The following is a 215,334-nucleotide window of genomic DNA, read 5'->3' on the forward strand; positions in this document are numbered from 1 at the left end:
GGAACTAGAGAACCGACTTCTGCAAAAATTAAAACTACATTTCAGATGGGCAGTGGTGGAACATGCCTTTGATCCCAGCACTCAGAAGGCAGAGGCAGGAGGATCTCTGTGAGTTTAAGGCCAGCATGGTCTTCAATGAGTTCTAGGATAGCCAGGACAGTTACTCCTACAAAACCCTGTTTCAAAAGACAAATAAGAAGGAGGAGGAAGATAAAGAAGATTTAAAAATACATTTTAAACAGCATCATAACAGTTATATAGAACAACATTACAGTCAACAGCAATAGAATACACATTTTTGTCATTAATACAGTATTTGTCTTCTCTTTCACACCCTGAAACATCTACTTTCCCCAGACTTCCTGGGGAGGTACAGGTAAAGGAAAACTATTAATTCCTCAGTTGGGAGGAGAATGACCACTGACCCAAATCATCATAGCCAAATTATATAAAGCAAGCAATTAATGAAAGCAGGTTTTAAAATTCCTGTATATAGGTCTGCCTGTCCCTAAAGTGAGGTTCAAGAGGTCAGCATTAGATGTGAGAAAAATAAGGTGCTTATAGTTCAGGAGTAGGGAGTTTCCAAATGGGGGAAATATGAGGGGTTACAGGAGCATAACATTCATAAGTATGACAAGTTAGTCAGAACAACCTCTTGGACCAAAGACATGGTTGCAAGGTGGTCATAAGGTAATCATAATAACAGGCACCCAGAAAAACAGGTACTCAGAAAAATGCTTTGGAAACAAAGGTAGGGTTACAATATGGTTATAAAGGACTTTCGAAGCAAAGGCATGATTAACCATTCCTGGAACAGGCAGTAGAGAACCATTTCTAGTTGTGGTTACAAGTGGGGGCATAGCCCAATCCTGGAGAAACAGAGGTTTAATCATTAACAGGAGTGAACCTAGTTTGTCTCTACTATAAGATGGCTTTTAAGTTTAAGATGGAGGCAGGCTGGTTCATCTGCACATGCAGGACAGAGGAGACATGCAAGGTTGTACTCAGAGAAGTAGAAGAGGAGATGGCTGCTTTTGTTTTGCAAGGCAAAGAGAATGAGAAAGGGTACCAAAAGGCAAAAAGAAGGTACCATAGCTTCTGAGGGCAAAGCCCAGAATCAAAGTAAATTGAGTGACTAGGAGTTAGACAGATTTCTGATAGGCAGACAAGTAGGAAGAGATTCCATGAGAAGGTAATAAAGATGATGAATTTCTGAGACAGAAGCTTGCTTCTTCATCTTCATATGTTGCTCAAAAGTTGTGGGCCAATAAGCCATCTTGTCTTTCTTCAAAATGACCAACTCTAAATTAGAGGAGGAAAACTCTTCAGAGACTTCAACAGCTACAGCATCAACAAGCCATCAAGGAGAAGCCAGACTTCTGTTTCCCCATCTGGATTTGCTCTGTGTATTTACTGTATGCTTGTTTCCTCGCCTCTCACAAAAGCTTTGCTTCACTAAGCATCTTTGATCTTCTGCGTTTGAGATTTCCCGGCTGTTACCTGTCGAAGTTGATATTCCCCCCCTCCTTTTCAATTCTTTAAGTGTCAGTGAAAACAAACCCAATTAAGACCCATACAGTAACAGAGCAGCTGTTGTGTTAGAGAAACACAGCCAAAGATGAAGCTCTCAAAATACAGACCCAATTCCAGTTCCAGAGTCATCCATTCCAACTGCTGATGTTCCAGCCCCCGTTGGATTTGGCTGCCTTATGCTGTCCATCGAAATGGCTCTGGTTTGGAAGCTTTGGCTACAGACAATGAGGTCAAGGGATGTGGGACTGCCAAGCTGTCATTTGTCTCATTTGTCGCCATCTCTGGTGAGTTCAGTGGATTCAGTAGCTTAGAGGTACTCCTCACCATAGCCTGTGGAGAAGAACTTGAAGCAGGCATTTGTTTTCAGAGGTGAAAGACCTAGGCAAGACAGCTGCTCTGAGTCAGAGAACTAGAATAGAATGCACGTTTTAACAGCACTACACAAAAGTAAATGTGTTTTCCACTTATCTATACACACGAGTGTATGTTTTCTCTCCTTTCACCAAAATGAGTTCCACAATGAACGTAGGTCAAATCTTAGGCTTGTGGTAGCTGGCTGTACTCAATGAGTCTGTCTGTCTGTCTTTCTTTCTTTTTTTCTTCCTTCCTTCCTTTCTTTTTTTCCTCTGTTTTCCCAAGATTAAATGATTATTAAAAAAGCGTGCCACACTGTATAGAAATCAACATTCTCTCCCATAATTCTGTGCATTGGGACTATAGAAATGTCACTGACCCTGCCCCACATCTTCAAATTAACATTCTCAGGTCACAACAGCAAGTCTTCCCCGAAGGAACCTTCCAGAAAAACAAGCTGTTTCCTCGGCTCATATTACCCGATTTTTGTAGCATGCACCAGCAATCTATCCAAGAAGTGTATATTGGGGAGTAAGGAGGAGATCCATCAGTAAGCCCACAGTTGTTGACAGCCATAAGATTAGATACAAGCACAGAGGGATATGTAAACATACTGGCAAAGAAACCTGTGACAGCTTGAGAATAGCTTTTCATTTCATTCATGGTAGAGGCCCCACTGTCCAGTGCATAGGTATTGATGAGATAAGCCAGTGAGTTACACAGCCACAAAGAAATGATGTCACCTAGGAGGCGAGGAATGAGACCCACAAAAAAATCCTACGATGCCTTCTACCCGGTTGATGGTTACTATGGAGTCACACAGTCTGCAGTACTTAGACTCTCTGCCAATAAACTGTACCATGGACCTCAGAGTGATCACGTGGAAGGGATGTGTGATGAGGGTAGCAGCAGACGGAGCAACCATCTCTCGAGTTGTCTCTTTGATAACTTGGTCAAAGAAGGATGAACCTTCTTTTTGTACATTTATAGATCCTAACTCCTCTGGTTTCTCGGACTCCTGGTAATGCTGTAAAACTTTACCATGGACCACAGTTCCAAGGACTCCTGAACACAGTCTTGGAGTTAAGCCTGTGAACAACCCACGCCTGCCATCGACGCTTGCAATGTGCTGAGCATAGCAAAAGAGGCCAGGAAGCTGACATACTTGTCGCCGAAAAATATTTCGTCCTATTGTTGGAGGAAGAGGCTCATACCCCACCTGGATGAGTACTTTCACGTACATGAGCGGCTGGGACAGGATGGTGAGACCAGAGCCCAGGAGCACCTAACTGGCTGCGTCCGCCATGATGGCACCCGTGGACAGACTCTTTCTTTCTTTTTCTTTCTTTCTTTCTTTCTTTCTTTCTTTCTTTCTTTCTCCTTTTTTCTTTCTTTCTTTCTTTCTTTCTTTCTTTCTTTCTTTCTTTCTTTCTTCCTTCCTTCCTTCCTTCCTTCCTTCCTTCCTTTCTTTCTTTCTTTCTTTCTTTCTTCCTTCCTTTCTTTTTGACACAGTCTCTCTGGCCCTGGCTGTCCTGAAGCCCACACTATAGACCAGGTTAGCCTTAAACTCACCAGTCTCTGCCTCCCAAGTTCTGAAATTAAAGGTGTGTGCTACCACTGACCTCCTTCTTCTCCTTTTCCTTTCTCTTCCTTTTCTTCCCCCTCCTCCTTTCCAGAGGCTTACTATTGTCAACACAAAACCACTGCTCTCACTTCAGAGGCAACAAGAGAATTCATTTTTAAAAAGATTGTTTTAAATGTATGTGAGTACACTGTAGCTGTCTTCAGACACACCAGAAGAGGGCATCAGATCCCATTACAGATGGTTGTGAGCCACCATGTGGTTGTTGGGAATTGAACTCAGGACCTCTGGAAGAGCAGTGTTTTTAACCACTGGGCCATCTCTCCAGCTCCAACAATTCATTCTCGAGTCAAATATGAGTGACCATGTCCAGGATTCAGGTTGTCCAGAAAGATATTTTCTTTTGCGGAAGTAGTCAAATGACATTTTAGAAGCTACAGAACAAAGAAAGTCATATGTCAAAGCATTTACTAAATCTTTTGATAGGGACTACATATAACGGGGTGAGGAAACTTCTGCTTAGGATTCAGATACTATCTGATGACATTATTAGCTTTTGGATTCATGGATGAACACTGCTAAGTATGTATTTGAAAGGTTTTGATAATCCAAAAGGTTTTTAGTTCAGACTCAAGGGAAGGCTAGGAATCATTTTCAAAGGGTTTAAAAGTAGCTCAAGGCCATTTGTCTCTCACCTGTAACATTTTTACTCACCCCAACCACAAGTTCGGTCATTTGGTCTTGTAGAACCTTCCATAGAGATGAAGCTGTTCTTTTTTTCAAGGAACTACAGCTTCCACTGTGTGGCCATGACTGGTATTGCACTCTGACCACTAAATCCTAGAACTAATCATGCACCACCACACTTAGCACAGAATATACACTTTTCTGAAGTTCCCAACAACATTCTCCAAGACACATCATGTAGTATTCCACACCAGGGAGTTTAGTAGGTTTTTAAGGACTGAGGGCTGATTGTGTTTCTGTCTATCTTGCCTAGCATACTGGGGTCCTGGAGTTTCATCCTCAGACCACAAAAGGGGAAAAAATGAAAGAATGCAAAGCAAAATTAGAAATTAGTAAGAGAAAGAAACATATGACATCCATAAATTTGTGTAAGCTTATACACTCTATTTTGTGGAAATGTGTCAAAGGAAAAGAACAAACAAAGGGGAATTGGAAAACATTCTAAAATGAATCTTTAAAAATAGCTTATCAAAAATTGATGTGATGCAACTGAAGTACTCAGGGGACACATTTTTAGCTTGAAACAAAAAAAAAATTGAGCTGCAAATATTTAGAAAGAGCCCATAGGGGAGATACAGCCTACCACTGTCCTCAGCAGCCTGAGAAGTTCTGTCCTTTTTCAGGTAAAGCCAGGCCCTTGATTGCACTGCAGCAAAGAGTTTCAGGCTGAGCCAGCATTGTGATATGATCATCCAGTGTTATTATGTGATTGCTATGATCATTATGATATATGATAAGCAAAGTTAATGAGCTTCAACTACAAGTATTTAGAGAACACATTCATCTCTATAAGCATTTAGAGAAAGGAACACTTAGGAAAGGAAGCATTTGTTCTTCTAAAGGAACACACAGCAATAAAATGACACCTAATGACCGTAGCTCAGTACTTCTATCAGGCACTGTTAGAGAAGCTTCCTCTTGCAGTAGATGGGAACCAACACAGAGACCCACAATGTGTTGAGAGTGAGAGACTTTGGAATTCTTAATCTTAAATGCAATGTCTTCATGAACACCCTCTTCAGAATCCCACAGAAGAGAAAGTGAAAAAGACTGTAAGATGGGCTGGAGAGATGGCTCAGTGGTAAAGAGCACTGACTGCTCTTCCAGAGGTCCTGAGTTCAATTCCCAGCAACCACATGGTGGCTCACAACCATCTGTAATGGGACCTGATGCCCTTTTCTGATGTGTCTGAAGACAGCTACAGTGTACTCATATACATAAATAAATAAATATTTTTAAAAAAGATTGTAAGAGCCAGAGCCAGAAGAGACAGAGAATATGAAGGAAATAATGTCACCTAAACACAATAAGACTGATGTACATAGGAACTCGCAGAGACTGCTGCAGCATGCATGAGGCCTGCAGTAGACGAATCCAGATGGGGTTCCAGTGCTTAGAAAGGAGGTAGAAGAAATCCCCCATCCCTAATTCGGAAGGTATCTCCAGTTAACTGCTTGGAAAGAAAAAAACAGTTTTCTCACTGGGGACACAAACCACATTTATGGGCAGGCTTCACATACCGCAGTACATAGCCAACAAAAACTGAACCCAGTGGTTATTTTCATAGACTCTTTGTCCCCTGTTGTTTTGTTTTGTGCATTTTTTCTTTGGTCTTACTGTCCTTTTACTTGTATATTACAGTTTCTGATTTTGTGTTTTGTAGGTTTTGTTTTTCTGTGGGTGTGTGTCTATTTTTTTAAAGATGTATTTATCTATTATATATAAATACACTGTAGCTGTCTTCAGACACACCAGAAGAAGGCATCCCATACCATTACAGATGGTTGTGAGCCACCATGTAGTAGTTGGGATTTGAACTCAGGACCTCTGGAAGAGCAGTCAGTGCTCTTAACCACTGAGCCATCTCTCCAGCCTTTAAAGATTTATTTATTCATTATATATAAGTACACTGTAGCTGTCTTCAGACACACTGGAAGTGGTCATCAGATCCTATTACAAATGGTTGTGAGCCACAATGTGGTGGCTGAGATTTGAACTCAGGACCTCTGGAAGAACAGTCAGTGCTCTTAACCACTGAGCCATCTCTCCAGCCTCCTCTTTCTTGCTTTTTTATTAATCAATTTATTTGTTTACATTTCAAATGATATCCCCCTTCCCGGTTACCCACACACACACTCCATTCCACCCTCTCTCACCTATTCCATTTGCCTCTATGAGGGTGCTCCTTCACCCATTCACCTACTTCCTATACCCCTCTAGCATCCTCCTATGCTGGGGCATCAAGTTTCCCTCCCCTCCCATTGATGTCAGATAAGGCCATCCTCCACTACATATGTAGCTGGAGTCCTGGCTCTCTCCATGTAGACTCTTTGGTTGGTGGTTTAGTCCTGGGAGCTCTGGGTGGTCCAGTTAGTTGATATTGTTCTTCTTATGAGGTTGAAATGCCCTTCAGCCCCTTCAGTCCTTCCCCTAGCTCTTCCATTGGGGCCCCAGGCTCAGTCCCATAGTTGGCTGTGAGTATCTGCATCTGTATTGGTTAGGTGCTAATAGAACCTCTCAGGGAACAGCCATGCCAGGCTTCTGTCTGCACATGCTTCTTGGCATCAGCAATAGTGTGAGGGTTTGGTGTCTGCAGATGGGATGGATCCCTAGGTGGGGCGGTCTCTGGATGCCCTTTCCTTCAGTCTCTGTTCAAATTTTTGTCCCTGTCTTTCCTTTGGATGGGAACATTTCTGGGTTAAAACTTTTGGGATTCGTGAGTGGGCCCATCACTCAACTGGCGGCTGTGCCTATCTTCTGGAGGCGATCTCTACAGATTGTATCTTCCCTTTGTTGGGTATTTGACCAAGCACCTCAGTCAGTCAACAGGGTTCTCCAGCAGTGGAGCAAGGATTAAAAAAGAAAGTTTAGACAAAACTGCAGCATGACCCCCAGCCAGTTCTGAGGCTGAAAGGAGGGTTTAATTCTTCCAGTCTGCTTTTATACCATTTTAATTACATGCAGGTAATAATAAGATCAGCTCTAGGTTAGGGGGACAAGCAGGACAGTGAACACAAATAGTCTGGGAACAATCGAGGCCATAAACAAAATTCCATAATCACTGTTTCTAAGGCCTGTAAAGACGACAGGATTATCCGAGCCTACTTCCCTGTCCTAGGCAAAGTCATTCTCTTGCCCGAAGCCTACTTCTTTGTTTTAGCCTAAAATCAGATTCCTGCCTAAGCTTACTTCCTTGTCCTGGCCCAATGTCAAATTCCTGCCTGGAATAGCCCTACTTCCTTGTCCTGGCCCAGTGTCAAATTCTTGCCAAGTACCACCACCACCACCCCACCATACCACCCCACCATCAAAAAAAAAAAAAAAAAAAAAAAAAAAAAAAACCAAAAACCAAAAACCAAAACATATTTTCGCCAAGCAACCCCAAAATCTCTACACAGGTATATTGGCTAAAGTCATTGCCATTGGCTCCTGGGAGCCTCTGGCTTCCCTGGAGTCTGGGATTTTCTAGTGGCTCCCCTTAGTACCCCATCCCCCACTGCTACATGTTTCTATTCAATTTCCTGACCATCTGGACTTCTCTCCTGTCACTTCCCATACCTGATCCTGTCTCCCTCCCCCTCGCTTTTCTCTCCCCCTCCTCTCTCCCTCTCAGGTCCTTCCCAACCTCTACCTCTTGTGCTTATTTTGTTCCTTGTTCTATGTAGGTGTCTTAGTCAGGGTTTCTATTCCTGCACAAAACATGACAAAGAAGCAAGTTGGGAGGAAAGGGGTTTATTCAGCTTACACTTCCTCATTGCTGTTCATCACCAGAGGAAGTCAGGACTAGAACTCAAGCAGGTCAGGAAGCAGGAGCTGATGCAGAGGCCATGAAGGGATGTTACTTACTGGCTTGCTTCCCCTGGCTTGCTCAGCCTGCTTTCTTAAAGAACCCAGGTCTACCAGCCCAGGGATGGCACCACCCACAATGGACTGGGCCCTGCCCCCTTGATCACTAGTTGAGAAAATGCCTTACAGCTGGATCTCATGGAGGCATTTCCTCAAGAGAGGCTCCTTTCTCTGTGATAGCTCCAGCTTGTGTCAAGTTGACACAAAACCAGCCAGTACAGTAGGACTGAAGCATCTATACTTTGGTCTTCCTTCTTCTTAAGCTGCATATGGTTTGTGGGTTATATCATGGGTATTCTGAGCTTTGGGGGTAAAATCCACTTACAAGTGAGTACATACTATGTGTGTTATGTCTCTGGGTTGCCTCACTCAGGATGATTGTTTCTAGTTTCATCCATTTGCCTGCAAACTTCATGAAGTCATTGTTTTTAATTGCTGAGTAGTACTCCATTGTGTAAATGTACCATAATTTCTGTATCCATTCCTCTGTTGAAGGACATCTGGGTTCTTTCCAGCTTCTGGATGTTATAAATAAGGCTGCTATGAACATAGTGGAGCATGTGTCCTTGTTATATGTTGGGGCATCTTTTGAGTATAAGCCCAGGAGTGGTATAGTTGGGTCTCAGGTAGAACTACTTCCAATTTTTAGAGGAACCGCCAAATTGATTTCCAAAGTGGTTTTACCAGCTTGCAGTCCTACCAGCAATGACTTTTAGGGGAATCACCATCTCTGACTTCAAGCTGTACGACAGAGCAATAGTCATAAAAATCACATGGTATTGGTACAAAGAGAGGCAGGTAGATCAATGGAATAGAACTGAAGACCCAGATCACTTATGGTAACTTGATCTTTGACAAAAAAAGCCAAAACCATCAAGAGGGAAAAGGCAGCATTTTCAATAAATGGTACTGGTTCAACTGGCAGTCAGCATGTAGAAGAATGCAAATTGATCCATTCTTATCTCCTTGTACAAAGCTCAAGTCCAAGTGGATCAAAGACCTCCACATAAAACCAGATATGTTCAATCATATAGAAGAGAAAGTGGGAAAGAACCTTGAACACATTGGCACAGGGGAAAATTTCCTGAACAGAACACCAATAGCTCATGCTCTAAGATTAACAAATGGGACCTCATAAAATTGAAACACTTCTGTAAGACAAAGGATGCTGTCAATAGGACAAAATGGCAACCCAGAGATTGGAAAAAGATCTTTACTAACCCTACATCACATAGAGGGCTAAGATACAAAGATAAAGGCTAAAATACATAAAGAATTCAAGAAGTTAAACTCTAGAGAACCAAATAACCCTATTAAAAATGGGGTACAGAGCTAAACAAAGAATTCTCAACTGCAGAGTACCGAATGGCTCAGAGGCACCTAAAAACTGTTCAACATCCTTAGTCATCAGGGAAATGCAAATCAAAACGACTGTGAGATTCCACCTCACACCAAAAAGAATGGCTAAACACAAAAACGCAAGTGACAGCAGATGCTGGCGAGGATGTGGAGAAAGAGGAACCTTTATTTTTATTTTCTAATTATGTTCGTTTGCCTGTTGGCTTTCTAAATGGAGAGAAAGGAAGAAGGTAGAGTTGGGTAGGTGAAAGAAAGAGGGATTATCTGGGTGGAGCTGGGGGAGGGGAGAATACATGTAAGTTCCTGACCAGATAGTTCAGTGAGTAAAGTCACTTGCCACCAAGCCTGACTACCTGAATTTGATTCCGGGGTTCCATACAATAGAGGGAAAAAAACAATTGCCATCAATTTTCCTCTCACCTTCACACACGTGCTATGCTATGAGTGTGTGTGCACATGTACAGATACACAAACCAACAAATAAACAAAACTGTTTTTAATGTATAGGACTGAGGCATGAGATAGATGCGTGGCATCTCAGCACTCAGGGCACAGAGGCAAGAGGATTAAGGCCACCCTCAGCTACATAGATGTGTACTGAGTTTGCAGTCAACCTGATTCACATGAGACTTTGTCACAAAGAAAGGAAGGAAGAAGAAAAAGAAAAAAAGAAAAAGAAAGCTAATAATGCAAAGTTAATAAAAATAAAATATACGTTTTTAAAATAAAGAAGTTGGGGCTAGGTGTGGCAGTGTTTGCTTCAGCATCCGGGAAGCAGAGGCAGGTGGATGTCCGTGAGTTTGAGGCCAGCCTGGTCTGCATAGTGAATTCCAGGACAGGGATTCATGAACCCTGTCTCAAAAAAACAAACAAACAAAAGGATTGAAGAGATGGCTCAGCACTTGCTTCTATTGCAAAGGACCCAAGTACACACCCAAGCACCCACATGATAGTTCACAACTGTCTGTAACTCCAGTTCCAGAGGACCAGTGCAGTCTTCTGGCCTCTGCAGGCACCAGGCACGTAACTCAGTGCACATACATACACATGGACAAAACACTCATATGCATAACATAAAAATAAACAAGCCTTTAAAAAACCCCACAGATTCCAGCTCTGAGCAAACAGGTCAGACTACACAGCTGACGCAGAGTTAGTCTCCCCTGTCGCTGATAGGGTGAGCAGAGTAAAGCACCTGTCACAGCTGGTAATAGTTCATTTGTGACTTCGACAAGGGCAGATTCTGTAGAATAATGCAACATGAGACTGGACTCAATTGAAATGGAGGGTGAAGGAGCAATAAGACATAACTTGTAGTAGGAAGAGTTTGGCACCATTCTTCATTTTAATTTTCTTTTCTTGAGGCAGGGTCTCATGCTGCCCAGGCTGGTCTCAAACTTGATAAAGTGGAGGATGACTTGGAACTCCTGATCCTCCTGTCCCTACCTCCCAGGCACTGGGATCACAGCTCTGTACCCCTGTGGCCAGCTGGAGTCTTAGTTGCGGAAGGTACTGGAGCATGTGCTGGTGGCCCCAAAAAGAGAAACTGGTGGTGCAGAGGTGATGAGAGTACCGAGGGAGCTCCATCCTTCAATGATTACGAAATAGACGTGGAAGCCTGGCTCAGCAGCTTCAAAGGAAGGACATCTTTGAAGACTGACCTCTGAGCACAAGTGCGCGCCCTCGTGCGCGCACACACACACACACACACACACACACACACACACACACACACACACACACACGGTGCATGCAAGTGTATTCCAAGGTACACACACACCAAGTCACATATTTTCAACATATAATAAAACAGAATCAACATTACCCTTCCAAAAAGAAGAAATTGCGGTATGTTAAGGGAATCTAAAACCACAGTAAGACAATACCCAGCAGAGAAGACACCAACCAAGTCCTGCAGCTCCACGCTGGGCATCTTGTGCCGGTGCTGGATGGTCTACATAAGGTCTTTGGAAGGGTTGCACAATTCAGGCCTGCTGCCTGCTGCCTGCAGCCTCTCCCTTGAGCCAGCTCCACTGTGTGCCTGCAGGTTTTCTCAGCAGATCGTCCATAGTCCTGGCATCTCCAATATTCAGTGGTTTCCATGGAAACCTAGGCTTTACCTTCACAACACAATGACTGCCAAGGGCCTCCTTGAAGGAGATCTAATCACAGTTACACCAGCCTCTAGGCTGATGTTGGGCAATACTTTCCTATGTGGTTGATTTCAAGCAGGGAACCATTTTGACAGCATTTGCTATTCAAATTCAAATTTCACACGAGTTTCATAAATGAAGCTTCAGGGCATCCTTTTCCTCTCTCTCTCTCTCTCTCTCTTTCTCTCTCTCTCTCTCTCTCTCTCTCTCTCTCTCTCTCTCTCTCCCTCTCCCCCCCACCTGGTTTACAAGATAAGGCTTCTCTTTGTATTCTTGGCTATCCTGGAACTCTGGAACTTCCTGTGTAGACCATGCCTGCCTCAACCTTACAGAGATACTTCTGCCTCTGTCTCCAGAGTGCTGGGTTCAAAGTCGAGCATTGTTATCACCTGGTGAGTATCTTTCTTATTATCCTGGGGCAGAGCAGGTCTCTCTTTGCTTCTCTTGCTCTCTGCTCCCCAGCCCCCTGTGTATTTGAGTGTGTGTGTGTGTGTGTGTGTGTGTGTGTGTGTGTGTGTGTGTGAGCACATGCCAACACATGAGTGCAGGGGCTTGTGGAAGAAGGTGCATCAGATCCCTTGCAGCTGGAGTTACAAGTGGTTGTGAGTGCTGAGAGCTGAACCCCCACACTTCGCAAAGGCAATATTCACTCTTTATCACAGACACAGTTATCCATTCTCTCTCTGTCATAGATTCTCATTTCTCTCCAGTTTTTGTTTTAAATTTGCATTCTGATTTCTGAGATTGTAGTAAAATTACAACATTTATGTCTTCCCTCTCTCCTGCCATACTCCCCCATATACCCCTCCCTACTCTTCTTCAAATTCATGACCCCTTTTTTCACTAATTGTTATTGCATGCATAGATTTTTTATGTGTATGTGATATATATATATATATATATATATATATATATATATATAAAATCTTTTCAGTCCATATATATATATATACAGGGCTGACCATTTGCTGATCTCCTTAGCAGTTACTTTCTCAGGACCTATCTTGTCTGCAGCTTTAAACACTCTCTTTTCCTCACCAAGCATCATGTTTTCCTATCTTTTTGCTCCTGCTGTAGCTCTGAATGTAGGGCTGGCTAAGCAGTGACAATGTCCCAGCTCAGATCCTCCTATCCAGCTCTCCTCCACTGGACAAATTAGTCTGTTACTTTTGAACCCACCTCCACGTCTCAGGACACATGTAGCAGGAAACCAGATTCCTTGCTCAAATACAACACAAATGCCCTCCAGCCTGGGCTGTGGTGGAGTTCTTATTCCCTTTTGAAAGATCATGAACTGGGCCTGTACTATCTTCTCCTCATTCTTGTTTTCAAACTTCCCTAAGAATGTCTCATTGAGTCTGCTTATAGCACTTTTCTAGCTCCAAATCCCAAGTCTAAGTTTGTCTTTCTATTGTTGTGATGAAGACCATAACCAAAAGCAACTTAGGAAAGAGGATTTATTTGGTTTACAGTTCCACGTCACAGTCTATCTTGAAGATAGCACAGGAAGAACCTGAAGGCAGAACCTGAAGCAGAAGCCATAGGGTAGTGGTTCCCAGCCTTCCTAATGCTGCGACCCCTTAATACAGCTCCTCATGGTGTGGTGAACCCCAACCATAAAATGATTTTTGGTGCTACTTCATAACTTATTTTTCTATGGTTATGAATCATAATGTAAATATCTGATATGCAGTTGGCCTTAGGCAAGACTCCTGTGAAGGGGTCCTTTGATCCACAAAGGGGTCACAGGTCACAGGTTGAGAAGTGCTGTCATAGAGAGCACTGCTGTACTTGAGTTCTTTTTGTGGTTGCTAACGCTCATTCATTTGAGCATCCAGGACCATTAATAAAGGCGTGCCATTGCCCACAGTGGGCTGAATCCTCAGTTTTTAAATTGCCTACAGGACAATCTGATGGAGGAATTGTCTCAACTGAGGACCTCTCTTCCCAGCTTGTTTCAAGTTGGCAACGATTTAACAAGCCCAGTCAGGTTTTTCACAATAATGTTCCCTCCCCCAATTTGGTACCAGTTTTCTACATTGGTTACGTTTTCTTGCTATGACAAAATACTAGATAAAAGCAACTTCAAGAAAGAAAGATTCTTTTGGGGGGGCTCACATTCAAAGCAAAATTTTTTTTTCAAGATTTATTTATTTTATGTAGACACACCAGAAGAGGGCATCTGGTCCCATTACAGATGGTTGTGAGCCACTATGTGGTTGCTGGGAATTGAACTCCAGACCTCTAGACGAGCTCTTAACCACAGAGTGATCTTTCTAGCCCCAAAGTTCTTTTCCCTATAAAAATCCATGAGCCTAGTACGCACCTGGGGTCCCATCACACTTTACCTTGAGAATAGCCAGAGCTATTTAGGGAGACTCTATTTCAAAAAGCAGGGCACTTTTTTTCTGAGTGTATTCTATGTTCTGCTTAGAGCATACATATCATCTGTTTTGTGCACCCTTATGTTATGCATAAACCATAAAGCCATACACAACATCAGTGATAGCATACATTGTATAAATGAACATGATGAGGTAAATCTCTGCCACCTCTCAGCTAAATAATTTCTAGGGATCAGCATCTCCCTTTCTATGAGCCCCAACTTTCTCAATGGACAATCAAAGCACATTCACACAAATATTACAAGAATGCTATAAGGATTAACCAAGGAATTCCAATTAAGAGCAATAGTTATAAGTATGGTATTGAGGCTGGGATAAACTTCTGTCAATCTTGACAGAGTGATTTTGAGGGGACACTTTTCCAGATTAACATTTGAAACTATAATTAATGAAGTATCAGCAATTCAACTCCCCCTGTTTTAGATTTATAGGTGGGCCCTATTAAGCTATGACAGGATATAGAATGAAAGCCTATTGTAAACTAATATTTGAGGGAACATATTTTTTCATACTATTTGATATCAGAAAATATATGGAGTCTCGAAGACAAATTCATGTAAATAAAATGTTGGCTACTCTATGAACAATGGAGTTGTACAAAGTTTATCTTTAGAAGGTACTTGCTTCCTCCCCTCTAGAAATTGACCTAGATGAAAACCCCAAAAGAATAATACCTCTTGCCTAGGAGAAGCCAGAGCTTAAAAGTTCCTGGAATTTCTAACTGTTGGATCTTATCTATAATGGTATCCAAGAACTATGAACTTCAGATGAGGATTTTAATCAAAGATTAATACTTATAGAGATAAATGTGTTTCGTTTCTATTTATTGAAACAAGAACTTGCTGAAATTATTAAAGTTAGAAGATCTACTTTATGACAAGAGTTTGGGACAAAAACTATTATCACCTTTTTAAATCTCTCTCTCTCTCTCTCTCTCTCTCTCTCTCTCTCTCTCTCTCTCTCTCTCTCTCTCTCTCTCACCTTTAATAAACTATTTTATTTTTCATGTTAAATGTTTTGAACACATTCTTTCAGTAACTTAAACAATGATGGGAATACTCTTGTTTGTTCATTTTAAAGGCAGGGTCTTATGTAGCCCATTTGTTGTATAGCCAAGGAGAACTTTGAGTTCCTGATCTTCCTGCCTTTACCTCTTGATTATTGGGAGGCATGTGTTATCAAGTTATCGAGTTTTTTTTTTTTTTTTTTTTTTTTTGTCGTTGTTATTTTGTTTTGTTTGTTTCCCAAGACAGGGTCTCACTCTGTAGCTCAGGTTGATCTGAAACTGATTACTAGACCAGGTAGGCCTTGAACTTCCAGAAATTCCACAGTCTTCCAAGTAGTTGGATTACAAGTGTGAGCCACTAAACATGGCTATTTGCTGTTTTGAGACAGATAGACACCCAGATGTGTGCATACAGGCACACAATCATAAACACGCACGTACACACCCCACGACACACACGTACACACCCCATGCTGGGCACTGATCCTCAAGTACAAGAGGCAAGTGCTTTACCGTGGAGCTATGCCCCTCGGCCACTAGATTATAGTAAATTATCTTTTATTCAAACTGATGAATTGTTTTGTGTTTCTTGCCACCAAGGGAAAGAGAGAGCTTAGGAGAAAAGGGAGGGACAATGCCCAGCATGGCATTTATGTGTTTATATGCATGTGCATGTGTGTGTGTGTGTGTTGAAGGGAAATCACCCCTTCCTTTTTCTCTCAGAATGGAGAATGAAAGGGAAGACTGCAGAATGTGGGTTTCAGGGTGCTGTGGTTGGATGAAGGTACACTAGCTATTGTTCACTCCCATTTTATTCAAAGGATAATCTGTTGGCCAGCAGCATTAGTATCACCTGGGAGCTTTGTAGGACCAAAGGCTCTCAAGCCCTACTGACATGGGACTAGGTTATAAGACCTCAAGGTGATTTGTATGGTCATTAGAATTTGGAGATGCACTACCTTAATCTAAACTGAGCTGGCTTGGGACCTGTATCCATTTTTTTTTTTTTTTTACTAGAGGGCAGGATACCACAGCTGACAGTCTCAATAAATCATATCCAATGGGAAGACATTACCATTTGTAAAAGCCAAATAAAGTCTGGGTGTAGATCAGTGGTAGAGCATCTGCCTATCATGCACAAAGCCCTGGGGTCTATCCTCAGCACCAGGGAATAAAATGATCTTCCAACAGAGATGGGGGGTTTGCACACACAATCCCAGGACTCAAGGGAGTAGGGGCAGGAGAACCTCTGGTTCTAGGTCAGTCTGTGATAGATAGTAGGTAGAATCCTGTCTAAAAAAAGCCTAAATTTACCTCCTAACATGATTCTGTTATCAAAAGAATAAATTAATTCTGAGGACCAAGTATCACATAAATGTCTACTAGAGCCTGGGTCTTCTTTGGGGTAATGAGGTTTAGAAGGTTTTTTTTTTGAATGAAGAATTTAAAATAGCAACAGTAACAGAAATTTGTTATATATCCAATATGGACTCTCCTAGATTTTTTTTCTCCTAGAATCAACTTTTTTTCCCCAAGAAGAGAAATTTCAGGATTTGAAAGAGAATGCCCCTCCACTCTGGGAGTGTATCGTGGGGAAAGGGGAGAATGAGAATTTATGACAGACAAACGGCGCCTCAGTCTGAACTCAGGGCCACGGAGCAAGTACTGTATTTAAGTGTATAGTAGGAAAGGTGCCAGATAGGCCAGCAGTGGCAGATGGAAGCTGACTAGTGGTCAATAGCGACACGTTGTGGCAATGACATATATTGACAGCGGTGGCAGTAGAACATCCTTCGGCCCCGCCCCTTTATATCTGAGCCTGCCATCCCAGAACATAGTGAATGGAAGCTGTTCAATAAATGCTTTGATTTTTGATTTTGCATGCTTTAAAATTTTTCATTTTCATTTTATGTGTATGGATGCGTGTTTTGCCTGCATGAAGCCCGAATTGGCTTGGAACTGGTGGCAATCTTCCTGCTGAGATTATAGGCATGAGGCACCACCAATTCAAACAAATGTGTGTAAAATCAAAGTGATAGGGACTTCAATATCCTAAAAAGAAGTAAGCCTTGGTAATTGAACAAATCCAAAAGTGGCTTTTTGTTGTAGTTGTTGTTCTTTTTTACTGCAGTAGCAGTCCTTTACTACTGGGGGCTTCCTTGAGCTGCGACCAACAGTAGCCAAGGTTGTCTCCCAGCTTCTGCCCTTTTTCATAACCCTCTCCCCCATCCAATACTGTTTTCTATTTTTTTGTAATACCATTTTCCTAAGCTCTTAATGTCCTGTAATGCCAACATTGTCATTCCTAACTATTCCTTATCAGATCCAGTGGTCCTTATATCATTTCTGCAAAGAGAAGTATCTCCAAAAGTGACTTCTATTTTCCTTTAACTCCTTCCAATCTTTATCATGTGAGAATCTACTCAAGGTTTTCTCTTCATTTTAGAAACGAAGCATCATATAACTCAGGCTCGCCTAGAATTCTCCACATAACACAGGTCGGCCTCAAACCCCTGCTGCTCTTGTCTCTGACTCCCCAGTGCTGGGGTTACAGGTGTGTACCACCGTACCTGGCAAGAATTTATTTTTTTGCACGGAATACTGCTGATTCCCTCATACCCACTGGTATAACATCTCAAAATTTGGTTAATCACATATCAAAAAATAAGTGCTTTGACGGGGGAGGGATGAGAAAGGGGAGGGTGTGGAGGCATAGGGAAATGAAAAGATATGTTCAAAGGAGACTTTGTCTCAAAGAAAAACCAGAACCAAGCAAAAAAGAGAAAAATTAGCTGTTGCAGATATATACAATGAATTAAGAGTCTGAGTAGCTGCATCTATACTAAGCACACACTTTCCCCCTAAAGAATACAACTTCACCCCAGCATGGGAAGCAGGTCATGTAACTTAAAAAATGTTCACCTCTCCCTCTGCTCCTCCAAATTCAATCCCTCAGTCTCATCCCCAGCTCTGCAACAGAACATCCACCGCAGCCTCCCCCCATCTTCCTTAGCTCACATAGATCTTCCCCTTTAACCTCACTCCTCCAATTCATTGCTGTGTCCCAGCCTCCAACTTCCTGGGAACGCAGATGCCCCTCTGATTTGGAAAGCAAGTTGGCTAACTGCAGATCTTTACCTCTCTTTCCACTCCTCCAAGACAAACCCCCAGTCCCATCTCCAGCTCTGTAGAAGACCTTCATTTGCTGTGGCCTTCACTTTTTGCCCCCATTCCAAGTGGACTAAGCAGACCCTAGTGGAACACCTTGCTTTACTCCCTACTGTAGACACCCCCAGGCTCCTCCCCAGCCCATTTCCATTCCTAATTCTCAGGTTCCAATATCCAGAAACACGTTTTGCTTGGAACCACCAATGGTCATACCTATCAGGATCCCAGAAGAATTTCCTACCAAATAACACACAGTCACCACACTCTCCTAAGAACCACAGGGGGGGGAACCCATCCCACAAGGACAAAACCTGATATCAGTACCTAGACTTACAATCTTCCCAATCCCAGATGCCTAGATGCCAGTGTAACACAATCAGTAATAGTCATGTCAATGTGTTTCCACTAGAAACACAAACCACAGCAGGCCCTGAGTATTCCAACATAACTGAGACAGAAGAAAAAGATCCTAAAACAGCCTTTATAGATATTATAGAGGTCCTTTTTCTTTTTCTTTTTGGAATTAGGTTTCTCTGTGTACCTCTGACTGTCCTGGAACTCACTCTGTAGACCAGACTGACCTCCCAAGTGCTAGGATTAAAGACATGTGCCACCACACAGAGATCCTTAAAGAAGAAATAAATAAACCCCTTAAAGAAGTCTATGAAAACATAAACAGTAGATGGAAACAGATAAAAACCTTAAAAAGACCTAAAAATGGAAACCGAATTAATAAAGAAAATTCAAACTGAAAGAAATTGGAAAAGAAAATTTCAGGAAGTGGAACAGGAACCACAGAGGCAGGATTTACCAGCAAAACACAAAAGATGGAAGGGAGAATCTCAGGCATCAAGAACATAACAGAAGAAATGAATACTTTAGAAAAAATGTTATTTATAAAAGTCTTCTGGCCCAAACATCCAAGAAAACTTAGACACTATGAAAAGACCACATCTAAGAATAAGAGGAGGGCTGGAGAGATGGCTCAGTGGTAAAGAGCACCGACTGCTCTTCCAGAGGTCCTGAGTTCAATTCCCAGCAACCACATAGTGGCTCACAACCATCTGTAATGGGATCTGATGCCCTCTTCTGGTGTGTCTGGAGACAGCTACAGCGTACTTATATATACTAAATAAATAAAGTTTAAAAAAGAATAAGATAAATAAATGAAAAAGAAGCTCAGATCAAAGGCCCAGAAAATGTTTTCAACAAAATCATAGAAGAAAAGTTCTCTGATCTAAAGAAGGAAATGGATATCAAGATATAAGAAACATATAGAAGACCAAATAGACTGGGCCAGAAAAGAAAGTCCCCTTGGTACATATTATTAAAATACCAAAAAGCACAGAACAAAGTTGTGAGGGAAACAGACTAAGTAACATATAAAGGCAGACCTATTCGAATTACACTCAATTTCTCAACATAGACTATAAAAGCCAGAAGGGCCTGGACAGATGTGCTGTCGTCTGTAAGAGACTAAGATGCTAGGATAGACATAGTACTATACCCAGAAAAAAACTCTCAATCAATATAGGTGGAGAAAACAAGATATTCCATGACAAAAACCAAATTTAAGCAATATCTATCTACAAATTCATCCATAGAGCAGAAGAAGGTGCTAGAGGGAAAACTCAAACCTAAAGAGATTGTTAACTAACTACACCCAAGAGAACACATGAAATGAAAAATCCCATACCAGCAAAATCAAAACAGAGGAAGCACAGTGCACGAGTGTGGTGTGTGCGTGCATGCATGCGTACACACACACACACACACACACACAAAGAAAAAAAACCGACCAAGAATTAACAAACGCCGTTCATTTGATATCTCTCAACATCAGTGGTCTCAATTCTCCAACAAAAATACCCTAGCAATCAATCTGCTGCATACAAGAAACACAGCTCAACATTAAGGAAAGACCTCAGGGTAAAAGGCTAGAAAAAGATATTCCGAGTAAATGGAGCTGAGAATCAAACTGACATAGCCATTTTCATATCTGAGAAAATACACTTTAAACCAAAATTAATCAGAAGCAATAGGGAAGGACATTCATATTCATCAAAGGAAAAATACACCAAGATGACATTGCAAATCTTAACACTGATGTCACAAATGTAAGAGCAACCAAGTTTGTAAAAGAAACAATACCATAGCTTAAATTGTGTGTTGACACATGCACACTGATAATGAGACACTTCAGCACCCCACTTTTGATAATAGATTGGCCATATAGACAAATTAAAAAACATAACCACCAAAAAACCAGAGAACTGCTAGAGATAACTTGAGGGGCAAGTGAACTGTGCCACCAGACAGAAGAACTGCTAAGGTCAAATGAGCCCAAATTCCATGAAACTCAGAACTGAGAAGAGTGGGAGTGGTGTCGCTCACTGCCTGCCTCTACTTGCTCTGGAGCTCATAACCACGATATCCCCACTGAGAAGACCATGGTATTCAGTCACATAGCATAAAAACCTGAAGTTCTCCATACTGATGAGTGTTTAAATAGGCCAGGAAGATCCAGCCAATGGGTTCCCTTCCTGGGCATTCGTTCTCAAAAAAAGATATTTAATCCCTGGTTCACCCTGAGTAAAGTGTATGCATTCATACCCACCATCAAATAACGTAGTTTGAATAAGCAAGGAGCATCTCTTCATCAAGGGTAAGAGCCACACCTAAATCTCCAGAAGAAGGCCTTCTGTCTTCAAGCCCCTCTGAACTCTCAGCACTTACTAGGAACCAAACCAGGTTCTTCTCCCATCCTGGGTTCTGTCTTTCCCTTCCTGCCTGGTGCATGAATACTCTGAGAGGAATCATAGACCAGGGATCCGGCCTGGTTCCCATCTTCTAGCAGTATTGCAGCGATGCCTGGGTACACAGGAGACCAGGAATCACAGCAGTCATCCCAGACTCAAGACTCTGCTGATTCCCACCCCAGGAAAACTTGGACTGAGGACCACCATTACAGACTGCATTTTGCCTCTCCTGAGTGACATGTGGGCATCTCCCCAGGTACCCCAGCAGCAGGTAGGATGCACTAACCGACTTTATAAACCAAGGGAACCTAAAAGATAAGTATAAAACATTTCATCCAAACACAAGAATATACCTTGTTCTCAGCACCTCACAGAGCTTTCTCTAAAATTGAACATGAACAGATAAAAGAAAATTGAAGTAACTCACTGCATCCTACCTACCATGTATTAAAGCTGATTATCAACAACAACAGAAAGATTACAAATTTATGGAATCTTAACAACTCTCCATTGGATGAAAAAAATGGATCAAGACAAAAATTAAGAAAAAAAGACTTTTTAGAATAGATTGAAAATGAATAGGCAATATACACAATCTTATGGGGGGGGCACAAGAAGGTAGGTCTAAGAGGCAAGCTCACAGAACTAAGTGCCTACATAAAATAATTGGAGAAATCTCATACTAGCAACTTAACAGCACACCTGAAAGCTCTAGAACAAAAAGAAAAAAATACACCCATAATAAGAAATAATCAAACTTAATTGATATTTTTAAGGTACACTTGTTTGTTTTTGTGTATAATACCTAAAAGCTTTTTTAAGAAATGTATTTTCATGATTTCAAAAAAGAAAAAAACTTATTCTGGTCAAAAAAAAAAAAAGAAAGAAAGAAATAATCAAACTTAGAACTGAAAAATCAATAGAATATAAACAAACAAACACAATACAACGATTTAATAAAACAAAGAGTTGGTTCTTTGAGAGACTCAGTAAGATTGGCAAACCCTTATCTACATGAACTAAAAGAGAGAGAACATTCAAATCAACCGAATCAGAAATAAAAAGGGGGAGATAAAAAAATCCATAGAATCATAAGGACATACTTCAAAATCCTTTACTCCAACAAATTAAACAATCTAAAAGAAATAAATTATTTTCTCCAAGCATAACACTTATCAGTGTTAAATTAAATCAGGCAATCAATTTAAACAGACATATAACCCTTATTGAAACAGAAACAGTCATTAAATCTCTCCCTGACAGACTTTCAAAGAAGAGTTAATGCCAATACTCCAATTATTCCACAAAATAGAAACAGGATGAATATCGCTCAATTCATTTTCTGAGACCACAGTCACCCTGCTACCTAAACCACATAGAGATTCAACAAAGAAAGAGAATTACAGACCATTTCCCCTTGTGAACATAGATGGAAAAATACCCGACAAAATCCTTGCAAACCAATTACAAGATCACATCAAACAGATCATCCAGCATGATCAAGTCAGCTTCTTCCCAGAAATACAGGCATGGTGTGACATACGAAAATCAGCAAATATAATCCACCATATAAACAAAAAACCCACATGATTATCTTGTTAGATGCTGAAAAGGCCTTTGACAAAATCCAACATCACTTCATGATAAAATAGTGGAGATATTAGTGATACAAGATATGTACTTAAGCATAATACAAGCCTATAGCCAACATCAAATTAAATGGGAAGAAACTCAAAGCAATTTTGCCCAAATCAGCAACAAGACAAGTCAGTCCACTCTATATCTATTCAATATCCTACTTGACGATTTAGCTAGAGCAATAAGACAGCTGAAAGAGATCAAGAGATACAAATTGGAAAGGAAGAGTCAAAGACTCTTATTTGTAGATTATATGATAATATACACAAGTGATTCTAAAAATTCTACTAGGGATAAACACTTTCAGCAAAGTGGCTGGATAAAAAAAAGATAGCTCACAAAATTCAGTAGCTTTTCTATATACAAATGACAAATGATCTGAGAAAGAAATTAGGGAAACAGCACCTTTCACAGTTGCCTCAGATAATATAAAATATCCTGGGTAACTCTAACCAAACAAGTGAAAGACTTGTGTGATTAAAAACCTTAAGACATTTAAGAAAGAAATTGAAAAAGATACCGGGAAATAAAAAGAGCTACCATGTACCATGCTCATGAATCAAGCAGGCTTAATATAGTAAAATGGCCATTCTACCAAAGCAATCTACAGATTAGTGCAATTCCTATCAAAATTTCAACAGACTTCTTCACAGATCTTGAAAGGATAATCCCAAGATTCATATAGAAATGCATATGCAAATGCGCGCGCGCGCGCACACACACACACACACACACACACACACACACACACACACACACACCAGTACAAAACAAAAACAAACAAACAAAAACATGATAGGGAAAACAATCCCGAACAATAAAAGAACTGCTGGAGGTTCCACTATCCCCAATTTCAAGTTTTACTACAAAGCTATAGAAATAACAACAGAATGGTATTGTCATAAAAACAAACATATTAACAATGGGATTGAATAGAAGTTTCAGACATAAATCCATACACTCCTGGACACATGATTTTGTTAAAGAAGCCAGAAACACACATTGCAAAACAGACAGCATCTATAGTAAATGGTGCTGGTTAAACTGGATGTCTGCATGTAGGAGGCAAATAGATTCATACTTACTGCCTTGCACAAAACCCAACTCCAAATGATCAAAGACCTCAACATAGAGTAGATACACCAAACTGAACAGAAGAGAAAGTGGAGAATAGCCTTGAACTCAGTGGCACAGGAGACATTCTGTACACCATTGGCACGGGCACTAACATCAACTATCAGTAAATGGAACCTCATGAAACAAACAAAAAAAGCTCAACAAAAACAAACCAAAACCACTATCATTTCGACAAAGCAGCAGTCTATAGAATAAAAAAAGAACTTTATAAAGTACATACCCAATAAAAAGCTAATATTCAAAATAAATAAAGAACTCAAGAAGCTAGATACCACCAAAACAAATAACCCAATCAAAAAAAAAATGAAATACAGACCTAAACAGAAAATTCTCAATGGAGGAAACTCGAATCGCTTAAGAAATACTTTAAAATATATTCAACTTTCTTACCCATCAGGGAAATGCAAATCAAATTGACTCTGAGATTCCATCTTACACCAATCAGAACAGCTAACAAGTGACAAAAGCAAAAGTGACAGCAGATGCAGGTGAGGATGTAGAGAAAGAGGAACAATCCTCCATTGCTAGTGGGAGTGTAACCTTGTCCAGTCACTAGGAAGTCAGTGTGGTGGTTCCTCAGGAAGATGGGAATCAATCTATTTCAAGACCCAGCTATTGAATTCTTGGCTATATTCAAAGATTACTTAGATTACTTAATCTTACCACAAGGACATTTGCGAGACTATGATCATTGAAATTCTGTCCATAATAACCAGGAATTGGAAACAGCCTAAATGTCCTTCAACAGAAGAGTGGATAAAGAAAATATGGTACATTTACATAATGAAGTATTACTCAGCTTTAAAAAAAAAACTCATACAATTCACAGGTATGTGGATGGAACTAGAAAAGAATCATACTGAGTGAGGTAACTCAGACCCAGAAAGACAGGTATGGTGTGTATTTGCTTATATGTGGACATTAACTGTTACATAAATGATAACTATGCAATCCATAGAACCACGAAGGTTAGGTATAGAGAAAGGGATTTGGAGTACATACAGATAGACCCTGTTACAAAGGAGGAAATAGAATAGGTAGCTATGAATGGGTGGGGAAGCAGGAATGGGGAGGATCAAGTGAGGAGGGGAGGGGAGGAAAGAAGTGTACAAGGGAGGAAATACAGGGAAAGACATCTAAAATTAAGCATCATTTGAAGGGTAATATGGAAACATAATACAGTAGAAGGCCTCCTAAAATATATATACACAAGAGGGTGAGCTAAATAAAATCACCAAAAATGGGGGAGACAGAGAGCCCCAGCTAGCCATCTCTTATCACCAAATGAAGCTTTCAGTACCAGGATTGAGTTATATCTGTTTTGTTGGCCAAAAGGGCTCCATGAGAATCCCTAAACAGCCCAGGCTGCTGACAAGACACAAACTGATAGCAAGGTCCTATTACTGAAGGCAACACCTACACACCCCATGGAGAAGATGCACTGGTTCCTATGGAGAGCCATCATCTCTACTTTCTAGAATTTTTGGTACAGGACGGTACACAGCATGCAATCAAAAGAGAAACATAAACACCAAGCCAGCCATAATCCTTTTTATCTTCTGCAATAGTCGTATACCTACAAGATATGCTAGACCAGTGGTGACACAAAGTTTGTGGGAGTAACCAATCAATATTTTTCTTCACAAGATAAAACCCATATCTTACCCTGCTTGGGTGACCAAAACCAAAGACTAGATATCCCAGGGACCTAGAGTAAAAACCAAATAACACAGGACTTAAGGCCTGTCCACAGAGAGCTGCCTGGGAATGGACTGTTCCAGCCTCCAGCTGTGCCCAGAGCCAGAGCCAGTTCACTGCCATCAGAAATCACAGCCTACCTACAGAGAGCTGAGCACCCAGGAGCAAGCTCCCTCCTGAGCCCATGGGCCCACAGACTCACAGAAGAGACAAGTTCCAGTCAGAGACAAGATCACCTGGCATCACAGATAACAAGATGGTAAGAGGAAAGTCCAAGAACTTAAGCAATAGAAACCATGACAATCTGGCAACATCAGAACCCAGCTCTCCTACCACAGCAAGTAGTGGATTTCCCAACACACCAGAAAAAAAATTTGGACTTAAAATCATGCTTCATGTTGATGATGGAGGGCCTCAAGAAGCACATGAATAATTCCCTTAGAGAAATTCAGGAGAATTCTTTTTTGCTATGCTTTTTTTTGCAATGAATTTGCAAATTGCTCTTTCTAACTCTATGAAGAATTGAGTTGGAATTTTGATGGGGGTTGCACTGAATCTGTAGATTGCCTTAGGCAAGATGGCCATTTTTACTATGTTGAACTTTCTAATCTATGAACATGGGAGATCTTGCCATCTTCTGAGATTTCTTCAATTTCCTTCTTCAGAGACTTGAAGTTCTTGTCATACAGACCCTTCACTTGCTTGGTTAGGCTCACCCCAAGTTATTTCATATGTTTGTGACTATTGTGAAGGGTGTTGATTCTCTAATTTCTTTCTCAGCCTGTTTGTTCTTCGAGTAGAGGAAAGCTACTGAATTGTTTGAATTAATTTTATATCCAGCTACTTTGCTGAAGTTGTTTATCAGGTTTAGGAGTTTCTTCTGGTGAATTTTTTGGCGTCACTTAAGTATACTCTCATATCATCTGCAAATAGTGATATTTTGACTTCTTCCTTTCCAATTTGTATCCCTTTGACCTCTTTTTGTTGTCTGATGGCTCTGGCTAGTACTTCCAGTACTATATTAAATAGGTAAGGAGACAGTGGGCAGCCTTGTCTAGTCTCTGATTTTAGGAGAGCAAAAACCATTCTCAACAATAAAAAACCTTCCAAGGGAATCACCATCCCTGATCTCAAGCTGTATTACAGATCAATTGTGATAAAAACTGCATGGTATTGGTACAGAGACAGGCAGGTAGATCAATGGAATAGAATTGAAGACTCAGAAATGAACCCACACACCTATGGTCATTTGATCTTTGACAAAACATTCAATGGAAAAAGGACAGCCTCTTCAACAAATGGTGTTGGTTCAACTGGCAATCAGCATGCAGAAGAATGCAAATCAATCCTTTCTTATCCCCTTGTACAAAGCTCAAGTCCAAATGGATCAAAAACCTTCACATAAAACCAGGTACACTAAAACAAATAGAACAGAAGGAAGAGCTTAGAACACATAGGCACAGGGGAAATTTTCCTAAATAGAACACCATTGGCTTATGCTCTAAGATCAAGAATTGACAAACGGGACCTCAGGAAACTACAAAGCTTCTGTAAGCCAAAGGACACTGTCAAAAGGACAAAACAGCAACCAACAAATTGGGAAAAGATCTTTACCAATCCTACATCTGATAGAGGGCTAGTATCCAATATATACAAAGAACTTAAAACGTTAGACTCTAGAGAATCAAATAATCCTATTAAAAATGGGGTATAGAGCTAAACAGAGAATTCTCAACTGAGGAATCTCGAATGTCTGAGAAACACCTAAAGAAATGGTTAACATCCCTAGTCATCAGGGAAGTGTGAGTCAAAACAACTCTAAGATTCCATCTCACACTAGTCAGAATAGCTAAATACAAAAACTCAGGTGACAGCAGATGCTGGCGAGGATGTGGAGAAAGAGGAACACATCTCCACTGTTGGTGGGGTCATAAGCTGGTACAGCCACTCTGGAAATCAGTCTGGCAGTTCCTCAGAAAATTTAACATAGTAATACCTGAGGACCCAGCTATACCACTCCTGGGCATATACCCAAAAGAAGCTCCAACATCTAACAAGAACACATGCACAATCATGTTCAGAGCAGCCTCATTTATAATATCCATAAGCTGGGAAGAACCGAGAGGACTGGATACAGAAATCGTGGTACATATACACAATGGAATAATACTCAGCTATCAAAAACAACGACTTCATGAAATTTCTAGGCAAATGGATGGAACTTGAAGCTATGATCCTGAGTGAGGTAACCCAGTCACAAAAGAACACTCATGGTGTGTACTCACTGATAAGTGGATACTAGCCTCCAAAGCTTGGAATACCCAAGAAATCATCCACAGAACTTATGAAGCTCAAAGAAAAGGAAAGCCAGAAAATGTATGCCTCAGTCTTTCTTAAAAGGAAGAACAAGACATGCATGGGAGGAAATAAAGGGACAAATAGAGGAGCCGGGATTGGAGAAAAGATCATCCAGAGACTGCCTCACCTGGGGATACACCCCATATGTGCCTAATAAACCCAGACACTATTGCTGATGCCAAGAAGTACTTACTGGCAGGAACCTGATATGGATGCCTCCTCAGAGGCTCTGCAGTAGCCATACCGATACAGAGGAGGATGCTTGTAGCTAACCATTGGACTGAACACGAGGACCCTAATGAAAGAGCTAGAGAAAGGACTGAAGGAGCTGAAAGGATCTGCAACCCGATGGTAAGAACAAAATTATCAACCAATCAAACCCTCCAAAACTCCCATGGAGTAAAACACCAACCATTGAGAACACATGAAGAGACCCATGGCTCCAGTTGCATATGTAGCAGAGGATCTCATTGTTTGGCATCAATGGGAGAAGAGGCCTTTGTTCCAGAGAAGGCTCACTTTTCCAATGTAGGGGAATTCCAAGGCACTGAGGTGGAGAGGGTGATTGGGAGAGGGAGCACCTTCATGGAAGTAAGGGGGAAGGAGGATGGGAATGAGTGGGGGTAAATACAGAGAATGTCCAATAAAATAATATTTAAAAAAATCACTTAAAGAGCTATAGGAATTAAGGAATTGAAAATAGAAATAGAAACAATAAAGAAATCATAAAAGGAGACGACCCTAGAGATAGAAAACCCAGGAAAGAGATCACGAGTCATAGACACAAGCATCACCAACAAAATACATATTTATATATAAATTATATACAACCACACAATTATATACAATTATATGTAATTATGTATACAAGCATATAAAATATAAATTTAGGTATGTAATATACAATTATATAATATATAAAATATTTATATATTTATATACATCACAAATGCTGCTCTCTTCAATATTTCCTCCCCCTCCCCCTTGCCTCTGAGTGGGTAGCCCCCACCCCCAGTATCCCCAAACCTGGGGTGTATCAAATCTCTGAAGGATTAGATGCATCCTCTCCCAGATAAGATAGCCCTCTGCTACATATGTGCTCGGGCCTCTGATTAGCTTCTGTGTGGTCTGTGGTTGGTGACTTAGCCTCTGACTTCCATGGGTCCAAGCTGGTTGACACCATTGGTCTTCCTTTGTGCTTTTCATCCCATTCAGCTCCTTCAATCCTTCCCCTAACTCTTCCATAAGGATCTCTGACCTCAGTCCAACGTTTAGCTGTGAGTATCTGAATCTGTCTCAGGCAGCTGCTGATTGAGCCTCTCAGAAGGCAGTCATGCTAGGCTCCTGTCTGTAAGAACATCATAGCATCAGTAATAATGCCAGGAATTGGTGCCTGCCATGGGTTGGATCCCAAGTTGGGCCAGTCATTGGCTGACCATTCTTTCAGTCTCTGCTCCATCGTCTTTGTCCCTGCATTTCTTTTAGACAGAACCAATTTAGGGTTGAAACTTTTGTGGGTGGGCAGTTTTTCTTATTTCTCCACTAGGGGTCCTAACTGGCTACTGGAGGGAATTTCTTCAGGTTCTATATCTTCACTGTTGGGCATTTCAGCTAAGGTCATCTACATTGAGTCCTGGGAGCCTCCTTCACCCCAGGTCTCTGGGACTTCCTTTAGAATCCCCCCACCCCCACCCTGCAGCTTCAATTTACCATTTATTTTCCTGGCTCTCTGAGCCTCTCCCCGTCTTTCCCCATACCTGATTCTGTCCCTCGATTCCCCTTGCCCTCCCCTCTCCCACCCAGGTCCCTTCCTCCCTCTGCATCCCATGATTATTTTGTTTCCCCTTCTAAGTGGGATTCAAACATCTTCACTTAGACCTTCCTTCTTGTTTAACTTCTTTGCGTGAGGGCTATATCATGGGTATTTTGAACATTTTGGATAATATCCATTTTTCAGCTAATATCCTTTTGGGTCTGGGGTACCTCACTCAGCTTGATATTTTCTAGTTACATACATTTGCCTGCAAAATTTGTGATGTTATTGTTTTTAATAGATGAATAGTATTCCACTGTGTAATTGAGCCATATTTTCTGTTTTCATTCTTCGGTTGAGGGACATCTAGGTTGTTTCTAGTTTCTGGCTACTATGAATAAAGTTGCTATGAACATAATTGAGCATGTGTCCTTGTGGTATGGTGGAGCATCTTTTGGGTATGTGCCCAGGAGTGGTATAGCTGGGTCGTCAGAAAAAAACTATTTCCAATTTTCTAAGAAACAGCCAGATTAATTTCTAGAGTGACTATACAAGTTTGCCCTCCCACCAACAGTGGAGGAGTGTTTCCCTTTCTCCGCATCCTCGCCAGCATCTGCTGTCACCTGAGTTTTGGATCTTAGCCATTCTGATTGATGTGAGGTAGAATCTCAGGCTTGTTTTGATTTGCATTTCCCTGATGACAAAGTATGTTGAACATTTCTTTAAGTGCTTCTTGGCCATTCGAGATTCCTCTATTGAGAATTCTCTGTTTAGTTCTGTGCCCCAATTTTGATTGACTTATTTGTTTTTCTTGTAGTCTAGCTTCTTGAGTTCTTTATATATTTTGGGTATTAGCCCCCTGTCAGATGAAGAGTCAGTGAAGATCGTTTTTCAATTAGTAAGCTGCAGTTTTGTCCTATATAATTATGTCATATATATAAAATATTTATTAAAATATTTTAAAGAAATGCATCACTTCACAAGATGGAGCCATATTTGACAATGTCAATGAAACCCAGAACCTGAGACTGGATAGGCCATTGGCCCTGGGAAAAATTCTTCTCTAATCTGCTGAATGAATATAGGAATACTTCTAATGACATATTGCTATATCTATAGATTAGTTCATCACCCAGCTCCCATCAAGGAAGATTCTTCTTGCAGTAGATGGCAATTATCACAAAGGCCCACAACTGGAAAACATAGAGAGTGAAACCATTTTATAACCCAGTCCTAAATGGGATGTCTTTATGAAACACATATGCACATATGAACTCACAGGAATTCTGGTAGCATGCATAAATATGTTGACCTGACAAGTTTAAATGTGAAAAAAGTTCCTAGCATAGAGAAGTAGAAATGGGCACAAAGCCTCATCCTTACTAAGAAGCCATTTGCAATTGATCGCTGCTGCAAAAGGGAAAATCAGTTTTCCTATAAGGGAGTTGAAATGGGACACTTTAACCACACTCCAAAGCAGGCTGCACACAAGGAATAGTCAACAAAACAAAGTTTTGGTAATGGTGTTTTACTTATATATTATTCTTGTTGGGTTTGTTTGTTTTGGTGTGTGTGTGTGTGTGTGTGATTTTCTTTTCTTCAGTTTTATTTTTGTAAAGACTATTTTTGGTAGATGAGCGCTCTCTACATGTACACCAGTACGCCAGAAGAGGGCATCAGATCCCAGTAGAGATGGTTGTGAGCCACCATGTAATTATTGGATATTGAACTCAGGACATGTGGGAAAACAGACCGCGCTGTTAACTGCGGAGCCATCTCTCCAGCACGGTTTTACTTTTTTCTTTTCTTTTTTTTTTTTTAAGAGAGAGAATTTTTAAAAAGAGAGAGAAAATGCTGTGGTACAAGAGGATCCGTGAGAAGTTGGAGGGGAGAATATTACCAAAATATATTGAATGAAAACTTTTGAAATTGGAAAATAAAATAAATACTGAATACAAATTTTAAAATAAAATTAATTATTATGTATGTAAAATGGGCCACTAAGACAACATTTAAAAACTGTAAGCTGTGAATTGTATGGAAAAGTTTGTGGAAATCATCTAAAGCAAACTTTTTATTTAAGAACTAGAATACACAAACTTATACTGAAGTGTGTCTGTATGTAGAAAGCAGAGTGGAATGCTAGACCCCAGAACTGTACCTGGGTTGTTTTGTGGTTGTGCATCATACTCCTTTCTCCTCTTGTCTGTCCAGACTTTGCATATTTTCTATAATAAAAGCAAACTTATTTTTTTAAATATAAAGTAAAAACAGCTTAACAACACAGCATTTACATTGTATTAGTAATCTAGAAATGACTGATTGGGAACTTCTGAAACAAGGTTTCACATTGGTCTGGAGTTCACTATGTGGTCCAGTGTGATCTCACACTCAGCATTTCTCCAGCCCCAGTCTTCCGAAAGCTGGAATGTCAGGCATGAGCCCCTATACTTGGCTCCTTTAGATTCTTTAAAGTGCAGGAGAGGCGGGCAGCAGTGAAGCCTCTTGTCAGCATTAAGGTTTTGGGTTTGATCCCCAGTGCCACAAACCAGGCAAATTCTATGTTATGTGTATCTTGTCACAATGAAAAATGTGTTTAAAAGCAGGGCTGCTCTACAGAGCTGCTAATGGTCCCTGCCATATGGTACCTCATTTGCTCTTCTCTCCCTTTTTTTCTGTTTTCCTAGCATATCACCCCCGGAGCTTGATAAGATAGTGGTTTTTTTTCTGCCTGGAATGTTCTTCCCACCATTTGCCTAATGTTCAATGTACCTTTCATGGGGCCAACCTTCCTGACACTAAAGAGCAGTTTGGAAGCAACTGTCCATTTTCCGGCTTAGCTTGCACTTTCCCTCCCAATGTTTGTCCCAGTTAAATACTTGGGGAATCGATTACTGCTCCTATCTCCTAGAAGGTCAGCTGTACAAAGACAGAGATCCTCTGCTCTGTTTACTACTGCAGCCTTATCCTAAAGCAGTTAGATAGAAAAATATTTGCTCATTGTCTGAATGGGTGATCTGCTTTGCTGACTCAAGGGTTTCAGACTCTGGGGTTGAACGTGTAGCACAGTTAATGGAGTGTTTATCTAGTATGAGCAAAGCTTTGGGGTCCATCTCCAGCTCTGGAGTGCAAAGGGTTCTCAGAATTAAGACCTACCTATTAGCCTTATCCTGGAAACCATGCTTTGAAAGTGTGGTGGTACACACTTGTAAGCCCAGCACTCCCGGGGATGGGGTAGGTTTGTAAATTGAAGGTTAGACTAAGATACACACAGCGATTGCCTCAAATTTAAACAAATTAATAACGCACAGAGCTGATCTACCTCAGAGCTAGGTGATAAGCAAACTGTCAACTCAAATATGCCACCAAACTAAGAAGTGCTGTTGAATTAATTTAGAGTATCTGCGTAGTTGATCAGAGAAACAGCCAAGATCGATAGAACATTTTAAGTGGTATTTGGTGATAAAATAAACCATGGGACTTTTCTCCCTCCCTCCCTTTCTATCTCCTTCACCCTCCTCTTTTATTTCTATATCTCTTCTCTTTTCTTTTTGTCAGAAAGACTAACGACAGAGCCCAGGGTGCTGGTGGACTCACGTTCCTCCTTCCTCAGCCTTTTGAGTGCTCAGATTAGTCCCTGTATGACTTCTCCAAGACACGGAGAACACTTCTTAGTAATATGAATATTTCTGCCTCCCCTCCTGCATCTGTTAATGTGCTTACTTCCAAACAGCAGACATCTACTCTGGCTACATGGCCATTGAAGTATTAGCAAGTGCTTGTAGCAGCCATGTGTGAGGTCCTGCAGAGGAAGTAAGAGAAGGGTAGGAGCAGAGTGGTCAACTTCAAACTCTTTCCTCTGCTCCGGTATTCGCTTTGTTGGCTTCTTTGTTTGGGAGACAGGGTCTCACTATGTAGCCATGCCTGGCCTGGTGCTAGATATGTAGACCAGGCTGGTCTCAATTTCACAGAGATCTGTTATCTCTGCTTCCAGAGGATTGGGATTAAAGGTGTTAGCCACCATGCCTGCTGCTGTTCTTGTATTCTTTGCTCCTGACTCAAAGATACCTTCAGATCATAAAGTAGTTACTCCTAGCACGCCAGAGAGAAAAAAAGGTAGAATCTTGTCTTACACCTATGAATCCACTACTTGAGAGGCTGAGGAAAGGGCTAACAGACAAGATTCTTATTCAAGAAAGAAAGAAAGAAAGAAAGACAGACAGACAGACAGACAGAAAGAAAGAAAGAAAGAAAGAAAGAAAGAAAGGAAGAAAGAAAGAAAAAGGAAACAGAAATCCATACAGGTATAGTAATGTAAATTTTTAACCCCTGGGTTACATTTAGAGAGCAACAAAAATCCAACCAACCAATGACAAAACAAAATGAAACAAAACAAAAACAAAATTAAAAGATATGTGGTGGTGGCACAGGACTTTAATCTTAGCCTTCCAGAGTGAGAAGCAGGCAGACCTCTGTGAGTTCAAGGCCAGCGTGGTGTCAACAGAGTGAGTCCCAGGATAGCCAGGGTTACAAGGCCAAACCTTGCCTCAAAAACCAAAAAACCAACTACCTAAAGAAACAAAAAAGTAAAAGAAAGTGTACTGGCTGGTTTTGTGAACTTGACACAAGCTGGAGTTATCACAGAGAAAGGAGCCTCAGTTGAGGAAATGCCTCCATGAGATCCAGCTGTAAGGCATTTTCTCAGCTAGTGATCAAGGGGGGAGGGCCCAACCCATTGTGGGTGGTGCCATCCCTAGGCTGGTAGACCTGGGTTCTATCAAAAAGTAAATTGAGAAGCAATGGGAAGCAAGCCAATAAGCAACATCCCTCCATGGCCTCTGCATCAGCTCCTGCTTCCTGACCTGCTTAAGTTCCAGTCCTGACTTCCTCTGGTGATGAACAGCAATGTGGAAGTGTAAACTGAATAAACCCTTTCCTTCCCAACTTGCTTCGTGGTCATGATGTTTGTGCAGGAATACAAACCCCAACTAAGACAGAAAGTGAGGCTGAAGAGATGGCTGCAGTTAAGAGCATTGTTTTGGTTTTTGTTTGTTTGTTTTGTTTCTCAGAGGACCTGGGTTCAGTTTGCAGCACCAGAGCATGGCTTACAACCATCAGTGACTCCAGTTCTAGAGGACTGGATGCCTTCTCACCATCTCCACAGGCCCAGGAGTGGACATGTGGACATACTCATGTGCAGGCAAACATTCATACAAATAAAATAGCTGCCCCCTGAGAGGCTCTGCCAGAGTCTGACAAATACAGAGGTGGATGCTAGCAGCCAGCCACTGGACTAAGTTCAGGTATCCCAATGGAGGAGTTAGGGGAAGGACTGAAGAAGCTGAAGGGGTTTGCAAACCCATAGGAAGAACAACAGTTCAACCAACCAGACCCCCAGAGCTCTCAGGGACTAAACCACCAACCAAAGAGTACACATGGCTCCAGATGCATAAGTAGCAGAGGATTGCCTTATCTGTCATCAATGGGAGGGGAGCCCTTAGGTCATGTGGAGGCTTGATGATCCAGGAAGGGGAATGCTAGGGCACTGAGCTGGGAGTGGGTGTGTAGCTGGGGAAACACCCTCATAGAAGCCAGGGAAACAGGGGAGGAGATGGGGGGCTTGTGGAGGGGAAACTGGGAAGGGAGATAACATTTGAAGTATAAATAAATAAAATAACCAATAACGTACAACTGAAAATTAAAAGGAAACAAAAGAAAAAGAAAAGCAAAGGAGCTTTACCCAGACCCCTCTAGGAGAGAGCTGGTCTCCCAGGAGCTCTGACACATCTGAAAGCACAGGGAAGACCACCACTTCTGCTCACATTCCTGGCCAAGAGGAACCCACCTAGAGCCCCCGGGACACAGGAACAGAGGAGTAGTCTGGGAGATGACCTTTCCCAGTTCCTCCTGTGCCAGGAGCTGACCCTGCACCACAGCTCAGAGTACCCAGATCCTGCTGAGAGAGCTGGTCTCCCAGAAGTGCTGACACACCTGAGAGCACAGGGAAGACCACCACTTCTGCTCTGAGGGATCCGCCCAAAGTCTTCCCGACACAGGGACTGAGCAGCACTCTGGGAGAGGATCCTTACCTGAGCCCTGTACTGACCCTGTGCCACAGCTCTCTGGATACAGACCCTGCTGGGAAAGAACTGGTCCCCCAGTAGTGCTGACACACAGGCTTACAGGAGGGTCAACCCACTGTAATCAGCAAGACCAGCTAACACCATAGATGATAAGCAGATGGCAAGAGGCACCAAAGTCCAAGAACCTAAGCAAGAGAAACCGAGGCCAAGGACACTGTCATTAGCACAAACCAGCAACCAACAGAATGGGAAAAGATCTTTACCAAGTTTACATCTGTTAAAGGGCCAATATATACAAAGATCTCAAGAAGTTAAATTCCAGAGAATCAAATAACCCATGAAAAATTAGGGACAGAGCTAAAAAAAGAATTCTCAACTGAGGAATTTCAAATGGCTGAGAAGCACCTAAGGGAATGTTCAACATCCTTAGTCATCAGGGAAATGCAAATCAAAATAACCCTGAGATTCCACCTCACACCAGTCAGAATGGTAAAATCAAACAACTCAGGTGACACTAGATGCTGGTAAGAATATGGTGAAAGAAAACACTCTTCCATTGTTGGTGGGATTGCAAGCTGGTACAACCACTCTGGAAATAAGTCTGGAGGTTCTTCTGAAAATTGGACTAGTACTACCCGAGGATTTATATCCCTCCTAGGCATATACCCAAAAGATGCTCCAACATATAACAAGGACACTTGCTCCACTATTTTCATAGGAGCCTTATTTATAATAGCCAGAAACTGGAAAGAACCCAGATGTTCTTCAACAGAGGAATGGATACAGAAATTGTAGTATATTTTACACAGTGGAGTACTAGTCAGCTATTAAAAACAATGACTTCATGAAATTCTTAGGCAAAAGGATGGAACTAGAAAATATCTTCCTGAGTGAGGTAACCGAATTACAAATACACACACAGACACACAGACACACAGACACACACACACAGACACACACACACAGACACACACACCAGACACACACACACACACACACACACACACACACACACACACACACACACGGTATCTACTCACTGATAAGTGGATATCAGCCCAAAAGCTCAGAATTCCCAAGATACAATCCACAGACCACATGAAGCTCAAGAAGAAGGAAGACCAAAGCACAGATGCTTCAGTCCTTCTTAGTAGGGGGAAGAAAAGTATCCACAGGAGGAAAGATAGAGACAAAGTTTGTAGCAGAGACTGAAACAAAGGCCATCCAGAGTCTGCCCCACCTGGACATCCAGCCCATACACAGCCACCAAACCCAGACAATAGTGCTGATGCCAAGAAGTGCATGCTGACAGGAGCCTGATATAGCTGTCTCCTGAGAGGCTCTGCCAGATCATGACAAATACAAAGGCAGATCCTCACAGCCAACCATTGAACTGTGAATGGTGTCCCCAATGCCCCAGTGGAGGAGTTAGAGAAAGAATTGAAGAAGCTAAATGGGGTTGCAACCCCAATAGAACAACAATCTCAACCAGCCAGAGCTCTCAGGGACTAAACTTCTATCCAAAGAGTCTATATGGAGGGACCCATGGCTCCAGCTGCATATGTAGCAGAGGATGGTCTTGCTGGGCATTAACGGAAGAGAAGCCATTGGTCCTGCCATGGCAGATGCCTCAGTGTAGGCAAATGTCAGAGCAGGGAGTTGGGAGGAATGGGTTGGTTCGAGAACACCCTCATAGAAGCAGGGGGGTATGAGATAGGGGTTTATGGATGAGAAACTTGGAGGGGAGATAACATTTTAAATGTAAATAAAATATATCCAATAAAAATATTACAGTTCAAAAAAGAAAGAAAATGAGAAGCATAGAACAGAAAAGAGGAGGCACAAAGGCATGTTTTGAGATATAGGATTTTTTTGCTTCTTTCTTTAACTTCTCAAAAAAAAAATGTTCGACATTAGTATCCATCAAAGAAATGCAGGTTAAGACTACATTGAGACTCCATTTTCCCCTAGTCAGGATATCCACCATCAAGAAAATAATGAATGCAGGCGAGCCTGTGGAGAAACAGAAACCCCTATGGATTATTAGTAGAAATGTAAACTGGTACAGCCTCTGTGGATCTCAGTTTGGGGGTTACTCAAAAAGTTGTCAATAGAGCTATCTTATGACCCAGCTGCACAATTACTGAGTAGACCCATGAAAAATCTGAGTGAACAGACCTTGGAGATACTTGCATTCCACGCTTTCACAACAGCCAATCTAGAGAAACAGATGCCTCTCCAGAGATAAAGGAAATGAGGGCCTGTAGCTGACCCTGCAGGTAGAAGCCCTGCCATCAAGATTAATGACCTGAGATAGTGCACCTGGAGTCACAGGGAACAAAAAAAAGGACTAACTCCCACATGGTGTCCTCTGACGTATATATCTGTGCTGTGGGCACGTGTGTGATTGCACACACAAGGTCACGAGAAAAACAATAATTTAAAATGATCTGTCTGTTTACATAGATGTAAATTTTAGTTATCCATAGAGAAGAATGAAATTATTAGCAAGAAATGAGTGGTATTGGAAGTCATTACGTAAGCTAAATAAGATAGGTTCAGAAAGATAAATACCAAAAATTTCTCTCCCATGCAGAGTCTGGATTCATATACATGCATACATACATGTGAAAATAGAAAAGGAACAATGAGAGGGTGAAAGGGCTCTAAAGGACAGAGTGAGGGATAAGCAAGAACGTAAAGGAGGGAAGAAAGAAAAGCATCTTATTTTCTTACAGATGAAGAATCCAGATTTAATTGTACATTTTTCACACGTGTTCATGTATATGACATAAAGGCAGCAACAGGACTATTTGGGGACGGTGCAGAGCAGTGAGAGGCAGGAAAGAGGGATAGGGGAGGGTAATGGGAGTGGGTATGAGCAACGAGTGCTAAATACATACATATGAGTGAGGATGCCATAATGAAACCCATTATTGCATGCCAACTGTCTTAGTTAGGGTTTACTGCTGTGAACCTGCCATGTAGGTGCTGAGAATCAAATCCAGTGCCTTCAGAAGAGCATCTAGTGCTCTTAACTGCCGATCCACCCCTTGGGCCCCTCTGTATACTTCTAAAAGGATGAAAGGGTGAAGAAGACAAACAACAAGCTAAACAGACAGTGATTTTATGGGCCCATAGTGTTTAGAAGTGTCCCCAGGATTTCTAGACTACACACAGAGGCCTAACTGGCTTTAACCCTCTAAGACTCAGTTCTTAGACACATAGGGGATGAGTCAGCCCTGAGAACCAAAAGCCCCAACTGTATAGGAAAGGGGAGCTGAGGATGGCAGAGGCTGCTATAGAGTTGCCAGAGAAAATTTCCTAAAAGCAACCAAGGTATGGTTAGGGAGAGAAATAAGTCTGGAGAAGCAAAATCCAACAGGCAACATAGTCACACTCCCCAGGTTCTGCCCTGCCTTTCAAGGCTGAACACACTACACCCTTGGCACTGTTCTTCCTTCAGAGTTGTTCCTAGTTGTGATGAATCTTCAAGCGTTTGGCCCCTCCCCATTGTATTTTGGTCTTATTTCATCTGTATTTTCTTTATAGTAGCCACCAGAGAAACATCACTGAATGTCTGTGAAGATCAAGTGCAACTTTGGACTTTTATTTACTTACTCTCATCTTTAAATCAGTTTGATTTATTTCTGAAAGAACTTTTTAGTCTACCCATTCCACTGATTTATAAAGTCTTTTTAAGCTTCTCCAAGGAGCCATAGGGAAAATGAACTGTTGGTATATTGATTATTCATTAGAAGTACATTTGTATGTGGGCTAGATTGGTTTTAAAAGCCTTTTCTGTTTTCATTTTCTTATCAGAGCTTGGTTCAAGGCAAACCAAGTGCTTAAATAATGTGGTTTCTTAGAACAGCTTTATTTCCTAGAGAGGCAAACCAAGCTCTCAGACAACCATTAATTACTTGTGGAACAAGGGAATAAAGCAAGTCTGGAGCCAGTGACATGGCTCAGTGGTTAAATGTACTTCTTGTCAAGCCTGGTGGTCTGAGTTCCATTCCCAGGAACAAACTTGGTAGGAGAGAGCCAATCTCACAAGCTATCCTCTGACTTCTACTCATTTGCCATGATTTATTCATGCCCCTTCTCATCCTGCCCCCTGTCTTCCTGCTTTCCCCCTTTCCCCTCTATCCCTCCTGCCATGTGGTTCTTTGACCATAATCCCACTGTTTGAGAGGAAGAGGCATGAAGATTGCTATAAGTTTAAGGATAGCCTGGGCTACAGAGTGAGAGACTCTGTCTCAAAAAAATAATAATACATAATACGTCAGAGCAGAAAAAGACACACTTGGGAAGAGGAAGGGAGCTAGTGGGAACAGCAGCAGAGACAGAAGAAAGTAAAGAGGATAGGTAAGCTTAAGGTGCACCTACATGTTATGAAACTGTCATAATGAAAGTTATCATGTTATATAAGGACTATTCACTAACAACAAAAAGTGTAGTGTTACCTCTTAGCTATGCTGGAGGGCCAAGTTGGCCTTTTTTCAGGTCTAGAGACATGAGTCTCAGCATTCACTACATATCTGTGTGGAAGGATGCAACACTAGAGAGTTGGGGTAGAGAGGTTGTATGATGTCTTGAATGAGAATGTCCCCCATAGGCTCATAGATTTGAATACATGGTCACCAGGGAGTCGCAGTATTTGAAAGTATTTAGAAACTTTGGTTTTGTTGGAGGAAGGTGTCATTTGAGGTTTCAAAAAGTCCATTCCAAGCCCAGAGTCTCTCTCTTTCTGCTGGCATTGGATCCAGATGTAGAACCTTCAGCTACTTCTTTAGCACCATGTCTACTCTACCTGAGTACAGCCATGCTTCCTGCTGTGCTTCTTGTCACAATGATAACAGACTAAATCTCATAGCAACAAAACACTGGCTAAGGCAGGTAGATAAACTCAAAGACCAATGACCGAAAACTAAGAAATCAGACATCCAAATTACCAAAAACTACGAAGGAGGCAACACAGGAAGGCCAAGAAGGAGAAAAAGAAGGCAAAGAGAGAACCCCTAGAAAAATAAGAAAGAACAAAGAAATGTAAAGGGGTCAGAAAATTGGAAGAACCATCTCCTCTAAACTTCTGGAGGAAAATGATCTAAGTACCCGTTAACCAAACTTTTTGAGACAATATTTCCCAAACTAGCCTATGCTGACCTTCCATCCTCCTGTCTCCATGAATTCTGGAATTACAAGTATGCTGTGTTAACCCTGGAAGCTAGCCATAAAAACAAGGTCCTAATGTACTGACATGTTCCTTTTATATGAGACAGAGCTTCATTTTGCAGCTTAGGCTAACTTGGAGTCCACCATGTAGCCCAGACCAGCCTTAAACTATGACTCCCCTCTCAGCCTGAGTGCTACTATGCCTGGGTTTTGCTATTTAAACATTTGTGTATTTTGTTTTATATGTCTGAGTGTTCTGCCTGTATGTATGTCTGTGTACCATGTGTGTGCCTGGTGCCTTTGGAGGCCAGACCCTGTCGTATCCCCTAGAACTGGAGTTACAAATGATTTTGAGCTACCATGTGGGTGCTGGGAACTAAACCAGGGTCCTCTGAAAGAACATTCAGTGTTCTTAACCTTTGAGTCATATTTGGAGTCCCCATATCCTTGTGTTTTAGTGTATATATATTTTGTGTGGGTTTCTTTGTATACGTGTTTGTGTACATGTGGGTGTGCGAGGATGTGTATGGGGGTTATACATGTGTGTTCAGGTGTACACTTAACTCTTCTCTTTGGTAGTTTTTTAGGGTTGCATGTGTGTGTGGAGTCCAGAAGACAATTTTGGGTGTCATTACTCAGTCACTGTTCACTTATTTTTGAGACAATGTCCCTCAGTGTCCCCCAATAAGCCTCGAGTTTATCAAGTAGGCTGAACTGGCTGGCCAAGGAGCCTCAGAGATCTGCCTGGTTTGCCTTCCCAGCACTGAGATTAAAGCACGTGCTACCACATTCAGCTTAAAAACTGAATTCTGGAAATCTGATTCAGGTTCTCATGCTTGCAAGACAAGTGCTTTGCTGACTAGTCCTCCCAGGAGTTCCTTCACACCCAAGGCTATGAAGGAAACGACCTCCTACTCTCTGCAGGGTCTCACTCTGTGGTGAGCAGTAACCTTTAACCCACTAGGTAGCTAACACAGACCTCAAATGTGTGGCAAAAGTCCTACTTCAGCATCCCAAGGGCTAGGATGAGCCATACAGACAGAAAGACAGGCAGATGACGGATGGATGAATAATGTTTTTTTTTTTTTTTTTATAGTGTTGGAGATTAATTGAGGACTTGCCCACACTAGGCAAACGGTTCTATCCCTGAGGGGATTCCTCCACCCCTATTTACATAAAATGTTGCTTTGGATACATGACAAATCTCACAAAGGGCACGATCCATCTAAAATCCTTCAGCGAGCACGTGAAAGAACTGTGGGTTAGAGTAGAGGTCTGCTGAGGGCTCACTAAGTGCTAGGCACGCCCACTCTAGAGATTAGCATCTTCTTTTGAAAGTCACACAGAGCCACAGCTGCTCCTGTAATCTCTTGGGAGGGCAGCTCATTAGCTGTCATTCTACTTGGGAGTCAAGGATCCTGGCTTTTCTCAGGGAGGGGAGGGAGCTCATCCTTTAATTTCCAGAGTAATGTGCCTAACCCCTCTCTTTGGTAGTTTTTTAGAGTTGGGATGGTTGAAGTCCATGTATATGGTGAGCATTAGAGCTGATATTAGACAAAACTTAATAAATGCTCCAGGTTTCTTGCTTTCTAGTACAAAAGATCTCTTCACCTTTCACCTTCCAGGTTAACCTTTACTCTAGTTTGCTGGTACTCTGCAGCTGCAAGGGACACCTGCGTTTGATCAAAACTGTAGATAGTAATTTGAGCACTAAGTTACCTCTGGCTACAGGGCTAGAAGGTGCTAGAGCCAATAAAGCCTCATTCAATCCATCTTACTCTCTCTTACCTTGCTAAGAGCTTTAGTGTGGGCCTGGGAAAGGGGACATCTTGTCCTTCAGGCAATGGAACTTTCTCCAAGACACCTGTGTGGGGCTGTGTTCACTTGGGAGAGGTTTTATGGTCTTCTATTATTATTTTTGTTGAGTCATGGTCTTACTATACAGCCCTGGATGGCCTAGAAGTCACTAGGTAGATCATGCTGGTCTTGAATTCACAGAAATCTGCCTGCTTCTGGGAAGTGCTGGGTTTAAAGGTATGGACCACCAGCCCTGGCCTCCTTTTCAAGGATGCACAACAACAGGGAAAGAACAAGAAAGCAGCAATATTCTTTCTGTTCATGTTTCAACCCTTGCCATTTGTCTATTTTTGAAGTCACTCAAAGAGTCCAGCAAACTATTTTAATTACATCCCACCTTTTAAGATGTGCATGGTGGCACATGCCTATTATCCCAATATTCTGGAGGTTAAGACAGGAAAACAGTAAGCTGGAAGCTAGGTCGAAGTCATCCAAGGTTACATCATGAGATCCTGCCTCAAAAACAGTCTTGTTCCAGGTGTGGTGGCACATGTCTATAACTTCAGAACTTGAAGTTTAGGGGAAGATTTAGAGAGTTTGAGGGCAACCTGGGATTCCAGAGAACGCAAGCCCGAAAGAAAACCTTACCGTCAGTTAGGTTGGTAGCCTCGTGGCAGTGTGCTTGGATAGATCAGTTAGATCCTATGTTTCCCCATTCACTTAGAGTCAAACCAAAGCACTGGCTGCAGGTGTAGCCAGGTGTACAAGCTTACAGTTAACTTGTGTGAGGAATTGAGCTTAATCCCTAATCCCAAGGAAAGGACCTTCTACAATTTACCAGACCTTCCCTGGCTCTGATCTCCTAATACCTATTATAGCCTATTATATCTTTACTTCTACTTTTCATCTACTCTACCTTAGCCACTTGGGCCTTTTTGGTTGGTTGGTTGGTTGATTGGTTGATTTTGTTTTAGTTCTGACACTGGGCCTAAAACTGCTTTAGCTGCCTTCTCAGCTCCAGAGTTTGTTTCTTTCTGACTATTAAATACACCAAAACCCATTTTACCTCTAGCTATGTGTACTTGTTTTTCTTTCTTCCTCGACTTGCTTTCCTCCAAATATCCACATATCTTTCAAATCTCAGCTCAAATACCACATCTAGTGCATTTTCATGTTTGATTTTCTTCATTTAACTTATTACTATCTGAACTTGCTCATAGTATCTGTTTTGCCAGATGGAATGGAAACTAATGAAAGCCAAAGCAATATGCATCATTACATCATTGTATCATCAGCATCTAAAATACTGCCTGCTCCAAAGATGAATAAAAGTTAGTGAATTAATATTTCAGAATGAATGGTTCTATGACTTTACCCTGATAATTACAAGTGTAGTACCAGTTAGAAGGTCCTAAACAGTGGGATCACATCCCTTGTAAAACAAAGTTGGTTTTAGAAAACAGACATGGAATATCCACCCCCACACACAACACACAACACACTTCTATGACTCCCACATAAGAGCCCAGAGCACAAGCTCCTTTGAGTATTTTTTAAAAATTATTTTGTCTTTATGTGTATGAATGTTTTGCCCTTGTGCTTATATGTATGTCATGTGTTCGTACCTATTGGATCCCTTGAAAACGGGGTTATGAATGACCATGAGCCACCATGTGAATGCTGGAAACTGAACCAGGGCTTACTGCAAGAGCAAAAAGTACTCTTAACTGCTCAGCTATCTCCCCAGCCCTGATTTTTTAATGTGAAGGATTTGAGAAGGAAAAAAGAAGATACAGGACACGGTGACAATTGTAGAAATGAGTGCCACTCTGACTGTTTCCATGTTATGTTCTGTTCTACATGTGCTTTATGCTTACGGTAACTAGTAGATTTCAATGCATACTATCAAACCTCTAAAAGAATTAAGTACTGACAAAAATATATTCATATAGTGTTATGCCAAAATACTTTAAAAAATCTGTTCATCTCTCTCTCTTTTTAAAATAAAGTTGAAAGAGGAAAAAAAAAAAAAGAAAAAAAGAAATGAGTGCCGTCTTGCTTTGAAAGCATCTTCCACCATTGTGTCACTCAGCTAGGATTCAAGGTCCTAAACTGAGTCAAATAGCACACAATGTTTGTAAAGCCAGGTGAAGAAAAGGTCCAGCTCCTTCAGCTTTTGTAATGGGATTCAATAGTGGAAAACTGACATTAGGAATTCCCTCTCACCAAGACTGCATACAGAGCAAAGTGTGACTACTAAGCACAGAATGCAACTGTAATGTTTTTGGGTGATAAAGAGGGAGCCTTAGCAGTCTGTCTTAGTTAGGGTTTTATTGCTGTGAACAGACACCGTGACCAAGGCAACTCTTATAAGGACAACATTTAATTGGGGCTGGCTTACAGGTTCAGAGGTTCAGTCCATTATCTTCGAGGCAGGAACATGGCAGCATCCAGGCAGGCATGGTGCAGAAAGAACTGAGAAATCTACACCTTCATCTGAAGGCTGTTAGTGGAAGACTCAGTTCCAGGCAGCTAGGGTGGGGGTCTTAAGCCCATGCCCACAGTGACACACCTACTTCAACAAGGCTACACCTCCTAATAGGGCCATTCTTTGAACCAGACATATACAAAACATCACAAACCACTCTCTGACCCTCATAGACTTGTTCAAACATATGAGTCTATTGGGGCCACACCTAAACATAGCATAATGTAAAATACATTTAGGTCAACTTCCAGAGTCCCCATAGTCTATAGCAGTCTCAATAAGTTTAAAGTCCAAAGTTCGAGGTCTTTTCTGAGATTCATCCAATCACTTAACTATAATCCCCAAAGCAAGACAGAAAACCAGTTGTGTAAACTCCTGTCTGATATAATAGTAGTCTTCAAATCTCCAAATCTATTTTTATCTTTGTTGACTACAGCAAACTTCTTTCTCCTGAGCTAGATCCACTTCCTGTTAGCAGCTTTCTTCAGCAGATTTCCTATGATTATGGCAACTCAAACATCTTGGTGTCTCCAAGGCAAGTTCTTGTTTCAATGTCTGGGATCCACACATGATCTTCTGGGCTCTTCTAAAGGGTGTCTGTCACTTTTCCAGCTATGCCTTCTGTAGGACTCTAAGCTCAGGTTGATCCACTCTACTGCTACTACCGTTCTTGGTGATCATTTCATGGTACTGGTGTCTCTAATAAACTGGAGTCTTCTGCTGCAACTAGGTTTCACCATGGCCTCTCACATTGGTGAGTGTACTAGCTGGTTTTGTGTCAACGTGACACAAGCTGGAGTTATCACAGAGAAAGGAGCCTCAGTTGAGGAAGTGCCTCCATGAGATCCAGCTGTAAGGCATTTTCTCAGCTAGTGATCAAGGGGGAAGGGCCCAGCCCATTGTGGGTGGTGCCATCCCTGGGCTGGTAGACCTGGGTTCTATGAGAAAGCAGGCTGAGCAAGCCAGGAGAAGCAAGCCAGTAAGTGACATCCCTCCATGGCTTCTGCATCAGCTCCTGCTTCCTGACCTGCTTGAGTTCCAGTCCTGACTTCCTTTAGTGATGAACAGCAATGTGGAAGTATAAGCTGAATAAACCCTTTCCTCCCCAACTTGCTTCTTGATCATGATATTTTGGGCAGAAATAGAAACCCTAAAACAGTGAGCCTCAGCTGGATCATAAGATAACTTTATTGGCAAGTTTTTTGAGTAACCCCAAAACTGAGATCCACAGAGTCTGTACCAGTTTACATTTCTACTAATAATCCATAGGGGGTTCTGTTTCTCCACAGGCTCGCCTGCATTCATTATTTTCTTGATGGTAGACATTCTGATGGGATAAAGTGAAATCTCGATGTAGTCTTAACCTGCATTTCTTTGATGGATAATGCTGTTGTACTTTATTTTTTTCTTTTTTGAGAAGTTAAAAGAAAGCAAAAGAATCCTGTATCTCAAAATATGCCTCCCCCCTTTCTGTTCTATGTTTCTCCTTTTCTTTCTTTCTTTTTGAACTGTAATATTTTTATTGGATATATTTTATTTACATTTCAAATGTTATACCCTTTCCCAGGATCGCCACCATAAATCTTCTATGAGAGTGATCTCCCACCAACCAACTTCCTCCCTCCTTCCTGCCCTGACTTTCCCCTACACTGGGGCATCTGCCTTGGCAGGACCAATGGATTCTCTTCCCAGGATTCCCAACAAGACTATCCTCTGCTGCACATGCAGCTGGAGCTATGGGTCTGCCCATATGTACTCTTTAGATAGGAGTTTAGTCCCTGAGAACTCTGGTTGTTTGGTTCTGTTGTTCACCCTATGGAGTTGAAAACCCCTTCAACTCCTTTCTTTCTCACACTCCTCCGTTGGGGACACCATTCACAGTTCAATGGTTGGCTGTGAGGATCTGCCTCTGTATGATCTGGCAGAGCCTCTCAGAGGACATCTATATCAGACTCCCATCAGCATGCACTTCTTGGCTTCAGCAATATTGTCTGGGTTTGGTGGCTGGATGTCCAGGTGGGGCAGTCTCTGGATGACCTTTGCTTCAGTCTCTGCTACAAACTTTGTCTCCATCTTTTCTCCTGTGGATATATTTCTTCCCCCTTCTAAGAAGGGCTGAAGCATCTGTGCTTTGGTCTTCCTTCTTCTTGAGCTTCATGGGGTCTGTGGATTATTTTCCTGTGTTTCCTAGGGTGTAGTTTCCCTCCTTGTGTTGAAGTTTTCCATCTGTTATCCTTTGTAGGGCTGGATTTGTGGACAGATATTGTGTAAATTCGCTTTTTTCCTGGAATTTCTTGGTTTCTCCGTCTATATTAACTGAGAGTTTTGCTAGATATAGTAACCTGGGCTGGCACTTGTGTTCTCTTTGTGTCTGTATGATGTCAGTCCGGAATCTTCTAGCTCTTATAGGCTCTGTTGCCAAGTCTGGTGTGATTCTGATAGGTCTGCATTTATATGTTTCTTGTCCTTTTTCTCTTACTGCTTTAATATTCTTTGTTTTGTGCATTTGGTGTTTTGACTATTATGTGAAAAGAGGAATTTCTTATCAAGTCCAATCTATTTGATGTTCTGTAGGCCTCTTGTATGTTCATGGACAGCTTTTTTCTTTAAGTTAGGGAAGTTTTCTTCTATAATTTTGTTGAAGATGTTTACTAGCCCTTTAAGTTGGGAATCTTTGCTTTCTTCTATATGTATTACTGTCAGTGTTGATTGTGTCCTGAATTTCCTGGACGTTTTGGGTTAGGAGCTTTCTGCATTTTCTTTGACTGTCGACTCAATGATTTCTGTGCTATCTTCTGCCCCTGAGATTCTCTCTTCTATTTCTTGAATTCTGTTGGTGATGCTTGCATCTATGACTCATCTCTTCCTTAGGTGTTCTATCTCCAGGGTTGTCTCCCTTTATGATTTCCTTATTGTTTCTATTTCCATTTTTAGATCCTGGATGTTCTGGTTCAATTCTGTCACCTGTTTGGTTGATTTTTTTGTTTCTTCTTTAAGAGATTCTATTGTTTAACTGTATTGTCCTGTATTTCTTTAAGTGAATAATTTATGTCCTTCTTAAAGTCCTCTAACATTATCATGAGTTGTGATTTTAAATCAGAATTTGGCTCTTATGGTGTGTTGTGGGATCCAGGTCTTACTGTGGTGGGAAAACAGGGCTCTGATGTTGCCAAGTGGCCTTCATTTCTCTTGCTTAGGTTCTTGGACTTTGGTGCCTCTTGCCATCTGCTTATCATCTATGGTGTTAGCTGGTCTTGCTGATTACAGTGGGTTGACCCTCCTGTAAGCCTGTGTGTCAGCACTACTGGGGGACCAGTTCTTTCCCAGCAGGGTCTGTATCCAGAGAGCTGTGGCACAGGGTCAGTACAGGGCTCAGGTAAGGATCCTCTCCCAGAGTGCTGCTCAGTCCCTGTGTCGGGAAGACTTTGGGCGGATCCCTCAGAGCAGAAGTGGTGGTCTTCCCTGTGCTCTCAGGTGTGTCAGCACTTCTGGGAGACCAGCTCTCTCAGCAGGATCTGGGTACTCTGAGCTGTGGTGCAGGGTCAGCTCCTGGCACAGGAGGAACTGGGAAAGGTCATCTCCCAGACTACTCCTCGGTTCCTGTGTCCCGGGGGCTCTAGGTGGGTTCCTCTTGGCCAGGAATGTGAGCAGAAGTGGTGGTCTTCCCTGTGCTTTCAGATGTGTCAGAGCTCCTGGGAGACCAGCTCTCTCCTAGAGGGGTCTGGGTAAAGCTCCTTTGCTTTTCTTTTTCTTTTGTTTCCTTTTAATTTTCAGTTGTACGTTATTGGTTATTTTATTTATTTATACTTCAAATGTTATCTCCCTTCCCAGTTTCCCCTCCACAAGCCCCCCATCTCCTCCCCTGTTTCCCTGGCTTCTATGAGGGTGTTTCCCCAGCTACACACCCACTCCCAGCTCAGTGCCCTAGCATTCCCCTTCCTGGATCATCAAGCCTCCACATGACCTAAGGGCTCCCCTCCCATTGATGACAGATAAGGCAATCCTCTGCTACTTATGCATCTGGAGCCATGTGTACTCTTTGGTTGGTGGTTTAGTCCCTGAGAGCTCTGGGGGTCTGGTTGGTTGAACTGTTGTTCTTCCTATGGGTTTGCAAACCCCTTCAGCTTCTTCAGTCCTTCCCCTAACTCCTCCATTGGGATACCTGAACTTAGTCCAGTGGCTGGCTGCTAGCATCCACCTCTGTATTTGTCAGACTCTGGCAGAGCCTCTCAGGGGGCAGCTATTTTATTTGTATGAATGTTTGCCTGCACATGAGTATGTCCACATGTCCATTCCTGGGCTTGTGGAGATGGTGAGAAGGCATCCAGTCCTCTAGAACTGGAGTCACTGATGGTTGTAAGCCATGCTCTGGTGCTGCACACTGAACCCAGGTCCTCTGAGAAACAAAACAAACAAACAAAAACCAAAACAATGCTCTTAACTGCAGCCATCTCTTCAGCCTCACTTTCTGTCTTAGTTGGGGTTTGTATTCCTGCACAAACATCATGACCACGAAGCAAGTTGGGAAGGAAAGGGTTTATTCAGTTTACACTTCCACATTGCTGTTCATCACCAGAGGAAGTCAGGACTGGAACTTAAGCAGGTCAGGAAGCAGGAGCTGATGCAGAGGCCATGGAGGGATGTTGCTTATTGGCTTGCTTCCCATTGCTTCTCAATTTACTTTTTGATAGAACCCAGGTCTACCAGCCTAGGGATGGCACCACCCACAATGGGTTGGGCCCTCCCCCCTTGATCACTAGCTGAGAAAATGCCTTACAGCTGGATCTCATGGAGGCATTTCCTCAACTGAGGCTCCTTTCTCTTTGATAACTCCAGTTTGTGTCCAGTTGACACAAAACCAGCCCCTACAATTGACTCCTTTAAACTTGACACTCAAATACAACACTATTAAGCCTCAACCCACACTTTCTTATTCATCTCCAAAATATCCATAATTTTAAGAGTCCCATAGCCATTACAAATTCTTACATATTAAAATTGCAATCTTTTAAAAATATTCATTCTCTTTTAAAAAATTAGTCTTTTTACAATGTAAAGTCTCTGAACTGTGTGCTCCACTTCTTCCTTCAAGAGCGAAAAATATTAGGGCACAGTCACAATCAAAAGCAAAATCAAACTCTACTCATCTAATTCTGGGATCCACTTATGATCTTATGGACTTTTCCAAGGGTTTGGGTCACTTTTCTCTTTGTAGCACACGTTGTCCTGTAGGGTCCTATCTTCTACTGTCACTGCTGTTCTTGGTGGTCATCTCATGCCACCGGCATCTCTAAAACATGGCTCTGCTGGGGCATTAATTGCCACTGAGGCTGCACCTTCACCAGTGGCCTTCCATGGTCTCTCATAGTGACAAGCCTCAGCTGCTCTCCATGACCCCTTCATTCCTCCAAAGCCAGAACCACTTGGGTGACTCTTACACATTACCAAGTCCAGCCACAGCACGAGGTACAACCTTGGCTATGTCTGGAACACATCCTCTTTGTGCTCTCAGAAAATACTTCCCAGAAGATTTCACCTCAGTGGTGCTTGTCTCTTCTTAATCACCACCAATGTTTTACTTCCAGCTTACCAGCATCAATAGTCCCAGTAGTCCCTTCTGTTTTTCACTCTAGAGCCAGAGCCACAGGGCCAAAGCTGACAAGTTCTGCTGAGTTCTTCATCTTCATCTGAAGGCTGCTAGTAGAAGACTGACTTTCAGGCAGCTAGAACTAGGGTCTTAAAGCTCACACCCACAGTGATACACCTATTCCAACAAGGCCACAACTCATAATAGGGCCAATCCCTGGGTCAAGCATGTGCAAACCATCACACAGTCATTCAGATTTGTCATGGGGGACTGAAATGGGTACGTGATCCTTAAAGGTACTAGCTAGTATAATCACTTTCTCAGAAAATCCAAAGCCATAGTCAGATCAAGTGTCAAAACAGTTAAGGAATGTTTGTGGTGAGCAGAGAGTGGCATCCCATGCCTTTAATTTGAATACTTGGGAGACAGAGGCCAGTGGATCTCTGTAAGTTCAAGCTAACTTAGTCTACATAGTGAGTTCTGGCCAGCTACGGTTACTTGAGGAGACCTCGCCTCAAAAAAAAAAAAAAAAATATATATATATATATATATATAAAGAAAGAAAGGAAAAAAGAAAGAAGAAAAGAAAACGAAGCTTTCATGGGAAGCAAGAAGTATACAATGAATGCAAAGGCCACTTGCTAGCAGGTTGCAAAAAATTGCTTTTGTAGATTTTAAGGAATATTATTTTTACATTTTATGCCATGTGTGATGGGAGTATTATTTGAGTTCGCAAGTTCAAAACAAGCCCAGGCAACAATAATAAGACCCTCACCTCACTTTTTAATTTGAAAACTTATTTAAATTTCTGCATCTTAGCCCAGCGGTGGTGTTGCATGCCTTTAATCCCAGCACTTGGGAGGCAGAGGCAGGCAGATCTTAGTTCGTGGCCAGCCTGGTCTATAAAGCGAGTTTCCGGACAGCCAGGGCTACTTTTGCTTTTTAGTTACAAAGAGAATCCCTGTCTTGAAAACACAAAATAATAATAATGATGATGATGATGTATCTCAGGGTGAAGCTTACTGTTAGACCATTTGTATAGCATGCATACAACCCTAGCTTCTATCCCAATGCCACAATGAAAAAGAGAAACTCAGATGTATTGTGGGAATAATAAGTATATTACATAATGTATCAATCAAAATAGAGAACTGTCTATGTTTCATTCCTTCATAACCAAACCCCTTCTCTTAAATTTCATAAAAGGCAGCCCAAAACAGTAATTTGGATCCTTGAGTACTATCACTCATGTGGCCCGATGTCAATCTGGACAGTGTATCTATCCCTCTCTAATCTGTAGTATTACTTGCTTGGAATAGAAAGTTTCCTTGCTTCTTTTGTAAATCTGTGTGAGTCCTCATTTCCAACTCTTGAGATAAAACACCAAGCACTTGGAAATACCAAGCCAAGACCACAGTAACAGCAAGCAGATTGATCTTCTTCCTCTCTTTCTCCTTCACTCTTTCTCTCCCTCCTTCCCCTCTCCTCCCTTCAGTAATTTTCTTCTCTGATTGCAATATTGGGGATGGCACTCAGTACTAAGCAAGTATTCTACCACAGAACTGTAATTCCAGATTTTTCCTAAGTAAAATTATTATTCTCTGTGTGTATCTGTCTCTCTCTCTCTCTGTGTGAGGGGGGTGCATGTGGAGGTCAAAGGTCAACCCTTTGGCTCTCTGTTTCATCTTTGTTTGCATTCTGGGGATTGAACTCAGGTTATTAGGCTTTTGTGAGAAGATACCCACTGAGGTATCTTGTTGCCTCCCCAACCCCAAAGATTTCTTAGTGTAGATAGTGAAAGTGGTATATTTTGCAGAGGGAACTAATGAGCTGAGAAAATTTGGTGATGGATTGAATGTACAGTGTAAAGGCAAGAGAGATCCTATCATGGTTTAAATATAAAATATACCCCCCTAGGCTTATAGATTAAGAATTTGTTTGCTGATTAGTGGCTTCGGGGAATTGATTCATTGGTTGGGGAAAATAAAACAATTAATTGATGGTCTTATGGGGAATGAGGAGAAGTAGGAGGTAGAGCCTTGTTAGAGGAAGGTTCGTGTTTTCAGCTGTTACCTCGAATGTGATATCATGTAGGAGGCAGCGGTTCACTGAAAGGTGAATTTATTTGGGATACAGAGGGAGAAACAATCAGAAACATTCTAATTTAAGAGGGGCCCAGATCAGTCATGCACATTTTGTTGTTGTTGCCTTTGAGACAGGGTCTCCTGTAGTTTAGACTGACCTTGAACTTTCCAAGTAGTCCACCATTGATGACCTTGAATTCTTGATTCTCCTGCTTCTATTTTCCATGTGCCAGGATTAGACATGGGCCACCACCTGGGTCTCAGCCATGTATCATTTTCTTTCTTCTTCCTTCCTTCCTTCCTTCCTTCCTTCCTTCCTTCCTTCCTTCCTTCCTTTCTCTTTCTTTCTTTTTCTTTCTTGCTTTCTTCCTTTCTTGCTTGCTTGCTCTCTCTTTTCCTTCCCTTCTTCTCTCCCTCCCTCCCTCCCCCCTCCTTTCCTCCCTCCTTCCTTTCTTTCTTTTTTCTTTTGGAGTTAGATTCTTTACTAGATATTAGTTCAGGCAGATACCCAGGTTCTGTGATCTCCTCTCCCTACAGGTCACAGAGAGCTGGTTTCTTCAAAAGAACCGAAGGGCTGGGACTGCTGAGGCCCAGGGTCAGAAGCAGAACTGGAAAGCCTCAGATAAGTGCTGCTTCTAGGCTTCCAGGCTGGGCAGCAGGGAGGAGAGGTCCATGATGTGTCAGGTCTCTCCATCAGATACCTTGGAGGTTTGGTAGGACAGCAGCTGTATACCTGCCTCTGTCAGGATCATAGTGGGCAGCATTACAAGATTGGAGGGCTGAGCAGAGGCTGGCCCCTGCGTGGTGGTACCTCTGGTCTGAAGACAGCTCTGTTGTTCACCTGCAATATTGGTGTGGTGCCCTGGACCAAGCCCACAGCTTTGTAGGGGGCACCTGCCAGTCAGTCATGCATTTTCATCGAAAAGTTCCAAGGTCTTTTCAGAGACAAGTGTTGAACTGATACCATGTAATTGATTCAACAACACCACTGTGCTTTTCTCCCATTGAGGAAGCCACAGAGATCTGTAATTAGGGGGGGGGGTTGCAGGCAGAGTGCCTAGATTCTACACCCTGGACCAACTTGCTAATGGACTTTGGGAAAAGTTCTCCATCTCTCTGAACCTTTCTTCTTTCGTAGATTAGTGTTAACAACAGAGTATCTAATTTCCACAGGACTGCTATGAAATAAAAGAGTAGTATAAGGGAAATGTTTTGTACCTGGTGGTCCAACATAGCACCTCATAATAACATAATATTATAATAAGGTCTGGGTTTAGCATCATCGACAATTATACTGGGGATAAGTTACCATATCTATTCCCTAGACCCTAGTTTTCACATCTCTAAGGTCTTTCTCAAGTGTTTGCTGACACTCACTAGCCCGTGTTTAGCTATAAACTTTACTCAGTCTTTAAACATTTCCTGTGAACACTGAATTCCAATAGGCTGATTGAAGTCACAAAGAGTTTCCACATCTGTCTAAAGTTACTCATGTTCTTGAGCTTTAGTCCCAGCTTTTGTTTTTGCATTTTATTTTGATACAGGTCATGCAAAATTGTCCAGGTTGTCCTTGAATTCACTCCATAGCCCAGGCAGGCTTCAAACTTGTAATCCTCTTGCCTCCACGTTCTGAATAGTGTCATCAGGCTTAGCATCTGTCTGTCTGTCTATCTGCCTTCCTGCTCACCTATCCATCCACTCATCTATCTTCCTGATATCTATCTATCTATCTATCTATCTATCTATCTATCTATCTATCTATCTATCTATCTATCTATCTATGACTATTCCTGGTTGTCAACTTGACTATATCTGGAATGAACCACAATCCAGAATTGGAGGGCTCACCTGTGATCCAGATCTTGAGGCTGGGAGATACAAGTTTCTGACCTGGGTCTTGGCATGGAGATCTTGAGGCATGGTGGCTAACGACAAGTTTAGGCACAGGCAAGGAATCACACACCCTTGATTGCAGGAGTCTAAGGCAAGCAAATCTCTGAGTTCAAGGTCAACTGGAGACAAAAGAAGTCCCAGATCTAGGCACGGTGGCACACAGGTTTAATCTGGGCCACACCTCCTTCTAAAGACCTACACAAGGACTTGGAAGAAGGAAGATTTGCTCTTCTTCACCACTTGCACTTACTCGCCAGCACATCTGTTGGAATCTACCTCTATAGAAGACCATCTGAAACACCTAGCCTTATTGGACTGAGCAACTACTAGATTCTTGGACTTCCCATTCACAACTGACCATTGTTAGGGAGCTGGACGACAAACTGTATGTCATCATAATAAATTCCCTCATTATGGAAGGACATTCCATACGTACTGTGACTCTAGAGAACCCTGACTAATATACTATCGTTTCTAGTTACATTGTTTCATTCTGTAGCCCACATTGGCCTAGAATTGGCTATGTAGGCCAGAGTAGCTCTTAAAGTATCACATAACCAGGCACAATTGTAATCCTAGCACCCGGGAGTCTGAAGAAGAATGATCTCACTTGTTACAATGAATTAAAAAAAAAAACCCACTAACTTGTTCGGTCATAGATATGTTTCAGGTAGTCTTTGGCTGGTCTTGGCAACTTGAAAACCTTCAGAAGAACGTGCAGGGGCTAGTTGTGATAGTAAATGAAGAGGCAGAGAGGCAGAGAGGCAGAGGCAGGCAGATTTCTGAGTTTGAGGTCAGCCTGGTCTATAGAGGTCCACACAAGGTTTGTAATTTCAACACTGCGAATCTTTTTGTTGTGGAAATTAGGAGTGCTTTTTGAATGTGAAAAAAGCAATAAAATTTGTTTTCTTTTAATAGAAAGGAAAAATACAGGAAGAAGAAAAGTTTGATGTGTTCCTAAGAGGATCAAGATAAGGACTATGATTCAAGGAAAAAAGGGAGGGGACCCTCCATTTTAAACTGTTTTTATTTTAATCCTGGATCACTCAGGAAGCCTTGCTGGCTAAAACTGGAATTTATTAAGAAGATTATATTGCATCTGCAGTTCACGTCAAGTAATTTCCATCTTTTTGTGTCTATATACTTAATTAGTTTCTAATGTTCCCTCTGCTAATTCAGTATGAAATCTCATGAACTTGTGCACAAAATAGATACAGTGGTAGTGGTAGGAGGGGCTGGTGGCAGTGCAGGTCTGTGAGGTCCCAGCACTCTGGAGGCGGAGAAAGAAGGATTGCTGGGAGATGAGTCCAGCTGAGGCTACATTGTAAAACCTTGTCACAAGAACTATTTAACTAATTACTGCAGGGTCCAAAGGGAGGGCCAAACTCAGTTCTTATTCTTGGAACTCTCTTAGTTTGTTCTGGGATTTTATGCCATGCCAAACCTTGGGAAGATGTTGAAGACAGTCTGCCTCCCCATTATTACTGAGGAATATTGTTCATCTGGCGTTTTTTAGATTGGAAAGCTTGCCGTGGCTTCCATGGTACCCTCTGTCCACAGAAGATGTTCCTAATATCTGCAGCCGCAGGCTTTGCATTCTGGTCCAGCAGATGAATTAAGCAATGGTTTCTCTCTAGGACCTCACCTGGAGAAGCTGTAAGGGAAGCAGGACCCAGGGCCCAGCTGCCTTTTCACCTACTTCTTCAACCCAAGAGACAGCTCATTTTTAATCTTAGGGATTAACATTTTCTTCAATTCCACAATTCCTTCAAGCCCGGTTCTCCACAATGTGCTTGGGAAAGAGAGATTAAAACATTTACAAGCGAATTTGTTTTTGTCTTGGCCTCATATTTCCTAGAAGGCTATGACGATGACTGCTGGAACGAAAAAAACGCTCTGATAATGTATCATAATCTCATTTATTATTGTTATTTAAAAATATCTTGAGGTATTTTTCAAAAGAGGGCATAAAATACCAAGTAAAGAAGAAAAAAAAAAACCTAATAAGCTGTACTCTATGTAAATAAGGAACTTTTTTCAAACCAAAATCATGATTAAGAGATTGAGATGGTTCAGTGGATGAAGGTACCTGCCACCAAGCCTAACCTACTGAGTCTGAGTCTAATGACCCATATGGTAGAGGAGGGGACTGACTCTCGTAAGTTGTTCTCTGGCCTCCACTTGAATGCACTCATACACATGCACACACATTTTATTCAGTAAAAATGGCCTTTTAAAAAGAGAATATGGGAGCTGGAGAGTTGGCTCAATGGTTAAGAGCACTGACTGTCTAGAAGACCCAGGTTCGATTCCCACCACCCACATGGCAGTTCACAGCTGTCTGTAACTCCAAGATCTGACACACTCACACGGACATGCATGCAAGCAAAATGTCAATGCATACAAAACAAAAGTAACTAAATTGATTTTTTAAGAGAATAAAAAAGCCAGACACATGCTTTATACTTGTAGTCGTAGCAATCAGGGGGCCGAGACATGAGGATCTCAAGGCTAGGTCAGCTTGGGTTATGTAGTGAGTTTGAGGAACACCTGCCTGGGTTATATAGCAAGAATTTATCTCAAAAGAAAAAAAAAGCAAATTTATACTTCTCTTTATGTATACAATGCTTCAGTGAAAAATATTCCTCCGGGTTGGGCTCAGTGGATATAATGCTTGCTTTCTAAGTTTGGGGACAGGATTTCAGATCTCTAGCACCCACATGTCATGTCTTCCTGTAATTCCAGCAGAGAGAGGCAGGAGACCGCCAGAGAAAGCTGGCTAGTTAGATTAGCACATTTCGTGAGCTTTGGGTTCAACTGAGAGACCTGGCCTCAGTATATAGAGTGGAGAGGAATTAAGGAATGCAGCCAGTGTCAACTTCAGCTTCTGAATGTGGGCCCCTGTGCATTGGTGGCAGCACACACATGTACACCCACAAATATATAAACAAGCAGAACATTTTTTTTTCTGAGAAGGGATCTGGGGAGATAGCTCAATCTGACCTGAGTTTAATCTCCAGAACCCACATACAAAAGGTAGTCATGGAGGCACACACTTATAATCGCAGAATGAAAGTGGATAGATGAGCTCCTGGGGCCCACTGGTCAGCCTTCTTGGCCAGTTCAAGGCCAATTAGAAAGCCTGTTTCAAACAGAAAATAAACACTGCCTGAGGAATGTTACCCAATGTTTCCTTTAGACTCCTTATATACACTGGACATACACACACACACACACACTTTCCTAAGTCAGGCAGGGGTGTGGCACAAACCTGTAATCCTAGTACTTGAGACATGGAGGCAGGAGGCTCAGGAGTTCCATGTCACCGTTGGTTGCACAGCAATCTAAAGGCATCCTGGGATGCGTGGATCCCTGTGTCAGAAACACCCACATTTTCATAGAAGTTGAAGCACAGTTCAGTGGTAGAGTATTTGTCTTCTGTGTGTATAGCTCACAGTTTGATCCCTAGGAACTCGACAAAACAAAATTCAGTAAGAAATGAGTTGAGTAAAGGACATGTGATGCCAAGGACCACACCCTATATGCTTCAATTTAATTAAGCTCTGGAACAGACAAAAAAAACAAAACAAAACAAAAAACAAAAACAAAAAAAAAAACTGCTACTCTATGATGAAAAAATCAGAACAGTGGCCACTTGTAATAGCAATAGAGGACAACTGACTTGAAAGACATTTGAAGGAACTTTCTGTAATTTTCTATGTTTGAGGTTAATTCTTTTTCTGTTTAGAATTATTTATTTTATGTGTATGAGTGTTTTGCCCGCATGGATGTCTACATAGTACGTGCATCCCTGCTCCTTTTAGAGGTCAGAAGAGGACATTTGGTCCCCTGGAATCAGAGTCATGCTTGGTTATCAGTCATCATGTGGTTGCTGGGAACCAAATTCAGGATCTCACACGGAGAATCCAGTGTTCTTAGCCACAGAGCAATATCTGTGGACCTAGTATTAGTTTCAACACAGTGTATCTATATGTAGCTCACACTGACCTTGACATCCCTAGAAAGATAGCTACTTCAGAGGGCGAATAGAGGGAAAAAGGACATGGGGATAGGGCGGTGAAGCTGTATTTTTATTACCCCCTTGCTTCTTTTATTTCCTTTCTTTTGTCTTGTTTTTGTTTTTTAATTATTTTTAGAGATGTCTTGTTATGTAGCTCTGGTCAGCCTGACCCTCCAAGCTGACCTCAAACTCAAGACAATTCTCACTTTGACCTTTTGATTCTTCTTTTCTTTCCTTCCTCCCCCCCCCCCTTCTTTTCAGTGCTAGAGATTGAACCCAAGTCTTTGAGCATGCTAGATAACACCTGTAGCACTGAGTTATACTCTCAACTTCGAATTTTCATTAAAACACACACAAGTTAAAAAAGAAAAAATAAACAAGAATGAAAAAATGGGCTGGGGCTTTTAGCTCAGTGGTAGAATGCTTACATACTTTATATAAGCCCCTAGATTTGATCCTCAAGACTAAAATAAATAAATAAGAATAATAAATAAAACAGCAAAGCATGTAGCAATTGCAGAAATATAGCTAGCACACTTGATCTCTGTGGTGGGTTAGTAGACTTTTAAAAATAAATTTTTATTGCTTATATTAATTATGCATAATAATGGTATTAATGACAACATTTTCACACATATGTATAATGTATTTTTATGGGACTCAGTCTCTATTACCCTATGTCCCGCTCCTGTTCTTGCTGATTCCCTTCTGCTTCCCAACTAGTGTTCCTCCTACTTTCTCATCTTTCCTTTCTTCTCTGTTTGTTTTGTTGTTGTTTTTGTGTTTGGTGACTCACTGGGTTGCTTACATGAGCATGAGTAAGGAATGACTTACAGGACTATGGCTACCTTTAAAAGAGGCTACACTACTGAAAAAAAGTCTTCCCCCGCCCAGTAACCATCAACTGTCTATATAGATTCTTAGAGAAGGGTTGGACATCAAAGGCCCCACCCACCTTCAACAACTGTTAACTACATACATGGCCCATTAAATGGTAAGAATGTAACTAAATGTTCTAGAAATTATAGACTTATAGTAGCATGCTTAATCTCAGAGGTGGGCTCTTGATCTTTTAAAAAAAGCTTTTATTGCACATGTTAATTAATAGGTTTTATGATGATACATACAGATATGTATTCACTCTTCACTCCTCTCTCCCATTCCTGCTAATAAATGTTCTTTATGCTTTATATCTCATTTAATTTTCAAATTAAATAGATGCGACTCATGATCCTTTTCCTTTTCTATTTATTTTATTCACAGGTGTTACCGGAGATAATTCAGAACCTTGAACATGCTGTTAATCAAGTAATCTACCACTGACCCATGTTCCCAGCATACCATATTGTGAGGCTAAACCTTAAAATGTTAAATAATTTATCCATCACCCATGGTAGTTGATAAACCTAACAGCAGAGACCATATGTTTGTTGTTGTCATTTTCTTCTTTTGAGACAGGGTTTCTCTGTGTAGTCCTGGCTGCCCTGAAACTCAAACTGTCCAGGTTGGTCTTGAACTCGTTCACTTGCCTCTGCTTCCTGAGTGATGGGACTAAAGGCTGGGGCTAAAGGCCTCAAAGACCACATTTTTGACTGCTGTCTATATTGTCAGTTTCTTTAAAAATATTGTATTTATATTTTATGTGTACAACTCTTTTGCCTGCATGTATATGTATAGACTATTTGTGTTTCTGGTTTCTATGGAGGCCAGAAGAGGCCATAAGACTCCCCCAGGAACTGAGTTACAAAAATGGTTGTGAGTCACCACGTGGGTGCTAGAACTCCAACCCAGTGCTGTTCTCCTCTGAGCCATCTTTCCAGTTCCTGAATTGTCTGTTTTGATGAGCTGCATGAACTAGTAACTAGTGTCTAAACCTTGTGGAGTAAGTGGTTTCAGGCCGATATGAAGAGCTAAACTTTGTAAGGGACATTAAAAACATAGGGGAACAAAAGGTTAACTCTCTATAGAGTATAGGAGAGTTTATATTCATCTTAAAGATTGGAAGAGGAGGGCTGGAGTGATGGCTCAGTTGTTAAAGTCTAGGCTCATGACCAAAAAGACTCGAAAAAAAGATTTTAGCCCTGACACACATGTTGATGATTGACCTCTGTTCTCATTTAAATTGTATTTCCCTAAAGAAAAGATAATTTATTCTGGAACCATTTTGTGTAACCAAAGGCACAGGAACACAGATTTAGCTTATCCGAAATTCTGAGTTTCAGTGTGGAAGTATTTTTTATGGAGTTTTACAGTTTTAGAGTCCAAAGACAGTCATAAATCAAGGTAAGCTTAAAAGCCATTCACTGGTCCATCTGAGAAGCAGTTACAGCCATATAGTGGAAGCTTTCCTATGGCCCGAGATTCTGTCTGATAACTTTTTTTTTTTTTTTTTTTTTTTTTTTTTTTAGCATTTGAGTTTGCAGGAGCTGTTGGTCTGCTAAGTTAATAGGTTCCAAAAGGTTTTTTATCTTTTAGTCACAGGATGTTAGTTCCAACACAGAGCTGGGCAAGACATGGCAGTTCTGGGGTCTAAGCTAGCCTGAGATAAGGTAATTAGCCTCTGGACCTGCAGTTTCACATTCTAATCTCTCCACAGTTCTCTGCAGTTCTAATCAGTCAATCAATCTGTCTCTGCAGTCACAGGCTCTTTCTCGAGGTTTTACTCACACTACCATATTTAGGTATAAGGTCTGGGCAGATGGAATCAAGTTAAGATAGTCCTCAAAATATGTTATTAAGTAATTCAGGGACAGTCAGGATCCTGATGACGCAAATACTTGGCATGCTACCTCTGGAGGTTCCTGAGGCATGCTGAAAGAAGTTCGTTGTTCAGAATCATACCTCCCTTCTTGTTTGTTTGTTTGTTTGTTTGAAATCTAACGTCATGCCCAGTAGAGTGGAATTTTAAAATAGTCCTAATGACTTTGACGTCTAGAAATGAAGATTGCGACTCACTGTAGACTTTTGATCCAGAAAAATCATGTAGCCAGTTCCCTTAGTTATATAAACAGAGGACAGAAAGTCTTAGCCAAAAATCACGAGATCTCTCTTCTCTCCCCTCTTGTTTTTATATTTTTATTTAAGGTACTGTTGGGGAAAGAAGTAGATCAATTTGCATAAGTCCGCAAGGGGCTGTTTAGAATAAAGTAGCAAAGAACACCATTTCTTCTATAGACGTAATGTTTTAGAAATTTGTTGGAAGAGAGGAAAGGGCACTGGTATTACCCCCAAAGAGAGACTACACCAGAGGCAGCAAGAATTTGTGCTACTTTTATGGTAGGCTCAACCCTGGAGCCTAAAAGACGGCTCTAAAGCTTAACAACCAAAGGCTGAGCTTACTAGGCAGTGTTGTTTTGAGAATCCACAGCAGATGATAACCCTTAAGTAATCCACCCTATTTTCTTATGCAGGACCAGAGGCAGAAGGCAAAAGGAGCAGCTGTGTTACTGGACTGAGTAGCTTTTCTCACCAGATTTTTATAAACACTGTCTAGAGTTTGTAGCTAATAAACAAGACTCACCACCTTGGAATGAATAAGTACCTAGACTTTACCTTATGTAGAAAAGAAACCTCCCAAAGAAACTGACCTCCCATTACTAAAATCCGATTCAAGGCTGGGACGTTGTTCAGTTAATTGGCTGCGATTATTTGTTTGAGTGAGTCCTTGTTTAAAAGAGCAGCCAAGGCATGGGAGTGTAGCTCAGTGCTACAGTTATCTGTCCTCCACATTCTTTCCCACCCGAAGGAAGAAGAAACTAATTAACACAGCTATCTACTTTGGTCCAATTGGTGGTGGCTTGTGAATACAGCCCGTTTCCCACGGAGTGGGGATTCTTGGGAAGCCTGTGTGAGAAGTGAACATAGGGGAGGGCGATTGAAAACAATGGATTGTCTATTACATATTAATATTTACATACTAATTTCACAATATAATCAATACTTAATGAAATTTACAACATCAAGTCTTTACTATTAATAAATGAGTCTTTTACCCCCCCACCCATGGGAAAATTAAAGCCCTGAATATATATCCAAGTATCATCTATCTTTCTCAATTATCAAGCAGGGGGCTGCATTTTCAAATCTGTTGCTGCTGGAAGGATGTCTTCCATCACTGCTGTTTTGCTTTTTCCTTGGAAAGTAATTCTGAGGAAGCAGAGAAACTTAGCTTCTGCCCCTACACCCCTGAAGATAGGAACTGAGTTCAGGGCCTCAGACATGCTACTCTTTACCACAGATATGAAGTAGAAGGTTACTCCAATAGTTACATCTCCATCCTGAGATGTGTCAGATGGCAAGATCTACAAACTGGTAGATAATTCACTAACTAGAAGAGATCCAATTGGGTCCCTTTTTATAATCTCTGCTTACCTCCAGACATTCATGGGGTTTCAAAAGGCATCCACTACTGGCCCCAGATAGTAAATGGAGATTGTGTCTGCATGTACTAACGACAGGCCACTGGACAACCTTAAGTGAGAGTTGTAATCGCTGAGAAAAATACAGCAATGGATGAACAGTAAAATCTCCAGATTTTTACCCTAGTACAAGGAACTAGAGTGTATTTGAGCCGAAAGTAGTCTAAAATGAATGGTTCTATCCAGTCTAAACTAGAAACTACAAAGATGTGATTCTTGATTCTTACCCTTGGGCTCAGAGCTTGGGTTCTGTCTCCTCAGTTACATCTTACTATACAGTTTCTGAGTGATAGGAAGCATAGAAAACCAACCTAAAGAAAAATGCTGAGCAGCTGGGACAAAGAGCTCATTGATAAGAGTACTTGTCTGTGAGGCCCTGAGTTTGACCCCAGAACTACAATAGCAGAATAACAACCAAAAGCCCCAGTGACTTCTCAACCACGAGATAGCTTCTTACCACCAGCTCATGCCTCAAAGATATTTAAAAATACCTGCATGTTTTGATTGTCATAACTATGTGTGCACGTGTTCAAGAGCATGTGAGTGCTGCTAGCATCTTCTTGCAAAGATCGAAGATATTACCAAACATCCAATTGCATAGGATAGCTCTCATAGCAAAAAAAGACAACGATGTCAACAATGTGACTGAGGTGGGTTAAAGGGTTTAGAGCAGAATCAATCTCTCTCTCCCCTTCCCCCTCTGTATCTGTCTCAGTCTTTCTGTCTCTCTGTCACTGTTTCACTGTGTCTGTCTGTCTCTCTCTTATTCTATACGTCTAGAATGATATATAGAAGTGTGCATTTCTATTCTCTCTGCAGGCGAGAAAAAGTTAAATAGGGGGAAATGTTCAAAGCCATGGGCTGAAGATGGCCAACAGAGCCAGGTGTGAAGGCCTGGACCCTCAACACTTGAAGGTACTGGCAGGAGAATTAAAATTCAAAACTACATTTGGCTACATAGAGAGTTTAGGACCAGCCTGGGACTCTGTCTCAAAAATTAAAAACCAATAAAACAACCCTCAAAGCAAGTAGAGATATACCAGAAGAGAGAAGAAAGTATCCTCTAAATACTTTTTTCCCTAAAACAGTTCTATCCCCCAAGAGAGCGATTTAATTGTGTGTCCCGAAGTCTCATCACAAAAATCTTCGTTTGAAAAGCAGTTTGGATTATGAAAAAACGTGAAGTTCTCCCACTGAAGAAGGCTCAGGATATAGGCCAGTGGAACAGCACTTGCTTTGCATGCACGATACATTGTAGAGGGCTAAATGACACAATGTAACATGTAAGATCACCTCGTACACTTTTGTTTTTTGAGACAAAGTCTCACTACGTAGATCTGGAACTCAGAGATTCTCGTTACTGCTGTGATTAAAGGCACCTGCCACTGTGCCTGGCTCATACACTATTTTAATTGGATATTTAATATGCATGCTTTCAGCAATTGTAAAAAGAATACATTGTTATTAGCTATAGTCAATCATGTTTTATAATCAGTCCTGTGAACTTATTTTCCTAACTAAAATTTTGTGAATGGCTGAATTAAAAATTAAGTTATCTAAGTGAGATTATGTATCCCTTGTTTATCCCTGACCCTCACCTTCCACAATTCTCCCTCCTCCCCTCCCCCTTCCACACTCTCATATAGCCCACGTTGGTGGGCAATTCTATGGAACAGAAAATACGTTTATTTATTTTAAACTTAGATTAACTTTTTTATGTACTCACAATATATCCTGCTCACTGCCCAACTTTCTTTGTTTTTTTTTAAATTAATGATTTATTTATTTTTATTGCATGCATGTCTGTGTGAGGGTGTCAGATCCCCTGGAACTGGAGTTATAGGCAGGTGGAAGCTGCCATGTGGGTGCTGGGAACTGAACCCAGGTCTTCTAGAAGAGCAGCCAGTGCACTTAACCACTTAGCAATCTCTCCAGTTCCTTTACTCTACTCTTGATAGTTGTGGTGTTTTGTTTGTTTATTTGTTTTAATTTATTTTGGTTTTTCAAGATGTAATTTCTCTGTATCGCCCTGGCTGTTTCAAAACTTGTTCTGTAGACCAGGCTAGCCTCCTGCCCTTCTGAGTACTAGGATTAAAGAAAAGTGCCAGCACTACCTGACAGTTTTTTTTTTATTAGTTTTTTTCTTTTGTTGTTGTTTTTGTTTTTTGTTTTTGGGGGACAGGGTTTCTTTCTTTGTAACCTTGGCTGTTCAGGAACTAATTATGTAGATCCATTTGCCTCAGGCTCTGAAGTGCTAGGATAAAAGCCACAGGCTACCACACCCTATTGCTTTTGTTAAGTTTTGAGACAAAGTGGTGCTATGTAGCTCTCGATGACCTGGAATGTGCTTTGTAGACCAGGCTGGCCAGGCCACAAATCTTCAGTGATTCTCCTACCTCTGTCTGTGTTAGAGTTATAAGTATATACCAACCATCCCAAGTGCTAGGATTATAGGTATATAACAATGTGTCCAGTTTCTTTGACTTTATTTATTAAAAAAAAATTTGTGCCATAGCATGTATGTGGATGGAGGTCAGAGGACAACCTTGTGGAGCTGGTTTTCTTTTTCTACTTTTATGTGAGTGCTGATACAGTTAGGAAGTAAGCATCTTTACCCAATGAGCCAAATCTGACTCTACTTCTTAGGTTTCCCACATAAGCAAGATCATGTCTTTATGAGTTTGGTTTATGTCATGTAAAGTTATGTTCTCCAGTTCTGCCTCATTGCTTGTAAATGACAATTCCTTCTTTCCCTGTGCTGGGGATTGAACCTAGAACTTCTTTTATATTACTAGGAAAGTACTTTAGCCCTCAGCTACATCCTCAGCCCAGGGGTTGCCTTTATTTTTATTTCAATTATTTTATTTTTGCAGTGATGATGAATATCAAACTGAGGACTTTAGGCATGAAACTCTATACCACTGATCTACAACTCCTGCCTTTGATTTCATTCTCTGTATGGTTTGATAATGTTCATTGTATTTATGCCCTGCATGGACTTTACTGTCTCAGTTAGGGTTCCCATTGCTGTGGTAAAACATCATTACCAAAAGCAACTTGGGGGAGGAGGGGCAGGGAAGGGTTTGTTTCCTCTTACAACTCTCAGCTCACTTTCAGTTCCTGAATGGAAGTCAGGGGAAGAACTCAAGGAAGGGATATTCAGACAGGAACTAAGCAGGCCAGTGTTGCTTACTGGCTTGCTCTTTATGGCTTGCTCAGACTACTTTCTTTTGCAACCTAGGACTGTGAATCCAGAGGCATCTCAGCTCACAACAAGCTGGGCACTCCTACATCAATCATTTATCAAGAGACTGTCTCACAAGCATGCCTACAGGTCAATCAAATGGAAATGTTTTTTTCTCAATCGAACTGTCTTTTCCCTAGATGACTCTAGCTTATGTCAAGTTGACAGAAAAAACTAGGCAACACAAGGAATGACTCATTCAGTGATGGACACAGACTGATTCCATATTTTGGCTGTTGTAATAGTGCTAAAATAAACATGGAAATGCAAGTGTTGCTTAGAAATAGTGATTCAATTTACTTCATATATATATACACACACACACAAAGTATTTTGGCACTTTAAGGCTGGAGATAAGCAATGCCAAAAGGGATGTTCTTGGGTGCTATGTAGAAAGGGGTCTGTATCCTGCTTTCTGACACCATCTCCTGATAGAAAACAAAGCCTGGGAGAACAAGAGCTATTGTAGTCTTTAAAAAGTTGCCACATTAGTGGCAAGCACTAATGTAACACAGTGTCTGACAGCATAAAGAAATTGTGGGAATAGGGAAATAGATTACTGAGTGCTAATCTATATGGCTTGATAGCAAGAAATTAATACCTTTGCTCCTACGTGTCAATAGTATATAGTAGCCCAGTAATGTGGCTGGAGCCTGGGATGGAGGAACATCAAGAGGAATTAGGAGGTTCTTTTATTGCTCCAGTGAATGGAGAAGCTCGTAAGAGCACAAAGTAATTGGGAATGTTGGACAATAAAGATGCAACAGAGTTGGAGTATGATGGCTCTTGTCTGCAATACCAGCACTTAGGAGCTAGAACCAAGATTTCCCCCAACCACATAGTGACTTCAAAACCAACCTGGACTACATGAGACTCTATCATCATCTATCACTCCTCTCGAAAGCAACAAAATATCTAAAAGCACAGGTTCAAATTCCAACCCTGTTATTATTTGCTGAGTGATCTTGGGCAAGGTATTTAACATCTTTCTGCCATGGTTTACAAATGTGCAAAATGCAAAGGTGGAGACTCGGGTGCATCCAAGATTCATCATGATCCATAATCTACCGCCGTGGCTGAGGAAGGCACAGTTGCTGGAGGTATAGTGGATGTCAGTACTACTCAACAAGGGGTACTGAAGACCGCCCTCATCCATGATGGCCTAGCACTTGGCATATGCAAAACTGCCAAAGCCGTAGACAAGCAACAAGCCCATCTTTGTGTGCTTGCATCCAACTGTGATGAGCCCATGTATGTCATGTTGGTGGAGACACTTTGTGCCAACCTGATTAAGATTGATGACAACAAGAAATAAGAGGGAAGGGTAGGCCTCTGTAAAATTGATCGAGAGAGCAAGCCACGGAAAGTGGTTGGTTGCAGTTGTGTCGTGGTTAAGGACTGTGGCAATGAATCTCAGGCCAAGGATGGCATTGAGGAGTACTTCAAATGTAGGAGATGGATAAATAAAAATTTGGCTCAAAAAAGAAAGAACGATGCTTATGATTCAGTGGATTCATATAAAGCACACAGGAAACATTATTTAATTGCTAGCAGTTATTATTATACACCTGAGTGGGTAGACTGTGATTTATATCTGCTACATGAGAGATTTTCCCCAAGAATGGCTTGTTTATGTGGTGCTGTGGATGGAAACAGACCCCAGGCCCTGATCTATTGAAGAGAATGGGCAGTTGTTTCAGCAACCACCATTCAGGCTTTGGGGCTCTGTTCCTTGTATACACACTTTCTAGAGGAGTTTAGCTTTGTGACACTTCAGTTACAGAGAAGTAAGGTGGACTGATTTACATTTGTACTTCCCAGGAGTCAGGTGCCAAAGCAATTTGCTCCCTGACTTTTGCCCTGGACGCATGTGGAAACACTGTATCTTTGAAGAGAAGAACAGACAATAGTAAGAGTAGAGAAACTACAAAGTTTCATGTTTCTAAGTAAGTCACTAAGCCAAAGGGAGCTGTTATTTTGTGCTGGGAGGAAGGTGGGAATTAATAGCCCTTAGATGAGCTTGGTGAGACAAGTCTTCCCAACTTTATGGCTTGCTTAGAGAAAATGTCATCCAGAAATTCATGCCCTTAGATTTGCTGTCTTAAGTGGTGGGTGACTGGATAAGAAATACATTTAATGCTCTTTATCAGGGTAGTAACATTTAATAGACAGCATACGTGGCTCAATATTATTTCGAGATATATAGTATTTTATTCCATAAGTTTTTCTCTACCTCTCTACCATAGTCTATTTTTTGACATCTCAAGGGAGAATGTGGCCAGGCAGGAAAACAAAATAATATAGGGATTGCCTTGGGATGCTGGCATCTAAAACTGATTCAGGAGGTGTGCTGGCACATTTTGTAATCCCAGTCTTGGGATCAGGAATTTGATTAAGGTTATTCTTGGTTTCATAGTGAGGTCAAGGTCAGCTTGAGCCACACAAGACCTTTGTTTCAAACACTCTCACCACCCCTTACCACTCCACCCTGAGGGGCAGGCGGCAGAGGACAGACACCGAAAAGGAATCTTGTGAAAACTTTGTGGTTTTTTAGCAGTAGTGCTTCCAAACATAACTAGGTTATTGGATATTTTTATGGGATATTATAAAGTCAAATTAGAAGTGCTTAATAATGACTCAACTTTTCTGGCAGATGAATGGGAATATCACCATTGCCACTTGACAGTGGAAACCAGTGGATAGGAAGGGAATGCTTTCTAACATACAGTGGTGATAGCTATTATTTCTTATTCTCATTTCTGCCCACAAAGGCATTTGTGCTCGGTTCTAAACAGCCCATATTAATACTAAGTCTACAAGGGACTGAAGAGATGGCTCATCAGTGAAGAGCAGTTGTATTCTTGCAGAGGACCTGGGTTTGTTTCCAGTACCCACACAGCAGCTTACAACCATTTGTAACTCCAGTTTCATGTAATTCAGTATTCTCTTCTGACCTCCTTGGGCACTAGACACATACATGGTACATATACACATGTGGTACAAGTAAGACACTCATACACATAAAAAAGTTCTTCAAAATAACTTGCAAAGAAGAATCGAATAAAAACATTTTACAAAACTTTATAAAAATCTTTTTCAGTTGAGAAAGATCTGTACTTGGATGCGAGCAGATTCATCTGATTTTCAAATTCCTAAAACTGTATGCATTTATGTGACACACTGTTTAATAATTACTGAACAAGTATTTGTTAGTCGAAGAGAGCCTACCTAGAAGAGTTTTAACCAGAGAAGGTGCATAGGCAAGGCCCCAAGTGAGCCAGGTCTTGGAAGAGAGTAGTGTGGTAGTAGTAGGAACAGTCAACACGGAGAGGTTAAAAAGATGGCCACAGTTTCTACTTATTATTTCATGGGAGTAATGGACTGAAAAAGGCTTGAAATAAGTTGATAATCTTTGAAACTATTGATTGGTGTTTGTTTAGCCATCCTTCAGCAAGTCATGTCTGTTTTCTCCTCCATGAGCCTCAGTTTCCTCTTTTGTCAAGGTAGGGTTGTTACATATTTAAAAAAACCAGTTCCTCGGGATGCCTCATACAGCATATGAAGCAGTTATTAAAGCCACTGAGCTGAAGCTCATATGTAGTGAAAGCTCGAAGAAGGCAGAATTCATTTATTTGAGAAACCAGGAGTTTTCAGGGAGGTGGGTAATGGGTGATTGGTCTAGCCTCTGGGAAAAAGTGGCACTTCCCTTGCTAGCCGCAGAGTAGCAAGGGGGCGGGGCCAGGCTTCTGAAGGGGTTGCTATGATACCGAGGGGCTAGTGGAGGTTAACTGAACCCTTAAACCATCGCGCCCTCCCCCATCCGTCCTCACTGGGGCCACTGGCCATTGTTCCCCACAAAATGGCGTCGGTAATCCCCCCTCTGTGTCTGAGGCCTATGTATAATTGAAGGGGGGGTGGTGGTGGTGAAATAGAGGTGGGAACAAAAACTACAATTCCCAGGGTACACTGCACCCGCTTGCGAGGCACAGGCCACGTGCCTAGGCCTAGCGGTTACGGGCCGTCAAAAATCGCTTAGCTCCCTCTCCCATCCCTTCTTTGGTTGTTGCCCCCCCTCCCCCGCGAGCACTGAGATCCTGGGGGCGGGGGGGCGGCGGTGGTATATGCTATGGCCGTTGCCCTCTCAACGTAACCAGGAGACAGGTATTGGTAAATCTGTGCTTCGACTTCTATTTCCAAAGCCGGCAGGTATGGGTCTCGCGAGATAAACCGGGACCTAGAAAAAGTGAGTAAGGGGTGGTGGGTGAAAGATACTGGTGGGTACCACATCTCCACAGAGCTGGTTCATTTAAAGGGTTACCAAGAGGTGAAAGTGGTCTGCTGGTGGCTAACAAGTGCTGTGTGCTTGGCCCTCGTTTTAATTATTTACTTGGCTTGTTTCTGAGGGGAGAAAGGTAAAGCAGCCGTGAGGACGAGTGCTTCAGCACACACAAGCAGTGTCTTGCGTGGCTCCTTGCTCAGATTCCCACCCCCACCCCCCCTGGGCTAGGGAGAGAATTCTCTCTCTCCTCGACGCGCATCCACCGTGCTGCGCTGACTTCGGGGAAGGTGTGCGCAAGCGCCAGCCAGCCAGTCTCTGGGCACCTCGCTCTGCTAGGGGCCGTTCCGAGTTTGGGCTGCTCAGTTGGCTTTCTCCGCCCCTCCCCCCCATCTTTCCCTCCCCTCCCCTCCCTTCCCCGCCCCTCTCCAGACCATCAGAATTCTCTGGCTTCAGTACGCGTGCGCTCGGTCAGCTGCGGGGCGAGCGCGAGCTTGGGCTCGCACCCTGCTCCCCCAACCCCGCCTGCTCTTCCCCACACCGTGGTTGCTGGCTCGGTGGGCTCGCGGGGAGACGCGCGCACGCGCACAGGACTCGGAGACGAGCTCAAGACACTGAGGAGGGGAGTAAAAAGCATCGGAGGAGGCATTAGAGGAGGAGGTATATGTGTATGTGTCTAGTCTACTGTGTAGCCGGTCGGGGGGCTGGAGAAGGCTTGCGAGACAGCTAGGGAGAACTGAATAGAGTCGTTCTCTAGCGGTCAGAGTCTCTAGTGAGGTGAGGGTCCCGGCCAGCCCGGGACCCTGAGAGAGGGAGGAGGCCGGGGGGCGTGTCCAGGATCGGGCTGAGCGATGAATGGGCCCAGGATGAATGGAAAGAGGCAGCGGCGGCCAACAGTCTGTTCAGAGTAAGCGCCCCGGTGTGTGTATGTGTGTGTGTGCAGTCTGTTCAGAGTAAGCGCCCCACTGTGTGTGTGTGTGTGTGTTGAGGGGGAGCTGTTTGGCCAAGGCATGGTGCGTGCGGTCACCCAAAGGTACTGGACGAGGCCGGACTCCGGAGAGCTGGAGTCGAAGTGACGGAATACGGAGAGGAAAATTAAGGGGGGGGGGGGGAGTGGGGAAGGACAGATCGGAGGTTAAGGTGCGTTTTTCTTTTTTTGTTTCTGTTGTGGAAGGTGGCAACTTTGGCACTTGATAGAAGACCAAGAGACAGGGAAGGTGAGGATACAGGAGATGGTTGACAAAGGGACCTAGAGATCATTTAAGTGAGATTGGTGCTACTAAAAGAATCGCTTTGGGTGTGGGATGTTCAACAAGGTTTGGATGTGTTATATTGATAGAAATGGGGTGGGGGAAAGAATAGGCTTAATTTAGAGGTTCATTTGCTGTAGGAGGGTCGATAGGACTAAAATCTGGGTGAGGGATATAGCAGGCTGATTGTGTAAATTGTGTTAGGTGCAAGGGAACTGAGAGGTGTGGTGTGTGCTCTGTGACTGACTTGCTGGGAATGGTGAGATGGGATGGTAGGGTTAGGATAAAAGTCAAGAGGTGGTTTCGCTGTATTAAAAGAGGTTTTGTTTAGTTAGGAGCTGTGAAACATTTATATAGTGGGCTGTGTATGAGAAACCCCCAGAGTGTATCTTTCTATATCCTGCCAGTCGATAAACTGTTAAAAGTGGTGCGAATTTGCTCTTCTTCGTGTCTGTTTTTCTTTTTCTTTCTTTCCTGTTTTAGAGACAGGGTTTTGTCCTGTAACCAAGGCTGGCCTGAAACTCACTGTGTAGCCAAGGTTGGTCTTGAATTTCCTTCCATTTTTCTGCCTCAGCCTTCAGGTGTGATTCCTTAAGAGTTACTGCTGAGACAGTTGCATGAGTTAATCAATAGTCTCGAGTTGTGAAAATCTCTACAGTAGTGATTACATCCAATATTTGGAGGCTTTGTTACTCATTTTTCATGGGTACTGTGTTGTTTTTGAGACATGGTCTCACTATGCAGCCCTGGCTGACCTAAAATTTGCTATATAGACCAGGTTGGCCTGGAACTCGGAGAAATCTGTCTGCCTCTGCTTCTAAATTTTAATATAAAGAGAACTTTTTAAACAGGCCCTAGTGTATGAATGGAGGTGCTTTTTGACAGTATGTAACTCTTTGGATTGTTGAATTTAAAATTTATTTAAACTGGGCAGCCCGAGGGGGAAGATACTTTGTATTAAATATTAGCTTAAATGTACAAAATCTGATGTCGAGTGTTTAACAGTGATACCTGATGGTTTTGGTTACTTTGGAGTTTATTTTCTGTGAAAAGTGGCACTTGCTTTTAGTGTATTTGTTTCTGTGATTGATGAAGGTTCAACTCAGTGCCTCGAAGGTGCTGGGCAATCTCTTTACCACTGAGCTGCATCTGCAGCTGGTGTAACTTTAAAGTACAATAACTTGGACTTTTTGTTCTCTGAATATGTTACTTAGCTTCTGGTAAGGAGGTCTTGTGATGTTTTTATTCTATTCTAGGTCAAGATTAATGATTATGGATTTTTAACTTTTCATGATTATTTTTACAGGTTTTGCTGACATACATTCAAGTTTGTGGAAATGTAAATTTGAGAACGTTTCTTGCATTCTGTTTTGAAATCTAAGAGTATAATTCTTTCTCTGACTACTTAGAGTGTTAACACAAAAGTTAATGTTGCGTTTAGTTTAAGATTGATATTGAGATGAATATTTGTGTATGAATAAACATATATAGGGTAGTGCATATGCATACATACATATATATAATATCATACACACATTAATATAGAGCAAAAATAGGTACAATGGGAGCTTAGAAATGTGTAACTCTTCCAGGAAAGATGGTCTCCTAGCTTTCAGCTAGATTTTTCTGGAGTGAAGCTGAAGAGAAGTAAAAGGCTTATTTCCTGAAATCCTTTCTGCCTCTCCTTTTCTCTTTTTGCTGTCTTCTCCACTGTGCCCCCTTTAGATTGTCTACATACTTTACACATACTTTTTACACTGCCCTCATGTGACTTCATATTTCAAAGAGATTATAAAGGTCAAAGATGAGTCTGGTTTGGTGGTATAATATCTTTAATCACAGCATTTGGGAGGCAGAGGCAGGCATATATTTGTGGGTTCAAGGCCAGCCTGGTCTACATTTAGGGTTTATTTAGTAAGACTACATCTCAAAACTAACAAAGCAAACTAACAACAAAACAAAACGCTTGATCTAGTCAATGTTAATGCTTTAATCACAAGTCTACATTCACTGCCAGAATTATTTCTTAGTGTTTTAGGCATTAGATATTTGTAAAAGTGGCTTAAGATTTTCTTCATAAAGCAGAAGTTTCTGTTTTCACTAAGTTGTCCATTGCTTAGACAGTAATTAATAATACCAAAGTCTGCCAAGAAACAATAGATAGGGATACAGAAAAAAAGAAATATTCTACTAGTAATAAATTTCTAGTTGTTATGTAACTGAATTAAAAGTAATTAGTAGGGCTGGGCATGGTGGCCTTTAATCCAGAATTTAGAAGTCAGAGAAAGATGAAGCTCTGTGAGTTCAAGGCCAGCCTGGTCTACATAGTGAGTTCCAGCACAGCCAGGGATTAATAATGAGACATGTCTCAAAAGAAGTAAGTAGGGGCTGGAGAGATGGTTTAGAGATTAAGAGTACTGACTGCTCTTCCAGAGGTCCTGAGTTCAATTCCTAGCAACCACATAGTGGCTCACAGCCATTTGTAATGAGATCTGGTGCCCTCTTGTGGCCTGCAAGCATATATGCAGGCAGAATGCTATATACACAATAAATACATCTTTTAAAAAAGGAAAAAAAAAGTAGAGAACTTAAATATTTGTGTATATGTTTGTGTATGAGGATGAATTGTGTGCAAGAAAAAATTCTGTCTTTTATTTTAGAATTAAGTAAGTGTCCAGCACTATTTGTAGAGATCCTTAGGTCTTCTGACTAAAAGTCAGGTTTCTATCACAGGAGTGTGTCTTGCCTATTTTTAGTCAAGATATCACAAAATTTGTGATATTGTTAGGCAGTGACTAACTTTGATAGCTTTAGAGGACACATATAAAGGCATTTGTCTTGAAATTAGAATTGATGCTATTTTTAGTTTAATTTTTATTTTTGGGTTTCACATGTGAGTACTATATTCATAGTTGTTCTGCAAATATCATGAGATATTTGTTTTGGAAAATGTTGAAGTTGTTGAGAGAGACTTATTGTAGAAATGAACCTTTAATGCTCTTTCAGGGATATATGTTCTTTCTGAAACTGTTTTACTTCTTTCCAATAAACCGTTCCCTTCTTGTTGACCTTCCTTCTCCTTTAAAAAAAAGATTTATTTATTTTTTGTGTATATGAGTATGAGTACACTATAGCTGTTGTCAGACACACCAGAAGAGGGCATCATATCCCATTACAGATGTTGTGAGCCACCATGTGGTTGCTGGGATTCGAACTCAGGACCTCTGGAAGAGCAATGGGTGCTCTTAATCACCGAGGTATCTCTCTAGGTCCTCTCACTTTTTAAGACAAACTGATTTGGGGATTGAATCCATGGTCTCCTGCCTGCTACATAAACATTCTATGTAGGGAAACACATAAATTCCCACTCTATCTCCTTTAAAAGTCTTAGAAGAAATGAAATATATCTTTGGCATGTTTTAGCATGGGTTATTTTAAATTGTGATAAAATCCAGTAACAAATTTATGATTTATAATTTTATTTTGTGTGGTTCTTGGGATTGAACCTATTGGCTCCACAGATGCCCAGAAATCAGTCTGCCATTGACCAATATCCTCAGCCCTCTTTTCTTTTTGAAAGGGGTCTCAATAAGTTACTCAGGCTGTCCTTGAACTCACTTTGTAGCCTAGGCAGACCTTGAATTTGTGATCATCCTACCACAGTCTCCCAAAATTGCTGGGATTATAGACCTGAGCCACTAAGCCTGGCTTTAAACCACTTTTAAAGTATATGTCTTTGGCATTAAGTAACTTAACTGTATTTGGGGCAAGTATCTAATTCCAAAATGTTTTTATCACCTTGAAAGGAAACTCTGTATTTACTAAGTGCTTGCTTCCTATTCTCCCTTTAACACCCAGTGGCTCTTATTTGCCAGTCTCAATGGCTTTGCTCAGTCTCTAATCAAAATACTAAGCCTAAACCTCTTATGTAAGATATTTTTTTTGTAAATCTTTGTATGAGCCCCCCCTCGCCCCGTGCGTGTACATGTATTTTTGTGTGTGTGGATGCCATACATACATATAGAAGTCAAAAGACAACCTGAGGCAATTAGTCTTTGCCTTCTATCTTGTTTGAGACAGGGTATTTCATCTGGGAGTTTTCCTGTCTCCACTTCCCAACTTGATGTAGGAATATTGGGACTATATCACCTGGCTTTACCTATGTTTTGGGGATCCACATTCAGGCTCTCACAAATCATATCCTCAGCCTATGCCCAGCTGCTTTTACTTAGTGTGTTTTTGAGATCCATCCTCTATGCATGTCTTATTTTATTCTGTGGCTGAGTAATATACTATTGTATGAGCATATCCATTCATAAGTTCATGAATATCTGGAATGTTCCCACCTTTAAACTTTTAAAAAAAGATTTATTTATTTATTTATTTTCTGTATATTTGTACACTGTTGCCGTCTTCAGACCCACCAGAAGAGGGCACCAGCTCTCATTACAGATGGTTGTGAGCCACCATGTGGTTGCTGGGAATTGGACTCAGGACCTCTGGAAGAGCAGTCAGTGCTCTTAACAATAGTGCTGCTGTAAATATTCATGTGTAAGATTTGGTTTGAACACCCATTTTAACTTACTTTGGGTATGTAACTAGAAAAGAAATTACTAGATCACATACCAACTGTTTTCTACAGAGGTGCCAATATTATATATTATCATTGTACATTATCATACCAAATACATATGAATTTCAATTTCTGTACCTCCTCCTAAAACTTGTTGATATTTTTATAATGGCCTCATGGTGGCTGTGAAGTGGTATCATTGTAGTTTTGATTTGCATTTCCCTAATGACTAATAATGTGGAACATCTTCCCTTTTGCTTTGTCTATTTATATTTCTTCTTTGAAGAAATATTTTGAACTATTTAAGATTTTGTTCAGGCTGGAGAGATGGTTCAGCGGTTAAGCTTTTCCAGAGGTCCTGAGTTCAATTCCCAGCAACCGCATGGTGGCTCACAACCATCAATAATGAGATCTGATGCCCTCTTCTGGTGTGTCTGAGAACAGCCACAATATACTTATATATTATAAATAAATCTTAAAAAAAGATTTTGTTCATTTTTAAATTTGCTTTTCTTTTTAAATGAGTTATAGGAGGTTTTTTTGATAGTTTATAGAACTTTATTTTTTTTTTAAAGATTTATTTTTATTTATATGAGTATACTGCAGCTGTCTTCAGACACACGAGAAGAGGGCATCAGATTTTGTTACACATGGTTGTGAGCCACCATGTGGTTGCTGGGATTTGAACTCAGGACCTCTGGAAGAGCAGTCAGTGCTCTTAACCGCTGAGCCATCTCTCCAGCCCTATAGAACTTTATTTTAATTTATGGTGGTAAAACATCAGTCTTGTGTGGTATGGTATTGTGGCACATGCCTTTTATCCCAGGAAAGCAATTGAGACAGGCAATGAGAAGGCAGAGGAAGGTGGTCCCCTGCGAGTTTAAGACCAGCCTGGTCTACATAGAGAGAGTTCTAGATCTTAAAAGACCTCCACTCATTTTAAAATTTGGCTCTTTTTTATTGAGTTATAAGAGCTTTAAGAACTACTAGACCCTGATAGTTGATATTCTTTACAAATACATTCTCCCAGTCTATGAGTGTTTTTAAAATGGTACAAGTTCTCCTATATGCTAGATAGGTAGTCTACCCCTGAGTTACATTACAGCCCAGTCTTTATACTTTGGTTGATTGAAGTTTTTGAATTTTTGATCCCCTGGCTCAGCCTGCCTGCTCTCTTGATGGTGTGTTTTCTGGCACTAACGTCTTGAAGCATCATGAAGTCCAGTCATATAACTTTTCTTTTGTTGCTAATGCCATTTGCCCTTTCATTCATTTGTCCCCCTAACCCTTACCCCCTCAGGCTGTCCTCAAAGTTGTGTAACACAGGATGATCCTGAATAGTTTTTATAATTTATTTTTATTTTATGTACATTGGTATTTTGATTGCACAAATGTTTGTGTGAGATCCTCTGGAACTGGAGTTAGAGACAGTTGTGAGCTGTCACATGGTTGCTGGGAATTGAACCCAGTGCCTCTGGAAGAGCAGTCGTCACTCTTTTAACTCCTGAGTATCTATCTCTCTAGCTCCTTTGAACATTTTAAAAGGTTATAAATTTTATTTGTATGAATGTTATTCTTGCATGTATATATGTGTAGTCCATGCATGCTGGATACCTGTGGAGGCCAGAAGAGGGTCTTTGTTAGCCTAGAATTGTGAGCTGCCATATGGATGCTAGGAACCAAACCTCTGCAAGAGCAGTGAGCACTCTCAGCTCTTAAAAAGTTCTGCCCTTTAAAAAATGATAATTTTATAAATTCTTGCATGAAATTGCATGAAATTCTTTGACCTCTTTTTATCCCCTCCCCACTCTTCATATCCTCTCTCCCTATCCAAAGAGTTTTTTTTCTCTTCCTCATGGAGTTCAATCTGTGTTGCCCCATTTCTGTTGGGAGTGTGGCCTACCCTGGAGTGTGGTCAGCTTACCAGGTGTCACACCATTTTAAAAAAAGCTGACACTTTCTATCCTAGCAGCTATCAAATGCCAACAGATTCTCAACTAGTGGTAAGATTTTATGTCCACCTCCTTCCTTCTTTTACATGTGAATTGCATGAAAGTTTTTTAACTTTACATTTGTGAAGATTGTGTGCACTGTACTTACTTAGTGTCTGTGGATGCCAAAGCTCTGTCATAGAGACTTTTATATTTAAAAAAGTAATATTATTATTATTAATGTGTGTGTGTTTGTGTGTGAGAGAAAGAGAGGGAGAGAGAGAAGGAGAGAGGGAGGGGGGAGAGACAGACAGAGGCAGAGACAGAGACATAGAGTTTAAGTCATAGGACAACTTTATGAAGTTTTACATGGATTTCCAGGATTGAACTCAGGTCATTGTTAGACTTGCATAGCAAATACTTTACTCATTGAGCCATCACATCAGTCTTAGGGAGACTTTTATATGATTAAACCTCATGTGATATGCCAAAAAGATTTCTGTTCAAACTATAGGGATGCTTTTTTGCATACTTATACATGTATATATCTCTGTGTGGAAGATTCATGTATGTACAGATGTGTTCACTCTGTCTGGGAGTTAGATGTTAACAGCAGGTGGCTTCCTCTATAATGCCCCATCTTAGTTTTTGAGACAGGATCTCTTGCTGTACATGAAACTCACCAAATTGCTAGACTAGCTGACCAGTAAGCATTCAGGCTCTACCTGTATCTTTACTCTGTGTACCTGGGTACTGTTGCTGGGAATACAGATAAACACCATGCCCAGCTTTTATATGAAAGCTGGGAAATCTGAAATCAGGTCCTGATACTTGTAAAGTAAGTATTTTACTCATTCAGCCATTTCTCCAGTGTTGTTTTTGAACTAATATTATTCATCATACACAGTGGTACTTTCCTGTAATCTTAGCACTCAGAAAACTGAGGCAGGAGCACTGTAATGTCAAGACCAGCCTGGTCCACTTTATGTAAGGTGAAATATTCCTTTAAAACTAGAGAAAAATAGTTGGGCACGGGTGGAGCATACCTATAATCCTAGCATTGTGGAAGCAGAGATAGGGAGATCTAGATTGTGTTCTAGGGCAGACTGAGTCACATGGAGTGTTCTAGGCTAGTCTGGGCTTAAATAATAAGATCTTGTCTGAAACCAATCAGCCAACCAACCAGCCAACCAGCCAACCAGCCAGCCAGCCAAACACTGAAAACAAACAACAGAAAGCATCGTGGGGCTGGAGAGATGGCTCAGTGGTTAAGAGCACTGGCTGCTCTTCCAGAGGTCATGAGTTCAATTCCCAGCAACCACATGGTGGCTCACAACCATCTATAGGGGATCTGATGCCCTCTTCAGGCAGGTGGATATATATGCAACAGAACACTCATACATTAAATACATTTAAAAAAATTTTAAAAAAGAATCAAAGAAGTTGTATCAAATTATTTGGATGGGTATATTCCCGATCTTAAACAATTATAAAATACATAGAAGATATAATTGCTTTTTTAGATATATGCAATGCCAATTTTGGGTTAAATGATAGATGGATTTATGGATTAAGTCTATTTTCACTGAGTGTTTTTTTATTTTATTTTTTTAAGTTTAACATAGCCCCCGTAACCTAAAATCCTCACCACATTGGGCTTTATGAGGTACTGATGATCCAACCCAGGGCTCTATAAGCATTTTGAATTACATTCCTCATGATCTTTTTTTTTTTTTAGAAAGATTTTATTTTTAAGGTGTGTGTGTGTGTGTGTGTGTGTGTGTGTGTGTGTGTGTGTGTGTGTGTGTTAGTATGTCAATGCAGGTTCAATAAGAGGCCAGTGGCATCAGAACCTCCTATCTGGAGATATAGGCAGTTGTGATCTGCTGAATGTGGGTCTTAGGAACCAAAGTTAGACCTTTATAAGAGCAGTAGTCATGCACTCTTATCTTAGCCACTGGGCCATCTCCCCAGCCCAAACTTTTCCTAAGCCATCTTTTTAATAAGAGATTAGAGCCCAGGCCAGCCCTGAGTCTGGTACTCAAAGGGTCCTCTCCTATGAGCTGTCAGAGTACCTGGAGCACCCACAATTTTTTCTGACAGGATCTCATTATAGTCAGCCCAGGCAGGCCAGTGCTGGGATTGCAAGCATGGGCCATGTGCACCACATGTCATTTTACTTTTTTGAGCCCCCCTTTTTAATTTGTAAGAGAATAATAACAGTTTTACTTATCTCAGGATTCCTGTGATTATTGAGTGGAAAATGTAAGAGGATTTAGAAACACATGGTGAGTTTCTAAAACACTTTCAATAAGTTGTAACTGATAACATTTATTTAAATATGTAGCTTATTATTATGTGTTTCTTTGGCTGTTTCTTTCTCTTGTTTCATTCTTTCCTCTTCTTTTCTTTTCTTTCTTTCTTTTTTTGTGACAGGGTTTCAGTATGTAACCCTGGCTGGCCTAGAACTCTTACTGACCTGACCTCAAACTTAGAGCTTCATCTTCTTCTGCCTCATACCTTTAATCCCAACGATCTGGATGAGGCCAGCCAGAACTATATAATAGAGAGACCCTGTCACAAACAAACAAACAAACAAAAACAACAAAAAGTAAGCCTTTCCTTAGCTTTTTAAGAAATCCTTCTTTCCTGTTATGCCAGAGTTTCTTCTAGTGATTAATGTAGCTTTGCTTTTATATTTAGCTCTATAATCCACATTAAATTTACTTTTGTACCTGATCTTAGGTAAATCTTTAACTCTCCTCCCCATGTAGATAGCCGTTTATCCTGACACAATTTATTATACTATCTGTTCTCCACAAATGTGAAATTCTTATAATAGAGTATATTCCCAAGTGTGCTGATTTCTTAGTTTTTAAAAAATGTATGTCTATTTCTGTGTTGAAACCATATTGTTTAGGTAATTATAGCTATATTGTATGTTAATATTTGATAAAGAAAAATTTTTATTGTCTTATTTCAAAATTTTAGAGGTGAGGAAATTTTGGTGCTGCCAACTCTAGCCCAAGGTGGCCAGGAACTCATGGCAGTTTGCTTGCCTTAGCCTCCCAGGAATGGGTTAACATGCACTCTGCTTTAATATATTTTTAATTTTCTTTGTGTGCTCTGTGTGAAATCAACCTGTTTGGAATTTTGATTGGTTTCACAATGACTTTTTGATAAACTGGTGGTAGGGAAGGTGGTTGTATTAGTACTTGGGAAGGCTGAGACAGGAAGATTGCTGTGAATTCAAGGACAAACTGGGTGGAATAACAAGACCCTGTGTCACAAAATAGATAAACTGAGAATGAAGACATTGAGTTGGGTGTGGTGGCACATACCTATAATCCTAGTACTTGGAGAAGGAATTGAGAGGTTCAGTAATTCAAGGTTATCCTTGGCTCTATAATGAACCTGGGTTGCATGAGATTCTGTCTCAAAAACCCAAAACAAACAAGATATCAGTAGTGGATCTTCCCTCTGAGCAATATTGGTGTTATTTATGTTTCAGTTAAATTTCAGTTTTATTTATATAGGTGCTAAATATTTCTTCTTAAGCTTGTTCTTCATAAAACATTGTTTTCAAGATTTTATTTATGTGTCTATGTGCATTTTTATGTGGGTATATACCATATATTTACAGGTAACCTCAAAAGTTAGAAGGTGTTAGATCCCCTGTAGCTGGTGTTACCAGCAGTTGAGAGTCACCTGACATGGTTGCTGGGAACTGAACTTTGGTTCTCTGGAAGAGCAGCAAGGGCTTTTAACCATTGAGCCATCTCTCCAGCCCTTTGAGTATATTCTTAAGTGGGGGTTTTATTGCCTTGTTGCTCTTGTGAGCATGATGGGTGTTTGTTTGTGGGAAGGCAGGACTGAGATTGAGACTCACAATGTAGCCTAAGGTGGGCTTAAACTCATTTTCATCCTGTCTCACTTAGCCTTCTGAATGTTGAGATTACAGGTATGTATCACCATACCCAGCTCCAACTAGTTGTTTTTAAGTTATGTTTTCTTTTTAAAATTATTTTTATGTGAGTATTTCATCTGCATGTACATCTGTGCACCATGTGTATACTTGGTAGCATCAGAGGACAGAAGAGGTAATTAGATTCCCTGGAACTGGGTTTACAAATAGTTGTAAACCACTATGTGGGTGAGCCATCTCTCTAGCCTCTTAAATTATATTTTTTAATGATTATTACTGATGAATACATCAAAGTATTAACTTTGACCTTGGCATTTCTATTGAGTTCCTTTTTTTCTCTTATTTTTTAGTAGATCTGCTGGCTCTTCTAAGTAATCATGCAGTCTAGTTTGTAATTTTTGCTTTTATCTCATTTAGTGTTTTTTCTGCCTATACCTTCTGAGTATTGAGATTACATTTGTATGCCCCATGTCTGGTTTATGAGATGCTCCATATCAAACCTAGGGCTTTCTCTCTGCTAGGCAAGCACTCCATCAGTTGAGCTGCAGCCCTAGACCTGGCTTATTTTTGGCTTGTTAATCATTATTTATACAAAAGATGGCTTAACCTCACATGTAAGTTAAATGTTAACTGAAAACACACTGACGGCTGAAGCTGTAGCTTGGTGAGTATTTGCTAATGTACAAGGCTCTGGGTTTGAGCCTCTGTACTTCATAAAAAGAAAACAGACTAAGACTCTTTAAAATCCCATTGGAGTATTAAAAATCAAAATATTTGATAAGACATTTTATTGTCAGGAGTGTAAAGCAAAAGATACATATTGTATGTGGAAGTTTAAATTGGTACAATGATCATGAAAAACAATTTTGCAACATTGTATACATTCATTTTTATATATTAGTATACTTCAATGAAAGTTAAAAATGTATATACATATATATATATATATATGCCTGCCACAAATATATATATATGTAGATACATGTAATGAAATATTTATACTAGCAAAAAATTCAAATGCTATAGAGTAAGAGCCTTCTATGTGCTGAAAAGAAAAAAATACCCTAAGTCATGACTATAAAAAAAAAGAACAATCCCAGAATTCAAAGTTTAAAGACACCTGGTGTACACAGGCATATTTGTCTCAAAACTCCAAAACAAGAAGAAAAAGGCTTAGTGATTTGAGCATGGTGTTATTTATCTGTTGTCCCAGCTCTTGGATGGCTTGAACCTAGAATTTTGTGCTAGCTTGGGTAATGTGTGAGAATTTGACTCAAAATAAAATCAAAACACCCCAAATTTAGTGTAAGCTGGGTCAGATAGTACAGGCCTATAATCCCAGCTAGTCAGGAGGCTGAGATGGGAGGATTGCACTTTCAAGGTAGACAATGGACTGAATTCAAGGCTATCCTAGGTGACTTAATGAGAGCCAGAACTCAGTGGTAGAACACTTGTTTAACACGTGGAAGGTCCAGGCTCTAGTAATGTAAACAGAAAAAGATTACAGTATTTTATACATTTTGGGGTGTGTGAAGATAAGCATATTTTCTAAAGAGCTCAGTGGAAGAGCTCTTGCCTAGCTTGTGTCCATGATCTGAGGCCCTTGAATACATCCCCAACATTGAAAAACAATTGATATATGGTGTCAAATATTATGGCACATACCTGTAAAGCAAGTACTTCTTAAGAGGCTGAGATAGGAGGATTGCTGAGTTTAAAGTCATACATAGTAAGTACCAGGTTAGCCAGGACTTCAAAACAATACACTTTCAGAAATGAAAACACACAGAGGAAAAGAAGGTCCAGCGACAGGCATAGAAGGGGATCCAGCTCAAGGGGAGGCCTCAAGGCCTGACACTATTACTGAGGCTATGGAGGACGCACAAAAAGGGACCTATCATGGCTGCCCTCCAGAAGACCCTACAAGCAGCTGAAAGAGTCAGATGCAGGTATTTGCACCCAACAAATGAACAGAAGCTGCTGACCCCTGTGGTTGAATTAGGGAAAAGCTGGAGGAAGCTGAGGAGGAGGGCAGCCCTGTAAGAGGACCAGCAGTTTCAGTTAACCTGGGCCCCAGATATCTCTCAGACACTGGATCACCAACCAGGCAGCATACATCAGCTGATATGAGGCCCCCAACACATATACAGCAGAGGACTACATGGTTGGGGTTCAGTCAGAGAAGATGCACCTAACCCTCAAGATACTGGAGGCCCCAGGAGCATCCTGAAAGAGGTATGAGATGTGGAAGAGTCAGAGGATGGACCAGGAGGGGAAGAAAATCTGAAGTGTAAAAATAGGAAAAAAAGAAATGAAAACAAACAAAATCCCCAGACCTAACAGATAGTTCACACGTGATAAAAGCAAAAATTAATAGAAATGAAAACATGGCAAATAATACTACTAATTATAACACAAGTTTGAGAACAAAGACTGAGTTTTGTTTTTTATTCTTAGATGTTGACTTACTGACTGTTTGGTGCTTGGTGTTTATTGTTATGAAAATATATGTATAAGAAAGACATAAAATAGTTTTTTGTAGGTCAATTAGCAGTTTCATTAATCAGGATATTTTAAAAAAGAAAAATGTGTTAGCTGAGTGGAGCAAATAGATATTACCTTTGTCATTCAAGGGCTCCAGCTCCCATGTTTAGACCAGTGGGTTTCAACCAGTGGGTTTCAACCTTTTGGACTCTTCTAAGGTCACCAGAAAACATAGATATAATATTGTTAATGGACAATTTTTACTGTTTAAATATGCCTTCTTTTCATTACTATGAAGGTTAAAGAAATCCTTTGATCCATTGGTTAATAAAGTACTATTTTTTATCTTGTTTTGAGGTGAGAGTCATTAAATTTATTTCTTAACTCCAGGGCTTAAGTAATCTTTCTGTCTTAGTCTCCCAAGTATTTGGGATTACTGGTGTGCAACAATGTACCAGCTCCAGGTTGGACTTTTTCCCTTTATAGAACTAAGGTAAACTACCTGGAAAAGTTATTTTAAAATTTTAAATCAAGCAATTCAAGCTTATATAATAAATGTGTTGAGGGAATAGAGGTGGGATACAAATTTGTGAGTCTCTGTATAATTTGGGTCTCTGTAGAAGTGTTTTGTAGTTGCCTTTATATATATTCCTAGGCTTAGATTACTATGTTACCATTTTACTAAAGAAAAATGGTTACATTTAGGCTATACTGTATAGCTGTGAACTTAATAGGTGTTTCTAGGCCCGAGGAAACTCCAAATTTGAAGTCTGATTTTTTTTGTAAACTTTTTTTTTTTTTTTTGCTGTGCCACATTTCTGTATTGCTGAATATAGAAGAGATAACTTGTTCGCTGCAGCATATCTTTTCAGCAATGCCAACATGGTTTATTACTGGAAAGTCTTTTAGAGATACATTATGTTTCTGCCTTCCTGAATTAAGTCTCCTTGAAAAACCATTTAATGTTTTGTCAGTATTGTTGAATAGCACTTTAATTTTATTAATGATTTTTACATTTATTTGCTTATCTATTTGTATATAGGTATATACAGGTATATATAGGTATAAATATAGGTATATATTTCCCATTTATACATAGGAAATAGGTATGCATTTATCATGAACTCAGAGGACAGTTTACATCAGTCAGTTCTTTCCTTCCCTAGGCTTTGGGGTTGAACTCAGGTCGTCAGACTTGGCAGCAAGCACCTTTACTGAAAAGCTACCTCTATGGCTTAGAATAGTGCTTTAATACAATGCTGCCCTAGGGGATATTAAGAAGTGGAAAATAAAAGCTTTTATCTATTGATTGTTGTATTGTGCCAGGCACAGTGCTAAATACTTTATATGCATTTTCTTATCATTCCTGAGAGGTTTACAAATGAAAATTAAAAAATGAGTGTGGTTATTTGCTGAAAGGGATTTGATTCCAGGTTTCTCTGACTTCAAACCCTGCCTCTGTTTTGCTTTATGTTCTAGAGGGTATTAGAAGCTAGGCCTAGTTGTACAGGTGTTATGGTTTGTATATGCTTGGCCCAGGGAGTGGCACTATTATAAGGTGTGGCCCTGTTGGAGTAGGTGTGACACTGGGTGTGGGTTTTAAGACTGTCACCCTAGCTGACTGGAAGCCAGTGTTCTGCTAGCAGCCTTCAAATGAAGACAAAACTCTCAGCTCCTCCTGCACCATGCCTGCTTAGATGCTGCCATGTTCCTGCCTTGATGATAATGGATGTAGCAAGCTTAGAAAGGAAAAATATAAAATATATGGTATTACAATGTCACCAGGAGTGAAATAGAGCTGAATCCTGTGTTAAAGGAGATAATAAATTAAGGGAGTGGGACTTTGGAGCAAGATCCTACCCAGCTAAATTTGGGTCCACGAAAGGTAGTACAAACCTTTAATCCCAGGAGACAGACATGCAAATCTCAGAGTTCAAGGTCAATCTACAGAGCATGATCGAGGACAGCCAAGCTTAGGAAGTGAAGGATTTGGAAAAGAGGAAGGTAGTGATAATAATGTAACAAGGGGACCACCATGTTCCAGCTACTGCAAGCAGCAGAACATGGCACTTTCGACCATGTGTCAGTGGCTTTATAGTCAAGAGGAGGAGACTACTGGGACAATTGATGCTGATTAGCTGGCGCTAAGAAATTAGTGGTGATTAAGAAGAGACCAGCATCACTGAGGTGAAATCTTCTGGAAAGTGTTTACTGAGAGCGCAAAGAAGCTGTGTTCCAGAGATAGCCAAGGTTGTACCTCATGCTGCAGCTGGACTTGGTAATGTGTAAGAGTAACCCAGGTGGTACTGGTTTTAAAGGCATGAAGGGGTCTTGAAGAGCAGCTGAGGCTTGTCATTGTGAGAGGCCATGGAAGGCCAAAGGTGCAACCTTAGTTGCAGATGATAGCTGAGGACCGAAGGGGTCATGCAAAGGAGTTGAGGCTTGGCACCATGAGGAGCAGAAGAACCCAGTGTATTGGAGATGCAAGTACCATGGGGTGATTACCATGAACAGCAGCAGTGGAGATCAACTTGAGTTTAGAGGACAGAGGAGAATTGATGTCAACCCTTTGGAGGAGCCCAGAAGATCGTATGTGGATCCTAGACATTGAAACAAGAAGATGTAACATTGAAGTTGCCTTGGAGACCCAAAGATGTTTGAGCTTCCAGAGTCGTAGGATATCTGCTGAGGAAAGCTGCTCACAGAGAGTGCAACCAACCCAGGAGAAGTTTGTTTGAACAAGCCTATGGGGGCCAGGGAGTGGAATGTCTTGGTTTGAATATGCTTGGCCCAGGGAGCGGCACTATTGGGAGGTGTAGTCTTGTTGAAGTAGGTGTCTCATTGTGGGTGTGGGCTATAAGACCCTCATCCTAGCTGCCTGGGAGTGAGTATTCTGATAGCAGTCTTCAGATGAAGATATAGAACTCTCAGCTCTGCCTGCACCATGCCTGCCTGGATGCTGTCATGTTCCTGCCTTGATAGAAATGGACTGAACCTCTGAACCTGTAAGCCAACCCCAATTAAATGTTGTCCTTATAAGAGTTGCCTTGGTCACGGTGTCTGTTCACAGCAGTAAAACCCTAACTAAGACAACAGGCCTATAACGTTAGCTTCCTGGGAGTATGAAAGGAGGCAAGCCTAGGCAACTGACTTGAGATCCTGTCTTGAAAATAAAAAGTCCTTGCTAAAGTGCTTATGTAGCACACATACGATCCTAAGTTCAGCCCCCAGTAATGAATGAGTGAGGAGGCAGTGGAGGAGCAACTGTAGCAGCTGTTGGATTCATTAAGAAAACAAGTGAAAAGGAGGTGCTATTGGCTCCATGAGGAAGAGATTAAAAAATGGATGCTTAGTGATGTTCTTTGCCTGGCTTAAAAGATTTATTATTATCAGGAGGAGAGCTCGGGAAGGAGAACGAGGAAGAGGAGGAGGACTAGGATAATTTTGTGCCATTTGGGACCAAATCCAGAATCTTCTGTATGTTAGGCAAATGCACCACCACAGAGCTATACCCTTATCCTAGAACTCATTTTTCTTCTTCATTATTTGTCTCTAAGTTATAGTTATTATTCTTGTTATTGTTGGGCCTTTTCCCTCTCAGTGCTTTTCAACATTCCTAATGCTTTGACCCTTTAATACAGGTCCTCATGTTGTGGTGACCCTCCTCCCAACCATAAAAAGTATTTTGTTGCTAATTTGTAACTATAATTTTGCTACTCTTATGAATCTTAATGTAAATTTATAAGTATGCAGGTTATCTGATACATGACACCCATGAAAGGATTGTTTGACTCCCTCAAATGGGTCTTGACCCCATAGGTTGAGAACCACTGTTATAAAACAAGAACTTTTTAAGACAAAGGGATACTTTATTATAGACAGACATAGAAGGAAAACCCCAAAGATGGGAGTGAAAGGGCAGTATAGTTTTTAAGAAAACACAGTTGATAATATAATGGGTTTGAGTTTAGTAAAATAGTTAAGCTTTCTAGTTTTTTTGCTTTGAGACATGTCACCTAGGCTGGCCTTGAAAGTCTGATCTTTCTGCTTTTACCTACCAAGTGTTAGGATTACAGGTGTGTATCATTACACTAAGCTCTGAATGTGTGAGCCAACCTTTCCCTCCCAGCATCCCTCCCTCCTTCTCTCCGCTCTTTATCTCCCCTTCCCTCCTCTTTCCTCCCTCCTTTCTTCTTTTTTTGAGAAAGGTTCTTACTATGAGGTCCTAGCTATCCTGGAACTTACTCTAAGTCTTTTCCCTTAAGTTGTAAAGTATTTTATCACAGCAGTTGAAGCCTGACTAAAGTATACCATTGCCTCCAAGATCATACATGGCCATTTATCTTACTGCTCTTGTCCTAGTTAACCACTAATTATTCTATGTTCCTAAAAATTTTCATTTCTGGACAATTCACATAAATAAAATTATGAAGTATGTGGCATTTTCCTCTGTCTTATTTCACTTAGTGTAATATTGTCAAGTCTTACTTTTGTAAGCAAACATGACATTCTGTTGTATTGTGAGGAGGTCAGAGGACAATTTTGTGGAGACTGGAGTCTGTTTTATATTTCTGTGGTTTCCAGGAATTGAACTCAGGTTTTCAAGCTTGAGTAGTAAGTGCCTTTACCCATTGAATGATTCCCTTCTTTCTTTTGAGACATACTGGTCTGACCTTAGTCTCTGATCTTGCTTCCCAAATACTGAGATTACAAGTGTATACTGCTATATCTTTTTTACATATGTACATCTACACATACATATAATATAATTAAAAATTTAAAAACTTTTCTGTAATATGGGTGTTTTTACCAGCATGTATGTCTGTGCAACACTTGTGTGTCTGGTATCAATGGAAGCCAGAAGGGAGAAAAGCAGCCAGTTCTTTTAACCACTGAGCCATCCCTCCAGCTCAGTCTTTTTTTTTTTTTTTCTTTTTTTAAATTTATAAGTACACTGTAGCTGTCCTCATGCATACCAGAAGAGGGCATTGGATCCCATTACAGATGGTTGTGAGCCACCATGTGGTTGCTGGGATTTGAACTCAGGACCTCTGGAAGAGCAGTCAGTCAGTGCTCTTAACCAACTGAGCCACATCTCTAGACCAAGCTCAGTCTTTTTTTTTAAAACGACTTTATTTTACAAAACAAAGATAAATGTACAGATTTTAAACATTTTTTTGCTTGAAATTATACATTTTTGTCAGTACTGTTTTTTCAGATATTAAAATAAATTTTACATAAAACTATGTGAATATATTTTTTAGTCAGTACTTGATTTTTTCAAGGGCTTGACAGTATGCATTGAAAACCTAATAGTTACAATGAGCGTAAAGTACATGCAAAACAAAACGCAACATGGAAATAGTCAAAGTCTTCTTGTTTTGTGAATATATATATTTTTTTGTTTTCTTTATTTCTTGGACTTCATACAGTCTGTGAGTTGTTTCTGGGGGAGTGCAAGCCTCTGGGGTTAGCATCCCAATATCAGTGACTGCATATTATGTCTGTTCTTTTGTGACTGGGTTATCTCACTCAGGATGATATTCTCTAGATGCAGCCATTTTCTTAAGAATTTGGTTAAGTCATTGTTTCTGATGGCTGAGTAGTATTCCATTGTGTAAATGTACCATAATTTTTGTATCCATTCATCTTCTGAAGGACATCTGGGTTCTTTCCAGCTTCTGGCTATTATAAATAGAGCTGCTATGAACATTGTGGTACATATATCTTTGTTGTGTATTAAAGTGTCTCTGGGGTATATGCCCAGAAGTGGAATAGCTGGGTCTTCAGGTAGTACTATATCCAATTTTCTGAGGTATCACCAGACTGATTTCCAGAGTGGTTGTATTAGCTTGCAACCCCACCAACAGTGGAGAAGTGTTCCTCTTTCTCTGCAGCCTCGCCAGCATCTGCTGTCATCTGATTTTTGGATCTTGGCCAATCTGACTGGTATGAGGTGGAATCTCAGGGTTGTTTTGATTTGCATTTCCCTGATGGCTAAGGATGTCGAGCACTTCCTCAGATGTTTCTCGGCCATTCGGTGTTCCTCAACTGAGAACGTTTTGTTTAGATCTGTACCCCATTTTTTTAATAGGGTTATTTGATTCTCTGGTGTCTAGCTTTTTGAGTTCCTTGTATACCTTGGATATTAGGCCTCTATCTGATGTGGTGTTGATAAAGATCTTTTCCCATTCTGTTGGTTGCCGTTTTGTTTTCTTGACAATGTCCTTAGTCTTACAGAAACTTTGCAATCTCATTAAGTCCCATTTGTTAATCTTTGACCTTAGAGCTTGAGCCATTGGTGTTTTGTTCAGGAAATTTTCTCCTGTGCCTATGTGTTCTAAGGTTTTCCCTACTTTCTCATCTAATAATTTCAGTGTATCTGGTTTAATGTGGAGATCTTTGATCCACTTACACTTTAAGCTCAGTCTTTTTAAAGTGCTAAACATTTATTTATTTATTTATGTATTTATTTATTGTGCGTGTGCATGTGTGTACTTGGGCCATAGCAAGTCAGAAGTCAGAAGATAACTTGCTTGCAGGAGTTGATTCTCTACTTGCTTTATGTAAATTCCAGGGATTTAATTCAGGTTCGTCAAATGAACTGTTTTGTTGGTTTACCATGCCTGGTTTTATATGTACTGAGTATCAAATCCAGGGCTTCCCCAGTTTTGCAGACAAGTTTTGGTGTTATGGTGTGACTCTGTTTAACTTTTTAGAGAGCAACCATACAATGTTACATGTTTACCTGCACCATTTTACATTTCTACCAGCAATGAATGAAAGAGATCTGGTTTCTCCACATCTTTGCTAATGACAGTTATAGTCTTGTCTTATTGTACCCATCCTTTTGGGTATGAAGTACTATTTCATTTTAATTTGATTTGCATTTCCCAAATGATTAATGTTGTGTTTATTGGGCAGTAATTTCTTATCTGTACAGGACCTAACTTCCTACTGCATGGCTAAAACCATAATACTGAATCCTATAAAAGCCTAAGTTTTCCTATATATAGGATAAAGTTTAAGTGGTAAGATAGACCAATGGTAAGATAAAACAATTATAACAAAAGTGCTTTAATTCAACTGTATCACTATATTTAAAGCTGACTGCCGCTGGCAAGACAGATCAGTGGAGGAAGGTGCTTGCTATTCAAGCATGGTGACCTGAGTTTGATCCCAAGAATCAATGTAAAATTAGAAGTAAAGAACTCCACAAAACTCACTAAACTTTTATTTGTAAGGGAAAATACCTGAATTATTGAAGACCTCAGTTGTAATTTTAATTCTGTGACAGTTTTATACCTTTTTGTTTGTTCATATGTTTGCTTTGAGATCGGGTCAATGTTGCCCAGAGTACCCACAACTTCACAATCCTTCTATCTCAGCTTGTCAGGCACTGAGATTATAGATGAACACCTTTATATCTGAGTTATTACTATTACTATAAAATTTGCTTATTGTGGTTCAAATGAGTCATCCCTTATAAGTCATAGACATTTGAATACTTGGATGAGTTGGTGACTATTTGGGGACAATTATGAATCCTTGCTGGAGGAAGTATGCCTTTGGGGTGGGCTTGGACAGTCTAGGAATCTTGCACTATTTCGAGTTTGTTCTCTATGCTTCCTGTTTGAGATGTAAGCCCTCAGCTGCTTCTCCAGCCAACATGCCTGCTACTTGCTGCCATGCTGCCTCGTCTTGATGGAATCTTATACCCCTGGAACAGTAAGCCCAAAATAAATGCTTTCTTTTTTAAAGTTGCCTTGGTCATGATCCTTTATCATAGCAATAGAAAAGAAACTAAAATAGAAGTTGGTGCCAGGGACTGCACTATGGCTGTGATAGACCCGATCATGTAGGGCTTTTTTGTTTGTTTGTTTGTTTGTTTTTGAGAAATGTGGAAGACTTTGGACCTTTGTACTAGAAAATTGGTTGAATACTATAAACAGAGCTTAATGCTCAATCCTGTTAGGACCTTGGAAGCCAGTAGTGCTGAGAGCTATGCTGACCTCAGAGGCCCAGCTCAAAAAGTTTCAAAGGGGAACAATAATAGGAACTGGGATACAGACCATTCTTGCTATGTCACTTGCAGTGAGCTAGATTCAGTTCCTAGCACCCACATGTCAGATTATGGCTTTCTATAACTCCAGTTGAAGGGGATCCAGAACTCTCTTCTGGTCTTTATAGTCTCTAGGCATATATACATATACACATACACATACACATATACATACATATACATATATGAAGGCAAAACATTCATACTCATAAGATAAAAATCAACAAATATTCAAAACCATAATGGACTGTTTGATAGAAGAGATTTTAAGTTAACCTGTTGTGGTTATTAGTAATCACTTATGGAGGCCTATAGTGAAAGAGAGCAAGTGGGGCAGAAATAAACCCAACATATACACTTTGAAGAGAACACCACAGCCAAGGCTTGTGCTGGAAGAGCTAAAGTGATAAAGCAAGGCTGATATGCATTGGGGAAAAGGCACTGGTGTCCTCAGAGTAAGACCTCATGCAGCTTAGTTTCCACCTTGTTAGAGGAAAAGGTCTAAGGAATTTCCTGCTCCTGAAAAAGAACAAGTCAAAGCAGCTAGGAATGTGATTGAAGGGCACCAGAGTTCATCCCAAGTGACTATGTGATTATGGCTTCAGGTTCATGGAAGATTCGGGGGTGGGGTGTGGGGGGTAAAGGGGTTGTGGAATCTTCTATAGTCTCTCTTGAGTCCTAAGAATGTGCACGAAGCTAAAATAAAAATGTAGATGGAGAGATGGCCCAGCAGTTAAGAGTACTTGATGCTCTTACAGAGAGCAGGGTTTGGAAAGCCACTGAGACCAGGCATGTGGCAGGGGTGTCCCTGAACAGAGAGGCCATTATGTGAAGCTGTGAGTGTGAAGTCTGATTTGCCTTGGAGACTCTAGGATGTTGGAGATACCAGAATCCTGAGATATCTGCTAAGTAGAGCTGCATGCTGCATACAGGGAATCTAAGAAGCCCGGGAGAGGGTGGGGGAGGTGTGCTAGAGTCACCTAAGCCCTTTGACATTGTACATAGAGCTATAAGATTTGGAATTTGTCCTGCTAGGTTTGGGTTTGCTTTGGTCCAGTATTTTCTTAATATTCTTTCTTAGCTCCCTTTCGGAAAGGTAATGCATATTCTGTACCATCCTATGTTGGAAGGATGTAATTTGCCTTTTGATTTTACAGGGGTTACAATTAAGAGATTGCCTTGAGTCTCAGAAGAAACTTTGGACTTTTAAACTGTGTTGAGACTTGAGAAAGACTACGGGGACTTCTGAATTAAGACTAAATGAATTTTGCTCCCCAAATTGTGGAGTCCAGGGAGTGGGATGTGGTAGTCTGAATGAGCTGTCTGCCATAAGTCTTGAACAATTGGATACTTGATCCCTAGTTGGTGACTATTTGGTGGAGGATTAAGAGCTGTGGTTTTGGTGGAGGAAGTATTGCCACTGGAGTTGACTTTGTGGGTTCAAAATACCCCTCCATATCTAGTTTGGTTTTCTCTGCTTCCTGTTTGTGATCTCAAAGCCTGCTGCCTCCTGCTGCACTGCCTCATCGTAATAGATTATGTTTTAAATTTTTATTAGATACTCTCTGTATTTACATTTGAAATGCCATCCCCTTTGCCCACCCTGCTTCCATCCCCGCTCCTCCTCTACTTGTCTTCAGGAAGGTGCACTAGCTCCCAATCACCCTCTCCACCTCAGTGACTTGACATTCCCTTACATTGGGAATACGTTGGAATGGTAAGCCCAAAGAAACTTTTACACAAAAGTTGTATATATACTATATAATAAATTTATACAAATGTAGTATTTTTGCTTCTCCCTCAAGTTTTTTAAACTATTATTACATTATTTACATGTGTATGCACTAGCACATACTATGCAGGCCGGAGTACAACTTTTGGGAGTCAGTTCTTTCCTCCCAGTGGGTCCTGGGGATTGAACTCAGATTGTCAGCCTAGGTGGCAAAAACCTTTATTACTTACTTATCTTACTCATGCCCTATCCCCTTTGTTTGTATGTGGATTTTTCCTGTGCTATTATTCTGTAGCCCACACTAGACTTATAGTCCTCCTACCATAGCCTTCCGATTACTGGGATTGAAGTGTGTGCAATCATGTATGGCTTTACTCTCAGCCTTTTCTATTACTTTTGGACTATAGGTTCCTGAATGTGATTGAAACCGTGAAAGTAAAACTACATAGAAGGGAGTCTTTGCTATATGTTCTTTAGAAAAATAGTCAAACTCGTTACCTGTTTTGAGGGTGTAGAGAGCTGATGATTGACCCCAGGGTCTTGAACATACTAAGCTGTGTATTTTAAAAATCAGTTTGCCTTTTCATGTATTATTTGTCTGCTCGTTTTGTGTTAAAACAGGGTCTCACTAGAGCTCACTATGTAGATCAACTTAGTCTTAAACTCACAGAGACCTGTTGCATCTTATTTTCGTATATTTTCTTCTACTTTATGGGTTGTTCTTCTCATTTCCTTAATGATATTCTTTGAGGTCAAACGTTTCACATTTTTATGAGATAGTTTCTTCCCCTCTCTCTCTTACTGACTTGTAGACATGCTCTGTCAATTATGTCTGTCTGAACCATGTATATGCCTGGTGTCTGAGGAGGCCAAAGAGGGAACTAGATGCCCAGGACCTGGGGTTTCAGACTCTAGTGGGCTGCAATATAGATGCTGGGAGTTGAGCTTGTGTCCTCTGGAATAGTAGCCACTGCTTTTAACCAGTGAACCATCTCTTCAGCCCCCTAGTTTCTTTTTCAAGGTACATTCCCAATGTGTAACTTAGACTGGTCTTTATTTAGTTGTGGCTGATTGTCAACTCAGTGGTTGGCCTGCTATAGCAGTTTTTTCTTCAGTTGACACTATGTTTGGTTGTTACAGCTGGGAAAGTTTGCCTGGCTCAGGATAATCAAGGTTTATTCTGTCGTTTTTTTTTTTTTTTTCTTTTAGTTCTTTTCTTAGGTCTGTGGTCCACTCTGAAACAATTTCTGTGTATGATGTGGGATGGGGATCCAATTTTACTCCTACACATACTGATTTGAGTTGTCCAGTATCTTTAGCTGAAAATACTGCTATTTACTCATTGAATACTCTTAGTTACTTTGTTGAAAATTACCTGATAAGAAATATTAAGGCTTATTTTTAGCCCTTCAATATTTTTTTGTTGATCTGTTTCTACTGTTGTTATTCTGTTGCTAATTTCTAATTTAATTGTTTTTTTAGTAGGCCTGCCTTCCTTTATTTTCTTCTTCCCTCTGCTCATGTAGCCCAGGCTAGTAGTCTTCAACTCCATGTAGAGCAATAATCTGGACACCTGAACTTGTATCCATGTTTCAAGTGTGAGATTACAAGCATGAATCACCCTGCCCAGTCAATGTGGTATTAGGGCTCAAACTCAGGGCTTCCTTCACACTAGCTAAGCATTCCACCAACTGAGCTACATCCCCTAATTGAATGTGTTCTAGAGATGCCTCATCTGTGCTTGAAACAAATTCATATTTGCTCTTCTTAAAGAGAACATTTTACAGATGTCAGCTAGGTTAGGTTGTTTGATACTATTGTCGAAATATTTTGTTATTGAAGTGTCTGGTCTTCTCTTCAGTTTGTTAGGTTTTATTTCATGTATTTTTGGGGGGATATGATTGTTAAATATATGTGTGTATAGGCTTATAATTGTTTCCTCATAAAATATCTCTGTCAGCAAATTGAACTTTTAAAAATATATTAGAGCCTGAATAAAATTCTAGAGCTGGGGGTGGTGGTGGAGAGATGTCTAAATGGTTGAGAACTGGCTACTTTTGCAGAGAACCTGGTTCGGTCACATGGCAACTTATAATCATTGGTAACTGCAGTTCCAGAGGATCTGATGCTCCGTCTGGCCTCTGGGCACAAAGCAGGCACACTGTATACAGATATATATGTATGGAGACAAAAATTATACACATAAAATAAATAATAATAAATAATATTTTTTATGATTTCAGAGTTTTGGGGCCAGAGAGCTGGCTCAATGGTAAGAGCACTTGTTGCTCTTGCAGAGGACCTGGATTCAGTTCTCAGCACCCACATGGTACAACCATTCACAACTTTGCTTATAGAGGATCTGATACTATCTCTGGTCTCTACTGGTGCCAGGCAAAATACTCATATAATTTAAAAAGTCAATTTATTTTTAGAGTTTTAAAAAGATTTCTGAGGTATGTGTTGAGGACTGAGGATTGAATTTGGGGCCTCTCACATGTGAGGCCATTGCTTTATTTCAGAATTACAACCCTTGTCCTTTTGAGCTTTATTTTAGGACAGGGTCTTGCTATATTGTCCTTATTTTAGGACAGGGTCTTGCTATATTATCCTGGCCAGTCTTACAGTTTTGATCCTTTCGCTTCAGCCTCTGGGTAGCTAGGATTACAAGGCATGGACCAAAGATTTCATTTAGAATGGTTGGAAAAATGGGGTCTTGTTTGTATCCTAGACTGACTTTGTACTCAGGGTTATTTAGCAGCATCTTTTTATACATGGACATGATGGCATGTGCCACCATGCCCAGCATAATTTGAGGATTCTCTCTTTTTATTTGCTTGCTTTTTAAAGAGTTTCATGTAGCCGAAGGTGGTTTGAATTTTTGATTCCTGCTGCCTTCACCTCGGAGTGCTGACTCTACCATATTTTTTCCCTTCTGAGACAGGGTTTTTGTAGCTATGGCTGTCCTGGAATTAGCTCTGCAGACCAGACTGGTCTCTGTCTCTGAGTGCTGGGATTAACAGTGTGCACCACTACTGTCTGGATAGAATTTCACTTTTTAAAAGAAATGCTACACTCCAAAAAGAAATGTGAAGGTTTTTGTTAAGAATCATATAACTTATTTATGGCTGCTTAGAAGTCTGTTCTCTAGATTTCTGGCCTTGAGGTTTCTGCATAAATGACCTTTGGTTAAGTGAAGTGAATAAATATCATTATTCTTACTTTAAAAATATCTCACTTAAAATGTTAGCAAGAAAATTTTGACTATTTCCATGTTACATTTTGTTTTACATGTACTTTATGCTTATTGTAACTAGTAAGATTTCAATGCATACTATCAAACCTTTAAAAAAATCAAGTACTGACAAAAATATATTCATATAGTTTTATGCCAAAATTCTTTTAAAATTTGTACACGTATCTTTTTTTTTTTTAAATATAAAGTTGTAAGAAAAAATGTTAGCAATTAGAGAATGTGGGTGAAGGTTCTACTATAGCCTTTGTATATTCTTGCAAGTTATTTCCCCAGGTTAAACTACTTCCAAATAAATAAGTAGTTAAGTGCAAAAGGTCTCAGGTCACTGAGATAACTTTCTGGGTAAAGGTGCTTGCTACCAAATTTGATAACCTGAGTGTGATCTTAGAACCCACATGGTAAAAATGAGAGAACACACTCTTGAAAGTTGTCTTTGAGCTCCACATAAGCCCCATAGTGGGCACCTGGACAGAGTAAGTAAATAAATATATAAAAAAAGAAGAAAAAATCTACCTATTTTCACTTGCAGGAAATAGCATTCTTATTAAATGGCATTGGAACTGTATTGATTTGGCAATGTAACCTGATAGACCACTTTATGAGCTCTTAGTTTCATTCATAGCTCTAGTATTAAACATAGATGTCTTTAATAGCACACTCTTGTTGGTCAACTTCTGAATGTTCTCATTGGACTCTTAATTATCCATCAAATGAAGGGCAGTGGAGTCGTATGAAGGTAGAAGGAGAGCACTAACTCACAAATAATAAAACATTGTAAGAGGTGAAGATAGCACAACACTGTGAATAATGCATTAATACAATTGGGGTTCCACGTGTAAAATAGTTAAAATAGTAAACTTGATTCTATACATATTTTTTACCACAGATTAAAGAAACTAGTATCAGGTGAATTCAGAATCTTAGGCAAAATTCTTTTGGAAAACATGTAGCATTTTTACTCAACTTATGTATGGCTAAGTGAATTCAGGATTTGGGCACCTGTATTGAATTTGGGGGATTGAGATGAGCTGAGAACTACGTTTCTGCATATGAAGACATATTAAACTGTATGCAAAGTGCTTTACTAGTCACTGTAGCTATATTAAAAATGATAATGCATAGTTCCTGACGTCTTAGTTGTACAGCAATAAAAATAAACTTTTTATTAAGAAAGAAGAAATTATAAATCAGGTGACTTGTTTTTTCCTTAATGACTTCTGTTGTAAGATAATTTTAAAACTATCTCTTTTCCATCCTTCAGATTGCTATGGGAATATATGACCACATAAAAGGAAGTACATTCTGATAATTCTGATTCCTGAGATGTAAATGGACTGAAGAGAGAAAGAAATAGGAAAAAGTTTAGTGCCAACCTTAGTTACAATGGCCACTGATTCTGGAGAACCAGCTAGCACAGAAGATTCTGAGAAGCCTGATGGAGTTTCCTTTGAAAACAGGGTTGCCCGGTCTGTTGCATCTCTGACTGTAGAAGCTAGAATAAAGGAAAAATACAATACCTTTTCTGCTTCCGGGGAGACCATCGAAAGAAAGAGATTTTTCCGAAAGAGTGTTGAGATGACAGAAGATGACAAAGTTGCTGAATCTTCCCGCAGAGATGAAAGAAAAGCTGCAACAAATATTTCAAGAGTAGATAAAGTTCCCACAAATGTGCTAAGAGGTGGGCAAGAAGTTAAATATGAGCAATGTTCAAAGGCAACCTCAGAATCCTCAAAAGATTGCTTCAAGGAGAAAACCGAAAAGGAAATGGAAGAAGAAGCAGAAATGAAGGCTGTTGCAACTTCTCCTAGTGGCAGGTTCCTGAAATTTGATATAGAGCTGGGAAGAGGAGCTTTTAAAACAGTATATAAAGGATTGGACACTGAAACATGGGTTGAAGTTGCTTGGTGTGAGCTACAGGTGCGTATATAATATACTTTGCTTTATGAGTTCCAAATTCAGCTGCAGGGACTGCCAGAATGATCCAGGATGAAGCAGTAAAGGGCCTTTCCACCATCATTTAGGAAATTATGCTCTTATCTTGTTAGGAACACATGTCAAACTTTTTAAAAATTATCTTCCCCTCAGTGTTCTATTTTTCTTCTTCTTCCTCCTCCTCCTCCTCTTCTTTTGTGGCCACACTGAGGATGGAATCAGGAGCCTTTTCAAACTAGGCAAATAGTCTACCATTGAGATATATTTCCAGAACAGTTTTGCTTTTAGCTTAATTTTGCAGTGCTGGGAATAAACTCAGAGCCTTATACAACTATTCTGCCAATGAGTTATACTCCCTCCTCTCCTCTCTATTCAATCATTCATTCATTCATTTATTTATCTGATGCTAGAGATCAAATTTTGGGTCTTGTATATGCTAGCTAGGCAAGTAGTCTATGAGCTATAAAAATACCCAGCTTTTGGAAATACAACTAATTTTTGCTTTACATTTATCATTTATTTTGATACAGGGTATGTAGCCCAATCTGGCCCTGAATTTTCTGTTTATCCTAGGCTGTGTTCAAACTGATGTTCTTCCTGTCTTAGTCTCTCTGGTGCTAGGGTCATGGGCATATGCCAACCATGCTTGCTTTCCTTTCCTGTTTTAAGAACAAAAAGTGTGTTGTGACATTCTTTGGGAAAATTTTTTATTAGTTTTAGGAAATTCCCCAAATTCTCACTAACATCTCATTTTAAGAAAAAAGTGTGTATCTCATTGTTTGATTGTTACACTACATAATTAAGTGCATGATAGGAATGCATTCAGTATGATATGTATCTTTATTTTTTCTTACAAAATCATGTGAAATTCATATGGTATTTTTACAAATAGGAAAAATATTTTTTGACTTTGAAAACTTCTTTTGATATTCTATTCTCATGCCTTTGAAATTATAGCAAACTGAAATCCCCAGAATCTACAGAAGTTTGTCAGCTCAAGTAGATATTTTTATGTAGTACTATTAATAAATGAGGGCTAGAATAGCATATAAAGTATTATACTGACAATAGTTTCAGGTAGAAATAGGTCAAATATAAAGAGACCAAGCCTTAATAACCACAGTCAACACATGAAAGAAAGTATCAGCATTCATATGGGATGCTTAAAATTAAGATTGGGATTGGAAATATGGCTCAGTTTGGTACAGTGCTTGTCCTAGCATGTATGAGCAAAGCTTTGGGTTAAATCTTAGTACCACATATACTGGGCATGGTTGTATACATGTCTGTAACTCTAGTACTTGGGAGTTGACAACAGGCAGATCTGAAGTTGAAGGTCCTACTTGACTATATATAGCCTGTGATACTTAAAACCCTTTTTCAGAAGAACAACAACAACAAAATCACAAACTTAAGATTGGATAAAGATAGCTCCTACAGCCCCTACAGATAGGTTGTTGTTGTTTAAATTCTAATGGTGTCTATAAGATACACAGATTCTACCCATTATAGAGTTATATTCATTGCCATTTGGGTAGATTAAAATTTAATCTTAAGAGTTTGGTGTAGGAAGTTTATTATATTTTATTTGAGACAGGGTCTGAAATATTTCAGGTTAGCCCCAAATTCACTATGTAGTTGAGAATGTTCTTCTACTTCTGAGCATCTTGCCTCCACTTTCCATGTGCTGAGACTGTAGGCATGTACCACCATGCCCAGTTTATTTGATTTTCAGGGGCTGAACTTCTCTGTCAGCAGAAGTGCACTCTAGACCTGGACTTCCTTGAAGTTGTACCTGGACATCTAGCTAGAGTCTGTGAACTAAGCTAAAGATGCCACTGAAAATCAAAACAAAGCAAAACTACCAGCAAGAAAAAATAGGTACAATAGACTGTATAGCAGGTTAACATGTTGAGTGAACATTGCATGTACATTTTTGTTATAGTAGTGATTATTATTATATTTAAGATAATGTAGAAGTACCTGAAAATTCATGGTTAAGGGTTAAGCATGATGCTAACACCTATAATCTTAGCATTTAGGAGATTGAGGCAGAAAAATATTGAGTTAGATACCAGATCTTGTTTTTAAAAAATTACAGTTTTTGAAGTATTTACTATAGGACACTTAATTTTGATTCTAAAATAGTTTTATTACCCTTTCAGAAATGTTTCTAGAATCTATTTGAGCCACCAATAAAACGAATATGGTTAATTCCATTAAAGCTCCTCACAATTCTATTTAGTTTTGTTTCCTTTTGTCTTTGACAGATCCAGCCATAGATATTAAGTGTAGACCCAGGGCTAAAGACATTCTTTTGAATCTGAGAATGATGAAGCTTGCTTAAATATGTGTGTTCTAGTTTCTTTGTTTAACATATTATATAACTTGATTAAATCTAAAGCAAAGACAAATGCTGTTGCAAGTGGCAAAGGATGATAGTAGAAGGGAACAAGTCTGGGAAATATTATAAGTTTTAGTTATTTGTGGAATTGACTTCAAAAAGAAAGAGAAAGAAATTGGTAATTGTAGTAGGCTGAATAATGACATCTTAAAGATGCCATGGCTTCGACCTTACATGGTTAAAACTAGCTTTGCCAATGAAGCTAAGTTAGAGATGGAAGTAGTGAATTTAGCTTGGTTTATCTAATCACCAGTCTTTGTAAGGAGGAAAGCAGGTTGGCAATCTTTTGAGAAAGATCTATGAATAAAAGCACAGCTTGGAGTGATGGTGTTGCAGGATTAGATCACCAAGCCAAGGTATGCAAATACCCTCTCGAAAGCTGGAAGAGACAAGGAAAAAACAGTTGCCTAGGGTCCCCAGAAGAAACAGCACTACTGTCTGAATTCCAGTCTAATGTGAATCACTGTAGAATTCTGATTCCTATTTCTGGAACATAATACATCTATATTGTAATCCACTAAGTTTATGCTAATTTGTTACTGTAGTAATAGGAAATGAACATGACCTATTGCAGTTGTCGTGTTTTTTTTTTTTTTTTTTTTTTTTTTTTTTGGTTAGTCAACAAACACTCCTTGCAATGTGCCAGACCCAATGCTAGGGACATGAAAAGGGAGAAAAAGCAGACACAGACAGATTTCATAAAACCTAGAATAGAATGAGTATAGTTAGTATATGAGCAAGCCTTGGAGATTGGAGTTAGCGAAAAGATGAAAGGGCTGTTAACTATGGGTTTGTTTAAAGGAAATGAGAGGGTTAGAAGCAGAAGGAAACAGAGGTACTATTCCGTTACTACCTCGTTTTCTTTTTGAACTTATTTTCAGGTGATTTTCTACTTACAAAAGGATTAAAAAGATATACTATAAACTAAAATATCGAGTTAATCAGAATATATTAGTTTGCCTGCAAATACTCCTCTGTTGTTTGATCACATCCATGTTTCTATAATGTGTATACTTTGTATGCTCCCCCTTCATTAACAGTTTTTCCAGTGTTTCCTTGAACTTTTAAAGGGTATTAGCAGTTTCTCCCTCTCCTTTCTCTCTTTCTGAGATGAGGTCTTACTATATAGCTTGCAAACACCAAGAAATTATTTAAAACTCCTTCTACTATGATTCTTAAATACTATTATTACAGTATGCACTGCCATGGTTGGCTAGCTAAGCTCTGCATTTTTTTGTCAAGAATACCACAAAAGTGCTGCCCCTCTACTTAGTCTGCAATAGGAGTATATACTTTGACACTGTGAAATACATCTCAAATAGGTTTTGTTACTCTTTGGTGTCTTTATACAGGTAATTTACATTGTGATTATGATGTTCTGTTTGTTTGTAAGACTTATCTAGAACTTGATGTTCCAAGCTGGTCTTGGACTTGTGATCCTCCTGCCTGAAATTCTATTTTCTACTTTTCTGCATTTACCAATTGATGCCATCTCTTAGCTTTGTGTAATCTTTTCCCAATATATCCATTAAGTTTCTAAAATTGTATTTATTTATTTATTTATTTACTTACTTATTATTTATTAATGTACAAGTGCTCTGTCTGCATGTATACATGCAGACCAGGAGAGGGCAAGAGATCCCATTACAGATGATTGTGAGCCACCATGTGGTTGCTGGGAATGGAACTCAGTACCTCTGACAGAGCAGCCAGTGCTCTTAACCACTGAGCCAACTCACCAGCCCAGTGATTTATTTATTTATTTTTATTGTATGTGCTTCTTTGTTTTGCCTGACTCTCCGTGTGAGGGCATTGGGTCCCTGGAACTGGAATTACAGACACTTGTGAGCTGCATTGTGCATGCCTGGTGTACAGAGTCCAGGTTACTTATGGTTGTAAATGTGGGTACTGGAAATTGAACTCCAGTCCTCTAGAAGCAATGTGTGTAATCTCTGAACCATCTTATTAGCCCTCATATATGTGTACGTTTAATGTTGTTTGTTTTTTCAGAAAGGGTTTCTTGGTGTGGCCCTGGTTGTCCTGGAACTAGCTCTGTAGACTAGGCTGGCCTTGAATTTATAGAAGTTGGCCTGCCTCTGTCTCCCAAGTGCTAGGATTAAAGGTTGCACCACTGCCACCCAGCTTATATATGTATAATTTTTTAGAGATTGCCATGTGGTATTAGATAACTATAATAACAAGTCTGGAATTTTGGTTTCTTTAAAAACACAGAAATATTATAAGAATGTTTTTATTTTAGTCTTAGAAGCCATTGTCCAGGTGCTCAGTAGTTTCCACAAGGTTCTGGGTTCCATCCCCAGCACTACAAAAAGTACTAAGTGAATACTATGTAACTAAAAGAGAACACATTCCAAGGGAAACAATATATTACTTTCAGTTCTAGAGCAGTTTAATAAAACTGAAGCTTTGGAATAGTGTCAGAGTGGATAGTATGGGGTTGATGTGTCTCATTTATATTTTTAATTATTTACCTTAGTGATTGATAGGTTTAGATACAGTGGGAGAAACAAATGGCTACCTTACTTTTGTTTTGTTTTAATTTATTTTATTTTTCAGAGCTGAGGACCTAACCCAGGGCCTTGCGCTTGCTAGGCAAGTGCTCTACCACTGAGCTAAATTCCCAATCCTGTTTGTTTTTAAAAGATATATTTATTTTCATTTTGTGTGTATGGGTGTTTTACCTGTATGAATGTCTGTGTACCGTGTGTGCTTGGTGTCCATGAAGGCCAGAGGGGAAGGGTGTGTTGGATTCTCTGGAAATTAAGTTACAGATGATAATGTGCTTCCTTGTGGGTGCTGGGAATTTGAACTCGGGTCCTCTGGAAAAGCAGCCAGTGCTCTTAATATTAGACATGAAATCATAGTGAAATTTACATGACACGAAATTTTAGTGTTAAACTGTTAAATCCCAGTTGATGAAGCCTGAGCTGGATGTGATGGTAGGTGGTACATACCTATAATTCCCAACATTTGGGAGGCAGAGGCGGGGGATTTTGAGTTTTAGACCAACTTGGACTGCATAAAGAGACTCTTTTTAATAAAAACCAACAATGATCACAATACTTTTATAACCCTATATAATCTTAATATTAAATCCTTATATTGCATAAGAAACAAAAATATGTTATCATATATGATACAGCAGTTACAGTAGTTAAAATTCTTTAGTAAAATTTTAACAAATATAATTCACCAGTATATCAAACATAGTTTTTTGCTGTTTTAGGAATTAAAAAAAAGATGGGGAGTATAACTTAGTGATAGTATACAGCTAAGCATGTATGAAGCCGTAGGTTTGATATCTCCAGCAACATAAGGCTAGGAGAAAAAAGGAAGCTAAGAATTATTCCATACCAGGAAATTTATCAATAAGCCATGATTGTATTAGTAAGTGCTAAGAAGCTATTCGCTAGAATTCTGTAGATACTCTTAATTAAAAAGCAAAACTAGTGTATGTACATTGAAATCACTTAATTTAAAACAATTTCTTTAAAACATGATGATCTTTTAAGCTCTAGGATGATAAAGCTGTTTTTATAAAAATCTTGGGCGAGATAGTAATGAGTATTAGCACCTTTTTTTTAATATTGTTTCTATTTTAGCAAAATCAATAATGGTAGAAAATAGAGTAGTTCAAATGTAAGAAAAAGATCTACTTATTATTTCCTGTTGATAATAAGTATCTTCCTGGAGAATTTGAGTCTCTGATTCTTCTGTGATATAGGATGACTAGAGGCATAAACCTATACTGAGTTTTCCAGAGCATTGATTGTCTCAAGCCAGCAAAGCAAAAAGCAAATTTGTGATGCCAAAAGCAGACAAAGACTTTATAAGAAAACTGTTAATACTTGAGAGATGGCTCAGAGCATAGAGGTGTTTGTTGCTAAGCCTGATGATCTGATTTTGATGCCCAGGTCACAGGTTTTGCAAAACCAGACTGCAGAGGCTTGTCTCCACATGAATGCTGTGGCATCCCTCCCACACATTCATACACAAATAGATACATGTAAAAATTAAAACTATAGACCAACATTTCCAACATTTTATTAGAATTTATTATTAGATATTAAACCCTGTGACTTCCACATGTACTCTAATACATATAAGTATGTAGACACAAATATAACTAAAATGAAGGTTTTGTTATTTTGATTAAAACAAAACAAAAACACTTCTAAGCAAATTTAAAGTAGGATACTTTAACATAATAAAGTACGTTTCTGCCAGCCGTGGTGGTGCATGCATTTAATCCCAGCACTGCTGACACAGAGGCCAGCCCAGTCTACAGAGTGAGTTCCAAGGCAACAAGGGCTACACAGAGAAATCCTCTTAAGAAAAACTAAGGAGAAAAAAAGCAAAAGCAAACACACACACACACACACACACACACACACACACACACACACACACATACACACACACAGAGAAAACCAAAACAAAAGTAGGTATCTATTTAAAAATAAATCTTCGAAGTATCAATGCACAACCTGTAATCTTAGCTACTTGGAAGACTGAGGTAATAGGACCACGAATTTGAGGCCAACCTGGGCAAGAGTAAGAATAACCCCATACAAAAGGGCAACAAAAAGCACAATATGGTGGTGTTTGCTTGTAATCTCAGCTTTTTAGGGCACGGAGGAAGGAGGCTCAATTCTTCAATGCCACCCTGCTTACATGAGACTTCATCTCAAGGGAAAATAATGAACAACATATCTCTTTCTAACAGTGATAAAATTTAAAGGTGATATCACATGATGTTGCCAGACACAGTAATGAATACTTTTAATCCAGTACTTAGATGCTAAGATAGGTAGATCTCTGTGGGTTCCAGGCAAGCCTGGCTTTTGTAATGAGACCATGTCTCAAAAAAAAAAAAAAAAAACCAAAGGAAGAAAATTAATCAACAGTGTTGATCCATATACACAAATTATTTAGGGAAACACGAATTCTTTTGTTTTTGTCCATACCAGTGATCAAACCCATGGCCTCATTTCATCATTTATTGCTTGGGAAATGCTTAATACCTGAGCTATATCATCTTCCTTTTCCTTCAAACCTTTATTTTAATTGGGCTATTGATTATTAATTAAAATTAAAACCATAATCTGATATCTCCAATTATACCCAAGATACCTTAAAATACTCATTGCTGCTGACAATGGCTCATTTAGAGAAATTGACACATATTGACATTTTTATTATTTTATATTTTTGCTGAGCTACTAGTAGCTCAATTTTATACTTATTTTTGTTCTTTCATAGCTTATTCATGGGAATACAAATGATAGAATCATTTTGTTTGTCAATGCATAGCAGCTATTAGTTTCCAGAAGTTCCTTGGCTATGGGTAGAATTTTGTTTGGCTTAAGCTCTACAGGTGCTGTGCATGCTTTCATTATTGCTGTGAATACATAAATGCAGCTTCCCTCTTGTACTCTAGAAACATTGTTGTAGGCACCCACCACCTCTTATAATCTTTCTGGCCATCTTCTGCAATGATCCCTGAGCCTTACGAGGAACAGGGTGTGATATAGATGTTACATTTAGGGATTAGCATTGTGTCGTACTTGTTGTCTACATGTTGATCATTGTTGGCCTCTATTTAATCGCTATCTGCTGCTAAAATAGGTTCCTCTGATGAGGGTTGAAAGATGCACTAATCTATGGATGTAACAGTAAGTCTTTAGGAGTTGTTTTCCTCCTTTGTTTATTTAGTAGGTTATTCTCTAGGGCCAGTGACCTATCTAGTCCTAGGTTCTTGGCTGTTGTAACAGTTTGGGCCGTTTTTTAAAATGGGAAGTCTTTGAGTAATATTTTCAGAAAAGTTGTGTGGGGTGGGTGTTTTCTCTGTTCTCATTTCTAGAAATATAAGCAATTTTCCTTTTCTAACTTAATTGACAGTTTGATTTCATAATTTTAGGATTACAGTCCTTTAGAAAACTAAACATTGTACCTATGACTTTTTAGCATTATAATGTAGCAGATTAGCGGTTTTGTGCCTATTTGAAGGCCTTTCATTAGTTAGTAGCCCAATATTTCTAACTGGAAGTTTAGACTAGTTTTGACAATTCAGAAATTAAACTGGAAAAAGTTCTAAGTTTTATTACCTTTTTATTATTCTTTTTCTGACTTTTAGAGATTTCTAAATATGAAAACTTCAGGATTTCTTAGGGAAATATTGCAATTTTCTACTTTGTTCCTTTTTGTAAATTTATTTTGAGATGTTAAGCACTCTACCACCAAACTATACCTCAGAGTCCTTTGGACATTGATATTATGTAGTTATGTTCATAGCATAGTTGTGGAATGTAACAATGTAACATTACCTCATGTAAGAGTCAAATTAAGAAAGACTATCAGTAATCCTATAGATATTTTGAAAAACTGATAGGTATAATGCATATATGTGCACAGTAAAACACTCAGTTGATCTACTAGAAATGTGCATGGAAATTTCTGTGGTCTTAACTTGGATCTTGCTCTTCTACTTTAGGACCGAAAATTAACTAAAGCTGAGCAGCAAAGATTCAAAGAAGAAGCAGAGATGTTGAAAGGCCTCCAGCATCCCAATATAGTTCGATTTTATGATTCATGGGAGTCCATATTGAAAGGAAAGAAATGTATTGTGTTAGTGACTGAATTAATGACATCAGGAACCTTAAAGACGTAAGTTGACTCTGATAGCATCAATTGAGATGAAAATCATTTTAATGAGTCATAAAAGTTATTTATAAACTTTGGCTTAAGAGTATGTAGAAGGGTTGGGACTATATAGCTCAGTGAAATAGCATTTACTTAGTATGTACAACAATTTGGGTTCTATCCTTAATATTACAACAACAAAGAACATGTAGAATTGATTTCAGTTTGATTGGAAAATCAGCATACTTAGGAAGTTCATTAGAATATGTATTGCTGAAAAGTTAATGTTTAGAAACCTGGGGATCAAGCTCAGTTGGTTAAATGTTTGCCTAGCATGCATGAAGCTGTGGATTCCATCTGCTAAAGCTAGGGATTGTAGCACCCACTTTTAATCTCAGCACTGGGTGGGTGGTAGAGTAGAGATAGGAGGGTCAGGGCTTCAGGGTTATTCTTAGCTACATCGTGAGTTTGGGATCAGCCTGAATAACAAGAAATCATTCCTCAAAATCACAAAAAAGAGGGTTGTAGAGATGGCTCAGAAATGAAAGAGCATTTGTAGCTCTTGCAGAGGCTACTAGCACCACGTCAATAACTCTAGTTCCAGGGAATCCAATGCCCTCTTCTGACACTGGTGAGTACCTGGCACTCATTTAGCATTCTCTCTCTCTGTCTCTGTCTCTCTCTCTCTCTGTCTCTCTCTGTCTCTCTCTGTCTCTGTCTCTCTGTCTCTGTCTCTCTCTCTGTCTCTGTCTCTCTCTCTGTCTCTGTCTCTCTCTCTGTCTCTCTCTCTCTCTGTGTCTCTCTCTCTGTCTCTGTCTCTCTCTGTCTCTCTGTCTCTCTCTCTCTATGTCTCTCTCTGTCTCTGTCTCTCTCTGTCTCTCTCTCTGTCTCTCTCTGTCTCTGTCTCTCTCTGTCTCTGTCTCTCTCTCTGTCTGTCTCTCTCTCACACACACACATGAACATAAAAAACAAGTCTAAAAACACATGACAAAAGGTAATGTTTTAGAGATAAAGAATTTGAGAGTTGAAAGTTAGTATAGAGAGAACATGATTGCATTTTTAAAAGATAGTGACTTGCTAAGGGTTTGTCCAAACTTACACATCTAGTAAGGAATAACTACCATGTAATTATACTCTTTTGTTTGTAATCATTTTTATTGGTATAAATTGACTGCATAATCAGTTGTAAACAATTAAGTGTGAAGTGTACACTTTTCCTGGCATCTTACACTAACATTTTATGTAGCCAAGTTTTCCAGTTGCTGGGTAAGTAATTATTTAGAAGCAGAGAAGGGCTTTCTTTTGAAAATGGTGCTTCCATTCCAAAAAAAGTCAATCTAGTATAGTTCTTATTTTTGATTAAAAGTGCTGAACTTTGTAGAACACCTTTTAGAGTAGGTCAAACCATTTCTTTGAGGGACTATGAGGTGGGATGGTGAACTTAAGTGACTTGTAAGTCACTGAAAGATTGGATTGGAATGAGGCTTTTGATAGATTTTTATTTTGTTAACAGCAGACAATAGAAAATAAATCTAGGGCTAGAGAGATGGCTAAGTAGCTAAGAGCATCTGCTGCTCCTGCAGAGGATCAGAGTTCAAGTCGTGGTGTCCACACTGGGCAGTTAACAACTGTCTGTAATTCTAGCTTCAAGAGTCTAGTGCCTTCTTCTGGTCCCCACAGGCATTTGCACACTTGTGCACATTAATGAACACATACATGAGAATAAAAAATAAACCTTAAATTTATTCAGGGGTAGCAATCGTAGTAAATAAGTAACCAGAACATCTCACTCATAGTGGTATTTGTAGAATAATCTGGGAATGTTTCTTTACATATGAACTTTGTTTCTTTGTCTAGGTACTTAAAACGATTTAAAGTCATGAAACCAAAGGTCTTAAGAAGCTGGTGCAGGCAAATTTTAAAAGGACTACAGTTCTTACACACAAGGACGCCTCCTATTATTCACCGAGATCTGAAATGTGACAACATTTTCATCACAGGACCCACTGGATCTGTGAAGATTGGTGATCTGGGACTTGCAACCTTAATGCGCACATCCTTTGCTAAGAGTGTCATTGGTGACTAGTGTTTTACAATTTACTTACTGTGTATTTGATTTGTCAGTTGTATGGGACTGGAACAGAAATGATAAATCATCTACTGTCTTGAGCAAAATTTTGGCCACTGCTTTTTTTTAAAAAAGGTTTTATTTATGTCACATACGTGCACACACAAGCATTGCTGGTTTTAATGAGATGGAGTCTAGTGTAACTTGGACTGTCCTCAAACTCATTATGTGGTGAAAGAAGACCTTGAGTTCCTAATCCTCCCTTCTCTGGCTCCTCAGTCTTTGGATTTTAAAACCCAGTCAGCACACTCAACTGTTAATTTGCTTTGAAATCTTTTTGAATGTGCTTTAAAAGATCAGTTATATGAAAAGTGACCTATTTTTAATACATTCTAGTGTTTTATAGTATTTTATAGAATGTATTAAGAACTATTATCTTTTAAACTTATTTTTATTTTACATGTATGGGTATTTTGCCTACATGTATGTGTATGTAGTACCTGCATGCTATGCCCACAGAAGTCAAAAAAAGTTTTGGAGCCCTTAAAGCTGTAGTTAAAGTCTGTTGTGAGCCATTATGTGGGTGCTATGAACTGAACTCTGGTCTTTTACAAGAGCAGCACATGCTCTTAACCACTGAACTATCTCTTCAACCCCATCTAAGGATTATTGAAAGATTCTGAGGACTCAAGTAACAAAGTTTACTAAATTAATTTATCCAAATTTGAACTAAAAGTTATAAATAAAATTAGATTTTATCTGTGTCGAGCTATTTTTGTTTTTTGAGACGGGGCATACCTATTTTGTTATTCTGGCTGACCTGGAACTTGCTATGAACACTAGGCTGGCCTCACACTAAGAGACCCTCCTGCTTTTGCCTCATAAGTGCTGGCATCAACGGCTTACATCATAGTGCCTGGCCTTTTCTTTTTTTGAGACAGAATTTCAATATAGACCAGGCTGACCTTGAGCATATTATATAGCTGAGAATAACTTTAGAATTCTGACCTTCCTCCTGGTTACCCCTTAAGTACTAGTATAAGTGTGAGCTACCATGCTTGTCTCATGTAAGATTTTTAACATCTTAACCTAACACTTAGTGTTTTAAATTGTACTTCATTAGTACAAAATGTTAAATTTGCTTTTTTCTGAGACATGGCCCAGGCTGTCCTATAACTCACTCTGTAGAACAGGCTGGCCTCCAAACTCAAAAGAGATCTATCTACCTCTGCTTCCCAAATGCTGGAACTAAAGGTGTGCACCACTACACCCAGCTTAACTTGCAGATTTGCTTTGAGGGGGCAGAAACTGATGGAAAGTTTTTATGGGAAAGAAAGACTTGATGAATGCATTTTTCTCTTTAATAAAAATAGGATTGTGGTATTATTTTACAGGCACTCCTGAGTTTATGGCTCCAGAGATGTATGAAGAACACTATGATGAATCTGTAGATGTTTATGCTTTTGGGATGTGTATGTTGGAAATGGCTACTTCGGAATATCCATATTCCGAGTGTCAGAATGCAGCACAAATATACCGTAAAGTAACCAGTGTAGGTATAATTTTACTCATTTTACTTGACAGATTGCCACATTTTATATTGAAATTGATAAAATTAACTTAGTCAAATTTAATTATGGGACAAAGGGTGTGGCTTAGTGGTAGAATGCTTGACCAATATAAACAAGACTCTAGTGGAAAAAATAACCACACCCATTATGGATTATTTTAATATAACAATGTTAGTTTAACAATTGCATTTACAAAAGCTTTAGATTTATAAAGGTTTCTATTTATGTACTTAAACTCTATAAATTGTTCTACATTATTTTGTTGAAAAATACACAGATATAACATCTTTATTTATTGTAAATTTTTAGATATTAGATTGGTCTTAATTTTGTTTTTTTCTGAGACAGGGTCTCACTATGTCACTATGTACATCTGGCTGTCTGGGAATTCACTCTGTAGACCAGGATAGACTCAAACTCAGAGATCTGCCTGCCTCTGCCCCTCAAGTGCTGGGATTAATGGCATGCACCACAATGTTTGGCGTGATTGTTTGTTGCTTTTAAAGCTGGATAATAAAAACTGATTAGAAGAATTTGAAGGACTATAATACTTCCAAGTGCCCAATTATGAAAAAGCTTTCAATATGCAGTTTTAGAGGTAAAATATTTGAATCCCCTGTGATGAATAATTTTCTATGTTAGAAATTGCAAGGACTGCAATGACAAGAAGTGTATGCTACTCTTAGAGAACTTATATTTCTAGGAGGAGAATAATATAAATTAAGACATAACTAGCAAGATATGATGGTGCACGCTTGTAATCCTAGCACTTGGGAAGCTGGGGAAAGAGGGTTATAAGTTTGAAGAAAGCCTGGGCTACATTATGAAACCCAATCCTGAAAATAAGAAAAAATAGAAGTATAAAATAAGTGTAGAAGATAGTCCTGGTTCCTTCTCCTAACCCCATGCTCCTAGAAATAGCAGTCAGATTCAAAATATATTCACAAATACCTCGGTCATATTGCTAAGATCTTCTCTGATTAGAATTATAACTAAAACAACCCAATTATTTTAACCTACATTCTGTAACATGTATCTGTCTCTTCACATCTCCCTCACCTGTCTCTATCCCAGAATCTTTTCTCCTCCCAGATATCCCACCTCCCATTTTTTTGTCTAAGCCATAGGCCATAGGTTTCTTAATTGACAAGTGATACATCTATAGAATATACAGGATATTCTCTCTATAATTCCCCTTTTTAGTCCAATAAAAGGCTCCTTTTGTTTCAAATATAAATTGAATACAATTATAAAAATTATGAAACAATTATGAAATCTGTTAGGTAATATTTGCATTCATAATTTTTAGTCCATTTATGTTTGGTAACATAGATAAAGCATTTTCTATTCTAACTTGTATTACCATCTGCAAAACATCTTAAATCCTAAACAACTTAAGCTTATACTAAAACTATGACTAGTCTTCAACCCCATCAGAGATCTTAGAAGGAACAAATATTACCTGAATATGCAGGAAGCGAAGGGACACAGCTTCCAAAAATATAGAAATGAGAGACAGCTGACTGCCTGGACAGTCTTAAATATTCTCTCTAACACTGGAGCATCTATCTTCAGCCTTCTGGCCCAGACTATCTGACAAACTTTTGTGAAGCAGGATTTATAAATAACTTGCTTACCCTGTCTTCACAGAGCTTGGTAGTAGACTTCCCTATGTCCATTTGTACTTCCTGGACAGATCTGTGTGTAGTTTTAGCATAGGCATTTTCTTTGCCCAGTGGCTAGTTTTCCACAATTAAAGCAATTTCATATGGAAGTTATTGATGACCATCATCTTCTTTGAAGTGGAATGGAGGTACTGCCTGTAACAGATTTGTTTCATAGTCAAAAGATCTTTTAATAATAAAAGAATTTTAAAGGTCATATTCTGTGGATCTCTGAGATTTTTGAACACTAACTATCTATAGTATATAGCTACTTACTATCTGAACAACATTGAAAACATCTTATTGTAATTAACTAAACTAGAATCTAATATGATCACAAGTTTGGCTATTAATTTGTATTTCTTAATGATCCCTAATAGTTCACAACTTGCACTTTTATCATTCCTAACAGTTTGTAATACCTTTCATAAGGACCAGAGCTTTATATTTCATCTTTAAGAAATAAGGACAATACCTCAAATAAACATTAAAAATATATATGCACTATATATATATATGTATATCAAACATAATCTTAAATTTCATCAATATGTAATAATCTATACCAGTATATCAAAAATAACCTCATTTCTGTACCAATATACAAAATTCTGTTCCAGTCTAAGATTGTGGCTATAAAATATTTTTTAAGAGTAGATTCTACACCTATTTGTCTAATTTCCTATATTTCTATATTCTTTTTTTTGACCCCCTTTATCTTACCTAAGTAAGAGAAAAGAGATTGCGAATCTAATCTCTTTATTGTTTTGTTTTCCCTATCCAAGACCATAATTATTTGTAATCATCTCCTAAAATGACAAACATATCTATAACTCATAAAATTATCTAAACCATCCACCCCAATTTAAGGGATTAGGATGGTAGTCTTTATAATTGCTTCTGACTGAATTGGAGGGAAGAGTTTCTTTTTTGGGGGCCCAAGAAAATTTTTAAAAAAGGTTAGTCTTAAGCAAGCTAGCTGCTATCATTTTCTGTCCAGTCTCTATGTGTTGATAAGTTCAGGGTTTAACAGAAGCCCTGACAGGAACAGTCTGAAAGGCTGGATGAACTAAGGTCATCTGGAGTCAGCAGCCCTCTTAAAGCTGTTTTGAAAGAAAGTCTTTAGAGGAAACAGCATTGATGTAGGATCTGGTGGATCTTGTCAGGGTTGCTATGTTGGCCTCTATAAAGACTTCTGTATGGAATATGCAGAGTGCATGGATCAATTAAAGATGATTTTCTCTTTTTTTGAGCAGTTGAAAGCCAACTGTCTTTCTTTAGAAGTTAATTTGATCATATAATCAAACTGCAATATTAATCTTCATTCATGAGATACGAAAGGATGGCATATAATAATGAGTTTTGAGAATTCTGTAGCCAACAAGATTTTTTTGTCCATGGGCTGTTCTCATATAGAGGAATCAACAAATCATGTGACCTGTCCTCTTTTGGTCTTCTTGATTTGTTTCTTCTTGTCTGTAGCCAATATCTTCAGGGGGTCTTCCTCTATCAAATCTTATTTTTATCAGTTTGGACAAGATCTACAATTTTTCTTTTTCTGTAGAAATTTTTCTTTTTCTGTATTTTCTCTCCCTTAATGTATTTGTCTCTGGGTGATTTCTTATCCCTTTTTGTTTATTAAGCATCTCTTTCTTACCATCTGGTCCTGTATCCATTAAACCTTTGGTCTCTCTTGAGTTTTCTGTTTTATCTATTAAAGTTGTTCTGGTTTTGCTATCTTGGTTATTAATGTTTATATCCAGAGCAGTGTTATTTAATTGTTCTGCTGATGAGTTTCACTGTTGTTGACCTGAAATGGCTGATTTGAATTTCATATTGGGACATTTTAAAACAAAGGATCACCTTGTTTGTCCTTTGTTGATCTAGATTTAGTAGTTCAGTGCCTTTGCCACACCTTGTGGATATTTCAGAATGCTGAAGCCTTCTTTTTGTATTTTCTCTAGAAAAAAAAATCATTGTTTCTAGGAGTGCCTTCCTTGCCTGCAATCTCTTTTTAAATGACTTTGGTTGCCAAAATTAAAATATTTGGCAGCTTGGCTTTTTTAAAGCCTCTAGAGATTCTTTTATCTATTAAAGTTGCATTCTTATAATTTTTAAATTCATCTTTTCTGTTGGATATCATTTAAATTCTTTCTGAAGGTAGGCATTGTCTGTTGTCATTAGTTGTATAGTAAGGTAAGGTTGGATTTCTAACAGTCTGGCTGGCTTTTCTAATTTTCATTATTTGGTGGTACAGTAGGCTTTAACTTTACTTTATCTTTCTAAATTTTGTTTATAATCTTTTCTAGCTTTTCTTCTAAAGCCTGTAAGTCCTGCATCTGATTTTCATATTTTCCTTTTCTTGTATCTAGTATTTTCTTATTTTTAATTATAAAAATTTAAATTTTTTCTTCTAAAGCCTATATCTGGTTTTCATATTCTTTCAAAATATCTCTACTATCTTAGTATTATGTTCAACTTGGTCTATAGAACTTTGTACCTGTTTTCTATTTTTGTTTTCATATTTTATTTTTTTGTATTTAACATTTTAGTATCATCTTTATTCTGATTTATTAATCTTAGCAAAGTCTGTAAGCCTTGTGTTTTTTCCCCTTAACACCTTGTTTTTCAAAATGACATAGCAATATCAAATACTTGCCTTGAGCTGTTCTGGAAAGTTTAGGCTTTGATCTGTCTTTGTTCTTTCTTTCTTTCTTTCTTTCTTTCTTTCTTTCTTTCTTTCTTTCTTTCTTTCTTTCTTTCTTTCTTCCTTCCTTTCTTTCTTTCTCTTTCTCTGCTTATATATCACATGTATTCCATTATTCCCCATTCTCTCCCTCCCTTTTGCCCCCCCCCTTTATTTTCACTCTCACACACAATGCACATACGCACAAACATTAACATCCCAAGTATAGTAGAAATTTTGCATTCTGGCTTATTTTGCATAACACAATAATTTGCAGTTTCATCTATTTTCCTGAAATTGCTGTGATTTCATTATTCTTTACTGCTGAATATAATTCTGTTGTATATTTGTACTACATTTTCATCATATAGTTATTTGAGGAGATACACTGAGCTGATTAATTTATTAGATGTTGTGGATTGTGTATCAATATACACAGTAGTAAATAAACTCAGGTATGTTGACTGGAGTCCTTTGGATATATCCATGGAGTGTTATGGCTCAGTCATATGATAGTTCTGTATTTAGTTTTTTGAGCAGCCTCCACAATGATTTCCATAATGGTTGCAATACATTATATTTCTGCTAGCAATCAATAAGGTTTTCACTTTCCCCACATACTTGCCAGTGTTTGTTTTCATTTCTTGTGTTTTGCTTAGTTTTAATTAGTTGTAATGTAGTATATTTTGATCATATTCACCTTCCCTCCACCAACTCTTCTTGGATCTATCCTCCTTTCCATTCTCATCCATTTTTGTGTCCATCCCTCTGTGTTGTGTCTGCCCTCACCCTAAGGCCTATTTGTGCTGCCCAAATATTCTTGGATGTGTTCACTGAAGCATAGTTGACTTATTACAGTGTTAGAAAAAACTGACCCATCTATCAGCTGCTAAGAGTTTCCAGTAGCTCCTTGTCTAGGGTTGAGACTTTGTGTCTAACTACCTTCTTCATTGCTGAGATTTGATCTGGCTTAGGCTTGCACAGATCTTAGACATGCTGTCACAAGTTCTGTGAACTTGTATTTGTAGCTTCCTTGCTGTGTCCAGAAGACAATGTTTCCTTATAGTCATCCAATACCTTTGGCTCTTCTGTCTTCTCTTTGTTAAGGATCCTTGACCCTCATGAGGAGGGGCTGTGGCATTTTGAACCCTTTTTCTGTCCATGTTGATGTCCCCAATTTTCTTTTTTGTTAAGGTTACAATATATTATTATGGGTTTCATCATGGTTTCATATATACCTGTAAACTTTATTCTCATGTATTTTTTCTTTATTCTTGTCCTTCCCCATGTCTCCCTGCCCCCCCCCCCCCCCCGTAGCCTTTTCCTTTGTTCCACCAATTAGTCCTTTTCTGTCTTCCTATTACATGTGTTTGCTTATTTTGAGGCAGGGTCTCATCTCACTGTGTAGCCCAATCATGGAGCTCTCTATGTAGACCAGGCTCCCCTTGAACTCACAGAGATAGTATTTGTTACTCTCTATTTTTTAAAATGATCTCTTCATATCTCATGAACCTTTTTCTAATTTTGTCACCTATAAACACACATATATAAATACATATATACACATACATAATTTTAAATCTAGGTTCCACATATGAACAAACCTACATGGTGCTTGTCTTATGAAACCTGGATTATTTTGTTTAACATGATGGTTTCCATTTATATCCATTCTCTTGAAAATATCACCATCTCATTTTATTTTAGGGCTGCCAAAAATTCCATTTTATATGTGTATATCTCATTTTCTTTATCCCTTCATCAGTTGATGAACATCTAGACTGATTTTTTTGCTACTGTGTCGATTGGGAATAGCGTGGCAGTAAACAAGATGTTCTTCTGTGGTATGTTGATGTAGAGTCCTTTGAGTTCAGGAAACCAAACTTGAATTTTCTGAAAGAACTGTAATTTCTCTTAACTTCTGGACTCTTTCTCCAGCTTTGTAAAATTACTTTTTATTATCTGTATTTGTCTGTGTAGTTTTATGCAAATGAGTACAGGTTCCTGTAGAGGCCAGAAGAAGGAATTGTATTCCCTGGAACTGGAGTTACACCTAGCTGTGAGCTGTACCCAGTGTCAGTGCTGGTAACTGAACTTGAGTTCTCTGCAAGAATAATATACACTCTTAACTGTTGACTCATCTCTTTGATTCCTTTCGTTTTTTTTAATAGTCATTCTAGCTAGGGTAAAATGGAATCTTGGGGGCAGTTTTAATTTGTATTTCTCTGAGCAGTGAAGATACTAAACATTTTTTCAAGCATATATTGGTAATTTGTACTTACACTTTAATTTTTGAGACTTATTTTCTTTTATATGAATGAGTGTTTTTCATCAGTACTGTCTGTGCCTTATACATGCCAGGTAGCTGTGGAGATGAGAAGAGAGCATCAGTTCCCCTGGAACTGGAGTTACAGATGCTTGTAAGCCACTGTGTGAATGATAAGAATTGAACCCATGCCCTCTGGAGAACAGTGGAGCCATATCTTCAGTTTCTCTGTCTTTCTATTTTTGAAAACTGTCTATTCAGATTATATGGAAACCTTTTGATTTAAAGGTCTTTTGATAGTGTTTAGTTTTTGGAGTTCTTCATATATTTTAGATATACTATTTGTGACATTTAGCTGTCAAAATACGTACAGGTGAAAGACCTATCTTTATACTTTCCAACCTTTTAAAATATTAATCATCCTTCTGGTGGGATGAGGCCGTGGATTTCAAGTATTCCACTGGAGGCTCTGAGGTTTTCAAATCTATAGAAGTGAATAGCAGACTGATGGCTGTGGAGGTTGATCTGCCTTCTGACTTAAGGCTCAAGGCTATCAGATTTTACATTGTTCTCAGTTGATCTGCTACTTTAACTGAGAGCAGGGTTACTTTTATGCATTTCTCATCGTTAGCCAAGCCTCCTGCTACCTGCCCTTCTTTGCTTGTTGGTCATGGCCTTCAGCTCTCTACAAGTGTTTCCTGGACTGTCTCTTGTCCTGTGGCTCTGGTAAGTTAAATTCAGGCTCCCTCCCTTAAGTTTTATTTCCTATTTTGGGGTCCTTAATGTAGCTTAATTTCTAATAACTGCCTGCCCCCAGGATGAAGCCCAATCCTGCCCTCCAAGTCAGTGTGACAGGGATGGAATTCCTCACCATTGTCTTATCCACTGAAGGAGTCACTGTCTCCTCTGAACTGGTTCTGAGACTTGGGAAGGGTGTGGGCTTATTCTAAGAGTAGGACTTGCAGTGTCTTTTCTCCAGGACCCCTGGTCCACCTTCTGAAGGCTTCAGCTGCTTTTCCTTTTGTCAGAGTTCAGTGCTCCTGGAATTGTGAAGAACTTGACTTCTTTTCTGTATGTTTTCCAACTTTTCCTCTGCATTTTCTGTGACTTCTTGAAGCTCCCTGTTTCTTTTTCTCTTTAGAATAGAGTCTATTTTATTCTGGCTTTTCACCTTTAGTGAGTCACACAGCAGCAGCTGCTCTGCTGCCATCCTAACTACAGCTTTTTGTTGTTGTTATTTTAACTTTCTGGATTTTATGTCTTATTAGAATCTTAGAACCTGATAATTAGCCTAAGAAAAATTATCTCTGTATTAGTGTTACTAAATTAGAAAAAAGACTTTATAAATTTATTTATATATTTTCATACTTTATAATATACAATTGTATTGATGTACACACACAATTTGCTTATGGCTTCTAGCCATTTAAAAAGACTTTGAAATAAATTAAATTCAGAGTACTAGAAATAGAGAATCTATTATTTTTTTTTTAAGTTATGCTTTCTTTCACTCTTAAGTAACCCAGGATAACCTTAGACTTCTGATCCTCTGGCCTACACTTCTCCAGTAGTGGGATTACAAGCCTAGGCCATTATGCTGGGCTTCAAGAGTTTATTAAACCACATTCATTTTATTTGTCCTGTAAAGCATGCCTGTGGTCTTAGCTATTTGGGAATTTGAAACAGAAGATCATGAAATTGAGGCCATCCTTGGCATATAAGTGAGATCCTGCCTCAAATCACACAAGCAGATAAACCTACTTTTTCTGATTCAAAAATAGTTACTATATTTGCTTTTTCAAAGCATTTTTTATTTTACTTTTTAAAATGCATTTCATTCATCTAGTGTGCGCTTGTACAAGTATGCACACATATACGTGTGTGTGTGTGTGTTTGTATGTGTGTGTGTGCTTCTTACAATCACATTCTTGAGTATGGAGGTTAAAAGACAACTCTTATAAGTCAGTTCTGTCTTGACACATTGTGGAGTAGGGATTGGAACTCAGATCAAGCCTTCTCACTCCCCGCCCCCATTTTATTTATTACATGTTGTGTGTTGCATATTGTTAGAATGTGAGCATGGAAGTCATATGACAGCATATGGAAGTCTGTTATCTTTCTTCTACCTTATTGTGGGTTCCAGAGATTGAAGTCATATCATCAGGTATGATGGCAAGCACCTTTAATCTGCTGAGTCATCTTGCAGGTCCATTATTAACTCTCCTTTAAATAAATAATTACATGTATCTGTTTATAAATGGATGCTTGCATGCATGTTGATGAGTAACCTTGGAGGTTAGAAGACGATATCAGATTCCTTGGAGCCAGAGTAACATTTACTCAGTATGGATTCTGATAATTGAACTTGGATGCTCTAGAAGAGCAACTAGTGCTCTTAACCACTGAGCCATCTCTCTAGGTCCTATTATATTTTCTTAATTAGGAATATGATACACACACACACACACACACACACACCTTCTTGTTTCCCCCTATTATTTCATATTAAATTGTGAGACTTCCCCATATTAATAATTACAATCGTATTTTTAGTCTATATGTCCCTCAGTTATTACTATGATTAGATTACTTACAATTTTCATTTATGGAGTTGTGATAAAAATTCTTTTTAAAAAGTTAAACTTGGACTAGCGAGATGGCTCAGCTGGTAAAGGTGCTTTGCATCAAGCCTGACAACCTGAGTTCCTTCCCCGAGGAAATGCATGATGGAAGGTAATTATCTATCTCCTGCAAGTTATTTTCTGACTTCCACATGTGAGCGATGATCCTCCCTCCCTCACCAGTAATGAAATGTAACTTTAAAAAGTTGAAATTGGGTGGTTATGGTTCCCCCAGCCTGTATTCTCTGTGCTTGGGAGGCAGAGGCAAGCAGATTTCTATGAGTTTTCGACCTGCTTGGTCTTACATAGAGCAGTGGTTCTCAGCCTTCCTAATGCTGTGACATTAATACAGTCCTTCATGTTGTGGTGACTTTCAACCATAAAATTATTTTAGTTACTACTTTATAGCTGTCATTTTGCTACTGTTATGAGTTATAATGTAACTATCTGATATGCAGGATATCTGATGTGCAACCCCTAAAGGACTTGAGACCTGTCTTAGAGTTTTACTGCTGTGAACAGACACCATGACCAAGGCAACTCTTATAAAGGACAACATTTATTTAGGGCTGGCTTAGATTCTGAAGTTCAGTCCATTATCATCAAGGCAGGAGCATGGCAGCATCCAGGCAGGCATGGTGCAGGAGGAGCTGAGAGTTCTACATCTTCATCCAAAGGAAGCCAGGAACAGACTAAGCATCCTCAGGCAGCTAGGAGGATCCAAGCTCACCCCCAGAGTGACACACTTTCTCCTACAAGGCTACACCTTCTATTAGTGCCACACTCTGCGCCAAGCATAAGCAAACCATCACAAGACCTCGGATGAGAACTGAGGACATAAAAGTCTTTAAAGTCAGCCAGGGCTATGTAGTGAGACCCTGGTTAAAAATTTATAAGTTAAATTTATAGGTATAATGATCTCATGGAATAATTTGATTTTTTATGGTAAAAGTGTTTAATAAATGTCATGTTGATTTGTGCTTTCAGTTGTTTAATTTGTAACCATTTTCTCCCAGGGCATAAAACCAGCCAGCTTCAATAAAGTCACAGACCCTGAAGTGAAAGAAATAATTGAAGGATGTATTAGACAAAACAAATCTAAAAGGTTGGTGGGATTATAACATTATAGAAATGAATGCATTTTAATCCTGGATACTGTAATGTATATCACTGCATGCTGTTTGAAATTTTAAACCTCACTATCATGTGCTGAATTTGAGCTGACATTTGTGTTTTTTGGGACAAACTTTGATCACCATCAACTTAATAGTAAGGTGAAATAAAATTTTAAAAGTAAAATGTAAAGCAGGTAATAAATTGCTTGTGTAAGTAGTTTAGAGTAAACAGATAGATTGCATTTGGTTTTATATCTCTGTGCCAACAATAATGGTATAAGTAATATGGATATTTTTATTCAAGGGGTGTTTTTATATAGATAACTTCTTTAGTATTGGCTTTTACTTTTTATTTGTGTATAATTGCTAATTTAACTTGGCAGTTTCATCTTTTGAATGCTTTTTAAACATTTTTATGTGTATGCGTTTGTGTGTCTGGGTGTATGTATATGTACCATGTGTATGTAGGTATGTGCAAAAGCCAGAAAAGGTATCACATCCCCTGGATCTGGAATCATATGCAGTTGGGAGCTGCCCACTGTGGGTGCTGGAAGCCAAATCTGGGTCCTCTAGAAGAGCAGCAAATATTCCTAACTGCTGAATCATCTCCCAAGCCCCATTTTAGCCATTTTTATCTGTGTCTTTCAGAACCATATTTTAAGTACACTCATATTGCTATATATTCATCATCACCACTGTCAACCCTCAAAATATTTCTTTATTTGAAGCTATAGCTCTGTAACCACTAATTCAGAATTCTTCCTTCCAGACCCTGATCATCTTTATTCTATCTTCTTTTTCAGAAAATATTCTTGGACACATTTTCATGGACTCTTTTTTTTTTTTTTTTAATTTTGTTACATGTTAACACACACATACACGGATGGGGACACACACACACATATCTAAATGCATCACTACAACCTGCTCAGTCTGTATAAAGTTACTTGTATGTATGTATTTTTAGAACTAACCATTTTATATTGAATAACCAATTTGGGGGCTTTTCCTCTGGGATAAGCACTTCTCCCACTCTTAGTGTTTCTTAGTGTCCTATAATTCTTTGTCTAGAGTTGAGTCTGTGGGAATTTTCTCCTTCCATATTAGCATGTCTACTGTTGTCATTCTTTTGCAGGTCATGTTTAGCTAACTCAAGTCCTTATTAGTATTTATCTTTATTGAATTTTGTTTTCAAATCCTTGATTGCTTTTGTCATTTCTTTCTATCAGGCTTATGTTTTTGTTTGTTTGTTTTTTGGGGGAAGGGGAGGAATCATTCCAATGTTTATTCTCTTTAATTTCATTGTGTGTGTGGGGGGTATTCTTTAAATCATTGAATCCTTTGATGAAATTTATGACTGGTATTTTAAATTGTGTATCCTGGGGTTTATTTAGGTAATTTCATTGGTAGACATTTTTATAGAACTGGTGAGGTTTGGGGGGGTTGGATATTGCCTTGATCTTTCATATTGTGTACATTTTTTTTGTTAGTTCTACATCTTGCTAGACCAAGGAGAAGGATGTGGAGGATCTGGCTAGGTGGAAAGGTTGGATATGGCATGGGTGGGGCCTGTGGATCAGGGCTGGCAGGGTGGCAGGGTGGTGCCTAGCTAGACATCCTGGAGAAGGATGTCTTTCTACTCTACTTTCTATGTCTGTGAATATGCTTGTTCTAGGTGCCTCATAAGTAGAATGTTTATTGTATTGTTTTATGTTTGGCTTATTACATTTAGTTTGGATTTTCTTTCTCTTTCTTTTTTCTGAGACAGGGTTTTTCTGTGTAACAACCCTGGCTGTCCTGGAATTTACTCTGTAGACCAGGCTAGCCTCAAACTCACAAAGCTCCACCTGCCTCTGCTTCCCTAGTGTTTGGATTAAAGGCATGTGTCACACACACACACACCGCCCTACCCCACTCAATCCTACCCAGTCCCAATTTAGCGTGGATTTTCAAAGTTGATTTTTATTGTAGCATGTATCAGAATTTCATTTCTTTTAAAATGAATAAATTGTACATTTATACCACATTTTCATTATACATTCATGTGTTAATAAATATTTAATTTCACCTGTTGGGTATTCTTTTCTTCTCTGTCCTAGAAATAAAACCCACAGCTTTATACATTTTAGGCAGGTACTCTGACATTGAGGTATAACCTTAGTACCTTTTAGTTACTGTGAATTATATGAATATTGAAGTATGACATATGTTTAAGTCTGTATTCCTAAACTTTGTGACTATGTGCCTGGAATTAGGATAGTTGGATCATATGATAAATATTGTTTTTAAGGCCTCATACTTGTTAGACAAGTGCTGTACCACTGAACTACATTGCTAAACATGCGCTAGACATGTTTTCATTTGTTTGTTCTGAGATAGGTTCTTACAATTAGCTCTAGCTGTCTTGGAACTCACTCTGTAGATCAGGCTGATCTCAAACTCACAGAGATCCACCTGCCTCTACCTCCAAGTGCTGGGATTAAAGGTATGTGCCACTACATCCAGTCTTAAACATGTTCTTTAAAATAAAGTTGAAAATATTGTATGGCACCAGCGAGGTGACTCAGTGGATAAAACTACTTGCTGCCAAGCCTGGGAACCTGGGTTTGAAATTAGGGCCCTGTAGTACAACCACATTAAGTTTATCCCTGACTTGCTTACAAATAAATGAGGCTCAGACTATGGTTATTTTATTTGGTTTTGACAATTACTGGGGGGTCACCCCTAATTTACCTTTATAACTGATGGTCTGGATACCTCCCCAGTGGTGTACCCCACATACTTGCTGTTTCTCCAGACCATGTGCTCATCGTCCATCTCCTTTCCTGGTGGCTTCTTCTCTCTAGTTGTTTAGGATTTTAAAGGATGTTCTTGGTTTAAGAAGATAATTTTAGGAGTGTAATACAAGTTACAATAGAAATTAGCTTAGATACAGAACTCTGAACTCACCAGGATAGGATAGATAATAGAATACTTTCCCCTGAATTGCCAAATACAAACAGACTGGATTAAAAAAAAATAACCTAGGGTATGTTGTTTATTATTAACAGACTGGATTAAAAAAAAATAACCTAGGGTATGTTGTTTATTATTATAAGGAGAAAGAGCCTTTTTATTTGGACTAAAAGGGGGAAATTGTTGAGGTTTGGTCTGTTGCTATGGATTGTAATGCTAAATTTTATAGCAGGTCTAGGCCTACAAGTCTCTTATGTTTACAAGCGTTTGTTGTGCAAACCTTGTTCCTTGGTTTAAAACTATTGGCTAAATAAAATTAGCTACAGCCAATTACTGGATGGTTGGAGGGTTTGGAGTGACCTGGTTGGAGAAGAAGGTGAGGAGAAAGAGGAGGAAGGAGAGAAGGGAAAAGAGGAGGAGGAGGAGGAAGCAGAGGAGAGAGACTCCATGACTTAAGAGTCAAGAAAACATGGCCCTGAGGGCTGGCCAATTGGAGTTAAGAGCAGCCCAGATGAAGCATAGTAAGTAATAACTCAGGATTATTGATAGGAAAGTGGATTCTAACAACATAGATGGTAGGTATCTGCCCAGCTCTAGTGCTAATTAAGGCTTATTGTAAATAATAAAAGTTGCATGTCTTTTATCTGGGAACTAAATGATTATAACGTGGGGTAGAAATCTGAGATTGGGATAAAAAATTTCTATAACAGGATCCACATGGTGGAAGGAGAGAACCAACTTGTATGAGTTGTCTTCTGACCTCTATATAAAGTGTAATAAATACACTAAATATTTTGTGTTGAATTCATAGTTTTATTTTAGATTTTGATTGTTGCTTATAATCATAATCTGACTAAAGAACAGTAAAATACTCAAAAGTAGTCTTCACTGCACTAGAAAAAGCACAGACCACAAAACCATGCTAAAATTAAAACTTAGACCTACATTTAATGTCACCTTAAAATTACTCATTCCTCAAAATAGGTAATATTTTGATGATTCAAATGATCAAGTCTGTATATAGAATACTTAACAGCAATATGTTGTCAGTAGTAAGTAATCAGTATTTTGTTCTGCTGCCACTATTGTTCAGAAAAATACTTAAAAGTTTTAAAAGAAAGGGTTCAGTTTGTTTATACTTTCTTAAACATATCTCACTTTATTGTTAAAACTAATAAGTGAGTCATTTTTATCACACTGCCTTAGTTACGTATTTGCATCATTTTTAAAGCTAAAAATAAAGAGTTTTAAAATCCTTCATGTTACAGACACTGTTATCCATATGTATTTTACAGCAGGGGCTCTCTATGTGACATGATAGATACAGACAGATTAATTACAATGTTCTTATCTTAAAAGTTTGTGAAAGAAAATTTATTTGCCCTAGCTTGCAAAAGGATCCTTTGATGCCATATCCTCTTGCTTTTCTTCATAGACAGTTAGAATTTGATATTAATCTAGAGTTTTACCCATTATGTGTATAGTATAGCCTAAAATTAGAGTTCAGTACTTCTAGTAAACCACTGGAGCTGAGTATGCTTGGGCATGCTTGTAATCCTAGTACATAGGAGGTCGTGACAGAATAATTGAGATTTGGAGGCTAGTTTGAGCTATATAGTAAGACTCTGTTTTGATTTTTTTAAGAAGAAAGAAAAGAAGAAGGTGATAATGGTAGGACACCCCTTGAATTCCTGCCTTTGAGATGCAGAAATAGGCTAATCTATTTGTGTTCAAGGCCAGTCTGGTCTATATAGCAAGTTCAAGTCAGCCAAGGCTACAGAGGGAGAAACTACTGTCCTTCACTGGACCACATTAGCTTCACCTATGACATTCTTCTAAAGAGTGATGTATACACTGATTAAATAGCCTTTAAAAAAAGAAAAACAGGCCTTTTGAAACAGTCTCCTTCTATAACCAGACTATCCTGGAACTCACTATGTAACACAAGCTGGCAACTGCTGTGATACAGGAACGGGCTACTACACACACCTCCAGACTGGATAACTGTTGAGTAATATCCATTTAAAACATTTGTAAGAAATTGCATTCTCAATTCACCCTAGAGTTTATATATCTGGGAATTTCTTTTAGTTTCCTTTGTTGAAAATTTATTATTTTAGTCTTAATAATATAAGCCAGTGTCTTAAGGGAAGCTAATAAATCTAACTTAACAATTCTCTTTAGGTTTACTTTCATGTGCATTAGACTTTGTTATCAAGATATGTTACTGGTTAATCTAATTAAGATCATTCTGTATTTGTGTAAGTTGACATTTTCGTGTCCCTAGTAATAATTTGATAATAAGGTGTAGTTTTAATAAGAAAACATTTAATGGATTAATAGAAAATGTAAAGTAAGATTCTCACTTCAATACAATTAACTTTTCTATTTAAAGGATTGCATCTTACTGGGAGATGACTGGGAGAATTGGTAATGAGAAATATATTTTGTTTACTAGGTTATCAATCAAGGACCTACTAAACCATGCATTCTTTGCTGAGGATACTGGACTGAGGGTGGAGTTAGCAGAGGAAGATGATTGCTCAAATTCATCCCTGGCTCTAAGACTCTGGGTTGAAGATCCTAAGAAATTAAAAGGCAAACATAAAGACAATGAAGCTATTGAATTCAGTTTTAACTTAGAAGCAGATACACCTGAGGAAGTAGCGTATGAAATGGTAAATAAATCTTAGGAATATTTTCCCTACACATTATGGTATCCTGACTGATTAATTTTTTCCTACTGCTCATTGCTTTCTTCCCTTTCATGTTCTTCTGTGCGCTTGTTTCCCCCCCCCCCGCCTTACTGTGTTTGTACAGGTATGCTTGCACATTTGCACATGCATATATTTTTACCTCCCCAGTGCAGGCATTATAAATGTGTGCTTTTTTGCTCTGCTTTTTATACAGGTGCTGGAGTTCTAAACCCAAGTGACCATGCTTGCATGTCAAGCATGTCTCCCAGATTTCTCTTCTGTTTTCCGTATTTATATTGTTATGCCATTGTAAAGTATTTTTTATTAGCAAGATATGTTAAATCTGCGCACACACACTATAAACAACAGTACAACATTGTTTTTGTTAGAATAAAATTGGGGGCTGAGGAAATGGTTCCGTTGATAAATTACCTGTTATGCAAACAAGAGGACCTAAGTTTGGATTTCTGGCCCCTGTGTAAGGTGGTGCGGTATAGCTCTTTAACCCTAGCTCTGGGTGGGTGAAGACAGTAGGAGGCCCACTGAAAGGGCCTGTCACAAAAAAATAAGGTGAAGAGCAATAGAGGAAGAATTCTGATGTTGGCCTCTGGCCTTCATATGCACATACCCATATATACAAGAAATCTTAGCTCTCAGAAGGTTTGGGAAGGAGGATCAGATGATTTGTAGTTTCTCATTTCTGGAACTTCTATTATTTGGATGTTAGGCTTTTTGGACTAATTCTCAAGTATTATTATTATTATTGTTATTATTGTTATTATTATAGATCCATTACTTTGTGGTTTTTGTTTGATTTTGGTTCTTTGAGACTGGGTTTCATATAACCCAAACTGGCCTAGAACTTATTGTGTAGCTGAAGATGGCCTTGAAGTACTGATGTTCCTTCCTTTGCCTCCCACTCCTGCAATTTCACGTGTGTGCCACCATATCTAAGCTTGTTTTCATTGATCTGTAACTTTAAACTCAGTTTACTATGAGGTAAGTTTACTGAGAACTTTAAGGTGGGCAAAGTTAGATATGTGTGCTTCATCTGTTTTCTGTCATTTTAGTTTGGTTTTAGAAAGGATTGTGCTGTGTAGTTTTGATTGAACTGATAATCAAAATGTAGCCCAGGCTCACCTTAAAACCCACGGCTCTACCTTCCAAGGGATGGGCTTACCATTCTCATTAACATTTTAATAATCTTCTAACTACCATGACATTTTTGATCTATAGATTCTTAGGTTTTAAGAAGCAGACTATAGGCTGGACTTGGTGGTACGTGCCAGTAATCCTAGTACTTAGGAGGGTAGGGATCACTCTGAACTACATAAATAGTGAATTTAAGATCACTGTGTTACATGAGATACTGTCTCAAAAAGAAAAAGTTAAACTATAAGACTAAATATTACTGGTATACTATGGTACTTCAAACTATGTTCTCTGCTGCCCATCCTGTTCCTTTCCTGTTTTCTCACTATTATAATAATGCAAATACCCTGCTGTGAGCACACACTCCTTTACTTAGAATGTTGCTCAATGCTCCAGACTTCATCCCTATTGTTTTTAGTAGACAGTATTTTTATTTGGGGGATGTCAATTCACTTCTAAATTTCCTTTCCTCTATGCTACTTTTCTGTTTCCTCCACATATTTAAAGTTTTTCTAGCAGCTCATTTCTCACTAAGTTTGTTCCACTTTACAGCATCAGATAATGTGCTCACACAAGATAAAATAGCACTTCAGTTAGCTGTATTTCTCAGGTGTCAATAGTGGGCAGGCTGCTACTGGTTTTTAAGACAGGCTTTGTAACTGACACTACAAGATCCTTTTGCCTCATACCCTGAAGTGTTATTCTTGCATCAGTTAAAGGCTCTCTCTCATATGTGTACATGTCCAATTTAAAAAGCATATACCAACTATTTAGTTATCAGTTATTTACTAGAATCTTGGATTTGGGGTACAAATATGATTCAAATAAAGCTAAAAATTTAAAGAAGGAGTTTATTTATTATGTTTTTTTCTGTAGGTCAAGTCTGGATTCTTCCATGAAAGTGATTCCAAAGCTGTTGCTAAGTCCATTAGGGACCGTGTAACACTGATTAAAAAGATAAGGGAAAAGAAGCCTGCTGGATGCTTAGAGGAACGCAGAGATTCCCAGTGCAAGTATGTGAGGAATGTACTTCCTCAGCAGCAGACTGCAACTTTACAATCTGCTCCTCCTGGTCCACACACCGTGGCTGAGTGTGAAGAAACAGAAGTTGATCAACATGTTCGACAGCACCTTAGACAGGGCAAACCACAGCAGCAATCCTCCTCTGTTAAGGGTAAGACAGCTGCAAAGACAAAGGAATACAGTTTCTTAAGTAGCATTTTTGTACTTTGCAGAGTATTCTAGTGTCTAGTATTTTATTAAGCATTTAAAAACATTTGAAATGAACCAGAAAGTTCCCTTATATTAAAATAAAAAAAGTTGGGCTAGGAATTTGTTCCACTTGAGAGTACTGCCTAGTATGCAGGAAGCCCTGAGCTTGATTCTCCACACAATATACACTGGGCATGATAGGACTTAACACATAATTCCAGTGTTTAGAAAATGTAGGTAGGAGGATTGGAAGTTCATGGTCATACTCAGCTAGTTTAAGGGAAGTCTGGAATACTTGATAGTCATCCTAAAATGAATTTAAGGAATTCTTTAAGTGACTTGTCAATGTTCTAGTTGCAGAAATATTACATTATAGCAACTACTCCAGTTCAGAGAAATGCTATTAATTAATATTTATAATAGTCTAGCATAAGGCCGTGAAGAAAATTTAGAACTAAAGATACAGTTTGTTTCTTAAGAAGGAGTTTTTTAGATATGAAGAGTCTTAGTATTTTAGATGGGAATGGAGTTCTCTAGGGCTTTGTTTCATTTTGTTTTTTTGTTTTGTTTTGCTTTGTTTTGTTTTATAATTCATTGTCTTTTAAAGACAACAGAGTATAGGCAGTTTTACAAAGGGAGTACATTTTCCTACCCACTTTGTAGGGGTTGTAGAGCATAAGACTTTTATCTTTTATCTTTTATCTTTTATTTGATACTCTCTGTATTTATATTTCAAATGTTATCTCCTGCACCTCCACTTGTCTCCACAAAGGTGAACCCTCTCCCAATCTCCCTCTCTACCTCAGTGCCTTGACATTCCCCTACCTTGGGAAAATGTGCCCTCACTGGACCAAAGGCCTCTTCTCACATTGATGCCAGACACTGCCGTCCTCTGCTATATAGGTACCTGGAGCCATGGGTCTCTCCATGTGTGCTCAATCGTTGGTGTTTTAGTCCATGGAAGTTGTGGAGGGTTTAGTTGGTTGATAATGTTGTTCTCCCCATGAGGTGAAAACCCTTTCAGCTCCTTCAGTCCTTTCTCTAGCTCCTTCATTGAGGTCCCCATGTTCAGTTTGATGGTTAGCTGCAAGCATCCTCAACTGTATCTGTATGACTCTGGGAGGGCCTCTGAAGAGACATCCATATCTGGTTCCTGACAGTAAGTACTTCTAGGCATCAGCAATAGTGCTTGGATTTGATGGCTGCTTATGTGGTGGATCCCCAGGTGAGGCAGCCTCTGAATGATCTTTTCTTCAATCCCTGATCCTCTATTTGACCTTGTATTTCCTCCCCTGAGTGTTTTGTTCTCTTTTCTAAGAAGGACTGAGGCATCCACAGTCTGGCCTTCTTTCTTTTTGAGCTTTATAAGGTCTGTGGATCGTTTGATGGACATTCCAAGCTTTTTGGGCTAGTATCCGCTCATCAGTGACTGCATACCATGTGTGTTCTTTTGTGACTGGGGTACCTCACTCAGGATGATAGTTTCTAGTTCCATCCATTTGCCTAGGAATTTTATAAAGTCATTGTTTTCTAATAGCTGGGTAGTACTCCATTGTATGAATGTACCATCCATTTCTCTGTTGAAGGACATCTGGGTTCTTTCCAGTTTCTGGCTATTGTAAATAAGGCTGCTATAAACATGGTGGAACATGTGTCCTTGTTAGATGTTGGTACTTCTTTGGGGTATATGTCCAGGAGTGGAATAACTGGGTTTTCAGGTAGTACTATGTTCAATTTTCTGAGGAACCACCAGACTGATTTTCAGAGTGGTCATACCAGCTTACAATCCCACCAACAATAGAGGACAATGGAGGGGTATTCTTTTTTTTCTCCACATCCTCACCAGCATCTGCTGTCATCTGAGTTTTTGATCTTAGCCATTCTGACTAGTGTGAGGTGAAATCTCGGGGTTGTTTTGATTTTCATTTCCCTGATGACTAGGGATGTAGAGAATTTCTTTAGGTGCTTCCCAGCCATTCGGTGTTCCTCAGTTGAGAAGTCTTTGTTTAGTTCTGTACCCCATTTTAAAAATAGGATTGTTTGATTTTTCTGGAGTTTAATTTCTTGAATTATTTGTATTATATTGGATATTAGCTCTATATCAGATGTAGGATTGATAAAGATCTTTTTCCAATCTGTTGGTTTTTGTTTTGTCTTCTTGACAGTGTCCTTAGCCGTACAGAAACTTTGCAATTTTATGAGGTTCCATTTGTCTATTCTTGATCTTAGATCTTAGAGCATAAGCCATTGGTGTTCTGTTCAGGAAAATTTTTCCAGTGTCTATGTGCTCTAAGCTCTTCACCACTTTCTCTTCTAATAGTTTCAGTGTACCTGGTTTTATGTGGAGGTCTTTGATTGACTTGCACTTAAGCTTTGTACAAGGACATGCTGACTGCCAGTTGAGCCAACACCATTTGTTGAAGAGACTGCCCATCCTGATGTTTCCCTACACTGGGGAAATAAGCCTTTACAGGACCAAGGGCTTCTCTTCCTGTTGATTCCAGACAAGTCCATCCTCTGCTACATATGCAGCTGCAGCCATGGGTCCCTCCATGTGTGCTCTTTGGTTGGTGCTTTAGTCCCTGAGAGTTCTCGGGCATCTGGTTGGTTGATATTGTTGTTCTTATGGGGTTGCAAGCCCCTTCAGTTCCTTCAGTTCTTTCTCTAACTCCTCCATTGGGGACCCTGTTCTCAGTCCAATGGTTAGCTGTGAGCATCTGACTCTCTATTTTTCAGGCTCTGGCAGAGCTTCTCAGGAGATAGCTATACCAGCCAGTACTTCTTGGCATCTTTAATAGTGTCTGGGTTTGATGACTGTATATGGGCTGGATCTTCAGGTGGGGCAGTCTCTGGATGGCCTTACCTTCAGTATCTGCTCTTCTCTTTGTTCTTGTATTTTTCTCCCATGAGCATTTTGTTCCTCCTTCTCAGAAGAACTGAAGCATCCACATTTTGGTCTTCTTTCTTCTTGAGCTTCATATGGTCTGTGAATTGTATCTTGGGTATGAAATAACTGGTGAATAGATTTAGTTGATTTTTCTTCCTCATTCTCTTTGTTCTTCTTGTTTGTTATGGAGACTATCTTGGTATGTAGTCCAGGGTACCCTCAAACTCATGATCTCCTTGCCTATGCCTTCCAAGTGTTGGGATTATGCCACTTAGCTGCAGCTTCTTCCCCCTTCCCTCTTTCCCTTTCCTTGCCTTCTCTTTCCCTTCCCATTCTCCTTTCCTACTGAGTTACCTCTTGTTCCCTTACCCCCACACAAACACTTGGAGTAGAGCCCAAGGCCTTGTACATTATAAGCAAGTAATCTGCCACAAAACTGTATCTTCAGTTCCTGGAATTATGTTTATATGATTTTATTGTTTTTTTTCCAAGATAGGGTCTCAGCTGTATGGTTTTAGGTATCCTGAAACTTTTTCATGCTGGCCTTGAATTTACAGACATCTTCCTGCCTCTGACTCTCAAGTTCTGCGATTAAAGTTGTGTGCCATTATGCCTGGGTTTTGGGATTATTTTAAGTTTACTTTAGAAAGAAAAATTTAAGTTTTCTTTATAAAGAAAAAATTTAAGACTTTGGGAGGTGAACAGAATAACATCTGCCTATAATCTCAGTACTCTGAAGGCTGAGGTAGGAGGATCAAGAGTTTGTTGTCAGGCTGGGGAGATGATTCAATAATTGCCTTGATCAGGACATGAATTCCATATCCAGAATACACCTTAAAAAAAACAGGTTTGATGGTTTACACTTGTAATCCCAGTGCTGGAGAAGGGAGACAGACAGGTTCCCTATGTTTCATGGCCAGCCTATTTGGTGAGCTTCAGGCCAGTGAGAAATCTTGCTTAAAAAAAAAAGTAACATGGAAATAGTCAAAGTTCTTTTGGTGTGTGGATTAAACATAATGATTTTTTAACTACCAAAAATTGCCACAAGGCTATCTTATTAATGATTTAAGGTCATGTTACATTTTGTTTTACATATACTTTATGATCTTTGTAAATAGTAAGATTTCAATGATTACTATCAAACCTTTAAAAAAATCAAGTACTGACAAAAATATATTCATATATATTCATGCTAAAATGCTTTTAATAATTTTTACACATATTTCTGTTTTTTAAAAAATAATAAAGTTGTAAGAAAAAAAAGCAGGTCGCACCTAAGCGCCAATATCCAGAGTTGTATACCTGTGTACACACACATGTGAGCATATTCTCTTTCTCTTTTCCTCTCACCTGCTCCTCTACCTCTTCCTCTCCCCTATAGTTTGAGTCTACTCTCACAAAACAAACAAAAGAAAGAAAATTTTTGGGATGGAAATATACTCAATAGTAGAATGTGAACTCATCATGCCTGAGGCTGTATTTGGTTTTAGCATTCTAAGAAAAAAAAAAACCTGTTGCTTACATCCCAATGTTAGCATTTTGTTAACCCATAAAGAGTTTTATTTGTTGGGTACCTGTTTGATTTTGAGACAGGTATATTAGTTCTTTTGAAAAATATGGCTCTGATTGTCATAGTAGAAAAAAATTAAAGAAACATTTTATTGTTATACCATTTGAATATTTTGCTTCATGGTTTCCCTTCTATCTTTTTTGCTCATTTCCATTGTTAAAGGTGACACATCATCTGAGCCAGCAGCTGGACCAGTTCTACATTCAGATGCTTCAATTCAGCCCACTGTAGCCTATTCTTCAAACCAGACAACTAACTCTCAGGTACTTTTTAATATCCTACAAGCTGTCATAAGTGTTCCAGGGCAAATACTTTCTTCTCACCAACTAGTAGGACATTGGTAGCAAATTTCAGGGGTGAGAGAAATACCACCATATTTTAATATATAATTATGTATGTTGTATATACTGTATATGTGCTGATATTCTATATATAAATATGTGTATGTATTTTATTATAAATTGGAGGATTTATCAGTTTCCTTCTATTTACCAGTTGCAAGAGCAGCCAAAGCTGACTCAGTCCCCAGTTTTGCCTGTGGTTCAAGGTCAGTCCTCTGCTATGCCTGTATATGCTGCTGGACTTGGAGTTGTTTCACAGTCCCAAATGTCTCCATTAACTATCCAGAAGGTCTCACAGATAAAGGTAACATGCATTCCTTGTTTGTTTGTTTGTTTGTTTGTTTTTCTAAGACAACATTTCTCAGTGTCTCTGCCTGACCTGAAATTTGCTGTAAACTAGGCTGACCTTGAATTTAGAGACTGACCTACATTGAGTACTGGGATTAAAGGTGTGAGCCACCACTGCCCAGCAAGTGAGACACAGTTTTTAAAGTATATTTAATTTTAGGTTTAAATTTTAATTCAATTTGTTTGAGTGTTTTGCTTGCATGTATGTCTATTTACTACATGCGTTCCTGGTACCTGTAGACTAGAAGAAGGTATCAGATTGTGAACTGCCATATGGGTGTTACGAATTGACCCAGACTGGCTTCTGGAAGAGCAGCCAGTGCTCTTAGCCACGTTTTTCTGACAAGTAACAATTCTCTTTTCTCAGTTAATCATAGATTAGGTACAGGCCACTGAAGTTCAAAGTTATTCATGCTTCTTCATATCAACTACATTTCTCTTGAGGATCTATAGAATATTGTGCAAGTAGACTTTAGAAATACTACAGCTTTAAATGGAGAAGAACAGAGAACCTAGTGCAACCAAAGGGTTATTTGGGACTTTTTTCTTGGTAAACTAGTTTTTTCTTTGTATTGAACTTTTCCAGATTGGTTAGGTGATGGAGAAATATCTGTTGCAGTTAATTAAAAATAGTATTTCATAGACTTTCCTAATTTTAACACATCCACCTAAATTCTTGAATTGTTTTTAGATTGATTTCTCTATTGGAGAAATCTTGACTTTGAAATGTGCAAAGTCAGTATTATTCATTTCTGACAATGAGTAAACAAACTTTGTGTGAATTCATGTATCCACACTATTCATATTGTGGGTGTCATGGACTCTGGACATAATCGGACTTTTGCCTGGCATTATCCATTTTTTGTTTACTCTCCACTCCATGCATGCACTTTCCTTCTCTGGGAGTAAGATGCTCTGAGCTTTTGGGTGTTCTTTAGTTAGCATGTAATACATTTGTTTCTTTTGAGAAATTGGCCTATAGTTGGCTTTAGTTTATCAATAGACTTTTAATGACTACTACCTTCTAAGAAAATAAAGAAGAAAAGATATTATTCTTACCCTCAAAGAGTTCATAATCTTGTAAAAGAATGCAGATGTACACTTGAAAAATGGCAGAAGCAGTTAAAATATGCTGGGAGTATGCTTGGTCTATAGATACAGTTGAGTGTTTCAGCAGTATTTATAAATGATATGCAAAACTACATATTTGCAATTGAGCTCACATTCATTTCTTTCTAAGCCTATCCTATATGCTGAACATATGCTTAACTTGAACCTAGGTTCAAATGTTTAAATATAGTATGTGTTTATATTGTATTTTTCAAAAGTTTTTGAAAGTTTTATTTGCATATTTAAAATGAATACTCAAGCTGAACATGGCAGCATGTGCAGGTCCAAAGTAATGGGTTTGTCTATCTGAAGTTTGTCTATCTGTCCTAAAGACCAGCTGTGTTAGTTCCTGGTGTGAGTATAAGGAAAATTCAAATTGTACATGCCTATACCATGCCCATATTATTGGGACTGTTTCAAAGAGATTCCAGAAATGCTATATGGTAAATTTTTTTCTAAGTAATCTAAAAGGTACTAGGTACGAACGTTAGGTATACATTCTACCAAACCCCTCACATAATGAGTAAATGTTAGTTGAATAAATGAAAGAGCTAGAACAGTCCTAACAATTATACTGTTTGCAGCTTCTCATATATACATAGATGCAGTTTCCAGTTTGCACAGATGCATAGTTTGCAGTTACACATAAATAATTTAATCCTGCTGAAGGTTTCTGAGTAGCTGCCCCATGTGATACAACACCAGAAACAAACTGCTTTCTTAGCACAACTAACCTACACAATCCAGGCTTCAACACAGCCTTTTTATTCACTGCCAACCTTGAACATCTATTTTATATTGTACAACCATTGGGTTCATTGCATATTCCATGCAAACTTCTTTTTTAAAAGATTTATTTATTTTTATTTATATGAGTACAATGTAGCTGTATTCAGAAGAGGGCATCAGATCTCATTACAGATGGTTGTGAGCCACCATGTGGTTGCTGGGAATTGAACTCAGGACCTCTAGAAGAGCAGCCAGTGCTCTTAACCATTGAGTCATCTCTCTACTTCCCTCATGCAAACTTCTTATCCAATCATATGTGAGCCTATGAGAATCATTCTCATTCAAACCATCACAGTATATATGTGTATATTCCTAAACATATAAATAGAACCTGCTCAGCCCATATAATGTTACATGTATGTATATGTTTTCAAGGCTGACCATTGGTATTGAGAATGCTTGTCTTGAGTGAGGACAATTTCACCCATTTCCTGCATTCTGTGGTTACCTGAGGTTCTTTGTCTAGGATTGAAGCCTCATGAATTTTTTCCCTGCCCACTTTGTCATGTATTTCTGTTGTTCTTGTTCTGCTTATTTTTACCAAGTCATGTTGGTGAGACTTTATGACATTACTAGGAGATAACAATCTCATAGGAAACTCTCTGACCCTCTTGCTAATACAGTCTTTCTGTACCTCTTCCACTATGACCCTTGAACCTAGGTATTCATTGTAATTGGGCTCTACAACTCTGTATTTTGATTGGTAGTTGGCTAGGCTTCAGTACCAATCATGATTTTACTCTGGTTGCATAGGCCTTAAGTCCAATTAGAGAGCTGTTGCTTATCACCAAATATGCATGTCACTATTGTACCCTTAAAAATATTATGCCTTGCTGGTTCTTGTAGCTCAAAGGTATTATCATAGCCAGGTAGAACTTCTGATTGCTTCCCTCCTTTGGAAACTTGCATGGTGCTTTCTAGTACCAAAATGACTAGTCATCAGGAAGGAGGCTTTTATATCAGTTCCATTTCAGGGGCCTCTGGACTCTGTGTCTGAAGTGAGAGGTATCTTCAGCAATAGAGACCTTCCTTCCACCTTTGGGGGCATCCAAGGGCAGCAGCAGTAGCTTATTATACTTTAGGAGTCTCTTGGACAACCCTTACCAACAACTCATAAGAGGGTTTTTCATGTAGGCTTGGTTTTTTATTATTAGATAATTTGTGTCTCTTGTAGGGGAGCATTGTCAGTCTGGATGAGAAAATTTCATTTAAACTATATATGTTCATATATACACAGACTTAAGGATATTATAGATATTTTAGGTAGATAGTTGATGGTATAATTCCTAATGACATTTTCCAGACTTCCTTACTCCACTTACCTTTCTCCATCCTTTCCATATTTATCTTCATCCTGTTCACTAATTAAAGGCCCCCACATTTTCCCCCATTTCTCCCTTCAGATCACTTGTATTCTATTAATCCCTTTTCTTACTGCTTCTAAGCCTGCCCCTCACTCACAGTGCTCTCTTTTTACTTTCCTGGTTTCTGGACTTACCTCAGGTTATATTCTTCCAACTAAGGATTTGGAGCTAGATCATATAGTAGATTGACTTTTAGCTTTTTGAGGATTCTCCACATTGACCTCCAGAGTATTTGAACAAGTGTGCAGTCCCACCAACAGTGAATGAGTGTATCCTTGTCCCCATATCCTCTCCAACATTTGTTGTTGGTTGTTTTATTGACCTTTGCCATTCTAACTGGAATTAAGATGAAACCTCAAAGTCGTTTTGTTTTTGCATTTTTCTAATTTCTAGGGTTCATAAGTATTTTGAAAAGATATTTATTAGCCATTTTTATTTCTTTTGAGAATTCTATGTTCAGAACCCAAACCCATCTTTGAATGTGTCAGTTTTGCTTCTTAGTGTGGTGTTGAGGACTGAACATGGGCCTCAAACATAGTAGATGAGTGCTCTTCTACTGAGCTATCTCCCCAACTCCCCAACTCTATTCTAAAAGCCTTACATGTATTTCCCTCATGTCAGTCCTAGGAGTCCTATTATTCTTGTTTTACAAGTAATGAACATAATAATCAGAGAGGCTAAGTAATGCTCCTTTTACCAGAAAAGATGGCCTGCACTTAAACCCAGATTACCTGGCTTCAGAGACCGTGAACACAATCATAACACTGTACAGCTTGTTTGTTAGATAATTATTATCCCTGGCCAGAATTAGAGTAATGTTAATAAGTTAACTTATGAAATTGGTTTAATTAAAGGAAAGAATAAAGAATTTTTTCTTTTCGTTTTTTTTTTTTTTTTTTTTTTTTGCTTGTCTGTTCTGCTTTAGAAGTCTCTAAAAATCTGAATTAATTATTGAGTTAATAGAAGGCTGTGTGGTCCATTGGTAAAAGATGTGTTGAGCTATGAATTATTTTCTATTGATGATATAGTACTATTTCAAAGAGCCATTACCCTCAGGTATTGTATGTTTTATTAAACTCCCTTTTTATTAAGGACATAAGTAATAATGAATTCCAGCATGTACACCCTGATTCTAAACAAGAACAGGCAAAGCTGTATCTTTGTAGTAGTAGTTTCTTTACACAGAACACAGTGTTCTAGGAATGAGTTATTTGAAATAAATGGATTTATAAGGCATTTTGATCAGAATATCTCTCTGGGCAGATTTAATGTGTTTTGTATTTCCCTTCCATAAGTAAGATATTCCCTGGCCACTTATTTGAAAATCTTCAGTGATCAAAATAGGTGAAAAAATTGTATTACTAACCTTATATTTACCACTTAAATTGTATCATTTATTTTTGTTATGTATTCTCTATTACAAACCTACTTTGATAATCTAGTTAAGCTTGAAGGCTATAATTTTCCTACTTGATACAGAATATTACTTCATTGTTTTATTGCCATCTTACTTCCTGATGCATTTCAAATTTGAAGTAATTTAACTGTAACATAAGTATCCTTAAGTAGGAATCAGTAATTTTTGTTTAAATTTACATAGAGTAAAAGGCACACATCATAATTCAGTAAATTTTGACAAATGCTAAGCAACCAAAATCTATATGCAACCAAAGCTATTGTCTGGATGGATATATCTCACATGTTGATAAACTTCCTGTAAAAACCTAGACAGTGGTTTAGGGTTTGTATGCTATAAAATCCTGTTGCAACTATCTAGTTGTATTATTTTATACATGAAAGGAATCATAGATAAATTGTAAGCATACTAGCATCACTGTGTTCCAATAAAGCTTAGTTTGCATAATATATGGTTCACTAGATTTGTCCTATAGGTCACAGCTTGCCTATGAATATAAAATCCATATTCTGCATTGATTGCTTCAGAAAGTTCTCTCATACTTCTTCTTAGTAAGTCTTCTACACTCTACATCAATGTCAACCACCAGTGATTTTTTTTCTTAACCATAGGTGAGTGTAGTCTGTTTTAGTCTGTATTGAATAATACAATATATACTTGGTAAGGCTTCCCTTATTGAACATATTTTTGAGATTGAGCCATTTTGTGTATAGAAGTAGCTCACTATTTTACTGTATAATAATTCTTGTTATGAATATACTAAATGTGTTATCCATTGACCTTTTTTAGTACTTGAATCTTTTCTGAAGTTTTTGGATAGTATGAATAAAACTGCTTTGAACATTATTTATAAAATGTTTTTTGAGCATATTTTTATTTGCCATGGATAATAACTAGGAATATGTTTTATTGGAGCACAGAGTAAGTGATTATGTTATTTTGTTATTGTACTTTTAAAGAAATCTGTCAGGCATTATAGAACATGCTTTCAAAATAGCACTTTGGAGACAGGAGCAGGTAGATAGATCTCTGTGAGTTTGAGGCCAGCATGGTCCACATAGCAAGTTCCAGGCTAGGCAGGACTGCATAGTTAAACCCTGTTTGGGTGGAGGAGGAGAAATAAAGGAGGGAGGGAGAAAGAAAAGAAGAGGGAGGAAAAAGAAGGGAAAGAAATTAACACTATTCCAAGTTGCTTGTACTATTTTGAACTCTCATAGCAATGTATTGAGAGTTCCTCACTGTAACTAACATGTGGTATCTTCAAAAACAAATTTTGAGACAGGGTCTTGAATTTGTTACATAGCTTTGACTAGCCTTGAATTTGTGATTCTCCTGCCTCTACTTCCCAAGTTTTGGGATTACAAGCATGTGCCACAATGTCTTGCTTGGTGTTTTTAGATTTAGTGACTCTGGTGGACATTAGATATTAGCAGAGTCTCATTGTGGTTTTTAATATTTATTTTAAATTGTGTACATACGTGTGCATGTGCAAGTGTGTACAGATAACCTTGGAAGCCAGAGGCATCAAATTGCCTGAAGCTGGAGTCATAAGTGGTCATATGCTACCTTATGTACATGCTGGTAACTGAAGTTCAATGACAGCAGTGTAAGCTCTTAACAGCTGAGCAATCTCTCCAACCGCTCATTGTGGTTTTGTGTTCCTGATGTCTGAATATCTTTTCATGTATTTGTTGTTCTATATATCTTTGTTAAGTGTTTGCTTCATTTGCCCTTTTCTTCTTGTCTTTTGTTATTGACATGTAGGAGTTCTTTATACATTCATCATACTATTCTGTGTCAGACACACACACACACACACACACACACACACACACACACACACACACACACACACACACACACACTATACTTACATTTCAAATGTTTTTTCCCCTTTCCCAGTTTCCCCTCTTGAATCCCCCTATCTCATCACCCCTCTCCCTGCCTAATATATATTTTATACATATATTCTCCGATCTCTGGTTTGCCCATTCATTTTATAATGTTCTCTGTTATGAGAAAAAGTGTTTAATTTGAGGAATCTAATTGTGGAAAACTACTTATTGTAGTTATTGCTTTGTGTGACCCAAGAAACCTTTGTACCAAGTTCCAAAGATGCTTTGCAGTGCTTTATAATTTTTCCCCAGGGGAGGGGATATCTTATGTTGATGTCTGTATATTTTCAATTAGTTTTTATGAATGATGTGTAGAGGGTGAATGCTCTTTTTTATATCTCATAATTTCAGCACAATTTGTTGAAAACACATTGCCAATTCGACATGGTTTAACAAATCTTTCTGATGATGGCCCTCTTTGTAGGTATGGAAAGCTGTATCCATGTGGTTTTGGTTTATCTTTTGCTTATCTTTAAACACTGCTGGTGGTGCACATATTTTCATATAATTTTAGGGATTATTTATATCTTGTCTTCTTCAGGCAAATAATGACTGAAATATTTTGCCTCTCTTTTAATTTTTTCATTTTTATGGTTTAATGTTAAGTTGACTGAATATAGGGACCTCACTGAAGGAGCTAGAGAAAGGACTGAAGGAGCTGAAAGGGTCTGCAACCCCTTAGGAAGAACAAAATTATCAACTAACCAAACCCACCACAGCTCCCAGGGACTAAAACACCAACCAATGAGTTCTTATGAAGAAACCCATGGCCCCAGGTGCATATGCAGCAGAGGATAGCATTGTCTGGTGGGAGGAGCGAAAGCTGGTTTTCCCAGTGTAGGGGAACTCCAAGGTGCTGAGGTGGGAGAAGGAGGTTGGGAGAGGGAACACCTTCATGGAGGCAACGGGAGGGGGAGGGGGAATGGGATTGTGGGAAAGGGATAACATCTAAAATGTAAATACAGAGAATATCCATTTTTTTAAAAGAGGAAAACATTTCAACATTTTCTTTTCATTGGGTAATTTTTTCAAGACAGGGAGGGTTTCTCTGTATCCTTGGCTGTCCTGAAACTCACTCTGTAGACTAGCCTGATCTTGAATCCATAGAGATCCTCTAATCCAGTATTGGGATTAGAGGCATGTGCCATTACTGCCCAATTTATATATTCTTAATCCTAGACTTTTGTCATATATTTTTATTGATAATTTTTCTAGTCTTGTCTTTTTTGATGATGTCGTTTATGGCATAATTCAATTTATTTTCTTTTAATTACTTTTTTGCATTTTAAGACATACCTAAAAAGCTATTTATTACCTAATTCAAATTTTTTAATATTTCTCTTTAAATTTCTTTTAGAAATTTTGAATTTTAATTCTTAATTATAGGTCTTTGATTAATTTTGTATATTTTTGGGGGTGGTGAATTCCATTTCATTCTCTTCATGTGCGTATCCAGTTTTCCAAGGACCATTTATTTATTCAGACTACTTTTGGTAGTATCTTACTGGGCCCAGCCTTGCAGCTTCATAAGCGTGGCTTTGCTTTCTGAATTATTCAGAAAAGTGTAACTTCGCCATCTCTTCTATCTCATTTCTAAGCATATGTTTTCTAACTCTTTGGGCTTCCTCGCCCTTTCTTTAAAGCTTCCCTTCATGCCTTGCGGCTGCTTGTCTACCATGTGTCTGGCTTCCATGTCAACTGAAACTGCATAGCTTTTCTTCCCTCCCCTATTCTCCTATAGGCAGCTGTTGAGATTTACAGCTTACACAACCTGGTTGTTTTTCTTTTTTAAACTCTAAAATTAAATTCCTCTTGACTTTAAGAAAGACTATTCTTTATCCATTAAGTAAACTTGGCACCCATATTGAAAATCAATTGATCATAAACTTCAATTATTTTCATTTTTTTCAAAATGAATTTATTTTTATTTGTCTGGAACTTTTATTTTTGTGTGTGAATTGTAGGATCAACTTGTCATATTTTACAAAATATACATTTGGCATTTTGATAGGAATTACATCTATAAATGTTACATATTGCTTTAATCTCTTAATAATATCAAACCTTGTAGTTTACACATATGGATTTCATGTTCATAAAATTGAAGCAAAGTCCAGCTATGTTGTCACATGCCTTTATTTCCAACATTTAGGAGGCTGAAACAGGAGGGTTATTGAATTTGAGACTAGCCTACACCACGTAGTGAAATCCAAGAAGTGAGCAATACTTTAATAAATATTTCTTTAAAGATGACATAAAAATGAACAAATTGTACATGAAAACCATACTAAGTACCAGAAATGAACAAATTGTACATGAAAACCATACTAAGTACCAGAAGTCATGAGGAAAATGCAAATAAAATGAACTGTAGTTTAATACCTATTGGATAGTTATTAAGTTATAAGCAATAACAAGTATTGGTAATGGTATGGAGAAAAGAAAACTCTTGTATGCTTGATAGGAATATAATATAGCCATTGTGGGAAATAGCATGGTGATTCCTCAAAAAAAATAATAGTGCTACTATGTAATCTAATTATCTCAATTCTAAACATATAACTAAAGACATATGAGTAATACATTTACATTTGTTATAACAGTATTTATAATAACTTTATAAATAACATTTATAATAAACTTGAATAACTGTCAGTAAATGAATGGATAAGGAAAATGTATATCTGATGTGTAAGTTTGCACAGTGAAATTTAACCATTCAAAAGGAATCCTGTCATTTGTGGCAACATGACTGATCATGGAAAGAAATATTAGTAAAATAAACTGGGCTAGAGAGATGTCTCAGAGGTTAAGAGCACTTGCTGCTCTTACAGAGGACCTATGTTTGGTTTCCACCACCCATATGGAAGCTTGTAGTCATTTATAACCAGTTCCAGGGGTTCTGATGTTCTCTTTTGGCCGCTATGGGTGCCAGGCATATATGAAGCACGCAGACATATATGTAGGCACAGCATGTATGAATAAAGGAAAAAAGTCTTTCTTTATTTTTATTTTTTATACATGTAGGCATTTTAAAAATGTATGTCTGAGTACTGCATGCATGCCTGGTGTTCAGTAAGGCCAGAAGAGGGCATTATATCCCCCAGACCTGGATTTATGAACATTTGTGAGCTGTCATGAGAGTGTAGGGAATTGAACTGAGGTTCTCTGAAAGAGTTATTAGTGCTCCTAACCACTGAACAATTGTTCCAGCCCCATAAATAAATAAGAAAAAAAAAACAGATGCAAACAAATACTGCATTATCCCATTTACATGTAGAATCTAAAAATGTCAGAGGAATCTCAAATGGCTGAGAAACACTTAAAAGAAATGTTCAATGTCCTTAGCCATCAGGGAGATACAAATGAAAACTTCTTTGAGATTCCATCTTACACCTATCAGAATGGCTATGATCAACAACACAGGTGACAGTTCATGCTGGAGAGGAGGTGGTACAAGAACAGTCCTCTAGTGCATTAAAATGTGCAGCATGTTTTACATGCAGAATGCATATATAATTTCATGAGTCAACTGTACTTCAATAAGTGTAGGAAAAATTGGTGTTTATGAATTTCAACAGTATTTTATAATTTTTATAAGTCCTAGCATACAGATTGTAAATTTTCTTAACATTTTAAATAAATTGTTAGAATGGATCGTGGTGGCAGTGCCATGTTGAGAATTCCCTCCAACTTATGTATATGTTGTATGTCTTTACCAAAATTTGGGGAATTTTCAGCTGTTGATATATTAGATTTTTTTTTTGTTTTACATTCTTTCCTATCTCCAGTGATTTTACTGGATGATTTACAAATTTACTTATTCATTCAGTCACATTCCTTTTTTAAAAATTGTTAGGAATCAAATTTGCCTTATGCATGTATGGGAGACATATTCTCTCTCACTGAGCTACATTCTGAGGCAGTATACATTTTCATCTCTTTGATTATAAGCTATCCTTTAATGGCTGAGTCACCTCTCCAGTCTGTAATTTGCATTTTAAAAGAGTGTCATGTAATACAGGCTGGCCTTGAACTGCCTATATGTTAGAGGATCATCTTGAACTTCTGATCTGCTATTTCTTAAGTGCTAAGATTATACAGGCATGCCCTACCATGCAGCTTCTATCACTTAAGCACTAAGAGCATAAGGCATGAATTACCATGTCCCTTTTATGTGTTTCTGGGGTCAAACCCACAACATTTAGGCAAGTACTCTACCAGCTGAGCTACATTCTTACCTCCTGTACCTGTTTTGATATCTTTTGAAACTGTACTCTCCCTCCATTTGGATGCCTTATTCACATTTTCTAGTTCCTTTTCATTTAAATTAAGTAAAATTTTGGGCTGGAGAGATGGTTCATTAATTAAGAGCACTGACTGCTCTTCCAGAGGTCCTGAGTTCAATTCCCAGCACCTACATGGTGGTTCACAACCAACTGTAATGGGATCTACTGCCCTCTTCTGGTGTGCAGGTGCACATGCAGCAGAGCACTCATAACTAAAATAAGTAAATATAATAAACAAACATAAATTCTTGCAGTACCATCTCACTGTTGTATACTCACCTATATAGTACAGAATGACATTTAGTCCTCCTATGTCAGCCGCCCAAGTGCTGGGATTATAAATTTGAGCCACCACATCTGTCTAATATTATTTAGTTTGATCTATTGCTGTTTCAACTTTGAGTTTCTATTGGTGCTACCTAAGAAGTAAAAGCTAATTCTATATGCTGCCAAATATTGTTAGGTGGAAGGAAGAGGATGCTGATGCCTTTGGTACTTTATCTCTGCTACAGCTATACAAATATTGAAAAACTTAACTGTCTGATGCCTATTGAGTTATGTTATAATCTTCCAGTGGATGTAGACATTTTTGTTTTAGTAGATAGTTTACTTCTCTGAACTCCAAACTGTTTTCCCCATTGGCATATCTATGGAGGATTGTCTTAATTAGATTAACTGATGTGAAAAGACTCAGTCCACTGTGGGAAGTAGCATTCTGTAGGCAACAGGAAATATATAAGAATGGAGAGATTAAATTGAGCAGAAATAAGTAAGCACGTACACATTCATTTCTCTCTGCTCCTGATTATGATGTGACTAGCTGCTTTAAATTCCTGCCACCTTGGTGGACTGCAACCTGGGATTTCAAGTTGAAATAAACTCATTTCTCCAATACAATACTTTTGCATTTTTATCATAACAACAGAAATGAAGCTAGGGTAACCACTACATTTAAATTTTCTTCTAAAATGAGAACAAAGTCCTAATCACCAATAAATACTAAAGAATGAAACCTACAGTCCATAAATGGTAAAGAATGAAAACTCAAATAAAATCTACTGAAATTAAAGCTTTGAGTATATATAAAATAGGAAAAATTACTGGGAATATAGGAAGGCTACTGATTTGTTTGAGTTAATTTTATATCCATCCACTTTGCTGAACTTGTTTATCAGCTGTAGAAGTTCTCTGGTGGAATTTGTGGGGTTGCTTAAGTACACTAACATGTCATCTGCAAATAGTGATGTTTTTACTTCTTCCTTTCCGATTTGTATCCCTTTGATTTCCTTTTGCTGTCTAATTGCTCCAGCCAGGACTTCCAGTACTATGTTGAATAGGTAGGGGGAGAGTGGGCAGCCTTGTCGAGTCCCTGATTTTAGTGGGATTGCTTCAAGTTTCCCACCATTTAGTTTGATGTTGGCTACTGGTTTGCTGTATATTGCTTTTATTATGTTTAGATATGGGCCTTGGACTCCTGTTCTTTCCAAGACTTTTAACATGAAGGGGTGTTGACTTTTGTCAAATGCTTTCTCAGCATCTAGTGAGATGACCATGTGGTTTTTTTCTTTGAGTTTGTTTATATGGTGGATTACATTGATGGATTTCCATATGTTAAACCATGCCTGCATGCCAGGGATGAAGCCTACTTGGTCATGGTGAGTGATCGTTTTGATGTGTTCTTGGATTCAGTTTGCAAGGATTTTGTTGAGTATTTTTGCATCAGTGTTCATAAGTGAGATTGGTCTGAAGTTCTCTTTCCTTTAGGGTCTCTGTGTGGTTTAAGAACAAGGGTTATTGTAGCCTCAAAAAATGAGTTAGGTAGTGTTCCATCTGATTCTATTTTGTGGAATAGTTTGGAGAGTATTGGTATTATGTCGTCAATAGATGTCTGATAAAATTCTGCACTAAACCCATCTGGACCTGGGCTTTTTTTTGGTTGGGAGGCTTTTGATGACTACCTTTATTTCTTTAGGTGTTATGGGATTATTTAGATGGTTTACCTGGTCCTATTTAACTTTAGTATCTTGTATCTGTCTAGGAATTCATCCATTTCCTTCAGATTTTCCAGCTTTCTTGAGTATAGGCTTTTGTAGTAGGATCTGATGATTTCTTAAATTTCCTCAGTTTCAGTTGTTATTTCTCCAGTTTCCTTTCTGATTTTGTTAATTTGGATACTCTCTTTGCCCTCTAGTTAGTCTGGCTAAGGGTTTATCAATCTTGTTTATTTTTCTCAAAGAACCAGCTCTTGGTTTTGTTGTTTCTTTCAAGGGTTCTATTTGTTTCTATTTGGTCTATTTCTGCCCTAGAGGCTGACATTTTTGCTGTTGTAATATACATACACAAGTCTTAAGGCCTAGCTCTTTATAGAAAAGTACTGGGATCAGGAAAACTTGATAGAATTATTTTGAATGCAAATTCAGTGAGATATCTTGGATCTTCATCTGGACCCGCTCACATAAGTAACTGATACTGAATTGAGTGTAGTCTAAGGAATGTTTAACATACAAATCCAAGCAGAATTTTAAATCATGGAACTCTTAGTACCAGTATTGTTTTCTGCTACTCAGTGGTGGGCGGTATCCCTGGCTGCTGTGGTAGAATGGTATCTCTAAAATATTATATATTATTTTAATGAAAGGCTGTACATTTCAGCATTTCTGAGTTGTCTATTTACACATGAGGACTTAGGGTTATTTTTACTAGCATATCGTACTTCTGTTTTATTCCTGACATCAGTGGAATGATTTATTTATTCTTTGAACTCTAATTCTCCTATGCAGAGGTTAACCCCGTCTCTTTGTACATACTATCAGTGAGGTATGCCCTCACCCCCAGCTATATCTGTATGAGTATGGACTGTTTATGCAATGTTGATGTTAGTTTGCAGTAGGTTTTTCATGTGCCAGTTGTTCAAAAATAGTCATGGTCATACTATATGTGAATATGATTTAAATGTTATATACATTTATTCTTGCAAAGACAATCTTATATATGACCAGATTTTGAGGTAGTATAGGGAACCAATGTCTTAGAGAGTTGATATTTTTTAAAGATTTAAAAATTTATGTGTGTGGGTAGATGTGTGCTACATGTATGTGGGTACCTGTAGAGGCTAGAAGTGGATGTCTGATCCCCAAAAGCTGAAATTACTGACTGTCATGAGCTTCCTGATATGGGTGCTGAAAACCAAACTCTAGCACCCTAAAAGAGTACACATGCTTAACTGCTTAACTGTTGAGCCATCTTTCCACTTCCAAGAGTTTTTATAAATTTTCAATTTAAAAACTTTACTGGAGGAAATCCGAAAAAACTATTACATCCTACTACAAAAGCCTATACTCAACAAAATTGGAAAATCTGGATGAAGTGAACAATTTTCTAGACAGTTACCAGGTACCAAAGTTAAATCAGGTTCAGATAAACCATCCAAACTCTTGTATAATCCCTAAAGAAATAGAAGCAGTCATCAAAAGTTTCCCAACTAAAAAAAGTCCAGGAACAGATGAATTTGGTGTGGAATTCTATCAGACCTTCAAAGATGATCTATACTCTTCAAACTATTTCACAAAATAGAAAAAGAAGAAACACTATTTAATTTGTTCTATGAAGCCACAATTATGCTCATACCTAAATCACACAAAGACCCAACAATGAAAGAGAATTTCAGACCAATCTCCCTTATGAACATTGGTGCAAAAATACTCAATATAATTCTCGAAAACCTAATCCAAGAACACAAGACAATCATCCATCACAGTCAAGTAAGCTTCATCCCAAGGATGCAGGAATGGTTCAAAATATGGAAATCCACCAACATAATCCACCATATAAACAAACTCAAAGAACAAACCCACACGATCATCTCATTAGATGTTGAGAAATCTTTTTACAAAATTCAACACCCCTCCATGTTAAAAGTCATGGAAAATCAGGAATTCAGGGCCTGTAACTAAACATAATAAAAGCAATATACAGCAAACCAGTAGCCAACATCAAACTAAATGGTGAGAAACTTGAAGCAATCCCACTAAAATCAGGGACTCGACAAGGCTGCCCGCTCTCCCCTACCCATTCAGTATAGTACTGGAAGTCCTGGCTAGAGCAATTAGACAGCAAAAGGAAATCAAAGGGATACAAAATGGAAAGGAAGAAGTCAAAATATCACTATTTGCAGATGACATGATATTATACTTAAGTGACCCCAAAAAATTTCACCAGAGAACTCCTACAGCTGATAAACAACTTTAGCAAAGTGGCAGGATATAAAATTAATTCAAACAAATCAATAACCTTCTTCTACTCAAAGGATAAATAGGCTGAGAAAGAAATTAGGGAAATGACACCCTTCACAATAGTCACAAAGAGTATAAAATACATTGGTGTGACCCTAACTAAGCAAGTGAAGGATCTGTATGATAAGAACTTCAAGTCTCTGAAGAAGGAAATTGAAGATCTCAGAAAATGGAAACATCTCCCAAGCTTATGGTTTCACAGGATTAATATAGTAAAAATATGGTCGTCTTGCCAAAAGCAATCTACAGAGTCAATGGAATCCCCATCAAAATTCCAACTCAATTTTCATAGAGTTAGAGCAATTTGCAAACTTATTTGGAATAACAAAAAATCCCAGGATAGAGAAAACTATTCTAAACAATAAAAGAACTGCTGGGGAAATCACGATCCCCAACCTCAAGCTGTATTACAGAGCAATTGTGATAAAAACTGTGGGGATCCATCCCATATACAGTCATCAAATCCAGACAATGTTGCTGATAGCATGAAGTGCATGCTGACAGGTGTCTGATATAACTGTGTTTTGCAAGGATCTGGTAGATCCTGAGAACTACAGAGTCAGATGCTCTCAACCAACCATTGGACTGAGAATGGGGCCCTCAATGGAGGAGTTAGAGAAAGGACTGAAGGAGCTGAAGGGGTTTGCAACTCCATAAGAAGAACAACAATATCAATCAACCAGACCTCTAAGAGCTCCCAGAGAATAAAGCACCAACCCAAGAGTACACATGGAGGGACCCATGGTTCCAGCAACATATGTAGCAGAGGATGGCCTTATCAGACATCAAAGAGAGGAGAGGTCCTTGGCCCTGTGAAGGCTCAATATCCCAGTGTAGGGGAATGCCAGGGTGGGGAGATGGGAGTAAGTGGTTGGGTGGGGCACCCTCATAGAGCCAGGGGAGGGGGGATTCCAGAGGGGAAACTGGGAAGTGGGATAACATTTGAAATGTAAGTAAAGAAAACACACACACACACACAAACACACACACACACACACACACATATATACACACTCTACTGGATTTATTTTTTAACTATTTAGCCCTGTCTGGCCTCAAATTCACAAAGGTCTGTTTGCCTCTGCCTCTGGTGTATTGGGATTAAAGGTATGTGCCACTACACTTGTTTAGTTTTTTTGGTTTTCTCATTTATTTTCATGTGTGTGGGTGTTTTACTTTCATGCATATCTATAAACCAAATGCATGTAATACCCAGGAAAGCCAGAAGAAATTGTCAGATCCTCTGTTCCTGAAGTTACCAATAGCTGCAAGAAACCTGGGTCCTCTGAAAGAACAACAGCCATTTCTTATACTTCTGAACCATCTCTATAGCCCCAGGTCTTTTTTCTTTTTTAATATAGAACACTTCACGGATTTGAATGTCATCATTGTGCAGGGGTCCTGCTGATCTTCTCTGTATTGTTTCAATTCTAGTATATATGCTGTTGAAGAAAGAACATGAAATCAGTTTTCACAATCTATGCCACCAGTTGTTTGTTGTCGTCCTTCCACAACATCCCTATTCTGATCCTTACATCTTGCTATATACTGTCATATGAATAATTGGGAAAATGAATAGCTTTGGAATTTTTTTAAGGTTACTTGGCTATTCAATTTTTGATTTTCTGGATATTTGAAATGGACCTTGCATTTATATGCATAAATGACAAATAAATTAGTTGGATAGAAAAAAAATAACTTATGAACATTTCGTTCTGTATATTTTGTTCTTTTGTCTTCTGGTTGATGCATCAGAAGTTTGAGCCAGGTGTGAGGCAAGGCATCTGCTTGTATTGCCAGCACTTGGAAAGCAGAGGTATTCCTCCTAACTAAAGAGTTAGTCTACATATTTTGTACAGCTTCATTCTTAGAAACTAACTTTCTAAGTCTATTGTTTCTTCCTCTAAATATTTCTTTAAAGCATAAGGAGAGTTAAAGTTATCTGTTTCTCAAAAATAAAACGTATATAGTTCTTCAGGCCACTTTTTGTCATTAAACCATGGATAGAATAATAATTTTTGGTATTTTATCAGAAATAGATTATATCAGCTTTTTAAATATCCTTATATATTAAGTTATATATTTATATTTACTTGTGCTAATAAAAATGTGTGGCTTAATAAGTGTTTGTATATATGTATATACCAAAATGAAATGAGAAAATAAATTTCTAGTTCTCTATAAGGTTGACAGAGATTCATCTACATTTTTATGTATCAGTAGTTTATTTTGTGAATTGTTCTTTTATAAGCAATATCAAACTTCAATTCTCTATTTTCTTGTGTTTTCCTAATTTTAGGGTCCTTTGGATACTTAGGATTGTTCTGATTTCAGGGTCTTTAGGATAAAGCTACTGTTAAACATTCTGTGTATTTTCTGGTATACAAATGTATACATTTCTCCTACATTTGTAAGTATATGTTGGTAGGATTAAGTGTATATTTAGCTACACTTGATTATGTTGGAAAGTATACTAAAGCATCTATAAAAAAGAAACCATTCGTTTCAGCAGTATATGAGACTTCTGTTGCTCTGCATCCTTGCAAACACTATTTACTGCCATTCTTTTCCATTCCAGCTGTTTTCATAAGTGTGTTGTGGTAATATTTATTTGATTGAGGAAATGCATACCACAGTGAAAACCTGTGGAAGTCAGAGAACAACTTATTGGGGTGTTACTTCTTATCCTCTACCATGCAAGTTCTAGCGATCAAACTTAGTTCATCAGACATACATATGTACATATATATATATAGTTGACATATATATATATATAGTTGCTGTGTTTACATTTGTAATTAAAAAGTAATCTGTACGAACAAATTTTGAATACACACATATCACATATGTCATTAGGACATTTTCATTTTCATACATGTGTATAATGCATTTTCATTATTCCTCCACCCACAACTCTTTCTTAGCCCAATTTCATTCCTGAAAATGCAAGAGTGCAATAACTGTAGCTATCTGGAAGAAAACATTCTGCAACACTTCAGTTCTTATTTCATTTTTTTTTATAAAACAGCTTTATTTTACAAAACAAAGATAAATGTACAGATTTTAAACATTTTTTTGCTTAAAATTATACATTTTTTGTCAGTACTTTTTTCAGATTTTAACGTAATTTTTACATAAAAATATATGAATATATTTTTTTAGTCAGTACTTGATTTTTTTCAAGGTTTGATTGTATGCCTTGAAAACTTAATAGTTACAATGAGCTAAAGTACATGTAAAACAAAATGTAACACGGAAATAGTCAAAGTTTTCTTGTTTTGTAAATATTTTTTTGTTTTGTTTTCTTTATTTCTTGGACTTCATACAGTCTGTGAGTTGTTTCTGGGGGAGTGCAAGCCTCTGGGGTTAGCATCCCACTATCAGTGACTGCATATTATGTCTGTTCTTTTGTGACTGGGTTATCTCACTCAGGATGATATTCTCTAGATGCAGCCATTTTCTTAAGAATTTGGTTAAGTCATTGTTTCTGGTGGCTGAGTAGTATTCCATTGTGTATATGTACCACAATTTTTGTATCCATTCATCTTCTGAAGGACATCTGGGTTCCTTCCAGCTTCTGGCTATTATAAATAGAGCCGCTATGAACATTGTGGTGCATATATCTTTGTTGTGTATTAAAGTGTCTCTGGGGTATATGCCCAGAAGTGGAATAGCTGGATCTTCAGGTAGTACTATATCCAATTTTCTGAGGTATCGCCAGACTGATTTCCAGAGTGGTTGTATTAGCTTGCAACCCCACCAACAGTGGAGAAGTGTTCCTCTTTCTCCGCAGCCTCGCCAGCATCTGCTGTCATCTGAGTTTTGGATCTTGGCCAATCTGACTGGTGTGAGGTGGAATCTCAGGGTTGTTTTGATTTGCATTTCCCTGATGGCTAAGGATGTCGAGCACTTCCTCAGATGTTTCTCGGCCATTTGGTGTTCCTCAACTGAAAACGTTTTGTTTAGCTCTGTACCCCATTTTTTAATAGGGTTATTTGATTCTCTGGTGTCTAGCTTTTTGAGTTCCTTGTACACCTTGGATATTAGGTCTCTATCTGATGTGGTGTTGGTAAAGATCTTTTCCCATTCTGTTGGTTGCCATTTTGTTTTCTTGACGATGTCCTTAGCCTTACAGAAACTTTGCAATCTCATTAAGTCCCATTTGTTAATCTTTGACCTTAGAGCTTGAGCCTTTGGTGTTTTGTTCAGTTCTTATTTCTTGCATTCTTTCTGCCCTTCTTCTGTGATGTTCCCTGAGCCTTGAGGGGCTAATGTAGATGTCCTATCTAGTGCTTAGCTCTCAGCAGTTCATTGTTGTCAGCACTTTTACTAGCTATGAGTCTTTGTAGCAAATACCACCTACTGCAAAAACAAGTCTGTCTGACCACAGCTGACTGCAGCCAATGTCTGTGGATATAAACAAATATCTAGAAGACAGTTTACAGGTACATCATGTCCAGTGAGCAATACGACTTCCTCAGCCATGGGCTTTTGACCAGGTTTCCAATACCAAATGTAATTTTCTTCATGTGGCACAGTCCTCAAGTCCACCCCATAATAGACTGGCCACTCTTGTACCAGTTGCCATGTCTTACATGGCTATGCAAGAGTGGGACACGCAGGTTCATACTGAAGGATATTCTACAAAATATGACTATTAATAACAATTCTCCCACAGCAGCTGTTTAGTTCCTCAAATCTCTATAAAACAGCCACCACGGGGAACTTCCAGTTAAGTTACAGCTTGATTTCCCTACCAGAGAATGTGGAACCTTCAACAGCTCACCTCTGATTCCAGCCTTTGGTATTGGAGACAGGATCCCTGGTGCAAACTGCCTAGCTAGACTAGCCAAATCTGCTGGTTCTGGGTTCCGTTGAGAACCTGACTCAATACATAATAAGGTGGAGAGCAATGAAGGAAGATTGATGGCATTTGACCTTTGGCTTCTACACCTACACCCACATGTGTGCCCACACAGGTGAACATGCATACACATGCACACCACATCCATATAAGTAAACTTCAACTGTTATTGAGATAATGTATTTTAATGGCAATTTCTCCCACCTTGATTTAGTTTTAAAATCTAGTTTTAAAATATACTTTGCCTTTAATTGCTTCATTTCTTTTGTTTCCTTTAATCTAGACTGATTCTTTAAGCTTCATCTTTTATTACTTTGGTTTCTCTGAAAAAAGAAGGTTTATATTTTGTAAAATATCCTTCAGTTTGAATCTGAATCATCCACTTCTTTAGGACAAGTTATAATTCTTTTAAAGCCAGGGATACAATTGTAACTGGTGGGGGTTTTTCTTTCTATATTATATTGATTTGTCTCAACATTAGAAGATTAAATTTGATTATGTGGTTAAGATGGGGCTTTCTATGATCTTGCCACTGTAAGGCAAGTACTTACAGTAGTTAACTTAAAAGTAATACATGGGGACACTTTTTGAGACTATGTAATTATACTTTTCTTCATCTAACTTCTACTAGTTTTAGTATCCATTTATTTTTCTACACCCCTTCTTGTATTTATTAGTTGCCTTTTTATAGGTAGATCTGTCTTTTTCTTATTTGTTCATTCATATCTGTGTGAACTCACTTATTTTATTAAATGGACTATTTTCTTATTACTTATTTTGTGTCTAATGTTTGGGCATTAGTAGTCCCTTAATTATTTTCTAGATATGTCTCTATCACTCTATTGGTTTTGCCACAGTAAAATTTATTTTGTAGGCCCACTGTTGTAAACAACAATTTGTCCAAAGTATTTTGGTCCTTCCTAATTTATAATAGAAGCTAAGATATGAGCACCTTGACTGGTTTGTTTCTAGAACCCATTGTTTCATATATATATATATATATACACATACATGCATAACACAGTATAGTTTGACAGTTTGAATATGTTTTTTTCTATAGAAAATTTGTCCAAATACTTTATAAATGGATAAGACTAAGGAGGGATTGAAATAAGGTGTAAAAATAAAGGAACATAAGTAGAATAATAGTGTATGGAAAAACCCAATTCATGGAAAGGAGCTCCAGTCTAGTGTGGCTCAAAGAAGAGATGCAAGGACTGGAGAGATGGCTCAGTGGTTAAGAGCACTGACTGCTCTTCCAAAGGTCCTGAGTTCAAATCCCAGCACCTACATGGTGGCTCACAACCATCTGTAATGGGATCTGATGCCTTCTGGTGTGTCTGAAGACAGCTGCCCTGTACTCCTATATAATAAATAAGTAAAATCTTGGAGGGAGGGAGGGAGGGAGAGAGGGAGAGAGAGAGATGCAAAAGCAGAGAGCCAGGAGCAGACCAGTTTCACAGAGGAATTTACCCTCTGAAAGAACTCAATCTTTTAGAACATGAGAGGTCATCATAGAAAGTTTAATTGGGTAAGGAATAATTATTTTGTTAGATTTACATTTTAATACTCTGTTGTTCATGGCAATTAATGAATTCATTGATCTTTTTTTCTTGTGAAATTGCAATAACTCAGGATTCATCAATACTTTGTGAAAGATAGGACAAACAAGAATTACTTAATTAAAACAGTATTAAGTTGTATGTATTCATTTATTATTTTTTAAGAAGGGATCTCACTGTGCAGCTCTGGCTAGCCTAGAACTCACTTTGTATATCAGGCTGGTCTCCAACTCACAGCCTCTAGGTGCTGGGATTAAAGGAGTGCACCACCATACCTTACAAAATACTGTTAACATTTAATGAAAAAGTCTTGAGTAAGATATACTTGTAGTAATGTCAGTAATAGGCTTGACATAAGCATTGGGTAATAAAGATATTCTAACTGGTTTACAAAATAGAAAAAGTTTAGCAATGATATTTGAAATAGCAAATTGTATCTTAGCATGAATTTTGCTGTCATAATAATAGATATTATTACTGTACTCTTTACAGCCTGTATCCCAACCAATTGGAGTTGAACAACAAACAACTCTTCAAAATCCAGATTTTGTTCGAAGGTAAGTATCATAAGCTTAGTACTAGGTAGTCGGTGGTGGCACGCTTCTACATGTCCTTGTATGCTTAGAATTAAGCATTTTTTAAACTTTTTGTATTTGTGTAAGATTAATAAAATTGGGATGCATTCACTTTATTTTAATATTTATAGTGATCATGTAGATTGTCAAGTTACTGACATTTTATTATTTTGTTTATACTATTTTACTGTACAAAGGAAATAACAAATTAGGTAAATTAAACTTCAGCTAATCTCATAAAATAAATTGTAGCAAGATATGTAATTGTTGATGGTTTTAAAATCATTTTCTATGTTATTCAGGTTGGTTAATTTCTATTAGTTTTTCAAATTTATTCTTTTTTTTCTTGTGTCCTCTTTATTCCATTTTTTCTCATTCCATGGGGTTTTATTTCTGTGATTCTATGTTTAGTTCTATAATTTCCTTTTGGTTCTTTCTTAATCTTCTATTTCTCATTGCCTTTTTTCTAGTGTGCTTCAAATGCAGGTAAAATTACCTGTTGACGTTCTTATTTGTTTTGTTTTTGTTATTTTTATTCCTGGGAATGGAGCCCATGTTCTTGAACAGGATAGGCAAGCATTTTACCACCAAGCCCATCTTAGTTAGGATGTTACTGCTGTGAACAGACACCATAACCAAGGCAAGTCTTATAAAGGACAACATTTAACTGGGACTGGCTTACAGGTTCAGAGGTTCAGTCCATTATCATCATGGTAGGAAGTGTGCCAGTATACAGGCAGGCATAATTCTGGTGGAGCTGAGAATTTTGAATCTCAATCTGAAGGCAACCAAAAGACTGGCTTCCACAGACAGCCAGGAGGAGGGTCTAATTCCTCACTGGGCAGAGTTTGAACATCTGAAACCTCAATGCCCACCCCCACAGTGATATATTTCCTCCATCAAAGCCACTTGTACTCCATTAAGGCCACACCTCCTACTATTGCCGCTCTCCATAGGCCAAACATTCAAACACATGAGTCTGTGGGAGCCAACCCTATTTAAACCACCACACGGTTCCTTGCTGAAGTTTGCTCCCCACTCCTTTTTCTTTTTTAAATTTCTTTCTACTTTGTGCTAAGGACCAAGCCCAGGGCTATGTGGATACTAGATGTGTGCTCTATCACTGATAAGTACCACACCCTAGCCTACTAAAACATTTTGATTATGGCTTGTCTTATAATTTCAATATTTGCTTTATCTTGGATGTTTATACCTGTTGGTTGTCTTTCTGCATTCAAGTTGTAATTTTCTTGTTTCGTTTGGTTTGGTTTTGTTGGTTGCTTTTTGTTTCTGTTTTGGTATGACAAGTATTTTCATTTATATATTTAGGCATTATATAAGGATATTTTGAATTGTGTTTAAATCTTCTGTTTTAGTAGAAATTCCCTGTGTTCAGGTGCACATGCTCTGGCCCATTCTTCTGGGTTAGAATTTTCTAATGAAAATTTAGTTTTAGAGTCCTTACACTGTTCTGGTCTGCTTTGTTTGCCTTACACCACTGGATACAACCATGGTTCCAAAGGCTAGCTTTCTAATCCATACCCTACTGGTGAGGTTCCTCTCTGGTTCCACAGGAGAAGAGTCTGTCTTTGGCTAATGAGTCAGATGATGTTAGGTTTGAGTTCCTTTTATGTCTATATAAATGTACAAGAGTGAGCCTGATAGCCTTGTGTTACTGGGTAGCTAATTGGGAGATGTCAAGCTGCTAGGTTTTTTCCCCAAGACTTTGGGGGTTCTTGTCCAGTCTTGACATTCATCTTTTCAGTCTAGGTTGCCCTCCTTTTATTGTCTAGTTTCTTGTCTTCAGAAAATGAGCAAGAAAATTTGAGTGTCTATCATCCTGTTCCAAAAACTAGTATAAATTATTAGATTTGTTTATTTTATTATGTGTATAAGTGTTCTGCATTTGCACCACATGTATGCCTGGTAGCCATAAGAGTCATAAGAAAGAATTGGATCCACTGAAAATAGAATTAAAGATAGTTGTGAGCTGTGGCTTCACATTTGAATACTTGGAATTGAAAACAGGTCCTCTACAAGAGTAATAAGTGCTTTTAACCACTGACCCATCTCTCAAGCATTAAACTAGTATTTTAAGGAAACTTCTGAATGTGTATAGTATTATCTCATGAGCTACACTTGTATCTCCTTTTATCCTCTAGTGCTTATCTTTTTATTACTGTAATTTCTCTATATTTTAAGAACTCCAGGAAAAGGGATTATTGGGAGGATGTGCTAGTAACAGAACCCAACCCTTGTACATGGTGCACAAAACTGAACCACTGAGCTACACTGTTAGCCCTTGCAAACATTAATGTGTAAACATTCCATCACTTGTACTTATGTATATTCTTTTATATGCAAATAGAAATAATTTCGTTTTTGTCTTTTATGTCTTTTTGTACATATCTACAGAGATGATTCATTAGGAGTTTTCAGAAGAAAAGACTCACCAAAAATTAATTTAAAACATATTTTTAAAAGGTCTATTGGTACTTATATGTGAAATTAGGTATTAAATAAAATAGTATGTTTATCTTTGAAGACTATTTCACCCACTCTCAGCGTTTGATTGGGATTGAGGCATCTTGAGCAGCACCTACCCCACCTACCACCTATTCATCTACCTTGGCATGTATATTGTTTTGGTGTCCTTGTTCAGCTCATGTTTAGACAGTCATATTAGTGGACTTTATAAGTGTAGCTTCAGAAATTACTAAGAAACACCATTTCCTGTCAAATCCCAGATCCTCTGGTTCTTAGAGTCTTTTCTTTCCCTATTCCACAATGGTCCCTGAGCCTTTGGTGCAGGCATGTTTTGAAGATGTACCCATTTGGCTGGGCTCAACAACTTTGTATTTTGATTGGTTGTGGATTTCTGTAATGAGCTCTGTTGCAGAGAGAAAATTTCTTTGATGAGGAGTGAAGACTACACTTTTTCTGTGGGCATAAAGTCAATGTTTATGATTGCTGTTAGTGATTGTGCTGGTTTAGGAGATTAGTGGTTGTAGTTTTTCTTCTTAAGATCCATGACTTCATTAGCACTGTCTTTTTTAAATTTTTTGATTTGAACTTATAAAATAGCTATAACTAGCCCGAGTTAATCGTGTTGAACAATTTTTATATCATTTTTATTGTTTGCTTTTCCTTCTGCATTGTTTCTGTCTCCTATACTTAGTCTGTGTATTCATTGCTGAGGTAAATCTCCTTTATGAAGTAAGAATGTATATTCATTTTAGAAGCTTCACTTGAATATATTAGTAAAGTAATCTCCAAATTAGAAAATAATGTTAACCAAGATTGTCTACTAAATTAAGAGTATTCCTTAATAAAATATTTTATAGTATCCTATGACTGACAGTGGTTTTCTTTTATTCATATTCCTGCGATAAAAAATGTGTGGCAAGTATAAATGATATTCCAATTTTATAGCTTCCAAAAATATCTTTATTAAAATATAATTTGTGGGACTGGAAAGATAGTTCAGCAGGTCTAACTGCTCTTTCAAAGGACAACGGTTCAGTTCCCAGCACCTACATGGTAGCCACAACCATGTTTAACTCCAGTCCCAGAGAATCAGACACCCCTTTCTGACCTCTAAGGGCACTTCATACACATAGTACACAGACATGTGTGCAGGCTTAACATCCACACATATAAAATAAAAATAAATGTTTAAGAAAATACAATGTATTTATCCTATAATTCATCCATTTAACTTGTACAACTCAGTGGTATTAAGTGTATTAACAGTTAGGTAACTATAACATTTATAAAGATATATTACTTGGGTTGATTTTTAAGTTTACAATTTTATAATCTTAAGTTTTCTTTAGATGTTATGATTAAGATTGGAATAAACTCTTTTTTTTTAAATCAGTAGCTTGAATCAAGATGTGACATCTGTGAAAGAAAATACCAGTAGCCCTGATACCCCAAGTGGAAATGGCAAACAGGATCGGATCAAACAAAGAAGGGCCTCCTGTCCCCGACCAGAAAAGGGGACTAAATTCCAGCTTACTGTTCTTCAGGTCAGTGTGTGTGTATGACTGGATTACAGATTATGTGGAAATCTTGGAGACTTGAAGAACAATGCTGTGAAAGTAAATGCAGAATATTGCAAAGTGCCCTGTAAACCTTGATTCAGAGTTTCTGATTAGTTAGCAAATTAGTTAGCAAAATACATTGACTTATTTTGTGATAGGTGTCCCAAAGTTTTTGTACTTATTTTTTCATTTATTTATTTATTTATTTATTTATTTATTTACTTACTTACTTACTTACTTACTTACTTACTTACTTACTTTATATTCCAATCATGCCCCCCACCCTGTTCCTCTTCTCCTAGTCTCACCCTTACAAATTTCTTCCACCATTACTCCTCACATTCTCAGAGAAGGGGAAGCCCTTCTTTGTGTACCACCCGACCCTGGGGCATCCATTCGTCATAAGCCTTAGCACTTCCTCTTCCCCTAGGACCCAGCTAGGCAGTCCAGTTAGGGGAATGGGATCCAACAGCAGGTAACTGAGTCAGATACAACCACTGCTCCAGTTGTTCAGGACCCACATGAAGACTAAGCTGCACATCTGCTACATGCGTGCAGGGAGGCCTAGTATAGCCCCTGCATGGTTTTTAGTTGGGAGTTCAGGCTTTGTGAGTCCCCATGGGCCCAGGTTAGCTGACTCTGCAAGTCGTCTTATGGTGTCCCTGACACCTCCAAATCACTCAATTTTACCCCCGCACCATGCACACACACTAACACCACCACCAAAATCAAAATTACAGGAATTAAAAATCATTGGTCATCAATACCTTATTTTCATCAGGCCCTTCAAAAACCCTATATAACAGTATGCCCATTTTTATAAATCAAGATGCTCAAGACCAGAAAAATAATTCTCATTAAATCATTCAGCTACCAAGTGCTAGAGTCAGATCTGAAGACAGATCAGACTTTAAAGCCTGTATCTCTAGCCAATATGATACATGTTTTAGATGCATTTAAAAACCTATATACAATTTCATATTTTTTCTTTTTGAAAGCTCAATATATTATGTATATGTTTCTAATACCAGTAAATAATTTTAATAATATATTGTAAATGTCTGCAATACATAGTTCCTTATACAGAGATATAATTTAATCATCCCCTTTCCTGTGTTTCTATAACTGTTGCTGAATTACTCCCTGTAAAATGTTGTGATTTTTTTTCATTTTTATTATTTTTAGACAGTATTTGATAATAGCCAAGGCTTGCCTCAAACTTACTATATAGCCAAGGATAACCTTAAATTTCTAATTCTTCTGCCTTCACTTCCCAAGGCCTGAGGTTACAGATATGATCCTCATAATTGTTTTATGTGGTCCTGGAAATGGTACTACGGCTTTGTGCGTGCTAGGCAAGCTCTGTACCAGCTGTGTTCCATCCTCAGCCAAGATGGCTTTTGTTAGACTGATTAAATATGTGTACTTAGGTCTCAGTCTCTGGAGACAACATGGTGGAGTGTCAGCTGGAAACACATAACAATAAGATGGTCACATTCAAGTTTGATGTTGATGGTGATGCACCTGAGGATATTGCTGACTATATGGTAAGTATAGTAAGATTTTTCCCTTAGTGTATTCATTCTCTCTTCTTTTATCGTCTCTCCCCTCCCCCCTTTCTAATTTCCCCAGTTTCCTCTCCATTCATCCATTTACACTCATCTCTAGATAGAATGTGTGGAGGGTTTTAAAATTTGCATAGGGGAGAACTGCTCATAATCAGGGATGTTGCTACATTTTCTCTGTCTTTTTTTTTTCTGTATTTATCTGAATAAATAAGAAGGGATCTTTTTAAGATTAGTGTGTTTTACTCTTTAATTGTATGTTAAAATAATATTATAACTTTAATTGATAATCTTATTGTATAGGTACCTGATTGAATCAAGCTAGGTAATTTTAACATTCTGTGTAAATATATTCAATAATGCTTCTCAGTACATTAGGTTTTTTTTTAATGTGTGAGTATACTACCATATTTACATATTTGTGTGGGTATGCACATGGAGTACATTGGGTGCTGTCCTCAATTGCTCTTGTTTGTATGTGTGCATTTGGTGTTTGTTTATGCTGTATATATACAAGTGCTCAAGTACATGTACCCATACCCACACCTGCAGAGGCTAGAGGATGACTTTACATGTCCTCCTCCATCCTTCTCTGACTTACTCTTTTGAAATAAAATCTCTTCCTAATCCTGAGGCTTTCAGCCTCAGCAGCCAGCAAGCCCAAGAAATCTTCCTGTTTTCCCTCAGAGCTGGGTTACAGGCTTACTTGAGTCCATGCCAAGTTTGTTATTTGGATGCTGGGAACTGAACTCAGGCTCTCATGGTTGCTTAGCAAACTTCTTAACCACAACCACTGAGCAATTTACCCTTTTTTTTTTTTTTTTTTTTGGACATGGTCTCTCACTGAATCTGTAGTACATTGATTTAGCGAGACTGACTAACCAGTGACTTTTAGAAATCTTCCTATTTCTGACACCCACAAGCCCATCCTCAGCACTGGGATTACAGATACATGCCACCATGCCTGGCTTTTAACATGGGTGCTGGAAAGTCTAACTCAGGCTCCCACTCTTATACATCAGGCATTTTACCAACTGAGTTGTTTACTCAGGACCACATTTAGTTTTTAAAAATAGTTTTGAATACTTTGGCTTAAGTTAGTATTTTTCTTTTCTCCTCCTCCTTCCTTTTGTACAGATGGAGATAGAGGGTATAAATCATAATACTTTATCTTTTGTATTACTAACTTAATAGTTTTGTCCATTGTACATCTATCTTAACAGAGTTTTCTGATGTCTTTTGTTTCCTATTTCTTATTCATATTTAATACAGTGAACAGTCAGGAGCTATTATTTATCATGCTTCATATTGTTCTCATGTTCTGATTTAGAAAGCCCTTAAGTTCGGACATCCTAATTTTAAACATTGTCTCAGTTACATTCTTGTTGTGTTGTTGTTTTGAGACAGGGACAAATTCCACAGGCTCTGACTGGCGTGTAGTCGACTGATATTGAGCTATCATCCTGCTTCAGCCTTCCTAAGTACTAAAATTTTAGGTGTACACCATGATCCCCTGTTGTCTTACATATAATACATTTAAATAACAGCTGATTTTTATACTTTTTAACTGAAAATAATTTTTCTATATAATAAATAATTCTGATCATGGTTTGCTGCCTCTCATCTCCTCCCAGATCCTCTGTACCTTCTCACGCATCCAACTCCATGCCTTCTTTCTCTCTCTTTAGAAAACTGGGTGTAGTTTTTATATCCAATGAGACTTTGTTGGAGAAAACAAATCTTTCCTTTGTAAGGAGTGACAGTTGGAAATAGCTTCATGGTTAGAATGTAAGGTTGTATCCATTTTTCTCTCTCAGTGCTGGGACACTGTTTGGCTTGGGCCTGTGCAGGTCCTGTGCATGCTTTTACTCTCTCTGTTGGTTCATATGTATGTCAGTCCTATCGTGTATGGAAGACACTTTTTCCTTGATATTATATATTTCTTCTTGGATTTACAGTCTTTCTACTTCCTCTTCTTCATAGCTTCTTGAACTCTGAGTGGAGGAGTTTGGAGACAGTCTCTTAAATGGAGACATCCTATTTAAGACTGAGTGTTCCAAGGTCTCCTGTTCTCTGCACATTGTCCAGTTGAAATGATAGCCAATTTGTAAAATTCAAGATATTAAAAGCATAATGGCTTTTTCTGACAAATATCAGTGGTCTCAGAATAATGAAATGCATTATGAAATATTTTATAACTGGTCTTAATTATTTTATGTGGCACATACTGATTTTTGTTGTTTTCCTATGAAAATCACTACTAAAATATTACAATTTTGAAGAAAATGAATTTACTCTTATGAAAACATTGGCTTTTACTTGATGGCAGGTTGAAGATAACTTTGTGCTGGAAAGTGAGAAAGAAAAATTTGTAGAGGAATTGAGGGCTATTGTAGGTCAAGCCCAGGAGATCCTTCATGTCCACTCAGCTGCAGAAAAATTCACTGGTGTTGACTCTGTTGCCTTGGAATCTAACAGTAACCAAGTAAGACCACTTTTGTAGTAAAAAGGTCATTTGGGGACTTTGTCCGGAACACACTCATTTACCCGTTCATTTTTATTTCAGACAGGATCATCTGAACAAGTACTGATAAATACTGCATCCACTCAAACTAGCAGTAAGTATACTTAATAAAATTTACCATTTGACTTTTGAAACAAGGTATATTGGAGTCTTGATATATAGTCATAAAGAAATATTAAGCAATAAATTAATCTGATCATAAATTGATGTTTTTCCACATTTGAAAGAATTTTATAGCCCAGAAATTTAAAACACCCAATTGTTGATTCTTTATATGAGTAACTTACTTCTGAGTCTTCACATGGTATGCCACCAGAAAAGGCAATCTCAGTGCTGATGACCTTTGATGGCTTATTGAATCTTAACTAGTAATTTGTTTACTTTGACGTGAGATGAACAAAAGAATTCTAACTAAAATTACTATTTTCTAAGTTTGCCTCATGTTGTAAGTCATTCAGAACTTGACAGTTTCACTGATGATAATACTGTTGCCAGTTCTGCTCACTAATAACTTTGTAAATCAGGCACCAGAGAGACTTCCAGAAACTAAAATTGGGGTTCTTCTATTTTCTTTTCTAACAACTTTATCTCTTCATTCTTCTTAGCCCTAGTCATGGGTATATTAAGAATGTCTGGGAGGGGGAGAAGAACCATAGCATTATGAAAACCTCTGAAGGAATTAACACAATATGAAGAAGTGAAGGGTGGTTTGGGAATAGCAGAAGCAGATACCATTATCCTGAAATTTAGTTCAACTCTGTTAGGATGCCAGAGCACATGTGTATCTTACTTTGTTGGTTAGCAGAAATCTGAGCAAGTTTCTGACTGACAATGTAAAATAACATGCCAAAGAAAATTACTTAAGAAAGTTTACAGATGTAGGGATTTGCTTACTTTATTTTTATATTGCCACAAGCTAGATTTACTTCTCTTTCTTCTGGTTCTATAGTTCTGGTTCTTAGTTCTGAATACTTTAATGCTTGTGTGAATGTATACCACCATGGAACAACCATAATCAGGCTGCAGAACAACAGCTATAAATATGAATGGAGAAACTATGCCCCAGTTATTTAAATGGAGTGGCTCCCTTCTGGTTCCTATTAATACATACCTTATACTTAGTCCTGTAGACTATATGTCAAGGTTAGGATGTTATTCTTATGATTTATAATTATTCTTGTACTATTGGAAATGGAGATAACACAAGCTGATTTTTAACTTGATTTCTTTATTTAAGAATATGAACAAATTAACAGTTGCTTAGTGTGTAATTTGTTGATAATTCTTTCTACAGATGAATCTGCTCCTCAGTCATCTCCAGTTGGTCGCTGGCGGTTTTGTATCAACCAAACAATAAAAAATCGTGAGGCGCAGTCTCCTCCTTCCCTTCAGCCTTCCATGGCCATGGTGCCTGGGTTACATCCATTTCCTAGTAAGCTTTATTATCTTCCCGCGTTATATGGACTTGGATGCTATGATTACAAATTACTGATTGTATCATTAATATGTTTTCATGAATATCTTATGCTTATGACAGTTTTCATGAACATTTAGAAGACATTAATATTGTTAAATAACAGGTCATTTTATTCAATATTTTTTAAAGGCACAAGAAGTCATTTTTTTCTTGACTGTTGAATTCTGTGATGTTTTAGGTCTTATTTACGAGTATGCTCTTAAATAGACTCTCATTTGTCCCTTGCTTTTCTTGTCTCTTGACTTTTGTATTTGCACTTTGTACTCATTCTAACTTAGCTATTCTTTTGTTATTGTTCCAGGTTCAAAAAACACAAGTAATCAGGAAGTATCACAGGACACACTGATCACTATAGAGAACAATCCAGGCCATCATGAATTTTTCACCTCCAAATTAGAGCACAAGGGTGTGGTTGATGGTAAGATTGGTGAATGTGCTGGTGTAGAAACTGAGAAACCGAGCACTCCCTATCAAGTGGAAAACGGCAGACAGACGATGGCACCAGCTACTGATAATTCCAACTATTCTGCTACTTTGGTGTGTCCAGTTCCAGTTGAATGTGAGGCACTCACCAGCCAAGCAGGCATGTTCAGGCCTACATATCCATGTCAGCAAGGTTCTGTTCTGGCTGATGTGCTTATGGCCCATCCTGGTGAATCAGTTCAGAGTAGTGGTAATGCTGCTCTAACATCAGTACTTGTGTCTTCTGATCAAAAGCCTCAATCCTTATCAGTACAGCAGCCAACTATAGATGCAGAGGTTATTTCCCAAGAAGGAGAAACCACAGTAAACACTGAAACAAGTTCTCCTAAGGCTGTCGTTGCCACTCAGACTCCTGGCTTTGAACCAGCTGTGCTTCTACCTGCGACTATCCTGGAATCAGATGGGGAACGGCCTCCAAAATTGGAGTTTGCTGACAATCGCATTAAAACACTGGATGAAAAATTAAGAAACCTACTCTATCAGGAGCACAGCATTTCTACCATCTGTCCTGAGAGTCAGAAGGATACGCAAAGCATAGACTCTCCATTTTCTTCCTCTGCAGAAGATATACTATCCTATCCAATGCCAGAAGTCATAGCCATCAGTCACTCCGGGATTCAAGATAGCCCTGCACAATCCCCAAATTTCCAACAAACAGGCTCTAAGATTCTATCCAATGTGGCTGCAAGTCAGCCTGCTCATATATCAGTGTTCAAAAGAGACCTGAATGTGATAACTTCTGTACCCAGCGAGTTATGTTTACATGTAAGTATCTTTCTAATTCTTATTTTTGCTCATGAATTCAAAGAAATGCTTTCTCTCCTAAAAAGTTCAGAAGTGACTGTCATTTAAGACCATGACCTAGTTATAATCACAAGACTGACTTAGGCTGCAGTTACTCAGAACTTATTAGAAATGGCAGCTGTTTGTGGTCCATCTAAGAGAACTTTCTTGTGAGTTAACTTGGAGTTTACAAGCACTGTGTATATTACCTTGTGGATAGGAGGACCATACTTTTTTTTTTTTCAACTGAAGTGGAAACTGCCAAAACAAAACTTAGAAACTGTTAATCCATTTTCTTACAATTTTATAGTATTGATTTAATGTTTTGAAGAGTTTAACTTATTTTTTTAAAAAACAAAAATCATCCATAATTGTATGACTTTTTTCTTAACCTCTAAAATAACCAGAAATATAGCTCAGTGATAGTGCTTGACCAGTATGTCAAACAGTAGAACATTTAAGTAAGCATTATCACCCATACTATAGTCCTAGCACTAAGGAGACGGGAGTAGTGGGGTCTAAAGTCCAAAATCATCTTCAACTACATACTGAGTTTGAGGCAAGCCTAGACTACACAAGACCTTGTTGCAAAACAACAAAAAAATGTAAGAGGGGGTCATAGGTTCCAGCCACTCCCAGCTGAACTATTGACTCCTAATAAATTCTAGTAAAGAGACAGTCATTGTCTTCAGTTGTTTAATCAATGGTTAGCCCACCAGGCACCAGTGAAAAATCCCAAACATAGATTTATACACATGGTCCTGATTAAACTTAATGGTTCACAAAAGTAAATGTAAAGATATGGATGTGGGAAAAGAACTTGTTGGGAGGAGAGGAGTTGATGAAAATTGGAGGGAGATAAGAGTTGGGGGAGAGTAGTAAGAATTCATTACAAACATGTATTAAAATTATCAAAGAATAAATTCAATTAGCAAAGAAACAGAAAAAGGAACAGGAGGAAAAAGAGTTTTTGTTAGAAGGATTGGGATTTAAAGATTATAAATTTTTCAGATTTTAGAGTCTCTGAATTGAAGAATACTTGTATATGAAATGAGATGTCTTGGGGATATTCTCAAATCTAAATACATAATTAGTTTATGTTTTTAATATATTTACACATGGAGAATGTGAATGATTTTATATAGTATCATTGATTCATCTTCATTTTAATTGCAACATATTAGATGAGGTTGGTCAGATGTAGAATTTTCCACTAGCGGCATTATGTTGGTTATGAGAAAGTTTCAGACTTTAGATTTTAGATTTCCATTAAATTGCTCACCTATATAATGTAGGAACTTTAGTATTCCTCTTTTTTATATTTCCATGCAGTTTTTCTAGTATTGGCCATTAAGTTCAGGGACCAAACACACGATATGCATGTGCTATATCACTGAGCCTGTTTCTCTTTTCTACCTGTTCAGCCACAGAAGTCTCCAGTAATGATTTGCTGCTAGTCTTTGAATTTTCTTAAGACTCCATAGACCTATTTAAATGTTAATCACATTTTCTCTAAAATAATATTGTATTATAAACACATTGGTCAATATACTGAAAAATTTAATTTTGCCATGTATCATAAATGTTTACCACTGTAAGTTTTGTCATGGTTACTATACAAATAAAATAATCTTGTGTAAAAAGTAAAATCTTTTACTTTCCCAAACCTGCAAACATAGCTGTTATCTTTTCTGGATACAGTTTTAGTTAATGTATGAATATTTCTGCATATATATTATGTTTTTAGATATAAATGCATGTTATATTTGTCTACATATGCTTCTTTTACATATATGTACTATTTTGCATTTTAAAACTTTTTATAAGCTATTTAAAGTTATAGAATTAATCATTTCATAAGTCTAAACAATACTTCTTAAATGAGTTTATTATTGTAGTTTTTGGTCATTTTTATTAATAACTTGTAAATAATACATGTGTTGGTCCCTCTCTTGATTTAGTAATTTTATATGTTTCTTTTAAAGACTGGGTTTCACTATGTAGCTTGCAGTGGGCATGGAACTAATTACCTTGCCATTTAATAGAATGTGCTCCTTATAGCTCAGTTACCTCTCTTTTTTAAATATTTATTTATTTTATGAGTACACTGGGCATTGGTTCCCATTACAAATGGTTTTTGAGGCACCATGTGGTTGCTGGGATTTGAACTCAGGACCTTTGGAGGAGCAGTCAGTGCTATTAACCACTGAGTCATCTCTCTAGTCCTCAGTTACCTCTTAAAGGTTCTGCCTGTTTTATCTTCCTAAACAGTACAGTGAGTATTAAATTTTAACATGATTTTGATGAGGACATTTAAACCATAATGAATTCCTTTTTGGATTCTTCATTGTTTAGTATGTAGAAAAACAGTTGAGTTTCTCTCTCTCTCTCTCTCTCTCTCTCTCTCTCTCTCTCTCTCTCTCTCTCTCTCTCTCTCTCTCTCTCCCTCCCTCCCTCCCTCCCTCCCTCCCTCCCTCCCTCCCTCCCTCCCTCTCTCCCTCTCTCCCTCTCTCCCTCTCCAAGGCATCTATCTACTCTATAGTCCAGGTTAGCTTCAAACTCATGGCAGTCTTCCTATTTCAACCCTCATAGTGCTGGAATTGTAGATGTGAGCCACTCCTCTTAGCTGCAACTGACGTTCATGTGTTATGATTATGTCATTAAACTTTGCTGAGTTTATTCCTATGTTCTAATAGCTTTGGTATTCTTTTGGATTTTCTTTTTCTCTTTCTTGTATGCATGGGGGGGAGGGATTCTTGCCCCAAGGTCCCACCCCCTTAATCTGCTATCTCTAGAACATAGGATTCAGCTTCATTTTACTTCCTGGTGCCCCTTTAGTAGTTGAGCCATATATTTTGTATTTTTCCTTTCACAGCTTGCTCCTTTTCATTAAAACACTCTTCATAAATTCAAACTGTAGTAAGTACACAACAGAATTTATACAAGACTGTTTTGAGACTTCCTTTTTCAAAGAGATTAATTTAAATCTCTTCACCTTAGCCTCAGGCAGACTACTTGGACAATGACAACAGTCTCTTCACCACATACTGAAATTCTTCTCCACTGAAACCTCTTGAGCCAGGGCTGCACAGTTCAAATCACTCTCAGTAACAAAGTTTTCCATATTCCTTCTAGGACAGCCCATTAAATCCCACTTATATCATTCCACTGCTTTCCAAATCCAAAATCCCAAAATCCACATTCTTCCAAACAAAATCATGGTCAGGCCTATCCCAGCAATATCCCAGTCCCTGGTACCAACTCCTGTCTTAGGGTTTTACTGATGTGAACAGACACCATGACCAAGACAACTCTTATAAAGACAACATTTAACTGGGGCTGGCTTACAGATTCAGAAGTTCAGTCCATTATCATCAAGGCAGTAGCATGGCAGCATCCAGGCAGGCATCGTGCAGCTGGAGCTGAGAGTTCTACATCATCACCCAAAGGTAAACAGGAAAAGACTACCTTCCAGGCAGCTAGGAAAAGGGTCTTAAAACCCACACCAACAGTGACATATCTACTCCAAGGTTTCACCTCCCAAGAGTGCCACTCACTGGGCCAAACATGCTCAAACCACTACAGTGTCCTTGGTCACTCTTTACCGTGTTCTGTTGTAGCAGAATCACTGATTTGAGTAATATAACTAGACATTCTGCTCAGAGCATCTGAACTCAGTTCTTTGTGCTTTCATAGTAAGTGCTTAACCCACTAAGCTATCTTCCAACCTTCAATTTTGTCTTTTTTCCCCTTTGAGACAGGGTCTAACTCTGTAAATCATGCTGACCTTGAACTCACAGAGATGAACTCACAGAGATCCACCTTCCTACATCTGAATCCATACTACAACATCTAGCTTTGAGTTTTCTATGTTTAAAATTTTATTACCTATAAATAATCTTATTTGCTTATTTTATATTTTTCTCCTAAATTAACTTTTTATATCATGCTTTCCTCTCTTTGTCCCTCTGCATTTTGTAATGACATTTCTTTATCTTTTAAGAATATTATATTGTCTTATTAGTCATTTTTGCAATGAGGATTACATTTTTGAATTTCTAGTAACTCTAATCCATTCTTTTAAAAAATATTTGTGCTTAATTTTATGTATAAGTATGTATGCCTGATGTGTATATGTATGCACCATGTGTGTGAAAGAGCCCATGGAGATCAGAAGAGGTGTTCGATTACTAGAGTTGCAGATGGCTGTGAGCCACCATGAACATTCTGAGAACCAAACCTGGTTGCCTTTAACCACTGAATCCTCACTCCTGTACTGATCTTAATGCTCCCTCCAGGGTAGCTGTAGTAGCTAGTCTGCAAAGACAGCTGGCCTTACTCTTCCTGTTGGATGTTGTCTTTGCCCCTCACTGACTTCTCTTTTGGCCCAAATCTATTTCTTCTATGTGCTCTGTTTTGAAAGTAGATGCTCTGATGTTTTTTGCTTGGTGTGGAGAAAAGTGATGTGGAATGGCTGTTTTTTTATTTTGGTACCTTAACCATTGTAATTTTCCATTTAGTAATTGTCTTTTGAGCAGTAAGCCAAACCTTTATTTATGAAGTTTACATTCTAGTTAGTATTTAACAGTCTGTCAATAACATAACTAAAGGGCTATGATAAATTAGAATATTACTAATATTTAGGGAAAGATTTATACATACTAGTGACATTTATAGGTAGAAATCTGCTCAGCGAATCAAAGAAGGCTAGTTAAGTAGAAAGATCTTTAAAAATATAATGCATTGAAAAGACAGATAGGGCAAAGATGGGGTAGAATTTTGTAAGCATACTTTTCATTGCCCAGGTTTCTCTGTTGCTGATCATACTACCACCTGAGTATATATATAGTCTCTTGAAACAAACATTTCCTACATATATTATGGTCTGCCTTTTATTGCTGCAGTCATAAATTCTTGTATCTATATCAGAATTTTTATTGTGTCTAAATATTCCACTTGCTCACAAAAACTAAAATTTATATTAAATAGCCTATCTTGTTTTATTTACTACATATGAATATATCTTACCTATAATTTCAACGGGATCAGTGTAGTACTTTATGAAATGTATTTTTACAAGGTCTTTTTTTTTCTCCTCGATGAAATAGTAATGTTGCTAACTCAAAATGGAACTTCAGAAACTTGTTTACTGATTGATCAAAATTTCACTTTTTTGAGACAACTTCTCATACATCCTGAGCTGGCCTCAAACGTTCTACATAACCAAAGATGACCTGCCTCTACCTAATAATCCTACTTCCACCTTCTAAGTACTATAATTATGATTGTATCCACATGAGCACTTCATGTGATTCTGGGAATCAAACCTAGAATCATGTTCTTGTTAGGCAAGCCCTCTTTCAATTGGACAACATCTCTAATCCAAAATTTTCTTTTTGATAACTCAGGATTTGTTCTAAGTGTTAATAATTCTTATCATTTAGGATTGCTGTCATCCTTTTAGATGGTTGCTATATCCCATCCTGTATGATTTCATATTTACTTTTAATCTATTATCAGTAACCATTCTTATATCCCCAAAGTATCTGTGGGTCTATGCACTAAGTTTTTCTACTAATTGGCATGGATAATTTATTTTTAATGTACTCAGGCACAGAAAGTAATTATGGGTATTTGGGGAGAGCAGAAGGACAAGAAGATAGGAGTTTTATAGAAATCATGGTTTAATATAAAAAAATTTAGAACATGAATTCACAATAATTATCTGATATTTCTTTGTTACTCAAACAGTGACATTAAATATCTTGTTTTTCTATTGTATGATACTCTTAAATAATAAGAGAGCAAACTAACATATCATTTAATAGCATTTATATCCAGGCATGGTGCTGTATACCCTTGGGAGGTAAAAACAGTGGGAGCTGGATCAAGAACAGCCTGGCTTACATAATACTTTGTCTATACTGAACCAAAAAATAGTATTTTCCATTATTTTGGCACACATAAAAAACTTATTTTTAATTTAAGTTTTCAAGGTTGATGTAATGATAAATATTTTGGCCTGGAAAATTAACGTTCTGTTTGATTTTACTTAAATGTCAAGGCTTCTGTTTCAGTCTTATATGGTAGTGTTACTGCAGCAGTTCATTGTGTACTATTTTTGGTTAGTTACTAATCCATATAAGAAACACCAGTATACCAAAAACTTATTTGCCTTACCTAAATTATTCCCACCTTGTTTTTCTTTGGTTTTTGTCTCCATTAGGAGATGTCCCCAGATGCTTCACTTCCAGGGGATCCAGAGGCCTATCCTGCTGCTGTGTCAAGCGATGGAACCATTCATCTGCAGACAGGAGGTGGATATTTTGGCCTAAGCTTTACTTGTCCTAGTCTCAAAAATCCTATTAGCAGGAAATCCTGGACTCGAAAATTAAAAAGCTGGGCATACAGGCTACGGCAGTCAACCAGCTTTTTCAAGAGATCAAAAGTCCGTCAAGGTAGTGTGCTTACAGTCAGGGACATAGACTAGGTAACATCATTTTTCATCTACTTTTTATTTTTTGTCGTTCATACTCAAATCTTGCCATGTTTTTCATGTAGCTCATGTATGTTAAATATCCCATTAAAGTTGGTGCCATTTTATTTTTTCCTTTTGTAATTTGGTTCTTCAGTTATTCATTTCATATAGATACTAAGTATTGGGATAAATCTTGCAATGTCTGATTTAGAGTTAGGGATTTAAACAATGTTGCTTATACATTAACACCTTTTAATTATTAGCGAGGGTTAAACTTTCTGCTTTTCTTCATTTTTAGTATGTAAACAAATTTGTCTTTAAAATGATTTTCTCTTTTCTGCTTATAATTTGACAAACCTTGCAGTGGCAACAGAAGATAAAAGATCAGCAATTGCTTCTGATCCCATTCCGCTGACACGGGAATCCTCAGCTGATACTAGGGCTTTGAGTAGATGTAAAGCGATGAGTGGATCCTTTCAGCGGGGTCGGTTCCAGGTTTGTGTCTTTGGTTGACTTTATCATTGGGTGCCTAATGAGAGGAAACTGGGCTGCTGATACAGCTTCATCATGGTAGAGTTTGCCCACCATCTACCATCCTGGGTTCTATCCCTAACAGTATAAAAAAGTGACAGATTTGAAATTGATCTGTGAATGATCCTTACTTTAATTGTAAATCATTATATAGCTAACTTCTTTATATATATTTATACAAGATGTAATATATTTATATTATACAGAGATCTAAAATGTCTTTACCTTTTTACTTTATATTATTAAAGGTGAATTGAAAGAATTTTAGGAGTTTTTTTTTTTTTTTTTAGCAGTTGTAAAAGAGCACAGAAACAATCATCTTAGGGGTCATCATTTTTATCAATTTAACTCATTTTTTAGATTTATTATTTTTATTCATGTGTGTGTCTGTGTATGTATATGCATTGAGGATTCCCACAGAGGCCAGAAGAGGGTGAGCTGGAGTTATGGATAGTTGTCAGCCACCATATAGGTGATGGGAAACAAACCCTGGTCCTTTGAAATAGCAGAGAATACTTTTAAATACTGATTCATCTTTCCTGCCTTCTTAATTTAATTACATGTTATTTAGAATCTCAGCACATTTTATAGTGGGATTTTATTTGAGTATCATGAAGCCACTCTGTCCAAGGACCCCCAATGGAAAAACTGACTGTAGACAGTATAAGTTTTGTTATTGTCAAGTATTATATATGTCAAATCAACCCTTCCACTAGTCTATGCTGTCCTTTGATGGTGAATTTCCTCATGAGGTTTACCCTATAATTAGGTAGAACCAGACAAGTTTACCTTTTTATGTTTCAGGTGATTACAGTTCCTCAGCAGCAGCCAGTGAAAATGATGTCTTTTGGAAAAGAACACAGACAAAAGAACACAACAGTCCAGTCTAGTGAGCAAGCAGTAACCTTTGCTGAAGCTGCAGTGTCACAGTTGGTTGAAGTGGAACCTGCCCTACCTACTCATAAAGCTTCAGTTTCTTCACAAAAGTTACGAACTCTTTATGAAACCTTTAAAGAAGATAAAGGAGATCCTGAACAGGGTGATTTATCTTCCAGCACAGCTTGTGAGACCAGTGTGTCTTCAGTGACTACAGAAAAGAATGTGGAAGAAACTTCAACCACGGGAATTAGTGTGCAGTCTGGGTCTGAAGTGATAGATAAAGAAAAGGATAAATCAACTCCTGGGAAACAGAAATGTACTAATAAATTTTCAGCCACTCTTGCTGGTAATGGAAAGTCAGTGGCAAAAACTGGTCCAGAAAGTAATAAGTATTTACCACTCCATGAAGATCAAGCCTATACTCAAACACAGAGTTCACTCTTCTATTCTCCATCTTCCCCAATGAGCAGTGACAATGAATCAGAAATTGAGGATGAGGACTTGAAAGTGGAGCTTCAAAGATTACGAGAAAAGTAAGGATGCTCTCTCTTCTGTAACAAATCCAATTGTTTAGGGGTTTATAGAACTCAATTTTTGCTTTGTAGCTAATTGAAAATTAGTGGCATTTAATGATTAAAGCTTTTCTATGATAAAACTATAATGAATTCTATTGTGAAATGTTTATGCATACTAGTATCATTGTGTATAGAATAATTTTATTTTAGTTTTAAAAATTGTTTTGTGTGTTTGGGTGTTTTGCCTGCATGTATGTGTGCAGTTCCCATGAAGGACAGAAGAGGTTATTGGATATCCCCTAGAGCTGGAGTTACAGACAGTTGTTAGCTGCTATGAGGGTGCTGGGAATTGAACCTAGGTCCTGTGGAAGAGTATCTGGTACTCTTAACTGTGAGCCATCTCTCCAGTTCTTTTCAGGAGAGTGTTAATATTTTATTTTAGTTTTACGTATGTTCCCCAGGAACAGAACTTACAGACATCTGTGAGTCACCATGTGGTTGCTAGGAATTGAATCTGAGTCTTCTTTCCAGAAGTTAGTGCTCTTAACCAGTAAACAGTTTACTATGTAGTTCTGCCTGGACTGCCATATACTATGGAGATAACCTTTGTTGTCCTCAAATTTGAGGTGATTTAACCAGCTTCTGTCTCCTTTGTGCTGTTATTACAGGCATGTACCAAGACATCTTGACCTCTTTTGCTTTTTTAGTTCTTGTCCCTTAGGACTCTTAGAGTAAGAATTTACAACTATTCTTACATTTTATTTGTACACAGCTAATTTTTTATTGGATATTTTCTTTACTTATATTTCAAATGTTATCCCCTTTCCCAGTTTCCTTTCTGGAATCCCCCTATCCCATCCTCCCTGCCTCTATGAGAGCATTCCAGCACCCACCAAAGCCGTCCCATCTCCCCGCCCTGGCACCCCCTACACTGGGGTATTGAGCCTTCACAGGGCCAAGAAGCTCTCTACTGATAAGGCCATCCTCTGCTACATATGTTGCTGGATCCATGGGTCCTTCCAACAGCTAATTTATATAGTCAAAGAGACTAGTTTATCTTTAAGAAAATATAAGATCCTTCTAAGATCAAGCTTGTTATTTAGCAATGGAGATCATGACATTTTAGTAATGATACTATGGCAATATGTTTTACCATGTAGAGTGCTATTAAATATGTTTTGTTTGGTTTGGTGTTTGGTTTTATATACCAGACTAACCTTAGACTTGCTAAATTAAGCTAGGAATGATCTTGAACTCCTGACCCTGTTGCTTCTACCTCCCAAGGGCTGAAATTACAGGCATGTGCTGCCATAGCAACAACAATATTACACCACCACCACCAAAAAGTCAACACTATTACAAAGTTCATGATCTACTTTGAAAAGTGCCAGGCAAGCCTAGCAGCCAAAGTTTAGTTTCTAGAATTCACAGTGGAAGAATAGACCCAACTAATGAAAACTTTCTTCTGACCTTCACAAACACACATATCATACACATACAGATAATAATAATTAATACAGCAAAAATAACTAAAATACATCTATATACATGTTTACTATTACATTGCATATATTTCAATTTTTCTATATATTCAGTACTATGAAGGGTTTTTTGAGAATTTTTTTGCTTTTATTTTTATATTGATTCATGTTGCATTTGAAGCTATTTGTGTGAAAATACATGAAACTTAAATGAAATTTCTGACATCAAAAAGATATATAAAATATAGAGACATTACATATGGAAGTACATAAGTAAAATTTGTACACAGCATACAGGGAGAAGTCATACCAACTTAATTGATTGTACTAAGCATTTCACAAAACATTTGTGCATCAAATTAATCCATTTTTGCATCTTGAAAGATCTGGAAAATTTATCCACACATACACATATATTATGTATGTCAAGAGGGCATAAACCAGCAATGAGTACTTATAACCCATGACTCTAAAATCATCTAACATTTATAAAACAAATATGATAAATTGTAGCGGTAAAAGTTTTAAAAGATTCTGTTGCTTTTGGTCCCAAGGGACTTCTTACTCTGGGGAGCCTCTCCAGTGAGGGGAGGAGCACAGTTACCTAGGTGGTTAGTTACCAAGCCTGGTACCCACACTTCTTGTTCCACGGGCCCGAGTGCCCTCACCACATGCAGGCAACAGAGCTGGAACTGCATGTCCCATCTGCCTCTCAGCCATTGCTTTCACACACTGTTCTCTACAGCCCAGTAAAAACATGACTCAACAATCAATAACTTATCAAACAGATTTATATGTTAAATTCTCAATCCACAATCTTTCCACACAATAAGTTTACAACCAGTTGATAAAGATATAAACTGCCCAGCTAGATAAGATAAATTGACCTGTAGAAATCCATCCCTAGAAAGTATCCATATCTACCTATGGCTACTCAGAGTCACATGGAGATGAGTCATCCTCACCTTCCATCTTGAATGAATCTACCTATTCTCCTCCTCCGTCCTTCCTAGACTTTTGCCTCCTTCATTCAATGATAGGCTCGACCAGCCTTGTTGTATAATGACATCATCTTACTATGAAGTTTTTAAAGTGATTTTTTATTTCTGATGTTAGTATTCCATTTATGTTTTAAGGAAGTATTGTTATGGTTTAAAATATGGTCTTGCCATGTATCCACGGTGGGCCTCAAATTTGCCAAGTTCCTAATGCCCCAGCCTCCTGATTACAGGAAACAAAGATCTTTTTTTTAATTTCATCTCAAAATACGACCAGGTATGGTGATGCATGCCTTTAATCCCTGCACTTGGGAGGCAGGTGAGGATCCCTTTGAGTTTGAGACCAGCCTGTTCTACATAGCAAATTACAGGCCAGATGGGGCTATATATTGGAACCCTGCCTCAAAAAAATCAAAACTATAAATAAAACAAAAAAAATCTATTCTATCATATTTTTTTTTAGAAACGATATGGTCTTACTATGCAGCTTTCCCCCCTAGTGTCAAGAACTGAACACAGGCTTGAACAAGGACCCTGCTGTTACCAATCAACTGTCCACTGTCCTTTTGTTCTACTCTAATAGAAACTGTGAATAAGAAAAAATGAAGTTGTCAAATACTGGTTTTTGGCATTGATTGTATCCCTTGGTGTTGGTTATAGTGAGCTGAAGAAGGAGGTAGGAGTGCTCTCTGGTCTTACAACTCTGGTATAGGCCTAGTAAGCAAGACACTTAGCTCCTAAAATGCTAGAGTTATTATTCAGGGCCAGGAAATTGGGATTTCTTAGCCCTTGGCAACAGGTGGCATTGCAAGTGATATTGCAGCCTTAGGTATCATGATTCCTCAGCCCTTGGCAATTGCCAGTATTAGAACTCCCAGAGTATGGTTTCTGAGACCCTCCATGCTTAAGACTTGGAAGCTCTCTGTAATTCTTCCAATGACCAGGACCAGCAGCTTCTTTTCTCTGACTTTTTATAGTTTTCAGTCCTTTTCAGCCTCAGCTCCCTTTCCTTTCCACTTCTACCATCCCCCTAGTTCCTGCCTGGCCTCTCAGTTGAAGTACTGAGCTACTTCTTCAACTGCCAACCACTTGAACCTTACTGATTGTGAAGCTCAGCCCGCTAACAACCAAACTCTGTCTCTTCTTCAGCTGTCAGGCAGCCAACTGCCTTGCCACTTACAATAGCTCAGGCCTGCACACTGATCCGCTCTCTTTGCCTCTGCTCGCTCTGCTGTTTCTTTCTTTGTGTTTTTAGCCCAGCCTATACTACTGAAAATAAGCAAGACAAGACCACCCAGGAGAAGAAGCTTTATACTGAGCCTAATGTTACACCAGAGAAGCTAGCACAGGATTCAACAAGGGAGTCTTAACAGCCTGCTTACATAGCCAGAGGAGTATTTGGGTGAAACACAGCATATCTTGCACAGCATTGTCCGATTAGCAAGAGCCACAGCAGTCCCTCTGGTAGGCCACCAAAACTTATTCCCCTCTGGCCTTGTAGGGAGAGAGGAAAATGTTTGCAGAGTCTTATGAGTTCAGCAATGCTTTTGATAGCAGAAAAGCTGAGGACACACTGTTAGAACAGGCATAGTTATAGCTGCGCCTCTAACTCCAGGAGCTAGAGCAATCAGGTGAATTCATTGTGTCATTTTCTCAGGGCAGCAGTGGAGTGGCGTTATGGTGCTAGCATAAGAATGGTCCATCTGGCTGGCTGACAGTCTGTACTCAAAACAACCATGGAAGCAAGAAAGAGTCCAAGAGCTACTAGTTAGGGAGTCAAATTGCATAGTCCCCTAGTAACTGGGTGTTTTGTTTTTAAAATAGGAAAGCAAACATCAGGAGTGCTTTGAATAGGAATGCAAAAGAATTTATCATTAACACACAACTTTAACAGATTTTAATAGTGTTTAAAACCTGCTCAGTGGCAAAGGGAATGAATGCCCTCTTCTCATTACCGCTGGACTACATCCCTAGCCCTTTAGCATTCTTTTGTCAGTATGGTTTGTGCATAGTAACTTATTAGACAATACTAGACACTATAGACTAACAACTGTAAGCTGAGAATTTTTTACCTGTTAGCTTGGACAATCTGTAGTTGTACAGTTTTGTATTTAAAAAGTTAAATTTAAAAAATGAGTCCAGGCCTGTGGCATACACCTTTAATCCCAGTACACAGGAGGTAGAAACAGGCAAATCTGTATAGGTTCAAGGCTAGTCTGGTCTAGATTGTGAATTCCAGGCCAGCACAGTTACATAGTAAGAACCTGTTTGAAAAAAGTGATACATAGGATAATATTCAGGTAACAAAATTAAAAAGCACAGATATTTCTGTGGGATACAGTTAAAAAGTCTGTACTCTTAAAGCTTATAGATAATTGTTGAAATTGTGTTTGATGTCAGGTTGGTTACTCATGCCTGTAATCCAAGTACTTGGGAGGTAGAGGCAAAAAATAATGCTAGGAGGCAAACTGGTGAGTTCCAGACTAGCCAGTGTCACATAGTAACATCTCATGTCAAAAAAGAATCTGAAAAAAATGTATGTTCTAGTAAAGCCAGACCTTTTTATATTCCAAAATACACAATGTGCTTGTTTCTTTATATCTTAACAACAGCAGATTGGATACAAAACTTAATATTATGTTAATAAGATGAATGAAAACGTTTCTTTAGCTGGGCATGGCGATATAGGCCTGTTATGGTAGCCACTTAAAAGGCTGAATCATGAGCCTGAGTACAAAACAAGACCCACCCCTAACTTTTTACATTGCTGTTTACAGCTCTTCTTATTTCAAATAACTCTTTCTTCTTAAATATATCTTTTATTTTTAATTAAATATACATGTTTTCATGGGCATATGGTATGGTTTCATGATTCCTGATACTCACAGAAGCCAGAGGAGTTAAATCTTCTCAAACTGAATTTACAGGTGGTTGTGATCTACCTGATGTGGGTGCTGGGAATTGAACTCTAGTCCTTGAAGAACAGTATGTGCCCTTAACCACTGAACTCTCTCTCCAGCATCCGTTCTGTATTCTCTACCCTTTAAAAATTGGGGTTTTTTTTTTTTTTTTTGTCATTACTGATTTTAGGAGCTCTTTAAATATTCTGAATAATAGTGTGTGATAAGGAGAAAGTTGATATTTTTAACTATTTGGCTTTAAATTTCCTTTTATTATCTGTCTCCTTCTCTATTGAGACTAATGATTTGTCTTCATCCTTTTCTTTGTAATAGATTAATATAATTATTTAGGAAGGTGTTTTCCATCCTAAAATTGTAAACATACTCTGCATTACACCATTTTTAATACTACTACTTTGTAGGCAGAAGCAGGTAGATCTCTGTGAGTTTAAGGCTAGCCTGGTCTACAGAGTTAGTTCCAGGATAGCCAGGACTGTTACACAAAGAAACCCTGTCTCAAAAAGCAGACAAAGATTACTAATGTTTTTTAAAACTTTATTTGTACTATCTTTTTGAGTTTGTCTTTATGGCAACAAAGTTATTAAAATATTTTTGCATAATTTCTATTCAGACACATTCAAGAAGTGGTCAGTCTTCAAACACAGCAGAATAAAGAGCTACAGGAGCTCTATGAACGCCTTCGAGCAACTAGAGACAGCAAAGCCCAATCTTCAGAAGTTCCTTTGTCACCTGCATCGCCACGCAGGCCAAGATCTTTCAAAAGCAAACTTCGAAGCCGCCCCCAGTCCTTGACACATTCGGACAATCTCACTGTTGCAAAAGGTAAACTGATCTTACATGTAATTGTTTAAAAACCAAATCATATCTGGGCATGGTATGGCATGTCTGTTGTTGAAGCACTCTGGAGACTAAGGCAAGAAGATCATAACTTCAAATCTAGTCTGGTCTAAATAATGAGAACCTGTGTCAAGAAAAAGAAAATCTGGTCAAAGAACAGCAAAATGAGCACAACAGTGAAAGGACAAGTTGCATTTTATTAAAGTAATTATAAAATATGAAACAATGATGTGCACACTGATCTAAAAGTACTAGAATATTTGGTACTGAATATTTTGTAATGAAATAATGATGAATATCATTGATGATAGATATTAAAAAATAATTGTTTTGTGTTGTCATTTGGAATACAAACAGAATGCTGGCATCTTCACCTAGCACAGTTTCTGAAATTTCCCAATTGGTAAGAATTACCAGTCTCACATTTAGAGTTGCGTTAGAAGTTTGTGGGTTAAAGTACTCTCTTGTTCTGAATCAAGAGGTCTCTATATTTTACTTTTTAAGATTATTTTACTTTCATTTATGTGTATGTTTGTGTATCTATGTGGGCACATGTGTATGGGTGCCTGTGGATGCCAGAAGAGGGCACTGGATCTCCTGGAGTAACAGGCAGGTATGAGCCACCTGAGAACCAAACTCTGGTCTTCTTATAGCTCTCCACCACTGAGCCATTTCTTCAGTACATTTATATATTATTTTTAAGAATATTTTTAAATGGAGCCCAAAGAGATGGCTTGGTGGTTAAGAGCATTGGCTGTATTTCTAGAGGACCCTGGTTCAGTTCTTAGCATCTACATGGCAGCTCACAACTGATCTGTAATCCACCTCCAAGTGATTTTATACCTTCACATAGACATACATGCAAGCAAAATACCAATCTGCATAAAAATCAAATAAATAAGGAAGAGAGGACAGGAAGGAAAGAAGGGGGAGAGAGGGGAGGGAGGAAAGAGAGAGGGGAATATATTTATTTTTTTAAATAAATATTTATATTTTATGTGTATGTTTACCTGCATATGTGGGTATGCACAACATGGTGTACTTGGTGCCCATGGAGGTCAGAAGGCAATGCCAGATCTTCTGGAACTACTTAGGAAGGATTGTGAGAAGCAAACTCAGGTTCTCTGAAAGAGCAACAAGTACTCTTAACTGCTGGGTCATCTCTCCAGCTCCTACACTGTATTTCTTTAACTTTTGGAAAAGAGTCCATAACTACCTAACTAATAAAGAAGTTACTCATTAAGTCAGGCTTCTTTGGTTCCATGTACATAGTGAAGGTCAATATACCATATACTTACACATCTATTTTTATTGTTGTACTACTTAGAAAAGTGAAGTAGAACTAGCCTAGGTGTCCAACAGCTGATAAATGGATAAAAACAACTGGCACACAATTCAGTGAAAGTTTATTCAGCTGTAAAGAAAAGTCAATGTTGGAAAAACCAGTCATGTATGGTATATATACCTATAGCCCCAGCACAGGGGAGGTTGTAGCACAAAGATTGTTGAGTTTGGAGTACAGTCTATTCTGCTAAAAACAGAATTGAAGGGTAGACTAGGATTGAAGGCAGCTTTGAAGATTCAGTATCAGAAGTCATAAGACCTTCAGTCTGATGTTTTCATAGCTAGGCTTCATTTTGTTCCCAAATGCCTTGAGTGTTTACATATCAGTTTTGTTTGTTTAGAGGTGAAATCTTCCTATGATCCCTAACCTAGGCTGGGCTCAAATTATCCCTCTACCTGGCCTCTGAAGTTTCTAGGACTATAGAAGAGGCACCCTGTGATATTATTTTTTTCTTTTTTCTTTTCTTATTTTGTGGTTTGCTGAAGATGGAACCACAAAAGCCCTGCACATTCTAGGCAAGTGCTCTATCAGTGAACTCCACCCCTAGCTTACACAAATGGCTTCTTATTTATACTTTTCTGTTGTGCCTAAACTCTGGCTTATTAGTTCAATTATCTTATGTGTGCTATAGTTTTTCCCTGTTGTTAAACTTTGCTTTTCGGTGCTGTAAGTTTCACTTTGTTATCTGGGAACTTGGCTGCATGTGTTTTTGATTATTTTATCTTTTGATATTAGTATATATTTCTGATATGATTATAGACAATCAGGTTCTTTATTTTACTACTTACATGTCATATACCTGTTCCATCTCTCTAATGTATTTTTTAATTAGTTTATGTTGTATGTCTCTCTGTCTGTGCATGTGTGGGCCTATATTTGTGCCACACATGCATTTGTATATCATAGAATAATTTGTAGAAGTTGGTTCTAGAGATTGTATTCAAGTTGTCAGGTTTGGTGGAAAGTGCTTTCACCCACTAAGCCATCTTCCCAGCCCTTTTATACTTTTAATATGAATAGTATTTATTATGGACATCATTATGCAATTTGATCATGTATTTTATCTAGTCTGCTAGCCTTTGTCATTTTATTGGACTATATAAACCATTGCTATATAATTTAATTTATAATTTTACTTATCATTTTGCTATTTGTTTTTTGTGTCTAATGACCTTTTGTTATTGTTCAATTCCTGCCTGTCTTTCTTTGTATTGAACATGTATTTTTAAAATTTGTGTGGAGTGCGCAGGTGCATGTGTGTGTGTGTTTTCCTTACCACTTTCTACATATTCCTCAGAGATATAGTCCTTCCCTGAGCCTCAGGCTCTTGGTTTCTTTTTTAATTAATTAATTAACTAATTTAAAATGCTGCTACCCCCTTGGTCTCCCACTTCACAGAGACCCTCCTCCCACCCCATGCCCCTTGCTAGAGGAGCCTCTTGGTTTCTTAAATAGTCTGGAAGCCAGCAAGCCTCACTGATGCTGCTCTCTTGCCTCCCCTAGCAGCTGGAATTACAGATGTTTGGATGCCTGGCTTATTTATTATGTGATTGCTGGGATGGGAGCTTCAATCTTCATGACTGTACAATAAGTGCTGAGCCACCTTCCCATGTCCTAAGTAGATATATTTTTTGTAATGTTTAAATCCTATTGTTGTTTCCTTCATTATATTTTTTAAGTTATTTTCCTGTGGTGGCCATGGGAATTACAATTACCTTTTTAATTCAAGGCAATATCGTTCAAAATAACACTATCTTCATTTCAATGATATATGCATTTTTACTGTGTATGTGCCTTCATTTCTTTGTACTATTATTATTGTACACATTACATGTTACATAAGTCAATCATTTGTATAATTACATTTTAAATCATCTTTATAATCAGATGAGAGGATAAGAATTATAAGCACAAAGTACAATGTCATATTTAATAATATAATTCTTTTTGTTTCTTCGCATATGCTTTTACTGCATTGTTTATTTCATAATAAACTTTATCTGTTTATTTTTACAAGGCAACTGTGGTAGCAATTCATTATAAGACTTTTTAAAAGATTTATTTATTTATTATATATGAGTACACTGTAGCTGTCTTCAGACACAGCAGAAGAGGGCATCAGATCTCATTACAGATGGTTGTGAGCCACCATGTGGTTGCTGGGAATTGAACTCCGGACCTCTGGAAGAGCAGTCAGTGCTCTTAACCTCTGAGCCATCTCTCCAGCTCATTTAAAGACTTTTTAAAGAAATTCTATTTCATATTTTCAATTTATAGGATTTTTTTTGCAAAGCAGGTTATAGAAAAATGTCTTGGAGTCAAAGGCCATTAAAAAGACCAATTATGATTCAACTTATAATTGCTTTTGTCTTTGCAACAAAATATGTATATATAAAAAACATGTGTGTGTGTTTTCTTGGGCAATCAAAAAGAAACTTTTTGGATTTCCAATTTAAGTGTATCACTGCATTGACAGCCTCCAGTTCCTAGAAACAGTTGTACTCTTTATATTTTGTCTTTTGGTCCAGAGTTAAATGCCCTTAACTATTTGCAACATGTAGAACAACATTATAACCAGAATTCTAAATTAATTAGCTGTTTAAAGTTCATCTGTACTGAAAACTAGATAAATCCTTTTGTACCATAATATTGGTATAAAAACTAATCAAACATACTGAAATTGAAATTAAATATGTCATCTAATAAATGTCTACTAATAAATTAAATTAATAAATAATATTATGATGTAAGTATCCCCATAATACAAAAAGAAAGATCATTTTTGTAAAAGAGATTCTATCATCTGGACTCAAATTTTCATGAATTTTGGGAAATGATGTCAAACAATAGACTCCATTATTAGAGCATAAATCAAAATCATAATGTACACTTATATCACACCTTCTGCATCTTAGGAATGTCATGGAAGATCGTCAAAGCCAAAAGATGGAGTTAATGGCTACAGAACACTACTCTCTAGACTTGATACAACCATTGAGTCAACCATGGCTCACACAAATTATATTATCAACTTTTCTACAGATGATAATTAGAACATGTGGATTATTTGGATTAATAGCTACCTACCTTCCTTTTTATGAATATGAAGTCCACTTTTGCTAAAAGAGCTAACATTTGGGTCTGAATAAGTTCATTAGCATTAATAGTTTTATCTGCCCTCTTTACTACTTTAATTTAACCTTAGGGTCAGATTTCTGTTATTTAAGGAAAGCCTATGCCAGACTGGTAGTACAGGTTGATTTCCCCCCAAACTTTCCCAGTAGCTCTCCTGCCCCTTCAAGGCTGAAGGCACTAAGATAAGAGTAACTGAAAGATAAATGGGGCATCTGGACTGCTTCTTGTGATTATATGCATAAGAGCCACCAAGTTTTACATCCCATTTTGGAACACTGGTGATGTGCCCTGGAATCTTTAGCTATCACTCTTTTTCCAAACAAACTCTACCTCCCTTTTCCCTCTTGCTTAAAGAAAAAAAGAGCTTAAAACTTATAATAACTGTAGCTCAGGCTGGTTCTGAACTTTGAATGTTCCTGCCTCAGCTTCCCTAGTACTGATAGTATTAAGTATCTGCTGCAATGTCAGAGAGTCTTTTTTAAAATTTTTATTGGATAGTCCCTGTATTTACATTTAAGATGTTATCCCCTTTCCGCCAGTCCCATCCCCCCCCTCCCTCCCATTGCTTCCATGAAGGTGCTCTCTCGCCTAACCACCCTCTCTAACCTCAGCACCTTGGCATTCCCCTACACTGGGAAAATGAGCCTTTGCTGGACCAAAGACCTCTTCTCACATTGATGTCAGAAAATGCTATCCTTGGCTGCATATGTACCTTGGGCCATGGGTTTCTCCATGTGAACTCACTGGTTGGTGTTTTTAGTCCCTAGGAGCTGTGGTGGGTTTGGTTAGTTGATCATTTTGTTCTTCCATGGGGTTGCAAACCCTTTCAGCTCCTTCACTCCTTTCTCTAGCTCCTTCATTGGGGTCCCTGTGTTCAGTCCGATGGTTGGCTACAAACATGCTCAGCTGTATCTGAGCATGACTCTGGCAGAGCCTCTGAGGAGGCATCCATATCAGGTTCCTGCCAGTAAGTACTTCTTGGTATCAGCAATAATGCTTGGGTTTAGTGGCTGCATATGGGTTGGATCCCCAGGTGAATCAGCCTCTGAATGATCTTTTCTTCAGTCCCTGCTCCTCAATTTTCCCTGTATTTCCTCCCATGACCAGATTCTTCTCAAATATTTAATCATAAACATAAATATTAGTAAAAAATTCAATAAAATGTGGTTCTATGTTTTTTAACTTTGTCAAATCATTGGCATTCCAGACCTGCCTCTCGAAGAACATAAACATTATCAAATTACTTTTTCTAGGTCTGGTTTCTCCATTTAAAAAAAAAGCACCTTTACTATATATGACTGTTTCCATTTTTATCATTCTATGATGCTGCTCCTCTTGCATGGCTTGAACCTATGGCCATACATGCTATATACATTCTTAGCCCTGTGGGTATTTTTAATGTTTTTGTTGTTGTTTTGGTTTTGTTTTCATTTAATTTTTTTATTATTTCACTTTACCATCCTGCTTACTGCCCCTCCAGTCACCCCCTCCCACAATCCTTCCCCTCCTCCTCCCCTTCTCCTCTGAGCCAGTGGAACCCCCCTAAGTATTCCCCACCCAGGCACTTCAAATCTCTGTGAGGCTAGGTGTTTCCTCTCCCACTGAGGCCAGACAAGGCAGCCCAGCTAGACTATATTCCATGAACAGACAACAGCTTTTTCAGTTGTTCAGGACCCACATGAAGACCAAGCTGCACATCTGCTACATGTGTGTGGGGAGGCCTAGGTCCAGCCTGTGTATATTCTTTGGTTGGTGTTCAGACTCTGAGAGTACCAAAGGTCTAGGTTACTTGACTCTCTTAGTATTTCTGTGAAGTTTCTATCCTTTTTGGGCCACAATTTTTCCTTCTATTCTTCCATGAGAGTCCCCAAGCTCCATCCACTGTTCAGCTGTGGGTATCTGCATCTGTCTGAGTCAGCTGCTGGGTGGAGCCTCTCAGAGGACAGCCATGCTATACTCCTGTCTGCAAGCATCACAGAGTCTCATTAATAGTGTCAGGGATTGGTGCCTGCCCATGGGATGAGTCTCAAGTTGGGCCTGTTATTGGTTGGCCATTTCCTCAGTCTCTACTCTACCCCCGTGCCTGCATTTCTTGTAGACAGGATAAATTTTAGACTGAAAGCTTTATGTGTGGGTTGGTGTTTCTATCACTCCACTGGGGTTCCTGCCTGGCTACAGGAAGTGGCTCTTCATGCCACTAGTCTACTTGCCAGGACAGTCATTATTATACCTTACAGGGGTCACTTTTAATGACTTTTATCCCTTAGCAACCTACTGTCTTAGTTAAATTCCATTGTTGTGAACAGACCCCATGACCACAGCACCTCTTATAAAGGCCAACATTTAATTGGGGCTGGTTTACAGTTCAGAGATTTAGTTCATTGTCATCATGGTGGGATGCATGGTGGCATGTAGGCAGACACAGTGCTGGAGAAGGAACCAAGTGTTCTGCATCTCAATCCAACTGCAGCCAGGAGAGCCTATCTTCCAGGCAGCTAGGAGGAGGGTCTCAAAGCCCACTCCTCCAGTGAAACACTTCCTCCAACAAGGCCACACCTACTCTAACAAGACCACACCCCATAGTAGTGTCACTCCCTGGGCCAAGCATATTCAAACCACACCTGTTGTACTATGAAAACTAGTCAGCAGGACTAAGCCTCCCAGTCAGTACCAACTTGATTTCTTCAAGTCTTGTGACCAAAGGGTGTGTGGTGTCTTCCGAAATAAGGTATTACTGTCACATTCTATTGGGCAATCAAGAGCAATGGCAATAGGTTGTATTGATTTGGGAGTCTCTGGGACCTCTGGGACCAAAAACTTGAGGGAGAGTATCCCACACCTGGCACTGGGCTTTTTTATTTGATGGCCTATGACTTCTAAGGGGAGCTTTAGCCCCTAGGTAGGATAACTCCATTTAAACTTGTGTATGTGTGTATAGAAACTTATAACAGTAGTTTCTCTATAGCTTTCTCAAACATCCTTAAGGTAGTTACTTCCTCCCCCAACCCTCTTATTTTTGCTTTTTTCTTACTCCCTCATTTCCCCGACTACCCTCTTCTTTCTCTCTTCAATTAGGTCTTTCTTCCACTCCATGACCTGCTTTCAATTTCCTGGCTTCTAGAGCTACACATGACTCCTCCAAATATATACTCAAGGAATCTAATAAAAAGATTAAAATTATACTTTTATTTTAGAAAGCCTGTTTATCACACACGGTTTATATCTATGCTAGGTTTTTTTTTTTTATGGCCAAGCTATAAGAAACTTGAATATTAAAGGGTTATTTGATTACACCAGTATAACAACTTTAAATTAGCAATCTCATGTCAACTATAATTTATGGTTACCCTCGTTTCATATATGTTGTTCAAAGAAGTATTATTACCTTAGGCTAGTGAAATGGCTTAGCAGACACAGAAGTTGGCCTCCAACCTGATAACCTGGGTTTGACTCCTGGGAGTCCATGATGAAAAGAGATAGAGTTATATGATTATCAGTTGCAATTCCTTCACGTGGTTTTCTGTTTTGTTTTGGCTTGTTTTCTTGTAGATACCCGGTGTGTGGAGAGTAATAATACAGTGTCCTGTCAGCGATCTCCAGCCAGTAAGAAGGGGATGTTCACAGATGATTTACACAAGCTGGTGGATGACTGGACAAGAGAAACAGTAGGACATTTTCCTAGTAAGCCAAGTTTAAACCAACTCAAACAGAGCCAACAAAAATCAGAGGCAGAGAACTGGAACAAGTTATGTGAAGTAAGTTGTTTATTATCTATTCTCTTTATAAAAATTAAAAACTATAAAAATTGAGTTGGGTCTATGACTATAGTTACTGTGCAAAAATGGTATGACAATAATATTGAGACTTTGGTCTTTATCTGGACTTATGATGTCTTTGAGCAAATTATCTTTCAGACCAAGAGTTGCCACGTTTTTATGAAGGGTTCCATCAGTAAACATTTTAGGCTTTCTAAGCCACAAGGTTATAAGAATCAATTTGATTATAGTACAAAAAAATCAGTCTAAGAAAACTTGTAAGTAAATGGCTATGGCTCTGTTCCCACATGATTTCTAGACTGTTCCTCCAGTGAAGTCCTTCCCATTCATAGCAGTTCTAGTTTAGCTTTCCTTAACAAATCAGTTTGCTATGCTTAAAAGAACAAACATGCTTTATGAAAAGAGGTGATGGGCTAAAATTTGCTGCCTCTATTTTTATGTTATTCTGTCTAAAAATTATAAAATACTCAAAAAGAATTCATCTGGAGAGAGGGTTATTTGATGATACAAAAGGAATTAACTGATGAGGAAAATATGTCCTGTGATGCATATCAATGTTCTTAAACCCAAAAAGGTAGCAGAACTATCTCTATGTAGCATAAAAAGATTCTTAAGGCTGTGGAGGGTGAACTATTATCAGGTCTATTGAGTTTATAGAAAAAAGGATGCTAGTTATTCTACCAGGCCATACAAGAAATACATATGTGTATATGAGAAGATGTTCACAATGTACTTTGAAGTAGGAAGAAGATAGATTTATCTAACAGAATGTTTAAAATAATATTACTTAGGCAAAATTATATGTTAGGCATGTTTATTAGTATATAAATATGAAAAGCCCTGAGCACTATGCTAGATGATAGAATTTGGACCCTATTTAACTTGTACTTTTTTGTGTTCATTTTTTTTAATTAAGCTATATATTTTCAAAGTAAGTAAACCTGTTAACAGGTGAAATGTAAGAATTGCAGCCCTTAGAGAAAGGACTGAAGGAGCTGAAAGGGTCTGTAACCCCAAGGGAAGAACAAAATTATCAACTAACCAAACCCACCACAGCTCCCAGGGACTAAAACAGCAACCAATGATTTCTTATGGAGAAACCCATGGCCCCAGGTGCATATGCAGCAGAGGACAGCATTGTCTGGCATCAGTGGGAGGAGAGGCCTTTGGTCCAGCGAAAGCTGGTTTTCCCAGTGTAGGGGAACTCCAAGGGGGGGGGATTGGGGGAAGGGGATGACATCTGAAATGTAAATGCAGATAATATCCAATAAAAAAGAATTTCAGCCCTCGTAGTTAGAAGATATTTCTGATTATATTATTCTGTATATACTTGGTAATAGATATAGCCATTGAACATAGTTTAATAAAGAACACATAAAAATACTTTTATTGGGCTGAGTTTGTAGCTTAGTAGTAGAGCATTTGCCTGGCAATTAAGAAGCCTTAGATTTGATACCATGCACTGTGAGAAAAAAGGAAGAAAAAATGAGTAGTCTTCTTTAAACATGATGACGCACATCTGTTGTCCCAGCACTTGGGAGGCTGAAGCAAGAGTATCTTCAGTTGGTGCCTGAGCTGTGTAGGATGGCGTTAACTAAAGAAATAAAAGTCAGTTGTTAATGTCAAAGAAATCTGTTCAAAACTTAGATCCCTTAACTACTATGCAATGTATCCACTTGGGAGATGTGTGTGTTTGTCTTATTCCTGGCACCAGGTAATGCTTAGATAGCATCACTACTGTAAAATCTGAGCTCCCTCAGAGGCATTTCAAGGCATAAATGCATTCATTCTGCCAGAGATACTTTAAATATGGTATGAAGAGGAAGGCTGTGTCAATTAGTTGGATGGTGGTTTATTGATTACAAAGTAGGATGTTTACAAGAAAATTATGTGTAAATAAAAGTGGTGAAGATTTGGGTCCCAGTGTCAGTCATTTATGAGTTGTATGACTTCATGTCTCTTTGCCTCAGAGTTCATGTATTTCAAATGGGAATAATCCTTGCAGGACCACTGTGAAGACTACGTTAGATAACACATCACATCATATGGTAACTATTTTGTACTTTAGATTTGCTTGGTTATATATTTGTGTAGAGAATCAACTAGTATTCTTGCACAGTACTGTTCTATAGCCCTACTTAGCCACTTCAATTATAATAAGAACTACAAAGAGAGGTATTATGGAATATCATATATTTAGGGAAATTTGATCCACTACAACGTGGTCAATGAGAGCCAGCAAGATGGCCCAGTGGGTAAAGACACTTGTCACCAAGTGTGAGTACCTAAAGTCAATTCCAAGAACCCACATATCAGAAGGAAAAAACTGAGTCTAACAAATTGTCATCTTACCTCCACATGCAATTGCAAGTGCTTAAGGAAAGCTCTGATAAAGTGATAATTGAACTGAGAGCTAAAGGAAGAGTAGCAACTAGTTCTTCCTTCCTGCCTAAGCAGGAAAAAATAGCATGTGTAAAAGCCTGGTGTGAAGAGAGAAACATGAAGGATACAAAGTTAGCCAGTTTAATGAAGTGAAGAGAGCAAGGGATGGTGAACAATGAATCTAAGGAGTAGAATGGGGTGTCAAATGTGGTTGTGGGAAGGAATCCTGTTTTTAAAAAGGCATCACTATGACGCCCCAGGTCATTAATAGGATGTGGCTTTCTTTTCAGAAGAGCACTGACAGGAGCAAAAAGACAGAATTCGGTGGGATCAGCATTAACGTTTTCTAACTAATCAGGAGTTTGCCGCAGTAGTAGAGCTGATATTTAAGAGAAAATTGACAAGATTTGGTAATTGAATGACTATATGACTTAGTTAGTGATGGCTGCTGTCTGTATTATTCCTGGTTGCTGATTTCTGAAATTGTGCATATGAGCGGTATGGTAGTGTAGGGACAATTGCCTGTGTGGGCATTTGAATCAGATATGTTAGGAATATTCAAGAGCACACTTACAACCTCTCTAAATCTGTCTTTAAAATGCATACTATTGTTTTTAAAACAGTAATACTCATTACATAACTTAACCAATGAAATAAAAGTACAAATTTTAAGATAGCACTTTCAAATCCCACCACCAAAAATGGTAAATGTTAGATCTCAGATCATTTTCTATAAGTATACATGGTTACATAGAAATAACTTTATTCAAATGTGATCACACTATACTGCAATTTTGAATCAAAAGCATTAAATTTAATTTTACTTTTAAAGATAGAAAATACTGAAAAGATCTTGTTCAACTTTAAATAAAATATTTTGTAACTGAACATATATTGTCATTCATTTTCAAGTAAAACTTAAAAAAAAACTTTTGTCCTAACTTATACTGAAAGTTTCTAACAAAAGTGTAATTGAAAGTTTAGTTTTAGCTTGAACTAAGGATTTGAGGCTCCCAAAAGAATTATTTACTTCCATTGGCATCATTATTCCTATGTGCATTATTAATATATTATAATCTATACATATACTTAATCACAATATTAAGCAGGAATATATCTTTTCAGTACTTCCCAAAACACAACTGTCTGTGGCTTTGAGTTTAATTTAGAAGAATGAAGGGCTGGGAAGGCAACTTAATCAGTAAAGGACTTACCATGCAAGTATGAGGACTTGAGTTTCAGGCCTTAGAACTCATATGAAAAAGATGGGTGTGTGTGATGCATACAAAACTATCAGCACTGGGCAGGAAGAGACAGGTGAATTCTGGGAGATTGCTACCCAGCCAGCCTTGCCTATTTAGTGAGCTTCAGGCCAGTGACAGACTCTGCCTCAAAAACTAACTTGGATAGCACCTGAGGGAATGACACACAACCAAAATGGACTTCTTGCCTCCATATGCACATGAGCACACATGCATGTACACACCAAACACACAAGAATAAAAGACTATAACAGAAGGGCTGATGATTTAGGCATTAAAAGCATTGGCTGCTCTTTCAGAAGGCTTGAATTTGATACCTAACACAACCCACATAGTGGCCTACTTCTGTCTATAACTCCAGTCCTAGATGATCCAGTGCCCTCTTCTGGCCTCCATGGGTTATACATATACATATATACATGCATATATGTTACATACACACATATATACACAGGCAAAATAACCATACAAGCAAAATAAAAAAGAATACAATAGAAGTGTCAGGTTTTAAGATAGTGTAAAGGGAATAGAGGAGATATTTACTATATGTTTGGTCCCCTTGTTACACTAATTATGTTCTTCTGTCCAAAGACTCATGCAAGTAAGATGGTCTATTTTCTTTAATCTATTCATATAGTCTAAATGAACATCCATAGCTGGCAGGATGAAGCAAAAGCAAAACAATAGTGTTAGCATGAGTAAATTAGAGACTAAAGTGTGAACAGGGATTTAATATGGGCCTTGCAGTTGTCAGGAAAGGGTTGAAATCCCTGTCTCACTTGCTTGGCAACATTGGGTTACTTACTAAGTTTCTGTTTTCTTATCTGAATAATGCCTATACTGAAAGGCTGGGCAGTTTGGAAGATGAGCTGAAGTAAAGAATGTTACTCATGCATAACTCACAGGAAGGTGTTCCACTCAATGTAATAGAAGAAGGACTGAGACAAAAAGAATAGGAGTAGAGACAGAAAAGAATGTGCCAAATGAACTGATGTTTTGTTTTTATGTTTGCTTTTGTTTTGTTAGAGTACTTCATCTACTATGGGATACACAACAACTTGGATTTCTTCTCTCTCCCAAATTCGTGGAGCTGCCCCAACTTCCTTGCCACAAGGACTCCCTCTCCCTTCATTTCCTGGGCCATTAGCATCATATGGAATGCCTCATGTTTGTCAGTACAATGCTGTGGGTGCCACAGGCTATCCGATGCCGTGGGTAGGAATTTCAGGAACAGCACAGCAGTCTGTAGTGCTTCCTACCCAATCTGGGGGACTCTTCCAGCCTGGGATGAATTTGCAGTCTTTTCCAGCTCCAGCAGTGCAGAATCCAGCTTCAATCCCTCCTGGTCCTAAATGAATCCAAGTCAATGCTGAAGGAAGGGGAGAGAACTTTCAGAAACCCTGTGATGCTTCACTTTCTTCTTGAGTTCTGCCATATTTTCTCTCATTTGTGTCTACTTTAAACTTTGTTTTTTGTTGTTCCAATGTGATATTTGATACAGCTCATCATTCTGTAGTAATGTGCAATTTGCACAAAGGATACTGCACACAGAAACATTTTTTCACTTCAAATCCTATCCTCTTTGATACTTGATTTTTAAACAATACTGTTCTGAATGCTTTACTAGCTCAGCTTAAGTGTTACCATTTCCAAGACACCTTCCATGTGTTTCGGAGACTCGCTCACCCCACCCGCCCTCTTTTTTATGCTGCTACCAGCAGTTGTATGAGACTTCTCTTTAACATGTGTAAAAAAAAGTATGTGGATTGGTTCTCCCCAAATGTGGATGACATAAGACCCTCCAATAGCCAGTCTTGTGAAATTTGTCATGTCTGTCTTAGTTTACTTTTCACAGAAGGCAGTAACTGGCTGCAGCATATGTATACATTGGTGTATAAATGTAGTAGACTTTTGTCAAGCAGTACAAAATCTGAGTGTTTTTAATGTGATTTTCTCCCCGTCATCACAGTAGGAGGAGTGAGGGCTTGTTCAGAGTGAGGCGGAGGGAAAGGCAAAAGCAGAACTGTAACAGTTCCTTGAACCTACAGCTACTAGAGCTGCTTCTGGGTTTCAGTAATAACCCAAAGTGGCCATCTTTTCTCATGTGCACACTGCTTTGGTTTTGAGCATCCGAGAGGTACTGGTTTGGCTTGCATTCTTTTGCTAGGCATTGCAGATGATGTGAATCTCATTTGGAAGGTAATCCTTGTAATCTTAACCAAGGAGATTCAGGTTAACACTTCTGTTAATCCATTCTTCTAAAGTGAAATGTACTTGACACACTAGGGTTTGTAGCTTTTGAGACTTTTGCATAAAACACTGGCTTTACAGGGTTCTAAGAGATGTAAGATACACACTGTCCTGCAGTGAACTAGCACACCCTAGGATGATATTATTTAAATTGCCTTTAACCTTTTTTGATGACAATGTTTGGGTTGTTATCATTTCTTACTAGTGTCTATAGACTTAGAACATTTTAGATCTTAGATGCGTTTGTCAGCCTCTTGAGAATTTGAGAGACTTCACTGTCAAGTTGCACTTTACTGGGTTTTATCCAGTTTTAGGAGGAAGGGAGGCAGTGTCAAAATGTACACCTTTGGTTTTTAGGAAGGTTAACTTTAGTAACTTTAAGCGCTAGTCACAGGGTTACCTAATTTTCAGTCTGTGAAACCCAATAGAATTTTTACTTGGTATATATCAGCTCCTCTGTATACATGTTCAAATGACTTACCATTCATTGAAACATTGAAAGTCCTTTCAAATACATGTTTTCCTAGTTAGGAATTCTCTTGGTAACTATTCCAAATTGTGCTCTTCATTTCTGTTAACAGGTTTTCCTCCATATTCCTCTAAAACCTTACCCCATGGGCTTGCCAGAAAGTGAGAAAACTTAATGGGTGTGCTTCTGTTTTCATACTCTGTGACATTCAGTGCCCTTTCTAACACTTATCTTACATTGCTTACCTAAAGACCACACCCTAATAATCACATTTTTGTCACTGTTCCTGGGGGCATTCCATGGATTGATATTGGTAAGAGCCACAGTTTCTTTTCCTAAGACATCATGTTTTAGATGAGTCCCGATCATATGCACAGATTCCTCAAATTCCTTCTATGGTATTGTTTTGCATTTGGAATAATTTTTAGGCTATTCAGTGCAGTTTCTTGCATTGTAGTGTTTTCCACATGTCTAAAACAATGCTCCCAAACCCCATAGTTCTTTAAAACTGTCTGTGTTTCATTATCAGTCGGTTTTGTATAACTATATTGGGCTAAATAACCTATAAGGTGAAATACTACAGGTTTGAAGACTAGATCTCCTCTAGTTGCAATCCTTTTAAACAGTGCCCCACGGTGAAAACAAATTCCATGGATGACATGTACAATTCCATTTCCTAATGGCTGCTCTACATAGTATGTCCTCTGTTTTGTTACACATCTCAGTTTTACATATAATTCATTGTCCTTGTTTGCCTGCAGATGTTTGCAGTGCCTTGTAATATTTAGAATCTTTTCAGGTTTTGCTGGAAAGAAAAGTCATCTTCTAAAGTTTGAAGAAGATGGGACTAGTGTACTGCTGTCTCCATGCTGACTGCAGTATCTGGGTTAACATATATGTTACATATACATTATGTATATGTAATGTGTAGAAGTTAAAGCGTATGTAAAAAGGGAGTGTGCAGAATTTAAAACAATGCTATTCACTTTGCTGTGGGGTTTACTTTACTTTCCCTCATTACTTTTTGATTTGATTCAGATTATAGTCACTTTGATTGTAAATATTGATTAGTTTTCTAGTTGGGAATTTTGTATTATTTCATAATTTTGATAAGTCTTATAATAGTGCTGTTTCCATCCTTGCCTGAGGTACTTTTCCTACCCCATAAATAATGAATTCCAGATAACACTCAGAAGTACCTTTTTTCTTTAACAAAGAGCCTAGGACATATAGTAAGCCTTCTGTTCATTTCTAGAAAGCGCAAAAACCTATCCTTTTTGCTTTCTTTCTTGTGATCAACACAAAGGTTGCACTTAGCCACCATCTTGTAAAGTTTCCTTGAGAGATAGTCTGTACGGCCACCCATTCTGTTTCCCTCTCCGAGCGCATCCGATGAGCAGTGTTGTGTCCTCATGTCTGCTCTTGTGTCTGTGGAGTTGGGTAGAACATAAGACTGGAACCAGTACTGCTGTATTCAGTGCAGAACCTTTCATATACCTGGAGCCCTCTTGAATCTAAGCAATTTGCTGTCGTTTCACAAATATCCCTGCAGTTTTTCATCTCTTCCTTGCTTATACCAAGCATAAGTTCTAACAGTTTGACAGGAAACCTAACTGTGAAAGTTTAAAAGGCACTCCGCTGTGATTTTTGGGTTGAGTGTAGTGTTTTCTAAGGTCCGATAAGATGTTATCATCTGAAAACCCCAGATTTACTTGCAGTCCAGTTACTTTTGTTTATCTACCTCGTTTTTCAGTACTGTTTTAGGTGCACAAGTAAATGTTGCCTGTGAAACTTGCTTTTTTGCCTTGATCCTTTGTGTTAGTTTAGGTTCTCAATCTGGCTTGCCTTTTTTGTCCTAGCACTCACCATGCATGTGGGATGAGAAGAGCCATCATTCTGCCACCAATCTGTGTTTAAGCGATGACAGCCGTGCACCTGTGTGTAATAAAGTGAGGGCTTGTGGGGATAGAAAGCAAAGAGAGAAATTAAATTGGTGGCAATACAAGACTTAGTGGTGGGAGTTCGTTTTCAAATGTACTGAGGTGAGACGCTCCCAGTGCCCCAACTTCATGTGTACTGCTGACGCTTTCTCACTCAGTGCCTAAAGGGCTATGGGTTGTGATTGCTTTAATTACCACAGTGAAATACTTGACCTCTTAGGGCAGTGACCCATCTTCAAAACGTTAGCAGACTGCCTGGTATTTACAGTGACAGTTTGTTATCTTAAAATGGCAGAATGCATTTCATTTGAATCATAGTTGGTAGTAACTGTTTAGATAATTGCTTATCTAATCTGTAGTTTATGGAGTTGACTCTTTGCTGTATTTTCTAAGCATTGAAAATTCTCTTTCCCCCTTTGAAAAAACTCAGCAAATGTTTGTAACTGGATATTCCTTGTTTCACATGTTTACTGTGTAACACTACATTTTTAATATTAGTAAATGCTATATTTCAGTCTTTGTTTATACGTACATTCCTGAGGTATATTTGCCATCAATTTGTGATTCAGTTACCTCATGTTCTGTTTGATTAAGAAAAACCTGAGCCTTCTGAGGTGGTATGCAAGCCATTTTCTAGAATAGATTGTTTTTTTTTAAATCCGTAGTCAATCAGGGACTTCCTTTCCTTTCCTTTATTTAGAAGATATAATAGAAAGTACGTATATATAGAAAAGAAAAGACTTTGATTTGGTAAATAAAATTCTAGGGTTAAAATTTAAAAATCTAACCCAAATTATGAAATGAAAATACTCGAACATAGTACCAGTTGCTTTTAAGTAAAATTAGTGTGCAATTGGTATGGAGCCATACTTTCAGACCACCCTGGAAAGACTCTTTTTTTTTTCATGTATGAAGGATGAATTCAGACATTGATCAGGGACCTTGACAACTACCATGTGAATAGATCCACAGTAGTAACCAGGTTAAAGTTATTTTCACTGAGATGGTTGAAAGAGTATGCAGATCAACAGCTTCGATTCTGGGAGGTTCTCTGTGAAGTAAACACAGACTGTTCAAAAGCTAAAAGTCAGGGGAGAAGGCAAGGGGAAGACTATGCTCTGAAGGGACAGTGCTTGGAAATGCACACTTGGCACCCTTCTAGCTTTTTTACATTGTGTTTCTTTCCACTATAATTTAAGGTTTAAGGTTGAGATTTGTAGTCTAGACCCCTCAGCAGATAGAGCAGATAGCGACTGGTCAGAAAGTACAGTCGACGGTCTGTCATGCTCAATCTCTTAAAGCTATAATGTGTTTACTGCGAATATTAAGCATGTAGACCTAGTGCAGCATGGGAGCCACTCAGGAAGTTTATGCAATTAAACTTTCATGCATAGTTTACCATGAAATATGTAGATTTCAGCCAAGCCTCAATACTTAATATTTAGTTATATATGTGAACTCTCCTTTCTTAATTCTGGAATGTAGCATTATATAGAATGCCAATAAACTTAATTTTAACACTTTTTAACATTAATTTTTTTTGGTAAGCCAAGTGATCTACCTTTCAGCAATTGTCTGGTTTTGATTCATCGAAACTGTGATTTTTATTTTAATTACTACCCAACTGATGCTAAATATTTTGTTTCCTGGAATTTTGTTTTGAAATAAAAATAAAGGCTGTGTTAAATGAGTATGTCACCTTATTAAAATTCTGTCATATTTACTGCTGTCATCTGGCTTAAATGTTTTTTTAATCAAATATATATAATTGGACAGATTTAAGAAACTTAGTCTTACAGGTTGTGCTGGCTTTGGGGTAGGGCACCTGACTCAGCCATGTCTTCCCTGTTGATTATATGCAATTCTAACACATTTCCAGTGGGCCTACTTTCTCCACATTTGCAAATGAGCCAGAGTTGTAACCTACTGTGTTAACTAGGTAAATTGATTCACACGACGGTCCTAACATAGATCTCCACTTCTTAAGGCAAATTTGGGGGTGGGGAGATGAAAGTGTTTTCTAAGGGTCATATGGCTAGCAAGTGGTAAATCTAGACTCAAACCCAGGTCTGTCAGACTCCGTAGCACACATATGTAATCAAGTATATTGCATAACATGCACAATAATCCAAGTAGACCGAGAACACATGTTGATTGCTTAGATTCATATGTGCACTCTTTACATGTCTGCCATGAAACTGTATGGTGCTTATTCCTTATGAAAGACTATTTTCTTCCCTTCCAGTGTTGAGTCAACTTTAGAAAAACAGATTTGGGGACCAGAGAAAGGGCTTGATGGTTAAGAATACTAGCTGCTCTTCCAGAGGGTCCAAGTTCAATTCTCAGCTCATAGGTGTCTGTAACTCCAATGCCAGAGGATCCGCCACCCTTGGACAAGCATGCAGGCAGAACACCAGTGCACATAAAAAACAAATCTTAAAAAAAATCCCATCACTTCTCACTCCTCAGTGTTCAGTGGCTTTAAGAATTGTAAAGCCTTGTCAGATCAATCAGTTGTTCACTCGACAATGTACAAGAAATGTGCATATGCAAAGAGCCCTATAGGAAGAGTCAAAGGAGCTACCGGGAATGTTAATCGTGTGAGGCATGGTTACATGTACCTAGAGTCCTCGGTGATTTGAAGGCTGAAGCAGGAAAACTTCTGGATCCGTGGAGTTATAGGATAGCCTGGGGAAGATAGCAAAATCCTTTTCCAAAAGAAAGAAAAAAAAGAGGGACAGGGGAGAAAAGAAAGGGAATCAAGATTAGATGAATCCTTTAAAGCTTTGTAAAGATACATATTTTATCCAGTTGTACACACCTGTAATCTCAGTATTCTGAAACCTGGGACAGGGATGATGATTTCAACTCCAGTCCTAGACTATATAGTAAGACCTTTAATCAAATAAAAGTCTCACTTTGATTCAGTAACTCCTTGGTCAGTAGGACAAGCAGGGCAATTTGATTTTATAAAACGAGGTGATTCTATTGACAGGAAAGGGGAGTTACCCTTATTTCTCATTTCCTGAATGTGTTTATTATTACTAATATCTTTTACACTCAATTTGCACTTGAGGAATAAAACACACACACACACACACACACACACACACACACACACAGAGCCTCTGCATCACAGCATGGCAGGAAAGGGAAATGGTTAGGTGAAGAAGGGACCAATGATGTGTAGTAACCTAGTTCTGCCAGAGCAAGTACATTCAGCCATAAGAAAAGCATTAATCCTTTCATGAAGGCAGTGTCCACCTAATTTCAGTGAGGCCTCATTACCTCCCAACACTGCTACATTAGGAACAAGCATGCAGGGAATCCCAGCATTCAGGGGGCAGAAACAAAAAGGTCACTGCCAGTTCAAGGCCAACCTGGGCTACATAGTGAAACCTTGATTCAAAGCAAAACATGGTGCCACACCCCTTTATTCCCAGCACTTTGCAGGCAGAGTCAAGCAGACCAGTCATCACTGCATAGTAAAAAAACCCATCTCAAAAAATGTCCTGGGCTGGCGAGATGGCTCAGTGGTTGCGAGCGCTGGCTGCTCTTCCAGAGGTCCTGAGTTCAGTTCCCAGCAACCACATGGTGACTCACAACCATCTGTAATGAGATCTGATGCCCTCTTCTGGTGTGTCTGAGGACAGTGACAGGATGCTCATATATAATAAATAAATAAATCTTTTAAAAATCCTTTGAGGAATACAAACCATGTTTAAACCATCAAACTCTACTCTTGAACCCCAAGATTCATGTCCCTGAAGATGCAAAATATATTCTGTGCAAATGCTTCCTATGTTTTAACTCATTTTTTAAATACAAATAAAAAGTTCTAAGTCTTGTCTAAGACTCAAGGCAACCCGTCACTCTGAATGTATAGGATCAAAAGCAAGTTATGAGGCTTGGTATATAGTGAAGTGTCTGCTATGCTCAAGGTACTAGTTCATGTTCCTCACTGGGAAAAAAACAAATTGTGTGTGCCATCTGCTTTCAAGATACAAGAGAAAATGAGGAATAGAATAAACATTCTATTTCTAAAAGAAATAGATATATAGGAATGAATAATGGGTCTAAAACAAGACTGAAAGTCAGAAGTATTGACTCACATCTTAAAGTTCTGTATCTAATAGCCTGTACCTACTGCAGCATGAAGAGGCCCTGGGCCTTTGCTAGTTGAGACCCATGTAGCTACTGTATAGCTCATGCATGTAGCTTTGCTGCCGCCACTTGTACTGCCTCTCTAGGGCTTAAGTGACAGTCTCCCAGATCTATATATTCTTGTTGAGGACATCTACAGTAGCACCCTAGGCTTTCCTTGGCACTCTTGGTGGAATAGCTCTGCTTTTACCATATGTGAATAAGCACAGTGTTTGGAGCAATGACACAGGCTGTGTTTTGGGGCCACATGAACTACAGCTGGAGGAGCCATAGAAAAGTTCAATGTAAAGGAGGAGCAGCAATGCCAAGGAAGCCCTGAGCAGCAAAGCCGGAGAAGCTCTTCCCATCCCTAAAAACACTTTGCCTTTCTAGACCTCTAGGCCAGAGTTGGAAGGGGCAGTTTCAAGGATTTCTGAAATATCCTCCAGGCTTTTCCCCATTCTCTTTACCACTAGCACCGTCTCCTTGAGATCTGCACTCATCTCCACTGTTTGGTTTGGGCTTCTTTGCTACAAGGTCTCACTGAATACCCCAGGTTGGCCTCAACTTCCTGATGAGCCTCCTGTCTGTCTCAAAGGTACTGGGATTACAGGGAGTCTGTTTTTGTTTGTCTTTTGTTTTGCTTTACTTAAACAGGCTCACATATAGTCTAGGCCCGGGTCAGGGGGGGACCTTCGATTCCTGATCTTTCTGCTCCCACCTCCCCAGGTCTGGAATTACAGGCATGCATCAAGTTTGGTTTGTTTTCAGTTTCTTTGTGTTTATGTGTGTGTGTGTGTGTGTGTGTGTGTGTGTGTGCGTGCGTGCGTGCACACACACAAGAGAGAGAGAGAGACAGAGACAGAGACAGAGATCTGTGTGTATGGACAATATTGTGTGAGTGCACATGTATGTGGATGTGCATGGAGACACATGGTTGATGGAGAATTATCCTCTGTCACCTTATTTATTGAGGCACATCCTCAGTCAAACACAGAGCTCACTGGTATAGCTAATTGAAGTAGCCAGCTTGCTCTGGGGATCCTCGGTCTCTGCCCTCCAAGGCTGGAGTCCACTAGGCCTGCTTGGCATTTACTTGAGATCTGAGAATTTTAACTCTAGAACCTTTTTGTTTTGTTTTTGTAAAAGTAAGCGACTTGGTTACGTTTCTATGACTATAACAAAGCTCCATGGCCAAAGCAGTTCACATATACTTTTTCAAGTTTAGTTTCATGACCATCATGGCTTCAAGCATGGCAGCAGGAAGGCCTGGTGATGGAGCAGCCCCTAAGATCTTATATCCTGGTGCACAAATCTGAGGCAGAGAGAGGGACATGGCTGGGAATGGTGTAGAAACCAGAAAGCCTGCCCCCCAATGACACACCTCCTCCAACAAGGTCACACCTAGTCAAACATTTTCATTCAAACCACCACAGTACGGTGGTGTAGCCAAGAAATAGCTCCAAACTTGAATCCTGCCTTCACCTCCTAAATGCTAGAATATCAAGTATGAGCAGCCCACTCCTGCCTCCAGGTTTTGACCATCCTGCCTCATCCTTTCCAGCAGCTTGTCTGCTGACTTGTGCCCCAGGTAGGCTCTACTGATCTTTAGCAAGCATTTTCTCCACTGCACTTTTACTCTGGTTTCCTGAGCATAGGTTTTCACAAGACTATGAGTTTTCTAAGGAGTCTCACTATAAATCTTGCCCAAGAGCGCCCAAGAATAACCATGCCTTGGCACAAAGGCACGAACATAACACAGCTTAACAATAATTGCTCTCTTAAGTTAAGGATTCTATTGCTGGGAACAGACACCACACCATGGCCATGGCAACTCTTAGAAAGGAAACCACTGAACTGGAGGCTGGCTTACAGTTTCAGAGGTTTAGTCCATTATCAGGATGGTAGGACATGGCAGCGTGCAGGCAGACATGGTGCTGGAGAAGGAACTGAGAATTCTACATCTTCATCTGAAGGCCAGCCCAACAGTGACACATTTCCTCCGACAAGGCCACACCTCCTAATAGTGCCACTCTCCTAATAGTGCCACTCCCTGGGCCAAGCATTCAAATACATTAATCTATTGGGGGCCATTCCTATTCAAACCACCACAATGGCCAAGGATGGCTCCCAAGTTCACAAAAGACTATACTTCATTTCTGTCAGCACCCAGGTCACAACCAATCTCTAAAGTATGCTACCATCTTTTCTGGTCTCATCATTTGGGCCCTCTCTAGGATCTCCCATTATACCCTACATACAGCTTTCTCTACTAAGTCACTCTAAATTCTTTTGGCCCGCTGCTATGACCTAGCCCCAAGTCTGCTTCCCCATTCCCCAGGTATTGTTATAACCACCCCCTTACCCTTTGGATTCTGAATTTGTTTCTTTTTCTTTTTTTTTTTTTTTTTTTAGCTGCACAAGAAAAATTTAATTTTATTCTGTTCTTTGTTAATGCCAGTATGTTTTTTGTTATCCAGGAAATTCCAACTTTAGTGTTATATCGTGTGACACATTACAAATCAGAAAACATTCTTGTTTTTAAGATGACAAAGTTTTCCTGACCTAAATAAACACAGGCATTACTGATATCAATTTTTGCCTTAAAATTATCAAGTAAAGGAGCCTTATAGTAAAAGTTAATAATGTTTTAAAATAATGAGCATAAGTCACCCAAACAGAACAATAAGAAAGGAATGGGTTACACTCTCTTTCCAATAGCTCTCATTTGGGGGTCTACCACGTATATTACTATTCTGCCTGACCATTAACTACTAATATACTATAGGTTGTGCTGGTCAGAGCAGTACTATTATCTGCTGGGCTTTTCTGGCCTAGGCCCTCTCTTGTTCTTCCCTCAAAGCCTCAGCATACTTCTCAGGGTAGGATCTGGGATCCTGCCTAACAATGCTGGCATAAAATTCCAGGATCTTCATCTTGGTGGTTTCAGCAAATGCCCTCGGGCCCCACAGCAACTCAAAGCGAGGAGAAAGGCTGTTGGGCACCTGCCTGTATTCCACATATCCTTCCTCTACAAAGTCTTGAGTGATAAGACTCCTGGGTTCCCCAAATATGAAATGATCAATTCCAGCATACATTCCTAGGTTATTCATCACCTGCCAGAATACCTCCTCGCTGACACAATTGTTCTCTATAAAGATGATGCATAGGACAATTATAACCAGACCTGTCTTGGGCACACCTATAACTCCATGTAGCATCCCATCATAGGTGATCCCCAGAGCAGGGTAAAGGAAGTAGGAGTGGATGAAAGGATCCACTTCCATCATGTCAACGCCAAAAATCAGCTTCATGCACTCAGAAGCCTTACTAAAGATCATAGGGTAGTACTCCTCATAATCACTCAAGGCCTTCCTGATCATTTCTTCCTTACTGGTTATCTCCATCCTTCTAAACTTGATGAGCAGGAATCTCACCAAATCAACTACCTTTCCATTTAGTTCATCCAGGGAGGGGACCCCGTCACCCTGTATCCCTGCTAGAGGAATGTCAGGGAATTCCCCATCCATAAAACCCATGGCTGGGGGAGGAGAAGAGGCTCTCTGAGGAGAACTTAGGTGTTTCTCCAGGAGGCACATCCCCAGATATGGTGGCAATGGCTTCCACCTCCCCTGCCTCAGCTATGGAGTCCTGGGCATCCTCGGGGCCCCTTTCTTCGATTTGGGCCTCAGGGAGGTCCCAGAGGTTGAAGGTCTGGCTGTTCTCAGTAGGATCCATCTTGAGGTTCCTTGGAAAGCAGGCAGGATACCGTGTAGGTCACAGGGATGAAGATTCACAAATCTTTGTACTGATGTACCAGGCTCTTCCTCTGATGACTTGGGTCAAGCCCTTCAGCTCCTTTAGACTAATGCCTGGATTGTTGGAAGATACTAGATAGTTCCCTCTCGTAGCTCCTGCTGCTGTTTGGTGATCCCACACACTGTACAGGCTCACCTTCCTGGGATACGATAGCAGGGCGAGGTCATCTGCCTCCCAGGAACCTCATAAAATGGCGCTGATCTCCTGAATTTGTTTCTTTAGTGTTGCTATGACAAGGGATCTGGTGTGGGGTTATTTTTGTTTGTTTTGTTTTGGTTTTTTTTTATTTTAAAACAGTGTTCAGTGAGGTAAATAACCAAAGAGTATGAAGTTGGGAAGGGAATGTGGTGGTGGGGTCTTGGAGGAATTGGGCAGGAGGAGTAGAGGTGGATGTAATCAAAATACATTGCATACATGTACAAAATTTTCAAAGAATAAGTACTATTATTCTTTTAAAAGAGAGTATGTCACCAGGCAGTGGTGGCACACACCTTTAGTTCCAGCACTTGGGAGGCAGAGACAGATGGATCTCTGAGTTGGAGGACAGCCTGGTCTATAGGGCAAGTTCCAGGAAAGCTGGGGCTACACAGAAAAACCCTATATTGAAAAATTTAAATACTGATGATGATGATGATGATGATGATGATGATGATGATGATGATGATGGAATATGTTTCAAACTGTATGGGGAAATGAGGTAATAGGCACACTGTAATCTCCTTCTAAAACAATTTTTCTCCTTACACAATTGCCCCCATTTGTACCAAAGACAGGATAAACCTGTTGTGTTTACAAAATAAGATTGGTCTCATTAAACTTGCCCTGATTAACTACATAAATCCAGCAGAAACAATGATGGTTCTTTAAATTTGCTTTGCTGAAACTTTTTATAAGACATTTCAGAGATAGGTTGCTGGAGAGATGGTTCAGGGAACAGTTAAGAGCACTGACTGCTCTTCCAGAGGTCCTGAGTTCAATTCCCAGCAACCACATGGTGGCTCACAATCTGATGCCCTCTTGGGTCTGCAGGCAGACAAAGCACCTGTGTACATAAAAAGTAATTAAAATCAGCAATATGTCTTTTTAGAGGAGAGAGAAAAAGAAAGACTCTCAGAGCTAGACATGGCAGGGGCAGAAGGAGCTCTGAGTTTGAGGTCAGCCTGGTCTGCATAGTAAGGCTAGGACTACATAGTCCTTCCAGGTCCTGATCCCCAAGTGCTGGGACCAAAGTTTTGTATCACCATGCCCATCTTATTTTTATGTATTGTTTTTAATTATTCAGTTTGCTTGTTTTTCACATAGCCTCCCTTTGCAGCCCAGGGTGGCTTGACATTGAAACCTCCTGCTTTTTTGCCTCATCTCCTGGGACTATAGGTGTGTGCCACTACACCAATGACTTACAAAAACTTCCCGAGGTTAGAAAACCACTCACCATAAAATTCCCTTCTTAGAGCTTGGTGGTGGTGGTACATGCCTTTAATCCCAGCTCTAGGGAGGCAGTGGCTGGCAAGTACACCTCCAAGTTTGTGGCCAGCCTGGTCTATAGAACGTTTTTGGACATCCAGGGCTGCATAGAGAAACCTTGTTGCCAAATTTAAAAACAAACAAACAAAAACGTTAAACTTTACTTCCTTAGGACCTACAGATTTGAGTAATGTTCTCCTTCTACAGATTCCCAAAATATTTTGAAGTTCCTGGACCTGCTCTTTTCCCCTGTAACTATATAGAAAGCAAACCAGACGTCTTTTTGTTCTTCTGGTGAGTCTAGCCTTTAATGGCTGAGCTATCTTATCTCTCCAGCCCCACATCAGGCTTCTAAGTAGAACTTTATTGACTCATATCTGACAGATTATTATTGAACTACCTAAAAATCACTACAAAATAGGAGTACTAACAAATAGTTTCTGAATTCTGGAGGGTAGGGGAAATGATGGACTTCTATCTTTTCTTAGCAAAAGTGTACTCTGCCAAATTGCTATAAGGTATAGAGAGATGAAGAAAGAACATTCTCTAACTCTGGGAGATGAAACATTTAACAGTAAGCCATTAAACTTGTGCTCCTTGGTTTGTGAATGAATTCTTGTTGGGTTTGAAAGGCTAGGGAGCTTGCATGTTATCAGTTTCTTCAGTGCAGTTATAGCTCTTACAGGATAAATTTAAAGTCATCAGAAAGGTGGAAACTGGTTGGAGTCTGCTCAGTGAATCAATCTCCTTGCAGAAATAATTCTGGCCAGGAGCTGGGTGTCAGTATTTTCAGAAAAGAAAGAAAATAATAACGGTGTGTGCCCTGCAGGTAATGATTAGAAAGAAAGTTGGGATACTTCTGAAATATGAAACATTTCGGCAAAACAACCACAGTTACAACAGACAGCATGTTGGGATTGCAGGCATGTTCTGTCCCAGGAACTCATCGGCAGCTTCTTCCACATAAATGAGGCTTAATCTCAGTTATTATTTAACAACATTTTGTGAATGATTTAACACAGTATAAGTCAGATCTGTTTAATATATTTCTTTTACAAGGTAAAAGATACACACTTATACTGAGAAGGTAATCCAGTTGCTAGAATTCTTGCCCACCATGCGTAAAGTGCTGAGTTTATTTCCAACCCCTTATATGCCTGGCGTGGTAGCACATACCTAGAATCAAACATGTTTTAGGTCATCCTTGGCTATATAACAGGTTCAAGGTTAGCATACCCCATTGAAAGACAAAGGGAGCAAGAGATGAGTAAACTTTGGACTTTGCAAGGGCCCAAGTAGAAAACCCCAAATTTAGTCTGAGGTTCAAGAATCTGAAAGTGATATTGAACCAGGCCCGGAAGCTAATTCTAGTAATCCCAGAACATGGGAGACTGGGACAGAAAAATCACCTACAAGTCTGAGGCCAGACTAGGCTACATAATGTTCCAGGCCAACCTGAGCTACAGAGAAAGGCAGAATCTTAGTTAAGTTTTTTATTGCTGTGAAGAGACACCAGGATCATGGTGGGAAGCACGGCAGCATGCAGGCAGACGTGGTGCTGGAGAAGATGAGCTTCGACAACTAGATCCAAAGGCAGCCCAGAGAAAGCAAAACTCAGGGTCCTGGGTCCAGTTTGGGCTTTTGAAACCTCAAATCCTACCCCAAGTAACACACAAAGCCATACTTACTCCAACAAGGCCAAACCTCCTAATCATTCAAGTGGTGCTATTTTCTGATGACCAAGTGTCCAAATACATGAGACTATGGGTCATTCTTATTCAAACCACCACAGACACACACAGACACTCTCTCTCTCTCTCTCTCTCTCTCTCTCTCTCTCTCTCTCTCTCTCTCTCTCTCTCTCTCACAGAAAAAAAAAACCTGAAGAAAGACTAGTTTACATCTGTAATTCCAACACTTGAAAAGGAGGATCAGGAGCTCAAGGTTATCCTCAGCTAAGTAGGAGATAAATAAATAAAATAAATTCATTTAAATAAATTTTAATTACTTCATTGAAAATAAAAGCAAAACCTGAGTTTAACAATTAGTCAGAAAAGTCACTTGGTGGAGTAGGGTATGGTGGCTCAAAGCCATAATCCCACCACTTGGGAGGCTGAAGCAAAAGGATCATGAGTTTGAATCCAACCCAGACTCAAATAACAGCAAAAAGGGGCCAGAGAGATGGCTTGACACTTAAACCATGCTCTTGCAGAGAACCCAGGTTCAATCCTTAGCATCTACTCGGCTGCTGGGGACAGCATACCATGACAGGGAATGCCAGCAGTGGCCGGGATGGAGACATCTCAGAAGCCCACAGCAGTTCCTTGTGAAAAAGGATGGTGTCTGAGACCCTCTGAAACAGGAGACACATCCCCCCAGGGGACCTGCCATCTGAAATAAGGACTGCTTGCAGTAGGCTGGGATGGAGAAATCTCAGTAGCCCATGGCAGGTCTTTGTAAAAAACAGTTTTCCATTTCTCCTAACCTTAGCCTTGGACAACGGCTGTACAGATTCATTAGTGCACGACTGCTTTTCAGTTGGCCTTGGTGTGCATAATTATCCTACTATATGCGACTTTCCCATTTCTTTCTACTTCTGCTCCGGTGAATTCAATGAAACTAGATGTTCCTTGATGTAATGATTCTTAAACAATTAAAAATTGAGGCACAGGGGCACAGCACAGGACAGTCCTAATGGTCCAGGTGCTTACTGTGTGTTCTCACCTTGGAAACAATGTCATAATTGCACACTGGTAGTTCTAGATTAAGGCTTGACTTGCAAAGAAATTATTAGAAGATGAAACAGAGCCAACATCAGAATCCCAAGAAAGGAAAAAAAAAAAAAAACTATTGCAAGTATGAAATAAGTTTTATATCATTTGACACGATATATAGAATACATAAAAGTATATATTAGTAAAACTAAGCCAAAACACTGGGACTCTTAGAAGAGTCATTGTATGCAACGTGCAGAGGCAGAAAAGTATCAGAACTATTGAGTTAAGGGTTAACCTGACTCTTTCTGGTCACTGCCTGGCAGATCTGCCCATGTCATTTATCATTAGAGCTTCACAGGAAAACGCAAATAGCTGACCTCAGAGCTCTGAACTCTGAAGTATAATGAGTCCAAAGGTAAAGTTTAAATAATTATATGTTTGCAATTATTATTATTCTGGCCACAGGCCTAGGGATAGGGAAAGCCTGACACTTTAGGGAACAATTATGATTCTTAATTGACCAAGAAGCTCAATCAGTCAACAGGTTCCCCAGAGCAGGAGCGAGTATTAAAAAGAAAAATGGCTGAAGGCGAGTTTAATTTTTTTCCAGTCTGCTTTTATATCATTCTGGGTACATACAAAAAATATGGTCAGTCCTTAAGGCATAAACAAAGTAGTCAAGGAACAAAGAAAGCATAAACAAAGTGGTCAAGGAACAAACAAAGCATAAAGTAGCCAAGGAACAAGCAGGGCAAACATCAATGCAATAAACAAAGTCCCGTGGTCACCATGTTTAGGGGTTTATCAGGATGATCCAGATACAAGGAATTTGTATTCTTTGGCTGTATTTGCCTTGAGCCTACTTCATTGTCCCAGCCTCATATCAAATTCCTGCCAAATCCCTAGAAGCGGGCCCCAAAAGCTCTCCACACTTAATTCTTTGAGTGATGTGGTTATTCTTTTGAAATTGATTTGGCAATGATGATACAATGTCTTTTTTTAACCTGCTTTTGGAGTCACAATAAAAGACTGGGGCAGAAGAAAGGTGAGAGAGAACGAGTGGAGAGAGCAGTGTGCATGAGGTATGTGTGTGTGAGAGAGAGAGAGAGGGGGGAGGGGGGAGAGAGAGGATAAGGAGAGCATGTGAGAGCATGAGAAGAGAAAGGGGGTGTGTATGGAAAGTGTGTGTCAGAGTGAAAGGGGAACACACAGAGGTGTGCAGGAGTGTGGGAGCTTGAGAAAAGAAAAGTGCACAGGAGAAAAGCAGAGTGCACGGGAGAATGCACAGTGTGTGCAACCTCAAGCTGCAAGAGAGAGAGAGAGAGAGAGAGAGAGAGAGAGAGAGAGAGAGAGAGAGAGAGAGAGAGAGAGGGAGGGAGGGAGGGAGGGAGGGAGGGAGGGAGGGAGGGAGGGAGGGGGAGAGAGGGAGGGGGGAGAGAGGAAAAGAGAGGGAGAGAGGAAGAGAGGGAGGGAGGGAGGGAGGGAGGGAGGGAGAGAGAGGGAGAGAGGGAGAGAGGGAGAGAGGGAAAGAGGGAGGGAGGGAGGGAGGGAGAGAGGGAGAGAGGGAGAGAGGGAGGGAGAGAGGGAGAGAGGGAGAGAGGAAAAGAGAGGGAGAGAGGAAGAGAGGGAGGGAGGGAGGGAGGGAGGGAGGGAGAGAGAGGGAGAGAGGGAGAGAGGGAGAGAGGGAAAGAGGGAGGGAGGGAGGGAGGGAGGGAGAGGGAGAGAGGGAGAGAGGGAGAGGGAGAGAGAGGGAGAGGGAGGGAAAGGGAAAGGGAGGGAGAGGGAGAGAGAGGGAGAGAGAGAGACTTTAAGCCTTGAAAAATTACCTGTCAGTTCATACCTGAAAAGAAGTCTGTTTGTAATTATGCACCTTCCAGATATCCCTGCTCCCAGTTGGGAACTCCCATCCTGGGTTGAAGCTGGACCCCGACACATGGCAACTCTCAAGCAACTGCTAACTTTAGTCTAGGAGAATCTGATACTTTGTTTTGTCCTCCATGGGTACTAGGCATGCAAACATTGCATAGACATACATGCAGGCAAACCATTCATACATAAAAAAATATTTTTAAAAAGTTAAAAACATTTAATTAGACCTTACTTGTCTATCTAATCAAAATAGCAATACAATATTTTAGGGATGAGCAGATCAGTCGGAAGAGTGCTCGTGTAAGGGTCATGAAGATATCAATCCTTAGCACTGCATAACCTGGTTGTGGTGGTGCACCCTGTAATCTTAGCACTTGGGAGACAGAGGCAGGAGGATCACTTGTAAGTTGTCCTTAGCTTTGTAGTGAGTGAGCTTGAAGTCAGCTTGGGATACATGAGACCCTGTCTCAAAAAGAACATTTTAGCTTACTTTCTAATCTCTTTCTTTAAAATTTTCAACAATAAAGAGAATGCAGCCCTCACCTCAAAAGGGATAGGTGATACTTTATTCTGAGGCAAATATGAGTAACCTAGGATCATGGATTCAAGCTGCCTCTGATAAAATGTTCTGCTCCAAAATCAAAATCAAAGAATTTTCCGAATACAGAGCTGGGTGTTGGGGTGTGGGTAGGGCTCCCTGCAAAGCCTGGAGACTCAGCTAAGGAATTTTAGATGCTCTCAGATGCCCTTGATTTTTTTGTTGTTGTTTTGAGGAAGGCTTTCATTATGTAACCCATGCTGTCCTGAAGTTCACCTCCAGCCCATGACATCACCCCAGCCAGCTTTGAGCTGGGACTATGGGCATACAACGGATGCCTCTCTGGTTATGATTCTAGTTTCAGGAATAGTGGAAGTTAGTCTGCTAAAAATGCATTCTGAAAGGTTGGATTTTGTTGTTGTTTGTTTTTGTTTTGTCAGAGTGGTAAACAATGAATGACTATTATGGGGACAAAATATAGCCCAGGACAGTTTGACTCTGGATCTGCAACATTCTGATTCTCCACCACCAGAAAACTCTAATCAGAAAGCCCTGATAATTGTTAGTCCTGGTATGACCCTTGGGTAGACCTTTAGTTTTCAGTTTCAAATAAACTATTATTAT

The 215,334-nt window shown here is 38.8% G+C and overlaps 1 protein-coding gene and 3 pseudogenes across 5 annotated transcripts; 2 read left to right on the forward strand and 2 right to left on the reverse strand.

Moving 5' to 3' along the window:
• Positions 1 to 2,202: 2,202 nt before the first annotated feature.
• Positions 2,203 to 3,193, reverse strand: LOC308414486 (mitochondrial carrier homolog 2-like; annotated as a pseudogene). Its single transcript has one exon. The product of its transcript is annotated as a mitochondrial carrier homolog 2-like (transcript).
• A 60,716-nt stretch (positions 3,194 to 63,909) lies between these two features.
• On the forward strand, positions 63,910 to 71,661 carry LOC308414817 (small ribosomal subunit protein eS12-like; annotated as a pseudogene). The gene is made up of 4 exons: positions 63,910 to 63,957; positions 67,368 to 67,734; positions 70,486 to 70,529; positions 71,596 to 71,661. The product of its transcript is annotated as a small ribosomal subunit protein eS12-like (transcript).
• Positions 71,662 to 99,158: 27,497 nt separating this feature from the next.
• On the forward strand, positions 99,159 to 196,857 carry WNK3 (WNK lysine deficient protein kinase 3; the record flags this gene model as incomplete). 2 transcript variants are annotated; one of them, XM_080909811.1, is made up of 22 exons in its annotated part: positions 99,159 to 99,692; positions 108,626 to 108,798; positions 110,632 to 110,852; positions 112,237 to 112,394; positions 122,667 to 122,755; positions 128,179 to 128,398; positions 130,445 to 130,742; positions 135,400 to 135,500; positions 135,739 to 135,882; positions 158,001 to 158,065; positions 161,967 to 162,114; positions 163,560 to 163,676; positions 166,024 to 166,179; positions 166,261 to 166,312; positions 167,513 to 167,650; positions 167,997 to 168,943; positions 175,188 to 175,419; positions 175,804 to 175,934; positions 176,775 to 177,382; positions 183,375 to 183,586; positions 191,631 to 191,836; positions 196,528 to 196,857. In XM_080909811.1, the coding sequence occupies 22 exons, from the start codon at positions 99,159 to 99,161 to the stop codon at positions 196,855 to 196,857; spliced, it is 5,280 nt and encodes a 1,759-aa protein (XP_080765937.1). The 2 variants fall into 2 exon arrangements, with proteins under 2 accessions (XP_080765937.1, XP_080765938.1); XM_080909812.1 differs by having other exon boundaries at positions 175,188 to 175,278.
• Positions 196,858 to 207,137: 10,280 nt separating this feature from the next.
• On the reverse strand, positions 207,138 to 208,041 carry LOC308416077 (melanoma-associated antigen 10-like; annotated as a pseudogene). The gene has a single exon. The product of its transcript is annotated as a melanoma-associated antigen 10-like (transcript).
• Between the last annotated feature and the right edge of the window lie 7,293 nt (positions 208,042 to 215,334).

Source organism: Micromys minutus, assembly GCF_963924665.1.
Source record: "Micromys minutus genome assembly, chromosome: X".
Classification (NCBI taxonomy): Eukaryota; Metazoa; Chordata; class Mammalia; order Rodentia; family Muridae; genus Micromys; species Micromys minutus.